Source organism: Rousettus aegyptiacus, unplaced genomic scaffold (assembly GCF_014176215.1).
Source record: "Rousettus aegyptiacus isolate mRouAeg1 unplaced genomic scaffold, mRouAeg1.p scaffold_m13_p_4, whole genome shotgun sequence".
Classification (NCBI taxonomy): domain Eukaryota; kingdom Metazoa; phylum Chordata; class Mammalia; order Chiroptera; family Pteropodidae; genus Rousettus; species Rousettus aegyptiacus.
The window spans coordinates 123,090,519-123,377,685 of NW_023416307.1; the positions used below are offsets into that span (position 1 = coordinate 123,090,519).

General features: G+C 48.7%; 2 protein-coding genes, 3 long non-coding RNA genes and 2 pseudogenes across 9 annotated transcripts; 2 read left to right on the forward strand and 5 right to left on the reverse strand.

Annotated features, from left to right (window-relative positions):
• Positions 1-29,814: 29,814 nt before the first annotated feature.
• Positions 29,815-83,801, forward strand: GRIP2 (glutamate receptor interacting protein 2). Of its 3 annotated transcripts, none has more exons than XM_036219799.1 (24): positions 29,815-29,913; positions 54,519-54,599; positions 54,841-54,976; positions 55,859-56,004; positions 56,705-56,791; positions 57,425-57,500; positions 58,738-58,883; positions 59,794-59,941; positions 60,057-60,226; positions 61,130-61,156; positions 61,665-61,802; positions 64,370-64,556; positions 65,044-65,189; positions 65,879-65,959; positions 68,719-68,785; positions 68,890-69,035; positions 69,973-70,117; positions 72,207-72,346; positions 72,952-73,131; positions 74,155-74,338; positions 75,894-75,999; positions 79,090-79,233; positions 80,044-80,190; positions 81,214-83,801. In XM_036219799.1, the coding sequence occupies exons 1-24, from the start codon at positions 29,859-29,861 to the stop codon at positions 81,370-81,372; spliced, it is 3,042 nt and encodes a 1,013-aa protein (XP_036075692.1). In that variant the 5' UTR covers positions 29,815-29,858; the 3' UTR covers positions 81,373-83,801. The 3 variants fall into 3 exon arrangements, with proteins under 3 accessions (XP_036075692.1, XP_015997344.2, XP_036075691.1); XM_016141858.2 differs by lacking the exon at positions 61,130-61,156 and adding an exon at positions 61,216-61,341; XM_036219798.1 differs by lacking the exons at positions 29,815-29,913; positions 61,130-61,156 and adding exons at positions 42,706-42,854; positions 61,216-61,341.
• On the reverse strand, positions 39,660-44,890 carry LOC107509402. The gene is made up of 2 exons (XR_001596534.2): positions 44,491-44,890; positions 39,660-40,610 (listed from the first exon to the last, which is right to left on the reverse strand). It is a non-coding gene; the product is annotated as an uncharacterized LOC107509402 (long non-coding RNA).
• Positions 83,802-85,953: 2,152 nt separating the features above from the next.
• On the reverse strand, positions 85,954-167,643 carry SLC6A6 (solute carrier family 6 member 6). 3 transcript variants are annotated; one of them, XM_016141860.2, is made up of 16 exons: positions 167,364-167,643; positions 155,392-155,428; positions 149,585-149,655; positions 127,157-127,399; positions 125,248-125,382; positions 123,902-124,136; positions 113,944-114,076; positions 108,284-108,418; positions 107,095-107,198; positions 106,838-106,962; positions 103,027-103,139; positions 98,508-98,645; positions 96,512-96,614; positions 95,842-95,942; positions 93,254-93,424; positions 90,186-90,326 (listed from the first exon to the last, which is right to left on the reverse strand). In XM_016141860.2, exons 4-16 carry the CDS (start codon positions 127,383-127,385, stop codon positions 90,186-90,188), a joined length of 1,863 nt encoding a protein of 620 aa, XP_015997346.1. In that variant the 5' UTR covers positions 127,386-127,399; positions 149,585-149,655; positions 155,392-155,428; positions 167,364-167,643. The 3 variants fall into 3 exon arrangements, with proteins under 3 accessions (XP_015997345.1, XP_015997346.1, XP_036075693.1); XM_016141859.2 differs by lacking the exon at positions 149,585-149,655 and having other exon boundaries at positions 85,954-90,326; positions 167,364-167,642; XM_036219800.1 differs by lacking the exons at positions 149,585-149,655; positions 155,392-155,428; positions 167,364-167,643 and adding an exon at positions 128,266-130,478.
• LOC118601917 lies at positions 150,958-151,086 on the forward strand (annotated as a pseudogene).
• A 32,538-nt stretch (positions 167,644-200,181) lies between the features above and the next one.
• LOC107509390 lies at positions 200,182-200,743 on the reverse strand (annotated as a pseudogene).
• A 34,994-nt stretch (positions 200,744-235,737) lies between these two features.
• On the reverse strand, positions 235,738-243,060 carry LOC118601706. Its single transcript, XR_004950542.1, has 4 exons — positions 242,879-243,060; positions 242,137-242,195; positions 236,390-236,437; positions 235,738-236,243 (listed from the first exon to the last, which is right to left on the reverse strand). It is a non-coding gene; the product is annotated as an uncharacterized LOC118601706 (long non-coding RNA).
• Positions 243,061-283,816: 40,756 nt separating this feature from the next.
• Positions 283,817-285,596, reverse strand: LOC107509391. The gene is made up of 3 exons (XR_001596532.2): positions 285,371-285,596; positions 285,172-285,285; positions 283,817-284,014 (listed from the first exon to the last, which is right to left on the reverse strand). It is a non-coding gene; the product is annotated as an uncharacterized LOC107509391 (long non-coding RNA).
• Between the last annotated feature and the right edge of the window lie 1,571 nt (positions 285,597-287,167).

The window sequence follows — 287,167 nt, forward strand, 5'->3', positions numbered from 1 at the left end:
ACTCAGAACTCAGGGTGGCTTTCTGGGTTATGAGTGGCCAGCCTGCGGTTCTCCACTTCTAGGGTTTGGGGGATCCATGCTTGTGTCTACCATGTGGCTGCTTGAATTCACCACCTGGTCTTGCTCAATGCAGTTGGCCAAAAGAATGGTTATGCTCACCACACACTTATACAACACATGTGTCGGGATCACTCTGCATAGTTTTTAGAACCTCAAGTAGGAGTCATGTCCCTTGAAGACAGACACATGCAGCCAGCCACTGGAATATGGAGAACTCTGTGATTCTAACTCCATGATGCTTTTGAGATGTGTGTGTTGTATGTGTATGTTGCTCAGTGTGTGTGTGTGTGACTTGTGTTCTAATGAACTTTCCCCTTGACATTTATGCACCTGTAGACAGCAACACATTTTCTTCTGTTCACCCCAGTAAATGCTTCCAGAGGACCCCTTTGCCTGCCCCCAGGCTCTTGCTGGTCTCTGTGTGGGAAGCTGGTCCTCAACTTCGAGTTGCTCCCAGTCCCTCAGATAACAAAAGATCAAGGCACCTAGTGCTTTGGGAATGTGAAGTTGGAAGCAGCAGCATGTTGCTATCAGGGAGGCTGCTCAGAGGAGGACGGTGCTGTGACCCAGTCGAGGAGGTCATATTTCCACCAGCAGTCTTCCTGTGGTGTGGCCTGATTAATTTTCCTCCTTATGTCAGTCTTTTCTGCTCTCTAATGGACTCCTGGAATGTTAGCCAGGAGGGTTAATAGAAGTCATCACGTCCAACCCTCTTATTAGAGAGATGGGAAAACACAGAAGCAGTGAGGAGGAAATGGCTTTTTAGTCATTTAATGACTATATATTGGGCCCTGTTCTGGGGCTGGAGAGATGATCATGAAAAAGACAAAGACCCTTCTATAACAGACTTTACATTCTAGTAGGATGGAGACAGAGAAGAAGTAAACAAATAAATAAGAACGGGATAGTTTCAAAGTCATCAGTGAGATGAGGACAACATAAGAACACAGGGCGATGTAGTGGAGAGTTTCAGTGAGGTGACTTCTTTACATAGAGTAGTCTAGGGTGATCTATGAAGGCCTCTCTGAGAAGGTGGCTTTCGAACTGAGACTGAAGAACAAAAAGGCGCAGTCATGCCAAGAGCTGAAGGAAGAGCCATGGCTGCAGAGGGAACAGCAAGTACCAAGAAAAGCCCTGGTCTGTAGTGAGTCCTGTGGGAGGATAAGTTTGACCTGTTGGAGGAAGAGAAAGAAGGAGTGAGGAACAGTGAGAGTGATGAGTGATGAGGCTGGAGGAGCTAGATCACACTAGGGGAAGAAGTATGGTTTTATTCTGTGGTGGGAGCTGTTGGAAGTCTTGGTCAAGAACTTGGACCGGCTCTGAAGATGAGTGATGACAGTGGAGAGAGGCATGCCAGGCAAAGGAATGACGTGAGTAAATGAGTGAAAGTGGCACGGCTTCAGGAGATGAGGCTGCCAGAAAGGCAGGAATCAAAGTCTTTGTTTAAATGCTGCCGCAGGGAGCTGTCCAGGGTTCTGACAGGTGCTTCTAGTGTCTGCAATTGTGTGTAGGTGAGTGTGTGTGTGTGTGTGTGTGTGTGTGTGTGTGTGTGTGTGTGTGTGTGTGTGTGTGTGTCCGTAGTACCCAGTTAACTGATATGTCCCTGTGCTGGTTACCTAGGAGACAATGAGAAGACGATGGGACGGGATCTTATTGGCTACTCGCTTCCACTGCTCATCTCTCTGTCAGAACTGCAGGCAGAGGTTACAAATGGTCCATGCGGGTATGCCAAGTGCTGGAAGGGGAGCTGTGAGTGTTCACTGCCCCAAGCCCTCTGTGTATGTCTGTATGTGTGGTTGCCAGCGTATGTGTATGCACGTCTTGAATAAAGCGGCAGCATCTGGAGCTAATGTGCTTCCTGCTGTGAAACATCTGCTCATTGCCTTAAATCAGGTACTGAGGCCCAGATAAATTTAAGAAGAACCAGCCAGACTCACAAAAAGGATCTTTTGTTTGGTTTTAATAACTACGGTGTCAACAATGGAGCTGATTTTAAACATCTCCCTATATCTCCAAAAATACAAACAAATCTTTGAGTGGCGGAAGTTATGTCCCGTGACATGGACTTGTGATGTCAGTATGTAGAATCACCCTACCCCATTCCAGCCAAGAATAGTATGAGACTGTATATCTGGTTTTTTTCTTCCTTCTTCTTTAAAAATAATAGTGTATCTTTCTTTTACTTTGTGGGTAAAAGGACAAAGAATCTACACATTAATTTTGCTTCGAAAGTGATGAGAAAGCAAACAAAAAACCCATCAAAGTGTTTCTTTCCTAGGTGACCCCCTTTGATCTGTGGGTCTGCAGTGCCCAGCACAGAGGCCAGCGTACAGTAAGTGCTCACTGAGTGGTGAATGAAATGGAGGAAGGAAGGGGGAGCAACCAACTTTCGTTGAGCATGTACCGTGAGCCCGGGCTGACCATGTTCACATTCTTCCCTCAATAGTGGCGTGATGAGGATGTTGAGCATCAGAGGAGACCTGGTTTGGTTGGAGTTCCTGGTGTATAAGGGGCTCCCCATTGAGCTGGCCAGCCACTCTCTGGCTGGTGTTCAGTCACCACCCCGTTCCATTTCCGAAACAAACCTCTTTCCCAAGCCTCAAAGGGCTGACTTCTAGTCCCAGCATAGCTGTGTGACCACGTATGGATGGCTTTGCCTTTTGGGGCCTCACTTTTCTTCCCTGTAAAGTGGGAGCATTAACAGCCCCAGCAGAGTTCTCGTGAGGATCTGGAGATGGCAGATGCGAGAGAGGGCTTTGCCAGCCGTGGAGTGGGGTGTGCTTGTGGAATGCTGACTGGCACAATGAGGGCAGTGCCCGGTTTCTTAGTGAGCAAGGCCTTGCCTTGCCCTGTGTGTTCAGTTTGCTCTGTGGCTGCGACACCCTCAGGGCCACACAGAGCAGCCACCAAGCACGGATGCCAGTGACCAGATGCGTGTTACAAAGAGTGCACTGGGCTGGAGGCAGAAATGTAGGTTCTTTCTCGATTCTGTGAGTGATTCCCTTGCAGCTTGCTTGACCCATCTGGGCCTTAGTTTCCTCCTCTGGAAAATCAGAAAATAATCCTGCCATAAAGGGATGCTGTGTGGTTCTAAGGAAATAATATGGAAGAGAAAGTGGTTTGAAATGTGCAGAGTGCTTTGTACTTGTGAAAGTGGAAGCCCTTGAAGAAATGGGGAAGGGTGTGATGCTGAAGAGTGACATTGGAGCAGGGACTTTAGTGATAAGAGTGTGTGAGGTTAACAATGATAATAGCAGCTAACAGTTATTAAGGGTCTAAATGCTCTCTATATTAACAATTTTAATTTTTGTAACAGCCCTATGAGGTAGTTATTATTAACCCCACTTTTCAGAGGAGGAAGCTGAGGCAGAAAGGTTAAGTGACTCATCCAAGGGCACACAGCAGATAAGGGCAGAGCTGGAATTTGAATCCGGGCAATTTGTCTGCAGACGATATTTTAAACTACTGGGAAGCTGACGAGGGCTCAGACTCCAACGTGGTTCCTGCAGGGTTCTTTGGAGGTGCTTGTCTTGGCCCTAGAGCACCATTCCCTGGCCCCAAGCTGAGCTCAACTCCCTTTCCAGGAATCCCATGCATGTAGCATGTTGATCTCAGGAAACTGATACTCTCCCTCTGCCTGGACACTCCAAATAAGCTTCAGGCAAAGGGTGAGACAGAGTACTTGTATCCCCAGGAAAAGAAGGTCATCACTGGGTGTTGTGTCTGCTCCCAGCCTTTGCCCCAAGTGTGGCTGTAGGTAACAGGTCTCCTTGTAGATCTGCCCTGAGTCTGCCCACTCCCCAAGTATCTGACCATGTGTCCCCAGAGTCCAGAGCAGGGATAAGGAAGGACTGGGTCTCCTCAGCTCCCAGGACAGACTGGGTCAGTATTTAGCAAGTTGGTGAAAGATGCACTTCCTATTCTGTACCTGCTGCTTTAGGGGAGGGACAAGGACAGGAAGAGTGGGAGGGTGAGTGGACAGAGATCCCCTCCTGTGAAGATACAGAGCAGTCTTGGAGGAGGATGGGGTGCAAATCCTGTAAGGCCTGTCCTAGGCAGAGAGAACAGGTAAGGCTAGGACTAGGGCAGCTGGTGGAGAAGGGCTTTCTCCTGGTCACAAATGGACAAGCGTATGCAAAAGCACAGAACTGAGAAAAATGTGGTGTGTCTACTGTTGTGTGGTGTGGCTGGCAAGTCAGTTGTGAGAGGTGTGTATGTGGTGAGGCAGCCACAGTTCTGGAAAGGTAGGCAGATTGTGAGGGTAGAGATGGCCATACCATAACCAGCTCCTAAATGGAGCTGCTTGACCCTGACAGCAACTTAAAACAAATTAGTTGCCATTAAATTTTATGCCATTAAATTTAATGCCATTAACTGTGGGGTGATGTGGAGAGTTCACATAAAAAAAAATTGCAGCTTTCTTTAGAGGATCTAGCAAGCCTCGGCTTGCATGTCTACTGTTCCCAGTGGAGTGCAATTGCCACACTCCCCATCCAGCCACTGATGTATACATGCACTTGCTCAGCCTTGAGGTGTTTGTGTTTGAGACCTTGAACTCACCCACTAAAGGAGTTTGAGGTTCACCTCTTAAGGCAGCTTAAAGGTTTTCAAGCAGGGGAGTGCTAGCCTCAGAAATCTCCTGCTGGCTGCTAGGGGTATGGGAAGCAAGGTGAGTGAGAGAGACCCCCAAAATGAGAAGCAAGGTGAGGGAGAGAGACCCCCAAAATGATGGTCCGCATCATTTTAGGAGCATTTTCTCAGCACTGTCAGATGTTTTATTCATACTGTCTCTACTCCTCCTAACAATCCTGTAAGGCTGGTTATCAGCCTTATCAGATAAAGAAATAGAAGCTCCCAAAGAATATGCCACAAAAGAAAAAATTGAAAAGTCGGACTACATAAAAATTGGGAAATTTTGTGTATGACTAAGAAACCATTCACAAACTTCAAAGATAAGGAGGAGAAGTATTTACAACATACAGCACAGATAAAGAATAATATCCAGAGTACATCGAGATCTCCTGCAAATTGATAAGAAAAGATAAGCAGTCTAGGAGGAGTAGAACAGATCCAGCAGCAAATGGTGAGAAGAAACACAAATGGCCAAAAAGTGAATGAAAAGATGATCAACCTCACTATTTTAGGGTATTATTATATTAGCATTAGGAAAATGCTCATAGAAACAATAGCACAATATTAATGTTGAGGGAAAATTTAAAAATTTGTAGCATCTAGTATTGGTGAGACCATGCAGTAAGCCGATAGGCTGGTAGTGCCATTTTGGAGGGCAGTTTGACAGTCAATAACTTTTTTTTCTAAGTATATATTCTAGAGAAAAATCTAGCACTGATGCACAAGGCAACATTGATAAGGAAGTCAATTGCACTGCTGATGAAAAAAACCAAAGGGAATAAACTAACTGTCCATTGATAGGGACTGGCATGAAAGCTCAAGGGTCACAAGTTTCAGATTAAAAAAAAAACCTCAAAACACGTCAGTGAAGAGTCTTTCTCCAACCTCTGTCTTCCATTTGCCAAGTCCACACTTTTCCCATTCATATTCTTTTCCCTCTTTTTACACAAATGGTGACATGCTATCATGCACTCTGTACTTTGCTCTTTCATTATGAGACACATTGCACACACCAAAAAGATTGGTTAAAACATTAGTACTTTTAAAAAAGCAACATAGGTGCATCTGATTTCTGATGGAGAAATCGATAGCTCCCAGTGGCCAGTGACACACAGCTCTCCAAAAGGGGTGTTCCGATTTATACTCTCTCTTGGGATTTGTGTAAATTTCCAGAAAGGATAAGGATTTGAGGTGGTTTCACTTGTCCAAGGCCCAGAGCTAGATGGTGGCTTTGCTTGGGTCCCAGGCCTGTCTCCTCAGCAGGATGGAGACTGCAAGCACAGATCAGAGGGAGGAAGGCAGCAGGGTAGGCCGAATGTGGCAACGGACAGACGTGGAGGGCCAGAGGACACGCAGGGTTTTCTGGCCGGGATTCCTCATGGCCTGAGGTGTTATGCAGTTGCCTTTCACTGAGCTGGGAGATGTCAAGAATAGTTTTGAGGAGCCGAGTGTTAAGGGCCTGCCAAAAGGTCCCTGTGCTGGAGGCCCCTGCATGGATAGCCCTGGGAGTTGGGAGTAGCCTGGAGCTGGCAGCCCTGTGGGGGAACCCCATGAGGAGTGCCCTTCAAACAAGCATTTTGCAGCCCAATGAGCAATCCTCCCCATCTCCTGTCCATTGAGGATAATATATCCTAGGGTGAAAAATGAATTCTCCCAGGAAATTCCACTGTCAGAGTCCCTGGAAGCTTGGATTTACTGCCTTCCTTCTGTGCTGACAGAATTGGGCCTCAAGATTTATGTCTGGGGGTTCACGGGCAGCTGGCTCTGGGTTGGCGGGAGTCCTGGAAGGCAGGCGGGGTGGGGGCAGCTGTATTTTATAGCGAAGTTGGGACCCAGAAGGGTATCAGTCACTGTGACTTCCCAGCCTCCCAGGAGAGGCCTCTTCTCTAGAGAGGGTGGGAACGGGTTTGGGGGGATAATGCTGGGGACAGCAGAAAGGACCCTTTCTTAGAGACCACTTGGTCCAACTCTCTTGGTTTCTAGGTGGGGACACTTGTTTCGTGAGAGAGGGAGAGTGTGTCCCAGGTCCCATGGGGAGACCAGGGTTCCTCAGATCCCAAAGGTCAGACTCTGGTTTGAGTGATTTACATTTTGCTCTTGTTTTGTTTCTTTCTAATATAAACCAGCCTGAACCACAGACCTCCGCTCCCTCTAAAAAAACTCTTGACTGAGTGCCAACAATTTGCTGGACTGCGTGCTGACCAAGGCCTCGGTGACCTCTGCCTTGTAGGAGCTGACAGCCTCAGTTAGTGGTTTCCAAAGTAGGGCGTGGGTGCTACATCCAGGACAGTCTTTTGAGGAGGAAGATGGAAAAACATGTTAAGCGCTTCAGTCGATGTTAATTTTCTATCACACTTTAATTTTTCTATTTTTGTGTATGTTGTATAATATGAATGAGATACAAATACCATATAGAATACATTTGTGATTCATAAATGATACGCAGATGTTGTTATTGCAGAGGAAGGTACAGACATTTTCTACAGATGAGAGTATAAGATCAACAGGATTTGGGGACCACTCCTTGTCTACCTGTTGACAGTGTAGTAGTTGAAAGGACCCTGGCTGGGATCTTCTTTGCTAGGAGGGAAGAGGGCACCAGCATTTACTGAGCATCTACTAAGCTCCAGACACAGGCACAGCTCTTTCTGTAGAGGCCTGGATCCTACCACCATAATGGGAGGCAAGGATGGTTAACCCCATTTTACAGACCAGGAGACTGAGGCCCAGAGAGGAAAAGGGATTTGCCCTATTTTGTGTCTAAGCTGAGATTGATCTTAGCTCTCCTGTTGACCAGTTTTGTGGTTCTTCTTTTTTTCTATGTTTCCAATTAAAAAAAAAAAAAGCAACTTATAAAATGTTTGTTGGGCATTTAAACTATTTTAAATAATTAAACACAGCAATATCAGTGAAAAAAGACATTGTTGATGATGTCCCTCCTTCTCTACACAGAACTAGTAAATATACATTTCACTGGCTTCTTGCTGTTATTTAAAAAAAAAAAAAAGTTACTTTCTTTCTGATTAAGCATTCAATAATTGTTAAATGTAGACCATTTTGGAAAGAAAGATGAAGACCAAGAAGAAAATGAACATCATTATCAACCCACCATCCAGGGACAATTTGGTTGCATTTCCTTCTGATCTTTTTTTCACTATTTTTATTGAGATAGTACATATAATATTTTATATTTTGCTTTCTCTTCACTGAGCTTTATAGGATCGGCATTTCTCTAAGGCTATTCTAGATGTGGACTGCTCCATGGAGTGGCTGTACCGGGCACAGTTGCTTTCCTTGCTCCCCGAAGGGTGGATAACAAGGTTGTTTCCAGCATTTAGCTGTTGTAAATAAGGCCACAGTAAGATTCAGCTTTCCTGTGGTTGTCATCAGCCTGTAGTGCAATTCTGCATAGGCTTTTACCCCGCAGATGTTATTTCTTACACTTGTCATTTTTAATGGACACATAATCTCCTGGAGTGTTGCTATTCCTCATGTTCTAGGCCATTTCTCTCCCTCCATATCCCATGAGGCCTCCCCACTCCCTCTGGAAAGCCGTCTCCTTCTCCCAGCACCCTGGATCCAGGGAACCAACCTCCAGCAGAGAGGGAAGGGCTGTTGTCACCTTGCCCAAACAACGGGCATTTGCTGCCTCCCTCCTGCCTGTGTCCTGGCCTAGGTTGTTCAGGTACCTTCCTTCTCCTTTCATTCATTCTACAATTGTTTAACTATAGCTTACCATATGGCAGCCACTGTTCTAAGTGCAGGGATACAGTAATAAACAAGACAGAGTCTTTGTCCTTATGCAGCAAGGAAGCTGGGCCATAAACAAGTGGAGAAATAAATAAGAATTCAGAAGGGGAGAGTGCTGCTCAGTAGCCAAGGAAACGGGATTAGATGGGTGATGTAGTGGTCCAGGAGGGCCTTCTGGAGGAGATGACATTTGTGCTGGGACTAGCCAAGCGAAGTCCTGGGAGAGGAGTGGTCCAGACAGAGGGAACAGCAGGGGCAAAGGCCCTGGGGCAGGGGTGTGCCTGGCGTACTGGAGGATTGGAGGCCAGTGTGGCTGCAGTGCTGGAAAGGAGCAGGAGAGTGGAATGGTATGAAACCAGCAGGGCCCCTGCAGGCCGCGGGGAGGAGTTCGGATGTCTTCTGAGAGTGGTAGGAAACCTTTGCAGTTCCTGGCACACAGTAGGTGCCTGGTCGAAACAGCCAGCTGCTGTTATTGTTGTTCTTCCCTTGTGAAGGAGGTCAGGCTATGAGACTCTGGCTGCGCAGAGTGCATTGGGGCTGCCATTTGGCTTCCTTGGAGTTCGACCTGTCTTCTTGCTGCAACTTACACCTGTTCCCTCTGACAGTTGTCCTAGGACAAGCTGGTTCTGCATATCAGCATTTTCCCCTACCAACTCCCCCAGCCCCAGAATCGGGAGCCCAAGGGGTCTGTGTTTGTGCTGAGCAGTCCCTCTATGTGAAATGGACCAGTTCTGCCTCTGGGGACTATTGAGAAGGCTGTGTACCTAGCAGGCACTCACAACATAGATTCCAAAGATACTAAATCAAACATGCTTAAAATTAATATTTTATGAAGCAATCTCTACAATGTTTGTTTGAGGGGATGTATGAGTACTGGGCAGCAGCCCTGGCCCTGCAGACACCCTGGAGGGAGGTGGCAGGTGGCCCTCAGGGAAAATCAAAAGCAATTACATTGGATTCCGCACTTAATTTAATGAAAAGGCCCTGCAGGGAGGCAAGGCAGCGAGGAAGGGCTTGTGGGCTGTGGGCAAGAGTGTTTCGGGGGAGATTTATGGCACTTCATAAAAGATTCAGATCCAAGCTGAGCTTGGATAGTGCCAGGCTCAGTTCCCTGGGGTTTGTCTCCACAGTCCAGGAGGCAGATGTGTGAAGCTCTTGATGGCTGTGATTGCTGTGTGACTCTGGGCAAATAAGGGCCCCTCTCTGGGCTCTGTAGCACCATCAGGCATTCTGGGTTCTCTTCCTCTTCACAGTCCTTGGTCCCAGCTTGCTGCCTGCCTCCCACCAGAACTGTGCTTTACTAACCTTTCCATACATGTGAGATCCTCTTCCTCCCAGCCTGCACCCTCCCCAGCCCAGTTGTTTTTCCATTTTACAGAGAAAACAGGTTCCCAGAGGCTCGCTGATGTGCTCAGAGTCACACAGCAAGCCTGGGACAGAGGTTAGGAACTGTTTGGCCCCTTTCAGGAGGGTTGTGGGGAGTCAAGAGCCTCCATGGTGGTCTTGAAGACCACTCAGAATTTGGATGGGTGGCAATCTGATTCTTCACACAGCCCCCTGTGAAGTCTGTTCTGTCATGTTTTATTTTCCCATTCAACAGAGAAGGGCCAGGACTCTTAAGGGACCAGCCTGTAGTCCACGGCAACTAGCACTGGAGCTGGTAATGTAGTTACCTTCTGGTCTAGCCTTTCTCCCCAGCACATCACTAAGTTTTTGTGCCTCCTTTGGCTTGAGCTCAGCTCTTTCACTCACTTGCCGTGTGACCCTGAGCAAGTGACCTGACCTTTCTGAGCCACCATGTCTTTATCAAATGAGGATGGCAATATGCCCACTTCCCAGGCTTGCTGGAAGGAATAGCTATTGACAAAGGGCCTAGAATAGTACTTGATATGCATTTCTTTTCAGAAAAACTGTAATCGTGGGGCTATTCAAACCCTGGAGAAAATCTTACTAGAAAAGGACCCCCTTCTTTTACAGGGCCCAGGCTTTACTAGTCTGGCCCCTCCTGAGGCAGATGAGGAAGGAAAGAACTTGTCGAAGTCTAGTAGTTGCAGATGGCAGGTTGCTAATTTATTTACCTCTTCCTAATAAATATGCACAACACATGAATAAAATATCTCACTTGTACTGCTGCAGCCGGATGCAGGCAGGCAGTGACAGTCAGCAGCATGGCCCTAAAGCAGACTTTGTGTGCATGTGGAGTCTGGCAAGGGGTTTAATGAGCTGATTATTCCTGATTTAACCTAATTTCTTGCCACATATCCAACAGTGCGCAGAATCCTAGTTTAGGAGGCTCTGGACTTCCTTTCTAGGTCTCCTAGCCAAGCACAGGTTGAGGAAGTCCCAAGTACCTTTTGCTCCACTTGGAGCTGGACAAGATAGGACTGGACTGCCCCAGGAGACAGTGAGCACCCCATCAAGACTGCTGCCAGATGGGTTCCTGTTCTAGGTGGCATTTGAACTAGCGGACTCTTAGGATGTCTTCTGAGATGGTTTGACCACTGCGGTGGGCCTGATTTTTGCAAACTTGACCTGTTTCCAAGCTCATTCACTGGCTTCTTGGCAGGGGTCCCAGCCTCCACAATCTCCCTGATGCAGTCCTTTCTTCCCTGCTCCTCTCATCCAGCTCATCTGGGAGCCAGGAAATCCAGTTATAAGGCAGGGTAACAATTTGTGAAACTTTCACCCTCAGAGCTGAAAGCAGCCGAGAGTGGATCAGAAGAGTGGGGGTAACCTATGGAGCCAGAAGGACTAGGATTCCACTTCTGCTCTGCCAGTTCCTCTGAGACCTCGGACAAGTTACCCAATTCCGCTGAGTCTCAGTGTCTTCTGGGAGATAGGCCCAGTGTTGGTATTTACCTAACAGGTCTGTCGTGAGACTGGTTCATTCATTTGCTCAACAAATGTTTACTGAGCAGCTACTATGTTCCAGGCACTGTCTAAGGCCCTGGGGTTACAGTGGTGAAGAAGACACACTAGAATTTTGCCCTAATCAATCTTACATTCTAGTGTGTGAGCCAGACAAGCACCATAACAACAAATAGATGTATACTCTCATGACAGGTCTTGAAAATGAATGAAGCAGAGTCAGGAGACACCCTCAGCTGTTGTACTCAGGCTTTTCTGAGGTGACAATTGAACATACACTTGAAAAATGAGAAGGAGCCAGCTCTGCAAAGAATCGCACAGGAAGAGGGAACAGCAAATACAGTGGCCCTGAGGTGCAAACAAGTCTGGCATGTTTAGGGAAGGCCAGGGCTGCAGGAGCACAGAGAGATAAAGCAGGTGATACATCTGGCACAGGGCAAATACTTGTTGGCCCTCTCTTCCTCCTTCCCCTTGCCCTCCTGCTCTCTTGCTCTCCCTGGCCTGTGCTTGAGTCCTTCATGTAACCTAGGTGTGAGGGTCGGAGATTTCTAACACATCCAAGCTGGAAAGGCTTCGTGACTTGTCCAAAGCCCTCCTTTAGACCCATCCCAAATCAGCCTAAGCCCCATGAGTGGCCTATGGTCTTACTCTGTGCCCACCGCACAGCCATATTTAGCATATATAGTCAAAAAGCAAAGGGCTCATATCCAGAAAATACAAAGAGCTCTTAGAAATCAATAAGAAAAAGACAACCCAATAGAAAATTGGAAAAGATATTTGAGCAGGCACTTCACAAAGGAGATCCAAATAATCTGTAAACATATAAAAAGACATTCAACAGCATCTCACAAAGGAACATGAAAATTAAAACCACAGTGAGATACCCACCAAAAAGACATTAAAAAGATTGACCACACTGAGTTTTCTTGTGGAGATGGAGCAATGGGACTTTCCTGTACTGACTGTGAGAATATAGATGTCACTTTACTGAAGATTCCTTGAAGAGACAAGAGAATCTTATATCAAATCTATGTCAATAAAATGAGCAGCTTATATCACACCCACAGAGCAACAGAGTCAAGTTCACCTGACTGACCTCTCTCTTCTCTCTCCCAACATGTTCCCCTGGCAGCCCTGGTGCTGGGTTCCTTCTCCCACTGCTTTTTCCTCCTCTTCATAGCCTTTCATCTGTCACCCTGCTTGTCAGCTCTGTTCTCAAGCCTGCACACATCAGTGTCTAAAACAGAAGCTAGGCTCTGTCAGCTAAGCCGTGGCCATCAGCTCTTTCTCAAGACTCTCAGAAGAAGCAGTTCCAGACAGGAAGCTTTTGGTTATAAATGACAGAAACCCACCCTCAAGTAGTCTAAGCAAAGAAGAGATCGTAAAAGCTCACATCAACGTCAGGAAGTGCTGAATCCAGGAGCTCGAAGGATGACATCAGAACTTGATCTCTTCATTCCTTATCTCTCTTTCTCTGTGCTGCTGGCTTTGCTCCAGACTCATATCATTCTACAGTTGGTGGGGCGGTGGGTGTGGGTGTGGGGTGGGAATGCACAGATGGCTCCACCAAAGGTCCTAAAGCTGTCTTCTGTTGGACAGTGTTGGGTCCCATGTCTGTTCCTCAGCCAGTCACTGTGGCCTGTATAATGGACTGCTCTGATTGGCTAAACCTGGCTACACCTGCCTTGGAAGCAAGGTCAACCCCATGAACCACATAGACAGAGAGTGAGGGAGGGGGTCTCCCTAGAACAAAATCGGGGTATTGTTACCAGAAGAAGGGGGTATGGATGTTGGATGGGTAGAAATAATTGATGTTCACTTTAAGGGTCTCAGTTCATCTGGGTGAGGAGAGGGGCTCAGAGTGTATCAATTAGGATTCTCCAGAGAAACAGAATCAATAGGAGATCAACCGATTGATGACTGACCAACCGACCGACCTACCTACCTACCTACTTATATATCTATCTGCCCAAAGAGAAAGAGAGATTTATTTTAAAGAATTGACTCATGTGATTGTGGGACTGGAATATGGAAATCTGTAGGCAACACGGGCAGCTGGAAACTCCAGCAGTGTTTTTGTGCTGCAGTCTCGAGGCACAATTACTCTTTCCTGAGGTGACTTCAGTCCTTGCTCTTAAGATTTTCAACTGATTGGGTGAGGCCCACCCACATTCTGGAGAATAATCTACTTCACTCAAAGTCAACTGACTGTAAATTTAAGCATGCCTAAAAGATATCTTTGCAGCAACTTCTAGACTGGTGTTTGACCAAGTAACTGGGCACCATAGTCTCGCAAAGTGGACACATAAAATGAACCACAAAGATGCTTATTTAAATAAGTACCACATGGCAAGGTAAAGGTGCGTTTGTCCCCTTCCCCACCTAAGGTTGGTACTCAGGGAGGAACAGGAGAGGCCACATGGCATCAGAGGGGGAGAGGGGAAGAGAACCTTCTGTGCCACCAGTACCTGAGCACAGTTTTTACGCACTATTCATAAGTGAGTGTTGGCTCAACATCTGCCCTGGATGCTGGGATGCAGAGGTGGCCAGACCCAGCCCCTGCTGCACCAAGTTCCCAGGCTGGTGGGGGGAGATAGTATTCCACACAGGGTCCCCAGGCTTATAGGGAGACAGTCTTCCCATGGGGTTCCCCAGGCTAGAGGCAGAGACAGTCCTCCTTACAGGGTCCTTAAGACCAGTGAAGAGATAGCCCCTGCATGTAGTATTTAGTCCTATTGTGGAGTCAGTGGCTCTCTAGGTGCCCTGACATGAGGTGATGATGTAGCCATCAGCCATTGGGCTGGAAGAAGGGTTTTACTGGGCTTGGGGTATTGTTAGTTGGCCAATATCTGCCCAGGGGTCCTGTCTGCTGGGACATAATCTGAGTGACCTTTTTTTCTTATTTCAACAAAGCTGTTCTTAACAGTGGAATGAGCAAATCCTAAGCTAAGTGTCAAGAAAGGAAGAGCCTTTCAGGTCGAGGTGACAGCCTGGGCAATGACCTGGAGCTGAGAAGGTCTAGACTGTGACGATGTGGCCCGCTAGTTTGGGCACTCACTTGACTGCTGAGCTGGCAGGAGCTAAACTGTCATTTCCTGTGTCTTTCTCTCCATCCTGTATCTCTCTGTCTTTGTCTCTGTCTTTCTCTTTCTCCTTGTCAGCCTGTCTGTGGTCATCTGTCTCTGGATCTCTGTCCTAAGTTTCCTTTTCTTTTTTTGACTTAGAAACCTGTTTCAATTTCTCATGGATTTTTCTAAGAAAGAAACACAGACCATTTGTCTTCGAGCCAATCCATCATGACCATCACCAACAGAAATAACACAAAATAAAACTGACATTGGCTGAGACCGTGCACAGTAAAAAAAAAAAGTTATTGATCTAAAAATGGACAGAAGAATCAAATCTCCCCGCCAAATTAATTTGCACAAATCTTCCCTGAGAGAATTAGAGTTGACAGAAATCATGACCAGAGTGGGAAGTCCACGAGGGCAGAAGTTGTCTCCGATCGGGAGTATGTGGTGTGGGCAAAGAAACTGATCGATGAGTCAGATATTCATTATAAATCTTAATTAGGAAAGACTCCATCTCAATGAAACTGGCCTTGATAAAGCAAAAATGGCAGTGGAGAACTGTGGAAGTAGCTTAACTGCACTTTGTAGATTAATCAAAGGTTTAAATGGGGTCTTTGGGGCTTGTGCCAGAAAGTGCTTCCTCGTGTTCATCTAAGTTGGAAACTTTTGTGCGTTGTATTTGAGATGTCCTTGTCATCTACTGGGGTAGAGGGGGTGGTGTCAAAATGGACCCCACCATCTGGAGAAAAGATCCTGCTGCCATGAGGTGCTTAGTCAATGCTGAACAAGCAAGGGGTGTGTTTGTTGGTGGTCCAATGTTGCTTGACTATTCAGCTGCACCCTGCTGGACAGCACATTTAAAATATGCATTTGATACCACCACATCCTCCTACCTTCAACAGCTCCCCACTGCTGCCAGGATCGAGTGCACGGAGTCCTCTCGTGTGGTCTGCACTGCTTCCTTCTCCACCCTCTCTCACACTGCTGTCCCCTGCGCTCTCTGGGCTCCAGCCGCATTGTTTTCCATTCTTGGGGTGGGGGAGGGGGGAAGCCAAATGAAAGGTAGTATAGTACAGTGGGTTCACATTTAGTCTCAGCTACTGATGAGCTGTGTGACCTTGTGCCAGTTACTTTACCCGTCTGTGACTCAGTTTATCCATCCATAAAATAGGAATAATAGCACCCACATCACAGTGCGCTCATGAGGATGAACTGAGTTAATGCAGGAAAACCCTGGAGCTGTGCCTACCTAGTGGGAGCACTGGGTGGGGGAGGGGGAAGGGGGTGTTCACACTTAACTCCCACCCCAGGGCCCTGGCCCATGTTATACTCCTGCCTGAGAGTAAGGGGTGGGCCTTCTCTGATTAATTTCCTCTAATCTTGCAGACTTTGCCCCAAGCATCTTTTCTTCAGGAAAGCCTCTTTGTCTTCCCTGTTACACCCTCTCATGACACCACCCTGCACTCGGTGACACTCACCATGTTTAATGACACAGTTACCCATGAGCCCCTGTGACAGTGGGTCTGCATCTGCTCTCCTTCTATCCTCAGCACTGTTCTGGGGCCTGGCACTTAGAAGGTAATCAACAAATCAGGGACTCCTGGTGGGTAGTCCACTCCCTCCTGTGGTGACCAAGGTGGGTTCAAGACCTGCTTGTGCCAGCCTGTCCTGGCTGATAAGATGAGGCTTATGCCTGCCACGGCTTCTCACAGAGAGGATGGGCCTGAAGGCTCCCCATTCCTATGCCCGCAGAACTGGGCTCTGGAGAGACAACAGCCTTAGCAGATGCCCCAGCCGACGTCAGCTACCTCCTGATGACAGCCCTTAATGGCTTTCTCCCCATCCTATTTGTTTTCCTTAAAGGCCTGTTGGCCCAGTCTGACTGCAACAGGCTGCCAGCCCCCCTGTAATAGGATTTCAGTGACCAACGAACTTCACCCCACCCTCTTGTCTAGTATTCTTTGCATCCAGAGTGACCATCTAGAAATTCCTTCCTTAAGCCCAAGACCACTCCTGATAAACCAAGCAGCCCACAGGGCCATTTATTTGGGCACCACATCGGCAGGACCTCCTGTGGGCTAGGCACTGTGCTGGTGGCTTCTCAGCTCTTAGCTCTGGGACTACTCACCCCAGAAAACCAGTGATGGCCCAGCTTGCTGTGGAGGTGGGGCTGGCCAACTGGGGGCTGGCTTTCTGGGCTTTTTACCTTGGCACGTGCTCAGAAGATGTCTTAGACCCTAGTATGGTCCCGGGATTTTAGGAATCAGAATCTCCTGTGGGGGTGTATGTGTGTTGGGGAGCATGTTTGAAATGCTCATCCCTAGGCCCCAGCCCAAACCTGAGGAATCAGTGTTGCTGGGAATGAGACAGAAACACATTTCTCGCCTTTTATTTAAAATCATAAAATATACATGTGGCTATAACAGAGACATGTAGTGTAAGGAATAATGAAAAGTGAACATCCTTGTAACCACCCTGGTTAAGACATAGAACATTGCTGGCCCCTTACAAGTTCCCCAGGGGTTCATCTCCGATCGTATCTCCTCCCTCCTCCACCCGAGGTAGCCACCGTCCTGATATTTTGGGTGGTCACTCTTTTGGTTTTCTTATTGGCGTTTCTGTTGTGTATATATCACACACCATAAAATTTGTTTTTACTTGTTCTCGAACTTCACGTAATGGAATCTTAGAGTGATTATTCGTCTCTGTCCATGTTTTTTCACTCCACATCATGTTTTTGAGACCCATCCATTGTGTTGTGTGTAGCAGCGGCGCATTCTTTTTTCACTGCTGTGTAGTAACCTATTGCATGAATAGAGAGCACAATTTTCATTCACCTGTCATCTGTTATACTATTGATGGACTTCTGGGTTATTTCCAATTTTTGACTCTTATGGATAATGCTACTATGAATATTCTTGAACATGCCTTCTGGTAGCCAGGTGCACACATTTCTGTTCGGTATATATCTTTAAGTGCAATTCCATGCCATAGGGCATATGCATGTTTTTAACAGCGTTTTTGAGGTATATTTTGGAATATGCATATTTTAAAATTGCCGTAGGCACTGCCAAACTCCTTTCCAAAGCAGTACCATTTTACATTGCACCAGCAATGTACAAGAATTCTGTTTGCTCCACATCCTCACCAATACTTGATGTTGTCAAACTTTTTTTTTTTTTTTTTTTTTTGCCATGCATTTATATTTTTATCAAGCTTCCCAGGGGATTCTGATGCACTCACAGGAGGGTGTCAACTCTTGCTGTGCGTCAAAATTACCTGATAAGCTTTTGAAATACAGAGCCTGGGCCCTGCCAGGTCATTCTGAACCAGTACCCCCAGGGTCGGGAACAGATATCTACGGTTTGAACAAGCTGTGTGCTTCCCGATGTTCCCCATTAGGAGCTTCTGCTCCACCAGCCACCCTGCCAAATAGCCATTCAGCTTTTCTCAGCTGCAACCTGTTGTTCTTCAGACACTATGTTCCTTGCCCCTGACTGGAGGCCCTGGTTTTTGTCCAGCTGCTGATCTTACCCACTGCCCCTCATGCTCTAGGAGTGAGGCGGCGGTAGGAGGTGTTGAAAGCAGCTTCACCCCTGTGCTCACTGTAGCTCTGAGGGTCCTCTAGTTCCTATGGTGACCTTCTTAGACCAGTCCTCAGTGGTATCTTTGCCTCTTCCGTGCACCAGCTTTAGGGAGGGGAGATCCAACAGGCTCCCCCCCCTTAAGAGTAATGGGTGACACCAGGGGTTGCAAACTCAGATATCTACAGGGGCCAGACAGGCTGGCCATGTGAATGAGGAAGGAGGGCCAGGGATAAACACACACGCACATGCATACACGCATGCACGCACGCACACCAGCACACAATTTGAACATCTAAGCCAGAACTTCTCAACTGGGGGTGGTTTTCCCCCTCGGGGACATTCAACAATGTCTGGAGGCATTTTAGGTTGTTAAAACTGGGGAGTGGGTGTACTGGCATCTAGTGGTAGAGGATGCCACTAGATGGATGCTGCTGAATAGTCTGCGATGTTCAGGACAACCCTTCGCAACACAGAATTATCTGGTCTAAAACGTCAGTAGTACTGGAAGTTGAGAAACCCCGATCTTAAAAAACTTACTTCCATTTCAGTACACTTAAAAGTTTTGTGTCATTTTGAAAGCTCAACTTTTATTTTACACCTTTATGTTATATCGAATTATACATCAGGCCAGGTACCAGCTTGTGACTTGGTTCATCTAAATCAGTGCTTCTCAGACTATTGGGTGAAGGGCCAGTATTTTCTTTTTGTTTTCAACCTATTGGAGACTGATGCATGTGAAAAATACGTTATCGATGAAATATTGAAAAGTGAAATAAAACAACAAAGTCATGAACAATATAAGCCACTGATCAGACACTCGGATGTTGTGGCAATATCAAATTGCTGCAACAGTCTCTATTTCTTCTCAGTTTCTGAATTTATCTGTTGCTGTTCAATGAGAAATAGTTCAAAGACAGGCCCAGGTCCACTCTTAATCTGGCTGAGGATATAATTGCCCCAATGCCCCCAATCCAGGCCCCAAGCAGCCCCAACACCCTCCAAGATATTTTTGCACCTAGGGCAGCACCCCTGCCCCCACCCAGCCCCCTGGCTCTGACATCCTGTTGCTGCTGCTTTAACGTAAGGGTCACATCCCTGACCCACATGGGTGGTCTCTACCCTATGATGCCCATCTGGGATCAGGCTGGGCCATGTAAGCCCCAAGGAAGAGTGGTGAGGAACAGCAGTCTTGACTAAGATGCTAGCCAGGAGGAGGTGGCGGAGGGGGTTTCATTGCACAAACTCAAGCATCTTGCAATTGAATGTTAGACACCCTTGTCCTTAAAAGTCCTCCTTAGCTTTACCCCATTGCCTCAAGCCTCTCTCTCTCTGCATGGATGCTGGAGTCAGACAGCCTGGGTTCAATTCCTGGCTAAGCCACCTTCTAGTTGGGTGACTTTGAGCAAGACACTTCATCTCTCTGAGCCTCAGCTTCCTAACCTGTAAAATGAGGATAATAATAGTATGTGTGGCAAAGGTTTTTGTGAGGGTTAAGTGGGTTATTATACATAAAGTGCTTAGAATGGGGCCTAGCCCAAAGTCTCCATGACATAAACATGAGGCATAATCTCTTCTTAGCTCCTCCTCACCCCCCAACCCCTCTGACCTTCTCAGGATAGCCACCTCTTTGCTGACCCTCCACCTCTCACATGCCCTCTGATTAGTTATTTCACCAAATCTGCCTCCTCCTTGAGGGGAGGTCTGCAGCCAGCTATCAAGCAGGGCTGATTTTGCTTCCATGACATTTGGAAGCAGAGCCCGGCCAACAGCACCTGGTGGGGGGGATCCAGAGGCAGAGACCCTGGAAGGTGATGCTCCAGAAAGAGAGCTCATGCAGCAGAGGCTGAAGCAGCACGAGCTCGGCTTTGCCACCAGCTGGTCGGGGCTCAGCTCCTGACCCTTGTACTTACTATCTCTGTGACCTATGGGCAAATGATTTCTCCTCTGTGATGGTTATTTGAACTATAAACACCAACCTTCTAGGGTGGTCTTAGGTTCTAAAGGGGATACACGCAGCTCAGAGCCTGACCCAAGGAAGGAGATCCAAATGTGCAGTGAGAAGGGGTGGAGGAAGCCCTCTTGGTGTGAAAATAGTGATTACTTCCCAAATCCTCCTCCCCAAGAATGTCTCCAGGCCTCTCCCCCAGGACCTCTGGTCTCCCATGATCCAGCAACCAGAGGGTTTTGTGGGGCCCAGCAGGCTCTATCCATCCTGGCTGGCCAACACCGTTACTCTGCTTGGATCCCCTAAGCCTCCAGCAGCAGAGACTCCCCCAGGTTAGGAGAGTGGGAACCAGACACTGAGGGTCTGATGGCTCAGAAGACAGCCCCTCCCTCCTGGGCCTCAGTTTTCCCATCTGTAAAATGTGTGGGGTGCAGTTGGATCCGAAGCCCTCTCTGGCACAGCAAGATTCCGAGAATCCAGCCCTCAGCCACAAGTCATTTAGTGAATCTCCCAGTTTCTGAAGAAGTGTTAATCTTCTTCCCCTGAGGTTGAATTCCAAGCAGGCAGGCCTGACTCAGTGATGGCCGTCATTCCTGAATTAATGACAAGAAGGAGGCCCTGAGTCCACTGCAGAAGATGGAAATAGGGTGTGAGGGAAAGCCCCAAAGGCAGGATAGCGGGGACAGCCAGAGCAGAGCGAGGAGGCTTTGCTGCGTCTCCTGCCTGTGATCCCGGTGGCCCTAACGGCCGAATGTACCACCCCTGCTATCTGCTGTGCCAGCACTTTCTACGTGTTTACCCCCACAATAGCCCCATTTAGTAGGTGAGGAAATCGAGGCATAGAGAGAAGGCCGCACAGCTAGTGTAGGACAGAGTTGGGATGGGAACCCCATCGTCTGACTGCACCCTGCTCTCCTCTGCCTCCTCACGGGGCAGAGTGCTCCCTATGTGTCTGGCACACTTCACAAACAGCCCTAGGAAGCTGGGATTGTGTCCCAGCTGCTTCCTCTCATGCTCTTACCTGTCCCATTTCTCCCTGCTTCCTACATAAGCATCCCTTTGGACCCCACCCCGGCTTTGCTTTGTAGCTGAATCACAGGCTAGTGATGGGCTGGAGGTGCTCCTTTTCCTATTTCATACACAGGACCTCTTACCACGAAAGTCAGGGGCATGAGCCCCAAGGAGACCCTCATGGCCATCATGATGAGAGAGCACAGGCTTTGGAGCCAGATGGCCTGGGTTATAATCCCACTCTGACACTTCCTTGCTGTGTGACATTGGGCAAGTGACTTAACTAACCTCTCTGAGGCTTGTTTTCTCTTCTTTAAACTGACATTGGGCAAGTGACTTAACTAACCTCTCTGAGGCTTGTTTTCTCTTCTTTAAACTGGGTGTTCTCCTCCTGACCTCACAGGGTCGTGGGTGTCTGTAGAGTCACCACTTTTTAAAACATGTCCGGGATCTCCCACCATCTCTCGCGTGCATGGTCGCAGTGGCCTCTTCCATCCTCATCTCCCACAGTCTGTTTTTCCCCAGCAGCCAGAGGGGATCCTGTTAAAACCTAAGCCAGATCACATCCCTCCTCTGCTTAACATCCTCCCATGGCTCCCACCTCCCTCAGCTGGAAAGCTAAAGTCCTCACTGCAGCAGATCCAGCCTTCCGTGGTCTTCCTCTGTGGCCTTCCTGACATCCTCTGAGATACCTACTCTGTCACTCACTCAGCTCCAGCCACACTGGCCTCCTTGCTGATTCTCAAACACCCCAGGCACGGTCCTGCCTTAGGGCCTTTGCACTGCCTGCAGGCTCTTCCATACACCCAGCTTAAAGAAGAGAAAACAAGGTTCAGAGATATGCATGGTTAAGTCCCCCACTTCATTCTTGTTCAGAGAGGCCCCCTCTCACACACACTTTATTTTCCTTCAATGTACTTATTTCAACCTATATTATATCGCATATTTATTCTATTTATTGTCTCTCTCCCCTACTAGAATGTAAGTGCTATACAGGTTGTATTTACTGCTTGAGCGAAAGAGATGCTCAGCAGCTACTTGGTGAGTGAGTGAATGAACGATGGGATACAAATGAATGCACGGGATCTGGGAATAAATCGTACTGGATTGTCGCCACTGTCATCATTATTATTTTTTCTCTCAATGCTTCTGCTACCCAAACCTCAGGCAGATGCTGGTTTGAGGACAAAAAGAGGCCCTCATGAGTGGTGACCTCACTCTGACCCCAGGTTTTCCTTATCTCTGGAGTGGCATCAACCTGAATTTCTTGCTGCCTCTTCAGATTCCTGGGATGTCATGTGACACTGCAGCACAGAGGAACACAGCATCCCCAGGGAAAGCCCTGGAAGTTAATAGCCTCATTAAGTCTAGCAATGATGGATGGGTGGCTTCACTCAGCCGGAACCCACAAACATGGTGTCAGGGGACTTTGAATGACTTGTGTTCAGGGTTCCTCCCAGGGGCCTGCCCTCTTCCTCGAAAGATTTGGTAGAGATTTTTTCAGTACCCAGGAACAGCTCAAAAGAGTGCTTGGGACTAAGGGTCCTGGATTCAAATTTTAACTCTATACTCATTGGTGAGTTACTTCAAGCAAATATCTGCCCTCAAACTAAGGGGGAAACCAAGAGAAATGAATCAGGAGTCCAGCTGGCCTCAGGGGCAGGACCAACAACTAGCAAAGAGAAAGAAAATCCCTCAAGACCGGGTGTGACTCAGGTCTCTCCCTGAACAAGAATTTGTTGACCACCTACTGTATGTTGTGACTGGGCACAAGATAATCGTGGTCCCTACCCTGATAAAGCTGATATTCCAGTGGGGCAGACAGATAATTAATAAGAAATACAAGTAAAAAAATCATTTGTCAGATGATAAATGCTGAGGAAAATATAAAGAAGGGATGGGGGTGGGGTGCTGGGGAGTGAGGTCTGCATCTTTCCATAGTCACAGAGGAGATGATTTTTGAATGAGGACCTAAAGGAGCGAGCAGAGGAGGAACCATACAGACAGCCGGGGGATGGGGCTCTGAGCCAAAGGCACAGCAGGTACAAAGGCCCTGTGGTTGAAATGAGGAGGCGAAGAGAGGGAAGGTCGCCAGGGACTGATCACATGGGACCTTGTTGGCCTCGTGAGATATTTGGGTTTCATCTCGAGTGTCCCGGGAGCCATGGGAGGGTATAAGCAGGAGAATGATGATGTCTGATTTCTGACTGCCATAGGAAGGTAGGCTACAGAGAGTGAGGTTGAGGCAGGGAGACCAGCGAATAGGGTGCTGCTGCTGTCCAGGCAAATGATGCCGACAGCTGGACAGTGCAGAGGAGGGAGCAGTGGGGTGCTGAGGAGTGTACAGTTGGTCCAGCAGTGTGAAGAGAGATGTTAGCCAGGGCCTGAGGAGTTAGCAAGGACTTCCTGGAGGAGGTGGCCTATTACTGGTCTGAGAGGGTCAAGGGAATTTAGGGAGGTAGGGAAGAGGGCCTTCCAAGGAAGAGGCCATGTGGTAAAAGAAGGGAGGAAAGACCTGGTTTTCTAGGGGACCTAAAAGAGGCTGAGATTCAAGGGCATGGGAGATGAGTCAGATAAAGCACCGGTCACACTTCAGGAGAATTCCTCATTTATTCATTCATTCATTCATTCATTCATTCATTCATTCAAGTGAGGTTCTTTGGGAGCCACAGAAGGTTGTAGGGAGGGAGAGAAGAGTGATGTGACTATTTCACAGATTATTGGGGTCAAGTTGGCCCTTAGAAAGGGTCAAACCTCAGTGGGGAAGCTGAGGTCCAGAGCAGGCAAGGACTTGTCCCTGATCACATAGTGGCCACGTGACTCTCCCCAGAGCTTTGGGAAGTGGAGTTTAGTGGAGTTGAGGACAAAGTTGAAGGAGTTAGAGGCTACGAAGAGATTTTGGGAGATCGTAGTCTGCTTGGCAAGAACCAATGACTCATACTGTCCCTTTAGACATGGCCTGGGGTCCCATGATGCTAATCCCTCTGCTCCATCCCCACCCCGAATCTGATGACTTGTGGCTTGGGTCCACTCAGCACTGTGGCTGCTATGTCTGTAATTCTGGCACTCTCCGCTATGGTTCTAATGGTCTGTGGTCAGAACCCAGTGTGGTGTGGTCCCATAATGAATACTCTGTGGTCTGAACCTACTATCCTGGGGCTGGTGAGACTAACATTCTGAGGCTGCAGGGTTTCAATCGTACATGCCTTCTTGGGCTGTTATCCAGTTCCCAAATAAAGGTCTTGCTGACTGGTGACAAGGGAAGAAGGTGGATATGACACCAGCTCCCACGTCGATCCTGGGTGAACCTTCCCAGCCACCTGAAATGCCAGGTGGATGCTCCCATGGTGCCAACGGGGTGGTGGAGCCTCCGTGGTCACACAGCTGGTCCGAACCCAGGAGGGCCCCACCCTGGTCTGCCTCTCAGTGCAGGGCACCTTGGCTGTCCAGCCTGTGGGGACAGCCACATGGCAGAAAACAAGGTGGAAGGGCACAGAGACCAGCAGTGCCGGAAGTTGTGCTGTATTCCTGCTGCTCATTATGTCACATTTGCTGTATTTAATCACACCCACCCACACGCACGCACGAAGACCACAACAGAGGCGTCTGTTGAGGAACAGCGGAGTGGGTACAAGCATGGGCTCGAAGCCAGCCTGCTGGGGTTCGGGCTCAGAGCCCTGTGACCTTGGCCCTTTGCTCTGCTCCTTGCTCCTTGGTCTCCACGTTCGTAATGTGAGGCTAATTTTAGTCATCACTTCATGGGGTGACAGAGAGGGTTAATGTGTCTAAAGTCTGGGAATAGTGTCTACTGCAGAGTCATGCTTAATAAAAGGTATTTAATCCCCATTTTTCAGAGGAAAAACTGCAATCTGAAAGCCAATGCCCGAAACAGAAGATAGGTCCTGTTCACAGAGCCCTTGCAGGTCCCAGACTTGCATTACTTCCTGAAGCTGTCGCAACCCCCAGTGCCTGGGTGACATTTATCTACTTTATGAATGAGGAAAGTACCTGGCATGGGGGGGGGCGGGGGCTCCTGGCCAAGCCACTGCCCCTGTGAGACCTGGGAGCCATAATTATAACATTTCTGTCCCTTCTGCTCAAGTGCCCCACAATTTAATCTGCATAATCATTAATGGTGCCTGCCCAGGCATTCGCACCTAATTATTGCACTGTGAAGGCAGTGCCAGGAATATTAACAGGCGTGCATCCTGTTTCCTGGCATGTGGCTTTTGGTGCACCTGTCCGACAGCCACCCAGGCCCATGCCGAAAATGCTTGGTGGCATTTTCTTTCTTGGCTCAGAAATATCTTGGAACCATCAGATGGATGAGCTGTTTCCCCCAGCAGGGTTTGTGCCTCCCACGGAGCTGCATGCTGACTCTTGGCCTCGGAAGGGTTAAGGGGTTCTGGAGAAGGTAGAGGGGCTGGATTGTGTTGAAAGTCCCTCTTCTGCCACTTGGAAGCTGTGTGATGCTGGAGCCATTACTTTCCCTCTCTGAACAATAGTGTCTCAAATTCACGACAGGGTAGCAGTGAGGCAGTGATTCTAGTCAACTAGCTTAGTTGTGTAAAATCCAGCAATGTTCTGATTCAGTATTTAGTTGTTTTAAGCTCCCCAGGTGATGTCACCTGTGATAAGGTGAGGCTCGATGCCTGTAGAGCCCTGAGCTCTCCATGCCTGGCATATAGGTGCCCAACAAAGGCTGTATCGCGTTTGGCGACACATGCACAGCCCTTACCAGTTTGCAGGACATTTTCACCTCCATTGTCTCCATAGAGCAGCCTAATGATGATCGGAGTTCTTAATCATTACCTTCATTTTACCAACAGGGAAACTGAGCCCAGAGTGGGGATGTAACCTTGCAGAGAGAGGGACCTGGCATCTGAATCCAGGCCTTTTTGACCCCAGAGCTCATGCCGCTACCTCAGAGAAAGGTACATCAGCCATTTTGCAAACATTTAACCCTGGCAGAAGGAGGTGGCTGGACCTTAAAGACACCAGATTCCTCCCACCTCCTCTGCCTCTACACCCACCGCCCCCCCCCCCCCCCCCCCCCCCCGCCCACCACCGCAGTCTTCCTCCAGCAGCCAGAGGATGGTGTTAAATCACAGATGAGGCCACATCCTTCCTCTGCCCCATGTGCTGCAATGGCTCTGCCTCCCTCAGAGGAAAAGCCAGAGTCCTTAGGAAGCCCTGCTTTACACCGCCCACTCCCTCTGCTCGCACCCGGGCCTGCTCCCCTCCATCCCGGCTGAAGCACCGCTCCCTGCCCCAGCCCCAGCCACAGCTCCCTCCCTCTTTTCACCCTTTCATCAAATGTTACCTTCTTGTTGAGGACTTTTATGACCCCCGTGTTTATTTTTAGTTTATTTTTCAAGTTTTTATTTACTGCTAAATGGCACACATAACACAGGTATACCCCCGAAGCATTTTAAGGGCAAATCTCAGACTTTTTGTGTTTCATCTGTACCTTCAGCAGATGGACTTAATCTTAAATGCAATTACAATAATAGCATCAACTCAAATGAATTAGCTATAATTCCTTCATATCATCTCACACCCAATCCTTGTACAGTTTCCCCCTCTTGTCTCCCAAAAGTCTTTTCACACTTCATTATTCAAATCGGGATCTAGCTAAGGTCCTCATGTTGCATTTGGTTGATGGGTCTCCGAAGTCTCTTTTAATCTATAACAGTCTCTTCTTTTTTTGTTTTCATTCTAATTATTTGTTGGCAAATAATTTTTTTTTTTGAACACAGAAAGATAATTTAATGTTTTAAAATGTTTGCTGAACAAATTTGGGCGGAGCCTGTGGAATGGCCTCGTGGTGTCATTTAATACATTCTTCTGTCGCCCTGGTACTTTCTGTCCACTGGTATTTGGGTCTAAAGCTGGATTTGATTCAGGTCCAATTTTGTAGGCACGAATACATCACGGGTGGTGCTGTAGGCTTCTTTCCATATCCTATCAGGCGGCACATATGCCAGAATGTTACACTTTTGGCGATGCAAGGATCCATCCAGGGATTCGAGTGCTGTCTGCCTGATCCCTCCATCTCTTGGTCCTTTCCAACCCTCCATTGATGGCCAATCCCAGATCCTTCATTTCATTATGACTGCTAAAAGGTGGTTTTCTAATTCCACTATTTCCTCTGCACTTATTTGCTGTGGTTTTCCTGTAAAGATTGACTTTCCCTTATTAGATTCCCCTAAAATACTATTCCGACAGGATAAATGCTTCATTCTTTACTTTCGTTTTCTGTTTACAGAATAATGAGGTGATGCCTTAACCTACCTCCAAAGGGATCCATGAGATTGTTTTTGAGAATTATGAACACACGGATTTTTACAGTTTTACAGTCACTATTATTTTTTGATGTTCGAGTTGTCCCACATTGGGGCCCCTCAGGCTGGCTTCTGTGTCCTTTCAGCATTCCCACATCAGACTTTGAGTCTTTCCTTACTTTTGGCACCACAAGATGTTCCAGGCTTAGGCTGTATTTTACCTAACCTGGTCCTGGAATCAGCCCTGGGGAAGAGGTATTTAGGGACCACAGTCTGGGTTCTTGGGAGACCACCCGGCTTCGTAATGGGCAACATCTCCCTCTGTACTCTGATACACCTCTCACTGCTCCATTTATTTCTGGCATGTTTCACCTCCCAGCATACTGAACATCTACTTCTTACATTTGTCATTTCTTCTGACTTTCCAACAAGAATCAGCATTATGAAGGCTTGGTTTTATTCATGGCTGTGCCTCTGGGCCTGGCATACAGAAGGTGCTTAATAAATATTTGTTGAATAAGTGAATGAGGGATGGAAGGTTCTGGTCCTCTCCCTCCCCTAGCCTGGAGAGTGCTCAAGAGGGGTCTGCCCCCATCCCTGAGGTTTCTGTCTTACTTACATCAGCATAGCTTGGCCCATCTGAAGAAAGGGCCTCGAGGAAGAGATTAAAGGCATGTCTGATGAGATGCTAATTTGTTTCTGGAAGCTGGTGGGGGTGGCAGCAAATAGGGTCTCTGGGGCTTTATGAAGCTGAGGCAGAAATGGGAAAACCAGAATGGAGGGGTAGAGGCTGGAGTGGATCCCTTTGTGGGCTGACCCACCTTTCTATATGTGGATCTTGCCCTGGGGATGTGCTCACCTGTGGGATCTGGGACATTTGCATGGCATCCTCCAGGGTAAACTGGTGACAGGAAACGCTCCTCTAGGCCAGGGCACTGGATCTCCCCCACCCAGATGCCTGAGCTCCCACCTACCTGTGCAGCCTTATTTATTGCTGTACTTTCTACGTGTCCATTTCGGCTGGCGATGGAGACCACCTACGCCCTTGTCTTTGCACCGAAGATTGAGGTGGGGAGCCACCTTCCTTTGGCTAGAGCCCCCTGCTTTGGACTCAGACTCTCACCCCAGCTCTGCCCTTAACAGTCTGCATGACCCCCCGCAAGCAGCTTCACCTCCCTGGACTAAGTGGCAGGGTGCTCAGCCCAGAGCCAGGCACACAGTAGGGTTATTATTTTTTTTTTTTTACAAGGGCTTCTCTATCATCTGGATGTGGCAGTGTCATAGTCTGATAGCTGGCACCTGAGACCTTGCTTTGCCAATTGCACGCTATTGAGCATGGAGGCATTTTGTACCTGAGCCTCAGTTTCCTCATTTGGAAAATGAGGATGACACTAGGACCCTCCTGGTGCACCGTGAGGCTTAAACGAGATGTTCTCAGAAAGCACTGAATTCCTGACTTTCCTGTCTACCTCAGCCAGGCCCTTCCTTACCTTGCTGGACCTCCCGTCTCCACTCACACACTGGGGTTAGGCTCATGCAGAATAATCACAATATTAATAGCTGTAACTTATGGTGTATTGAGCTCTACTATGTGCTAGACTCAACTTAGCACTCTAGGTACATGATCTCATACAGCCCTCACTATGTGAGAGACAAGAACTGTTAGCCCCATTAGTCAGATAAGGAAACTGAGGCTTAGTGGAGCGTGCCAAGTCAGAATTCACCCAGGTCTTCCCATCTCCGGACACCTGTGTTCTCTGATTCCTCCTCTCACTCCTGTTTGCTAAGTTGGAACTTTTCTATTCAGCAAGAGGAAGGGATGCCAGATGCACTTATTGAGTTCTTGCTGAATGCCTGGAACACTCACATGTGGTCCCATCAACTCCACCCAACCAGCCAGTTGGGAGGACTCTCCGGTTATCCCACAAAAGAGGATAACTGTAGAGGTTAGCAGTGAGGAGGCAGGGCCTAGGTCTCATCATTTTTCACTGATGACCCCATCAAATGCCTGTGCTGACTGCAGGGGACACAGGGCAGGTAGGCCCTGTCCTTGTCTTTGGGTGCTCCCAGGTTTTAAGAGGGGTAGATCATCTCAACCTAGTATGTAAAGCATTATTGAGACCCAGCAGGCAGGGACTTTCAGCAAACAGGGACCTCTGAAGGCCCACCAAACATTTCCAGGCAGAGAAGTTCAGTGGAGCCAGAGAGGAAGGACATTCCAGGTGAAAGACCTTGCAAGTACAAAGGCCTGGGGGCTTCCAACAGCCCTGCCTAGGGAAGGTGGGATTGGTAGATTTTGGCAGAAGAAGGGATGAGCAAGGTAAGCATTTAGGGAGAAAGAGGACTTGGGGGGTAGGGTGGAGGCAGAGGCGTGCGAAGATTTGCCACAGGGTTCAGAACACCCCAGAGCTACACTTCCAGCCGGGACTACAGTGGAGAAAGGGCTTGCCGCCACGGATGCCACCACCGCTGGCTCCAGGGAGGATTATCTATTTTAGCAACTCAGAAAGGGCGGGGGCAGGGAGCGCCCAGCCTCTGCCAGTCGGCTCAGGCAGCTTCTCCGGAGCGCAGAGGAGTGCTAGGCTCCAGGAGTGCCCCGTCCAAGGGCAGGTCTGCCCCTGGCCCTGGGCCTTGAGGGCTGGAGGGGGCGATGCTGGCCGTGTCGCTCAAGTGGCGGCTGGGCGTGGTGAGGCGGCGGCCCAAAGGTACTGCGGGAACGGGCATTGGGCAGACTCCGCTGCCTGCCCCGGGGCTGGGTGGCTGGACCTGCGTCTGGAGGGAGGCTGAGGGGCCCAGGGGGACCTCCTCTCTGGGCCTTTCCGCCCTGCCCTGTCTCTCTCCGCTTTGCCTCGACCTTGTCTCTTGTGCTTTTTGGGTTTCTTTTCAGTTCTGAGTCTCTTTCTGAATCTGTGTGTGTGTTTGAATTCTCTGCCCCAGCTGTAGTCTCCTGCTGCCTTCTCCATCTCTCCATCTCTCTGGGTTGTTCAATCCCTCTCTCTCTCTTTCTGGCCATCATTTCGTCTGTCTCTAACTCTCTGTCCATCTTTCTGCTTCTGCCTCTTTATTTCTTCATATATTACAGTCTCTCTTTGTCTGCTGTTCTCCCTCTCCTCCTCCTCCTCCTCTCTTTCTCTCTCTCTTTCCTGCTCTGTCTTTCTCTTGTCTTACTGTCCCTCTCTCGTTGTTGCCCTCTCCCTCCCTCCCTCTCTGTGTCTCTGTGTGTGCCCATTTCCATCCCTCCCTTTCTGTGCCACAGTCTCCTTCATCGCCCCCTCACGTGGCATGCCTCTGATGGCCTTTTCTTCCCTCCCTGTTCAGTGCATGGAACTGCTCAGGTCAGCTGAACCAGCAGGGGTCCTTTGTGCATGGAGGCGTGTGTATGTGGAGGGTGGCGGCTCTGCGTGGGGAGTCGAGTCAGAAGGGACTAACGAGGGTGAGACTGAGTCTTTGATGAGTCCAATATATGCAGGGTTCCATGCCTGGACATATGTCAGGCCCCTAAGAGGGTCCCAGGAGGGGGCTCTGGGTGGGGGAGAAGCCCCCCAGGCTGTGTGGCCACAGGCAAAACCTGTGCTGCCGTCTCCCCATCTACAACTTAGAGGGAGTGGGGGAAGGGGTGGGATAACAGTCTGTGCTTCAGGCCTCAGAACTAAGAATAATCATACTGGTAATAACAAGAGTAACTGACATTAGTTCAGTGCCACTGTATGCCAAGCAATGTGTTAACTCGTTAACTCCTCACAACAGCCCGCAAGGTTGGTTCCATCTTTATTCTGATTGTGCAGAGGGGGAAACGGAGGCACAGAGAGGTTAAGTAACTTGCCTGAGGCCACACAGCTGACATACGGAGGCTCTCACACCAGCTCTCATAATTGCCATGAGCAGTTTCTAGACTCTAAGAGTCCTACATAGGGAAGGGTTATCTCAGAAGAGGTCAAGGGGTAGAAGGACTCTTGGGGTGATGGAGGACACTAGGCTTTGCACTGGCTCACAGCAGCTGGTGGTCTGACATCCTGAAGGTCCCTGGAAGCCCCTTCCATAGGGACAGACCAGCCAAAGCCTGAAGAGTATCAGGAACAGAGTTTCCCTTGTCGCTTTCTAGGGACTCCTGTGTTTGGACCTCCCCCAATGGAGGAGCCCCGACCCCCATCGAGGCTGTTGTCCCACGGAGGTCCACAGACCCTGAGAACCCAGCGGGCTTCTCCCGGGCTGGAGGGATGCACAGACACATCCGGGGCTGCTCCAGTTTGAGCTTCCTCAGGATTGGGAGAACAGCCAACTAAATGCTGTGGACCAGGTTCTGCCCTGTGGAAATTCAGGAAGTGCTTGAATTGTCCCCAACAAACCTGGATTCAAATCCTACGCCTGGCTCTTACTCACTGTGTGGCCCACTCAGAACCTCAGTTTCCTCATTGATAAAATGGACTCAAGAAAAACCACCTTCCCGAGACTGCAAAGATGATTCAGAAAGACTGGGGCAGGGCCTGGCTTCAGGAGACACCTAGTTTTTGAATTCCAACTTCCAATCAGAGGACCGGCAATTTGCTTCCTCTTCTTCTCAGAACCCCCCTCTCCCACTGCCTCCCCATGCACATACCACTGACCCCAGGGTGATTGGGTCTGAGACCAGCAAGCCCCGAACAAGAAAACAGAAGGGAGCATGCCCTGGTTGAGGGCACACTGTGTGATGATGCTCTCCATTCCTTCATGGGGGCTCTAAAGGAGGCATGTGAACTCCTTTGCCCAGACAGTGAGCCTGCACATCCGTTTGTAAAAATACGAAAGCTCATGGGAGAAGAATTTAAGAGCTTGGGGAAAGAGGAGGTGTTTCCTCTGTCTCTCTGTCTTCTTTTCCAATATATATATTTAATGCCTGAGGAATTTTTTTAAAGATATATATATATATATATTTTAAATGCCTGAGGAAACATCTCCCCACTTCCAGACCATATTTTTAAATAGGCTTTTCTCTTTTCCATCTTATCTGGGTAGGACCCTGAAGTTCCTCACCCTGTGATTCCTTGAGGTTGGGTAGGTTGGGTTCCTGGTCCGCGTGGCCACCCGAGACCCCTCCTATGTGCCCCAGACTGGTATTTGAGGCTTTGCTCAAATTCAAGAGCAGCATGCCCTGCCCAAGCCGGAGCTGGGGGGCTTGGGGAAGGGAGCGTTCAGTCCTGGCTCAGCTCCCCCGATTTTGATCCTGGTTTCGAGATGTAACAGGAACACCTCTGTGTGTGCACTGGGATGGGCGCACCTCCGCAGTGCTGGACGCCCAGTTCACACCCTAGGCTGACCCCAGACAGTCCTGACATTGTCATTGTCCGGATCTGGACAATGAGGAAACAAAGGCCTGGAGAGGGGGGGGTCCTGACTCTCACACCCACGTGCTGTATCCTGTGCCTACAGAGGACACAGACACTCTGAGGTCACTGTGCCTCCCTCCATAGCTTAGACATAATGACAGCGCCTCCCAAAGGGCTACTCTTTGGCTTCTGGGCAGCGTAAAATGGTCACACTCGATTCAAGGGGTGAGGGATTTAATTTCATGTGTGTCAATGTGAACGGGGCAGATTGTGCATAGGTCCTGGGGCCAACTCCCAGGTGTAAATCCCAGCTGTGCAACTGGGGCAAGTGGCTTTACCTCTCTGGGCCTCCGTTTTCTCATCTGTAAATTGGGGTTAATATTAGAATCTTCCTCGTTGGGTGGCTGCAAGGGCAACTGAGTTTTTAAAGTGCTATGTGAAAAATGAGGACATAGGCTACAGGGTGGGCAGAATCCGTAATGTTGAGGCGGCAGAATACACTGAGCCATTCGCTTCTTCGACAGATATCTGAGTACCTATTAGGTGCCAGATACTGCTGCAGACCCTGGGGGTACAACAGGGAAAAAGAGCAATGTAGATCCTTACCCTCCTGAAGCTGACATTCTAGGAATGACAGTGAGGAAGCAAGATAAGTAAAAAAAAAAAAAAAAAGAAAAGAAAATGTATGGTGGTGATGCATGCTGTGGAGAAAGATAAAGCTGGCAGAGGGGATAGGGTGTGTGGGTAGTGGGGTGAGATTTTAAATGGGGTGTTCAGGGAAGGCCGCCCTGTGAAGGTGACATTAGAAGAAAACCCTGATGGAGATGAGGTTGGGAGCCATGCAGCTATCTAGGGGAAAGGTGTAGCTGGCAAAGGCCACAGCCTGTGCAGAGTTCCTGGGCTCTCAACATGTTGGGTGCTCCTAGCCTGGCAAGGTTAGAGCAGAGAGGGTGAAGGGGAAGGTGGGAGAGATGAGCTCAGGGAGGTTCTGGGCAGGGGCCCATCCCTCACCTCCCAGGCCGGAGCTGGAAAAGTGGATGTGTTGGAGGTACGATGGGCAGCTTTAGAGAGAACAAGGTTATTAAGATAGTAACCTCTCCTGCTGGCTGCATGGGGCCTCCTGGGCACAGGGAAAGGCTGCGCTGTGCCCCCTCCCCCGGCTTTGTCCTCCCACCCACTCTGGGGAGCACGTCTATGATGAATTATTTACTCCTTCCTTCCCTGCATAATGAGGTTCTACTCTGTCTATATCTCGCCTCCACATCCGGCTCCTGGCATTTTTAACACCGCAGCAGCTGCGATGGGGTCTCAGATCTGACTCCCAAGGGGGAAACCAGTTCCTTCCCCCAATGCTCCCAGGCCTCTGCCCCTCTCAGTGCACAAGCCCCAGGAGTTCAGATCAGCTATGCAATTTCTTTCTTTACCAAGGAGCCAGGGATAAATTCTCACCTTTGAAATTGCTCCTGGAATCCCAATAGCCTGGAACAAACCTCTGGACCTAGTCTTTGTTTCCCAAGCATTTATTGAGCACTCGCTGTATGTTAGGTGCTGTGCTAAGTACTTCATATGGACTTTCTCTTCTTCACAACAGCCATGTGAGCTGTGAAAGAAATTGCCCCATTTTGCAGGTGGGGAAACTCAAAGAGGAAGGGACTTTACAAACTCACACAGAGAGAAAGAAAATAGCAGAGTCGGGGCCTCCCCAAGCAGTCTCACTTCCAAGCCCAAATGTCCTCAGCACAGGACATTTCTCAGTAGTCAGTTATCTGGTCTCCCCAGCTAGGAACAGGAGGCCCCTCTGTTGCATTCTCAGCGTGTGGCTACAATTCTGTCTTCTTCAGGCTCCCCTAGGGTTCTCTGTCCTTGCTCTGCTCTACTCCCCTTGTCCCAGGACAGCCCTACAGAGAGAGCGATAAGGTCCCCCACAGGCCCCCCTCCAGGCTGAGCAGCCCCGCTTCTCAGGGTCTCTCACCCCTCCACACATGGTCACCGCTTCTGTCCATGCCCCAGCCTGTCTGTGTCCCTCTCCTAGGGCAGAGCCCACAGTAGAGCCCAGGTCTGGGGAAGTCTGACAGGACAGAGCAGGCAGATAAGCCGGGCCCCTCCCTAATTCGTGGTACATACTTTGAGTGAATGTCCGGACAGCACATTCTCCTCGCCTGGATCACCCAGGAGAACCAGTGCTGATCTTGTCAGCTAATGTCCCAGCATTGCCCCCATTTGTCAGCTTGAATGTTCAGTCCAGCGGGACCATCTGCCTGTCTTAATTGCCCAGATAATTGTGAAGGCTGCTGGCCCCATCTCCCTCTCTGGGGAGATGGCCTAGTGGAGCAGAAGGAATGTCCATCAGACAGGAGACCGAGGCTGACCTTACTCTCTGTGGTCCTGGTGCAGGTCCTTGACCCTCCTGGCCTCAGTTTACCTTCTGTGCCCCACCCTCCCCCCTGCTCTGCAATCCTATGGCTGGAAGCCTCCTGGCCTCCCCCCATCTCCCCACCCACTCCCCTTGGGCTGACCTTGTCTCTCCAGCCCCCGAATTTTGCTGTCTTGGCCAAGGTGGCGGTGACTCATAAGCAGATGTGTGGGCAGGTGGGCGGGTGAGGAGGGAAGGCACATACACGGCAACCTCACACAGCCACACAACTTCGGCGGCCGGAGTCCCCGCAGGCGACCTTGGGGAAGGTCTCTGCCCCTCGCTGAGTCTCAACATCTCAGTTCGTTTGGAGAACGGGTCTGTTGAGGAAGGTCCGAGGTTTGGAAATAGCTAGGGATCATTTGGAGCCCAAGCTGGAGGCTGAGGTGAGGGGGGGGTCCCAGGCCGACTGAGGGTGGAGCCAAAGCAGCCCCCAGAGACCACAGGTCTTACTCCTACCCTAGCCTACACATGTACCCCTATTCTACAGTTTCGCTCAAGGTCACCCAGCCAGTCAGAAGTGGAGTTGGGACTTGAACCCAGGGCCCCTCTAAGGCCCCCATGGTGCCGCTACTGGAGGAGGGGGTGCTAACAGGCTGGCAGGGGCAGACTAGAATGTTTATCACCACTTTGGTATCAGGCTCATCTGGGAGAAGATGAGCAAGGAAGAGGGGACATCTGGTGAGTTGACAAAAACAGGACTGAGGGCTGCCTGAGGGCTTTGGGGACTCAGATGAGGCATCAACCAGCTGGAGGATCAGGGAAGGCTACCTGGGGGAAGGGACAGTGGGCCAGTCTTGGAGCACTTGCAGGATTTGGCCAGGCAGGTGAGGGATTAGGGAGACTGCTTTCCTGTGGGGAGCATGAGTGTGAAGGGTGGGAGGTACAAGTGGACTCGCAGTGTTCAGTTTTGGGGAGGCGAGGAGAGATGAGGCTGGAAAGGAGGGCAGGCTAGTTCTGGACATCAGTTGGCAGCATCCCAATGATTCTTCCTGAATAGCACTGAGGATGCCATGGAACATGGGTGCCTCAGCTGTCAGGCAGCAGGCACTGGCCTGGAAATCTCAGGGTCAAGCCTTGTCCTCAAGCAAGTGGCCTCTGCCAGGCCCCACCCCTAACCCTGAAGAGCTCCCCCCACCCCGCACACACACCCCTTCATTGGAGGGGCCCACTGCCTGGATCTTACTGGTAGGTTCTGAGCTGGGCTATGTGGAGTCCTTGGATGGGCCTTCCCAAATGATCACCCTACCTGAACTTCCATCATTAGTCCATAACCCCAGGGTTCTCTTTCAATATTCAGGCCCACTAGGAGGGCACAAAATCAGATGGGACTATCATCACACAAAGCCCCTTCGAGGACTGTGATTAAGGCTTTAGAGCCAGACACCTGATTTCCTCATTCGCCTACCACTCTGAACTCCAGTTTCCTTATCTGTAAAAAGAAGAGATTATCCCGGCCTCATGGGCCTAAAGCAAGCGCCACCATTAAGTATGCTGAAAGCTATAGGGAATTAAAGACACACATATGAGCTCTGCCATAGATGAATGGGAAGAATGGCCACCTACTCTTTCCAGCCACACTGCGGAGAGGCCCTCAGGATGGGAGGAGAGCTGGTGGGTCCCCACTGAAGCTACATCAAGACTCTGAGCTGTGGCCTCTCCAGCCCAGGGCTCAAAGGCCATGACCTTGGACCAGACAGCCCCTGAGACTATGCAGGGTGGTACTGGGCAGGGGTCCTGGGGGAGCCACAGGGAGGCAAGCTCCAGCTCAGGATATCAGAGTGACTCTCATCCCTCACGCCTGATTAGGAATAAAGTGAACTATTCATGAGGTGATCTCCCCATTTGTGGAGGTGTCCCAGCTGTACCTGACAGCAGAAAGGATTTTCTGCATCATATTGAAGTGTTAGAGGCGATGAATTATTTCCAATATAGTCATCCAGAGATTATGTGTATTCATCATTGATTTCTCATTCATTCATTTATTCATTCAGCAAACACTTAATTAGCATTTACCGTGTGCAAGGCCCAACGTTGGGCATAGGGTCAAAATCAATGAACAAAACAGTTGAGGGTCCACCATTTAGTGGAAAAGACAGGTGAGCCAAACGCATTGGAAGAAAGACTGTGAGAAAGTAGCGTAGTCAGAGTGGGCTTCTTGGTGGAGACAATGTTTATGTTAGGCTCAAAGGATGAATGCAGGAAAGAGGGCTTCGAGCAGAGGGAAGAGCCCATATAAAGTACCCAGGGAGGGAGCACCTGATTCCAATTATCTGACCCTCAGCCCATCCTAGCTGGAGGCCTTGGCTAAGCCTCTTCTCTCTGGGCCCCAGTTTCTCCTCTGTAAAATGGTATTAGCAGGGCTTTTGAAAGGTTTCACATAAAGTACTAGGTACTCAGTAGGCACTCTATAAATGTTAGTCCCTTTCCTTTTAATCTGGGGCATTTGCACTTAGGCAAAGGGTAATGCTTGACTTAGTGGGTAGAAGGTAGGATTCCAGGCAGTGTTAACTAACCATCAGGCTGATCCTGGGACGGAGGCCAATCTCCCACTCCACTCAGGCACTAGAGGGCAGAGAAAGAGGGCCGTGCCTGCCCCTCCCAAAGCTTGTCATTCTCCAGCCACAAGAGGGAGTCACTGTAATCAGACTCTGGTGTGCAGAGGCCCCAGAGCTTCGCCTGATAGTTCAGTCCCCATAACACTGCACAGGTCCTGTGTGTAGCCCACCCTCCCATCATCTCATTAGAGGGGGCTCTGGAGAACCTTCCTCCTTAAATGTCATTCACATGGCTGCCACAGTGCCAAGAATGCTCCATTCGGTATATTCCCTCCTCTGAAGCAGACATCTGTCTTTGGGACCCAGCCCCACTTGCCTATCCAGCCCACCTGCTCTTTTGGGGCCCTCTGACACCCGCCGTTCTGGTTGGTGCCTTTCCCTACACATACAGTGCACCTTTCTACCACCCCTCACCCTTTGCTCATGCTGTCCCCTCTACCTGGAATTCTCTTCCCACCTCATCTTTGAGTGTCTGGTTCCTTTGTTTCTCAAGGCTTAGATGTCACCTCCACCAGGCAGCTTGCCCTGATTTCTCCAAGGCCATGCCTCTTGACCTCTTGTTTTCTGGGCTCCTAGTTGATCCTCTTTGATTATAGTTCCTTCTGCAATAGACACTGGTGTTCTAACATCATGAGTAACATTGTTGGCACAGAGTAGGTCCTGTATGAGCAGCAGTGTGGGACCTCTGCCCCACTGTCCCTTTGTTCTTCCTGTATCCATGTGCACATGGGTGGGCTGGTAAAAGATTTCCGTGTGGGCACTACTCAGGAAGCTCTGGGTGGGGCGTGTTTGTGTTGATGGCATCGGGAGGGCCTGGGTTCCAATCCCAGCTCACCTTCACGCTGTGTGACTAAGAGCAAATGATTGTACCTCTCTGGGCCCCTGTTTCCTCACCTCTAAAGTAGGGATGTTGTGGGGAGGAAATGATAAAGCAAATGTAAAGTGCTGAAAATGAAGCTTGGCACACAGAGTTTCTACTCCACCTGGTCCTGAAGAACCATCAGCTGGGTTTCTCTCACATCCTGGAGGTTTCCTCTTCCCTTGTCTGTCAGGCTGTGCTCTTGCAGTCACCTCAGACCGCTTGGCCTTGCCCCCTTGCTCTCCAGGGCTGGAGAAGGGCTGTGGGCAGTGAGGGATGCTGGGAACTGACAGGTGTCAGTCTGGGAGAGGCCCAAGGGTGTGGCACAAGCCAGCCCTCCCTGAATTCAGATGAGGAGCACTGGGATAGGGGGAGATGTGGGGAAGCTTGACTGAAGTGGGGTCCACAGCCAATCAATACCCCTTAAGAGAGGGTCACCTAGTGCCCCTTGCCTGTGGCTGGTGGAATCACAGAATGGATCTTAGTTTCCCCATCTGTAAAATGGGGATGATGGTGCCCACCTTACAGAAAAGTTTCACCACCAGGCAGGGGAGCAGTTGCCCTGGCCTGACCTCTAGGGGGGTGTGAGGAGAGAGGGAGGAAGAAGCGACTGGGCAGCAATAAAGGGCTTATCTGTCTCTCCTCGAATAGCCATCTCTGCACCCAGACTTCATTTCCGGCTGTCAGTCAGAGCCGCTGGTGGGCTCAAGGCAGAGCTTGCCTGTGATTATGATGGACTTAGCTCTGGGGCCTGAAGGAAGGATAGAGGCCAGGGTCCAGGCCTCTGCTCAGCATTGGTGTGTGTATGTGGGGGGGGGGGGGGTGAGGAGTGAGCTAAGACACAGCCCTCTCTGGGTCTTGGTTTTCCTATCTATGCAGCATGGGGTTTCTTGGTTCCCAATTGCAGTGGCCGCTGCCCGTTGGTTGGCTGGCACTGCCAGGGGTCCTTGAGCATGAGGGATAGCCTAGCACACCAGAGGATGTCCCAACAGTGGTGCTAGTGGTGCCCCATTAAGAGATACCAAGAAGGGCCCTACAGGGCTGGCCCTGTGTGGGGAAGAGGTCATGAGTGTGTGCTGGGCAGTCACAGGCTGCAAAGTCCTTCCAAGGTCTCTGCCTCTCACTCCTCATGGGTGGGGAAGTAGAGGCCCATTCAGAGTGACTTACCCAGAATCATACAGCTTGCGGGTGGCAGAACTGGGATTTGAACCTGAGTGCATCCAACCTTGAATTTATGCCTCTCTGGTCTCTTTCACAGTGTTGTTGTGACACTTGTGTCAGGAAAATAGATGAATGAATGCTTTCTGATTCATTAATATATGGTCTCCTCGGCCCTAGGGGCTAGGTACTTTTATTATTCCCATTCGGCAAGTGAGGAAGCTGAGGTCCAGAGAGGTTTAGACATGTGCCCCAAGTCACACAGCAATCCATTCTTCAATTGTCTCGTAAACCTGAAGATACAAAGGTATCGGGGCCTTTCCTGACCCTGGAGGAGCTGCCCACCACCTTGGTGGTCCTGCCAGCTCCCCCAAGCCACCCAGTCCCCTTCACGGGCCATCCACGTCATTGGAAACATGGAGCAAATGCTGTGACTGGGAGCTTTTGGCCTCCTGGGACCCTAGCAAGTCCAGCTTCTAGCCACTGCACACACCCAGCAGTCAGCCCCCTTTTCCTCTGCTGCTTCAAGTTTTGGAGGAGAGGGGTTGTCTTTGGAGTCAGGTGATCAGCAGCTCCGTCTGCTCTTAGGCCATCTCTCGGGGGAGATCCTCCCCGTGTCTCCCTTGGCTGAGCTCCATGTCTGAGGTCCTTGTAGAGCCTTCTCCCTACCTTACTCTACCACTATCCGTGGCTCCCATTGCCTGCAGGAGGAAAGCCAAACTCCTAATGCTGTGCTTCTGAAACATCATCCGAATTCCTTGGGACCTTGTTAAAATGCAGGTCTGGATCCAGCAGGCCTGGGCGGGGCCTGAGAGCCTGCATTGCTGGTGAACTCTGGTGACACCCATGCTGCTGGTCCTTGGACCACACTTGGAGAAGTGAGGCCTCAGTTGTTCCTTCATGACTTGGCTACATCTCCACTTCCCAGCTGGCCTCCTCACTCATCACATGGGATTGCGTTTATGGACTCTCTGCAATGGCTTCTTCCTTTCTTGACTGTTCTTTCCCATCCTTCAAAGTCAGGCTCAGAAGCACCTCCTCAGTGGAGCCGTGGCCAGAGGTACCTGCTCCTCATATGCACTTCTGGGCTCCTTTGCAAGCCCCTGAAATTCTGAGAGACCCATATCAGCGCCTTTAAGAACAGACCATGTGAACCTGGCTCCATCCTTATACCTGGGTGACCTTGGGGAAGTTACTTAACCTCTCTGTGCCAATGATTTATTTAAATCTGACTTGTTCCAAACAGACTAACCGTTGGTTCCAAACATACTCTTGGATAAAATCAAATGCAGATGTGCTTGGTGGGCTGATGGAGGCAGAGGGCAAAGGCAAGACACTGAGTTCCACCTGCCTCCTGGTGTCCTCAGTGCCTGGCACAGCAGGCACTCAGAGAAATGCTGCCTGCAAGCTCTCCCATAACCCATGGCACGACCTTTCCAGGAGCTTCTCATTTACAAAAGTAAATTCCAAAGGATCAGCGAGAGAGACAGAAACGTGGCGAGGTTTCCAACAGCCCGTCTTAATAGCTCATTTAAATGCATCTGTATGGCTAGCAAATATTTTCTTATGAGAGGAGGCAGATGTAACTCTAAAGGTTTGTGTGCCATTCAGCCCTCCTCCTTGAAGGAGCTGAAAATTCGGGGAAAAGAGAGCAAGTGTCTCTTAGAGATATTCACATGCCAAGAAGGCCGCATTCCTTCCTGCCTGGTATGGAGCCGGGACTGCTCCAAAGCAGCCCTTGGTACCCTGACGATGGTCAGGGTCTTCACTGAGAGTGCTGTCCTGACCATCGGCTGGCACTGTGGACCACATCAGGAGCTTGCCCCCTCTTCTTTGCCTGGCCCGATCCGGGTTCTCCCTCTCTGACCCACTGGACTCACCATCCCTTCCATGGCTGAGAATTTGGTGTCTCTTTTAGACCTTTGGCCTCACTGCTGGCCCTAGGGAACCTCACCTGGAACCTGGAACCTGGACCCTGTCCTCTTGGATGTGCCTGAAGTCACCCAAAGAGGAAGGCATCCATGGGAAATGAGCAACAGGGGAGCAACATGAACCTACAGATACAGGGGTACAGCAGGCCCCAAATCAGAGTTAGAGTCTGGATTGTTCTGAGGGAGCCATCAGTGTTGAGGTTGCAGGAGCTGGTATGGTGGCCCAGGAATTAAGGGCTGGATTTCGTGTTGGGCACTTCTTCTCGGGAGGGAACCCAGAAGATGTCCCTCGTCCCTAACCATTGGGCCCACTCTCCCACTCCCTGCGGGACACAGAACAAATATGAGCCTCCTTTATTCCCAGGCATCCAAGAATCTCTTGCGAGCTGAGACCTCATTTGTCTTGTTCTCTGCTGCATCTAGCTGGATGCAATGTGTAGATGTACAGATTTTTTCCATATCGCTATCACCCACCCTTCTCTGCAGCACCTATGTGGTGTCTGACCCTCATTTGTGCCAATACACGTGGGTGGGATAGAGAGCAGAAACAGCTGGAGAACTGGAGGAAGGGCCCTGGGTGTCTTTCAGGGCTGCCAGGGTCAGTCCTGAGCTGGCATAGAGGAGTCTAGGAACGTGGAGGGCTGAGACCCAGCTGGGGCTGGAGTTGTGACCAGCTGCCCTTGACCATCAAGCCCAGAGATGGGCAGGTCCTTGGCCCAGCTCACTTGGTCTTCCCAAAAAGCTGGAGGGATGCTCCATGTGGCAGGCTGCTGGACTTATCTTCCCCAAACTCCACCTCACAGAAAAGGAAACTGAGGCCTGGTGGAGGTAGTTACATCCACCTAGTATGTTAGTTGAAGGTCCCCGGGAGGCTCCAAGAACAAAAGTCTCTAACCTGAGACCCACATACATACCTTGGCATCGACCACTGACCGCACTTCATCTGATTTACATCTTTAGACTCTGTTGGAATTGACTCTACTTAAAAAAAAGTTTGTAAGGCACTATTACCCTTCTCTGTATGGAAAAACTGAGGCCTAGGATGGGCAATCACTTGCCAGAGTCCCAGGGCAAGTTAGAGGCTGAACCAGACCTAAGATCTATCTGCCTGGGGGCCCTAGGAGAGGCCTAGGTATGCCATTTTCAAAGTTCCCCTTCCCAGGCTGTGGGTGTGGGGATGCTGAACCCCATCCAGAAGTCAGACATGACAACAGCCGTGTCCCCTTTAAGTAGAGAGCCTCCTGTAGCAGTGGGCGGACTCCGTGCCCAGCCAGTGGGAGCTGTGAGCTTCCCTCCCACAGCCCCTCCCTGGGGAGAGTGAGGGAGGGGCCAAGCAGCGTGGTTCCTGAGGGATCTGGTGGTCAGCAGGGAGACAATAGCAGACATGCTGTGTGGGCTCAGCCGGGAGACCCCTGGAGAGGCCGGTAAGTCATGGGAGACCTGTAGGCAGAGTGATGGGGCTGAACCCTCTGATCCCTCTGGAACTGCTGCCCCAAGGAGGGACTGGGATGGTTAAGACCGGGACTGCCACTCCCATGAGACCCAAGGCTTGGAGGGAGTGCAGGGGGTGGGACACCTGGCCAGGGTGGGCAGGTGACAAGGCTGTCTGTTTGACCCTGGCCGCTGTCTTGCAGCTGGGGGCTGAGTCCTCTGGGCTGTCCTGAGCATCAGGGGCAGCAGGCTCTGGAGTTCCAGAAGTCAGTGCTCAGCCCCTCAGAGGTACCTCAGGTAGGGCATTCACCTCCACATAAGCTGCTGGGAGTGACTCCCTACCTAGAGGTATGAGAGCAAAGGAGAGGTCAGGTGATTTGGAGGGAGCTCCTGGACCTTGAGGCGGGAGGCAGAGACCCTGCCTAAGAGTCCGGTTGGTGAATTCTTGGGATCTGGTAGGTGAGTCCTAGGGCTTTAGAAATTCATTGGCACCAGGTCACATAGCTGCCACATTCCTGCGTGTGCCTAGGGCTGAGCCGCCGGGAGGGGTTCTAGGGCACATGTAATTGCTGCATCCTTCATCTGTCCATCTGTCTCTCCAACCTCAGTCTGCTGGGCGGTGCCTTTCTTGCCCCCTACCCACAACAGGAAGCTTGTCAGGAGGCAGGACCAGGTCATCCTCCACTCAGTGCTCCGGGACCGCCCCTGTCAATCCCTTCCCACATGTGACACTCTCCTGATTTTACCTCGTCACAACTCCAAAGGCAGGGACTGTGATCCCAGTGGACAGATAAGGAAATGGGCCCAGAAAGGGGCGGTGGTCCACCCAAGTCCCCACAGCTACGATGAAGTAGCCGAGCCAGGATCGGTACCCACGTGATTTTACAGCAGCGTTCCCTCCGCCCTGCTTCCGAGGGCCCAGTGAACTTAGGCTGCCACCTCCCCACCCACGGCAAGGGCCAGAGGCGGGGTTACCCCCTGGCCCCCAGATAATAATAATGTGAACAAAGTGGCTGACAGCTATTGAGATCTTACTCTGTGCCAGTCTGCGCATTTTCTCATTTAATCCTCACAGCAAAACTGTGAGCTCAGGACTATTATTCTCCCCATTTTACAGTTAGGGAAACTGAGGCATAGAGGTGTTAAGTAACATGTCCAAGGCTACACATCTGGAAATGGCAAAGCTGGAATTTGACCCCATGTAGTCTGCCCCCACCCTGTCCTGGTGACTGCACTATAAATGGAGGCACTGTCTTTCTGGCTTGGGCATATGTGTCTTTTTGACCTAAGGCCCAGGTGAGTGGGGTCACCTCATCCTGCAGTGCTCAGAACCACAAAGGCAGTGCTGCCCCAGAGATCTCACCTGGGATACTGCCAGAGAGGTATCATTCCCCTCTTCATGGGCCTCTGCCCAGTCTCCTCCCTGGCCTCCTGGCCTCTACTTCCTTTCCCTGTGCTGCCTTGGGAGGGAGCTTTCTAAAACTCAAATCTGATCACAGCGCCTCATCTTGGCATTCATGATCTCCCTGGCTTTTTCTCTCTCTGATGACTTACGTGACCTTTACCCTCACCACTGCAGCCCCCACCCAGATTCCTCCCCAGATCACAGAACCTCATGATCACACCCACCTCAGTTGGTGTCAGAGCTGAGGCTCTTTTTCAGGAAAATCCAAAGATAGAGCTTTAGGCACAGCAGGATCCAGGTGCTCAGTTAACATCTTTAGGACTCTAGGTCTCTGCTTCTCTTTAGAGGAGTATAATTTCCAGGCATACTGTCTCTTCTTGAGGTACCCAGAGGGGCCCTAGTACTTTCAAGCCTAAGGTCAACCAGCCCAGTTCTCTCTAAGGAAGGACTGTTTCCAACAGTTTCAGCAAATGTCCCAGGGCTTACTCTTGTCTGCCCAGCTTGGATCACATGACCATTCCTGACCAATCACTGGGTCTTTGGCCAGATCTAGTCACATGGCCTCCCCTGGAGCAGGGGGACAAAGACAGCAAACAGGTGGCTACCCCATGCACCCTCCACATTTTGCAGAGAAGGCTGAGGCACTGAGAAGTCAGGCCACGGGCAGTGATCCTCAGTGAGTGCCAAGCTTGGGGCTGGGTCTGTGGGACGCGCTCTGTCCCTGAAGGACTCCTGCCTGCACGAGTTCTTTCTCAGACCCGTACCCTGGCCATGTCCCGTCTTGCTCCTGGGAGCCTTGTTAACCTCCCTGCCACTAATCCTGCACACTTGCAGGAAAAGGTGTGACCGGGCTGGGGCACACAGCAGGCTTGAACGCAGATTTTGGCAGGGAGTGTTGTGTGTGTTGTAAGTGTGTCCCCCACTCTCATTCCCCCCCACAGTGTTCACTCTTTTCTCACTCCCAGCCACAAAAGTGGTCGTTGTTCCCAAGGCCTGCTAGGCCTGAGTGAGCACTTGCCATCTAGCCAGGGCTGGGAAGGCTTGGGCAGTGTGTGTGTGTGTGTGTGTGTGTGTGTGTGTGTGTGTGTGTGTGTGTGTGTAGGGGGTATGGAGTCCCTTTGCTGTGTCCTGGGGTTCTCCCTTCTCTAAGGGAACTCTCACCAAACCACCTGGATGCTTGGGCAGACCAGACCACCTGCTCCACGGGTTGGGCTATAGCCATGGGGGAACTCCAGACCCCATACCGTGGAGGTTACGGCCTGGAGCCAGGGAGGCCTGGGTCTGCATCCTGGCTCTCCCTCTTCCCAAATCTATAGCCATGAGCAACTCACTTCACCTCTTTGATTTCCATTCTCCTAATCTGTGAGAATCGAATTCAGAATTATTTACTGAGCACTTACCATGTGCCAGGCTCTCTGTTCTGGACACAGAAGTGAACAGGCAGACAACTCAGCTCCCTGGGAGTTGATATCCTAGTGGGGCAGAGGCAGATAGTAAATAAAATCACAAAGTTTAAAAAAAAAGATGAGGTCTATTAGATGGTGTTTCATGCTATAAAGAAAAATGAAGCAGGGAAGGAAGGTGATGGAAGGTGTTGACGGTGTGGTGGGTCCAAGTTTAAACAGGCTGATGGAGGAAGACATCCCTGAGAAGGCGACACTTCCACAAGTTTCTGAAGGAGATGAGGCATGGAGTTTGGTGGATATCTGGGGAAGAACCTTCTGGGCAGAGGGAACTGTGCACTGGAATGGAGCTGGTGAAGGGGAGAGTATTAGAAGGTGAGGTCAGGAAGGCTGAGGGACTTAACCATAGTTTTGCTTTTACTCTCAGCCAGGTGAATTGAGTCTTTTCATTGCTCCACATAACCACTATTAGGAAATAAAATGGTTCCATGGTAACCCAGTTTTGAGGTCGCACTCCCTGATAGGACCAGTTTCAGAGCACAGACCCAGAAGACACAAAGCCAAGGCCTGACTTGAGCCTGCACCCCATTCCACATGATGTTGGGGCCACTATGGCCCCATGGAGGGCCATGTCAGCCCAAGCGTGGCTCCAGGCCCGGTGCCAGGGACCCCACGCACCTTGTAGAAGGGGGATTGCCAGGCTGGCAATCTCTCTGGGGCATACCCACGGCTCCTGATAGGCCTGATGTGCCCAGCCTATGGATGCGTGAGCCCTGATGCAGGGCCTCCTGGAGGCTGACACTGCCTTCCTGGGTTCCCCTCCTTTGGGGTCCATTGCCCTCTTGTGAGAAGGAGAGAACAGAGCCAAGGGTTAAGGATGTGGTCTGTTGGGGGGCCAGAAAAGCCTGGATTCCAGTCATTCCTCTGCAGCTCACCAGCTTAGTGACCTCTCTGGGCCTTGGTCTCCTCATCTGTAAAACAAGGATCATCAGTGGACCTTCCTCCCATTGCTCCTGAGAGAGTTAAACTCTTCAGTGCGTGTATAGTGCTTACAGCATGCCTGGCACAGGGAAGGGCCCCACACCCAGTGCTCCCTTTCCTTGTTCTTTTTCTTTTGCAATTCTTGGCACCGAGTGAATCAGGCATCTACTTTTTAAATCTATTGATATATTTCTTCTTGTTTCCCTTTAAAACATGCACTGAACAGCATGCCAAGTTGACTTTTCCATGCTTCCCTCCCCAGGGGAGGTTTGTCAGCGGTGAGAATTGGGGCTGTCATTCCGAGGTCAGCCCGGAACTGACTTCGATGCATCACCATCCAGCTGTCTGCCCTAGTCCAGCCCATGATGGCCAGAGGGGCATTATTTGGTGAGGCATGCCCAAAAGAGCTGAGGCTGGGCCACAGGCCTTATCCCTGAGAACACAGGCCTGTCATGGGGTAGGAGGAGACAGGAGAAATGACTTTTCCCAGATCCCTTAGCCAGTAGCCAGCAGAGTTCAAATCAGAAGCTGAAGCTGGCCTAAATTCAAAGTCCATCCTTCCTTTTCGACTGAACCAGTAATGCCTTCTGAGGTGAGGCCAACCAAGCCAGGACTGGCCAATCACTTGGTGGACTGCTGAGGCTGGTTTCTCTGGAGAGCTGACAATGGGCTACCATATACAATTGTGATGGTTGGACCCAGGGGCGAGAGGGGGCCCCCTTCTCCCAGTTGGCACACAGGAGTGGCGAGTGGGAGGGTGATCGGCCCTGTTGGTGGCCCTCTGTCAGGCAGCCACTTCCTGTTCTTCCCAAAGTGAGTCTCTGGGCATTCATTTTCTCAGCCCCCGCCCCCCCCCCCCCACATGCCGAATGCGCCCTCCTGAAACCCACAGAACCAGGCTTCAGTCAAGGCTGAGTCTACAGCCCTGCCCAGCACCCCTTTAACCTCCCCACTCCTGTACCCATTTCCTGCTTGGGCGGGATCCTGGCAAAGGCAGCCTAGGCAGGGGCTGACTTCCTTTCCCCTTTGTCAAAGCTCAATAACTCCCTGGGGCCCCAGAGTGATGGAGATAATGAAAGCAAATTAGCAACGCTTTAAAGAGAAATGAAATAAAAAACCCACCCACCCACCCTGGGCTCAGCGTGGGGCTGGGGACCAGGTGTACATGTGCTGGATACAGCATCTCTCCCTCCTGCTCCCCCACTCACCCAGCCTGCATTTGCTGGGACGGCTGGCATCGCTGGCATCACTGCGGAAATGAATTTCCCTCTGAAGCGAGTCCTTACAGGATGGATTGACTGAAGGCAAAAGCTCATAATTGCCCATTGCTGGGAGGAGGAGACAGGAAAAAAGAAACATGCGGATAAAAATATCTCTGTTTTTTATGCATGTTTCCAGCTGAAAATTGGTGGGAAAGATGTTTTTGAAAAGCCTTCATCTCTAAGCATATAATTACCAGGTCCCAGAACAAAAAAGAGGGAGAGCTTGGGAGAGAGTGAGCATTTTCTCTGAGGGAGGGAGATTGAGGCCTGAACTGCCATGGGGCTCTCTATAAATAAAATAAGTCCCTCAGATTCTCAAACCTGGGCTGGCTGAAGTCAGCAACAGAGGGATAAACTCCTATTTTACAGGTAGAGAAATAGACTTAAGTCACATAGCCAATGGTAATTCTAGCCCCGCTTTGGTTCTTGATTTAAATGCTGCCTCAGTTTCCCACAAACACACACACCCAAGGATGCTCTTGACAGTGGGATGCTGTGTCCCCTCTGAACAGGCATCAGCGAACATTGAAGCTTTCCTTATGGATGACTTTCTGAATATAGCAGTGGGTCTTAGATATCCAGAAGTTTTGTATCCTGCAAGTCACCTATTCAGAGCGGCCTAGATGACTTCCAAGAAAAGTCTTCAAGGTCACACCCTAAAATGCACAAGCCTTCCCTAGAAACGAGTCTCTCAAGTCCTCACTTATTGCCCATTGACTCTTGGTTTGCACAGTTGTATGAATCCTGCTTTGCAGCAGACAGTCAGGCCCACCTGACAGCTAGGAAAAGAGATGGCCCAAAGCCTGAGTCCAAAGCCAGCAAAAAAATTATAGAAGGTTGAGACCACTCAGTGCTAAGAAAAGCACACCCATGCATCTCAGCTATCCCAAAGGTGTCACTGAAGCCCAATTCAGCACTGAGTAGTTCTCCAGAGCAAGATCTAAATATTGGGATGGGGAGGGGTTAGGGAGGACAAACTTGGAGGATTCCACAGAGACAGCCCAGGAAATGGGTCCTCGCTTTCGGCAGCCAACATCCTACGTCCTTTGCTTCAGAATCCTGCATTTGGAGATCCTATTTTTCCAATATTTTGTTTTTAAGATCAGGGCTCAAAACTCCACCTTGAACCCACTGTTGTTACACTCCACTCTTTGGGATCCTACAGCTCTGAATAGGGCCAACTGATCCTCAGCCTCCTCCTCCTTTCCTTAAGAGATAATCACCCCCTCTCTCATCCTCAGACTCATAAACCTGGAACCAGCAAACTTATCTCTGGCCTTCTTAGGGCAGCCCAAGAGAGAAGGACTGTTCAGTGACAGAATCTAATTTTCACAGTATAAGACAGATTTTAATTCCAGAATTGCCCACATTAAATACCTGACAAGTTCGCTGTCACACAGTTGATAGAACCCAGTCTTTTTAATTTTATTAGCTTAAGAACATCTTGTTGATTCTAAACGAAGTGTGAATTAGAGAACCATAATGGAAGTGTTATACTTAATGAGGTGTTGCCTAAATTGTTGGTGGCTGATGTGAATAGGAGCCTGGGGAAAAGGGATGAGCAGAGCTGCTAGGGGCCCAACTCCGGGGGCCCTAGAAATGATTCTGGGTTTAAGTGCTTTTGGATTTATTTATCACCTTCTGGCAGGCAAAGGGAACCTAGCCCTGGTCTAATAGAGTGGAGTGATGGGGGAGTGGGGATGGTTTCCAAGTGGTTAGAGCTGCAGGTGATGAGGTGCTTAAGCTTCCTTAGACCTAGGCGAAGCCCTGCCCTGACTCAGCCTAAGCCCCAACCTTGACTTTAGAGCAGTAATTCTCAATGGAGGGCAATATTGCTCCCCTAGGAGGCATTTGGCAATATTTTGAGTCATTTCGGGGTGTCATGACTGGGGTGGGGTGCTACTGGTGTCTGGTGGTTAGAGAGCAGGAATATTGCTAAGTAGCCTATAATGCAGAAGAAAGCCCCCCACCACATGGAATTATCCAGCAAAAATTTCAATAGTGCTAAGCCTGAGAATATGCCATAGACTGAACCCTGTTCCTGGTTCTGACTGAGCCCCTACCCTGGCCCAGGCTGGGTCCTGATCTTGAGCTAGATTGATCCTATCCCTTGCCAAAACCTCATTTGATGCTCCCGCTCACCAAAGGACCTGGCTAGGATGGAATAAGTGGCTTCAACCCTCTGCCAGGGTGGATTCCTCTCAGCCATTCTTTCTCACACCTCCTCTGAACAATAAGGAGGGCAGATGGGTCCCGTGAGTTAGGTCTTGCTATGACCTAGAGGCTGGAAGGTGGAGGGCGGGAGAGGAGTGGCCTTCCCATAGCTGATGAATGGCTGAGCTAGGATCTGCTCTCAAGCCTGGCTGAGCCCTGAGCCCAAGATCTTAATACTAGGCCAAGCTGGAGCCACAGGGGTGGGAACAGCAGGAAGACTATTCTTCAAGGGCAGGCAGGGAGGGCAGGGGATGTGCAGGCTCAGGTGAGGCCTGAGGAAGCAGCAGAAGCCCATGGTGTATACCTGGTTCCTGGGAGGGGCACCCTTCTGAGGCGGCACGGAAGAACCCTCCAGCTTGATGGTTTGTCAGTTGTCCTTGCCCATCTCAGTTCAGTGCTGAGAAAGGAATTGGGGAAGGGATCTGAAAAATTAAGCTGGTCAAGGGAGCCTGGAACACGAGGTGGTGTGGGCAAAGGGGCCCGTGGTCTAGTTCTGGCTCTTCGCAGAGGCTGTCTTGGCCAAGACTTTGCTGCTTTGAGCCTCAGTTTCCTCATCTGTCGAGTGGGCATGATGGTAGCATCTACTTCCTCCCAGGGTCACTGTGACAAGTGAAGGAGATAGGAGATAGTGTGGGTAGTGTGCACAGGGCATGGCTGGTGCACAGCATGTGAGTCCTTCCCCTCTCCTGTCAGAACATAGAGAATCCAGAACACACACAAATGTGTAAAACAAGGGGATGCTGGGCTCTGGCATTATCACAGAGCAAGTAGCCTGGAACTCCTAGCTTCGATCTGCTTTGAGATGTGCGGGAAGTGTAGAGGAAGAGGTAGAGAGGAGATGCTGATGGTCTGTATAACCACTTCGGTCAGCTTTGTACTGGAGGTCTGGCCAGTGCTATAAGGCGAGTAAAAGAAATAAAGAGTATAAAGTTTAGAAGGTAAAAAATAAAGCTGTCATTATTTACAGGTGACAGAAAATCCAAAAGTATCTACAGATAAACTGTTAGAATTAATTTGTGCATTCATTTTAAAGGTCAGAATATGAAATCAATTGTATTATTACATATTAGCAATAAATAATTAGAAAATGAAATTTGAAAAAAACAATTGCATTTATGATAGCATTAAAACACTGCAGATATCTCGGAATGCATTTAATGAGAAAGGTGCAAGACCTTTACCCATGAAAGTGCACAATATTCTTGGGAAAAATTAAATAAGACAAAAATAAATGGAGGAATGTACTATGTTTATTGATCGGAAGACTCAAGGTGGTAAAGATGTTCATTTTCCACAAACTGATCTACAAATCCAATGCATTTGCAATCAAAAAATGAAAAGGAAATGAAAACCAGCAGGGCGAGGGTACACCGATGCTAAGGCTTCCCTATCGGGGTGGCGGCAAGAGTGGGAGTGTTTGCTGGTCTAGTAACCAAGGTCCTGGGTTTCAGTAGCTTAGAGATACGGGAGAGGCTACCTGCTGCCTGCCCTGGTTAGAACTGACACCCCAGCATAAAGCCAAGGCTTTTAAAAAGATGTACCCTCAGTGAAATAGGGAACTTGGAAAATATCTACCCATCTACCAGGAAGATAAAACAAAAGCTTCTCTCTCTCAGCTAGGTTTCCTTTGAGAATCATGTTCCAAAGTGTGCCCCTTATTTCTGTTGAAGGTTATAATTTACACTATCCCTATGGTTCTAGAATCTTGGTGCACAGAGCTTAATGTAAACATTGGTGTCAGGATAATGATGCCTTGGCAGGCACCCAGCGGAAGAAATTACATATTCTCTCTTAGGCATTGGAGGGACCTACCCTCAACCAGGCTGAATAAGATTCCCACAGATAAAACCCCACAAAGATGAGCTCACAATCCAACAATTACCAAATACACAAGAAGCAATCCACCATGAGGGAGCATCATCACACAACCCAGACAGCAGAAATACCTCTCAAGAGTTTGAGAAAATAATAAATAGACTAAGATGAATGTCGAAAAGATTTAAAATTATTAGAGACACATAAGGAATAATAGAAAAAGAAAGAACAAGGAGATAAGCAAAAGAACAAAACGGAGCTTTCAAAACCCCCAAAATGTACTTCTTAAAATTAAAAACTCATTGTAATTGGGAAAATTTGAATATAGAGTGACTATTAAATTAATAAATAAGGAATTATTTTAATTTTGTAAGGTGTGATACTATTTTTGCTAAGTAAGAAATATGTTCTTATTTTTCAGTGCATACTGGAATATTTAGAGGTGTAATTTCATTATGTCTAGGGTTTGTTTAAAATATTTCAGCAAAGATAAAGGTAAATGTAGTAAACACTACAGAGTGTTAATAATTGTTAAAACTAGGTGTTGGGTAAATACAATTCATTATTACCGGTGGCTCTCAAACCTCAGTGTGACACAGAATCACCTAGTGGGCTTTTCAAAACAAAAATTATTACATCTGACAAAGGATTTGTATCCAGAATATATAAAAATTTAATAACATTTAATAAAATTTAAAATGGGCAAAAGATTTGGACAGACACTTCACCAAAGAATATATATATGAATGGCAAATAAAGAAACGTGTTCAACATCATTTGTCATTCAGCAAGTGTGAATTAAAACCACATTAAGATACCTCTACCCATCTATCAGAATGACTAAAATTAAAAAAATAAAATCCTAGCTGACATTGCCAAGTGCTAGCGAGAATGTGAAGCTACTGGAACCCTCTCACATCACTGGTGGGCATGCAAAATAGAGCAGCCACTTCGAAACAGAGTTTGGCAGTTTCTTACAAAATTAACCTCATCCTTACCATGTGACCCAAAGTCTCATTCCTGGGTATTAACCCAAGTGGAATGGAAACACATCCAAACAAAGCCTGTATGCAAACATTTATTATGGCTTCATTTAAAATCACCCCAAACTGGAAACAATGGAAATGTCTTTCAATGGGTGAACGGCTAAACAAACTGGTATATCCACGCAATAGGACATCATTTGATGATGAAAAGAAACAGACTGTTGATGCACTTAACAACATGCATGAGTATCAAAAGATTATGCTAAATGAAAGAAGCTAGACTCCAAAGACGACATATCACATGAATGCATTTATATGACATCCTAGGGAAGGCAAAATAAAGAGAAATAAAGAATAGGAAATGTGATTGGTGGGTGATATGGAGAGAAAACAGATCAGGGCTTATCAGGGCTGAGAGTGGGGGAGGGATTAGATAGGGGAGCAAGGGAGAATTTGGGGGGGGGCAATGGAAATATTCTAAAACTTGATCACAGTGGCAGTTACACATTTCCCCAAACAAAGAAATACACACCAGAAAGAATTGATTTTAATGTATATAAATTTTTAAAAGAGGAGAAAAATATGAGATTAATATACTAACATGCACACATACAGATTGTTAAACTTTGCCCCCAAAGTTTTTGACTTAGTCAGTCCTGGGTGGAGCCCAAGAGTTTACATTTCTAACAAGTTCCCAGGTGATGCAAGTACTGTTAGTCTGGAGACCGAATTTGAGAACCTCTGCCTTATATGATTCTAGTACTTTCTTGATATTTGAAATGTATGCAAAAATTTCATAATACGTTAAAAAACCAAAATGATAGATTTCATTGGAGATTAGACACATCCTAGAGAAATAAAGAATAGGAAATGTGATTGGTCATGGGGGATAAAGTGGAAAATCCCAAAGTACATCTATTAATCACTTTAAAAGACATGAAGGAAACAATACTTGAAGAAATAATGGGAGACCCTTTTCTAGAATTAAAGCTAAAGGCGACAGGCTTACCTTGGGCTGCCTAGGATATGGCTAGTACACTATAAAGTACAGTTCTCATGAAGAAGCGTTACTCACGTCCACTCAAGATGGAGCTTGCTCATGGTCAGTACTGTCTCACATGTGCTCTGACTTGTGCAAGTGAGAAGAGTTCCCTGTCCAAGCAGGTGTGCAAGCACAGCCCCTGGTGGTGGGGTTAGTCAGTGCAGGTTCTAATCCAAATTGCCTGACTTCTCAGCTCTGTGCCCGTGGACATGAGTTGTCCCTCTCTGGGCCTCAACTTCCTTATTTGTACAGTGGAATAATGTCATTCATGATAATACTATCACCCGTGGGGCTATGGAGATGGTCAAACACAGAACGCCTATGAGGTTTCCAGGATTTAGTGAGTATTCAGCCCAAGAGCAGAGACGGAGTCTCCCTTGGGAGAAGCCACAAAGATCCTCCAGCAGACTCAGGCGAAGATGATAGCAGGAAGGAATCCCTCTTACATGCCACCTCCATGAAGCGGAAGTTTCCCAAAGCAGAAGGGGTTCGCCTGAATGGAGATGGAAATGACACTCGGAGACTTTTCTCTTCCTCTCTTGCCCGCAGACGATGGACCTTACTCCAAAGGAGGCAAGGATGCAGGAGGAGCCGACGTGGCCCTGGCATGCCGCAGACAGAGCATTCCGGGTAACGAACCCCCTCTCCTTCCTTTTTCTCTATCCTGGGGGCACAGAGAGCTCTGGGTGGGGTTCAGACAGCTCTTCTGCTAACTTGCTCTGTGACTTTAGGCCAACCGCTTAACCTCTCTGATTCTCCTCTGTATAATGCAACCAAAGTGCCCTGATTACCAAGTGTTAGCCTCACTTGTCTTGGAGCTGAGGGCCCAGAATTGCCCCAATGTGCCCCCTCATCCCCAATCTGTTGGCAGAGGAGTTCCGAGGGGTCACCGTGGTGGAGCTGATCAAGAAAGAAGGCAGCACGCTGGGCCTTACCATCTCAGGTGGCACTGACAAAGATGGGAAGCCCAGAGTCTCCAATCTGAGGCCTGGGGGGCTTGCGGCCAGGTGAGAAGTGGGCTTGGTGGGGGCGGCAGGAACGGGGCCAGGGGCCGGTAGAAAATGTACTCAGGCTTTAGGCGAAGCAACCAGGCAGCTGTTTCCAGGAGCACCTGATAGCTTGGTGTATACAGAAGGAAGGCCGCCAGTGGGGGCTATCATTCTAGGCCCTGGCTTCTTCTCTGTCCCTTGAAACCTGGGCCTAACTTGGCCACAGTGCTCTCATCTTGCCAGGCCCTCCGGGCCTTTGCCTATGCAGTTTCCTCTGCCTGGAAGTCCCATTCCCCATGACATCCTCCTGGCAGACTCCTATCCATCCCTCCATACTGCTTCTGGGAAGCCCGCCAACCCCAGGCTGGAGCAGCTGCTCTGCTCACACAGACCTGCACACCATTTCTGCACATGTTGCTCTGGATTCACCTATCGTCTTACCTCTGTGGCTCCCTTGGACCACAAGTTCCATGAAACCTGGGAGTTAGCCTCTCTGGGCCTGCATGGGTCCGGCACTGCTAAATGTCCAGCTGAACAGAACAAAAGATTAGCAGTGAAAATCCACAGAGGCAAAGACCTGGCCACTCTGCAAGCTCCTTTGGGGCTGGTTAGAGTTATGAGGGTGACACCTCAGCTGGAGGAAAAGCAGGCAGACCAGCGTCAATGGGGAATGCCAGGCCTGGGTGTTAGACAGGTCTGGGTTAAAACCCGCACTCTCCTACTTACTCACCGCGCGACCCTGGACATGGTATGACCTCTGAGCTTAAATTCCCCATCTGTAAAATGAGAATCCAGAGATCATAAGGATTCAAGGCGAGGAATGGAAATGGGGGGTCAGGGTGGTGGACATGAATGCTGGCTCCTGTCACCACGTGTGTGCTCTGGCCTCCTCGTTCCCAGGAGTGACCTGCTGAATGTGGGTGACTATATTCGGTCAGTGAATGGTATCCACTTGACCAGACTTCGCCATGATGAGATCATCACCCTGCTCAAGAATGTGGGCGAACGTGTGGTGCTGGAGGTGGAGTATGAGCTGCCCCCGCCCGGTGGGTGCCCTTGGACAAGGAACTTTATCCACTACCTTGGCTGTGGGTGTACACAGCTCCCTCCCCACCAGGGCGTGGGTGGTGGGGATCATGCCAGATGAGGGAGGTGGGATCTGGAGACTGGCAACAAACATCCACGTCTCCCCTAGGGCCTTTGTCTACGACTACAGTATGCTGTCACCAGGAGGTGGCAGGGCCCTGTTTATAACCCATTATCATTTTGCATATTTAGTTTCCAGATGTTTTTTCTTTAAGGGGGAAAGTCTGGGGAACACCGGCTGAATAAATTGCTCCCTGCCCTACCACTGTCCCTACCCTACCATCCTGCACTGAGTACGGTGGCCTAGGGTTTAGCCTAGCTGTGAATTTTTAAAGTTGTTCAAAGTCTTGAAATTGGGTAATTGTCTAGAATTCAACCCTGACCTGAGCTTGCCAGCTATGGGTTCAAGCCTGAGTTCCATCATCGTTTCTGTGTGACCTTGGGCAGGCCCTTTCCTCTCTCTAAGTGGTGGATTAAGTGCATATCAGGGGAAAGGGTCCCTCTAAGCCTCATTTGTCCTACCTGTGAAGTGGGAAAGAGTTTACTGTCCCTATAATCTCTGTGACTTGTTACCCAACTCTCTTGAAATGAGCTTTGGGGATGTCTGCCGGCTGAGCGATGTGACTGAGAGACTCAAAGGAGTCCTTCATTTCTCTCTAGCCCCTGAGAACAACCCAGGGACCATTTCAAAGACAGTGGATGTCTCCCTCTACAAGGAGGGCAATAGCTTTGGCTTTGTCCTCAGAGGTCAGTATAAGTGTTGCCCTTGGTTCAGGGGCGGGGAAGGTGGCTAATTCTAATGGTGTGTGTGTTCTGTTTTGCTTTAATAAATGCATTTTACATATGTATATAAATCTATATATGAATCTTATATAGCATATATATATATGCTATATATGTGGGTGTGTGTACATATATACACACATACACATGCATATTTCTTCTGACTTTAAAGAACCCAGGACTATTAAGTCAAGTGTTAAAAATGGAAAATTGCCAAGCCATGAAGTGTGCATGATTGAGGGGAGTGAGAGGTAAAAGTTGTGCCAGAAAATGATGGCGAAAGCTGCTACTGAAATGGAGAACGAAGTTTAGAACTAACAACCAGGGCAAAAAAAGAAGTAGAATGAGATCAAGGAAAGGGAGCAAACCATTTAACAGGGAGTGGACTTTAGTCATTTTCCCAACTTTTTGCCCCAGCTCTGGGTAGGGAGGGGTGAATTTACAGTTAGTATCTCGTATGAGGGCCTGTGACAAGCAAGGACAAAGTCCTCAAATAGATTTAATTAAGGGAGCCTGCTTAGGTGCTGGGTCAGGGCCTCAGGGCATCAGGGAAAGAGTGAGTAGATGATTTTCTGCCTCTTGTTGAACTCTGTCCAGGAGGTGCCCATGAAGATGGCCATAAGTGCCGCCCACTTGTCCTGACCTACGTGCGGCCTGGGGGCCCTGCCGACAGGTGAGCCTGAGCCAGAGGAAACATTATGGGCTCGCACGGCACTGAAGCACCCCAACTCCTTGTGAAGAAGGCAGAGTGGGGCCATCGCCTATATTCTCCAGATGAGCAAATTGAGGTCCAGTGAGGGAACACCACTGGAGTTATTGGTGGAGGCAGAACTAAAGCCCAACGAGAAAGACCCCAAGTTCTTTCATTCCAACACCCTCCAGAGGGGCGGGGGGAGAGCAAGCCTTGGTGTCGTGTTGCTCTTCCCTTCCCTAGCCTTTGCTTTCCCCTTCTGTGGAATGGGTCCAATGCTGCAGCCTCTAAGAGCTGCTGCGAGAGATTTGGGCACACCGACTGGAGTAGCTATGGCCCTCTGTAATTCAGCCTTCCCTGTCTGTCCCAGCTGTGCTGCCCACTCGGGCCCTGCCTGGGCTGGCCCAGATGTGCCAGGAGGAGAGAGTGAGGGGGAGCAACATGTCCAGTTCCCAGCTCTGACCACCAACCCCCCTTCTCGCGCAGTGGGAGATTCCTGACCATTTTAAGAGAAGTCTGAAACAGCCTTGTCAGAAATCTAAATCCGTCCTGGGACAGGGCCCTGGGACAAGCTATTCATAGAACCTCCCAGAATAGCTTTGGCCACCTGTTAGGGCAGGCATTCCAGGGCGAGGATTTGACCCAAACTGAGGTGAACCCAAGCTCGGGCCCTACCCTGGGGTCCCTGGTGAATTGGTTCCCAGGCACATTTGTCACCAGGCCAGAATCACTGCTAAGAAACTAGGGTGGGGACAGTGAGAAGGAATTTCTATGATGGGCAGCGTGAAGGATCCAGACTGCTCCACTGCTGATGCTGTGTGGCCCAGGCGGGGCTGCCGTCCTCTCCGAACAAGGGTGTTTTCTTCTATCCCTGGGGCAGGAGGGAGGTGGTGACCTCGAGAGCCATCTCCAGCTCAAATATTCTAGGGTTGATCTGGGACTGTGAATTTCATAAGCACCAAATGGGGCAGGAGACGTCAGAGCTGACCCGACTCCCATCTTTACTTGCCTGCTTCATGTGCTCAGCTGTACACCATAGTCATTCATTCTTTCACTTGTTCATGCTTTCCTTCACTCATCTGTTCCGTCCCTTTCTCCTTCACCCACTCCCTGCTCCTCCTCTGTCTTCTGTGTCCCCGCCTTTCCCAGCGCTATCTCAGCAGGGCTGTGCCCAGTGCTCGCGCCGGGCCAGGCTGGCTGACCAGGCCCTTCCCTGCAGGGAGGGCTCCTTGAAGGTGGGTGATAGGCTGCTCAGCGTCGATGGGATCCCGTTGCATGGTGCCAGCCACGCCATTGCCCTGGCCACTCTGCGGCAGTGTAGCCACGAGGCGCTCTTCCAAGTGGAGTATGATGTGGCCATTCCAGGTGAGCTGGGAGCCTGAGGGCTAGGATTGGGTAGAAAGAGGCCCAGGAGTGTGGGGAGGGAATAGTGGGCACAGATCCGCTAGAAAAACTGTGTGACCTTGGACCAGTCACTTAGCCTCTCTGAGTCTCTCTGGGCAAGAAACACTATGCACCAGCCATTGTTTGATTCACTGGGGAATTCAGCTGAGGATGGTACAGATGAGATCTCTGTTCTTATAGAGCTGACATTCTGGTGGGGAGAGACAACAGTAAACAGAAAAAATCAATTAGCAATAGTAAACAGAATAAATCGAATATGGAAGGTATCCGATGGCAGTAAGTGCTGTAAAAAAATAAAATCAAGGAGTGGGATAGGAAAGGCTGGGGTGGGTGCCCTTTAATGTGCAGCCATTGAGTGAAAGAAAGGCCATTGGCTGGGCCAGCTGGTATGAGAGGAGGAACATAGAAGGGGTCTGATTCAGGAAACGTGATGGAAGTCAAGTTGGCTTGATTTGCTGATATTTGAGCATGGTGCTAGGGCATAGAGCAGTATGAGCTAGGTTTTGTTTCTGAGCCACTTGGGTTGGTCAGTGGGGGTTCCATTTTCTGAGATGGGGAAGGGTTGTAGGGGCCACAGCAATTCAGTGCCAGCATTAGCAGGCTCTCAGTAAATGTGAACAAACTACTATTGTGCAGCAAAGTCCTATAGTCAGAGCCCCTTAGACATGAATCCCTGCCTTTCCTCTGCTGCACAGTGGCCGTGTGGGCTTGGACAAGGCCTTTACCTCTGCACGCCTCAGTTTTCTAGTCTGTATAATGGGTTCAGTGATCCCTCCCTGACAGTGAGAATTACATCAAGATAGCAGAATGAGGCTAGGAATGAAGTACTCAGTATTTGCATTTCAAACTCTTCTTTCCTTCCATGTGCCAGATATCGTGGCCAGTACTTCAGGGTCCTTGATGGTGGAAATAACCAAGACGCCAGGGTCTGCTCTGGGGATCTCACTCACCACTGGCTCCCACCGGAACAAGCCAGTCATTACCATCGAGCGCATCAAGCCGGCCAGCGTGGTGGACAGGTGAGAGACGTGATGGGCTCTGTCACAGTGAAGGGCAGATGGGCAGGGAGACAGGCTGCCCAGAACTCTGTCCGACCAGACCAGCCTCCCCTTGTTCACTCTCCCACTTGGTCAGGAGTGGAGCTCTGCATACTGGAGACCACATCCTGTCCATTGATGGCACCAGCACAGAATACTGCTCATTGCTTGAGGCCACCAAACTGCTGGCCAGTGTATCGGAAAAAGTGCGACTGGAGATCCTGCCTGTGCCTCAAAGTCGGCAGCCGCTGAAGCCCTCAGAGGCAGGTGGGTCCCCTTAAAAGGTCTCAGGACACGTCTTATGTATTAACTCATTCTGATTCTCTCCATTATCCTAGAAAGTGGCTACCATCCCATTATACAGGTAATGACAGTGAGGCACAGAGGGGCTAAATGACTTGTGCCAGTGCCTGGCAGCTGGCTCTAGAGTTGGCCAAGCCCCTGGGTGAGGGTGGGGGTGCTGTGCAGGGAAGCGGAATCAATGGACTGAGACAGTTGGGTCCTCACTCCTCCATCCAAGGATGCATTGTACCATGCTGGATCCCTCAAAGTCCCACAGCAGAAGGAAGAATCAGTACAGGGCCTGGGGCAGTCTGGAAGGAAGTGTTACATGGCAGCCAGTTTGGATGATCAGGTGAGGGAGGCAGGATCTCTGGGGTCCCCTAGGAAGCATGTGCTTAGATGGAGTAGAAGTGCAAAGAATTCACTGGGTCTGGGGAGATATGCAAAAGGTTGAAGGGGGAGGATGCAGGTCTGAGCAAGCCTTGGCCGGCCCAACGGGAGCCTTGCCTGACACACAAGTTGACCCTGAGAGCCCAGCATGGGGTAGAAATGACCACACACCCTGAGGGCTCAGCCCCTGGCCGAGGCTGCCCAGGGCACAGCCCCTGAAGCAGATGCCATCTGCCAATTGCACTCCTCAAAGCTGATGGGTCAGTTCTCAGGCTCCAGAATCTGCTAGCCTGGTTCAAACCCTGCTCCACCACCTCCCACCACGGGCCTTGGCTGGGTCTGCTTTTCCTCCCCTATCTCTGCTGCGTGGCTGAGCCCTGAGAACAGTGCCCTACACATCGTGCATGCCTAGGACACATGAGTAGAATCCTGACTGCCTCACTTGGCTCAGGGGAAACTCAGGATCTTCTGGTCCTGCTTTCCTCACTTCATCTGCAGATGGGAGCGCAGCCTCCAGGGGGCGTGGTGAGTTCACTCCCTCAGTCCCTGATGCCTGCACCTCTCTCTTCTTCTGCTGGCCACAGTGAAGGTGCAGAGGAGCGAGCAACCTCATCGCTGGGACCCCTGCATGCCCTCCTGCCATAGCCCCCGGCCGGGCCACTGCAGGACACCCACCTGGGCCACACCTGCTGGCCAGGACCAGAGCCGATGTAACGTGCCCACCCCACTGTGGCTTATGCATGTATCATGGGGAGAAAACCAAGACTCAGAGAAATTAGGGGACCTGCCCAGCATCACCTGGCACATTAGTGATGAGATGGGCCTCTGTCCTCCGCAGCTGGGTTTCACCAGGTCTGTGAAAACCCTGCAGTCCTGAGGCCCAGAGGGCAGTGGCTTGCCTGAGGTCACAGAGCGAGTGGTTGAGGGGAATGGGAGAAGGCATCCCCACGACCCCCTGTGGTTGGGTGGCTTCCTGGCACCCACTGTGGAGGGCCCTGCTACGGTTCACGGGGCTGTGCTCTCATCTCCCCAGCCTTATCCTCGACTCCATTTTCCTCGCCAACCATGAACCACACCAACCCCAGCACCCTTCCCCGTGGATCCCAGCCCATGAGCCCCCGGACCACAATGGGGCGGAGGAGGCAGCGAAGAAGGGAACACAAAAGCTCATGTAAGCCATGGTCTCTTCCCTTCCTTCTGGGTTGCCTGTATGCCTGAGAGAGAGATTTGCTTAAGAAGGATATTTGGGAGCAAAACTCCAGATGTGTGTATGGCTTGTTAAAAACACAAGTGGTACACCAGGCTATCATGGATGTTTGGACATGTTGTACACTGCATGAGGACACACCAGAGGAGCGCCAGTTACTTACTTTGTTCACTTTAGTCTTGATTTTTATCATGAAAAGTTCCTAGCAGGTGGTGGCAAAGTGTCTTGAGGACGGGATACCTTTTCAGATTTGCAGGAAGGTCTCACAGTAACTCCATTTCGTTTTTTTATTTTATCATTCAGTCCTGATCCATTTAAATGTGTGGTCTAACTGTGTATCACTTCTCTGACATTTTTTAAATTTCCTCTAAGACAAAGACACACATGCCTGAGACTAGCTATCTGGAATGTAATAATTTTCACTTTTACTATATATATGCATGTGTGTATATGTGTATGTGTGTATATATATATAATTTTTACTTACCTTTTAATTATAGACTTTTTTCTTTATGATTACTATATATATATATTTATATATTTCCCTTTTGAATTGAAGGTATTTCAATATTCTAAAGAGTGAATAAACATAAAGACAAATAGTAGGGATGACAATGCAGTAGTCATGTGGAAGTAGCAAAAGTCACAAGAATGCCCAGAATTTTGAAATCTTTCCTGGGAAGAGTCTTTCCTTTGTTAATGTAAAAAGTGTAACCAGCCTCCTACTATGTGAATTGCAAAGGCCTCCAGGAAGGATAGGGGGTCAAACTGGGCCATTTGGAATTGAACCAAGTGAGGGAAAGGAGGAATACAAGTTACCTGGTACCTGAAAGGAGCTAAATATGGTTGTGAGCTTCCAAGCAACAAAGGTGAAAAGGGAAACAGATATCAGAGTCAGCTGAGAAATAAAATACACCTTTACCAATCACCTTTATCGGCATCAAAGCTGGGGTGGTATAGATGGAGAGATTTGGAAATGCTGTTCATTGGCAGGGGCATGTGGATGCTGGAGGCTGTTGGGACCCCTTACCTGTCCCCTTCCTAAAATGAGTGACTAATAAAGTATCATTGTTATTATTGATTATAATAGTTAATTAATTAGATAACGACATTTTGAACACTTATGTACCATGCATCATTGTTATCAGTAGGTTTATAATAGTGAAAACATATACAAAGATAATAATATAATATACCCAACAACATAATATATTTTACATATTGTAATATGTAATATGAAATATAACAAAATAATGTATAAAGACATAATAGTATCGTATTAGTTATAGAATAAAATATAAAAGTAAATCTTATTTAATAAATGATATCAAATATCTATATTAAATTTTTTATTTTTCAATTACGGTTAGCATTCAATATTATATTGGTTTCAGATGTATGGCATAGTGTTTAGACATTTCTATAACTGACAAAGTGAAGTGATCCCCCATGCCATAATTTACATCCCATGACTATTTCGTAACTTCCAATTTGTAGTTCTTAATCCCTTTCTGATATGCACATTAATAATACAAATATATTTTATATACAGAATATAAAATATTATAAAGTAACATAATATATCAAATAGTTATATATAAAGTTATCATATAACCAAACAATTCTACATCTAGGTCTTTGCCCAAGAGATATGAAAGCATGTCATGTACACCTAAAAACTTATATGTGAATATTCATAGCAGTATATTTATTTTAGCCAAAAGTTGGAAACAATCGAGATGTCCATTAACATATGAATGGATAAACAAATGTGGTATATTCATACAATGGGATATTATTCAGCCTTAAAAAGGAATGAAATTTTGATGTTTGCTACAATATAGCTGAACCTTGAAAACATTATGCTAAACAAAAGTAGCCAGACACAAAAGAGCACATGCTATATGATTGTATTTATATGAAATGACCAGAATAGGCAAATCTATAGAGAAAGAAATAGATTAGTGGTCGCTTGGGGTGAGGAGAGATGGGAAGATTTGGGACTATATCTAAAGGGAACAGGGTTTCTTTTTGAGGTGATGAAAATGTTCTAAACTTGATTATGGTAATGATTATGCAACTTGGTAAATATGCTTAAACCATTGAACTGTATGCTTTAAATCAGTGAATATTCTGGTAAGTGAATTATATCTCAATAAAGCTGTTACCAAAAATAACATAATATATATTATAGTTTATAATAGCATTATAACATAGCTAACTTAACATAGCATTTGACATAACATAATTTCGCCGACCCTCAGAACTTCTGTTTTCCAACATGACAATCCCAAGAGCTGCCTTCCTTAATCCTTGCCATAGCCCTGCTAAGTAAGAATCATGACTCCATTGTACAGATGAGGAAGCTGAGGCTCCGAATGGGCTGTGACTCGGCTGGCCCCAGGATAAGTCAGAACGCCCACTCACTTGTCCCTCTGACTCCAGGTCCTTGGGCCCAGGGGTGGGATGGCTCCAGCAGGAAGGGCTGGCTGTGTTGCGCCCCCTGAGTGCCTTGCCCACCTGCCCTGCAGTGTCACTGGCCTCCAGCACAGTGGGGCCAGGTGGGCAGATTGTGCACACAGAGACCACAGAGGTCGTGCTCTGCGGTGACCCCCTCAGCGGCTTTGGCCTCCAGCTCCAGGGCGGCATCTTCGCCACCGAGACCTTGTCCTCCCCACCTCTCGTGCGCTTCATCGAGCCCGACAGCCCGGCAGAGAGGTGAGCCTATACCCCCTCCCCACTCGGCCTGCCACTCCTCAATTCAGGGGCTTGTGGATAGCTAGGGAAACTGAGTCACACACCAAGCCTGGCTTTGTAAGTGTATCTCACTTAATCATCACATCAACTCCATCACCAACCCCATTTATAGATGAGGAAACCGAGATGCAAAAAGTTGACTCACTTGCCCAGGGTCACACAGCTCAGAGTGACCTAGGACTTGAACTCCTACCTGTCTAAAGTCATAGTACTCTATACATACATCTTGTAAGGCATGACATCATCCGCATTGGACAGACAAACTGAGGCCCATCAAGATCATTTCCTTAGCCAGAGTCATTTGGCAATTTGCCTGAGGATCTCTAGTTGGTGCAGGGCAGAGCTGAAAGTCACACCCCAGCCCTGCGCTTGCACAGTGTTCCTGTCTCCCAATGGAGCCGTGATGGTGATGGAACTGCTTCTCTCTGCTGGGCCGCCCGGGGTTCAGGTGTGGGCTGCTGCAGGTGGGGGATCGCGTCCTGTCCATCAACGGCATTGCCACTGAGGATGGGACAATGGAGGAAGCCAACCAGCTGCTGCGGGACGCAGCACTGGCCCACAAGGTCGTGCTGGAGGTCGAGTTTGATGTGGCAGGTGAGTGAATGCCCTTCATCTCCTCATGCCTTGGGACCCTGTGCTCCCTCCTCTCCTTATCCTGGTCTTGCCTGGTACAAAGGCACATGGACTTAGCACTGACAATGGGAGGGAAGGCCCTAGCAGGGTGAGGGGTGGAGTCCACAGGCCAGTGTGAGGCATGAGGGGTTTTACATTGGAACGAGGACATAGGGAGGGCAGACTGGGGCCGAAAATACTCCATGCTCCTCTGCAATGTTTAGGCAAAGACCCCCAAACAACAGCTAGGTTTAGAATTCTGGTCCTGGGATTGAGACACTCTTTGACCTTGGACAGGACACTTCCTTCCTCCAGCTTTATAATAGCAAATAAAATCCTTCCACTGCAGGGGATATTGCTTGGGTTAGGTGAGATAAATCACATGAAAACACCCAGCTAAGGCCCAACACTAGATAATAGGTGCTCAGGAAATGGTCACTAGATTTGAATTGGGTTGGGTTTGGCCGTAGGGAACCCCTGGCTGGCAGTCATGAGGTCTGGGTCCCAGTCCCAACTCTGCTCTGACCAGGTGAATTGATTGTTTTGGTACAATCTGTCAAGAGGAAGAAGCAGGATAGGCTTGGGAAAGTGACTTTTTGGGGTCCCTCCCAGCCAGACCAGAATGGGTGTGAGGCCAGGTCTCACACGGATCCACATCTGTTTGTACCCAGAGTCTGTCATCCCGAGCAGCGGCACCTTCCATGTGAAGCTGCCTAAGAGGCGTGGTGTGGAGCTGGGCATCACCATCAGCTGTGAGTCCCCTGCCTGCCATACTGTCCTGGCCTTTCCATCCCCAACTGCCCTGAGAGCGGAGTGGGCTCACCTGCTGGGAGAAAGAGCACACTGCCTGGCCAGGGGAAAGGCTCCCGGTGGGAGGACCAGCCGACTTGGGTTCTGTCCACCATGCAACTCCCAGTGGTGTCCTTAGGCAAGACTAGAGCTTCTCAAAGCCTGGGTTTCCTCTTCTCCACAATGGGAAGCCTTTGGGGTCTGCTGCTAGGGTGAAGTGGCTTAAAGACATCTAACAGGTGGGCCTGGTTTGGTTTTCTGTCTACCTCTGTGTGCCCAGAGCCCAGAAGAGGCCTGAGACACAGTAAGTGCTTCATAAGTGTATCTCACTTATGAGATACACTGGCTAGTCTGTGTCCTCATTCTTGTTTGCCAAAGAAATGTAAGTGAGGGACTGGAGAATGAAAAAAGAAAGGTGGACTGCACAAGCTTAAGAACACTCTGAACTCCTATGGCTCCCATCTCACCCTGCGTGAGCAACTGAAGTCCTCAGGGCCGACGACGCCATTTGCGGTCTGGTCTCTGTGACCACTGACTTCGCCTCCTGCCATCTTCCTCGATCGCACTTCTCTAGCCACTGCTGACCACCTGGCTGTTCCTTGAACACCTCCGTTCCTTCGGGCCAAGGGCCCTCGCACTGGCTGTTCCCTCTGCCCTCTTCCCCACCCCCTTCAGGTCTTTGCTCAAATGCCACTTGGGCAAAGCCTTCCCCACGCCTGGTTAAAATCTCACTGCCCTCCGCATGGTTCTTATCTTTCTTTATTTTTCTCCATAGCACACTTTATTACCTAACAAACTACTTTTAAGTTTTGTTGATTAGAGGGTAGCTCCATAGTATAGTGATTAGCACGTCTGCTTTACACACAAAAGGTCCTGGGTTTGTGCCCCAGGCGAAGCCGCAGACCATACCCTGGGTGCACCAGGCCCCCCCTTGAGTGCGCCAGGGTTGCCAGGCCCCATGGCTCACCTGGCCCCAGGTACATGCTGCAAGCGTGTGGGAGGAAACACCCTGCCTTCAGAGATCCAGTTCTTAAGGGGAAAATGGCAACATCCATAGGTCAGGGGTGGAAATGGGGGGATGGGAATTAAAAATTTTGTTGGTTATCTGTGACCCCCTGCCCCTGCCCCCCATACTAGATTGGTAGCTCTTAGAGGGCAGGGATCTTTGACTGTCTTGTTTACTGATATTTCCCTTCCTGGCACATAGCAGGGACTCAGGAATGTTTGATACATGAATGAATGAATGAATGAATGAATGAGTCGGATGAATTGATGAGCGAGAATGAGGCTGAGGAACTAGGGCCTGGCTCAACAGAGCTCTGTCCTTGGGAGCCTGAGGAGAAAGGAATTGGGGTAGTGGGGGTGAAGACCCCCCTCACCTGGCCACAGCATCAATACGCTCACTGCCCTGCTGAGGTGGCCTCCTGGCAGTTGTCCTGTCTGGCCATGGCAGTGCGCAGATTGGCGGGCCGACCCCAGGTCAGGCAAGGGATACCGGGACACCATTCCCCAAGGCCCGCCTCTGAGAATAGACGACTAGTATTGCCATCCTGTGTGGAATGATCCTCAGCCCCCATATGGGGCTTGATGGAGGGGCAACTGTTCAGAAGGGCAGCTGCTGCTGCAGCTTCCTCCTGCCCCAGACTCTGCAGTTGATGGAGGTGGGACTTGAAGCAAACTAGCAGAGGAGAGGCTGCTTCTAGTCCAGTAACCTCTGGGCAGGACCACCAGGTCCAGTTACATGGCTTCTACATGTCACAAGGATGCCCATTTAAGGCAGGCTCACAATTTTCTTACAACTTCTCAAAAGACTGATTGGAAGGGGCACCTTTGTCTCATCTGCAAAGATGCCATACAAGCTAGAAGGGGCTCTTACAGCCTGGTCACTAATGGGAAAACCCATTAGCCCAAATGGATTCTTCATGCAAGAAAACTTAGCCACTCATGTGACACATATTGTCTCAGGCAAGGAGTATATGCAGGAAGTTACTGAGGAGGATGCTTGGGATCAACACCTGTGAGCAATGAGGGACACAGGATTGGGCACAGGGAGATGTTGAGCTGCCATGCAGTTGCAATAGAGGCTCAGCCAATCCCATGGAGTGCTCTCAGCTGGGAGGCCCCGGAAGTTGTCCTGAGCTGAGGCTGGGAGCTGGGCCCTCACCACCTTGCATGGATCAGTCATCAGATGTAGGCTGCACCTAAGCGGGGTGCTACCTTGGATAAGGCTGCTCATTTGGCCAAAGGCAGTTTCCAAAGCAGGATCCAGTTGTGAGCTGTCAGCAGCCAGCGCTCCCTGTAGCTAGGGAAGGAAGAACTCCGTTCTGGAAGAGTCGCCCATGTCTGGGTCCTCACCCTGTGCCACGTGCTGGGGGCACAGACACCAGCCAGACACTGCCCCTCAAGGAGCTCAGTTTGCTGGCAGATGGGCTAAGCAAGAGGAAAAAAGAGCCGATGTGGATTGAGTGAGTACCTGCTATGTGCCAGGAGCCATGATAGATTTTGTGCCTAGCTGTATCTCAGGACATCTCTATGAGGTCTGTGGCATTATACTCATTTTGCAGAGGGGAAACAGAGGCACAAAGAGGCAAGGTAATTTGTTCACTGCCACCCAACCACACCAGTGGGAGCAGGGCGTGTGGCTTTGCTCCCATGCCCCAATCCTTCCTCCCACCAAGGCTGAGATCATCATAGGTCAGAGTCGTGACCTCTCTTTTTCCAGCGGCCAACAGGAAGCGAGGGGAGCCCCTAACCATCTCTGACATCAAGAAAGGAAGTGTGGCACACAGGTAGGGGTGTCCCTGGGCCCGGGGCAGGGCAAGTAGGTAATAGGGGTGAGGATGGCACCAGTATGTGCCAGGCTCCTTCCTGCCCACCACCCCTGCTCATGCAGGACCGGCACCCTCGAACCAGGCGACAAGCTGCTGGCCATCGACAATATCCGCCTGGACAACTGTGCTATGGAGGACGCCATGCAGATCCTGCGGCAGTGTGAGGACCTGGTGAAGCTGAAGATCCGGAAGGATGAGGACAACTCCGGTATGGCCCCCACCCTGCCCTGCCACCTCTTGAGGTCCACCCTCCAGACCAGCGAATTCTCAGCTTGAAATTTTGGGCTCCCTCTGGTCAAGGAGGGACAGTGGTGGGCGCCACCTGAGGGCTAGCTGAGGGAGACTCCTTAAATGGACAGACTGGGGAGGGGCAGCATCACAGACATCTCACTGTCCCTGGGGTCTGGAGCCCTCCAGGACCCTTGTGAGGTTGGTACGGGATTTGAGGCAGTGCCTAGGTCCCCCATGCCCTGCACAAAGCCTGGCAGAGGAGACACAGGGAGCATCTGTGAGCAGATGAGCGGATGGGGTGTGAGTGAAGGACAGGATGCGCCACTGCGCGGGTGGGTGTGTGAGTGAGTAAGCAAATGCTACAGACTGGGCCACATCTGAGGCCAGACCCGTGACATAAGTGAGTGAACTAGACAGAAGGTAGGAAACATGATACAGGCTGAGAGACAAAAGGGAGGAGTGAGGACCGTGGCCACTGGAGGGCAAATCTCTTATTCAGAGGAGTGACTGCCAGCCACCCTAGAAAAGAGGGTCACTTGTGGACAGATTTCTTTTCCTTTTATTTAAGAAAAGCTGGAAATCTGTTCTCTTCTTATCATGATTATCATTATTACCATCATTATTGCTGTCATTTTGTGTGGTGTGTGTAATCTATATTTTAAAATATTGGTTCCTTGGCTTGCTGCTTTTGTTCCTGAATGATGTTTGGGTGGAAGAAAACATTTCTAGAGGCAAAAGATGGCCTCGGGGTCCCCAGGTCGCACCATCTGAAGCCATGGCACTAGTGAATGTGTGAGTGAACGGATGAGTATCAGTGCGTGAATAAGTGTACCAAGGTTTTAGGGGGCTGGGGGTGCCCAGCTCCTGGGCCACACCCAGCTGGACCCTGCCGCAAATGGGCATCACTCTTGCAGATGAGCAGGAAACCACAGGTGCCATCAGCTATACGGTGGAGTTGAAACGCTATGGGGGTCCCCTGGGCATCACCATCTCGGGCACAGAAGAGCCTTTTGACCCTATTGTCATCTCCGGGCTCACCAAACGTGGTCTGGCAGAGAGGTGAGCTGGGGCTCTGTGGGGACACACAGGGCAGGCTGGGGACCCTCCTGGGGCAGGAGCTGCCCTTTGAGATCAGCCAAACTGGATTCTGACCTTTGTTCTGACATCAGTGCTCTGGGAGGACACAGGGCCTGTGCCTTCCCTCTCTGAGCCTTAGTTCTGTAGAGGCCGGTCAGCCCCAACAGACCTCCTGACTCCAAATCAGTGCTGGATAAATGTGTGCTAAGCCCTCTGCTCCCTCCCCACCTGCAGGGTCCACCTTTCTGGAAAATCAGCACTGAGACCCTTTCCGAAGCACCCATGGTGCCTACAGAGTACGAGGACCGTCCCAATACCTGGGTCCCAGCACAGCCTGGGGCTTTTCCTGGTGCCCCGGGGGCCTGCCCCTACGCTGTCTTCTCCCTTGGAAAGTACTCCCCAAACTGTGGCATCTGGGGGAGCTTTGAGAAGTGGGGTGTCCCAGGATCTCAGTGAATCTGAGGTCCAGAGGTAGAAGGGACCCCAGTGTGGGTGAGACAGAGCATTCTCCTGTCAGCTGTGCAGTAAAATCCCTGCACTGAGAGAAACTGGCTGTGAACGAGAAGCCAGACCAAGCCAAAGGGGCAGCTAGAGATAGGTCCCCCGAGGAGGAGCCACCGGTGGTGAGGTGCAGCAGCAGGGTGGGAGGGATTCAGTGGCTGAAACTCAGGACAGCTCCCTGTCAGTCACCACTCCTGGAGCGCCCCCTGCTGGACGCCAGGCAGATTGCAGAGGCCAAGGTGGAGAGTTCTGACCTCAAATGTCTTCTACTTCTGAATTTACTGAGTACCTACTGTGTGCCAGCCTGTTCTGGGCACCAAGGACTCAAGAAACAATTCGCCCCTACCTTTGCTGGGCTGATCTAGCTCGGCTGTCCAACTGCAATATAACATGAGCCACAAATTTATAGCTCAAGGTCACATAGCTAGTATTTGGCAGCTAGAATGTGTGATTCATAAACTTTCTAGTAGCCTCATTAGAAAAGTTAAAAAGAAACAAGTAAAATGAATCTCAAATATATATGTATTCCAACGTGTAATTAATATAAAAATTATTAACAAAACATTTTATATTCTATTTTTTTATACTATGTCTTCAGAATCTGGTGTGTATTTTATACTTTTCAGCACATCTCAATTTGGGCCAGCACATTTCAGGAGCCCAGTAGCCACATGTGGCTAGTGGCCATCATACTGGACAGCCCAGCTCTGACCCCCTCCCTGCACCCACCATTCTCTGATTCACTCACTCCTTTGGTCCCTGGGGGAGCTTGCTGGGTAATGCTGGACATGAGGGCAGATGGCGCTTGAGCTTCTGTGAGTTCCCACTTTGGGCAACATCTGCATTTGGGGTTCAAGACTCCCTCGGTCTCTTTCTCCCCCGCCTGAATCAGGTGCATTCTCAGCATCTGCTGCAACTTCTCTCTGCATCCTTAGCCCTGGCCACCCCTCAGAATCACCTTCCCTAACCCCACTCCCATACTGTTTAATTGCTCAGAGGTGGAGACCAGGCATCTGCATTTTGAAAAAAGCTCCTGAGGTCATTCTAATGGTATCTAGGTAGAAAACCACTGGGCCCCAGGGATTATGCTCATTCTCTAGGTGGGGAAACTGAGGCCCAGGAAGAGGGAAAGTCTACCCATGTATTTCCGCTAGGTGGAAATGTGAATTCATTCTACCCACCCAATATTCAGTAATAATTTGATAAAATAGATATTATTATCCCCACTTTATAGACAAAGAAACCGAGACTCAGGGCAGTTAAAAAAACTGGCCCAAAATCACATAGCTAGTATTTGGCAGCTAGTTTGTAGAATTCAAACAATACTCAAAACTCGTTCTTAACACTAGCTCCAAAACCTAACTTTACAGTTAGAATAATCCCCTCCCAGATTCTAGACTTGACATCTTCATTAATGCAACTCAATATCACACTTGCATTTTTTGGCAGCTGGGTTTAACTGAGGTCAGCCAGGCTTGTGCCTTGGGGTTCCTGGTTCCTCGAGGGCAGAACCCCACTCTGAAGCCCTTAGTATCTAACTTTCATCATCTGCCCTGTGCCTCCTCCCCAGGACTGGCGCTATCCATGTTGGGGACCGTATCCTGGCCATCAACAGTGTTAGCCTCAAGGGCCGGCCCCTGAGTGAGGCCATCCATCTCCTGCAGGTGGCTGGTGAGACCGTCACACTGAAGATCAAGAAGCAACTAGACCGTGAGCCTCACTTTCCACCCTGGGGCCATCCAGCTCATTTAGGACAAGAGACCCCTCTGTGCCTCTATGCCAGGCTTCGCGTGCCCGACCTCATAGAATCCTTGCTAACCCCTATGGGAGGATACCTGGGAAAGCTAAAGAGACATGGCTCAGGGGAATGATGAGCCCGAGGTCACACAGCTGGTGTGGGGCAGTCTGGGTCTAAATCCTGCTCTTCATCACCTCCTGCTTCTTAAAGCTGCTGTACCTTGTTTGTTCCTGGCTTCCCCTGACTTTGTCCCTATGCATTGGTAGGGAGGCCACCATGTGCAGTGGAAGGAGCCTGAGCTTTGGGTTCTTTCTTCTAATCTAGCTCCACTATCGCTCACCATGTGACCTTGGGCATGCTGTTCAGCCTCCGTGAGCCTCTGTGCTCCCGTCTGTGAAACAGGTTTGCCTGTTGGCATGGCACCTCCTACGTATTAAACTGCCCAGCAGCAGGCATGGGAGTCTTAGTGCCTCTGAATTCACAAGCCAGACTCAAGTGGGAAAACTAAAGCTGGCTGAGCATCTCTGTGACTTTGAGGTCATAGGCCAGTGGTAGTGACTCCTTCTTTTCCTCCTAGGCCCTCCACCTCCCCGCAAGTCGGGCAGCTTCAGCGAGGCCAGTGATGCGGATGAGGACCCACCAGAGGCACTCAAAGGAGGCCTGGTGGCTGCTCGGTTCTCGCCTGCTGTGCCCAGTGTAGACAGCGCTGTGGAGTCCTGGGACAGCTCGGCCACAGAGGGTGGCTTTGGGGGCCCAGGTAACACCTCAGAGCCCTTGAATAAGCAACATGCTCTCTCTGGGTCTCCCCGACTGCCAGGTCTTTGCAGGGACTGTTTTGTCTGCCTAATTTTCATTATTCCTCCTCTTCTAGCTCCATTCTTTAGGGACACTTTTCTTAAAGGCAGACCCAATTAGGCCCCACAGGGCCCCTCACTCCTCAAAGAATGGACCGCAGGCCTTCATACATCTTTTGATTAGAGTCCACAGCACCACAGCACCCCACCTTGAGGTTAGAGACCACGCTGGTCTTCTTCCGTCTTTCTCACTCCTAGCCTGATGTACAGCACACAGCAGGTGCTCAGTCCATGTTCATTGCATCCAATTAAAGATGGGAAGGCAGAAAGCCCCCTCCTACTCCATCCTAAAGACCCAGCTTGGGGTGGGCTCCTCCAGGGTGCCCTCCTAGGACAAAGGTTCCCCTGCTCATGCATGTGGAGATCTGCAGGTGGCCTTGGGGCTTAGGGGACTCATTTAAATATGTGACTACGGCCTTCTGGCCTCTGTGACCCAGAGCCACAGAGACTCCCCAAGGCCCAGCCCAGGGGAATAGTGAAGTGAGGCCTATAGGTGGCCTTGGGTGGCTCCCAGCCCTGGTCCTCACTGTGGGTCTCAGCTTCCCCAACTTGAGCACTTTATCAACACCTCTCAGCTCATCCCCTGTGGCAGGACCTTCAGAACTCTCAAAGGCAGGGAGCGAGGGATGGTCAAAATATTGGACTTTCCTCTCTGGCAGGGGTCAGCTAAGCCAAGCCCAGTGGAGCTATGACAGGGTCCTGGAGCCCTGGGCAGTAACTCTTCTGCCAGATGATCAGGGGATCTGGGCATTTCTGGAGTAGGAACCTGGGTGGCAGGGGCCCTCAGGACACTCTGGGTAGTCATGCGGGCCCAGTGAAGGCAAAGACTTATCCAGGGTCACCCAGTACTGCTAGGAAATGGAGCAGGATGGAGGGTAAGCTAAGGGCTCAGAGAGGATACAGACACCCCTCTTTCCACCCGCCAGGTTCCTATACTCCACAGGCCACATCCCGGGGCATGACCCCCCAGGAGTGGCGGCCCAGCAGACTGAGAAGCAGCCCCCCACCTACTGAGCCCCGGAGGACGAGCTATACCCCAGCGCCTGCCAATGAGAGCTTCCCCGAAGAGGAGGAGGAGGAGGAGGAGGAGGATTGGGAGCCACCAACTAGGTCTGTGGTGGGAGCACCATGAGGAAGGAGGCAGTGGTCGTTTCTTGGCTAGGATGGATGAGGGTGGCTGATTCCTGTGCCAGAGTGGTGGGGGCAACGGAAGAGTCTTGTCTGGCCTTCAAGGAGGGGCACTCCCTAGGAGAAGAGAGGAAGCATCAAGCAGATTATCTCGGTTGGGCTGAGATGGGGGAAAGGGCATGCTGGGTGGGGGGCACCGCAGGGGCAGAGGTGTGGAGGTGGGGAAGCAGCATGGGGCCTTGGATGTGGTGGTTTTTGTAGTTTTGTCTTTGAAGGACTCAGCCTCACCCCCTCATGCATGTGGAGCTGGCCCCATCCTGCAGAGAGCTGGCCCCATCTGGTCTTAACCACCCCCTTCCCATGTCTGTTTTTGGTCAGGCAGTTCCCTCTGCCCAGAACACCTTCCCCTCTTCTCTCCTGGCCAACACTTATTTATCCTTCAAAAGCCAGCTCAAATTCCCCTGCCTCTGGAATGCCTCCCTCCCTCCTCTGGTACCCCTAGTTGCTTGGGTGAGGCTCGTAGTGACACTGACCACCTTATACCTACCTGGTTAGTTACCTGGCTGTTGTCTCTTCTGCATGCACCCCTAGCTTGGTGCCTGGCACCCATTAGGTGCTTATACGCACTTCGTGAATTAATCCTCAGATCCTGGAAAACAGAGGCCAGGCCTTATTCACCTGTATAACCCTGTGCCCAGACAAGACTCTTCTGGTTCATAATGTTTGCAGAATTGGTTTGAATGGAGGGAATGTCCTTCAGCCTTGGTCTTCTCATCTTTAAAATGAATCCTCAGCTCAGTGATTCTATTACACTATTTGAAAGGCAGATTCTGGCCCCACACTCATACAGAGGGTCCCTAATAGAGGAAAAGCTACATACCTTTGTAAGAGAGAAAGGACTTTGCAAACCATAGCATACTTTATAAGTGGCCAGGACTTTGAAGCTGGCAGATGAGTTTGTGAACTCTGGAGCATGAAAATGTGACTTGTTACCTTTCTAATGAGATTCTGTTTTAGAGCTGATAATGGGCTCATACAACCCACGTGGAAGTAATGGAGTAGCCTCAACACCTCCCCCAGCACAAACACTCTTATCTTCCCCATCCATCTGTGTCGTTGCTGGCTCTAGCTCTGTCCCTGTCCCTGTCTTACAATGCCATGTGTCTGGGTAGGGCCAGGGGGCATCCTCTGGGGCTACACCATGGACCTCCTCTCTGTCTGTCTGTCTGTCTGTCCATCTGTCTCTCTTCCCAGGCGTACTGTGTCACCGCTCTCCACCCCGTCTCATCTGCCCCTGTTCTAACTGGCCACCGGCAGTCTTGGTCACCCCTAGCTGCGTCTTCCCCCCATTCTGTGTCACCTACCACTGCCCCGGGGCCCCAGCACTGCCACCGAGGATGCCAGCCTGCCCGCCTGCCCACCCTCTGGCCCCTCAAGTCCAACGCTGATGGCCATTTAGAAGACTCCTCAGGTCCCAGCCTGCCTGCCTGCCCACCCACCTGCCAGGAGTTGACGCTCTGTGGTTCCTACGTTACAGCCTGGCCCCCGGCCCTACCCGAGAGGAGGGCTTCTGGAGTGTGTTCGGGGAAGCCCTCGAAGACTTGGAGTCATGTGGTCAGTCAGAGCTGCTGAGGGAACTAGAGGTATGGCCACCTGCCCTGAGGGTCTGCATGGGGTACCCACATCAGGCCACACTAGTTTGTGTGCCCTTGGGAGGCAAGCATGTTGATGGGATTGTGCTCATGTGTAACATGTATGTATGCACTCACCTAGCACCCTATGTGTAAAGGTGTCTTCATATATGTGTAAACTGTGCATGGACACGTATGCAGGTATGACCAAGAGCACCATGGTTGGCACATCGAGGTGTGTGCATAGGTAAACATGGCTGGCAACATTATGTGTGCATGGGAACATGTATGTATGCATGCATGTGAGCACGCTCATGCATATACAAATGCTGAAATGTCTTTTCAGAACAGGTGTGTCCGATGTGCACATTTGAACGCCTAGGGGCAGTTTAGTGTCTGTGTGTGTGTGTGCCAGTCCGATGTGCACATTTGAACGCCTAGGGGCAGTTTAGTGTCTGTGTGTGTGTGTGCCATATGCGGATGTGGTTGTGGGCATGCCCTGTGGAACTGCGTGGATGTCAACATCAGTTACAACACAGGAGATGAGGAGCCAGAGGAGCCGAGAGGCGAATGCAGCTTCGTGTGAGGTCAACATGGCCCATGCTGGGACAGGCCGCTGGGATGACCGAGGCAGGATGCAGCTGCGTCACTTCTGCAGCTCCTGCGCACTCTGAGGGCAATCATCCAAACTTCTGCTTGTCTTTCACATCGTCTCTGCACCATGTTCTGGCTCCTTTCCTTAATCTGTCTTCCAAATCACTAGTTCTTTCCTTGCTTGACTTTTGTCTACCGTTTAACCAATTTCCTAAATATTGTATTTCAACTTCTACATCTTTTATTTCTATAATTTCTCATCATTTTTCAACTCTTCACAGTCTTTTCTCTTAATGTCTGCTTTTCGTTTTCTTATTTTTCTGCACATTGTACGCAGATTTATTTTAAAGTTTCTTTTGATGTCTTTTTTTCTAGTCCCTTGGGTGCAAATTCGTATGTCTGTTGTGTCTATGAGCAGGTGGACTTTTTATTCGTCATTGTGCTTCCTCTCAGCGTGGTTGCTCCTGGAGGCATCCTACATGCACTTTGTGTTGTTGAAGCATCTCTGAGGTCGTGCCTCACAGGTCTTCGTTGGGGCTTTTGAACTTCATCAGTTCCAGAGCAGGCTTTCACATGAATTCCTCTGCTTGGTGTTTCTATTACACTATTTGGAAGACACGTTCTGGCCCACACTCATACAGAGGTTATGTGATGATTTCTGGTTTGCAACAGTTGGTTTCTCCAGCCCACTCCAGTCCTGGTGGCTCCCTTCTGAACCCCAGTGAGGGCAGGCAGATGTCTCTAGTCCTCATTCAGTAACAGATGGCATTCCTCCAGCTCAGTGCCTTTTCCTGAATAGGTATCCCAGCTCCTAATGTGCGTATCTGGTTTCATAGGCCAAAGGATTCTATTCCTGCTCCTCCAAATTTTCCTTTCTTGCTTTGTGTTTATTTTTAAAAAATTAATCTACCATCAAATCTGGGGGGAGACGAGAGCTTTCTATATCAGCTCAGTCTGCATCTCAACAGGAAGTCCTAGAGTCCTACGATTCTAGGGTCAAAGAGCCTGTGATACCCTGATTTCATTTTTTAACAATTCTCTTATTCCAAGACTCTGAGTCCCTGGTTTTCCTATTGGACTCAGGCTCTCCAGGCAGGTGAGGACCAGCTGTAAGAGTTGAGAAAGGTGCTTCTGTGCCTCCTCGTTCAATGTCCTCTCCCGTTGTTCTCTCCTTCTCTCCACCCCAACCCAACAGTTTGACCCTAAAACAATTGTTATCATAATCTGCCTTCTTTTGGGAGATCTCTAAAAGACCAAAACATCCAGCCCCAACATCAGATAGAACCTTGCGTTAGTAGTGGAAACTCAGATACTGTGATGTAGAGGAGGGGAGTTACTAGGCTGAGGAGATACCTCTGTGCCTAGGAAACTGTATAATATCACACGTAAGAGGTACATCCTTTCATCCCGCCAGCCCCAGCAGCCCCCTACCCCCGCTATGGATTTCCCAGTCTGACCATGAATAAATTTTCCCTCAGGGCCACAAACTTATTGCTTTCATCTTAGCGCACAGCCTTTATGACTCCGCCTGCCCTTTCCTTAGCATGCCTTCGATTTCCCTCTGACGCATGTCTAACTCTGCTCCTTCTGTTCTTCCCCACTGTCACCATCCCTGTCCAGACCATAGCAATCTTTTGTTTAGACAACTACATGGTCCCCGGCAGGTCTCCCTCCTGGCTTCCATGCCCACCTCTGTAGTCCAGTCTTCACCCAGCAGCTGTAAGATGCTTCTAAATCCACAGATCTGATCCTGTCCCCCAAACCCCCCACCCCGCCCACATAAATTGTTCAGAGTATCCCTATTGCTCTTGGGATAGAGTTAACGTTTCTCACTGTAGTCCACGGTGTGCAGGATTGAGCCCTCACCTCCGAGCCTCATTCCATGTATCCCCTCGGGCCTTCGTCCAGATTCCTCATCGCAGGGGCTTTGTGCATGCCATTCCCTCTGCCTGCCAGGGACTCTCTTCCTCCCTACCCCACTTCTTGCTCATCTTCTAGATCTCAGCTCAGGGATCTTCTCTGACCTTCCACACTGGACTAGATCTGTCCTCGGCCCTCACCTTCCGTGTACCTGGCCTCTGTGACGTTTACTGCCATGTGTAATTTTATCCTGTTTTTGTGATTAGCAAGGTAGCAGAGTGGTTAAGTCCCTCCGCTTCGGAGCCAGACTCTGAGTTCAAATCTTAATCTCTTGAAGCCTGAGTTTCTTCATCTGTAAAATAGAAAAACATAATGGTATTTGCCTGCCTCGTAATAGTGTAGAGAATAGAACGTGTTCTATGTGTGAAGTGGTTAGAACGAAGCCTAGCGCAGAGTAGGCGCTAATTCAGTGCCACTGATGATGACCCTGATTGCTAGTGCGACACATCAGTCCTGAGCGTTCCAGGAGGGCAGCACTGCGTCTGTTCTGCTCACCATTGTGACCTTGAAGGTGGGCACATAGTGGGTGTCCAGAGATGTTGACTACGAACAGAGCGAGTGTCTGAGTGAAAGGCCGTGTCCCCGCAGGCATCCATCATGACGGGCACTGTGCAGAATGTGGCCCTCGAGGGCAGGCCTGGCCACCGGCCCTGGCGGAGGGGCCGGGAGGTACGAGCTTCCCCTGAAGAGATGCAGGAACTGCTGCTGCCAACACCCTTAGAGATGCACAAGGTGAGTGCCGGGGGCGGGCACAGGAGGCCTGGACACGTGTCCCGGAGCCAGTGTCCCACTCGCCGTGGGCTCCAGATGAGCCAGCCCCACTCCGGGCTTCATTCTCCACCATGAAGCAGGGATTTTGGGCCGGCTCCCAAAACTTCTGTCTCACATACACACGCACATGCGCACCTGTGATACACAGAGCTATTATTAATTAATATTTTTTATTTAAGTTAACTCACTTTTTCCCCTACTTGAATTATTGTGTCTGGGGTGGTATAAAATACAAAGGCTTTTATATCTTGTGTGTGTATGTATGTATGTGTGTGTATGTGTGTATATGTGTGTGTATATATCACTACCTTAAATAAGAAGCCAGCATTTTTGCTATCTATAGATACTATATAGATAAAAAAAAACACACACACACACACAAAGGAGAAAAAGAACTCTCATTCAACAGCCCTCAGAAACCTCTGAGCCTTTGGTAAACTGGCAGATGAGCATGGGTTAGGCGGTGGCAAAAACATGTGGGTACCTCACTGAGACCTCATGGATGGAGGCAAGAGGGTTGAAAAGAACCGAAAAGGAACTTCCTTCCTAAGGGCCTCTGTTGTGTTGAGTGCTATAAACTGGGGGATCTGCTGAGGTGCAAAAGAGGAAGGGGTGCTACATGGGCACAGGCAGTAAAGCACAGGGAGTACAACTGGGCAAGGGGGCTGGGGCCGGGTCCCAGCGGCACTGAATGCCAGACCAAGGGATTCTAGCTACTGTGGGAGGCTAGAGACAAAGCTCAGCATTCCAGGGACCTCCTTCTCTTCCCAGGTGACCCTGCACAAGGACCCCAAGAGGAATGACTTTGGTTTCAGTGTCTCCGACGGCCTTCTGGAGAAGGGCGTCTATGTCCACACCGTGCGCCCTGATGGGCCAGCCCAACGTGGTGGCCTCCAGCCCTTCGACAGGGTCCTTCAGGTAATGCTGGAGCAGGAGTGGCCTTTTCTAGCACTAGGGAGGGGAAAGAGCCCCCATTTCTACCCTGGCTGAGTGGTCTTGAGCAGGTCCCCTCTCCTCTCTGAGCCCCAGCTTCTGCATCTATGAAAAGGTAATGACATCACTAGTTGTATTAGTTGGGTTAGGCTCAGTTATGTTGCAGTAGCTAACAACCCCTGGATCTCAGTGGCTTAACACATGTGAATTATTATTTATAGCCTACACCATGTGTCCGCTGTGGCTAGTGTGAGCTTTGCTCTGCCTTTGCTGATGGAGGCTTCACCCTCTTGTCATTACCTCAGACTCCATGGCAGAGGAAACAAAACTGGAAAATCACACATGCGTTTTTTATTGCCTTCACCTGCCACTCCCCATCATGGCCTATTGGTCAGAACCAGTCATGTGACCTCGTCAACTACAAGGGAGGCTGGGAAATGTGGGTGAGAACATGGAAAGCTATGGGCATCCTGACCCAGCCACCTCAGGCTGCCTTTCTCATATTCCTTTGGTGTGATTTCTGCCATATTTGTACTAAATTTACTGAATATACATACGTTTTCCTCTAAATTGATGAAGTTTTTTTCAACTTATATTTATTTTAAGGGAAATTTTTCTAGCCCATTAGGAATGAAAATCCAGCACCCCTTGCTTGAACTAGAAGGCCAATGTAAAATACAAATAAAATAGAAAAAAGGCAATGTCACAAAATTCTAGGCAGGAGCCTAAGTGTGTATTTGCTCCTTCATGTTAAAAAGGGAGAGAAGGAGGTATTACAGGGGTGCAAAGGATGTACTGGCATCTCCCTAGGACTTTCTCTCTGACTAAACCCAACCAAAAGGATCGTAAGAGAGTTAAATGAAGAATGACTCCCTCTGTGTGAGTGTTCTAGATTTACCCTGCGTCTGGCCTGGGGTGGAGGCCACATTTAAAAACTCCCACAATTCCCACCTCTTCAGCCCAGGCTGAGCTGATGCCAGTCTGTTCCCTTGGCTGTGCACCGTGCAGGTCAACCACGTTCGCACGCGGGACTTCGACTGCTGCCTGGCGGTGCCGCTCCTGGCAGAGGCGGGCAATGTCCTGGAGTTGGTCATCAGTCGCAACCCGCTGGCACAGAGTAGGAGGGCCCCACGAGTGCCCGGCCCCAGCAGCCCCCGGATGCTCTGAAGTCAGCAAGTGGTCCAGATACCCAAAGGGACACCCAAGCAGATCATGGCTCACAGACCTCTAGTGGGCTGGAGAATTGGCCACGCACTCATCCACTTGTCCATCTGGAAGGCTCCGAGCTGTGGGCAGGACTTTGTTTCTGTTCTCTGGTTCTGTGGTGACTGGGGTGCCAGGCAGTGAGGTCCCCAGTTGGAGTGGCATCTAGGTCTTTCTTCGCATTGGGTTTCCAAGATGCCCAGGGGTGCCCAGCCCAATAGACATAGGCTACTCAGCTAGAAGAAGATGAGTCTGGGGGTGGCCCCAGGTGCCAACAGGGCTTCCTCAGAAGAGTGTCTAGTGTGGAGAAAGCTCATCTCAGTGTAGGGAACACTTTCTCCCAGCATAGCTAGGGAGCTAGAATCAGCTGCTAGGGAGGAGTGAGCTCCCTGTCACAAGAGGTGAGCAAGCAGGAGCTGGTTACCCCAGTGTAGTTGTTGACTGAGGTGTGAGACATCTGACTGATGCATCCACATGGACTCAGAGGTTCATTTCTTGATGGGGAGCATTTAGGGCGAGGCTGGGGGGCTGCTTCATCTAGAGAGCCAACTACAAAGAAGGGTTCTACCTGAGGTCGGAGCCCACCTCCTTCTTTTCTCCAGAATTGTGGTATTTTGGGGTTGTTGGTTTTGAGATTCTCTGATTTCCAGCATCCCCATTTAGGATATTTTGACCCGGGGCATCTGGAATCCAGGAAGCACCAGCCCTTTGATATGAAAGTCAGTGATTGTTTCATTGTGGTGTCTCTGGTCCATAGCAACTATGATTCAAAACTATGTTTCTGGAACCAATGGGCAGCCCCTCCTGCTCCTTTTGTAGGATGTGTGACTGCTCACCATCTGCATTCACCCCTCTCAGCTCAGGCCCCTCCATAAGGAGGGAGTCGTTTGGGGACAAAAAACCCAGGGGGCTCCATTCACCTGCTATTCAATGAAGAAGGGAAGCCATGGAAATATGATATTTAAACTGATGCAGCTCCTCCCCAGTGGCTAACTCAGTGGAGGAGAAAGAAGAAGCCCAGATGGAGAGAGAAGCAAATGGAAGAGAGATCAGCTGAAGAGAGGGGCCATTCTCTCTCATATCCAATGGTAACAGTATCCAGGGTGGTCATTCTAGAAAGTTTCTTCCCACTTGAAATCTAGAAGCACTAGCATCTCTTAAAATCTTTCTCTTCATTTTCCACATCCAGAGAACCTTTTGATTTTGAGACAAGCACAGGGTCTCCACCTGGTGGTCTGGGGTGTGGACCCTGGGCTAGAGGTGGGCAATCAGGATGCAGCCAGGCGTCGGGGCTTTGCTTTGACCCTGCCCAGCTCTCAGAAAAGCAGAGGGCATCCGCTCCTACCTGTATTCTCGTCAACCGCTGCATTGCCTGGAGGCCCCCAAAAAACCGCTCTTCCACTCAAGGGACAAGAAGCGGAGTCAAGAGACCTGTTTTTTCTCCATTGAGTCACTGCTCCGTTGACGTGTGACCCCCTCTGAGTCCAACACTCCCTCTGAACAATCAAGGGTGGATACTCTCTAAGTAGGTATGAACCTCCTTGTCCACTGAGGCTCCTTGGGCACCCAACCCACACTCTCCCTGAGGGCCTGCCTCCCCTTCCCACCCCACTTCCTTGCACCTTGCTCTTCTGTACCCTCCTCGGAGAGCCCGTCATGCCCTGGCTGGACTGCCTAGTGCCTCTGCTATCTTGGATTCCTGTTTAAACCTCTGACCCCAAGTGAAAGGGTACTGCCTACCCATCACAGGGGCACCAAACAAAAGCCAAGAACTCTCAGCTTGGTGGTGGTGCGGCCACAGAAGAGACACGGCCTCAACTGTAATCTTAGGAAAGTGGCTCAGCTTCTCCGGCCTCTGTCACTTAACGGAGCTAGACAGAACGTACTCCCAGGGCCTCTCGGCTTGGGAAAGCTGTGTTGGACCGCAGGAGAGGGAAGATGCATCCTCACCCTGACCAACGCTCCCTTCCCTCAGGCTGAGGCCTCTGCTGTTCCCCCCAACGTATGCAACCAGGCCCGGCAGGTGGACCTCCTCGCTGTGGCTGGCCTTCTCATATGCAATATTTCTTCTGGCTTCTCATGGGGACTTTCCTTCCCAGAATTGATGTTTCCTGACACCCATCCTCAGTGAGCGTCCTGCCTGCCTATGCATTTTGGGTACAGCCCCTGTGACATGGCCCTTCCACCCCCTAAAAGCTGTATTTTTCTCTGGCTGAGATGAGAGCATATTCCTTGTAAAGTATTTTTCTACATGGGGTTTCTTAGGGCTCTCAGGAAGCACTACATGCCAAGGGGCTGCACTACAAAGGCCATTTGGGGTCTGTTTGGGCCCTCTTTAAATATGTCTGTCCCACAAGGGGCTGCAACGACTTGGGAGTTGGGGGTGGGGTACTGTTGGGATGATTTTTTTTTTTAAATAAAATTATTTAAATGCACCTGGAGTAGGGTTTCTATTTTTTTTTTTTTTTTTAAATCATAGGCTGTCAAGAGTTGGCTTCTGTTTGATTCTGGTGACATCTTCCCTACTTACGAATAATTCATTAATTCATCCATTCAAAAAGTCTGCTGTGTTCTATGCATCATTCTGGCCCCTGGGAAAACAACAGGAACAAGACAGATGAGGTCCTATCTGCATAGAGCTTGTATTCTAGTGAAAGACAGTTAACAAGTAAGCAAATCAAAGAATTCTTTCAGGAGGAATAAAGTGCAATGAGGAAAATGAAACAAATGGGGATAGAGAGTGACAAGGGCAGGGGAATCTTTAGCTCAGAGAGTCAGAAAGGGCTTCAGTGAAGAGGTGACTTTTGTGCCCAGACCCAAAGGATGTGAGCCAGCCCGGGGAGACATGGAGAAGAATGTCCCAGGCAGAGGGCACAGCAAGTGCAAAGGCCCTGAGGTGTGAATGAGTTTGGCTCAGTTAAGGAAGAGAAAGGCATGGAAAGGATTGGGATTAAAGACCAGATTCAAGGTTGCAGAGCCCAATTGTGAAAACTTGGGTAGGGATTGTGGCTTTTATTATATGTGCAGGGGGAAGCCACTGAGGCAAGTCGGTGGCAGACCTAGTGCTTGGGTGAGGAAGGAAGGCAGCCTGGCCAGTACCCTGAGTCTCTACAGGTATGAGTCTGGAGGGCAGAGCTGTGTCCAACTCAGGGAGCCACAGCTCTGTGTGGACAGAGGAAGAGCTTCACATCAGCAATGCCAGATGGAGTGAGCTCCCCATCTCAGGAGATGTAAGTAGGGGCTGGACCACATCAGGTGAATTTGTGTGGCTGGACTAGGAAAGTTGGGGGGCTGTAGTGTTGCACAAAGCACTGCTAGTCTTCCTCTAGAGACAACAGTCCTTCAGTCTGGCTGAGCACCAAGCACTGTTCTGAGAGCTTTGCAAGAATTTTGTGGATCTTCCCAACAGCCTTCGGAGGTGGCTCTATTACCATTCCAACATTACAAATGAATAAATGAGGTTACAGAGGGGTTAAGTAACTTGCCCAAGGTCATGTGGGCAATAAGGGATGGAACCAGGATTTGAACACAAGCCATATGGCCAAACCACTGAGAGAGAGAAGAAGGAAGGTGGACAGGGACATCAGAAAGGCAGACAACCAGAAAAAGCAAGGGAGGGTGATTTTATTCTAACATTGTCTATAAGTAATGAATTACTGAGAAAGAATCCTTTGGTCTGAGAAGCTGGGACCCAGTAAGTTCCCCTGACCTTGTCTACTCACAAAGGTGATTGGGCCAATGGGCTGGAAGCCTTCCCAAAATATCGACCCTCTTCTGGCCTCAGTTTTCTCATCTACCGGTGGATTGGGCTCATGATCCCCAAAGGGGCTGAGGATATTTGTGCCGACCACTGACCTTTTGGGGTCAAAGTCCTCCCCTCTGATGCCCCTATTTGCATCCCTCCAGGACTTGCCACTTACTCCTCTCCCAGCAGCCTCCTCACCCCTCTCTTGGGCTTTGCAATGAAAGATCCCAATGGATGGGATCGAGCATTAGTGACTGGACCTGGTAGGGGTGCTAAGGGGGCGGGGAAGCACCACCTCAGGTTAATGCCCCCCTCTCCATACCCCCCACCCTAGGCTTACAGCAGGATAACCTTGGACTGGGAAAGAAGGAAAGGAAGCCAGAGCAGATGAGGACCTGATGCATTATATGCATCACCTCACATCATCCCTGTGCGTTTGAAGGGGGTGGTGGTTTATTCCAGATGGGGAAACTGAGGCTTGGGTGACTGTGTGAGATCTCACAGCTGCATGGGGTTAGTTGTGTAGTAGGTGGGCTTCACTCAGTAGAACAGGTAAAATCAGCCAGAGAGACCCAGGAGTCTGTGGACCTGGGTGCAAATCAACTCTTTCATGGACTTGCTGTGTGCCCTTGAGCAAACCACATTCCAAGTGGAAACCTCTGCCTCAGCATCTCCAGCCTTGGGTAATAATACTCACCTTGGAGGAACATCCTGGGGTGGGTCTGAAAGCCCTTTATAAACTATAAAGCACTTGACAAATATAAGGAAAAACGGCCTCATCAAAACAGAACTCACACATGTTGGATTTAAAAAGGAAATGTTTATTTTCATGTTATAAGGTGATTACAAACTCCTCTAAAAAAAAGCAAAGATGAATTTAAAATATTGATATACATATTTATCTAAAAAGCAAAAGAGGATAGGGAAATCCCTGCAAAATACAGGGATTCATATCATAAAACATTTATACACAAAAGCTTGTATATTGCAAGAATGAATTACACACTAAGGATCTTATTCGAATACAAATGTTCCTCCTCAGAAGAATCTCTTGTTGGTTGATTTTTTTTTTACAAAAATTTAAAATATCTTAAAAATATTTTGAAGTTTAAAAAAAAAGTCCTGATGAGCCAGACGTATTTCTGGAAGGAGGTGAGACCCACATTCTCAGTTTTCTCTTGTGCTAAATACAGAGTCACAGTTGCTAGAGATTTAAAAATTAATTGGGGAAAAAAAATGGAGCCAATATCTCAGTTTGAAGCCAAATGTATCACAAGATGCCCCATTCCTCAGGGACCTGACTTATCAGAACACGTCTGTATTGACACCCACAAAAGAACAATGAAACAGCTTCCTATTAAAACCAGATGCATTCTGAGGGCCGGGCATTGAGAGAGGGAGGGACTCGTATTCCTCTCCAATTTTGATATCTGAGTTTTTGTTTGCTTTGTGGCTTTGTGTCTGTTGCATTTTTGCAGAGGTATTTACAGCATCACATAGATAGCCCAGCCCGGAGTCACCTGACCTTGGGTCTGAGGGCTACATGGGCCTACTAAGCCATCTTGAGGGACTTCTCTTGGGTCCTTTCCTGGCCTGTGTCTGAGGTTTGCAGGGAAGGGAGGTGCTTTGCCTTAAGCACTGGCTGGGCCACTAGCCACTGTGTGGTGGCACCGTGCTAGGGTGAGCAGGGCTAGCTCTCCCTTTGTGCTTCACCACTTTCTCTGGGGATGTGCTGGGGATCTGGGGTGAGAACGAGGGGACCAGAAGGACCAGAGGTTCAGAGGAGCTGCTACTGCCCGAGATATCAGAATGCAAAGCCACTTCCTGTTGCCTGAGAATGTCCCATTTGGCCTTAGGCTGAATCCTGCCCTAAGGGTCTCTGAAGATTCTTGCATACCAACACATTTCTTTGGGCCTCTGTTTCCTCCTGTGTAATAGGGATCTCAATGCCTAGCTCACGGAGGGCTACCAGGTGCAGAGCCGAACAGAATAAACAGTTGCTGCTCTCCTACCAGAGGCCTGAGCTACATCTTGGGATCCAGTTGGCCCCTGAGGATGGCCAGGGGGTGGCAGGTGCTGTGCACTTCACCCATGAATGCTGGGACGGAGCATTTTCTTTTTCCTAAAGGCTGGTCTTTGGTCTTCAGGGAGAACACTGGGGAGTTGCACTTGCCACTCATTATACATCCCTTGGAGGACCTGCAGCAGGAACTGACTGCAGACAGTCTGGTCCCATTTCCAGCTCTCTGTGCCTAAGTCCCTCCCCTGCTCCAGGGCTCAGTTTCCCCATTTTACGAGGCCATCAACTGGGAGTGGGGTTGGAGGAGGGATTCTGAAAGCCTCTCCATCACCAATAGTGCAGCTCTACTGCAGGGACTAACATGGCCCAGCCTAGCCCAATTAAGTGTTTCCCTGGGTGGATTTGTCCCGGGGCCCTCACTCATTTCTACATCCTAAAAAGTTCTTTGAACAGCTCCACTGCATCCCTCCTAGGTCTGGCTGACAGAACAACGTGAGGGCATTAGAATTTCTGACCCATCCCAGGCAGAGACAGGTGGACCAGAGTCATGAGCTCCAATGACAAGTTTCTTTTATGTGAAGACATATAAAAGTCACGCACCATACACATTGTGCTCATAGAGCCAAGTTCTGCGGATACACGAGAGCTAGGGCCAAAACTGGAGACAGGTGCCTGGGGAGACTGTTGAGGAATGGGCTTGGGGAAAGTGGCTGACCTTCCAGGCAGGACCTGGGGACTTGGTCTACACGTGTCTTTGGTCTAGAATTTGGTCTGGGAATCTTATAAGAGGCCTTCCTCGGGCCACTTCCAGAGTATTGCCATTTCTTTGCCACCCTGTGGCCTTTCACTTGGGGTCCAAGCCCCGGAGGGAAGATGCAGCCTGAAATGGCCACAGATGCCCAGATAGCCACAGCTCACCAAGCCACCCTCACTCCCACACGTCACCTGTCCCCAGTCGCTGATGGTGGTTAGTTTACTAAAGTTCCATAAGACAGAGGAAAACAGATCACATTCCTACTTAGTAAAATTACAGGGAAAAAAAACACAATAAAATCAAATCAGACACAGCGGCAACCATAAATACACAGAAAAACAGGAACACATTAGAACTGTGAACAGTTTGGAATAGGTGTTGTTTGGCAGAGTATATGCTTTGGAAACAGTGAAATGTGACTGCTTGCCAAAGACAAGGGGTTCAGAACTGCCTCTGCCCCTTGGGAGGGGGACACCAAAGGCTCCTCCCCCTCCCAAATTTGGGGAAGGGGTGGTTTCCAGGATTCAGAGAGCTCCTGCTCTGAAAACTGGAGCTGGACTTCACTCTCCACATCACCCGAGGAAGTCACTGCTGTTTGTGACAATGTTTAAGTTTAGTTTAGACTCTTTACTTGGAAGTGACTGTTTAAATGGCACAGTTTAGGTCCAAATGGCGGCTGGGGTGGAGGCGTGTCCATACTTGGGATTTTAAAGGTGGAGTACCTTCTCTCCTGGTTCAGAGAGAATGCTGCTGCTCTACAGAAGGCTCTTGGTTAAGCCAATTCTGGGGTTCCAGCCCCCTGAACAACCCCAACTTTCTAGAAAACATCCCTTCACTGCCTCTCCTCAGTCCCCACACGGTGCATATCTGGCACCAGCTACTCCAGGGTTGGGAAACGAAGAGTTTTATTATCTCCCAGGGACCACCAAGGGTTGCACCTTGTGACTGAACTGGGAGGAGAGTTTTGGGAGCACTTCACCTGATTCATAGATGCTCTTGGCACTCCCTGCAAGAAGCCAGAGAGTTTGTCAGGAGTTTCCCAGCCTCTGGGAGATGAGGGTGGAGAGATGAGTAAAAAAAAAAAAAAAAAGAAAAAAGAAAAAAAAGCACCCCTTCTTGACACCGGGTCCCTTGAACCCTGGGGCCCACATCCTTTGGTCCACTCGCTCACCCCTCGTCCCTCACCAAATACATGAGACTTCCCTCCTATAGGCAGCTTCAAAACGTGTCAGCTGGGGAATGACCAAAACCTTATAGGACCCCACTAAAATGCAACAGACCCATCTGTGTGAGGTTCAGAGCCTCCCTGAGACCACCAGGTCCTGCTGGGCAGGCCTCAGGTCTCTACCTGGGACATCCCAGAAATGATGGTGGCTAAGCAGTCAGTCTCACGAGGGCTCCCGAACGTCCAAGCTCCATCCCCACCAGCCCTTTTGGATAAATGGTTCTGACAGTCCATCTGACTATCTGCCCTCGATCTCAAAATAAAAAGTGGGATTTTGTTCCTGGTGTAATGGTTTCTATTGCTCTCAGAAATCAGACTTTTGCTGGAGGGGTCTCACCTGTCAGCTTTTAGTCAGTGCCTTTATTTGAAGGGTTGGTTCATTATTTTGGCATCTCTCTTCTTGGCTACAACAAGTGTAACGAGGCGTTTCCTCACAGCCCTCCTTTCTCCAGCCCCCTTGAGTCTGGCCAGTGGGTGGGGCCCTCTCCCTGCAGTTTGCTTCTACTTGAACCAGGTGGGAAGTACTACACCAGTAAAATGGGTCTGCTGTCCCAGGAAAATTCCACCCTGTGTTTTTGGGGGCAGAACTTTTCTGCCAGCTACACAAGCACCGAAGAATTGCTTTTGAAAACGAGATCTATTGCTGGCAAGAAGATCAATTCAAGTGGTAAAAGTGTATGACAATCTCTAAATGTAAATATAGTTATATGTAAAAAAAAAAAAAATACAAAGAAAAATTTACCAAGTTCCCATAAAATACATCTAATTCAGTATGAAAGCTCTGCCTCACCCCGGACTTCTGCCCACGGGTTTTCTTATTGTACAAAATATTCCCAAATCAAAACAAAATACACATACACACAACACCACACACACATGCATACCCACACACACACACGCACACACAGTAATATTTTCTGTGACAATTAAAAAAAAAAAATCCTAGTGCAAATATAAAGCTCTGTAAACCTGGTCCTATGAGAATCTAACGTTAGTAAACAGCAGGAAAGCAGCCCCATCGATCCGAGAGAGCTCACATCATGGTCTCCACGATGATGTGGGTCGGTTTCACGAGAGCGCCATTCATGGCCAGGTGGGAGGTGTAGGGTGTGGCCCCCTCCCGCTCCACAGCCCAGCGGTTGGGCTCTCTCGGAGTCAGCAGGTACTTGAGTCTCTAGAGGAGGAATGGGACAGGAGTGGGAGAAACATCAGGCAGCCTGGTTTCCTTTTCACCAAAGGCACCTACCCCTCTGAGTCCTGCCAGTCTGCTGTTTGGCCCTGGGCAAACTAACCCCCTCTCTGCAGCTCCCATTTCATCCCCTGAGTGAGTTGAATGAACTAAGGTGCTCCTACGGTCTCTTCAGGACCTGACGCAGGGCAGAGTTCCTGTCAGTAGCTTTCTTGGCAACCATGCTGACTGACATACCTTAGGGATAGGAACTTGAATTGCCAAGCTCTGACTCTTTCTCCCACGCAGCTGACATATGCCTCCTTATGATTCTCATACCCGATTTCTCTGACTTGCAAAGCAACTGAGTTTCTGCAATTTGTATACCCAAAGTCGGATAGCTATCTTGAGACTCCGATGGCTCCCACCTCCCTCAAAGAGAAACTCCAAACTCCTCAGCCTCCCACAGCTGCATTCCCTGCCTTCTCACTTCTGCAAGGCATCATCTAGCTCTCCCCAGAGGGTCCACCTGGAGGACTTGGAGATGCTGCTGTGTCTGAACTACACCTTCCAACAGAGGGGCCAGAGGCCGGATTGCATAAGAATTCTCACATCACTTCTGAGGAGGGTGAGTTCTGTCCCTCAGCTGGTTGCCCCTTCAAGGACTCAGTGAGGGAAAGAGCCCTCCCCACTCAGAAACTTAAATAGAAAGCAGTTGCGAATAAGAAGTTCTCTATCCAGGCATTTACATTCAGTCTAGGCATATTTAGGTATACAATTCTTTTAAGCTGCTTATTAAAAGCTACAATATTTATTTGAAAATCTAGATTTCCACCCTCTCTTTAAAAGTGTCAAGATCTGGCAACTCCAGGCCTATGTCCCCTCCCGGTAACAGCTGGCCAGAGCAGAGTGCATTGCTGCCTGCTGGAGATTGCCTTCGCCTTCTCCAGCTCACTCCTGGCCCTGTCCAAACGGCTTCCCTCCTCTGGGTTGCCTGCCTGGTCACCGGAAGAACAGACTGGAGGCCCCAGGTAAAGGGTGAGTGGTGGGGCGGCCTCTCTGTACGTCTATATAATGGGGTATGCACACGGAAGGTGGGACAAGAGGCAAATGCCACCAGGGCAGCCAACGGGGCTCCATTTATGTGGGAGGTGAGCTGCAACTGGACTCTTCCCAGGACAGAGACCTGGGTCTGCAAAACCTGGCTGGGAGAGGTGTTCATGGCTGGGAGGACACTGTGGCAACCTGCGCAGGCGGGAGCCCCAGGGGGCACGCAGCAAAGAGGGATGGCTGGTGGCTCACCCGTCTTCAGAGGGGGGCAGGGGAAGGTTGGTTTGTATGTGAGGAAGGGGTGAAAGTTTGAGGTGGAGTAGATTCCTCAGCCAGCCCCCTCCTTCTTCCTCCACACCAACTCCACTCTGACTAAAATTTTAAAATTCTAAAATTCTAAACTGGGGCCAGAATGATGTTTTAAAATTAGGCTTTAAAAGGACACAAGTTAGGGACCTGTTGGGGGTCATCCCTCCCCGATGGTTGAATTGTGTTTCCCCCGCAACCCCATCCCACCCTGGGTGAACTGTGTAATTGTTGTAGGTACTGACCAGTCAGAACAGACGTCCAAGCCCCTCTGCTATGCCTCTAACTAACCCTTTCATTTCTGGATGGTAGGGACATTCTAGAAGTTCCCAGGGAGGGGCTGGGTTGGCATGGGGTACATAAGCGGGGGCCTGGAGGGCTCAGGGCAGTAGCTATTGCCCATCTGCACCCAGGCCCAGTATTTCACTATTTTAACACATGGTAGGGCCATTCGGTGTTCTGGCTGAGTACGGGGCCCTTTCCTCTGTGTCCTCTGAGGACACACAATGGGCCCCGTGCTGCAGCAACACTCCAAGGCCGCCCGCGCTGGCTCAGGCACGCTCCGCTTCATGTTTTCTTCCCTGGCACACCCCTGCCTCCTTCCTCTGCTGGGGGAAGGCTGGTCCCTTCTCTCCCGGCCTCTCCACTCCCCCCACCAGCAACACCTCCAGGCCATTCTCCACAAGGAAACCGGCCCAGCCCAAGGGGGAGCCAGAGCCCCAGGACATCCTGGCTCCAGATTTTTAAGAGAATAACAATAAAAACAGCCCAGAACAAAACAGTGCAGTCTTGGAGTGGGCCCAAGCCCAAAGGTTAAAGGGAGATTCTAAGAAAAGGATTTCTTGGAAAGAGCCCCGGCTTTTGCCAGGCTTGGAATCTACAGCATTGTCAGGAATTTCTGAGAGGAGGTGGGCGGTGGGGAGGGGATCTCAGGGGAAGAGATTGGCAGGCAAAGAGGCCTGAAAGCTGGAGGTTCTACCTTGGGCAGAGATGGCTTCTGAGGGCTGGGTAGCCAGTGGAGCCACAGATCCGGAACCGGGGACAAAAGCGTGGGCACTGGGCTTATCTGCAGCTTGGCTCCAGGGTAAGGGAAGGCCCCTGGGTGGAGCTGAGGCTTCCTCCCTGGCTCCTCGCCTCCTGTCTCACCACTTCCGAAAAGCAGCCCCCAGTGCTCCCGAGATAAAGCTCTAGCTCTTAGCTTGGCATGCACAGCTGCCGTCACCTCTCCGGCCTCATTGCCCCACGCCCAGAAGGTGTCACTGCTGCCCCAGGGCTGTCACACCTCCTCGTGCCATGCCCTACACTCGTCCATCTTGAATTCTCTGCTTGGCAAATTCCCTCCTGGCACAGCCCTGCTCTGAATGTCACCAGCGCCTTCTCCCGTGTGAACTGTACTCTCTGTTCTAGTTTTCCCACGGTCTGCTCTCCTTTCCACAATCTCAACCACTCAGTGGGGGCAGGTAGGGGCCTAGGACTCAAGCGATGTGCGTGAGGTCACACAGAAAACTGACAGTGGGCTGGCCTTTGGCCTCCTGCTCCAACCCCCCTCAATCCAGCCTGCGGCCCTGCGTACTCACCACAAGGAACGGCCCTTCCGTCTGGCAGAGGCGGATGACCATGACCAAGGGGACACACACCATGGAGGACAGGGCCAGGCTCCAGCCCAGCCCGATGGCCCAGGTGGGGTACACGTACACTTTGTTGTAGGTCAGGGGTACGTACTTGACGAGAGAGAAGATGAAACATCCCTGTGGAGAGATGGGGCAGTCAGGACGGTCTTGGCATTGGGTGTGGGGTGCTTCTGGGACCAGGGCAGGCCCTACCCATAGGGCCTCATATCCTTCACTCTGCAGCATAAGAACCTCCCACAGTGCAAACCTGGCCAAATCACTTTTCTGCTCAAAACCCTCTGTGGCTCCCCAGTGCCTACAGAATGCAGTGCAAGCTCCTCGGACTGGCTAGAGTGTGACCAGGAATTGTGACCCTTCCCCTCTCACCTACCCCCACCTCTTCCTCTATATCTACACTCCAGCTACCCTGAATTCCTTCCAGCTCCTCAGCCACTTGCCCCAAGGCCTTAGTCCAGGCTGTTCTCTCTGACTGGACCTCTTTTTCCCTCACCTTCTCCTCCTCCTAATTTAACTTTAGTAGTCCTGCCTTGCTTGCCCAGGCCCTGTCCAGACTCGGTTAGGCCCCCCATACATTTCCTTCCCAGAAAGCACATGGTTATACTGCTTCTTCAGCAGGCAGCACCCCATCCAACCTGAGCCGATGAGGGTGAGAGGTGTATGTCCTGTTCCCCTGCTCCCCTAACACTTGGTGAGGTTCTAGGTGCACAATAAATGCTAACTGCATGGATGAAAGCCATTCCTCCCCTCCCTACCCATCTTCATCTCCGAGCCCTAGGCTTAGTCCCCCGGAATAAGGTATGGACCTGGCCCTCGCCCTGTTGGCTGTCCATGGCCAAGCCTTCAACTCAGGCAAATGGCCAGTGGCCACTAGTGTCCATGAATAGTGGAGTGGGGTGAGGAGGTGCCCCAGAGGCTTTGCAAAGTCCCCATTTCCACGTAAGGCTGGCCGAGAGAGTCCAGGGTTCCTGCTCAGGTCAGAATGACAGCATCTCAGAATATGACCCAGGCAGTCTTAGATGACCCACAATGTTAAAATGGCTTAAAAGCTCATGATCTAAAAACTGGGGTTTGATGGGAAAACATATCTATCTACATGAGGAGCGATGGCAAGGAAAGGGAGAGAGCATTAGGCTGCAGATGCCTTGCGCTGGGCACCTGCTGAATGCCTGACCCTGCCTGTTGCTGTTTCTGTCCCTATTTGTGGGGCCATAGCTTAGACAGGGAGAGTGCCAGGAGGTGGCTGCTCTGGGCTCTCCCAGCACGAGGAAGCTTCGTACCTGCCTGAGACCTGCACCTGCCCGTTGCATTCCTCTTCCTACTAGGGTGACTACATCCTACCACCTTGGAATGCAACCTATTTCTGATCTGTGCAACTCCTTAGGGGAAGAGAGAGAGAGACACACACAGAGAGAGAGACTGACAACCAGAGTGGTGAGAGGAGTTGCCCACAAACAAGTGAGGCTCTAAACTCAACAAAATTCATCTCCAAAAATAAACTTGCCAATCGTTGTGGTTCCTGGCTACTATAGTTTACTTATTTTTATGGAGAAAATATGTACCTCAGAGGGAAAGGCCACAGCCATATTAAATAATAACAGAAACAACGTAAGGCTGTTGGTTGCCACTCACATCTCGTATCGGTCTCCTCATTTTACAGGGGCCCCAGAGGAAAAGGACTCATCTAAGGTCACACGGTGAATTAATGGCAATGCTGACCTATTCTGGTCTAGGAGCAGAGGGGAGGGCCCATTTATTCCTCAGCCCGTGGTCCCTAAATGCAAAGAACATTTCTGCCCTTTGCGCTCCCTAAGGTGTGAGCCGAGAATGGCAAAGAAGATGTGTTCCCCTGCAATTAGCTCCAAACTTCAAACACTGACAGGAAAGCAACTTTTGCTACAGTAAATTTTCCTTTGGCTGGAGCCTCTTAGCAGAACCTTAAAGAAGAGAGGGTGCCTGGTATGCTCCAAGGCCACATTTCAAGATGGCGGGTGAGAGAACCCTGGTGGGAAGAGGGTTATGGCACCTCACCACCCTTGGGTCCTGGGTGAGTATGCAGCTTCCTTGTTCTTGGGAGAGCCCAGAACATCTCTCTACTGGGACATCCCCTCTCTAGCCACAACCCCCACCCTTCCATGGAAACTTTCAATGTCTGTGACCTCTCCTTTGGATGTCCCAATGGTCTCTCACCTTAATCAGTGACTAAAACTGGGCTCATGAACTCTGGAAGGGTTTGGGGAAAGGTTATGTGCTCTATTGTGGATCCCCTGAATTTCTCAACATGCCCCAAATACATTTTCCTCTTTGAGAATGTTTTGCCTTTTGCGCAGGCTGGTTCCTCTGCCAGAAATGTTCTTCCTGTTTTTCCTTCTTGACAAGCTCCTACTCATCCTTCAAAACTCATCTCAAAGTAACCTTCTGGAGCAGCCTGCCCTACCTCCTTTTCAGTAGCTGTCGCTAGACTTGTTACATGCATTTGCCAGCACTTGGTAGGATGAGAAAGGCTACTACCGACGGCCAGGCAGGAGAAAACTCACAACACAGAGAACTGGAGTGACCACAGCCCAGCTGTACTTCATCCAGGGCCCAGGCCGATAACCGATCATGTCCTCAATACCATCATAAAAGTTATCGCTGCCTGTAAGAGACAGAGGTAGACAGATGGTGACACAGTGTCCAATGCCAGCATCCACCCTGGGAATGGCAGAATAAGGGCTCAAGGGCCATGAGAGGTCTCTGGGACCTGATGCAGGTCCTTGAAATCTTACACCACGTAGACCCAAATGTGGCAGATGTTTATCTGAAATTATCTAAAATTCAAAAGTAACTGGGCATCCTGTATTTTTTCGGCCACCTGGGGCATACCCAACCCATATCCTAGTGTTACCAATCCAAGGTCTCGAGAAGGTCTAGATGGACTATTTCCTGGACCCCGGAGTAGTTAATCATAGATAGGCCCTGCATGGCCAAGTTTTTGTTTGTCAAAACAGTCACGCCTTATACCTTCAGCACAGGGAGAATTTGTAGTGTGGCTACAACAATATTATTTACATAGGGAAAAGGCAGTCTTCAGACACAAAGTCCAAGTAGGGAAGGCCTTTGTGTTAGACTCAGAATAAATTCTCTCTGGAATTCTGTTTCTGAGGCTTTTAAATGGAGAGACCCAAAAGAGAGACTTGAGAAAGGATATGCAAAACCAGTACTCACCATATATCCAGGCAATAACAAAACATTCAAAGAATGCAACCCACAAAAGGCATACACCGCTAGCTGCATAGTAGTCAAAGAGTTGAAACACATACATGCCACCCTGCGAAGAAAAAAACAGAAGATGGATTTGTTCCTTGGAATCTAATTCCCTTAATATATTAGCAGCTCTGGCATATCAATAAGAAAATATAAAACTCAAGAGAAAAACGGGAAAAGGCTATGATAACCAGATACCTGTGTAAGAAGGTGCTCCAAATCATGTTTGACAATCTCACACACACACACACACACACAGGAAAGCAAACCAACACATCTTTCTTAGCAAAAAGGGATGAGTTCCTCACTGAAGCCCACTTCCAAAGGAAGTACTTAAAGCCAACTATGGAAAATATAGACACAGCACTCCTCAACCTTTTGGCACCAGGGACCAGGGCTCCATGAGAATCAAATGCCTGATACTCTGAGGTGGAGCTGAGGCAGTGATGCTAGCTCTGGAGAGCAGCAGCAAATGCAGATGAAGCTTCACTGGCTCACCTAATGCTCACCTCCTGTTATGCATCCTGGCTCCTAACAGGCCACAGACCTGTACTGGTTTGCAGCCCAGGGGTTGGGGACCCCTGTCATGGAAGACTTCAGCAATATCTAGCTGCTCAATAGGTGCACCAGTGATCTGCCTTTTGGTGGGGAGGTTTCTTTCTTACAGACACTTCCAGGAAAAAAAAAAATTATTTTTATTTCCAGTAAGGAAAGTGGTGATGGGAAACACCAAACTGAGTTTGGAAGCTCATGCAACCCCTTGCTGGAGAACAGGGCAGGTGGGTGCGGAGATGCACAGGAGTGTGCTCTGGGCCTACGCTAGCCTCACATGCTTACGTTACTTAGTACAAGACTCCTTTCCTTCAGGCAGCATATGTATGCTGTCTACAAGAGACTCACTTTGGATTAAAAGACACACACAGACTAAAAGGAAGGAGATGGAAAAAGATACTGCCTTGATAGACCTAGAGGATGTTGCACTGAATGAAATGGGTCGAATAGAGAAAAATATCACATGACTTCACATACATGTGGAACCTAAACAACAAAATAGCAACAACAACAACAACAACAACAAAATGGAAACAAACTCATAGATACAGAGACTATTTTGAGGGCTACTAGATGGGATGGAGAAAAGGGTAAAGGGATTAAGAAGTACAAACAGTTACAAAATAGACATGGAGATATAAAGTGTAGCATAAGGAAAAGAGCTAACAATGTCGTAATAAATATTTAAGGAGGAAGAGGGGTATTAGATTTAGTGGGGTGATCACTTTGTAAGTTATATAGATCTCAAATCACTATGCCATACAACTGAAACTAATATATTATTGTATGCCAACTATAATTGAAAAAACTAATTGAATTGTACAATGTAAATATGAGCAACTGATTGTTTATTATATTTCAATAAAGCCGGAAAAAAAATTCAAACTAAATTAAAAAAAAAAAAATTCTTTTTCTTTTCTGGACCACCTCTTGCTGCTACACCCTCTGAACAGCACATGCTCCCTGCCAGCCAGACACTGCAAGGCACTGCCTGCAGTATTTACCCTCAAGAACCACCTCCCCTCCCGGCCCGTGACAGGCCACTGAACACAGTCATGGGTAAACAGAGCTGTCGTTAAAATGGACTTTAACTGAAGTACCCCTCCCCTAGGCCTCCCAGGATGAGGGAGGCCGAGAGCAGCAGTGTTGCCATGGTAACAGGAAAAGGGGTAGGAGAATTTGCGTCAACTGCTGGGTCCTCCCCAACTGTGCAGGCTGAGTCCTCTGGGCACGGCAGGGCCCATGAACTGGGTAGGACTCGGAGGCTACCCACCCTAGTCCTCTCATCTAGCTGTTGGGGGAACCACAGAGAAGAAGTTGGCTTGAACGGCTCTGAGACATGTTTCTGAGGCACCAAAGGCCCTGTAAGGGGAAGCCCCTCGTGCCAGGGGAGAGAGCCACCTACCTCCGTCACCATTGTCAGCCCCAGCAGGTAACTGATGCTACACATCAAGGCGATGAAGATTTCCCGACGGAAACCCTTCCTTAGGAAGGATGGGTAAAGATCAACCAAAGACGTGATCTGTCCTTCGACTTCGACAAACTGGGTGGGGGGAAAAGAGAACAGTTGAGCGGTGGATGCCCAGCACCTCCCCCTCTGCCTGGAGAGAAGAGCTGGGCACATGGAGTTGGCCTGTGGGGTCAAGCTCAAATGTGTGAACCTGTCTGCTTGGGGGCTGGCCACTGCGGCCCACATACAGGTCTTCCCGTATTCCATACCTTGCATCTCTGCTGAGGCTCTTCCCACCACCAGAATGCCTTTCAAGACTCAGCTAAAAATGACCTCTTCTCTGAAGCCAGTGCTGGCCCTCTGCCCCGGCACGTGTATAGGCACATGTGTGTCGACACGACAGCCTCCCCTCACTTCGGTCCTCTCTGAAGCCAGCAGCAGGGCCCCCGCATTTCTAGGCCTTGAGTGCTCAGCAGGGCTAGGCACATGTGGTTGCTCGACAGACACATGAAGAATGGGTGGGTAACCCCGGGCAAGTCTGGGCCTCAATTTCCCCACCAGATGCACGTGGTGATTTTTTTATCCTTTGGGGATTTTGCATGTGTGCATGCACACCTACATGCCCAAGTGTGTGAGCCCAATGCAGCCGTGACCCCAGGAACCCATCCTTGGGCTCCCAAACGTAAGGAAGCATTCTAGAAAGACTCTCAATCTTTCTAAGTATTCCCATCTTCGCACCCAACAATTTATCTTGGAAGGTATTCCATATCATTACATGGAGAGTTGCCTTGTTTTTTAAATGGCAGCACAAAACTCCATCCCGCGGACACTTATCATCATGGACTTAACCAGTGCCCAAAAGATGGCTTCCAGCCTCTGCAGCTACCGACCTGGGTGAGGCCTCTTCCCTTACATTTGTCTTTCGGTGCATGTGCACATGGATCCATAGCATAATCTACGAGTGAAACTTCAGGATTAAAGGGCTTGTAGACCCATTTTACATTTGGATGGCTATAGACAAATTGCCCTGCCAACCAACATCCTCTGTGGTGGATCTGATTCCTTTAAAAGTTGTAAAGGTAAAATCTCCACGCTCTGTTCTTTCAACTGGGAATGGCTTTTGGGAAGCATGTTTCCCCAACATTCCTACAAGACAAGTCCAACCACTTATTCCTCTGGGATGCATCACGGGAGGATCAAGGAATACAAACAAGGAGCAGATCCCTTTCACGTGCTGAAAAGGACAGGAGAAATGACTCTTGGTTGCCAGGAATTTAGGAAAAAGATGACTAAGAGGCTCCCGATAGGGTTCCGAATACAAAGGGCCGATGTTTTAACTTCTGAGTGACATGTCAGCTAAAGGAATTCTGAGCCAAAATTGCCACTGAATAAGCAAACCTATAGCTCTAATGTGAAGCTTCGAAGGTTTAAAAATAAAGTTCCTTTCTTTTTTTGATAGGGAAATTATAGACAGGAAGATCCAATGTCACTGTGAGTCAGGGCCAAGACCAGCACAAGCTCCTTGTTTCCAAAGAACACCACCCCCACCTCCACCCCTGTTCCAACAGCCTCTTGAGACCTCTCGCACTTAATAGCTATGGGTCCCAGACTTCTCCATGTCTCAGTTGCTCTCCCTGTAAAACGGGAAGATCTTGCCTACTCAGCAGAGATGCTGAGACAAGAGTTGAAATCATTAAAGTGAATTGGTCATTAGGTGATTAATCTTAACTCATGTCAGGGGCCTGGAATGGGTGAGCTCCTGGGGGCAGTGCTCCAGCTCTCTGCTCATGCTGTTTGTTCACAAACTGTATCCCTCTTGGGCAGGCCAGGTATCTACAGGCATCTGCCTCTATGTGGGTGACATCTTGACTCCAATAAACACTCAGCAGTATGATGGCTCCTAAGCTAGAGAGTGTTCCTTCAAATGCTAGAAATGTTTCCTGTAATGAGCAAGGGTCACGTTTCTCTAGCAGCAAGAAGCACTGCCTAAGGTTGGCTGTGGGTCTCTGAATTTCCACAGGAGGAAGCTATGTTGGGGTAACTCAAAGGTAAAGTGAGGGGGTTCAAACTCGCAAGTCTGGAAACAGGAAGCCCCAGGGTCAAGTGGTGGCTCCACGCCTTAACCAGCTGTGTGTGACCTGACCCCAGCCTTTGGAGTCCTTATCTCTCTGAGTCTCAGGTTTCTAGGCAGCAGGGCTTGTGCGGATTAAGGAGCTAATGTAGAAAAAAGTCAGGTTGGGGAGGGGAAAATGGGGTGTTAGTGTGTCTGGGAACAGAGTTTCAGTTTGAGGATATGAAAAATTCAGGAGAGGGAGGGTGGTGATGGGTAGAGGAGAATGTGAATGTACTTAATGCCACCGAACTGCACATTTAAAAATGGTGTAGTTGGCCAATTTTATGTTCTGTGTCTTTTACTCTACACATGCACATGAAATGCCTGGCATGAAGCCTGGCCCATGCGAACACCTCAGATGGCGGCGCTCTGATCCTATCGAGGTGCTCATGGTGCGTGCAGTGGTCACTAGCACCCACGAAACCTTTCCCCCGGCCCCCAAATTTACATAGCACATGCAAAGGAGGGATCCCAACCACTGGACCCTTAGCTCACCAGGTATAATCCTACCGCGCCCCTTGTGGTTTATCATCAATAGGCAGGTCATGTAAGGGCTCTGAGCAAGTTCCTCCTCTGAAGTGGGAAGAGAGCCACTCCCTCTTCAGCTAGCTTTGAGAACTCATTGAGAGTCCCCAAGTGCCTTGGCCACCCTGGGGCCTATCTCAGAGGTGCCCAACCTCAACCCAGCCCCACCCGCCTCCCAGGGAGAAATTCTAATGAATAAAACCACCTCTGCTGGCTCGCAAAGCAGTTTCTGCAGCCCAAGAGGCCTATTTTGGGCCCATGGAGATATCAGGCTTCATCATTGATTAACCTCTTTCTGTTTTTGTTTTTTGCTTTCACTTAGAGGTCTGGAAGAAGTTACAAAAGCCATTTGCTTGGGGCCTTGGAAAGCCAAACTCATTAACTAGGAATGATTAATGGAGTCCTCCTGCTGTTGACACAGCTCGAGCCCATCAACGACTGCGTAAGTATTTTGTTTTCGATCTCCCAAATGTTTTTATTCTGTCTCCTCTGCTAATCCTGGTTCCCTTTCTGCCAAATCTTTTGTTCTGTTCTTGACCTTGCTGGTGGACCACCTCTCCTCTGATCTTCTAAAACTTTCTTCCTCTCTGGTTCTGAGACTCTGAGGACCTGCCCTGGGCACTGGCTTTGGGGCTGCTGCCCTCGGGACAGGCGGCAAAGCCCTCTCCTGACTGGCCACAGGCCCCCAACTCTCACTGAGTCTCAGGCGACCAAAGACTTTCCATGAGGCAGCCAGATCCCTAGACCACGCAGGAGGCTGCAACGTGCCTGCTTTCAGTGACTGACTTCAGATGCTGGCCCCTGGGTAACACTATAGGCAGGGCTCTAAGTGGCCTGGGCACATAATCAGCCCATTCTGCACAGCATTACTCTTCCCTTCTGGAGTCACACCTGCACTTGAAACTGTCATCTTGAGAAGGCCCCAATGAAAATACACATATCCCCGGGGACAGGTAACCGAGAGCTCATGCTAGCCATCCTCTAAGCACCACTGACTTCTCTGTACCAGGCACGGTGCCTGGTGCTTCGTGCAAGGCAAGGCGGTGTGATTGTACCCATTTACCAGATGATAAAACTGAGGCTCAGACGGGGAGGAAACGTGCCCAACATCACACAGCAGCGTGGGATGTGGGAAGCTTGGAACTGTGTTACTCCAAGGGCGGATGCAGCCCCTGGTTGGGTCTCATTGAACACCCAGTGGAGTCCTGAGCCCAGTGTAGGAAATAGTCTCAACGGAGTCCTGCCTCAGGAGGGCAGAAGTCAGGACAGCCAGAGGACAGGGCAGGGTCGAGCCAGGTCCCCCAGCGCTTAGCTATTTAGAAAGCACTGGAGGATCTCAGTTTCCCTGTGAGGACAAGCTCGCTCTCCTACTCATGTGCTCCAGGAAGCACAGGACGGAGCGTGGTCTAGGCTTCTCTGGCCCCACTTTGGACTCTGAGTGTCGGCCTGGGCACTGCCTACCTCGTGCACAGAGCTGCTGGTCCTTCGCCCAAACTGCCCAGGAGCTGTGTCATTTGCGGGCCCCTGCCCAGCCACCCCACGGCAGCGCATCATTTCTGTTTCAGTCTTGCCTTTTTATTTCCCATCTACGGCTTTGTTTTAACCACACCCTTCAGTTGTCCACTTTCCCTCGCTGAGGACGACGACTTGAGCTTCGAGGCCTTTTCTATCCGTGGGGTCCCGGAGGAACCCTCATTAGCTGAAGCTGTTGCAAGTCTGATGTGAAGGCGGGTAGGGTGTAACGACCTCACACATGGCACAAAGGAGGAGACTTTTCCAGAACCAGTTCCCCATGGACAGTCCCACACTGGGGCCGGCCCCTCAATCCGTACATACCTGGCTATCCAGTCCGAGCAAGAGAAGCATAATAAAAAAAAGAATGGACCAAAACGTGGGCAGTGGCATCATTGTCACAGCTTTTGGGTAGGCAATGAAGGCCAGGCCAGGACCTAAAGGGAAGAGAAATGGGGAGGGACAGATGGGGAGACACATCAGCAGCTGAGCACCCAGAGCACAGGAGCTCATACAAAGACACCCGGGTGTGAGGCAGGGCTCCCAAACCCAAAATGCAGGGAGGAGCCAGGCCTGAACTCTTGCCTGGTGGTAGAGACCGGGTCTGTCTCACTTTTGGGTGGGATGCGCCGGGGCTCAGGCGGGGCCCCGTTTTAGCATCTGTCTCCTTAGCAGCAGCACAAGTGGCCTCCTCACACACCAGAATCCGGGCGGACGTTGGTTGTTTGGGAATGGAAAATGGGACTGAGGCTGGACTCAGTCTGCCAGCTTAGAAAAGGAACCCCCCCACTCCCCAAACCAGAGCAACCACGCCAACATTTGCTGGAAGGAAGCAGGGGAAAGGTTCTGGTTATCTGATTACTAAATCCCATGTTCGCCAAGGAAAGGTTTCTATTAAAACACAGTGGAAAGGAAAAAAAATAGACAACCATGCCCTGCAGGGCAGATAGATGTCTCTTCGGGGTGCCTCTGCACACCCACCTGAGCAACGTCAGTCAGCTAAGGCCCAAAGCCGAAGGGGGGCGTGCGCGGGGTAAGACCCCAGGCCTGGGAGACCCATGGCCGACATTCTAGTCCTCATCCCACCATCATCTCCAGCTCCTCTTTATATCACCACCCGCCCTCAAAGGGCCTCAGTTTCCCCATCTGAGAAGTGAGGGGCAGGTTACGGTAAATGACTCCCAAGGAAGCTTCTCGTGTTGATTCCCAGATGCTGACACCGTTTCCCTAGAAAAAGGTTTCTGGTTTCTCAAGGAGGGACTCTGACAGAACCTGAAGACAGGAGTCCCGTCAGCTCAGGGGATGCCTTTCTGACTAGAAACATTCTGAAGACACAGAGAAATAAATGTCTCTCCATCTCCAGCTGGCCTCCGTTCTGCTTAGGGGGGAAGAATGGAGTAGTAACTGAGACCTGTGGGTCCAAGATATGGTCAGCAGCAGCAAAAGAAAGGAGGCCTAAAAGGCCTGAGCCAAAAAATATATAAAGTAAAATCTATAACTTAAAAAAAAAAAGTCAAGAAATGTGAAACAAAAAGGGCTGAGAAGGCAGGATATTTAAAGCAGATACCAGAACCAAATGAACGGTTTAAAAATGAAAGGAAAAAAAACAACTTTTGAAATAAATTGGAGCCAGAAACCACATCGCACGGCGTTAATCACAAATGTGGTGGTCAAGGGTGAGTCCTTTTATAGTGCGGAGTCCACTCAACCTAAGGAAAACCTGACCGTGACCGAGCATCCTCAGGTGGCTGGAAAACTCCATGAGGAGCGGTGGAAGGGGTGCTTGAACCAACCCCGAAGTCCAAGTTGGACTAGGAAGCCGCACTTCCACCTAGACTGGGGCCCCTGGTCCTCCCACACGTCAGCTCTGCGTGAGGAGTCAAGTCCAGCTGACTGTGAGACAGATGTAAAATGGGGCCCCCGCCCCCCACCCCCCACCCCCCGGGGCCTGTGAAGGTTCTCAATGTGCTCGTTTCTGTATTTCAGTTTTGCCTTTCTCAAGCCAGCCTCTGGGAGAGGGTCTGGGCTGAGCGCCTTTCTCTGACAGCGCATGGTGAACTCTAGAGAGAAGTCCATGTGCAATAACGCGGCCGCTCCGAGCACCTCTGCATGACTCTCAGCTAAATAATGATCTTGTTCACATGCACTTGGCTCAATATGGTGCTTGTTAAAAGCTTATTAGAGAAATAATCACCCTTGATGTGTCGGCTGTTCAGACATCACCGTGGGGAATAAACGCCAAGGTCTTTGAAGTGGACGGGAGGAAGAAAACAACTTAGGTTGACGATATGTACATACACATAATACCTAGTTGTCCACAGAGAAAGAGCTACTTATACATCTGCATATATCTCCCACCGCCAAGTTCACTCCACGCTCTTGCCGATTCCCAATCAATCAGAATCATTTTGCAAGCCCTGGACTGAAAAAAGCCATCTGCGAAGAAGGTGCGAACTGTCTCACTTCACCACTCTAACTGCCAACCCCCAAGTGGGTGTGGATATTTCTGGAATTACTTTCTGTGTCCTCGGTCTCAGGCCTGCGTTTGGGGGGGCTCTCAGGGAGAGTAAACTATGTCTGTAGGTCTGCTTTGAGACCGGGGTCAGTGAAGAAATGCATGGTGGGGCCGGAGCGTGGATTTGCCATGTCATCCTGCGTACTGTGGGTGTGGAGAGGGGGCCTGGCAGCATCTTTGCCAAGTGAGGAGGAAAGTAGGACCCAGGAGCTCAAATGTGTCCTCACACAGGGTGGGCCAGAGGTTGTCACATGTGCTGAGGGTGGGATCGGGAGGGAGGAGGGGGGACACCCTCATGTCAGAGGGGCCCTGTTTTGGAGACTCCAGCTCTCATCCTGACCAGCTCGAGCAAGGCCCCTGCTCTCAGGCCATCAGTCTCATCTGTGGAGTGGACACCTGAACGCACAATGTTGAGGTACCCCTGACCCCCCAACTCCAGGGCCCTATGGGCAGGGACTCCTGCTGTGCTTGACCCTGGTCTGTGGTGGTCTCTGGAATCAGGACCGTATGCTTTCCTCGGGGCTGGAGGCCCCTGAGCCCAAGACCCCCAGAGTCTCCAAGTGGCCCCACAGAGAACTGAGAAATTAGGAGGTCAGGAGAAGCAGGGTGGGGTGCGCAAAATTATAGAACCTTCCAGGCAACTGATGGCCACCCTCCAAGTGAACCGGGCAGGGCCGGGGAAGAGCAGAGAAGCCAGAAAGGTAGACTTTGAGGATCCTGGGATCCTAAGGTTCTCATTCTCATGCCTAAGCCACTGCAGTTTTAAAGGTGACGGTCCAAGACTTAGCACATCATGGCAAGTCCCAGAATGTAGGCACCTGAGATATCGTGGTTCTGAGGCTCTAGGATTCTAGCAACTGAAGACTTCATAATTCTCAGATTCTGGACCCATCTTGCTGGAGCTCCAGGATCTCAGCCTAAGATCCCAGGCTTTGCAGAGTCCATGATTCTAAAGACTCTTTTCTCCACTTCCAGGTATCCAGGGGAGGAGTACCCTTCCAACGGGGCCCACACCGAGAGGGTGACGGTGTCCCCACAACCTACCCCAAAATTGGACCTGTCACCGTCCTAGAGGGCGGCCTTTCACGCCCACTGTCTCTCCCCACCCCCGAGCCTACGGTGGTGCCTGACACAGGGTAGAGACTCAATGAATCAATAAACATCAGTGGAGTGAATGAATGGGTTTCGCTTAGAGGGAGCGCGCTGGGAGCAAAGTGCAAAATACAGAAACCAAAGCTGAGAAGGTGGTGATGGAATGCCGATTGGTGGCTGACTTGGGCCTGAGTTAGAAAAGTGGTTTTCTCTTTTGGAAACCATGAGTTTGCTGAGGAAGGAGGGGAAGGAGGGAAGACCATACCAAAGTAGCTAAATATTCCCCCAACATAACCAAACCCATGTTTTTGCCGCCCCTTGGGCCAAATTGCAATGAAAGTGTTTAAAAATTTAGCTTTTGTACTCTTTAATACTTGGGGGACATCTTGGTGGGGGGGGGTCCATTTCGGAAACCAGGCTCGTCCCCCCCCATCCAAAGCCCCTGGGGGGTCTGGCTTCATGCCTGCAGTACTTGGCTTACACACTAGGTGGCAGTGCCCACCACCACTGCCACCAATACCACCATACCTGACTCAGCCACATCAGCAATGTCCACCCCTTGCTCTTGTGCCATGAAGCCCAGGATGGAAAAAATTGCGAAGCCAGACACAAAACTGGTACCACTGTTCAGGCATCCCAGCAGCATACAGTCCCTAAGTTACACATATGTCAGGGAGCAAGTTAATTCACAACACAAGGAAGCCACGCTCCCTACTTCTTCTCTTTTTTCTTTAAACATCATCATCATTTCTAAGGTTCACCAGGCCCGCCGGTGCAACACTTGCCTGTACGAGTTGTACTTGTACTTGTTGTAGCTCCCCAGTGAGGTCATGGCCCCCAGGCAGATGGCATAGGAGAAGAATATCTGGGTCCCAGCATCGATCCATACCTATTGAGGGTGGGGGTCGGTGGCAAGGAAAGAGAGAGAAGAGGGCATTAGAGCTGGTTTCCTAGAAGAGCTAGTGCGAGTTCCTGGCCACCTGGCCATCAAGGACTGCACCACAAAATGTGCAGATTCTCAACTGCAATTGGAGTGCCTGTGCTGAAAACCAAGGTGCCTTTCAAGACAACATTGAGCTGTAAGGAACCCCAAAAGGTGACTACTCAGCAACGAGGTCGAGAGGCTGGACTTCTGAAGCAGATGGATCTCGATTTCAACCACGGGATCCATGGCTCTGCCCCACAGAGCAATTTTGCAGGTTCAAAGAATAAAGATATAGTGCAGTTCCAAAGGTAAGCCTGTAAGTCAAGGCTGCTGTCATTACTGTAATTGTTATTGTCTGGGGACCCCGAGTTGGAGTAGGAAGAATTCTGTAATGGCTTATGCAGGCAAAACTGCTCTCCAGCACACCTTTATCAGGCAGGTCCTGATGGCCACAGAGCTGCCATCTCAGCTGCCCTCTGATCTGTCCAAGCTCCCTCCCACCTACCTCCTACTGAGGGTGAGAAGACAGTGAAGAAGAGACCCAAAACAGCAACCCGAAGGCTGAGTATCCTGAGGACAAAAAAAAAAAAATTCCTTAAATGGGCCAATAAAATCTCCCAGGGTTTTCTTCGACCCCTTGCAGTCACGTGGCTGAGTGCCAAGAGGTAGACGGTCAGTATTGGTCCCTTGACCTGCCAAGAGGTCACTAACCCTGAATTCCATCCTCGGCTAAGGAAGCCAGCAGCTCTCTCACCTCCAACGATAGAGCCCTCTCAGCTGCTGCAGGCAGAGGCCAGATCCGAGAAGAGACTAGTTCAGAAAGACTTCTCTCTCTTCCCTGGCGCAGTGCCTAAATTAGACTATAATTGGCCTGCCTCAGGAGTCCTCAACATGAAAAGATACACACACAGCTGGAATAGCCCACGAGCACTGTGAATGATCTGCCACAGCCCAGTGGAAAAGTACTAGGGGCTGATGCCCAGCTAGATTTGTGCACCCAAAAACCACAGCCCTGAGCAGGAGGGAGGACAGGCTGTGCTCTGAAGTACCTGTGGGTCCTCGAGGCGGCTGATGTCGGGGTACAGATAAAACTTGATGCCTGCGCCTGCACCAGGCAGTGTCAGTCCACGAACCAGCAGCACCAGGAGCATAGCAAACGGGAAAGTGGCCGTGAAGTAGACGACCTGTGAAGGATAAGAGGGATTCAGGGGAGACTGTGAATCACTTGCTGCTGTTAAATTCGAGCATCCTTTCCAAGGCTAGTGGGGGTTCTGAGGCCGAGCCTGCTGTTTCACTTGCTGTGTGACCTTGGGCATGTTGCTTAACTGCTCTGGGCCATAGTTGCCTCATCTGTAACCTGGATATAAGTACCTACACTTCATAGATTTACTGAGAAATCAGTGAAAGAAATCCTATAAATATTTACTAAATATCTAGGCCCTAGAAATAAAGTTGTGGACAAGACAGAAAACAAATCCCTCCCTGCTCCTATGGAATGAGAGAGTAAACTATCAAGTGTGTATGAAAAAGGCTTAGTCCAGTGGTTGGCACATGGCACTTAGTTCCTGTTAGTTAACATATCTATTAGTATGACTCAAGGTTAAAAATCAGATAAGCGCGGGTTCAAATCCCAGTTCTGTCCCCTCATTTGTAGTGTGACTTTGGGCGTTAAGCTTAACCTCTCTGGGCCTGTTGCCTCATGTGTAAAATGGAGATAACAGTAAAAGAAGGCCTTCATCGAGAGTTGAGGAGGGGCTTCAACAGGATGACACCTCTAACACCATCAAAACAGTACCTGCCTGGCACTTGGTTCTCAAAAACGGGGCCTACTGTTGACATTGTGGTTTTGTAGGAAGCACACGGGAACTTCTGGGAAGGAAATGAAGCCTCTAAAGCCCCTCACAGCCGGGATGGGGAAGGCCTTCACTTCCTTGGAGCTAGGGGATGCCCAAGGCCTTCTCTGGGTCACATGACACATCCCACGCAGACCAAGGTCAATACAAGATGAGTACCAGAGATGACCTGAGCTGGGCCTTCCCATCCCCAAGGGCCTACCCTACTTTCTCTGCTTCTCCTGTTCTGAAAGCACTGGTCTCCAAACTTCCTGTGGCTTCAATTCCTGTGGATGGATTTTCCCACCTCTTTCTTCACCATGAAGAGCCTGCCTTCAGATAACAAACACAGAGCAGTGAAAAGCCCTTCCACATCTAGCAGTTTATTTCACCTTCCCAAAGACCAGAGGAAGGCTGAAGTCTGCGCGGGCTCAGGACCGGCTTACTGCAATACCTTGGGCAAGGTATTGTCCTTCTCTGCACTTTATTTCCCCACCTGTGAAATAGGAGGCTTGAACCAGAAGAGCGCAGAGGTTCCCTTGGGAAGGGGGGTCTGGGGGCGGAGTGGCCAAGAGGACCAACTGGGGGTCGCCCAGCCTGGGGTTCTGTTCCCCACCTCTGCCACCTCCCAGCTGGGCAGCTTGGGAGGAAATGCTCAATGCTGGGAACACAGCGAGCCCTCAACAAAGCCTAGCGGGAGCACTCTCCTGATGATCTGAAGGCGCTGCGTCCTATTCCTGCCTCTGCTGCATCCTCCCTGGACACCCTTTCACCCTCTGGGCCTCAGTGTCCCCAGTCGCCCTAATTTTCTTCTCCTGAGGCCAGAACCCTCACCATTTCCCAAGGACAAGAGGCAGACGTGGCGGGTGGGGGCAGGGCAGGAAGCCCCAAAAGGGGTGAAAGAAGAAAACCAAGTGCCCCACAGGCTACTCCTCCCTTCCTGCGCACAGGCTCCCTGACCAGTTCCCACCTCTGGGCCCTGCCATGGGCCACGCCCGGGGCTGCTGAACAATAGCTGCTGACAGCAGGCCGTCCCCAGAGAGCAGCTACTTCAAAGCTGGCTGGGCCCCACTGGGCTGGACGATCAGGCCGCGGCCAGAGGGCTTTGTGTCAGGGACACAGGACACCACCAGGGGAGGGGGGTGGCTTCCCTTGTTTTCCCGTATTAAATTTGTTTAACAAGCACTTAGGTAGCACTTACTGTGTGCCAGGCACTACCTAAGAGCTTTACCTGTGTTAGTTAATTCATTTAATGCTCCCCAACTTGAAGAGGTAGGCGCTATTGTTACCTGCATTTTCTAGATGAGGAAACTGAGGTTCAGAGAGGTGACGTCAGCTGTCTGGGGTTACAGATCTAGTCGGTGGCGGAGGTGGGATCTGATCAAGGCCAGCTAGTGTCAGGATCCGGTGTGTGGTGCGTATTATTGTTTTCTTCCCCACATCAGAACAGGACAGCTCCACATGGTCACAGCCTCCCTTCCGCTGCCTCTTCGCAAAGCCACCCTTGTTTTGCAGAGTTTGCTGCTCTGAGGACAAGCCCCTGAGAGCCATTCTCTCAACTTTTCCGTGACTCCCCCGGGATCCTTGCGGGAGACGCTGGTGCCAACCGCCGCCAGTAGGCCTCTGGCGGTGGCCCAGCAGGCCTTGCCACGGAACATGGTAGTTTTCCACTCTTCCTGGCAAACCTCTGTGGCTCCTCTGAGCCCTCGACCCAAATGCCCTGTGGCCCAATTGCCCTGGAAACTTCCAAGGACAACTCTTCCTCATCCTCTGGGGACAGTGGGGAGAAGGTAGCCCACAGGCAGGAGGGAAATGGGCTAGTTTCCTGCTGCCCTGAGCTTCCTTCAGGGGCGAAGGCCTGGGCAGGTGGGGCCATGGGTCAGTGCCCAATACCTAAGCAGGCCCTGAGGATCCAACCCACACCCCACTGTGTGTGGAGGGGAGGAATGGCATAACTAACTCATTTCACGCAAGGGGAAAACAAAGCTCAGAGAGGGAAAGGAACTCACCCAAAGTCATGTAGCTTGTGGTGGGACAGATCTGAGACCCAAAACCAGGTCTCGCTCTGATTGCCACCCCTGCTTTACTTCTAAGCTCTGGACAGAAGAGCTGTCCTGGAGGCTGGCGATGGAGAGGCACAGCCTCGGGACATGCCTGGGCTATGTCCTCTATGGGTCCACAGGATTGTACATCCTGGGTGGGGGTCTGGACTTTTTGTCATTTTCCTGGACCATGGTGGTTACAAATCTGATCTGTGGCTAGAGCTGGAAGCCATGGCTGGTGGTGGATGGGCAGGCGGGCAGGCGGGCGGGCAGGCAGAAGGGCAGGCCAGTGGAGCGTGAGCCTAAGTGTGTTTATCTTGGCTTCTTTGGGCTGGCCCAGGCCCTGCTATTGTTCTGGGAACCACGCCTGCCCCTCAGGGGCCCAGAGCCACTGGAGATGTCTCTAGGGGCAAACTAGAGGGACCTTTGGCAAGTCACGTCTTCAGTTGGCTACGGTTGTACCCTGGAACTCTCTGCTTTTTGTGCTGATTCTATTCTCCTGTCTGCTCCATTGTGTCTCAAACTTTGCTTGCTGTTCTTGGTAAACATCAGCCTCCTCTATTAGACTGGAGGCTCCTCAGGGGTCTCGGTCAGATACAGCTCAGGGCCTTTGCATGAGCCATTCTCTCTCCCCGGAATTCTTTCTCCTCCAAATATCCACATGGCTTGCCCCACCACTTCCTTGAGATCTTTGCCCAGGGTCACCTTGGTGAACCTTGCCTGACTACCTTATTTAACATTGCACCCAATATTCCCTGTTCTCCATTGCTGCGTTATCCTTTCCCATAGTTCTTGTCACTATCTTACTTCTAGATATTTTACACATTTTCCTTGTTACAATTGATGCTCTGTCAAGCTCTTGGACCACAGGGATTTTTGTCTGTTTTGTTGTCCCCTGCCCCATTCCTGGCAGATAAAGAGGCTCAAAACATACAAGTACATAAGTAAATGGTCATGTCTTCAGCATTGCTCAGCACCAGTGCTCCACAGAAACGTCCTGAGAGACTGACCCCTCTGTGCGGGGAAACAGAGGCAGGGTGAGGAAGGGACTGGTGCTTGCTACACAGTCTGTGCCACAGCTTGTGCTGGGTGCTGAGCACTCTCATTTAACCCTGCTACCACCCATTTTCGAGATGAGGAAACTGAGGCTCAGAGGTGCGGAACTGTCTTCGGACAGGTCGCTTCACCTCTTCCAGCTCGGTTCCCTCATTTAAAGAGAGGTGGTAATGAAATGGGAGACCACGGATGGATGAGCTTCAGGGAGCTGTGGGAATAACCCGAGCTACCCTCTTCCTGCCAGTTCTGGGGGAATGCTGTAAGCGAGGGATATGTGGGGGAAGATTTCTGAAGCCTGGCCTGCTTCCTTTCTGGATTGGGTTTTAGGGTCACAGGGTGGTTATGCCCTGAGAAACGGGAAGAGAGCGTGGCACTCTCACAGGCACCCATTCTGCCTCTGCAACCGAGGCATCCAGATACTGCCCAGCAGATGCCCAGAGTAACTGCTGGGATCTGTTCAGATCTGCGATTTCGCCTAAGGGGCTCTTCAGCCGGGAGAATATGGTCCTTAATTCTAAACTCTGGTGCACTCGAGGCATCTTCTCCACATGACTTTGCCACCACCCACTGCTGTACCTCAAATGCCACTTTAACGTACACTTCTGACCTTCGGTGACTTTTTAATCTTAGAGATTTTTCCTCTATCAAGATGCAAGTGACAGAAGAAATGATAGAGGGACTTGTAAAGACAGGTCAAGCCAACACCTTCCCTACGGCTTAGTGCCTTGGGTTCAGGCCCACACTGCTGGCCACAACAGACTCCTCTGCCCTGAGCTTGTCATCAGAGCAGCCATGCTATCAGAGTCACAGTCTCTTGGCTTCCAGGTAATTATTCAGCTCTAATTGTTAACATGGAACATTTTAGTTACAGGCTAACATTTTTCTTCCTGCCAATATATACTAGTGTATGCCTAAATCCTTAATTATAAGCTAACATTTTAATTATCAGCTACTGCGTGTGTTAATAGCTAACACCCTAGTCATCCTATAACATATTAATTGGGAGCAAATAGTTCAGTTACAGCTAACACTTTGGTTAACAACTAACGTCTTGGTTATGAGCGAATGACTTAATCATCAGTGAAAGCTTTCCTTAATGAGGAACATCTTAGTTACCAGCTAAAATGTTAGTGGTAAGATAATTCAGTGAATCTGACTTAGCAGCAAAAATTCACATCAGTGCTTCTCAAACTTCAAAATGCATTTGGATTATCTTGGGCTCCCGTTCAAATGCAAGTTTTGATTTAGTATGGCCGGGGCAGGCCCACAGGTCTGCATGTCTGAAAAGCCCCCACAGGTACTGATGCTGCTGGTCAGGGCATACTTTGCAAAGCAAGGGTCCATGTTGTCTGTTAAGAACTGGTAATTAACAACAGAGTTGCCGAAACACTCATGACCAGCTTAACTTATCTGTCACAACCCCAACACTTAGTTATCGGCTAGCATTTGCACTACCAGCAACACCTTGACATGGGGACCAGCGGCGTGCAGCAACTTGCACAGGCTCGAGGGAGGTGACTATTCAATTTTCAGGAATTTTGCGAGTTGGTTGTTAAACCATTAATAACTTGAAATCAGACATGGTGGGCGTCTTTACATCACAAAATTGGGAAATGCTACAAACCAGGGTTTGACTTGCTTTCAGAAGACAGGTTAAGCAGCCCACACCCATTCCTAGGTCAGGACCGGTTTTGGCAGAGAGGCCCATGGGGCAAGAAGAACTCTTTGCTGAGGGGGCCAATAGCCATAAGGCAGGGGAAGAACAGAAGAACAACTCACTTTGCCCGTGGACTTGACGCCCTTCCAGATGCAGAAGAAACAGACAAGCCAGACGAAAAGAAGGCAGAGAGCGAGGTCCCACTTCAGCGAGCCGGGGTCGTCGATTCCAGAAGACAAGCTCAGCACGTTGCGCCTTGAATCAAGCAGAGCCACAAGTCAGCGGGACCCAACCCCTGGGCAGGGGGAACAGAGACCTGGACTCCAACAGGCTTTGGTTCAAATCCTGGCTCAGGTGCTGCATTTGCACACATCACCTGTCCTCTCCAGGCCCTGGAATGTCCACTGGTCTCAGGAAATAACTAACCCCTATCACAGAGTTGTAAGGAGGTCAACCAGGGGATGAATTCGGACTCCTAAATCAGGCAAACCTGGGTTCAACCCAGCTTGGCCTCAGACAAGTTAAATAAACCCCTAAGCCTCAGTTTCCTCATCTGTAAAATGGGTACTGATTCCCATGTGACCGATTCTCAGCAGACCCTTCTTCACTGGGTTCAAACCTGGCTCCACTGTGTAATCATTGACTGGGCTAGTTACCCAACCCTCCCAGACCTTAGTCCCCTCATCTATAAAATGAGAATAGCTAACATGTTGTCCCATGCCTCTTTTATTTTAGCCACCCATTTCTTATCTGGATCTCTCACTAAAATGTGAGCCTTAAGGGGGCAGTGTTCTGTCTGTGGCGGTAGAATACCCACCACTTCCTTATTCAGATTTGTTGTTAGGAGAAAACCCACACTACCTACACTAAGTACAGGGTCTGGGGTTGTAGCCAGCCCTCAAGAAGCCTGAGATGTTACCCTTGTGACGCGGAGAGGCCCAGAGCAGCTCCTGGCACCTAAGCAGTGCCGGTTCCCCTCTTCCCTTCTAGGGTTGTAAAGGTCTCAGAAGGAGGCAGGTAGACTGTTTGAAGGACAATCAGCACGGGGCAGCCATCAACCCTTCCCAGCATCACAGGGCATAGCAGTCCAAGAACCTTGCTGACGCACATGAGCACCTACTCACAGACACACTCCTGAGGGGCAGACGTCAGGGCAAGGCAGCATGGTGTGCTGACAGCCGAGAAGATCACACAACTCAATGCCCAGAAACAGTTCCCATTGTCCTGGGGCTCTGCTTGATGTTGCAATGACCAAGGGCAGCCACATTGAGCAAAGGGACATCGACCCTGCCCACTAGTCAGTCCATCGGGGTCACCTGCCCACCGAATCGTCAGGCCGCAGACCATGGGAAACAAGGTGCTCATGCTCCCCTGGGAGAAGCTGGGTTTTCTTCTAACGAAAGTCTGCTCACTATTTGAGGGCCACACTTTTGAGCAGAGCAGAATAGACAGAGAGAAGAGTGTGACTCGTGCTTCAGTTTTCTCTTCTGTAAAACATGAACATCCTGAGCAGCCCAGGATGGTGCTGGGAAAGGCTTCCAGACCATCCCAAGCTCTCAGCCAGTTGTGGGGCGTTATCCATGGTCAGGGCTCTGGAACTCAGAATGCCCACTGGGTCAGAACGCTTTTTCATTGCCTTTTTTTTTTTTTTTTTTTCCAGAGAAGCTTCAACATGAGGACCTTGACTAAATCCGAGATTCCCATATCTCACTGGCATTCAAGAGAGGCCTTTCTTTCGTTCATTACTATGCTCCCAGTACCTAGAACATCACATGGCACATAGTAGGACCTCAAGATATACCTGCTGAGTGAATGAATTAAAGGACTCAACTGGAGTGAACAGCAAGTTTGTATGTCACTCTAGATCAATCCATGAAATATTTCCACTAACAAACCTCAAGAAGGGGCAGCTTTCCTTTGTCTTTTCTTGCTGGTCACCCCAACATCAATGGGCTCCCCACTGGCACCTAGGACGATGTGTGCTCATGATGACACCAACGATGTTTTTCAACTTATCTCATCTGATCCAAGGACTAGCAGTTGTTTGCCCCATTTTACAGATGAGGAAAATGAAGCTTGAAGGATCAAACTGCCCACAGAGGCACAGGCAGAGCTGCCCCTCTACATCCAGGCCCATCTTAGTCCAAAAGCCAGTGTCTTCTGGACTCCACCTAACTGCTTCTCTGATTCACAGAGAAAATACAGCCTAAACCTTAAAAAGACTGTCTCCAGTCCCTGCTACGGGCCCAGGCCAGGGTCGCCTAGAGCCTCAGGGCAGGGGGACACGGACATCCCCATAAGGCAGGGCTGGCGGCCAACTGCATCCTGGCTGAGGCCCTGCCAAGCATGTGGATCTGGCGGCTGCACCAGCTTTAGAACAAAAAGCCCTTCCCTATGCAGCCTCTAGAGCTTGGCGCCTTCAATGAAGGACTAGAGCATGCTGGGCAGCAGCCCAAAGCTCCCTTGTGAATGGGGAGAGTCAGGGATAGCACTTTTCCACCTCCACACCTTTGCACCCTCTCCAATGCCAAGTACACGTCCTTGTGCTTCCAGAAAAGCTTTCCCTGATGCTCCACAGATGACTAACTGTAGAGTCCCCGGCTGTCCTGTCACACTGGATATCACCATTGGGTGACAAATCTGGCTTGTCTACCAGACTCTAGACATCCCAAGGACAAGAATCTCACAGGCAGGCACACAGTGGGTTCTCAGCTAATGCTGAAGAGGTGCCCAGTCATAAGACAAGCTTTCTTTCCTTCTTAAGGACAAGTTGGCCAAAAAGCTTAAAACCCCGGAGCTGGTATTCTGATAGCACCAAACCTGCAGTCAGTTCACTGACATTTTTCTGACTTCTCCCGCCATCGTGTTGGGCAAACCAGTGGTGCCCACTACAAATGAGAGGCTGTCACATTGGCTTGCTCTGCGCAACTGACCATTATGGAGGCCACAACAAGGAAACCGAGTCATAATTTGCTTCTCTGTTACTGGTGGCCATCAACTTGTAACATCTCCAGTGACATTTTAAGGCATGTTTTCTTTGACCTAACGATTCCATTCCCAAGACTCTCCCCCGCCTAAAATTACACTTGCATGCATGGTCAAAGGCAGGGTCCACCCCACAACGCTCTCTGTAGGAGCAAAAGACTGGAAACCACCCAAACGGCCATCGATAGGGGCTCAGTAGGCACGGAGAAGACACAATGAAATGCGAAGTGGAAAAGCTCCCTGGATACTGATAAGGAACTCCATCCTGGAGATAAATAAATGAACAAAGCAAGGCAAGGAGCACCATACATGGCATGCTCCCTATTGTGTAAAAAGGGATGGATGCACACTGTGTTTGAACACGCACAGGCTATTTTTGGCAGGGCATAAAAGACGTTGGTTTTGTCGCTGCCGAAGGGGAGGGGAGCCAGTGGCAGGGACGCGGGGAGGGGGACTCATTTTTTTTCATTATCAAATGTTTTTAATGTGTACATATCGCCTTTATACAAATTATTTTAAATTCTAGAAAATGTTTGTAATAGGCCAGGCTGACATTCTAGGAATGGAATGAATATGTCTCATCAATCAGGGTTGTCATAACAAAGCCTGATGTGGGCTTGGGGCCAAAATGACCGACATTCTTTCCAAGGACATCACAAGGGTAGCTGTGGAGGCCAGAGAGTGTGTAGGTCCATCTGAATCCCTTTTTGAGGGGACCCATTTTGAAGAACCCCCCCCACAAGTCCCTTCCCTGTCAGACCCCCATGGCCTCAGCAGACTAGAGTCACCTGGGCCTCCCCCCTGCGCTACATGGGAGTGCTGTGCTCCAAGGCACTGCCACGATGTACTACCCCTTATCGATGACAGGAGACTGCACGAGTTACCCCAAATCGGGCCACATCTCCCCAGTACTGCTACCACCACTCTCTGGGCCCCCACTGCTTCCCAGGACTATTTCAGCAGCCTCCTCACTGGTCTTTCTGTCCTCGGTCTGTTCCCATTAATCTGCGAATACCCACGTCAGTTCACCCCCTCCTCTGCTCTACATCCCCCCATGGCTCCCGCATACCTGGCCAGCGAGGTCCTTTTGATTGACCCCACTCCTTTTTGCCTCCCTGAATATGTGACAAAACACTCTGTCACTCAGATTCAGAGCCCTTAAAGAATGAGGGTGGTGCCTATTAATAATGATGCCAGGACCACAGGTGTAAATAAGGTATGTCCAGGACAAGCTGTATGTACAGTGGGTTGTTCCATCTCGAACCTCATCTCCCATACGGCCCTTTCACTTCCTCTTTTCCCCATGCTGGCTTCTGGAATGTTCCCAGAATAGGTGGAACAGGCTCTTGCTTCAGAATCTTGGAAGTGACTGTTCCCTCAGCTACTCATTACATGACATGCCACCCCCCTTTAGGTGTCTGTTCAAAAGCCACTTCGCCAAGGCAGCCTATGTAAAAAGCATCCCTGGTCACTCTCATTCCTCTGCCCTGGCTTTATTTTCCATCACTTATCATCGCTTTTCTATTATAATTGTATTCGTGTTATCTATTTAAAGTCCATTTGTCCTACTAAAATGACATCTCCAAGGAGGCAGGACCTGTGGCTCTCTTCATCACTGCTGGACCCAGAGCAGTGCCTGGCACATAGTAGGTGCCCAATAGACATTAGTTGAGTAAATCAATTATACCCATTAGGTTGATGGGGAAACTGAGGCTCAGAGAGGTTCGGGAATTCACCCAAAATTACCCAGATAAAAATCAACTCTGGCCCTGGGCCTGGTTCCTTTTTTCTGATACCACCTTGGGGGCCAGCTACCCGTGTGCCGAGTCCTACACTGCCCTACACTGCCAAAGGGCACCCAGCATCCCAAACTTCCCTGCATCTCTCTTACAGACAGAGGAGATGCAGAGGTGAGTTGCATTCTTGTCCAAGAATAGTAATGATTCATTCCAGGGTGGGATCCAAAAAAGAATTGCCTGGACGTCTGTTTTCAGTCGGCCACCCCGCTGCCGTCCAGCCAGCACTCAGAGATGTAAATACGTCCTCCGAGTGGGCCAAATCGTTTCCTTTTGACTGTCGGCCAGCCATTTATTGGCGATGGCTCTTCCCTGGAGACTGGTAGAAGCAACAATTATAAAAGAGCCCGTCCGCCCTGAGCATGGGCCGCACAAGCCTTTCTCCCCCGCCTCCCCCTTCCGACAGCTGCAGAGGAAGATTGGCTGAGTAGGGCTTGTTTGCAAATATGACTCATTTCTTTGATTCTAATAAAGTCTAATGATACGTGCTGAGCTCCCAGGGGGCTCTAGAGGAACTGAGGAGGAAAGCATGGCTCCAGCCTGATGGAGGGCATTTGGCCAGATCTGGCCCTGCCTGTCTTCCAGGCCTGGGGGTGAAGTAGGACCCTCGGGACAGAGGTGACCCCAGAGCAGGACAAAGTTGACCAGGGGCAGCAGCTCTGCTTCCCCATCACAGAGCGACTCAGAATTAAATTATAAAGCTAGGATGTAATGATTGTCTCAGGGGCCCAGGTGGCTTTCACAGGGACCTGGTAAAGGGCATCTCACTGGCCCCTGTTGAAAATGGCACTTTAGCGTTGTAGATGGGGTAGGCGTGGGGGAATAGGGTCACATACACATGGTACAATATTACCTGTGACCGCGGACTTGCCCTGGACTTACAGTTGGTGGGGACACAGACAATGGAGGTGGTGTCCAGTGTCTGAGGTCAGGGCTGGGAGCTTTGCTACGTCTAGCTGCTTATGTAACCTCGAGCACGTCACTTAACCTCTGTGCCCTACCTAATAAGCTATGCCAGGTGGCCCTGTCTTAGCTTTTTAACACTTGAGCCAGGCTCTAAGGTGTTGGGATCATGCTATCTCTGAGGTTTGGAGAGATGAGGTGACTGTCCCGAGGTCATGCAGCTGGGACATGTGGGAGCCAGGGTCAGTCTCTCTACTCTGAGGAATAGCAGCATCACTCACTGCTCTCTACTGTAATCTCCTTTCATAAAAAGAGCAGGACAGGGATGATCAACAAGGTCTTTTCCTGTGGGCCAAGTGAAAGGTCTTTTCCTGTGGGCCAAGTGAAAGTCTCAGCTCCCACAGTGCCTTGTTATCTTGATTCCAGGGAGCTCTTGAGCACCCATCAGCAGCATCATTTGCCAAAGGAAAGGACAGCTCAGGGACCTGTGTATCTAGTGCAAGTAAGAGAAGTGAAGGGAAACAACGGCTGGGATTGGGATTTCCCTCAAGGGGCCTGGACACCAGCCTTTGAGAGATCCTTACTGCTCTGTAGCTGTGATATCTCAATAATGTTACAGGGAGCCTTTCTCAGTGGAAACCTTGGAGCTAATGGCTGCAAAGTTGGTGGCTATTTCCATGTAAAATCATATAAGCTAAGTTTCACTGTGAGGGGACCCAGACCCACTGACAGCTGAGCCCTCTGAAGCCCTGTGTACAGTTAGTGCTTAATACATGTTCCAGCCTCTCTCTCACCAGTGTGTTGTTCCATGAGCAACATCCAGAAAACAGATCTAATCATGTCACTTCCCTTCTTGTGTACCTTCTATGGTTCCCCTTCAAGAGAACAAAGCTCAAACTTAGCCTAATATGTGAGGCCTTGATCCTTCTCCCTGGCCCCATATGTCCTATGCTCTGGCCAAACCAAAGACTTGTTGTTCCCAAATACTCATGCTTTCAGGATGCATGGGATGTTCCTTCTGCCCAGAATGTCTTTTCTCTTTTCCCTCAGCCTTGTGAGCTCCTACTCATCCCTCAACACCAGCTCATATGGCCCCTCCATCTGTAGACAGGGAAACAAGGCCAGAGAGAGGTAGTGACTTGCTGCTCCATGCTACACAGTTAAGTGGATGTGGACATGAAATTAATAAGAATCAGCTCTCAGTGAGCACTTACTGTACTAAAACACTTAAAATCCTCTCTGGCTACATAAGGTCACACTGTGGGAAAAGCCAGAAGAGGATTCTAAGCTGAGAAATGACATGTTTGGATTCACAACTGATTGCAGAGATGCAAGGGTAAGACAAGGAGAGCAATGAGAGATCAGTGCTGGAGTCTGGGAGAGTGATGATGGGGGTCCCAAGGCGAGGAGGAGGGGGGTTGCCGTGTAAGTGGATGTACTTTAAAGGGACAGCCAAAAGGACCTGTGAATTGAACCTGTGAATTCCTAGATTCCTAGATATTTTCCCTATTTAAAGGGGCTCTGCAAAGATGAAATGAAAGACTAGAGGCAAGACCCTGGCACAATGTTCATGTGAGTCAGTCATCCATATTATTTATCTTCCTTTCCCCTCCTTCATGCCCAAGAGAAGGGAAGGCTCTTGAAGACAGGTGATTGGGCCCTTCTCACCCACAGTGCCTGGCCCAGGGCTGCACTGACCTGAAGCCCCTGGCCCAGCTCACTGGCCTCAGTCTCTTTGCTCACATAGGTGGCAGGCCTGGTCCTCTTGCCTAAGCCCACTTTCCAGGTTCCTCCTCTGTGGACCCCAGTTCTCCACAGGGTTCTGGAAAGAAGGCAAGTTATTTGTGGATGTTCAGGTGGTCTCACAATGCTCTGCAAAACCCAGGAGGAGGCAGTGTGAAGGCTGGAATGGGAAGTGAGCGTCAGGCAGAGGGCCAGCACTCTTCAGACGGAGCAAGTCCATCTGGATCATGTAAGGCTTGGGAAGGTGCCTGCTGGGCCCGGAAATTTGCAAAGATAAACACTATCTAAATGTCAGTCTGGGCCAGGAAAGGGAGCTGGGGCACTCAGAATGGAGATTCTGGTAGGCAGGAGACCTAGAATCCCCTAATATAGGGCCCAGTCTGGAGGACAGGCAGGGGAGAAATATGGGTGAGGACTAGACACCCTGAGGACCTCATCCCTCCCCTGAGCTTCCCCCTCAAGAGCCCTCAGACCTAAGATGGCAGGGAGACAAACAAAGAGGCCAGCTTCTTCGCAATAGGGGGGACCATATGGGCATATGAGAGGGGGCCATTCTTAGTCCTTTTGAAGGCCATATCACTTCGAGTTCCAAACGCCTCTGGGGAGCAGATTTATCCTCTATAAGGACACTAAATAAATAACAATGGTCCGTATTTATCGCGCATGTTCTCAGGGTTGGCCATGCACGATTACCTTAACTTAGGGTAGCTTTACAACCCTGGGAGGGCAATGCTATGATCTCTCCAGGGACAGGTGAGGACATTGAGGCCCAGAGAGGTGAAGGCATCTGCCTGCGTTAGAAGTGGCAGAGCAAGGGTTCAAACCCAGGCAGTCAATCCAAACCCAAGGCAACAAGGCCCCAGTAGGCACGTCCGAGTGGCTGGTTGAATGCCAGTGTCCTGGGTTGGGCAGGTTCTGGGTGACTAGGCTGTGCCAGGAACAGCAGAGAGCGGCCAGGGCTATGGTCTCGGAACCCATTCAAACAAGAAGAATGAAGCGTCCGGATGTCTTTGTCTGTAAACTCGGCTCTTCAGAAGGGAGCTGGGGGAGTGGTGAATGTGCTTGTAATGCCCTCTTTGTCTGCAAGTGGAAAATATATACACATAAAGAGGCCCAGGCCCAGTCTAAGTAGCCCCAGGGACCTGGGAGCATATACGGAAAGATCCACGTGTCATGACAGGGACATGCACCACCAGAGTGAGGGCTGACTAACCTTGCCTACGATTTCCCAGCTCTGGCCCCAGAGCATGGCTGGGACCAACAATCAGGCAACTCTGTGTCCTGTGGGCTTGTTCCTGGGCCAGGTTCTAAGGGGGGGGGGGGAAGGGGGGTAGAGGAAACATCTTGGAAACAGCAAAGCCACACACAAAAGAGAGGTAGTATCATCTCATGATGATTAGCGGCTATCTGCTTCCTTAACAGCATTCCTTATCCCTGGCTCTCAAGATCCATGCAAGGCCCTAGCTCAGTTATTTCCAGATCAAGGGGGCCACACCCAAGTGCTGAGCCCCACATTTAATAGCTCATGAAGAACACGGAAAACAATGCATTAATAATATATTTTTGATTGACCTCCAAGCATCATGTTAGAAGGGCACCCCCATATATCAGCTAAGAGGTACCCAAACTTCAAGCCCCTCCACATTTCTTGTTCGTTCTATGTTGTAGACTCCTGTAGTTATTGACTATATTGTGGTAAACTGTAAAAATTGCCCATAATTCTCCACTCCTCTCATAAAGAGACAGAACCTCTTTTCCCACCTCTTCGATCTGGGTTAGTCTTGTGGCTTTCTTTGGTCAATGGGACATTAACGAAAATGATGCAAGCGGAGGCTTGAAAGTGCTCCTGCAGTGGGACTTTCCCCTTTGTTGTTTTGAAATGCCAAACTACCTGTAAATAAGCCTAGGCTAGCCTATTGGGTGATGAGACCATATGGACCCTGGAACCCCATCCAGTAGCCAGCCAATCCTTAGAAGAGTTTCCCTGATGTCCTACAGTGGACCTATTTATGAGAGAGCTCAGCAAAGACCAGAAGAACTGCCCAGCCAAGCTCAGCCCAAACTGCCAATTAGCAGAACCTTGAGCTTAAAAAATGGTTATTGCTTAAAGCCACTGAGTTTGGGGATGGTTGTTACATAGCAAAAGCTAACTGACACATTTTCACTCTATCTACTCACCTTTTCAGTTGAGTAACTACTTCAGCTTCATATATGCATTTTTCTCTGTGCAATAACAGGTTTGACGTGCTAACTATATTTGTTCTACAATACATTAAGAAACTATATCATTTTCAGACAATATAAGTACATATACTTGCCTTTGGGAAATAATTCTCATAGAGATCCCATGGGTATAGGAGTGATTGATTCCCCTCTGACAGTTAAAGAAACTGAGGCTCAGAACAGGGCAGAGACTTGCCGAAGGTTAAATAGCCAATAAAATGGCAGTACTGGGATTCGATTCCAGGCCTGTCTGAGACCAAAGGCATAGAGACGGCATAGATTTAACTTCAAATCTGCACCTACCTTCCCCTCCCCGCTACCCTACCCCAGGATAGTGACTCCCACATCCCTGGGGAGAAGATGAGGAAGTGGGTTGTCCTCTCTGCCCCCACCCACACCCTCCCTCCTTCGTTAGTGAGGCCAGCCTTACTCCCAGAACTCGATGACAGGGGAGGTAAAGTTGCTGGTGTTGAGGGTTAACCACAGGCTCTTATTCTTGCGCATAGTGTCCTCCAAGCAAGAGGGTGTGTTCCAGGTGTGGTTGCAGTGCGCCCAGGGCAGCTCCGACTGGAAAGACTGGAACAGGTAGTATGTGGCCCAGGCCAAGATGATGATGTAGTATACATTCAGGAGGGACACAATCACGATGGAGGCATAGCCGATGCCTGCAGGTGTGGGCAAGCGAGATAAGCATCAGGAGGGAGGCCAGACCCACCATGTCCACATACTCAAATGGAAAAAAATGGCATCCCATGGCCTGAGGCCAGAGGAGGCCCTTTAACAGTGACCAATAAATATTTGTAGAATGAATGGATGACTGGATGAATGGATAGATGGATAGGTGAAAGAATGGACTGTTAGATGGGATGGTTGGATGAATCAAAGTATGCATGGAGAGGGATAGATCAATGAATGAGGAGTAGATTGATAAATGGTAAGATGAATGGTTAGATGGGCCAATAGATAGTTAAATGGGTAGGATTGATGTTGGATTGATGAATGGACATTTGATTTGTTGGGTAGATGAATGGCTGGTGATTGGTTGGAAGATTAATGGATGGATGAATGAGTTGATGGGTAGATAGATGGATGACGGATGATGGATAGATGAATGAACGGACAGCCTGAATAATGAAGAAAGATTGGATGGATGGATAGACAGATTAATACAGATGACTGAATAAATAGACACACATCCTCCCTTCCTTGCCAATTATAATCATAACAGTATTATCTTATGAACACATACTAGGTACTAGACATAGAACTAAATGTTATAATAATAATAAAGAAAGCTACTATTAATTTTGGGCTTACTACATATACAAAGCACTTTTACATGACTATGTCATTTTGTCTTCACAGTAACTCTATGAAGTAAGCATATTATTTCCATTTTATAGATGAGGAAATACAGGCGCAAAGAGATTAAATGACTTTCCCAAAGTCACAAGAGTTAGCAAGAAGAGGAATAGGGATTTAAGTCCAGACAGAAAGTCTCTTAAATCTTAGTGCTTATCTTCTGTACTATACTGTGAAGCAGTTGCTAGCTTCTATATCCTTCAACTACCCAGAAAGGTGGGAACAATCAATACGTATTGAGCAGTTACTATGGGCAGCAGCATCGCATGTATCATTTGCTGGCTGCTATGTTTTATTGGGCAGAGAGAGTGCCAAGTAACTTGCATGAGGCGTCAATGTAACGGGCAGGTGCTCAGTAAAAATTTGCTGAACCAATGAACACCAGGCCCAGGGTGATCTTTGTCCCATACTCACCAGAAAACAAGGGGCAGATCTTTTCCCAGCAGGTGATGCCCCCTTCGGAGGTGTACTGGCCTATGATTACCTCTAGGAAAAACACAGGCAGGCCACCTCCAAATAGGAAAATAAAATATGGTATGAGAAATGCACCTGTGAAGAGAGCAGAGTGGGGTGAGGGTCAGGCTGTGGCTGTCACAGGAGTGGAGGCTGCAGGTGCTTGCTCCCAAGCCCTCCCGGCCAACGGAATCAAAGAAAATGAGTGAGGGACACAATAGGTAAAGGCCAAACTCTTGGACCTGGTTGAAAATTTTCTAGGCCTTAACCACCTGTCCAGCTGGCATCACCTTCCCAGTGTGCCCGCTCACCTTCCCAGTGTTCCTGCTCACCTTCTTCAAATCTATCAAAGGCTTTTTCAGCCACTAAGCCTTCGGTTAAGCTGTGCCGACAGCCTGCCTGCCTGCCCCATACTGTCTGCCTGAACAAGGACTGCTTAGCACTTAAGACTGACCTTGTTAAAACCTTCACCTACCTTCCTGCCTGGGGCGGGAAGCTGAGAAGAAATAGCTAGGAAGGGTGCAGTGATTAGATGCAAAAGAGGGGCATCTCTAGCTGGGGGTGGGTGCCAGGGGAGGAGTGAGAAACAAAGTGTCTGGCCAAGGGTTCCTACCTGGTTCCTAATGGCTTTAGCGGGCCCATAAATCCCTTGAAACTATGGACTACTTGGGTCTATGTGCACATGCTTTGCTCTGGGGAATGTCTAGGACACTCATCAGCATCCTGAAGGTGTCTGAGACCTCAACAGGTTAAGAAACCAGGCTCTAAGGCAGAATTTCCTAAAAGGTGTTTCTTCTAACGTTGGTGATAATGCAGTATGCCTTTTTCTGATGACAGATAAGCCCTCAATTATGGGCAGCTCTGCCTACCCAGTTCTCCTCCAGCCCCTCTTACTGCACAGCAAGTTAGTCCCCAGCACGTGCTGCCCGACCCAAACACCTCCCATAGCAGAGGATTCTAGCTCAGAGCCTTTAGCACATTAAAAAAACCTCAAACCCCAAAACCCAAACCAATAACAAATGAACCAACCAGACAAATAGAAACCTTACATTTAAAAAATATCTTCAATGGGTGAAAGTGGTCAAAAGGTACAAACTTCCAGTAATTAGATAAGTAAATTCTGGGGATGGAGTATACAGCATGGAGACTACAGTTCATAATACTATTATGTTTGAAAGTTGCGAAGAAAGGAATTTTTAAAGTTTTCATGACAAGAAAAAAAAACATGTTACCTGTGAGGTGATATATGTTAACGAAACTTAAATCATGGAGATCTTTTAGCACTATATATCAAATCATTATGCTGTACACCTGAAACTAATACAAGGTTTATACATCACTTATATGAATAAAACTGAAAAAAACTTCTTAATTAAAAAAGGCAAATAAAAATATCTTCACTGTATTTTTTTTCCTGAATACCTTTTCATTGTGGCAAATGATACTGGTTTTCCATTTGTGGGGGAACTACACCTGCTTTAAGTTAGGAAAACCAAAGCAAATGTCAGGAAAGACAAAGAAAGGTGGAGTCAAGAGACACGAGGGAATTTATGAAAGGAGCCTGTGAGTGTCTGACGTTTGGGAGACAATGGGCCTGGCCTCATCGCCCCTCTTCAGAGAAGGCAAACTGAAGGATAAAGAGAAGGTAAGGGATCTGCTCAAGGTAATACAGTAACACCCTGATAGACCACCACCTGATTCCCGGTCATGTTCCTCTCCTGTCTCTGAGGTGGAGTGGGCTAGGGTGGGGACGCAGCAGGCTGACAGAGGGAGGTCAAGGTGAGGACTAGGGAAAGCAGGACACAAGAGGCCACCCCGCACTCTGGCCCTACCCTTCTCCAATGCCTCATTCTGCCCAGCCTAGACTTACCTCCACCATTTTTGTAGCAGAGGTACGGAAAACGCCAGACGTTGCCCAAGCCAACGAAACCGCCAGCCACGGAGAGCAAAAAGTCGATCTTGCTGGACCACTTCTCCCTCTGCGGGGGCTTCCCCTCAGCCTCATCCTCAGGCCTTGTGCCCGGGCTCTTTCCTGGAGATGGCTTCAGGATGTCCTTGTGGAAGTCTTTTAGACACTGCAGCTTCTCCTTGGTGGCCATCTCTTCCTCGTTTTCTATGGAGGACAAAAAAGAACCCAATGCACGGTTAGTAAGGGACAGCCTCTGAGACTTCAACACAACCTCTCCCTTCTCACCCACAGTCGGGCTCTGACCCACCCAGGCCTTTGGCACAGGACCTGCCATCGTCTCATCCATCCACTGATCTGACAACATCCTGAGTGATTCAGACCTCCATCTAGGTGATGAGGAATCTAATGATTCAGAAATTGACAGGTCCCATTCCTCAGGCAACTGCTGAACAGAAGCAACGGGGCCCCATGTTTGTCATCCTCAAATGTCATATCTTATCTGACGCCTGTAGGCAGGTAAACATGAAGCCAGCCCAGCCCTGGCATCATCTCCACAAAATATGACACACCCTGGGCAGTTCTAAGGTACCTTCCAAATAACACCTGCCTGAATTTTCTAGAAATGAACAGATACTATTTCCAAATTCCAGATTTGCGTAGAAAATGATAGCTCCCATTCCACTTGTGCTTCAGCTCAGTGCCTGGCGCACAGGAAGTTTCCATCAAAGTATAGAAAATGGATGTTTATGAATTATACTTGCAATTCATTAACTAGTCATATCTCTATAGCACAAAAAGTAATTTGCACTGGTGAGGATTATGTAAGAAAGCCAGTTAATCTGTTTGTCCACCCATCTCTGTCCATTCTCTGGCTTGCCCTGACCCCTGTATTATCCAGGATCTCTTGTCCTCTGACTCTCTGTTAGGTTTGGCAATGAGATGTCCCAAGGTGGTCAAATTCCTAAGCCTCCAGGAGCTGTTCATGGTTACTCTTAGCCCACCCCTGCTTGGACCCCACTCTAGAGGATGTCTGCCACCAGCCAGGATGTAGCCCCTTCTTTCTTCCGTACCTTCTTGGGTCCCTAAGTCTTCATTCTCCCTAGTAGTTTGTCCTTGAGGGCAAGAGCATCATGAGTCCCAGCCAAGAAGAGAATGTGCCTTTCATGGGTTTACCCCCACATAATGGAAGACAGATGAGCTGGGGGACCAGAGCTAGCAGGCCTCCCCACCCCTCTGTTTCTCCATCTGCAGGATGAAAAGGATGATGGCAAAGGTGACCAACTCATAAGCAAGCAGCCTGGGACACAACTTGTTTCTCTTCATGTGTCCAAATCTGTGGTCAATACTGAAATATCAGATTTCAGAGAAAGTCAAGATTTCTAGGTTCTCTCGAAAAACTAGAAGGTCGGTAATTTTTGGCTCACATTCCTTTCGGTGACCATCAGCTGGACCAGAAGTGGCCCCGTCAATGGGCCAGCTCACTGGGGACCTCTTGTGGGCTTCCGAGTCTGTTTTGTCCAAGTTCTTAGCACTGCATGAAAATGTCTTACCCATGCCCTTGCCTCCTCGTTAATGCTCTCCTCTACTAGAACAGCACCTCCATGGGGACAAGGACCTATCTCGTTCACTGCTGTGTGCCCAGAGCCTAGTGCGCCGTAGGTCATCGGGCAAGAACTGTTGGATAGATAATTTCCGGAGTGGGATCTGCAAGCAGCTCGTGCTAAACTCTGGCTCAGCCACTTCCCAAACACAGGACTCAGCGAGTCACTCTACCTCAGAGCCTTGCTTTCCATGCCACCGAGCCAGAAAGCGTTATACGGCAGAACAAGGTGGAGGCTGCCTGAAGACCTGGGGTGTGGAAAGGGGATGTGTTGGTCTGGCCCCAGCAGCTGGGCCCACAGGGGCCGTGCTCTGAAGAGCAGAGGAACAAAAGCACAACAGAACCCCTGTTTCCCTCACGCCTCCTTCCTCTCCCCGGCTTGGGGTGGGGGACCCCAATTGTTTTCCTATCTGGTGGTGAGCAGACCAAGAAAAGGCTTCCTGGAGCCGGTGGGCGGCTCACTGAGCCCTTCCTCTGTCTCCCGGAGCACAGACTGGTGGCGGCATCCGCATGGCCTTTCTTTGCCCTGCTCCCTTGGGGCGACGCGGGGGTTCAGCCGGGCGTATGGCTACTGTAAAAATAGCCCGCACAGCCAGCATTGTTCCAGCGTTAATTTGTGCAGCCCCCGATGGTTATCTGAGCAGCCCATTGTGGGCTGGCTGGATAGGAGCATAATTGGAGGATGTGGGACTCAATTCCCTCCTAGTGAAGATGTTTTTCAAGGAATGACCCCTGAGCCTCCTCACCCAGAAGGGTTGGTTCCGCCCTTTCGGGCTCTCCTTGGATCTCAGGGCTGGAAGGCACTTCACAAGGTCAGCCAGACGGAGGCAGGGTGGCCAGCTTCTGCTCACATAGGCAGCTGGGACTGGCCAAAGTTCCTCCCCACTAGGACCTGGGGACTGCTTCTCCATGACAACCCTGAGAGTCCTGGCTCTGCCCTCTGGGACCCCAGACCCACTTGCCACACTGGTGCTCAGAGAACCCTCTAGAAATACAGGGAAAGCGGTCCCCAAGACCCCCTATGTTCTAAGCTCTGGTTTCCGACAAGATGAAGCCTCCAGCCCCCTCTCCACACGCAAGACTCCGTCTTTCCAACCCCCGTGGCCAAGCCAGGATGGGGGCAGGGCCTGAATGGGGCAGAACCGGGGCCTGCCATGTGCCTGGTGTGGTGGAGGTCTCCCAGCTCCTCATTTCCGGGGTATATCCAGAGATGCATTCCTCCATCACCATCACCAGTCCCATCTGCAGCTACTGCAATCAGAAGCCCACCTGCCCTTCAGGAATATATAGCTAACAGTGCTGCCTCTGGCTCCTTCAGGCAAACCATCCTCCATGACCTAATCCAATGCTCACTTATGCCTGGATGAGGTCACATCCAGATGTAGGCACCCTGACTCTCTCTCAAGGGGCTCATTCCAAGGCCCTCTGGAGTATCTGACCAGCCCTGTCTGTAGAAGCCTACAGCAGCAAGACGGTGGATTATGCCTCCCATACATTCCTGGCATCCACTTACGTCTCTCTATCGCCATGGTAACAACCGTGCTCCGGGCCCCAACAGCCCTTGCACTGGCATCAGAGGCAGCCTCCTCACAGACCTGCCTGCTGCTACTCTGCCCACACATACTCCCATCTATTTTCAACACAGCAGCTAGAGGCAACTTATAAAATATACTCAGATCATAACGCTCCCCTCCCCCAACCCTCCATCACTCCTAGAAGAAAATGCCAGCTCCTCTCCATGGCCTACTAGGGCCTCCAGCACAGGCTCCTTCTCCTTGGGACACTGGCCCCATAGAACTGCTTTAGTTTGTCCCTTCCTCAGGCTCAGGCTCAGGCTCAGGCTCAGGCTCTCAGCATGACTGCTCCAGGCCCTCTGGTGGCAGCCCGGCCCCCACAGGAAGCAAAGCATGAGCCCTAGCCTAGAAGTTGACGGCCACTTCTTGACTGGGTGACCTCAAGCAAGTTACTCAACTCTCTGGTCCTCAGTGTCCTCATCCGTAAAGTGGGGGATAACTGTGCTCACCTCATAGGGACATTGTGAAAAATGAATGAAAGAGATGCATGGAAAGTGCTTAGAACAGTATTTGGCATGTGACCAGTGCTCCTTAAATAGTAGCTGCTAATATTACTGTCGTTATTACTGCTATAATTCTTATCAAGTCCAACCTGACCTTGAGGTATGCAAAGCCTTAGTCCTACTCAGGGTGAAATCAGCAAGGCCCAAAGAGGCCAAGTGACACTCCCAAGGTTATGAAGCTGGTAGTAACAGCGACTAAGATGTGCCCAAATTCTTGGCTCTGCTTCTGCTGTCCCTCTGCCAGTCTAGCCTGATCTCGAAGACAACACTTGATGAGGCCCACTAATTCTCGCCCGTCGTCCCCAGCAGCCTGCCCTGTGGTTCAGTCAGCGCTTAGGCACAAGCTCCCTCCACAGGTGTCCCAGCAGCCTGCTCCCTTGCGGGCCTCTGCTGAGAGCTGTTTTCCTTGGCTCCGGGCCCAGGGCTATTTTGTAGCGACGATGATACATAATTCCCCATTTTAAGAGCTTCCTCTTGGTTATTACAGCTACGGGTGATTAGAATCGGCTCCGATACAGAGGCTCCAGGAGGAAGGCACCCTCCTTGCCCAGCTAAAACTATCCTTGTCTCTGTTCCAGGGACTGAGACCGGAACCGCCATGCCTAAAGGTCGACGTGCAGATCACCTTGTCAGCTTTGGCACGTACACAGACAGACTCGACCTGGTGCCAGCGATGCCACAGATTCAGGAGATGTTCCTTTGCTTCCCTCCAGTTGAAAATTACCAGTACTCACTCTGTGCTGAGGTATTTGCAAACAGTTTTCTGTTTTCTTTTCAAAGACCCTTCTTGTTGTAGAGGGACTTTTAAGTTTTACAGACAAGGAAGTTGAGGCTCAAGCAGGGAAGGAGACTGCAGCCAGAATTTCCGCCTCAGTTTGCCCAAGGCCTAAGGCACTGAAGCCAAGCTCAGAGAGGAGGAGTCCTCTGCATTTTTTGCAGATGGGGACACTGAGGATATGGGAAAAGGACTGCAGAGGTACAGTGAGAGTGGCAGTGCAGGGCTGGAGACCAGGCGGCCTGCCTGCCTCCTGGGCCATCCCACCTGCTCTGGCCCCAGGTGCCCACAGGATAGCCAGCTAAGCCTTGAAATGAGCTGCAGACGCTACTGCGGCTGCCTCCCCCAGCATCTGCCACTTCAGTCCAAGGCTTTGGCAAAACCAGGCCCTTGCCTTTACTTCCACGGCAAGCTGCCCAGCTGCTGAGAGGTTCTTTGCCTCAGCCTCCCCTGCAGAACCTGAACTTTCTCAAGCTTCCCACACAGCTTTCAGAGAACAAAATGACTTAAATCTCTCATTGTAACTGATTTAACCACTCAGGAGCTTCTACCATGTTTTTAATAAGAGGTCCGGTACTCCTTCCGCTTCCTCTTTAGAATACTGCCCCCACTCCAAAAGGGCCTACCACACAGCAGGCCTCTAAGATAGACCTGACAGTTACTGTTTCTCAGCAAACCTCTGGAAATTGGGCACACGGTTCCCAGCATCCCAGGACTGGGGCTGGAGGAGACCCAAGGACGGACTCATTTTACAGGTGAGGAAACCAGAAGCCTGAATGGCGCCCAGCCTGAATGGCCCCCAGCCTGTTGGGCTGGCCGTAGAATGAAGCACACGTCTGGACCCCTTGTCTACCCTTTCCTGTCTCCCCTTCCACTCCAGAGCCAGTGTTCTGAGCCTACTTGACTATGCTGTGTGACCCAAAGCAAGGAACAACCTTCTCTGTGCCTCAGTTTCCTCCCTGGTTAAAAAAATGGGAGTGAAAAATAAAACTCACTTCACAGGGATTATAGAATGATCCCTATAAAATGTTCAGCACTGAGCCTGGTACATACTAAGTGATTAATAAATATTAATCCACATTGGGATTTTATTATATTATGTGGCAAACATTATATGCTGTGTATTTTTTAAAAAGAAAGCTACATTTATTGGGCACTGACTGCATACACATTTATTCAGTACCATGCTAAGGCTTTGCAAACATTTTCTTAGCCCTTCCATTGAGTTGTTACCATTTCCATTTTGCCAATGAGTCACGGAGAGGTGAAGTCACTTGCCCAGGGTCACACAGCAAAAAAAAGGCTGCTGGAGCGTCAAATGGCTCCCAGATCTGTTTGGGCCTCTAAATTCCATGTTCTCAACCACTTGGCTGTTCGGGATCACTTACTTTAGCAATGTCACAAAGTGAAATAAGGTCTGGTGCCTTTAAGACAACTTCGAGCCACTGGACTGCGCTGACAAATTAGGGAAGTAGGTGAAGGCAAACAGGGAAGTGAGGGGCCATATGACAGATGGGGCAGGGCCTGGGGACCTGGGGAGCAGTCAGCACCCAGGGCCACAGGGATGAGCTGAGCGGACAGATGAACGCACATGGATTAGGGCCGGATAGATGGCACTATGGTCCATCCAGGGGCTTCCTCTAGCACGTGGGAAGAGTCTCCCAGGCTTCTCTACTAGATTTGAAGGGGCTCCTGTGAGCACTGTTGCCACATATTCCAGGCAAGGGACAGGCTCAGTGAGGAGGAGATCTGGGGTCAATTAGTAATGTTTGCCATGGCACGGTCCTTCCGTAGCATCCACTCAGCCGAGGAAGCTGTTAATTAAGCACCCAACCCCCCCACCCCTGCCCACCTAAAAAAGGTGAGTTGTGTTAAGAACACTATTTGACCCTCTACCTAAGATAGCTGTTATTGAAAAGAAAGTAGAACTTAATCCAAAAAAGGTCTATTTTCTTTTTTCTTAAAAAGGTACACCTTTAAAAGATTTAATCATTTGATTGAGTCATGTGGCCTGTATCCTATCTTGTTTATCTATTCCTAACTCAGGCTACGTCACACGTGACAAGCTCAAAGGCCTCAAAGCTCAAAGGCCTCAAAGCTCAAAGGCCTCCAGGGGTCTGGCAGGCAAAGGACAGGAGTACAGTAGTGAGACAACCTGGAAAGGTAGGGACTGCGGCAAAAGGGAGCCCGGATTCCAGCCATCAGCAGCTCTCCTGAGCTCCAGCTACTGGGATTAGGGTCTGCTGAGGCCAGATCCTCCAATTTCTCAAGAGAGGCTGAAATCTGAGATGCATGGGCATACACATTTTCCTATTTCTAAAACACTGTGTGTGCTAAACACAAATACAGTTTGCCCTCTTTTGTCATGTCATTGTCCCAGTTTACCCAAGGTGGCCACAAAAAAGGGCAGGATGGGCTCGCCTGGACATGCTGACCAGCCCAGCCTCACAGGCCCAATGGCTCACCCCAGTGAGGTCATCCAGGAAACCTGGCATTGTTTTCCCCGGACAAAGCCGAAACAATGAGCAACAGTATTCTGGTCCTAGTGAAAGTGAATTTTGTTTAGGGAATTGTTTTCAGCATGACATCCCGGGGAGACAGGGGCTTATTATCTACCTGGGGCTCAGTGTTTGTGGGCAAGGTCCTCCCTTCTCCTGATCTAATTGCAACCCACCGCCCAACGAAAGTTCAGGACTGCCTTCAGAGACCCGCCCCCACCTCCACTGAGAGCACCTGCCTGGCTCAGGTTCCCTGCAACCTACAGAAGTGTTTACTTCTCCCCAAGCCTCATAGAGCCTCCCATTTCACAGATCAGGAAGCTGAAGCTCAGAGAAGGGGAGGATCTGGCCCAGGCCACACAGTCACAAGGTAGTGGACCAAGATTTGCACCCAGATCCTGACTCCATACTACCTGAGGGGCAAGGTGACCTCTAAACAGGGACCCACCAGAGCAGGTCATACTTCTTCTTGGTTTGCGGTTTGCAAAGGAAAAAGTGGGTGAAGGCGGACAGGTTTTGCAAAGGACTGGCCTCTGAGACACCACCAGTTGGGGGGCAGGCAGGATGTGGGCCCAATGTACAGCCACCTTGTTTTCTCGCCCTCACAAAAACACTTGCAGGTAAAAGGTCTGGGGACTGGGTCCAAATATTTTTCTTATCCTTTTGGAAGTGGCAGGCCCTGACCCAAAGCCTAGAGACCACACATGGCCAGCAGAGATGAAACAAAAAAAGAGGATGGGCAAACTGCAGGGGGGCAAGAGAGGGAAAACGCTGGAGGAGGCTCCCCTGTAGTAGGGCCGGGCCTGGGGAAGGGTGGAGAGGGATGGGGTCAGGTTGGTTGGGCGTTTCCCCCACCCCAGGTGAAGGCAAACTGGGCACAGGCCGTGCCCAAAACAGAGGGGCCCCAGGCACTGGCTGAGCAGATCGTGGAGTCAGGAGACAGAACTAGAAGACAAAAAGCTGGGTCTAATTCGATTCCACTGGTTCACGCAGGCCAAGTACTTCCCTTCACATTTCGGATACCCAGGGATAAAACAGAGCAAGGATAGCTTTGGCAAGCACTGATTGCTAGATAAACATTTACTGACAACCTACCCTACGCGGTGTTCGGCATAGCTCCAGAAACTGAGGGCATGGATGTGAGCCCTGAGGAACTGACATTCCAGAAGGGGAGACGGACACCAAACCCATTAATGAATTAATAGTTGTGACTGGGGCCGGCACGTAGAACCAAGCAGGATGAGGGACAGGTGATGAGGGCGTGGGGAGTCAGAGACCCCCCTCTGAGAAGGTGATGTCTCGTAACGGCAGACACTCACTGGCTCTGGGCAGGCCCCACACTAAGCTCTTTCAGGCACCAACTCATCTATTCCTCTCAGCAGCCCGAATGAAGGAATGAGGCCCAGAGAGGTCAAGCCACTTGCCCAAAAGTCACACAGTTGGGATTCATTCAAACCTAGACAATCGGCTGTAGGGTCCGCTCCAGAGTCTGTGCTTTTAACCACACTGAAGCTGAGATCTGCTCGGCAAATATCTGGCCTTCTCAGAGTAGGGAACAGCATGTGCAAAGAGGGCAACACTGGCCCACACTGGGCATAGTAAAGGTAAAGGGAAGGCCAGTGTGGGACAGAGGGCAAAGAAGCATGATCAGGGTGACCTGGAAAGGCAGCCATGGAGGCCAGGGATAGAATCTGGCTTTTGCTGACCCACCGAAGGCTCAGCTTGTCAGCTAAAAGCCCCTTCCTATCACCAATGACCTGGCCAGGCACTCCCCTTCCACGCTGGGAGGGGCTTTGCAGGCCCATGGTGGGCTCTCCCCTGTAAGCACTTGCTAGTGAGGACTTTCTAGTGGGGGCCTATAGTGCCTGAGTCCTTACCCCTGACATGCTGGAGCCGCCCAGCCTCCTCCTCATGAGCCGGGTCCCTGTAAGATGGGCTGAAGGCAGCTGCAAAGAGGGACAAGCCAAGGATGGGTGGCCGAAAATCCTTTCCCTTGGCCAAGAGCCACCACACCGGTGACACAGAGAAGAAAATGTTCTTGTACACCAAGTCTAGATCCCTCATCCCTCCATGGGCGAGGCCCGTGGGTTCAGAAAGAACAGGGTCAGCCTTTGATGCTATTCAGTCTCAGACAAGTTACTTCCCCATACTGGATGGGCCCTTGTTCACCTGGAGTTGGTCAAGACAAAAGCCCCAACTGTCCTGTCAACTGGCCCAGGCCCATTGCAGGGTGTGTGGGGTCACCTTCATGCCCTCAAGGTGCTAATGCACAGAGGCAGTGGTGAGCGGCTTGGGGAGCGGCTCATTTTGTCAGAGTAACAGAAATTATTCTACAAGTTCAGAAAGAGGACAGGAGTATGCTTTTGGGTCAAGGGAGAATGAGAGCTGCTTCAAAGAGCAGGTCTCATGATCCCTTCAGGTTGGGCCCAGCAGCCTGGCTGGCTCTAGACTCCAGAGGAAGGCACCTCTCAGATCCTGTCCAAAGTGACTCAGAACCCAAATGCCACTTAGTAGATTTCCAGCATACACTACTATATCCAAAGCTTAGCTAAAGAGGAGGATTAGGGAGACGAGGGGGGCCGCCATGATGTCTACTGGGCACTCAGGGGCCTGTTTGCAGGCACAGGGCAGTGAGTCAGCAGGCAACGGCCTCTAGGTACTGACTCACCAGCCGCAAGCCTGTCACTCTTCTCCCTGTCAGCTTCCCCATCACCCCGGCCCTCAGCCTGGTTTTGCCGGAAGTGGGGGTGGGCGGGGTAGGGTCAACCACAATCCTGAGGCAGGCTCTGCAGAGCCCAGGATTATTTCTGGAGGCCACAAAAAAAAAAAAAAAAGAGACATGAGAAAAAAGAAAGGGTTGGTTTCCATTTCCTCAAACTTCCCCTTTTAAGCAGTAAGAACCTTAAAGCCACCCTCCTCTCATTGGCTGTGAAAAGCAAACAGAGCAGCCCCGCCCTTGCTCTATAGAAAGTGGAGACAGGCCGGCCTTGGGTGACAAGGCCAGCTAATGGCATGCCTATGGCCCAGTGCCTGCTCAGAGCCCAGCCACGCCCAGCTCTGTCACCAGAGCACTCCAAGAAGTCACAGCTCCCAGGAAACCAGCCAGGGCACTCTTTGCTCTAGGGCCTTGGGCAAGTCACCTCTCTCAGACTCAGTGTTACTCTCTGTAAAGTGGGCATAAAATCCCATCTACAGTGTGTGAAAACTCCTAGCTTGGTACATGTTTGTAAACAAGCTCCTTGTTATTGTTCCTCTTTTAAACAGGTTTCTCGACAACTAGGAAGGTCCTTCATCTTCCTTCCTAGCTCCACCCTTAACTTCACCCTCATTTAGAAATTTAGCTCAAGGAAAAAGTTTGGTGCCTCTAGAATGAAATAGCCTAGGATTTAGCAAGACAGAAGATAGATAAGCAATGTCTGCCGCCTGTGCCCGTGTTTCAGAGCAAAGGGGCCTGTTGTCTAGACTTTTGTTCCACTTACCTGGAAGTAAAGTTTCAGGTGTCTACCACCATCTAGAGCCCACCCATGATCCCCAGAAGCTACTAAACCACACCTTGGCTCATGCTGTTCCCTTAATCTGTCACACTGTTCCCCAAGTAACCGATAGACAATATCCCAGGACAAAGGCCCCAAGGACTTCCTAGTGCTGTGCTTGGGCTCCAGGGGCCACACCACACTCACCAGCCCCTACTGTAATTGTCTGCTTGCTCCTCTGTCACCCAGGGCCTGCTTTCTAACAGGGCCTGACACTGTGAACACTTCGGGCTCAGGACTCTGGCGACACTCAGTGTAGGAATAAATATCTTCTACCTTGTAGCTGTGAGGGCTCCTCAGTCAGGGTGCTAGAGCAATGACAGACATGTAGGCCACAGACAGGGCTGTCGACAGAGGAAGAATGCGCCCTACATTCCCTCTTCTAGAGAGAGGGGATGTGTTCCTAGCATTTAAGCACAGTTACCCCCAAATGGTCAAAGCTCTACAAAGCTCTGACTTTTTTTGAGAGATGAGTCCCCAAGCTTTAGGAAATCAATTCTCATTAAACAACACGTTCCCTGAGCACCTTCCAAAAATGACTGAAGTAAATTCTTCCCAGTCCCCTGAAGGTTTGCGCGGTGCTAGAAGAAGCTCCTGGATCCCGCACAAAACCCAAAAACTAAAAATGGGTCCTTAGAGGTCTTGGTATATGCAAATGCAAGCCCATTTTCTAGATGAGGAAACCAAGGCCCAGGACCCCCAGCAGAGCAATGACAAGACACAATAGCCTCTTTTACAGATAGACCACCAGAGCTGCAGGGAACTCATTTCGCAGAAGGGAAACTGAGGCTGGAAGAAGGTGGTCAAGGGTGGGGACGCTCCTGAAGCCCCCAAACCAGTGGAATACAGTAAAGCTCTTATTCCAAACCTGGGTGGACCCAATTCCTATCTAATTCCATCAGGTCGGTGGCTGCTGGTGCAGCAGCAGTGTTAACGTCCAGGACTACAAGATGGTGCCTAACAGCAGCTATTGCTTGACTAGAAGAACAACTCAGCATTAAAATACACGCAGGGGTTGGAGTGGGCTCGCGGCCTCCATCTCCCTTAACCTTTCATTGCAGTTCCACTTACACGTTGACAATGTCTGCCAAGAGTGCAGTGTTGGGGGTATGGCACGGCCTCCTTACTGCTTGTCACGCATGCACCCTCACAATGCAAGGCCTCCCCAACCACTGGACACTCCGCAGGGGTGTGCCCTGAACTCTGCCAAGCTTGTTTCTAGCAATCCCCACTCCCCACCATGTCGCCCTCAGCTCAAGAACTAGCGGAGGCTCCCAACTGCTCGCAGAATCCCTAAACTTTCCCTGGAGTCCACGGCTCTTTACACTTTTCTGGCCCTGTCCTCAGTCTCTGCCACTTTATTTTTCCTATTTTCCTGCATGAGTCCTAGAGCCTCCTCGTTCTCCCCAGCATTACCCCATTCAGCCCTATGCTTTGTTTGTGGGTTCTTTTATGTTTAGGTGGATCCCACCTCGAAGACCTGGCCCAAGTTTGGCCTCCTCCAGGAAGCCCTTTCTTCCCGCCCCACTCTCTACCCTCCTCTCTGGCCTGCATTAGTCCACTATTCGCCATGTGCTGGGCTCTTGCTCAGAACTGTGTGACTCTGGACCAAGTGTGAAGCTCTCCTTGGAAAACCTCAGTTTCTTCATCTGTAAAACGGGCCCCATAATCTGGAAAACCATCCCTTGCTGAAGTTACTGGGCTCTTGGGCAGAGCTGGTGGATGACCAAGATCCTCACATGTGCTGGAACAGCAACATCATCTGGAACTCCAGCTGATAATGCAGGCACCTACCCCACCCCAGATCGATGGACCCTGAACCTTCATGGCTGTTAAACCAGCCTCCCAAGTGAATCTTAGAATCAGGAGAAGTTGGGAACAGTGGTGCCAATGAATTGGAGACACTTGGTAAAACATAAAACGAAATCAACCAATAAAAAGACTACTGTTAGCTGATAACAATGCACATGAGTATGCATGTGTGTGCCAGGCTCTGAGCAGCCGGGGGCTGCGTGCAGCTGGCTCTCACTTCCATCAGCCCAGTAGGTCCAGGGCCTGCCCCAATAATCCTTTGTGCAGACTCGATAGTTTGCCATTGGTTCTCCTGCTCCCGATGCTCCTTACAGTCTCCCTGAGGGTGGACACTGTTGTCCCCAGTTTACAGATGAGAAAACTGAGGCTCAGAGAGGATAGGACCTAGCTCAAAGTTACCCAGTGAGGAGCAACAGAGCCAGAATTTGAACCCAGGACAAAGGCAGCACTCCTTTTATCTGCTTGATCAAGTAAAAAGGAGTTTGAGAAATAACAGATGAGGAAGGGCAGGTGGGCTACCTGGGGCTTTGGAGTAGGCAGTTGAATGGAGAACGTCGGATCCTGGGGGCACGAGCATCAGAGACACCCCTACCCAGGCAGGTGCACAAGAGAAGCCTGGACCTGGCCCCAAAACCTGGTGAGGCACAGTCCAGCCCAACAGGCCTCAGGCAGAGTCTCCAAACACAGGGACAAGGCACAGAGCATATTGCCTGGAACTTGCAACCTCCCTGGCTGTCGCCCCAGCAGGAGGGGGCGTCACTTGTTCCCTAAAGTAGGGGTAGCAGGTAGGGACTACCCAAAAGGAGAAACACCTGTCCCTAAAATGCCAACTCCCCAAACACAAGAACAATAAGAAAGGTTCCAAAAGGCCCTGGTGAGTCCCTAGCTCTGCCAATGATCACTGCTTGACCAAGGCAAGGCTTGACTCTCTTTGGGCTGTGCTTTAGATCAGCTGACTGAGAGACCCCAACAATTTGGAAGCACACACACAGACACACACCAACACAGATTCTCTCCCTCTCTCTCTCTCTCTCGCTCTCTGCTAAGACAACCTCCCCAGCAGAAGACAAACCTCTCTGTGCCCCAGTTTCATCAAATATAGAAAGGAGATAGTAATAGTACCTACCTCTGAGGGTTGTTGAGACTAAATGAGCTAATATGTATAGATCACTTAGAATGGCACCTGGACAAAGTGTCAGATATCAAGATGATGGCCAAAATCACTCACACGCTCCCTGAAACTAGTGACAGCCTGGACTCACAACCAATGCTCTGCTGGGCAACGCCAGGCCCACTGGGCATCTCACATAGCCAAGACCAGGGTTCAAATGCAGGTCAGCCACATCTGGGATAATACCCCTGCCTCTGCCCAGCTGCCTCTCCCCTTCTATTCCAAGTTCCTCTCCTCTTCCACAGTAGGTAGGATTTGGGGTTCCCCCCAGTATATTGCTGACTGAGGGATGATGCGGGTGCTGTGGGCTGGTACTCCCTGCCCCTCCCCTATCCAGTCTTGGGGTACAGCTGAAGAACATCTTAGGCAGCTGATGTGAGGAAGGACAGGCAGCCAACCAGGGCCTGCAGCCCCCATGCAAGGTGTTGGTGCCATTCTGGCGCTCAGGGCTATGGTACCTGCCAAGACAGGGAGGTGGCACAGATGGGGCCTAGGTTTGAAAGCAGACAAACACTTTGCTGTGACACTGCTGGGCAAGAGGACTATACAGTAGCCTTGACAACCCATGGGGACAACCGCAGACCAGCTGCTTGGAGCAGAGTGGTCAAGGGGCCTCCCTCCTTTCTTCCTGCTGGTCACAGAGGGAGACTCTGGGCAGCTGTGAAGAAAATCTTCCGGAGAGGAAGGTGGCACTGCTGGTGCCCCCGCCGCAGGATGACTACAGTTACAGAAATCAAATACTGTGAACCCTCCACTATTCCTGGCATCTTCAAAACCCCAGATGTCCCTGGGTACCTGAGACCCTTCGCCAGGCCATCACTGAATGACAGAGCAGCCCAGGACCTCATGTCCAGAGTTCACAGATAAGGAGAGCAAGGCCTAAAAGGAGAAGGGGCTTGCCAGGAAGCTCTAGAGTCAGGCGGCTAGGGATCAAATCCTGGCTCTACTGTGCGACCCTGGGCAGCCTACTGTGCCTCAGGTTCCTCAGCCGAAAAACCAAGGTAATAGTAGCGTCAACCTCCCAGACAGAGAGGTGATCATATGAACTGATGCAGTAAACCACTCAGCAGGGAGCCAGGCACACAGACAGGTAAACATCAAGAAGTCATGCAGGAGTGCGAACATGTATTCACATTGGAGCAAATCTCAGATTAGTACCTACTAGGAGGAAGGCAAGACAGCAGCGAGTATTGTGGTTGGCTCTCAGAGTCTTCCAGAGCTTCCGTTCCATAGCTGTCCAGCACCAGGTCTGAGTCAACCTGGGTGAGCCTTTACCAGCCCCAAGTGCAACGAGAAAGTGAAGGGCGCAGGGTCCAGGCGGGTGGTGGGGGACTGCCAGGGCACCATTCTTAAACCTGATTATCTCTACCTGCTAACATCCAGTCTTCTGACTTTTCGGGGGTATGAAAAAAGGTCATTTCTTTCAGAACATCATAGTAAGAGCAGATGGGGTCTTTTAAAAAGTCGATGTTAAGTGATAAAATAAAAAGTTTACCAGCCCATTCTTCAACCCCAATTTGTTTTTTGAACATGTACTAGTTCATGAAATTCAACGCCATCATTTGGTCTAACGTGCCCATTTTACAGGTGGAGAAACTAAGGCTTAAGTATAATAATAGCTTCGGTCTTAATGTTTCAACTCCGTGTATTATTTTCCACCCACTCCTACTGTTCGGATGCTTAAGACTAGCTCGACTCATTTTGGGAGCTCTTTCCCAAGCCCAGGGGAATCCGGAGCCCCAAATCCCATAGAGGTCCTTGACTCCAAGGGAACACCTTACCTATTTACCTGGTGATCTACCTTCGGTCAGCTCAGGGACTGAGAGGCTCCATCAAGCAAGGATTTGGGAAGACAGAGGGTCCCACTGGTGGTCTGGGGTGAGCAACCTGGGTGAGCAGTTCCCAGCATGGGGAGCCATGGCCTGCCCCAAGCTGGATGCTTCTGAAGAAGACCTGTTCCCACCAGGCCCCCAGCAGGGCCACTGAGGTCAGAATTCAGAAGCACCTGAGGGCTCCCACATTTGTCCCCTGCTCCTCTCCCAGCCAGGCAGACTCCTGGAACAGTTTCCTAGGTAACTGCAGTTGGCAACCTCAAAAGCTTAAATCATAGAAGGCAGCCTAGTGTGGTTCTCTAAGGGGACAGAGGCTCCATAAGGAGCCAGACATAGGTGAACAAGCAAACGTGACTTACCCCGGGCACTAGGAAATGAGGCATATCAGAAGTCTGCAAAGATACAGAAGATAACCACCCAGCACCTTGGCTCTGGGCCTCAGACTATCTCCTTCCAACATAGCTCAGGTGCCCTGAGACTCTGTTCTCCAGAAAACGCTGCTGACTAGAAATGTCCCTTAGCAGAACTAGAGCCAGAGAGGGTTCCTAACCATAGAACTTACCATCTCTATACACCATTGCCTGGGAGGCCCTGGGCTTTTGCATCTTGGGGCATTTATAGGCTGCTTTAGGCCTTGAAAGGCACATCCCTGCTCTTCACCACCTTTTTCAAATTTCACCTCCTTCAGGAAGCCCTCCCTGACAATTCCCCCGTCTATCTCCCCAACTGAATGAGTTGCTCATTCCTCAGCTACAATTCTCAAATCTTCCTCTGTGGTCACAGATCAATCACAGGGTGCTCTAGGGCAGGAGGTGGGCCTCAGGAGGCAGCCAATAAGGAGGACCCTGGTCTACCATTGTCGTAATAACCCTTTGTTCTAATTCCCGACAGTTCTTATATCCTAGAAACAATAACTGCAGCTAACATTATGTGCCTGGCACTGTGCTGTGCACTTGCTATATAATTCTAGCTAATAGTAATTTTTAAAATTATGCTAAATATGTTTTCCTATTTCCGGAAATTATTGATTACGGTCACGTACTTTTCTCCTATAATTAGCCCAAAGGTAATGAGACTTCATAGCATTTTCTGAGTCTGAAAAGACAAAAAGCACACTCGAAATGCTTTAAACGTATGGAAAATCCTCCAACTGCACAGCCAGTTCCAGAGAGGAATGCCAGTTCCCCAGGCTAAGTGCACGTGTGCCAAGCTCAGCATCTGGCACTTGGGTGTCATAATTCACCCAGTTCTTATCAACCACCCTACGAGATGAGGGAAAAAGTCTCCTTTTACTCTTCGAGGGCAAGGATGCAGGAGATTTAGGCCGCAACTATAAATACCCCGTATGAGATTCAGAGATATTGAGCGACTTGACCAAGGTTGCACAGCCAGGAAGAGGCAGGGCTCCAGAGTCTTGTGTTCTCAGCCATTGGGCTCTGAGGCATCTCCTGGCTGTGAACTTGGACACCAAGAAGTCCCCCTCTTCACCTGACACAGAAGGAAACTGAGACTGGAAGGAGGTAGGGGTGTCATTTTGCAAACAGCCAGCTAGATTAGAATCTAGGTCTCTTGAATGGGCCCAAATCATGGGTATCTTCTTGGACTAGGTCGCAGCCAGCCTCAACCACAGAACTGCAACTACCAAAACATCCAAATAGCTGAGGATTTATGCTAAGTGCTTCACAAAGACCTTCCCATTTAATTATGTGGGATGCAAGGATGACTAAACACTAGCCCCTCAGGCCAGGAAGAGCTTTTAACATTTAAATTCAGCCTGCCCAGAGCAATTAAGTAGCTCAGGTCCAGGAGTGTGGCTAATCTCAATGAATTGATGAAGGGAATCCAGGGGTCCAGTCTTCAAGCCCATGTTATTTTTGGAACCGTAACTGCCTCCTTCTGCCACCAACACGGTCACCTCCTCTGAGTGTTCTTTCACCCTGACCTTCCTGCAAAGTGTCCCATCCACTGCAGTCTGGGGCTTAATCAGCTTACGCATCCTGTAGATAGCCTGGGCGGTCTTGAAAAAGTCTCCTTTTACTCTTTGAGGGCAAGGATGCAGGAGATTTAGGCCGCAACTATAAATAGTTGAGAAATCCGTCCTTTTTAATTGACTCATCTATTTATTTGGTCAGTCAGTTCCTGCTGACCCTTAGATGGCCGAGTTCTACATAATTCCTGCCCAATACTGTTGTCATTGGAGAGAAGGGACCCTACTGGCCTCTCAAGCTTTGTTCACTAAATTCCCCAACAGGCAGTCCCCAACCCCCTGAGACTCTTTCCCCAAAAATGCTTGACCTAGTTCCACTTTTGCCGACGCTGTCACCGAAAAAAGATTTTTACTGGAACCTAACTCTACCATTTGCCAGCTGTAGGAAGTAGTGACCTCAGGAATGTCACTTCCCCTTGGGGCCTCAGTTGCATCATCTGTAAAATGGGGCATCTCACATTACACAAGGGAAAGTACAAGGAAGTGCCTCAATACTCAGTTGAATTTGCTCTCAGGAGAAACAGTATGACCCTGAAAGATCAGCCACCTTTTATTTCATACAGTTAGTAAACACTTACTAACTGTATGAAATAAAAGGTGGCTGATCTGTCCTGCAGGGAAAACACCAAATAAACAGTTCTCCACCGGGTGTTTTGTGTCAAACAAGTAGCCAGTTCACTGGCACTGCCACCCCCCTCCCAAGGTACTTCATACGCTCCCAAAACCAAGTGAGTCAACAAAACTAGGTTAGACATCTCATTAAAGTGGGTTTCCTCATGGGACCTCTTGCAGTGCCTGCGATTCCCCTACAAGTGTGTTTGGGTGAGGGCTGGGCTTGTCTGCTCTTCTTCCTAAGAAGCCAGTTGTCAAAACAACTAAACAGTCACTTCATTTAAGGGGCACCTGGAAATATTAAATAAAGACTTCTGGTTCCAGGCTGGTTCCCCAAAATGAATCAAGACCCACCACTCAGCAGGTATTTTGGGGTCATTAGACTAGGTCACCCATCCAACTCTTCTTTATTCCCCAGAACACCCAGCCAGGCCACACCCCTTATGGCCCAGGGAGCACCCACTCCACACTTTCACTCTGCCTGCTCATAAACAGTAATAACCCTCTGGCCTTGTGCCCAACTGGCATACACCTTTTCAAAGCCTCTGGGAAAGGTTTTTGGACTTTGTGTGCCCAGAACATCTTTACGAGACCCCTATGCATGCCCAATTTGTCTCCCTACTGGCCTAGGAGTTCCCAGGCTGGACAGAGCAAGCATCGTTTCTGGGCCCCCAGGAGCCTGCCAGGACCGGAGCCATAGGAAAAGTCTGCAATCCTCTGATGACGGAATGAACACTTTCAATTCTCACTTTTTAGATGCTTAGAGGTTTTCCCCGAACTTCCCCTGGCATCAAATAATTCTCACCTGGGCCTTTCCCCGACCCAGTAGGGCTGGGAAAGGAGTTTGAAACATGTGAATCTCTCAAATGGACTGGAAAGGCCAAACAGAAAACAAAAGGTCTACAACCCATGACCTTAAAAAGTGGGGGGCTACTGTAGCTATATGAGATGATGAGTGTTAACTAAACCTATGTAGTTATCACTTCACAATATATGCAAATCAAACCATCATGCTATACCCTTTAACTTACAGTGATGTATATCAATTGTTTCTCAATAAATAATTGCTGTATATCAATTATTTTCTCAAAAAACTCACAGCAAATTTTAATGTAATTTATATGTTTATATATTAGTCTCACCCACTAGATTGTAAGATTCTAAAAAATTGACACTGTCTTGTTTTTATTTTTATCACCAGCACTCATTATGATTATGACTATGAAATAAAATTAATTAAAAATAAAAAAAAGTTAGGAATAACCCTTCATCCCAGAATACCCGGCAGGCAGGCCCAGGCCTCAGTCATGACACTGTCAGGCCAGGCCACACAGGGATCGGCTGGCCCAGACAAGGTCACAGATGTGTAGAAAACGTGCCTAGAAGCAGGCCGCTCCCCCACCCTCCCAGCCCTCAGGGACCTTCCAGAGCAGAAGCTTTTCCAGTTTTATCTTTTAGGGTAAGAGACTTCACTGAAAGCCTGGACTGTTTAATGTGACTAATTCATCCTTGAAAGCACTTTATCATGGCCATTATTAATAAGATAGATTAACAAAAAATATTCGCATCAAACTCCAATATGCCAAACCACTTTCTCCCATATGTGCCAGTTAACTCAGTGGGCATCACTGTCCTCATTTTACAGATGGGGCAACTGAGGCCCAGAAGGAGATGAGACTTGAAGAAAGTCCCAGTCACACAGCCAGAAAGCAGCAACGTAGGGACTCTTCTCTAGACAGCACGAGGATAGGAGAGGTGGTTCTGAGAGCAGCAGAAGCCTGATATCTCAAGGTGCTATGTGATCTCGGGCAGGTCACTGCACCTCTCTGAGCCTCGGGAGGGAAGCTCGTTATAAGGAAGACAACGATGGATGGGAAGGTGGAGGCAGACAGGGTCATGAGAAGAAGGGCCGGCTCCCGTTCCCAGACCACTTCCCTCCTCCACCCCGAGTCAAGGCCCAGCCTCCAGGTTATATACACTGACAGTTTCGGCTGCCCCTGTCCCACTCTGCAACCGAATAATGGTTTGTGTAATCATTTATGTCTCTCCCCTCTTGCCTTGTTCCCCATTCTATCTCTACCACCCAGTACTGTGCCTGGTATACAGTAGGAGTTCAACAAATACTAAGTGAGTAAATTAATTAATAATGCTGAAAAATGGCTCAGTTCATTCAGGTGTGAGATCATCATGGGTCAGGAGACGGTCTAAGGGAATAAACCAGGAAGAGCAGCAGAGGCCCCCTGGGCAGCACTCCAGGGAAGAAGAGGGTGAGTGGAGAGCCTGAAAGCCCACCACTCCTGTCTCCTACTCTGTGTGGCCGGAGTGGCATCACAGGGCACCTCTCTGCGCTTGGCTACTTCACCCACAAAGCAGAGAGCATCGTAACTTTCTCACGGGGCTGTCTCAGCTCAATGAGTAAAGTTCTGGGGCATGGTAGATGCTCAGTAAGCATCTCGTAAGTCAGAACCGGACCTCATAAATCAGCTGACCCTCTGGTGCCTGAATGAGGAGACAGAGGCCCAAGGCAGCAGCGTCTAAGAGTCTCACAGCAAAGAGGAACAGGGCCGGTGCGACAGCTGGGGAGACAGCCACTGCGAATAGACTCATGGGAACAATCTGAAACCTCAAGAAGCAGTTCTTCATAGTTTCCGTGGGAGTGACCTCCCTGGCTCTTGGATAAATGAGGCTGCAGAGGTAAGCTTGTCAGATTTAGCAAATACTGCACAGGACATACTTAGACTAAAAACATGACTCATTGTTTATCTGAAATTTGAATTTAACTGGGCGCCCTGCATTTTATCTGGCAACCTTATCCAGAATGTCTTGATGTATTATCCATCCCCACAGCCTGCGCAGAATATGAGACCCAGGAAATAAGAGGAATCAAATACTCTGGCTGCCTGGCCTGAAAACCTCCACCTGAGTACAAATTAAATAAGTCAGGATTTAAGGGTCACGCACTCTCCCGTAGGCATGCTTCTTTCTTCCCACCCAGAGGAAGCCTCGCCGGACAGCTGCACAGAACTTTCACCATCTTCTTGGCTCCTCCGTTTCCATAGTTTTCTGAAGCAGGTGTCTACTGCCAAGGACGTCATGTCACGTAGACGACCTCATGTCACCTGCTCCTATCCTGCTCTCTTGACAGGCATTGCTAATGGATATTGGCACCCTTCCCACTGATCAGGACCTAGCCATAAATTGCTCATCAGAGCCTCGTCTCTTTCTCTGGGCCCTAGTAACATAAGGAATAAGAGAATGCTTTCATGCGAGGGAGAAGGTCAGGGGCAAATAGGACATCCAGAAAAGACAGTGAGACAAGCAGAAGCTCACAGCACCACTCAACCCTGAAAACATGAATAAGAATCATATATATCACTGTGGCAACACGACAGCTCTGATGGGACCTCACAGATCAAGAGCTCAGGGATGAAGAGAGGAGAGGATGGGGGAATCTAGGGGCAAGCGCACCCCTAAATGTGTAAGGTGAGGCAGGAGCCAAGTCAGGGTCGGGAATGAGGGGCAAAGGAGCAGACAATGCAAAACTACTCACGGCTGCTCCTAAGGACAAAGGCAGGAGGGTGAGAAGTGAGGGTTGAAGGTGAGGCATCCATGTATATAGCCCCGCAGAGGGCATGCCACCAAGCTGCCAGGCTGGGTGGGAGCCGGCCCTTTTCCTAAGCACAGACAGACCCCCGGGGTCACATGTTGTCCGTTTTATAGAGAGGGAGACCCCTCACACCAGGGCACTCAACTCACAAGTGGCAAAGCTGAGACTGACATCCAAAGCTCGACACTGCCACCCCAGCGGCTACCTTGGATTTGTCCAAAGTCCTCTAGTAAGCTGGAGAGAAGTAGGTAGATAAAGTATGTGCAGTGAGAGGCCCTTCCCTGGCTGGGTCAGAATACTGACTAGAGGAAAAAGGAGTTCTACAGAGGTAACCGCACAGGCTGATCTAATCATAAATTTATGCCTCGGGCCTATATCTTCTTTAGTGAAAGGTTTTAAGCCATCCCTGTCCATTGTTCTCATGCACCTAGGTTAACACACCTTTGAAATGCCAGAATTTTCTTTTTCAGACTCCTCGAAGGTATCACCACCCTCAAGGGAGCACACGACCTTGTTAACTATCCTATATCTTGCTTCCTCCCACCTTCATGCAATCTTCCCTATGTTCCCTATTAATCCAAATATATAAAAGAAACTGCAAAACTGCCATTCTCAGGAGCATTTGAGATTTGCTTCCTGGCATTGACATCAGTTTAGCTCAAATAAAATCTTATAAGAATTCTTTACAGGTTTGGACAGTCTTCCATGGACATGACCAAAGGCACCCTCCATCAGGGGCATCCCAGAGCACCAGCCCCTCCCCCACAGGCCCAGAGGCCATGTGCACCCCCTGGGATTCAGGAGGCTCCTGCTTTTGTGAGTCTGGGTATCTGGGCTTATCATCTGCTGGCTGAAAACAGACTAACAGACTAACAGATGGAATACCTTTCAGAAACTTCTCTCGGTTTTCGCCACGATGATCAGTTCAGATGGTCTCTGAAAGGCCCTGTCAGTTTCTGGGGGAAAAAAGTCTGTGATTTACAGTAAGAAATATATATTTGGTCTTCATCCCTTTTTCTGGCACAGAGCTCCTAAAACCCTTGGAATTTCCTGTGATGAACTCAAAGAAGGCCTATTTTGTTATGGTAATGAGGTGACTTTTACAGCACGACCTAAGATGACCTAAGACAGGGGGCTGGTTACCAGGAGAACCAACTATGTGATTAGAGGGTTGGAACTTTCAGTCTTACTCATGGACCTCCAGCGAAGAGGGAGGAGCAGGAGGCTTAATCAATTGCCAATGGCCAATGATTTAATCAGCTCCTTCCTCATACCTTCCCTGTGCATTTCTTCCATTTAGCTATTCCTAGGTTCTAGCCTTTTATAATAAACCAATGATCTAGTGAGCACAATGTTTCTCTCTCTGAGTTCTGTGAGCCGCTCTAACAAATTATCAAACCCAAGGAGGAGGTCGTGGGATCCTCCAGTATATAGCCAGTTGGTCAGAAGCACAGGTGAAAATCTGGATTTGCAATTTGTGTCTGAAGTGGGGGTAGTCTTATGGGACTGAGCCTTTAATCGGTGGAATCTGACACTATGGCCAAGTAAATGGTGTCAGAATTGAGTTGAATGGTGGGACACCCAGCTGATGCTGTAGAATTGCTTAGTGGTGTGGGGGAAAACTCCCACTCATTAGAATTATAACCCCTCTCATTGAAGAAATCAATGACTCCTTGATAAGAGCCAAGACGGGAAGATACACGCAAGGAATCTTCTCTCCGCTTGAGCCAAGCTCTCCCTCCATGGGTAAGCCCCAAAAGGGAGGCTCCAGCTTACCCTGGTTGTCTGGAGGCCCCATCTCCCAGCACCTGCTGTGTGAAAGACTACAAACCAAAAATGTGGACTAAAAACCAGGCTCCCTAGCCTGACATGTGGCTGACCTCAAGTTGGCCACTGCACATGCTATAGTTGTCCACATATTCAGACTACCCAGAGATCAGATGTCAAAATAAAAATAATGGTAGCAATACGAATAGCAATCGAATTAACTATCATTTATTAATTGCTAGTGCCAGTCACTGTACTGCAAACTTCCAGTTTTTCTTCCCTAGTCCCCACAACAATCAGAGAAAGTAGATTCTACATTATTCTATAGCATGTCTATTTTGATAGAGGACCCTGGGGCCCAGAGAGGTTAAGTGACATGCCCAGGGTCACACAGTAAGGCAGATGCCAAACCATATTTATACCCAGACTCATTGGACACCTGAGCTGAGATCTTAACCACACCTCTCCTCTCTCTGAAGTGTATATTCATTGTCTATGGCCACACCACCCTGAACAAGCCCAATCCCATCTGATCTCATGGGATCTCAGAAGCTAAGCAGGATTGGACCTGATTAGTACTTGGATGGGAGACCACCTAGGAAGACCAGGCCCTGTAGTCACAAAAAATAAGGGATTGTAAACTGACAAGGTCCTTGCAATCTGTGAGGTTAACCAAGGGTTGCCTTGCCTAAAAAAATAAATAAATAAAGTATATTCATCTACCTCTGAGTCTGGCCCACTATTCAAAGCATTTCTTGTTTACCGAGTTTTTATTTTCTTCCCCCAGTGAGGAAGGCTGGCAGACTGGGAGCTGCTTCTCTGGGATGGTTTATTTTAAATCCTTTGTTCTCTAAAGTCCTAAAGGCAGGGACTCTCTAGGGAGGTGCCACCACGCACTCTTGATGCCTGAAAGCTATCAACTAGGGCAATTTCTGGAGAGTCAAAAATTTGGCAGCATTGTGTCCAGCATACTAAAAGTGCACAACTCCTTTAGGCTGGCAATCCCAATATTTGTCAATCAGACCCATGTGTAAGATGTTCACTATATTCGATTTTGCAAGATGAAAAAGTTCCGGAGATTAGTTGCACAACACTGAATATACTAACTGCTGCTAAACTGCAGACTTAAAAATGGCTAGAAAGGCAAATTTTGTGTTATGTGTATTTTACCACAATTAAAAATAGAAAGGAAAAAAGATGTTCATAGCAGAGTGGTTTATAAGAAAGAAATCTGTCATCACTGGGGGATTAATTAAATAAATAATGGTTTACCCATCATTTATTGATCAGAGGCATTGGCAAATTGTGGCCCTAGGCCTGATTAAGCACTTTTGTTTTTGTAAATAAAAGTTTTACCCACACACAACTATACCCATCATTTGCATATTGTCTTTGCATTCTAGTTAAAATAGCAGAGGTGAGATCATGTGGCCCACAACCCCAAAATACCCACTATCCAACTCTTTAAGAAGACCCAAGATCCAGAAAAATACTCAGAGAAATATGTGAGGGGTATCAGGGAGGAGAAGATGTCTCCCAAACACAGCCACGCTGAGAATTAAATTTTGAAAGGAAAATTTAAAATAACATATGTTTACCCACATGTTTATAAATGCACACTATTCGATGCCTATCTCTGGATGGTGAAAATATGGATGAATTTTATTTTCTTCTTTTGCTCTCTATGCTCCGAATTTTCTGTATTAAATAAATATTACTTCCCAACACTAGAAAAAAGTGATAATTATGCCATAAGATGAAAGTTTTAACCAATTCTACAATGGCAATCAAATGTATCAAATCAATGTTATACACCTTAAACTTACAAAATGTTCTATGTCAAATGTATCTCGAGTTTTCATCAAGGTAAACGAACAATAATTACCATTCTCATTGTCTTGGACCTTAGAGGGAGCTTATGTTGATTGTGAGGCTCCTAATAGGTCACAGGTCTGTGGTATTGACACCCCTCCCCTGCCAGTCTATGACATGGGGGGGAGGGGCAAGGGAGAGGTAGAGGGCAGGCCCCATAGGAATTCTCAAAAATTACCCTGAATACTCAGGAGGGTGGATCTGATTTTCAGCTAGGGTGAGAGGATGGGGGTTGCTCTAGGGGGTCCTGCCAGGGAGATTGAAATAGAAAATGTATTGGGGTGCTTGGAACTGATCTTGTTAGGCCTGTCAAGTGCTCCAAAACTCCACTGTGGGGACAAAGTGACAGTTAACACTCAACCTATGCTCACTGTCTTTCTAATCCTCACGGGTGCTGTTACCGTTCCATATTGCAGCTGGGGAAACTGAGGCTCAGAGGGTCACTGACTCTCCTCCCAAGGATCCACAGCTGGCATAAGGTGAAGCCAAGATTTGAACCCAGAAGTGTCTGACTCTGCAGCTCCATGAACTTTCTACTACATGGGTTGTCCCATCAGGAATAATTATTCTGGCTGGTTTATTAACTCAGTCTGTCAAACAACCAACAAACACCCACATGTCAGTCATCTCCTCCCAGCTGCGCACAACCCTGTGAGGGGCTCATGAGTGATTATTATCGCTTCTCTCAGGTGGGAACCTGGAGTCTCAACAAGGAGGGCTGCAACCTGGTAGTGCTCAAACTTTAGGGATGACGCTTATGTTCTCTAAAGACACCTCCCTCCAAATCCCATCGCCTGCCATGTCGAGGGGCCAGGGAGACCTATCGGAAAGAGTAAACCAGGAGGGCTGCTTGGAGGAGGCATCAGACAGGCCTGAGAGGAAGCCTGCCTCTCAGCATCGACTGCCTCTCCTACAAAATGGGCACCCACCCAGTGTGTACAGATCAGCAAGCCTTGGAAGACAGGTACAGTGGCTGGTGTCCGTTTATTCTCTATAAAGTCACTGGCCTAGGTGGGCCCTAGCACAATATTCTCTTTATCTGGAAGCAGAACTCACATTCCAGCTTCTCAGCAGTAGGCACCTGGCTTCCAGCTGCCCTAGGCTACTCATTAACCAGGAGTGGGCCTTGAGAAGGGGCTGGGCCCTGGAGTCTGCTCCCAGCCTGGGGGAGGAAGAGGAGAGGGCAGTGCCGGATGATGTGAGCACCAGTGTCAGATCGACCAGGGTTCAAATCCTTCTTAGCTGTGTGACCTTGGGGGGAGTCAGTTCATCTCTCTGAGCCTCAGCTTCCCCATCTGTATAAGGGAGATAATATCTGTGCCCAACTCACAGAGCTACTTTGAGGACTGACTGCATGAGTCTGTGCCTCATGAGAGTGCCTAGCAGTGCCAGATTCAGAATAAGCACTCAATAAATATATCTGTCATCTTTGCAAGAAGGACAACAGCATCTAAGTCACAAGAGTATTGTAAGACAAAATGTGCTAGTATACGTTAAACCATTTGGCGCCATATTGAGCATGTTGTTGAAGAGTTCAATGTCAGCAAGTATTCTTACTGACATTTATGATATTTATGGTGATGACTCCTGAGGTGACGTGGAGTGGGGCATCTCTATGCCCACTTGGCAGCTGCTCAGGGGGGTATCCTGAGCAACTAGTGATATGCCTGCCTGATTTTCCACGTTTGATGTCACAGCATGAAGAACAGGTCTCCACGGGGTCAATGGACTGTAATAGAGCACCCAGGCTGGGGGGGGTCTTGATGTCAAGGACAGAATCGGGTCCATCACTGACAGCAGCAAGCCAAGGGTCTTTTGGCCTTTTCTCCCAATCCTGGCTTCCTAGGTAACCCCAAATCAACCAAACTCCAACCCTGGACAAGTAGAATTTTGGTCAGGGGAACTATCAACCCCCCAGAGAGAAATTACTGCCCAGGAAGCCAGGGTTTTCCAATTCCAGAGCAGAATGTACTAATGGGTCATGAAATCAACTTAGAAGGTCAGGGCTATCATTTTTATACAAGAGAGACCAGAAGAGAACAGAGCCCAGCAGATAGTGAGGACATGAGTTATTATTTTTGAAATTCTTATTTCAATTTCATGCATGTGTACGTGTGTGAGCACAGGCAGTATCTTGTCATACAATGTATTTCATACTGTCACAGCTAAGAGACTTTGAAAGCCCCTCCAGTAAGGATGTTTTAAATCAAAGTGAAAAAGATATCTCATCTGCAGAAAAGTGACTACATCAGGTTCCTACCCCATTAAACCCCTTTCGAAAATACTGTCCTGATCCTGAACTGGGGAGAAGAAAAGCTTCTGTAAATATCGGGAGACAATCAACAAAAGCAAAATGTCATAAGGTCTGTAAATTAGGTAACAGAATTATGTCAATGTTAAATGTCCTGGGGTTGATAACTGTGTGTGCTTACATAAAGGAATGAATGGCCTCACTCTTACGAAATACATGCTGAAGGGTTAGGGGTAAAGGGGCAACATGCATGCAAAACCCCCAGTGATTCAGCAAAAAAAGGAGAAGAGTAACACGGCTATTTTTACAGCGTAGAGAGAAAGAGATGAAGCAAATATAGCACATGTTTAACAATGGGAAAATCTAAGTGGAGGGTATACGGGAGTTCTCTGTAATATTCTTGCAACTTTTCCGAAGGTTTTCAATTTTTAAAAAATAGAAAGTTTAATAAAGAAACAATTGAAATAGTAGCCCCAATTTCTGGAGCCTTTCTGTCTGTGCTGGGAGCCAAGTAGCTCACTCTTTCACATGAATCTGACCCCAATACTCAAAATCCATGCAGCAAGACTGAGGGCCAGGCAAGGACTTCAGAATCAGTGCTTGGCCCATTTGCAGGACTGCTTTCCTGGCATAGGCAAGTACAGGTGGCCAACCCAGGCCATGTACCGACCACCCAAAGATGACATGTGGAAAAGGTCCTGGGGCCTGAGTTCTGTCTCCTCCTCCTTAGAGCCTGAGTACCCCATCAGGTCACCAATGCATCACTGAGACCCAAGGCCATGGGGAGGTCAATGTCACTTACGCTTGGAGGCTCCTCAGAAAGGGCTGTCGTTCTGGACCTATTGCAACGAGAAGAAACAAAGAAAGAAAGATCCGATCAGGATGACTGTACAAAGGACTTGGAGTCTTCTTCCAGGTTTGACTGTTCAACTCATACATGCTGGGAGGGTCCCCATCAATACCCAGTGGGGAAAGGAAAACTGGGTGCACAGACACTCGTGTACACACTCACGTACTCACAGACACACATGCATACAGACACAGACACTCATGCACCAGCTCACGCATTCCTCTCCTGGACGCAGTGTCCCTAAAACTGTCCTCTGAAAGCCTGCACTGATGGCCCAGCCCATGGTCGGGATGGGGGAAACTCTTCTTGCTGGCTAAGAATGGGTAAGCTGCCCCCCAAAAGTCCACACTCCTGTGAGCTCTCTGCCAGACCAGTCATGAGCCTAGGTCTGTAACTGACTGTTCCGTACAAGCAAGGGGACACACCAGGCTAGATACATGGGCTGTAGGAGGCCCTGGGTACCCCAGAGTCTTTGAGAATACTCATCAACTGTTTAGAGGCTCTGAGAATTTTGTTCCAAAGAAATCTGTTAAACTTTGCCAAACTGAGCAGTCCCAAAATGTGATTGACCCCAGAAGCCTTTTTTTTTTTTTTTTTTTTTTTTTTAATAGAACAACTTCTGTTCTTTGGAACTCAGTTTGGGAAATAATGCAAGTGGAAGCAGACCACTTCTGCCTCTCATTCCACCAGCAGAGCTATGCTGGAAGGCTCTCCTGGTTTCCTGGAATATAAAAATGCAGAAAATCAGGAAATGGTACTTTAACAACTAAGATCTTACATTTTGATAAGTTAAATAGATTAGCAGAGAAGTGGAAGGGCAGAGAGAGGATCTAGGCTGGGTGCTTCTCATTCCTCTTAGTGTCTGCAGCCCTGCCTTTGCAGCCTCTTCCTCAGACTCAGAAATGCCCCAGCAGTTTAGCAAGCTCCCTGTCCTCAAATTAGACAACTTCATTGTTATGTTAAGGCCTCCACACTCAACAGGTTCACATTGGTGTCCACCATATCTGAGGCATTATGGCATAGGAACATTCGGTCAATAATTTATTGAGCAGCTACTATGTGCTAGGCACTGTCCTAGGCACTGAGAACACAGCAGTGAAGACGGCTGAAGCCCCTGCTCTCCCGGAGCCTGGAACCCCATGGTAAAGACCAACATGTGACGGATGCTATGGAGCCTTTATTTTCTGAGTGGACCGTGGCTCTGTAAACGCTAGGGTAGATTAGCAATGTCTGTGACAGAAGTGGGCAGTGGAAGTGGTAACGTGTACCTTGCTATCTAGGACTATACCAAAGGAGGACGGACAACAGAAAGACAAAGGTAGCATGTTCAATGTACAATAACAAGCACAATGTTAAGGGAACCAGAGAAAGGAGAATATAATTCTATCTGGGGCAAGACCTTGCATGAGGCCAGCCAGCCCCGTTCAAGGAGGAGGATAAGAATGGCACTAAGTCTCTGAAGGTCTAGCGAGCTGGCACCCAGGCCCCTTCTGGGGACAGCCTGCATCTACTCCATCAGGAGACCCACACATATCCTCTCTGTCTATGGGGTTCTGGGTGGGCTGACCCTACCTCCTACTTCCAAGGGTGGGCGTGTGAGCCAGGCCTAGTCAATGAGAAGGGCTGTCACAATTGGCTCAAAAACAGTCACATGACCAAGCCTGGACAGTGTGAATGATGACAGGAGGTATGCTAAAAATATTGGGGGAAAAGCTTTCTATGCTGAGATGGCTATTCTAAGAGGGTGTATACCTTGTGCAGCTGGGGGTACACCAAGGAGAATGGAACCAACAGAGAAGGGACATGGCACCCAGAAATGGATAGAAAAAACGAAGTCCCAGTGACAGTCCTCAGTACCTGGATCCAGCTATGCATGAAGTATGACCCTGGGGCTTTTTGGTCAGAGTCAGTAAATATTCTTCTTTTTCTTTTTAAAGTTATTTTGAACTGATTTCTGCTGCTTGCAACCCCCAAAATCCAGACCTATGCCCTACTCCAAATGCTGTATAATTTTATGCATACTCCCTACTCTGACACTGAGGCCATCGAAAAATTGAGGTGCACATAAAATGACATCTGAGATCCCCCTGCAGCCCTGGTACTCTACCAGGAGCCTATTGCAAAGGTTAGGACTGATGCACCCTCCCCAAGACAGAGAAATCAGCCCTTCTCAAAGTTAAGCCTGGAAGGCTTATTAAAACACACAGAGCTGGGCCCACCCCAGTGTCTGAGTCAGCAATCTAACAAGACCCCAAGTGATGCTAGACTACACATCCAGGACCCAGACTCTAAATCTGTTCTACTCTTCCCAGTTGCTTGAGGCAGGTACCCAATGCAAAATAAACCTCCAGCCAGACAGGACACCATGGCCACTTGGTCCTTCACGCAGACCCCCAATTAAGGAAAATGCCCACGTGATTCAAGGACGAGCTAACCTTTAAACAACTAAAGCACCGGGTCCCAGCTTACGCCCATCCCATTGCCCACCCTTCTAGCCAGCCTCCACCTTGGGATTTATCTAAATATTGAGGAGGCTATCAGAATGACAGAGCCTCCTGGGGCTCCAGCAGGCCCACGCTGGTCTTCCAGGAGCTGGGAACATCCCCCAATGGCTCTCTGCACCAGGCAACATGCCAGCACCAAATCCCACTGCGGGCCTGGGCCTGACACACTGCCTTGGCCTTGCTGTCAGCACCGCCTGGCGGGCCCTGGGCTCTCCCTGATTTACATCTGACTTGGCTGCCTTAAAAAGCCTCCTGTGGCTTTTGGAACGGGGACACTGCTCAGTAGAAAAGGGCTTCCCCACCACTATCCTTTCCAGATTGGCACTGGCCCAGAGGGTCTGGCCTGGCTCAACAGCCTCTCAGCTGTATGACCTGGGGCAAGTTACCTGGGACCTCAGTTTTTTCTGTGCAAACTAGAAAAAATGGTGTCTTTTGCGATGATAAGAGAGATGATGCTCACTAGGCCCTGGGCTTGGCCCACAAGGTTCAGCAGAGGCCCGAAGCTGTGACTTATCTCCTTTACTCAGAGTGGTCCCCAGACCACTAGCATTGCATAACCTGGCAGCTGGACAGACACTAGCATTGCATAACCTGGCAGCTGGACAGACATGCAGAATCTCAGGCCCCACCTTAGACCTCCTGCACAGAAAGGGGGCATTTTAACAAGATCCCAGGTGTGGTCTACAGCTTCCAAATCTAAAGAGCCATGGTATATGTTATTATTATTGTGGTTGCAGCACCCCAAGACTGAGCCAGATGTACCCTCAACCTGCAGACCTGGGGGACAGCAGGCAGGGGTCAGAGGTTATGAAATGTTGAGAGGGAAGAAAAACTCTGTGGTGTCTTTCAGCCTCTCCTGAGCCCCTTGGCACAGGAGAGAAGGGACACAGGCCAGGTGTGTCCTACAATAGACTTAGTGAATAGGTACTGATCACAGGACTCAGGCAAGGTAACAAAATCTACTGAAAACATTCCAGGCTTCAGATTTGGGGTTTTGGCAGAGTCTGACTGCCTATGTTCCTCTCCACAGGAGGCTGAACCTTTTGCGTTCCAGGAGGAAAATTAAATTACCCTCTTTGTGGAGCGTGGAGCTCACAGCCCGGAACTCACAGCAGAGGTTGGCAGAGAGGCTGCTTGGAAGATTCGTGCCCCAGACTAGTGTAGGGGAGCCCTGCAAGCCCACATGGAGCGGTGTGGAGACCGCCTAGATTTCCCCAGCTCCAGCCAGCAATGACCCCGTGACAGTGCTAAGGGTCCCCACTCAAAGGCTGTGACTAGAAAAGCTACTGAGCTGAAGCTCCTGAATCACCTCCCCTTTGCCCACTGTCGGCCCTATTGAATGAACAGAGCAAGAAGCTTCCACTGTCCAGGATCCTCCTGCCATACCTCCAGGGCAGGAGGGTGGGCAATGGTGTGGGGCGCCCTGGAGGGGAGGGGCTGCTGGGTGAGACAGTACTAAGGTCAGAGAAACCAGATGACCAGATGCAAATGCAAAAAAGATCTCATGTTGAACAATGTTAGCTCGAATTTATAAAACTGTATGGACAACACAAAACACACCCGTGGTCCAGAACAGCCCCTGGAAGACCATTTTGTGGGAACTGGTACCGCTTTTTCCATGTCTGGGGCATGATCCTTTAGAACAACCTACACCTTCCACTGGTGAGAAGTGGAAGACAGAAAAGGATTCTGCTCAGTAGTAGTGGAGAGAGCCTGCCAGGTTCAGGGGGATTTCTTTCTCTCTCTCTCTCTCTCCCTACCCCCTTCCTCCCTCTTTTTTTTTTTTTTTTTTTTTTTTTTAAGGTCTGTTTTAATATATATTCTATAGATGATAGGGGAAAATCCACCTTGGAACAATGTTTTTTACTAAAAGCCCATTGCCACAGCTCCACTCAGAGCATCTCAGAACTACAGGCCCCAAATCAGAAGGCTTCTTTCAGAGGAGAGCTAAGATCTTAAAAACCAGCAGTATAACAATTGTATCCTAAAATGGGGCCCACTGGAACAGCACCCCACTCAATGATGATATGCACTTCCCAACAGAGAAAAGGCAGGGTCTTTTCCCCAAGCACTACGTTTCCTTACAGGTAAGGGCCGAAGACCAGAGAAAGGATAGATAGGACTTGTCTAGATCACACGGCAAAGCCAGTAGCCCAGGGCACCCAAACCCTGCTGCCCAGGTGCCCCTGTGATAGTTTATTAAATTATTTCGTGCTCAGCTTCATGAGGACATGATTTGGTCTGTCTTGGTCACTTGCCATATCTCCAAAGGCCTAGAACAAATAAATATTTGTTGGATGGCTGGATGGTGATAGGTGAATTTAACTTTCTGGATTGATTCAGATGTTCAAACTATAGGCTCTCATTTCAGAGTAGAGAAAATCAGTGGGCTTTTGTGTGTGTGTGCTGAGCACCTACTGTGTACCAGGCCCTATGCTGGAGCATCCCCCTCCCCCATGTGCCCACAGTCAGGTGGGTAGACTAAAGGCAAGACCACAGAGGCTTGAGCTTCACTCTACAGGGGCTCTTTGACTCACTTAATCTTTTCTGAGTACTTACTATGTGCCAGGCATGGTTAAGGGGCTCAAAAAAGCTTCATGAGGAAGGCAGTTTTAAGCTGGCCCTTGAAGAGTTAGAATAATGAGGGAAGAGAGAACGGGCCTGCGGGCTGAGTCCTAGGCAGGGCCAAGAGAGCCCAAGGCTTGGTTTAGGGGCAGAAAACAGCCAGATCACAAGGACAGGAGAGAACTGGTTGCAGATGGGGGGTAAACATGGGCCAGGAGACAGATCATGAAGGACCTCAAATTCCAGAGTCAGGTGTTTGATTTGATTTCACGAAGTACTAGAGCCACTGAAGGCTTCTGAGCAGGAGAGTGACATGCTGAGAGCTGGCCCCAGGAAAGTAAAGAGAGATGATGCCCAGGAGGCATGGAGGCAGGTGAGGAGGCTATTGTCTTGAGCTGAGATGACATCTACCCAGAGAGGAGATACCTAGCATCATCTGGTAATAGAATGAATGTCCTTGAAATCATGGTCTAAGTCTTCCATGAAGGCTGAGCAGCCATTATCTCCAGGTGCTGATCGGCTATGCAGCAAGAGGGCAGAGCCTTCAGGACTGTCTCCTTCCGGTGCCCTTCACCCACTAAGCATGACTCTGCTGAAATCTACAGGCCAACTTCACCTCTCCACCTCCTACCAGTCAACAGGCAACCTGGCCCGAGGTTAAGGACTTTCTACTGGAAGGAGATAGTGGAACATGGCAGTGAGTTACTTAGCACTTTTGTGCAAAGAAAAGCTGTGGAATGGTTAGGACTCTCAGAACTTCATTGGAGGAAACCTGCAGAGATGTGATCCAGGCCTCCATTTAATGAGGAGACTGAACTCAGAGAAGCCATTGAGGACCCTAGGTGAGAGAACCAGAACTCAGGTCTCCTGCCCTTTGGCCCTGGCCTGGACACCCACCAGCCCTCTTGCAGCTACCTCAATTCTACTCCACACAGTGGTCAGGTCAGAGCAGCCCACCGGGAGTCAGGCCACATGCTCCTCCCAGTGGAAGTGGTCCTGCCGTCCAGGAACCCCCATTTCAGATTCTGCAGGAGTCTCCTGAGCAGCCAAGCCCTGGGAATCTTTTGGATCAATACAGCTCTGCCCTCTCAGCCCCTTTTTCACTCACAGTGATAAAATCAGGATTTGAGAGTCCTGACCACAGGCTACTGAAAGTTTGAGACAGAGGTAAACACTCTGTTCTTAAATTCATCTGTTTTACATAATCACTGAAAGGCAGGTGGGGCTGGGAAAGAACCACAAGTCTGTGAACAATGGCCCTTTTGATGGCCTATCTTCCCATGTTGATTTGTGCCTAACTCAGACCTCAGTCTCCTCATCCATAAAGTGGGTGGGCAGGGGGGCTTAACTCAACGATCCCAAAGTCCCCACACTCACCAGCCAATGGCCCACTCTCCCTCAGATGTTCTCAGATGTTCCCAGGTGTTCCTTGACATAAACTGCCTGGGGTTGTTCATTAACCTCTTCCTGATATAGATCTCCTCCCCTCCCTGAGGCTATGAGCTACTTGAGCACAGGGACTGTCTGATTTATTTAACCCTGCCCCCTGGATATGGCACTATGCCTGGCACCCAGCAGGCGCTCAATAAACGTTAGAATAAGACTCTTAGAATAAGACTCTAACGCTCCAAAGCTCCAGGTTCCAAAGCTCCTCCCCATTCCCCCTGCTGAGCTGGGGCAAGTCACTTTTTTGAGACTTGTCTAGAAGATGCAGGTAAGAACCCTAAGTCAGACACAGGGCTTAAAATACAGGAAGGGTGATAAGTCAGAGTAGGTGCTCAGTTCCTTCCCGTCACAGAATGCTGAATGGCCTTGGGTTGCTTCTCTGCCTATCATCAGGGAAAGTTCAAAGTCATTGGTGATAGTGTTTCATTCACTGAGCTGGTGGCTCTCTGGATGATTAAGACAGGCCAACCTAGGTCAGTGATTCCCGAATTCACACTAGCTGTTCGGAATGGCCTGGCAGATCTGTATGTTCTGAAAAGCGTCAGTTCTACAATGGTCTGTTGTTTGAATAGAGTGGCAGAACCAAGAACAGTATGATGCCATTTTCCTTAACAAAACAAGACCACAGCTAGCACGGATCTTAAATAACTACGGATTCTAAATCACCCCTAGCTGGAAAGGAAAATCAAAACTGAAACGAAAATTGATCTAGAAAGTAATAAAAAGGGGTATATATCCAACTAGACATCTGAGTTATACAGTTAAAGCTGTAGGCAGAGGAAAATGCATAATCTTAAAGCCCTCTCCACAGAGAAAGACTAAAGACTAGACTGAACTTTTTAAAAATGATCTTTAAGGATCACTTTTATAGTTTTGTATTGCTTGAGATATATTATTTTTTGTAATTAAAAGAGAATCCTTGGACAGTTTCCCATAAAATTAACATATCTCTACCCTATGACCTAGCAGTTCCACTCCTAGAAAGATGAAAACCTAAGCCCACAAAAAGACTTGTACACAAATGCTCATAAAAGCTTTACTCATAATCACCCCAAACTGGAAACAACCCAAATGTCCACCATCAGGAAAATGAATAAACGAACCGGTGCATCCATACGACGGAATACTACTCAGCAACAAAAGGAATGAACTATTGATACACACAACAGCATGGATGAATCTCAAAACATCAGGCAGAAAGAAGCCAGGCACAAAAGAGTATATGCCATTCGGAGCCATTCATATGAAGTTCTAAGCTTGGCCAAACTCGTCTATGGTGATAGAAATCAAAAACTGGTTCCTTCTGGGAAAAGAAAGACACAGATAACTTTCTGGGGGAGCTGGACATGCTCTATATCTAGCTCTTGGCTATGGTTACACAGTTTTGTATAAATTCGTCACAACTCATCAAACAGAACCTTTGCATTTCACTGCATGTAAATTATATCTCAATCTAAAAATATTATTTTTAATCGTGAAAAAAATTTTAAATACAGATTCCCAGGCTCCACCCCCAGGGATTCCAATCCAGCGTGTCCAGGCCAGGCTTGGGAATATGGAGTTGTAAAAAGTAATTCAGGTAATTCTGATGCCTGACTAGAGCTACTCCTGCATCCTCTATCCCCATACCACCCACTGGCTTTATTGTTTTGAGTGATTTGTATGTTGGTTTTTACAAGAGAGAGTTGGTTGACCACAAAGCTTTTGGAACACAACAGCAATTTTCATTCTCTCTGCCCTCTCTCCATCACTCCTAACCCCTGCCCCTCAGCACAGGTTTCTAAATGAAGCCTCTAACAAGTGAGGTGAGAAGGAAAACCCCTAAGCCCTGTCTAGGGCAGACATAGCTCAACCTAAAAGAGGCCAGGGCTGCATGCTCCCAAGGAGGTCAAGCCAGTAAGTTAATAGCCTGTGTGTACCTGTTAAACATCATGTCTAGGCCTTCACCCTGTGTTTACAAAAAGAGCTCAAGGCAAGATTCACTGGCACAGAAAATGCTTTGTGCTCTGACCCACAGTGACTGGGCCACCTTGGGTCTCCTAGACCCCAACCTAGTTCCTCACTCACCATCAGGGGTCCTCTGGGCTCCCAGGTTTAACTGGCTTCTCCACTGCTGTCCCCAAACCATCTGCCAGCTGCCCTCAGAATAAAGCTCAAGCCCTTTTACCCACCACCCAAGGCCTTCCACCAGCCAGCTGGCTCCTGTTCCTCTTTCCAACTAGGCCCCTTGTGAGGCAATTGTGCCTTTGCACCTGCTGTGCCCCCTGCCTTTAACACCAGCTTATCCTTTTCCTCCTCCACTCAGATGCCAATTCCAACATCACCTTTTTTAAGAAGCTGAAGTGTGTCCTGTCTATGACTCTGCTATCAGTGCACACTGAGTCTTCCTTCACCGTACCCCTTGGCCGGCACAGTCACAGCGGCTGCCACACTGTCCTTTCTCCTCTGGGCTATGAGCTCCTCAAAAGCCAATATTCTACCCGGAATCCAGTGTCTGGCCAGAACTGACCTTAGCAAAGTTTATTAACCAACTAAGTGAGGCACATTAAAAAAGACCTCTCGTTCACATTTGAAGACCACTGAGCATTTCCACATCCACAGATCCTCCCCAGAACCCACAAGTTCACACAAACATTTTGGTAGATAAGTTGGCCAACATGGAGGAATGAGATGCAGCCCCAAAGAATGTGAGTGTCACTTATGACCTTTTGTAGAAATGAGGGATCAGCCCACGCCTGCCAGGGTGACCCTGGGGGGTCCAAGGTCAGCCCTATTTCTCACCCAGATGCTCTCTGGCCGCAGCCAAGCTGCATTCCAGGTGCTCCTTGTAATCCATTTTTCAAATGGTTCCCAAATAAAGAAATATGTTCAATGGCTCCAATGTCTTATCATTTCAGGAACTTTCAGATAAGTACAGCTCCTAAGTCCTTTGACAGGTTGACAGGTAGACAAATTGGAGTTAGACAATGCCACCCCCGGGGCCCAAACTGCCACCTGGGGAACTGACACTTGTATGATAGGAAGAGTGGCAGGGCTCCCAGAGAAGACAAAGAGAAGAGAGAATTGATAACTAGGGATAGAATTAAGGTACCAATCCACACACTCACCCTAATGATTCAGGCACTCCTGTCCCTTGTTTTCCCCAGGTCTCAGTCTGATTTCAATTCAAGACATTAGTTACTAAAACACCACAGGGCCGAAACTCACAGCTGTCCAAGAGAAGGCCTTTGAAGTCTAAACCTGCCACTGTCTGGTCAAGCTGCTGTCCTCTGGGTGGCTCTCAGTTTGTCCATCTGCAAAATAGCCACTACCCACTAGGGCCTCCCGACTCTGCAAAGCAGATGTGACCCAATCACAGCAGGATGAGCTGAAAGGGACAGGGCAGGGGAGGTTGACTGTGGCTGTGCCACAGGTTAGTACAAGAGTATCCCCAAAGGACAAAAACTCGAGGGCGCGTCTCAGCCCTTGCCGCATACCCACAATGACCTGGGACCTCGTGACACCCTCTAATCGGCAGCTCCGAAGCCGAGCTCGGCTTTACAGCTTACCAGAGGCTTATTCAGCCTCATCTCCCTCAATCCCCTCAAGGACACAGTGAGGCTGGCATTGGCGTCCTTACTGCCAGAGGCCCAGGGAATCACCCAAGGTCGCCTGCCGACTAAGAAAGAGACACAGTACTTGAACTCAGCTCCCTGAGGACAAGCTCCTGCCTCTTAGATTCTGCTTACCCCATAACCAGTCTACTCCACCCATTTTACAGATGAGGACATTGAGACCAAAAAAAAAAAAAAGATTGTCCAAGGTCAACTGGGGGCTGAGCCAGACCTAACACCTCTAGCCATTTTGCCAATCCCACCATATGGTGGGTACTCATTGGCCAGTGCCCTTAGGTCCCTTCTAACCCTCCCCTCCCAACACCATCCTGATTAAATTCCTTCCCCTCTCCACCCCCACACCTCTTCATTATGCCTACCCCACACTCCCTGGATGACTCCCTGGTCGACAAGGAGGCAGGCGGTTGCTAAGTGCTCACCCGCTCTCTCTCTCATAAAAATAAACTCCTTCTGGCTGGGAGACTCTGGATGAGATCCTCTCCTTTCCAGCCAAGAAAAAATTAGAAAGAAATTTTAAAAAGATATCCTCCATGACATTTATTTGAACGTCAGCAATGCAGAAGCGTGAGCCAATTTACCAAAGTCCAAATGGAGCCACGCGCCACTAAACCTCAAAACCTCAGTCCGAAGACCCTCCATTCAAGCGTCTGGTTGGTTACTGAGCTGATTTATTTCACCAGGCAGGAAATGGGGGCCTGGGCTGCCTCCCAAGCCTTTGGGACGGGTCCTGGGGAAGGCCGGGATCTGGCAGAGGCCTGGCAGTGACCAAAATAGCCAGGCTGGTGGCCCTGCTGAGCACACACCTCCAAGTGTCCTCCCTCCAGTCCAGGCTGAAGCTTTGGGGTTCTGGAGGAGATCCCTGAGATTCTCTCTCTGGCTTCCCTGATGGGGGCAGGAGGAGAACCTTTAGCCCTTCTGAAAGAGGAACCCCCAGAAGGAAGGGGAAAAGTCAAGAGGAGTGTCTCTGCCCACGGCCCACTTGGCCCCCAGCTGTCCCTCAAGACAGCTAAATGTTGACACTACCACCTGGACGCGGCACACAGGCGGCACCCTTGGAGCAATGCCGCCCTATCACCTCTCCCCACTCAGTGCCTGCCCTGAAGAACGAGCTCCGGCCCTCTAGGCACGGGGGACACTCCCTCCGCTCGGTACAGCAGAGGACACACAAGTGCCGGCAACCAGGGACGCAGAGACACAACCACATTCGGGGACACACACGTGCATAGCCAGGTACTTGGAGACACAGTCACACACACACACACAGATTCACACACATACATAGGCTTACACACACACACACACACACACACACACACACACACACACACCGGGACACACAAATGTACACATCCAAAGACACAGTGACACAGTCACACTCAGGTAGCACAGACACACGCTAGGACACAGCCCAGGACGGAGAATAATAGCAGGCATACATGGGGGGTCTCACAGTGCATGCTGCCGGGGACATGGAGAAACAGTCACCCGCAGAAACACACAGGCGCACACACAGGGAGGCGGAGACATATACAGACGCCCAATAAGACTGAGACTGAGACACACCACACACACACACACACACACACACACACACACCTGCCGCCTGCACAAGAAGTCCTAACCCTTTCGCCAGGGAAACAATAACCGCCCCTCCAGCAAGTCTGAGCAGGCGACCCTCCGTCACCCGCTCGGTGGTGAAAGGGGCGCCGCGATGGGGCGGGGAGGAGGCTGGGGCTGGCTGGAGCGCAGGGACGGGGCAGAGGCTCCGCACACTGGCTCCCTCTCCCTCGGGTACCTGGAGCGGTCGCCGCGCTGCGCTCCGCTGCGCTCGCTTCCACTCGCCAGAGGCTGCCCGCCGGCTGGATCTCTGGCTGGCCGCGTCCGCGCTTCGCGCTCCTTCTCGGCGTGGCTGGGTCTCCGGGCTCGCGGTCCTCGGAGCTCGGCGACGGCAAGCGAGCGAGGCTGCGACTAGGGCCCGGAGCTCGGCGCGGGCGGCGGCGAGGAGGAAGCGGTAATTTATAAGCGGCTTCTTCCTGACCTCGCGTGTCTGTTGTCTGAGCAGGCAGCTCTCAGCATCACCCATCCTGCTGGGTGGAAAAATACCAGCTTGGCCGGGCTGGAGGCGGGGCCAGGGAGGGGCTAGGGCGGGGCCGGAGCGCCCAGGCCCGCCCTACACGCGGACACACACACGCGCGCGCACACACACACACACACGCACACTCACACCCAACACACGCAAGCGCGTACGGGCTCGGACACACAAAGAGCCCGGGCTCGCCGAGCGCGCGCGCACACACCCTCAGGCCGCGGGCGAACACTCGGCCCAATGCTGCCTCGGTTACAATGCACCTTTCCGGGAGACCGTTACTCTCCAACCGCTGGTGCCAAGTGATACAACCCGTCCTCAGCCACCCTCCTGCCTACAGATGAAGAGCAAGAAAGCCCCCAACCCCAAATCGCTCCCTCCCCTTACACCAGCCTCCAAACCCCACCACTTGTCCATCCACCTGGTTCACAGGAGAGGCTTGTGGTTCCTTCAGTGGCGAAGTCCAAACTATTCCACTGAGTTCTCCTGGTATCCAGGTTCTCTAAGCCTTGATATGCTCCTTGGAGACACAGACACAGCAATTCTCCCTCTCTGCCACCCCAGGCATGAGAGTGCCAAAAGATTGTATGTGAGAGCAGTAAAGAGCTCCCCAGATTCTTGGCTTTGCCTTAGCTGGGTAACCTTGGGGAAGTTACTTAGGCTCTCTGTGCCTTGGATCCCTGATCTGTAAAATGGAAATAAAAATAGTAGAACTTATCTCCTCTGGCTGCTGTGAAGATCCAAGGTTAACAGTGTAAAGCACTCAGAACAGCACCAGGCACTTAGGAAGTGCCAAGTGAGTGTCAGCTACTGAGACTATTTTTAAATGAAAATGGGGAATGTGCCATTATTCTTGTCCTTATTTGCATGAGCGGGTCCTCAGAGACCATTTTCCATAACCAGCCCCTGACTGAGCATGAGGAGGAAGTGCTGCGTGACTTCTAGCAAAGCCTTTCCCCTCTTCTATTCTGTTTTCTCCTCTCACTTTCTCTCATTCCCTCTCTGCACCTGGGAGGCTATGAGGACAGCTTGTAGATCCTTCCACTTTTTAGACTGAGAATAAAGAAATACCAAAGGAGCCCCTGGCCCCATAGAGCTACCTACCCCTCCTAGCCCACGTACACATTAGACCTGGCCCAGCCAGGACTCACTGCCTGGAAGAGCTTAGCTTCGTAACTCCCTCTTCCTGAGCAGCCACGGAGATGGACCAAGGATGCTGAACAGCAACGTTCCGGAGATGACACTACCTCTCCCTGGCTTCCTCATTGGGGTCCCCCGCTGTCTGTCTCTATCTTGACCCTCTAGCTGGCTACCCACACCTAGCTCCAGCCAAGCCAGACACTGGCCACTCCAGGCACATACCCTCCCTTACCTTACTCCAATGCCTTTCCTGCCCTTCTCTACTGGCCCCAATTGACCCTCCCTCCAGGAAGCACCCAGGAATCAGCCGCCCCAGGTGGCATCCACTTTTAGGCACCTCAGTTCTCTCCTTTGAGTTCAGGGTGCCTACACCCCTTTTATCAGTGAGGAAACCAAAGGAAGAGGAGAAGCAACTGAGTCATACATCTCTCCCCTTCTCTTGATAGGAGGGAAGTCACTTCATTAGTTGAGAAAGCAGACAGCAAACAAAAACTCCCAGACTCCTTGTGCCTGCATCACTGCACACAGTGCAAAGTAGCAGGTCATAGTGTGGGGAAGTGACTCTAGTTGAGGTTAGAACCATCAGGAGGCTTTGACTAAGCTGCTGGGTTGAGAAGAAGGGAGGCAGAACTGTATTTCAGGCAGAGGAAGGTACTAGTGAGCAAAGGCCCACTAGCAAGAGTAATGGTGGACCTAAGCAAAGGTGATGTGGCCCAGCTGAGGGAGGCAGAGAGTGAATGAGGGCAGAGAGGCTATGGAAGGAGTGAGGGGAGCAGCAAGTCCAGGGCTGCAATTTGGAAATGCCCATTGGATCATCTGAACTCCAGGCAGGCAGTGTAGTACAGATAAGGTCAGTGCAAGACAAATGGACAAGTCTCATCCAACAAACTGCCTTCCTCCTCTAGACCATCAACTTCATTAGGGTTGGGACCTTGTCCTTTATGCCCAAATATTTGTCACATTTATTTAACAAACCCTTATATAGCACTTAGCTACATGCTGGGCACAGTTCAATGTATTTAAACATATTAACTTGTTGAATCCTCATAACGACCCTATGGGGTCCACACAATTAATCTTGCCCATTTGACAGAAAGGAAAACTGAACCACAGAGAAATTCAGTAACTTGCCTAAGGTTGCTCAGTGGGCACGTAGTAGAGCTGGAATTCAAACCCAGGCCATCTGTTTCCAAGCGCCGCAGTCTTAAATGAAGAGATTCCCAAGCTCTTGGTGGTTGTCAGACAAAAACCAAGCCCCAGAGGGCACAAGAGAGAGAGGGAGAAGAGAGGAGCCAAGCTGTGCTTCAACTTCAACCCCAAGGAAAGTCGAGTAAGAGGTTGAGAGAGGGTTGGGTGGTGGGGGGATGTGAGGGAAGAGTAATGTGGGTAGAGAGAGCTCAGCATGGAGCCGGAGATCCCCAGCTTCCATTCTCCTCTCTGCTGCTTCCCAGCTGTGTGATCTGGACCTGCATGCCCGCTCCCTGTGCCTCAGTTTCCTCATCCATGATATGGGACAATAAATCCTGCCTTATTGAGCCATTGTGATGAGAGATCTCAAACTGGGATTTGGGGGGGTGGGGGGGGTTGCTTGCACTGAATCCAGCTTCCAGATGTGCTTCTTTAGCCTTCGCTGGGCTTTAAAATATTTGAATTTAAAATATTTAAATATTAACATGAATAAAAACTTGAGAGTTCACATTTTAGAAACCTAAATGTCTGCTTTCTCTGGGGGAAAAAAAATGACAAGACAGAGCTACTTCAGGCCCGTTATCTCTCTGTCTCCCATCATTTGGAGCTGAGTGGCATGAGCCATACCCTCACATAAGGGGCATGGGCTCTCTAGGGTGCCACAGGCCCCACCTGACTAATTTCCTCATTTATGCCACCTACCCCAATCCTGCAGGGGGCTGAGTTTGAAACCCATGGTGTACTCTGTGCACTGTCCCTGTTCCCTTGCCAGAGGATGTCAGCTGGAAGTTCTAGGAAAAAGCTGTGAGTACCAAGGAACCAAAACCACTGGCAACAAGGAGAGAACTTCAAGGAAACCCAGATAGCAGTTTCCTTCAGAAGCCGCATGTTAGCCTGAAATTCTATTGGGACTACCTTTTCCCATTTCAAGAATGAGAATCAATAGTTGGGAATAGCTCACAGAGGGCATGTGAGGTGAGATGGCCAAGTGTCAGGCTTCAGTCTGCAGCCCTGAATTTAAAGGCAGTGAATGAGATTGTGAAAAAGCTATTCGATGACGCTTTTTTCAGCATCTGGCAATAATAAAATAAAATTGATCCAGAACTCTGAACAAAGTTCTTTGTCCCTTGCTGTAGAATAGTTTGTCTCATCTTTCAGGTGACTGACAAGAGTTGTTGCAATGCTAGCTGGAGGTCCAGCCATTCTGGGCCATCTGGTCAGCACAAGGAAACCCATCACCACCAGCCCAGCTGAGCCAGGATCATCTGGCCAGCCTCCTATACCTCTCGGAACATCATTCCCTGAGGAGATAAAAGGACAGTGATGGAACTGCTCAGTGGTCCCCATCCTAGTCACTTTCTCCTAGGCATACCCCATGCGTACACATCTCTGTGGTACAGATAGATGTTTGTACCACAGAAATTTTGTCAGAGCATCTGAGACTTTGGGAATATGCTTCTCACCTGCCCACCCATCTCTTGCCTGCTTGCAAAGCTCAGCTTCATCTCTAGTGGACTGTGTGATGTAGAATGAATCTTGTGACCTCTCTGTGCCTCAGTTTCCTAATTTGTAAACCCTTATTAATCCTAACCCCTATGCCCCAGATTGTTGTGAGGGTTAAGTGGAGATAATTTACAAAAAAAAAAAAAAAAAAAAAAAAAGCACTGTGTCTGGTGCTGACCCTCCTGCATGTGCGACCTGGACTTTTCCTCCTCTTCCTCCTCCCAGGCTATTCCCTCCCCTATACTGTTCTTTCCCTCAGAATTCTTTGCCCATTGCCCTCTTGCAGCCTGGATCTCAGCCAAACTTGGAGCCCCAGAGTAGGAGCAGCCAGAAGCCAGGGAGCCCTAACGGTGCCTAGCATTGGAGCACAGAGGGTCCCAGAAAACCCTTGCCAGATGTGGTCTGTGGGTGGCAAGCCTCCAGGGTTCACTTCTTCCTCTTAGTGGGAATAGCAAATCTGCCCCAGAGAAGAGGGGAAAACAGTGCAGGAGACACCAGTAGGGAAGGAAGGACACACATGCACGTAAATATATTTACCAGTGCTGCAGATGCTCTCCAGCTCCTCAGTCTCTCCCTTCTGGTGACTGGGAGGGGGGAGCAGGGCAGGGCGGGTGGCGGGGCTCCTCCCTGGCTTCCTCTTCTGCATCCCCAGCCCTTCTTCACTAAGCAGACAGAAGGGTAGATAGAGGGATCCTGGGACTCTCCTCCGTTACTGGTCAGAACATGGGGTGGCAAAGCCACTGCAGAAACAGTTCAGCAATTTCTTATAAGGTTTAAACATCCTCTATCAGTCAGTAATTCTGTCAATATAAGAACATCCCAACCTGTAGAGAATTTTTATAATAATCTTTTTGAACCAAACAGAGGATACACCTGGAAGCAAGATCTCAACGGAATGAGAAAAATGCTTCCAAAAAATGATAGTCTGCAGCTTGTTTTATGCATTTGGCATTAAAGAGAACAGAAGGAAGATTACCCGAAAGTGGGAGAAAGTAAATCGGAGATCCGATTATAGGATTGTTCTCTTGAGGGTGGTCTTGTTTTAGAAAGAGGTGTCTGAAAAGAGGTTAACAAAGGTGTGTTAACCTAGACGAATAGAAACAATGGACAGGGCTTACTTGAGGCAAAGATAAGCCTTTTACTAAAGAAGTTATAAGCCTGAGGGTGACTACCCATCTAGACCTACCCAGTTAGGAGTTTATGGTCAGATCACTGTGAGATTACTTTCTGTAGAACCCCTTTTTCATCCACAATTCTATGCCCTATGTTAAAAAGAAAAGACACAGGACCAAAATAGCACAGCTCATGCTTAAAGTCCATGATATCAATCCTAGATTGAATACTTAACCCAATTGCAGTTTTGGCTTTCTCCAGAAATGTAATCAACCAGTCTGGAATTTTCTGCTCAATACCAATGAGGTAATCTGTCCCGAGGGCCCCCCTACATTTCCCCAAAGAAGAGGCAATCTGCATGATAAAACCCTCCTTGTTTTTCCCCCAAAAGGAAGATGTCCCAGCCCCAAAATAATCCTTCCTTTTCTCTTGCTAATAGCTTCTTTGCCCCACTCCTCTTTTCTATAAAAATCTTCCATTTTGTACAATCCCTCGGGGTACCTTCTGTTTACTAGATTGGATGCCGCTTGATTCATGGATTGCTTAATAAAGCCGATTAGATCTTCAAATGTACTCAGTTGCATTTGTTTTTGTGTAAGACTTGTACAATAATGTGAATGGCAGCAGGATTCATAATAGCCAAAAAACAGAAATAGCCTGGGTTGCGTACATCCACAGGAGGATGAAAACACAAGGCAAACAGATGAAGGACTCCTGAGAACCATGAAACCCCAGGGGGGCAGGCGGCGGGGTAGGGGGGCATCTCCAAAACATCAGGCGGGTGAGAGAACAGCGTAGATCACATGGCTTTTTGGTTCTACCGATAGGGACTTTCCTATTAGACGAAGTGAATCTGTGGCCCTAGAAATCAAAGCAGTGATTGCCTCTGGGGGTGGGGGACAAGTTGGCCTATAGGACCCTGAGAGACCCTTCAGAAGGTTGGAAAGGTGAAGGCCACACAGGCGTATACATATGTAAACACCCATGGAGCTGTGTATTTTAGATTTGTTCATGTCACTCAATGCAGTGCATACCTCAATAAAAATCAAAAGAGCCTCAAACCTACTCAGTTCTCTTTCCTGCTTGAACCCCAGGGACAGCCTCCATCACACTGACGCTAAGCTCGCACTCCTCACAGCCTCTGAGATGCACCCTCCCCTACCCACCTGCGCTCGCTCGCTGCATCTCTGTCACTCACTACCCCCACCCCCTCCAGCCACACTGGTCTCCGGGCTTTCCCTCAACCCCAAACTCCTTCTGCCAGTGGAACCTCTGCTTTGGCTCTTCCTCTGCCCTTCCCATTTTACCTTTAGCCCTCCCTAGGGCTGGCTTCTTCTCACCCTTTGGGCCCCAGCCAACACTTCCTCCCCAAAGACCTTCCCTGACCACTATATCTCAGATGGCCACCTGCCCCTCCCCGCACGCTGTGGCTTGCTCTGGTTTTTCTTTCATCCTAACTTGGAGCACCTTATGAATGTACCTCGCTCGCTTATATATGGACCTGTTTGTACCTGTTTCTACATCTAGGTGCCCACTTCACATGGGCAGGACTGAGTCTGCTGGATCCAGTGCCACAACCCCAGGGCCCAGACAAGTGCCAGGCCCATGGTAGGTGCCCAACAAATGTCTGCCGAATGAATGGTATTGTAGCTTTGTAGCTGCCTACAGTTACCACACACACCCACACATGGGAGCACCCTTCTTACACACACACACACACACACACACACACACACACACACACACACACTGCAAAACTAACTGTCCATGTAGCTGGAGGCAGAGGGGCCAGTCTTGAAGACTGTGCATTCAACCCCACCAATGGGAGCCCTCTCCCCTCACCCTTTCCTTAGAGATACTGGGATCCAAGCCCTGAGGGATTCTTAATGGCTCTGTAACCCTGAGGAGTTCTTAAAGTGTGGTCCCCAGGCCAGCAGCAGCAACACATCTGAACTTGTAAGAAATACACAGTCCCAGGTCCCTCCCAGACCTCCTGAATGAGGAATTCTGGCTGGAGCCTAGTGATCATGTTTCACAAGCCCCCTGATGGAGCTTCTGATATGCTGCTATAAGATAGCCCTAGTTCTCAAACTTGGCTGCCCATTGCAATCAACAGGGAAACTTAAAAATCTTGCTGCCTGGGTCCCATCCTAAGAAATCCTAATTTAATTGGGCATGAGGCTTTTTTAAAAAAGAAAGTTCTCCAGGCAACTTGAATGTCTCATCAGAACTGAGCATCTTTGACTTAGAGGGTGCTGGGGCATCTGGGAGCATCACAGGCTCCCAGACATACCCAGGCAGGCCTAATTCCTCTGCATTCCTGCCCAGGCCTCTCACTGGCTGCCTTCTTATATTTGGTTATTTTTCCCTCCCTCCCCAAACACAACAATTCAAAATATTCCCAGCTCCCAGACAATAAACAAAGCCGGGGAGGCAAGCTCCCTGACTGTTTTGTTCCCACTTATGGCCTGATCCAAGGCTGGCCTGATTGGGCCCTCGGGACTGGTCATCTGAGCCAGGCGGGGTGGGCCCTGGCTCGCACGCAGGCCATCCCAGCTCCACTCCTGGAATCCAGAATCTCTCAGCTCTAGGTGACCCCAGACACCCTCTGAGGCCACTTCTTTAGGGAAATGGAGGCTCAGAAAGGGCAAGTGATTTGTCCAAGGACACACAGCAGTGCTTGTTTCTGGCCAGCCATAGGGCAGATGTGTGGTCTCTGGGAGTCGGAGAGACTTGCACCATCCTTACCACCTGTAATCTTAGGGTAGGGACCAGTCCCAAGGTGAGGCTCAGTTTGTCTATCTATAAAGTAAAGATGGCACTAGAACTCCTTCCAGGGTTACTGTGAAGGTCAGGGCCTACGCAAGGTGAGTATTCATACTTATTGCTGTCATTCTGATTTTTTTTTTTTTTTTGGTCATCTTGGAACAAATGGAACAAGCAAGAGAGAAGACTGCATGGAAGATGGTGGGAAAGAGGGATATAGGAGGTTATCCATCTAGGTCCCACGTAGGGGATGGAAAAGGAAGAGACAGGTCTAGGATACTAAGGGCCACCTTAGGCCAGCACTGGGAGAGGAGAAAAGTCAACGTCTTCGCGGTACAAATGGGGAAACTGAGGTACCAAGGCTGGAGGTGGTTTGCCACATGGGGCCGGAAGCTGGTCTCCAGGGGTATTATCAGCACTCGTGCTTGGAGGCTATTTGTAGGTGTTAAGGCTAATCTCCATTTGTGTTTTGAAAGGCTTGGGTCCAGCACATTCTTTTACTTGACAGGTGCCTTGTCCTCTGTGGGCCAGTGGTGGAGGCCATTCCTCGCATTGGCGGGGCCTGCCTAAGACAAAAATGGAGGCCCATATGCATCTGTCTCAATATTGGAAAGTTGTACACCAAACTGCTACACAACTAAATTAAACCTAGCCTGTTCTTCCGCCTTAGCAAGTATAGTTTCATAGTGGGCTGGAGGCCAGGTTTGAATGACAAATTCTCTGTCTCCTTGGAGTCCTATATCCTAAGCAGTGGTGGGGGAGAACCAGCCCCACCTCTGTGGCCCCGGCTGGTGATCTACCCCTTGCTCCTCTCCTGCTGCCCCTGGCTCTGCCCTCATCCTTGAGCAAATTTGCACACATGCATATGTGACAACCTGGCATCCCATTCCAGCTCTGCCACACTCTGCAGCACCTCAGATAACCCTGCTCATCTTCCCTTGGGCCTGGGGTGCATACCAGTGGACCTTTCCACCCTCAGGTGGATGGATGGGGGAAGAAGCCCACTGTCATGCCCTCTAGGTTCTGGGGAATATGCTGTCTCTGGGTGGGCACTTCTCTTTGGCTCTGAAAAATCCTCATTTTGTGGGAAGGTGGTCCCAGAGGGCCCTCTAAGGCACAGGCCTCCCTGTCTGGAGTAGCGACAGTATCTCCTGCACACAGTTGATGGGAAGATTAAAAGAATTAATTCAGGAAAGGGTTTTGCACAGGGCCTAGAATATTGAAAGGCACAGTTCACATTATTGACAGTGATGTTAAGAAGCCCTGTGGCAAGACCAACATGCAACAGGGGAAACAGACATGCAACATCTGGCAGGAGGAAGGAAGCGATATTTCCTGAGCTCCTATCATGAGCAGGGCACTGAGCCGAATGCTCACAGGCATGACCTCATTGACTCCGCCCAATAACCTGCGAGGAAGGGATGCATTTCACAGATGAGGAGACTGAGGCTCAGAGATTATAAACTGTCTGCTCAAGGCCACACAGCAGAACCGAAATTTGAATCCAAGAAGATCAGACTTTAAGCTATGACCCTGCTCCTTCTCATGGGTCAGAGTAGGCAATGGAAATGAAGAAAAGAGAGAGAAGCAGAGGGAGAAAGAAGCTGGCCACAGGGTCAGAACGGGGGTGAAGGAGATGCCTGCTTTGTATGAACCGCACGAATTCTGTAGTTTAGCATGTGACCATATGTAACAGGATGTGGGACAGCTCTCTGCATGGACTCTGGTTTTTAATCCAGATGGTCCAATGCAGCAAGATGAAAAAAATCTTGTGATCATTACTTGGATTATAACCTTCAATATGAGCCCAATTTTGCCCAGGTCCAGTTGCCTCGAAGTGTAGTAAAAATTCTATCCGGCCTTCACTTGGCTATAATTGCCATGGAATTAGGACATACAGGCTGTCTGTTTGCTCAGCCTTCAGAGTTTACTGCCCCTGCTCTGTGTCCATGTACTTAGCCCATGGCCACCTGGGTACAACCCAAGGCCCCTGGACAGACGAAGAGGTCTCCGATGTGTGATTTCCTGGAGAGCACATAGGAGTTCAGCTCAAATCCCGACTTGGACACCAATGATGTGTGACCTTGGGCAAATCACTGAACTTTTCTGGACCTCAATTTCTTCATACATAAGGGGAGAATGGGTTGGAGGTAGGAAATGGTTACTCCTGAAGCCCTAACCATTGGAGACTTCTCAGAATGGGATATTTTTATGTAGTAAGGGAGTTTTGTCTTTTCAATTCTTTTCATCCCTCTGATGAATCGAAAAGTTTCAGCTAGGTGCTTATGTGATTTCAACACCCTTTGTCACTTAATCATCACCTTTTTCAAGAAAAAGGACCCCAGATCACAGCTGTCCAGCAACTGCATCTGGTTCGATTGGCTGGTTTTCACTGTCTTTATTTTTAAGGCTCCTTCTATTTATGGAAAGCATCATGGTCTTCCATTTATAGCAGTGATGGGAGATTTACTTTTTAACAAAAGATGTGCACGTTGTTTAAAAATGAGTCCATTTGAAGGAAAAACAATTAAATGAGTAACGATACAGGAGGTGTATGAGTTTACTAGCACGGCTGTAACAAAGGTCCACAAACCGGGGGAGGGGGAGTGTTTAAACAACAGAAATGTATTCTCTCAATTCTGGAAGCCGGAAGTCTGAGATCGAGGTGTCACGGGACCACACTCCCTCCTGGGCTCTGGAGAGAACCCTTCCTTGCCCCTTCACAGCTTCTCATGTTTTCCATCCATCCTCGACATTCCTTGATTTGCAGCAGTATCACTCCAATCTCTGCTTCTGTCATCACATGGCATTCTCCTCTGTGTCAAGATTTCCTTCTTCTTATAAGGATACCAATTGTATTAGATTAGGCCCACCCTAGTGACCCCATCTTAACTTAATTACATCTGTACACACCCTATTTCCAAATAAGGTCACATTCACAGATGCCAAGACTTAAGATTTTGGAGGGACACAGTTCAACCCATAACAAGTGAACTGTGGCAAAAAAAAAAAAAAAAAAAAAAACTCATACAGGTAAACCTGACAATGGTTTGAGAAACTCTGCCCAGGTCAAAAGAGCATGGGAAAGGGAGTTAGGGGACAGGTGTGTTGCCCTAACCCTGTCTTCACAACCAGGGCTCCTTGGGCAGTTCCGTCATCCATCACTGAGCCTTGGTTCCCTGGGATTTTAAAACTGGGTTCCACAGAGTCCCAAGGGGACCTGGGGAGACTCTGGGGAAGGGTAAAGGGGCAGGACTCCAGGCCCCCCAACATCACTACCACTTTGCTCCAACCATCACAGAGACAGTGGAAAAATATTTTGTTTGACAAAAAGACACCAAAATAACTCACAAAATAAAAACAATTTAAAACTATTGGATTAGCAGATCTGTGTGTGACTCCTCCCAGCCCAACGCACTCCAAAGAATCAACCAGCTGCTGCTCACTTTTCTCTGGGAAGAAAGTGTCTATGTGTTCAGGTTTTGCCCTTACGAAGGTCACTGGTCTCAAAGGTCCCCACTGAACCCCACCAAAGAGGAACCTGGAGGAGGCAGCTCGGACTTGCTGCCCTCAGCTCACAGGCACCAGGCACCCTCAGACATTTCAGTTCCCTTAAATCGCTGCTGAGCATCTTCCTGCCTTGGGGAGTTCGTGTGTGCGTTCCCTGTGCTGGGCACATTTTTTCACCCCTGCTTCCCCTGGCCCCTCCGCTTCTGTGGTCTCGCTCTCAGGGAAGTCTTCCCTGACCTTCCTAAACCAGTGAAACCCCCACACCATTTTATAATCTCTAGAATACAGTTCACCCCTGGCTCAGTATCGGACTCATCTTGGGAACTTTTTAAAAATGCCCATTCCCCGGGGCCACTTCCTGAGCTTCTGATTCTTTTGGTCTGGTGTGAGGCCCAAGAATCTGCAACTTAACCAGTTCCCCTGCTCATTGTAATATGCAGCCAAGGTTGAGACTGGCTGACTAATAATTATAATGATCCAAATAATTCAAAATTTCCGTAGCCAACGATTTCTTGAAAAACGAAAACTTTAAAACTAATTTGGTGACAAAACGAGATTTTGTGAAGCTATCTAGAAGCTTCATTTAGCCCATATATTGTGAGCAGTCGTAGGCTTCACAGCAGAAATATCAATCTGATTGAGTAGGGGGCTGTCCAGATCTTATGGGGTGATATGTAATGTATGGTATTGGTACCACGTTGCTTTTCTAATCCCAATCACGTTTGGACTCAAGGGTCTGGAGAGAGGACTGTGGACCCTACACTGTAGTCAGTGATGGCAGTCATTTCTAGGCAGTGTCCCATGTATGTGGTCCAGAGGGGAGTTCTTAACGTGCTTGGCTTCCCTGATCCTCTGCTTCTCTGTGAGGAAAGCAGTCTCCAATCTCATTTTACAGAGGAGGAAACTGAGGCTCAGAAGGCAGTAACTTGCCCAAGGTCTGTCACCTAGGAAGCAGAAAAAATCAGAGTTCTACCCAGGCAGACTTAGAAGCCTGTTTTTCTTGGCCTCGACCCTAAGGACAAACAGGGAAAACATTTCTGAAGGTTTGCATCTGTGGCACCTGTGTGCCTTGCTAGTCTGGGCAAGAACTATGGCCAGCCATCAGATCTCTAGGCCTGGCACATGCTGGGTGCTCAGAGTCCCGGCAGGACAGGCTGGCAGAGCTGGAGCCAGACAACTGGGTAGGGAGGCATCTGTGCCTGTCTCCCTCAGAGGCATGCACTTGGAGCAGAGGCCTGCTGCTTTGGCCATCCTTCAAGCACAAGGGACAGATTCACTGTCCTTAATCCTCCTCTTGAATCAAGCCATTGCTTGTCACCAACCTGCCTGGGACCCCTCAGAGTAGCCTTTCCAGTTCTGTCTGCCTTTCCAAGCTCAAAGGCATATAGGTCCGAGTCTGTGGAAGGGGCCCTGGACCTGGAGTCCCCCTGGCTGCTTTGGCCTACCATCCTCCTCTGTAAAATGCAGATCATCCATGCAGCAGATTAAGAAATGGTCATGATACTGTATAGCCCTGCCTATTAAGAGGTGGGATCTGTTCCTACTGCCCCTGAGTCAGGGCTGGCCCTGAGACTTCTTGGGCTTATTGAATGTGGTAAGAGTGACCCTGTGCCGCTTTCAAGCCTGAGCCTCAAGAGGCCTTGCAGCTTTTGCTTTTGCTATCCTGAAACTTTTCCCTTGCCATGTGAAAGAGTCTCAGGTAACCCAGTGGGGGATGAGAGACCATCTAGAGGGAGGCCCATCAGCTGACCACAGACTCATGAGGGAGCCCAGCCAGGCCAGTAGAAGAATCACCCAGCTGAGCCAAGCCCAAATCACCAAGCCATGGAATTATCAGCCAAATAAATTGTTATTATTTTTAGCTGCTTAGTTTTGGAATGTTTGTTATGCAGCCAAAGGTAACTAGTACTTTCCACTCCAGGCCTCTCTGGGCTGGTGAGGAGTAAATGAGGTTACACTCTAGACAGTGCCTGGCACAGAGAGGATGCCCACTAAATGCTGGTGGTCTCCTGTTCCTGCGTCAAAATGCTTTTTAAAGATCAAAGGTAAAAGAAGGAAGGTGAGCCTCTTGTAGGTTTGGTGATTTTTAACGCTAATGTCATTTCATCTGAGATTGGTTTCCTTCTCCATGTCTTTGTTACAGAGGGGCTCCTATTGATTATTTAAGGTTAAGCACCCTTTATGAAAGCCCTCCTTGACTAGCGTTGTAGATCCCAGGGAATTCATGAGAACACACACACACACACACACACACACACACAGAATATGTTGAGAGAGAACTCTAATCCTGAAGGAGTGGGCCTCAGAAGAGGAGCTTATAAAAGGGCCTGAAGAGGAATGGTAGGAGGTTGAAGGAAACCAGAAGGTGTGTTGGGAGCCGAGAAAAGAGCATAGGAATGGTGAAAGAGTAGAGGTTAATGGAGTCAAAGTAAGCTTGGTGAAAAAGATTGACAAGTGACAACTGAATGTATCCCCTGGAGATCAACTATTGGTGACCCTGGCAAGATGGGGTTCCATGGAGTGCAGGGGATGAAGACTGAACACAGTGGCTCGAAGAATAAGCTGGATGAACAGGTGAAGGCATGGAGTGTAGACATATTATGTTCACAGATATTATCTTATGCATGCATTTCTTCAACTTCCATCTGGGAGCACCTCCTTTGTGTCTAGAGATTGGAGGACATAGAAGTAAAAAGAACCATTTACATCTTTAAGAAATGTGAGATCTGGATACAGAAGACAAACTGGTGTTGCCAGATGGAAGTGGGCTTGGGGGCTGGGTGGAAAAGGTGAAGGGATTAAGAACTACAAATTGGTAGTCATAAAATAGTCATGGGATTTAAAGTACAGCATAAGGAATATAGTCGATAATATTGTAATAACTATACATAGAACTAGGTGGGTACTAGACTTATCAGGGGTATCACTTCATAGGTTATATAAATATCTAACCACTATGTTGTATACTTGAAACAAATACAATATTAAATATCAATTGTAATTTCAATTTTTTTTAATTAAAAGAAAAAAAAATATGGGATCCTTGAGGAAACACAGAGATGATGAATGAATAAATAAACAGATGAATAAGTGACATTTCCTTGGGTAGAATACCCCCAAGGGCTAGCCCTCCTCTAACACAGCCCCCGGGCCTAGAACACAGGTTCTGGAGGAGGACAGCCCTAGCACTCCTAGCTCCAAGCTCTGTGACCTCGGGCAAGCAACGGCGCCTCTTGGCACTTTGGCATCCTCCCTTGCACCATGGAGCTGTGGTAGCTGCCAACCCTTCACACTCTCTGGTGAGAAGGAACAGCAGACTCCAAGGAGGGAGAGCTCAGTGGACAGCGGTGTGGGTATAAGAGGCTCCTCTTAGCTGGCAAATCCCCCAGGAAGCTGTGAGTCTGATCTTTTATGTTTTCATAAAACACACCTGACCAGGTGGACATCTGTTTGTTTTAGAAGGGAAAAAAAAAAATAGGAGAAAGGGCTGTGTGTGGGGATGGAGGCAGGAAGGAAGAAAGGGGAGGGTAGGAGACGATGGTGGCAGGAATGCTCCTGGGCACACCTCACGTGCCAGCCCCTATCCTTAGCTCTTGTACCTGTTGATTTATTTAATCCCCACAGTAGCTCAATGAGGCAGGTGCCATTATCATACCCACTTTGCCGACAGAGAAATGAAGCGATCTACCCTCCTATGACAGAACCTGGGGAGCAAAAGCAGGATTGCAATCTGGACCATCTGATTCCAGAGAAGGCAGACAAAGGGCTGCCTGTCTGAGCAGACAGAGCTTGCAGCGCTGAGTTGAGGTCTGGAACAGCCACAGACTCATGTAGGACCCTGGCCTCTTTGGACCCCAGTTACAGAATCTGTGCAATAAAGGGCTGATTCCTGCCATCTTAAGTTATCCAGGGGCTCCCCTCTCTTGGCCTCTTCCTGCTTCTCACTGGGAGCCCCAAGTCAGTCCCAGCCTCCTAGGAAAGTCCATGTGACCCTAGGAAACTCCCAAATAGAAGGAGCCCATGACCTTGTCCCTGACTTAGGCCTTGCCGCTCTGCCCAGCCCCTGCCAATACCCTTCTCACTGCCTTGGCCTCCACTTGAGCCCCTGGGGAAAAGACAATTCACATGTCACTCTCCTGTTAAAGAATCTTCAGTAGCTACCTATTATCTACCGAATGGTCAAATCCCTCAGCCAGTCCTCCACGTCTCCCAATCCTACCTCTTCAACTTGACTGCCAGCCATCTCCCCTAAACCCTCCCACCAGCCACATGAATGGATTCTCTTTCCTTTGATTTTTGCCACTGTGTGTCTTTGCATGAGCAGTCCCTCTGTAGGTCCACCCTCCTATTCCCCAGGCCAAGCTACTGGCTCCTCTTGAATTATATAACAGAGCTTGTTAACCTGTCTTGCTTAGTGCATTTTGTGCGATTACTTCTGAGCTCCTTGACCAGGGATGGAATCTAGCCCTCTCTGTACCCCCTGCACCTTACCACCTTCCCAGCCTGTACCCCCTGCACTGGAACCACCCTCCAGCCTGTACCCCTCTATACCCATACCCCCTCCCCAGACTATACCCCTGGTACTGGAACCACCTCACTAGCCTGTACCCCCTGCACTCGAACCACTTCCTCAGCCTCAGGGAAAGAATCGCATGGCGGTAGGAGCTCTCAGCCCGAGAAGTGACAGGAGATAAAACTCGGTGGAGGTCCGTGTCCTAATGCGGGAATGCCAGGCAGCAGAGACTTAAGGCTTTGGCATGAATTTGAGAAGCTAGCGAGTCCTCCCTCTCCCACACCCAGAGCATCGCAGAAGACGTCATCCAGGAGGCTTTTGAAAATCGGCACACCTGAGCTTGTTGTTGCCAACCATTCCACTGTAAAAAGCTGCCACCCTGTGCCCATTTTGGTGATTCATGGAATCGAATCAGTCAGCAGTTAAAGGAAAGCCTGAGCTCACCACAGACCTCCCTGGTTTTCATCAGGAGGACTCTAAGTGCTTCTTCCAAGTGTGAGGTTTCCTTGAGACCAAAATTGCATATTGGCTGTGCCCCAGGATTGGCAGGAGGCAGCTGACATGGGGCCTGTTATCTTGGCCTCCAGGAGTCTCATATCCTTCTGCCTGGCCCAAAGGGGTGGCACCGATGGGAGGGCAGGCAGTGGGGGTCTGGGGGACAAGGCAATGCTGGCACAAAGGCAGGAATGGGGAACTTGCGAGGTAGCCTAGAAGTGGGCAGGAAGTGAGATGGGTAATCTGAGGCAGGCCACTGGAGATACCAGGAGACCTACAGGCTGGGCCGGCCTAACTCAGTGGGGCTGCAGGCCAGGAGGTTCAGACAGCAGTCGGGGGGAAGGCCCCGATTTCCAGGATACCATGGTTGGACCTTCCCTTAGCTGTGTGCCTTGGACAAGTCCTTTCGAATAATGTGGCTCTCACAGGTGGGAATTCAGTCCAATGTGAAGTAAATGCAATTCTCAGCCCAAAACCGCTGCAGACACGGCAGTAAACAACGATGCCTCAACAGGCACGGGCAGGGGAAATGTACTGTATAAATGGGTGCTGTACTGAGAACTTTAGTCCTCACAAAAGCCCCTGTGAGGTGGTGATGCTACCATGATGCAATTTCACAGATGAAGACTGATTGCCTAGGAAGTAGAGATTTTCTTCCTAAAGATATGCCTAAAAGCTCCTGGCCCTCTAAGTCTCCTCTCCATATCCACAGCTCTGTATCAGTCTCTTCCGTGGTCTCCTGGCCTCCACCCTGCTCACTCTGCAATGCTTCTGCTCCCCAGAACCTTCAGTGGATCCCCACTGCCTGCAGAACAAAGAACGGGCCCTCCTTTGGCACTCCGGATGGCTTTGGAATCTCCAGGTAGCACTCCAGGTGGCCATATCCTCCTTTCCTACTCTCTCCCTCCATTCTCATTGCCTAAATGTACTGTGTACTCCTTGTCCTCGTTCACTCTCTTCCTTCTTCTTGACACTATATCCAGCCTCTATCGGAATCCCCTCATTCTCCAGGCACCCTCAAATGCTACCCCTCCATGAAGCCTTGCTGTATTTCCCAATCCAATAGAATCACTCCCCTGCTGGATCTGTATGACATTTGCTTGTCCTGCCCTTGTAGCATCTCCACTTAAAAAGAATTTGGGATTCAATGAGCCAGCACAAGATAAGTCATCCTGCCTCTCCGATGCTCCATTTGCCAAACTGCAAAATAGGATTTGAGACCACCGGTTGCTCCCTAGACCTGCTGGAAGGATTGAAAGAGGCACAGAGGGTAAATGAGCTTTATCATCTCCAAGTTCCAGAAACAAGTTCCACCCGCTGGCATTGTCTCTTCAGTAGCCACCTTCCTTCCTCCTAGCCAAGAGAACTCTGATTTAGGGAGAGGGAGCAACATGCCTCGCCTGAGGGATAATCTTGATTTATCCGGGCAGTGCCAGCCATCCCATTGCTCACGTTCGGTGACAGGTCTGAAGTGGGCATGTGACTGGGTTCTGGCCAGTGAAACACAAGAGAAGGTCTTCTGGGGCTTGTGGAAAACGTTTTCATCCTGTAGAAAGAGGGCGAAACCTTGTTCGGGAGGGCAGCCGTTGCACATTTCTCTCAGCTCAAGGGACTCAATATCCGGAGCTGCAGCCCCCATCAGCGTCCACAAGGGAAAAGTGTCATCGAATTCTGAGGACGTGATGTGGAAAGTCAGAAAGAACTGGGGTCCCCTGAGACAACACTGAGCTACTGAGTCCTCCTGGGATCAGAGCTGAGACCAGAGTCACAAGAGCTCGCCATGTGGCAATCTAGGAGAAGAATGTCCCAGGCAGAGGAATGGCCATGGCAAAGGCCCCAGGCAGGAAAGAGCTTGATGTATTCTGGTACCAGTGAGAAAGCTGTGTGCGTGTGTGTGTGTGTGTGTGTGTGTGTGTGTGTGTGTGTGTGTGTGTGTGTAGGAGGAGGAGGAGAGTAAGAGGGAGAATGACAGAGAATGCGATCAGGGATGGCAGGGGCTGGCTGAAATAGGACCTCACAGGCCACAGCCAGAACTTTTGATTTTATTCACTTTTTATATAAAAATGTTCTAAGATATAGAAAAATACTTTAGAACACTCATATATATTTCACCTAGGTTCAACCACTGTTAATATTTCAGCATACCTGCCTTATCTTCATATATGTGTGCTTTTTTTTGGTTTTGGATTTGTTTTAGCATTTGAAGATAACTTGACGACTTCTCGACTCCTAATTCCTAAACATTCGATCATGTGTCTCCTAAGAGCAAGGACATTCCTCTACATAAGCACATTACCATCATTGCCAGAGAAAATCAAAATAATTCTGTAATACTCAATCCATATTTAAATTGTTCCCCAAATATTTTACATAGCTTGGGCTCCCTCTTTCCCTCTTTTCCACCCTCCTTTCCTCTCTTTTTCTTTTCTTCTCTTTTCTTTTTTCTTTTCTTTTCTTTCCCCTCTTCTCTTCTCTTTTTTCTCTTTTCTTTTCTTTTCTTTTCTTTTCTTTTCTCTTCTTTTCTTTTCTGGAACCAGATCTAATAAAGATTTACTAGTTGCACCTGATTGCTATGTCAAATTCTTATAAACTAGAACAGTCTCCTACCTATTTCCCCTGACACTAACTTTTTAAAAAGTGTATTCTTTTGATTACCTTAGAAAATTAAGTATACCACTCATACAGTGAACAAATCTTAAGTGTGTAGCTCGGTGAATTTGTACACATATAATCACCACCCAGATCAAGAAACAGAATGTTTCCATTCTCCCAGAAGTTTCCTTTGGGTTCCTTCCAGGCAATCCCTACCCACACTCGAGGCACCCATAGTTCTCATTTTCATCACTGCAGATTGTTCTGGGCCGTCTTAGAACTTCATATAGATGGAATCACACGGCATGTTCTCAGGTGTCAGGCTTCTTTCACGCGGCATGATGTCTGAGAGAGTCCCTGTGTTGATGTGCGTATCGGCTCTCCTGTCGTCCTGTGGAGGGACATCTGGGTACAGTTGTGGCGTCTGCTGGTTTCCTCGTGGTGTCACTTAATCTGTTCTTCTCGCCCCTGATTTTATATGAACTGAAACATCTTGAATAAGTCGCTTCAAGACTCACAGATGGGGCTGTGCTCCTCCTAGTACATCCCCAAGGAAGCCCCAAATGTCAGGTGTTCCCATGGTGAGTGACCTCAGACTAATCAGGCGGTGACTCCAGATTGCTCCACTGTTAAAGTAAGTTTTTGATTTTATGCCAGAGTCAGTGGAGGGTTTTGAGCAGGAAAGGACATGATCTAATTTAGCATTTGCAAAAATCACTTTTGAACACCATTTGCAGAATTGACTACAGGAGGGTAAAGACACAAGCAGAGAGACCAATAAGGAGGCTACTGCACCAGTCTAGGCAAGTGATGACAAAGGCAGCAGTGAAGTGGGTGGGAGGTGGCTGGATTTTGAGTAGAGCTGTGTTTGCCTCACACCTATATGTGGTAGGTGCCCAGTCACTGCTTCTTGGTCTGAGCTAAGCTTCTGGGGCCTGGCAGAAAGGATATCCCAGTGATACCTGGGTGTGCTTGAATTCGGGGAAGCTATGACTTTCGGGGTTTGATGCTACAAAAAAACAAAAACAAAAACAAAAACTCAAAACAAGAGTCTTACTTGGTTACCCAGCAGCCCTTGCAGCGGTTTCTGTTTGATTACACTCTCAGCTTTCCTCCCCAAGTATCACGAATCACTATGGAGGCCTCCCTGCCTTTGGGGAGCACCTTTTGCATTGTCCCAGAGTGACAAACAATGTCGAGGATAGTCAGGTCTACTTTCTCCTGGGGACAGAAAGTTCCCAGCTTGGGGCCTGGGACAGAGAGTTCACTTCCCCTCTCTAAGGCTCAGAACTTATGCCTCCTTGCCTTGGTCCAGGGGGTGAGGGTTAGGCCCCTATGTGTCATTTGCACCTGGCAAATTGTCCCTAGCAACTTGGGGGTAGGTCCTGCCTGAAATCCTGCTGGCCCTGAGGAATGTGGTAGGACCCCAGGATGCCTGTATCAGTTATCCATCACCGTGTAATGAATTACTCCAAACAGCAATTGACATTGATCATATGTCATGTTTTCTATGGGCCAGGAATTGGGGAGCATCTTAGTTGGGTGCTTCTGGCTTGGGGGTTGGGCAGTGTGGTCTTTCATGAGGTCACTGTGAAGGTGTCAGCTGGGACCGCTGTCATCGGAGGGCTTGACTGGGACTGGAGGCTCTACTTTCAAGGTGGCCCACTCACAGGGCAGGCAAGGCAGTGCTGGCTGTTGCTGGGAGGCCTCGGTTCCTCTGCACAGGCTGCTGCCCCCATGGCGGCTGGTTTCCCCCAGAGGAAGCTGTCCCAGAGTAGAGCAGAAGCTGCAATGCCATCTGACTTAACCTCAGAAGTCATGCATGGTCAGTCATTTTTGCAAGAGGCACCTGGGTAGTCAGATTGCAATGAACAGAAAAGAACCCTACCAATCTTCTGGTCTACTTGTCCACACTCCAGTTATCCTGTGTTCTAGTTGCTGTGCTAGGTCTTGGGTGTACAAAGGTGAAGTAAACAGGCCTAGCCTCAGTCAGAGAAAGAACTCTATCCATTTAGAAAATTCATTAGGGGAGCAAAGCTTTGTGGGCCACGCAAGCATGAACGAAGTCACCAAACTCTGATGGAGCTTCCTTGGCGACTTCAATGCATACCACTCACAACCTCAAAGACACAGCCAGACATGCCAGAAGCATGGAAATGAAGTAGGAGAGAGAAAGCTCCCTGGATCACAAGCAATCAGGGTAGTCCCCAGGAGGAGGTCGCATTTGAGCCGGTTTTGATGTCCGGGAAAATTAGGCAGGTGGAGAAGAGTTTTAGACAGGGGTTAGAGCAGATATGGGGCTCAGGCCCATGCCAGGGACCTCCTGAGACATCTCCTCAACTCCTACTTGACACAAAGCAATTGATAACATAGTGTGTCATGTCCCACGCCTGTGCTGGCCACTGTTTTGGCCAGCAATGAATGAAACAGATCTCATGGTGCTTAAAGCTATAGTACTGGGTGAGGCGCAAGGCCTGGAGACAACCTTGAGATAAATACTAACAGTAAAGGTAGCTCTATTCCACCCAAGCAATGGACAAACATCATTTTATTGCAGTGGGCACCATCATATCCCTATTTGACAGATGAGGAAACCGAGGCTCGGAGCTGGAGGACGGTCCAAGGTCACAGAGCCAAGCCTTTTCCAAGTTTTATAAGTGGGCGCAGCAGCCCTCAGCCTGGCTCTCTGGAATGCTTGGGCTGCAGGTGCTGGCTGGGCCTCTTTTCTCCAGTGGCAGGAGATACCCCATCCCCAGGCCCATGACTTCACAACACTGTGAGCAGGGCAGTGTGGACTTCTGTGGCTCAGCCTCTCTGCTCGAGGTCAACCATATGACTGATTAGTGGGGCCCGTGAGTCACATGGGGAGGGATTTTCAGGGATTGCTTGGAGCAAAGTGTCTCTGGGCCTGAGCTCCTGCCTCGGGGGGAGCTGTGGAGGCCCTGGCCAACTAGTGGGCTAATAGGGGCCCTCACATGGCCCCTTCCCTCAGCCAACCCCCCACCTTGGAAGGACCACAGTGGTTAAGACCCTCCTTCTCTGTGAATGAGCTCCTCAGCGAGCCAGGCAGTGTGCTGAACATTTTATGGGCACTAATGCACTGAATTCTGTGCGTGTTCCATACAGGGCTGTCCCCCTTTCACCGATGAAGAGATTGAGTTCCCTGAGGTTAAGTCAGTTGCCCAAAGGCACATGCAACCCCAAAGCAAGTCCTTTGAAACACCACTTGGACCTGCCCCTGCTCTCCCTCTCCTTTGCTACCACACATGTCCCATCCACCTTTATCACTTGCCCGGACGATGAATAGATGGACGAGTGATGCTGAGAAAGGTCAAATTTTAACAAACCTGTACCTTGGATAAGTTGAACACCTCTGTGTATTTTTACTCTTTTACTATTAACACTTATGTATCTATAAATAATATATACCAAATGTTGTAGGTCTTTAATCTCAACATGAAGAGAACCACCCTAAACACTTTCTTCTGGAACTTGCCTTTCCTCCTTCTGCAGTGTGTTTCTGAGGTTCATTGAGTTGGTACATGTAGTTCTAGTGCATTCATTTTTCACTGCTATATAGTACTCTGTGGAGAGGCTCTAAATCAATCTTTTGTTCCTGTGTTTAACTCCCACTGGTCAAGTTGGGTATGATTTTGGTTCCAATATTCTAGAAGAGGAAGCATCTCAGAGAGGTTAAAGAGCTCATCTAGGATTAACCAGCTTCTAAGTGGCAGAAAATCCCCTACTGAGCCTCAAATGATGTGGTTCACATGTTCCTTTATATTAAATTCTGTGAGCAAAAAGAGAAGAGACCAGGTAGCCAAGCTATCCCTGGGGCCATTTCAGAAGGCGGCCAGGAGACAGGCCTTGACATGGCATTGATTGGAAAGGTTGCCTGGTGGTCAGAAACCATCCCAGCCCCCAATCCATCTGTGGGCCTCTCTCTACCCCAGGGGTCGTATGAGGACACACATACAAGTCACAGTGTAGACTGTGGCTCCATAAAACAACTCCTTCTTGGGGCACTGTATGAGAAAGTCCAGTCTAAGCCTCAGTTTCTTCATCTGTAATATGAGGATGATCATCGTACTGCTCAGGGGAAGTTTCAAACATTGTTTAGAGCATCCGAGATTCAATTACCCTGAGGTGCTTCTGTTCCAGATTTGTCCAGATTCGTTTGGTCATTAATTCGTTCATTTAAAAACATGTGATAGACACGTGCTATAGGCCAAGTACTAAATGGGGCACGAGATCCACCAGTGACTAAGAATCAGGAGTCAGGACGCGGCAGAGGACACTGCCGCGAACTGTGGCAGGTGGGGCTCCAATCAAAGACAGGGAACTGGCCGTGTGACCCTGGGCCTTTTTTTCTCCCCTGTGGGATGGGCTTTGTGAAGTATCTAGACCCTCCCGTGGCTGCAAGGAGATAGGCTGTGTCATCCTTTGATGATCTGGGCAGAGCACAGCCTGAGATCCCCAGGTAGAGGCAAGCCTACAAGAGGGCCCAGGAAACATTCTGGGCCCAGGAAACTTTCTGGAGCCCAGGGTACTGGCTGTTGGCACTGCCCGCATGCTGGGCGGGCCCTGGGATATGACCGTGGACATAGTCAGGCTGTCATCTCATGCCCCAGACATGCAGGCATGTCGCCCCAAGGACTGGGGCCTCCCCTTCTCACATCTCCTCCTCCTTTCCACTCCCAGGGGAGAGACAACTGCTTCTCTCTGAGTTTCTACAGCCACCCCTGCCTGCTCACCTACCAGAGACCATCAACCCTTGGCTCCTGGCACAAGCCCCTGCCCATCCTGCCAGGGGTGGCCTCTGCCCACCCTCACGTGGTCACTCAGGCATGAGGCACCAGCTTGACACAAACTCTAATCTGGCAGGGAGAGCCAATTCGGGTCACCCTCAGGAACTGCTCAAGCTCAGACCACAGCCGGCCCTGCTGGAAAAATCTTATCTGCAGTATCACTAAGTACCTAGGGCCCTGCTGGTCCCTTCCTCCTCTAGCCCTGTTGGCTTATCTATGTCACAGAGACAAGGAAAAGAGACAGAGGAACTTAGAAAGAGGTAATCAGAGAGAAAACAAGAGAGAGAGGAGATAGAAGGACAGGGAAAGGGGATGACAGCCATCAGGGTGGGGAGCCCAGAACACTTCCTCGAAGAAGGGGCATTTGAGTGGAGCCTGGAGGACGCCTGTGGAAGAGTTAGAGTTTGGGGTTGGGAGAGGCTGATCTGACCAAGGATAGGAAAGTAGTGAGTCCTGCCAGTTGGTGTCTCTCAATGCCAGCAGGCAGGCCACTTGCAGAGAGTTCTGGCATCAGAACCCACTGTCCCACCGCAAATAGCTCAGCCTTCTTCCCCTTTCCTCCCTGCCTACACTGCCAGGATAGTGGCCCACCCAAAAGTTTACACTTAAATAGGTAAGACAGGTTTTTTGCCAGAATTTCTCAGATTTGAATCATGTCAGAGCTGGAAGGAGCTATGGGATGAAATCATTTTCCACATAGGAAAACTGAGGCACAGAGAGAGTCAGGGACTTGCCTGTGATCACCCAGCAGAGGTGGGGTGAGGGTCCAGACCTTCTGCCCTCTGGGTGGCATTGTTAGCAAGATCACAGCATCAGCTGGTGAGAATTTCTTAAGCTCTTTTTCCAGAGTGAACACATGTAGATTTGGCATCTTCTCAGTCAGAGAGACATGAGATGAAGCCTGTTTTGCCCTGCCACTTGCTATAATCATAATTATAACACTAACGAATGAGAAGAAGAGGACTATGGCACCTGCTCATGCCAGACTCTGTTCTAAGCACTTATAAATATGAATTAATTCATCTTTCACAAGCACTCTACAGCAGGTGCTGCTATCCCTATTTTATAGGTGAGAAAAAGGGAGCAAGAGAAATTAATGGCAGAAACTTGACGCTTGGTTGTCTCCAAGCCATTCCCAGGAAGTTGATTAGCCCCATTTTTGAGGAGGGGCTTGACTTACCTAAGGCCACACAGCGAGGAGAACACCTGTGTCCCAGGCTACACACTGTCAGGTTTGAGGAGGAAAGCTGAAGAACCAGCTACGGGGCTGCAGTCCAGGGAGGGGCCTGGAAATCCCCAAATGAGGCCCCAGCCAAGGCCCTCCAAGGACTGGAGAGATCATAGAGCCATAAAAAGACAGATGGAGAAACTGAGGCACACACGTGGCATCCTCCTCCCTTACCACCTCTTCCTATACATCCATTGTGTTCTCCCTTGAGCTTATTCTTCATCAAGCAGAGTCCCTGGCCTTCAGCAATTAGCCCCTTCTGCAAGCCTAAGATTTAGTACTGTTTCGAGGTTCCACTGCTGTTTTGAGGGTTTCGAAGTTATGGGAGCTGAAGAGGAGAAGGGTCCAAGCCCCAGAAGTTCTAATGATAGCCCACACCTGAGTCAGGGTGGGTAGGAGGTATTTCCTACCCCCTCTCGTCTGCTGAATGATCCTGGCCAAGACTCAGAGGCCTCAGTTGTGTCAGCTGCTGGACAAAGTGGCCTCTGAGAGGTTTTCTAGCGGGTAGTCTGTATTTGGGATGCTCAAATGTCTGGGTGGCAAAGAGCCATCGATGTATGCCTTGTTCATCTCAGAAATGAAGAGATGGAGACAGAGACCCACACAGAGAACAAGTACCACACAGGCAGAGACAGAATCAAGGAGGAGACAGACAGACAGACAGACAGATAGACAGATAGACAGGTGTAGATAGATACAGCCAGGAACAAAAGAGGAGCGAACAGAGAAAGCAAACAGGTAGAGATGGGGAATGGGGTGAGATAAATCAGTGTGGGGGCGGGGAGCGCACAAGGGAATTTAGCCAGGCCAGCCCCTCCTTGACAAAGGCACAGGGCCTCTAACTCAGGGGAAGCTAGAGGCCCAGCCTCCCAGGCCTTCTTCCCTGCCCACCACATCTGGCTTTGACCTGGAAGCTCCTGGGGTTGGGAAAGGAGAATGGAGGAATAACGTGAGCTGCAATTTCTTCCAAATCTGCCTGAAAAAGCAGAATTCAGCAAATGTTCTCTGCTGCATGTCAGGACAGGGCTACCTACTCACGGATCCTTCTTCCCTCTTCCTGCCCGCATTCTCTATCCTTAATGGACTGCTCACTATCTCAAAGCCACATCCAACCTCTGGACCACTGCAGGGATTGTTTCCAATGCCTAGAATGCCCAGAACCCCTGTTTCTCTTTACGTAAGATGCTGTGATGGTTAATTTTGTGTGTCAATTGGCCGGGAAACAATGCCCAAATATATGGCCAAACATTATTCTAAATGTTTCCTTCAGAGTGTTTTTGAACAAGATTAATATTTAAATCAGTAGACTTTCAGGAGAGCAGATTGCCTTCCCTAATGTAGGTGAGCCTCAATCAATCAGTTGAAGGCCTAAATAGAACAAAAAGACCAACTGCCCCTGAGCAAAAAGAAATTCTGCAGCAGATGTTTTTTCAGGCTTGAACTGCAACATCAGCTCTTCCTGCGTCTCCAGCATGCCAGCCCACTCTGCAAAGTTCAGACTTGTCAGTTTCCACAATCATGTGAGCCAATTCCTTAAAATAAATCTCTTTCTCTTATATTTCTTTCTCTGGTTCTGTTTCTCTTGGAGAGCCCTGACTAATACAGATGCCCTTTAAAGGGTATCTCCTCCAGAAAGTCTTCCTTGATTCCTAAGCAGAGTCCTCCATTTTCTCTGGTCTATCATAGTCTTTCATCCTGCCTCAGTTACATAGCATTTGTCACATTATATCCCACTGAATTATAAGTCTGTTTCCTTTACGGGGGAGTGAGTCCTGGATTTTAGGAGACAATTCACCTAAGTTCTCAGCACAGCACAGCACAGAAGAAGTACTGATAGGCTGGTTGGTTGGCTGCCTGGTTGTATAGATGAATGGAAGGAGGAAGGAAGGAAGGAAGGAAGGAAGGAAGGAAGGAAGGAAGGAAGGAAGGAAGGAAGGAAGGAAGGATAAACAGATGGGCGAATGGATGGAAGGTGGAGTGATGGGTAAATGAATGGATCTGTAAATGGATGGAAAAATGAAAGAAAAGGTTGATGAATGGATGAGTAATGGGTGGATGAATGAACAGATGGATGGATAGATGGGTGAATGGATGGGTGATGGGTGGGTGATGGGTGGATGAGTGGGCATGTGATGGGTGGAAGGATCAGTGGGTGGGTAGGTAAATGGATAAATGAGGCAACGTTCCTATCATCAAGGAGCTCTCAGGTGGGTAGGAGAGTTATCCTTGTTCACAATTTACTTCCACCCCAGGTAAAAAGGCTTTGGGGCCCCAAGCGAGAACGTGCAGATTCCCAGGGACAGTGATGGCCGCTTAGTCAGTGGAAGCCCTATTCAATTCCCTCTACAGAGGCTCTGCTATGTACCTGGCCTTGTGCTAGGTACAGGATATTGTGGTGGGTGCAGGGTTTGGCATAATCCTACCTTGGACTCAGTTCTGCTATGTCTTAGCTGTGAGGACTTTGACAAGTCACTTTCCCTCTCTGGGTCTCGGTGTCTTCATCTGAAATGAGTATATTTATAGATCACATCACCAAGCAGCTAAATACATATGTTCTAGAGCCAGATTGCCCAGTTCTGTCACTTGTTAGGGTACGACTTTTGGCTGGTCACTTCACCATCCCATGCCTTAGCTTACCCATATGTAAAATGGGGATAGTCCCAGTCCTTCTCCTACGGTATTGTTATGAGGCTTAAGTGGAATACACGCAAAGTACTTGGCACAGAGTCATTGCTCATAAACGTTTGCTGTTACTCACATCACAGTGCAATTAGGAAGAGAAAATGAAATCATGCTGATGAATGCTTGGCTGGGCGCCCAGAGCACTGGAAAACCCTCGATAAGTTATGTTGTTCTTAATCTCCAACATGATCCTGCTTTTCAGATAGGGAAACTGAGGGAGGTTCTGAGAGGAATGGTGACTTGGCCCAAATCAGGCAGCAAATACGTGGTGGAGGCTGTGATTCGAACGCAAGCCTGACCGACTCTGGGCCCCAGCTCTGTCCAGGAAAGTGGCAAGCTGCAGGTCTTGAGGTATGAGTAAGATTTCAGCAGGTGATGAGACAGGGCTGGTCCAAGAGGCCTCTGGGCTGGAGGCCCAGCCAAGAAAGCAGAGATACAACTGGGGAATCGAACATCACAGTGCCTGGCCAGGGCACCAATGGGGGGCAGCAGGAGAGCACTGAGAAGGGGTGAGGGCAGTGAGGTGCCATCAAAGGCTTGGAGCAGGAGAGGGGCTGGTTGGATGTGGTGTCTGGAAACCAGGCTCTGGCTGCGGCGAAGGTGAATGAATGGCCCATGGAGATGGGCAGGTGAGAGGTGCCAGCCACCTTGCCAGGGTAGCTGTGTGTGTAGACTGCGGGATGAGGCAAATTTCTCCCAACATACTAAGACCAAGCAAAGTACCAGAAACCATCCTGCAGAAGGCAGGATTTCCTCCCTATTTCAGTCTCAAAGAGATGATAATACCACTGGACACAATAATGAGAGGCTGACCATGAGCCAGGCACACACCGCTTATGAAATCACCACAATCACCTTATGAGGAAGCTACTGTTACTGTTCTCTTTTTATAGATGTAGAAACTGAGGTACAGAGAATCAAGTGATCTTCCTAAAGCCACACAGTTAGTAACCCAAATGTGACTGGCCTCTGCTATTTTCCTTGCCCCACCTGACCCACCAGGTGGCAGGTAAGGCCCTTGGTTCCCATTCTATGGGATGTTCAGAGGGGTGGGGAAGAGGGGTGGACAGCAAAGAATGGGAAGCGCATTCCGGGTGAAGGTCCCAGTGGAGGGAGAAGTGAGAAGTGGGAGTGAGCGGGGCGGGGGGGGTGGGTGGTGAAGAGCGTGGGGGTACATTTTGGGGTCCTGCAGAAGAGTGTTTGAGCCAGCCTGTGAACAATAATAACACCTGTGATAGCAACAGCTATCTCATCATGGCTCGAGGTAAGAACAATGTCATGTCCATTTCATGGATGAGAGGTAGGTACCCTTGCCTATTTCACAGATAAAGAAACTCAGGCACAAGTCAGGGCCAGAGCTGAGCTTTTAGAATCAGGGTGGGGGGTGGTGCTCGTGGGAGGAAGGAACAGAAGTGCTCCAAGTAACAGGACAAAGCTGAGAAACCTGATCACATGTTTACTAGCTTGGAGATTAAGGCTATGCTGCTGGGGGCTTACCAGGAGGCGGGCAGGTAGCAGCAGGCCTTGGGGAGTGAGGTGGAACAGGTGGCCCCGGCCAGCATTTCCCAGGCCACGATGTCTGCCAATCATGCTTGCTCTATGTCAATCCACTTTTTAAAATATCTTCAAAGCAGAAGGTAACCTTGACTGCCATGGTCCAGGTCTAAGCACTTCACATGCATCAACTCTCATAACAGCCTTGAGGCCACAGGTGTCCCAGTGCTATCTGTATACTGTACAGGTAGGAAAACTGAGGCAAAGAGAGCTGCCTGAGAGCATGCAAAAAGTGAGGTGGTAGAGCTGGATTTGAACCTGACCACTTGACCCCAGAGTCCCTGGGTTTAACTCCTCAGCTATCGGACACTATTGTGTAGATCAGCATATTTCAAAAGGAAGAGCCACCTCAGGCCTAAGAAATGGCTGCTGTAAACAGAAGGCACCAGAAAAACAAATAAAATAAAGACAACGCGATTTTCTCGTTTTCTTTAGATGCTGTCACCTAGGATTGTTTGGAGCCAGAGACCTGCTTTCAGTTTGCTAACGGGATGGAACAGCAGGCGGCAGAGAAGCATCTAACACACCCTGCCCTGAGCCGAGCCCTCTCGACTCAGTCGAAAGGACTGGACAGAAACCCACCGTGCTGGGTCCCTTCAGTGTCACACCACGCTGTCTCCGATACCTCGGAGAACCACCTTTCCCTGTGGGCCTGCCTAAGGGGCAGCAAGAATTGGCCACTTCTGACAGATGAAGAAACTGAGGCTCCTGGTGGGAGAGTCTGCCCAGTTAGGACAGCAGCACCAAGAATTAGATCCTCATCTGTTGAGCTCCTCGTTCTCTGCACTTTTCTGAGCACCATCCACCCCTTTAGGCAAAGAGTTTCGAAGATCCCTTCCTTCAAGGCTAGGGCCTTAGATGGCCTCCACTCATTCCTTCATTCACTCACCCATACCTTCATCAGGGACTCCCTATGCCTACTGTAGTCAGCACTCTGTTGTGCCAAGGACATAGCAGCAGGTCACCTCTATCCAAGAGAGCTGTCTGGTAAGGAGACAGAGCCCACGCCCAATTATCTCATGAGAGGGAACTCTGAGGAAAGCAAGCAAGACAGCTAACTCGGCCGGGGTGAAGGAGGGCTTCCTTGAGGTGGTGAGGCCTGACCTGAGTATGGAAGGAGAAGGAGGAACTGGCTTGGTAGCAAGAAGCCATGCGGATCTTGAAGGCTCAGGGATGAAATGATGATGATGATGGAGAGGATGATGATGACTGCAGCCAACCTTCCTAAGCACCTATTGTGCTAAATGTTCCACATATCTTACAACTCATGATACTCATAAAAACTTTATGAGGTTTATGCTATTACCGTTACATTTTTACCTGGAAAGAAGCCCCGAGGGGTAAAGTAACAGACCCAAGGCCCCACAAGCAAGTAAGTGGCAGAGCCAAAATCTGAGCTCAGGCCGTCCTTCTCCAGAGCCAACCAATGGAACCATGAGCCTTCGTTCTCCTAAGTCAGAGCAGGCTCTTTGAGACCACCGCGGTATACCAGGACAGATACAACAACTCTCTAATTATGTGAAAAATGCCCCAGTGGAGGAGAGTGTGGCCCAGGACAATGGCCAGCCCTACCACCTGGAGATTGGTGTCAGCTCCAGGCACTGACACCACTGTGTCCTCAGTTGTACCTTTTCTTTAGTAACTCTTGGTCCTGAACTTCTAGGTGCATCAGAGTAGAGGAGAGACTGATGTACTTGACTAGGCTCCGCTGGCAGCCACCGGGCCTGGCAGGGCCAGCCCCCAGCCTGAACCTGGCTCTCAAAGCTGGTGCACGTACCCCTCCACACCACCTTGCCTGGCGATGGTCCAGGGGCTGGCATGCTGTGTTCTCAGCTCCCAGGTGTGCTCTGTCATACCTGCCTCTACCAGCCGATTAGAATGTGGAATGGTCTGTCTTCCCTAAATTAATTAATATAGAAATTAATTAATTTAAAAATAATAATAAATAAGTAAAAAGAAAAGCAACTAGCTAGTGCCGGGCACGTGGTAGCACCCACAAATAATTGTTTCTGTCTCTATGTGAACCTAGACTGCTTTCCAGGCTCATTCAGTATTCCATCTTGATTAACGGGGGCTCATAGGTTTGGGTTGAGGAGGATTCTGAGAACCAATTTCGTATCAATGGGAAGAAGATCTTAGTGATATCCGTCGTGGACCCAGGAGAGAACAGTGGTGTGTATGCCATGGATTTGCCGTTCTCTTTTCTTTCTTCCCTCCTGTCTTCCCCTGCTTTTTCCTCCCCTCTCTTCTCTTCTCCTCTTCACTCTTCTCTTTCTTTCTCCAGTTTCTATTGGCTTCACTTTCAAAACATATCCAGAAACCACTCACTTCTTGCCATAGCCACTGCTACCACCTGGTCCAGCCTTCATAATCTCTCTGCTTCCTTCTTTGCCCTTTTAGCCTCTAATTCTCATAGGACCCACATGGATCCTGTTAAACCCTAAGTCAACACGCATCCCTCCTTTGCTCAGCAGCCTCCCATGGCTCTCACCTCATTTGAGGTAAAAGCCAAAGTCCTCACAGTGGCCCACAAAACCTGTACAGTCCAACCCCCATCACCTCTGAGACCTCACTTTCTACTTCCTTCCCCTTTGTTACTCTGCTCCAGTCACACTGGCCTCCTGGTTGTTCCAATCGAGGATCTCTGCCTCAGGACTTTTGCACTTGCTTCCCCCAGCCAGGAATGCTCTTTCCCTAAATACTCACATGACTCTCTCTCACTTCTTTGGTCCCTACTCGAATGTCTTCTTGTCAGTTCAGTCTTTCCCCTATTTAAAATAGCAACCACTTTAACACACTTTCAGTCTCTTTTCCAATTTATGTTTTTCTCTTTAGTGCTTACCACTTCCTCATGTGCTATATTATTTTATTTGTTTTTCTTATTATTTATTTCTTCTGCCTCTATTTTCAAACTCTACGCTCCAGAAACCCCTGTGCTCCCTGACCCTTAGACCCTCAAATTTTTCCTCTATCAGGAAAGCAACCCCTGCCCCTCCACCTGGCTAATTCTTTTTCATCTTTCAGGTCTCTTCTTAGACATCTTCCGTTTCTGTAATATTCCTAATGGTGAGCCTTCAAGGGCAGGGGCCACATACCTCGTCTGTGTCATGTCCATGGTGCTGCCTGAAGCCTGGCATACAGTAGGTGCTCAGTAAATGCTCAATGAAAGGTTTATTCATACTTTAAAGCAAAAGAGCTCATGCCTTCTGATCTTAAATTCTTTTTCAAATTTTTGTACTAGGCTGAGAATTGTATTAACCTTTGTTTCAAACTTTATTCCCAGGCTTCTTCACCTTAATTAGCTGCAAAGAATAATTTGTATATAAGCGAAAAACTGAAAAGAGCGGCAATGTCCAAGGGGCTTGGGCTTAAAAATATTAGAGACTGAGATTTTATCAGATCCACGAAAAAAATTTTACAAAGCAGTCAAGTCATAATATAAAATAGCAGCTCCCAGTAACTTCTTCAAGTTTTATCTTCTTCATAAGTTGACTCAATTCAGTTTGCTTCATTCTTGGAAGCCTCATCAAAATTCTCCATGAGATCTGGAACTTCATCCTCCTCCTCCTTTCCAGTAGCAAGTGATGCTTTTCCATCCGTAGCTTGGTTGGACGGAACTGCAGCCAGTCTCCTTAAACTACTTAGACGGTCTGCACCAAGCTGGTTTAAGATGCTGCGCAGCTTTTCTGTCAGCATTTCTGCTTTGTCTCAGCATGGCCTGTAAAGGTGAAAGTGTTTGCTGCCAGAGATGCCTAAACTCTAGGGTTGTTAAAGTGGATCACTGTTCCTTGGTTTGTGAGCATAGTCACCTCTTCAATGCCAGAGATTTTGTTTACCCCTAACTTCTTTAAGGAGAACTGAAATTTTTTATCATCTGCTGTAGCCATTCTGTGAACCACCTTCTTCTTTCTGCAAGCAGTTCCTTTCCCACCAATGCACACTTGTGCCTGCATTTGGCAAGTTTCTCCTGGTTCATGATAGTTTCTTTCATCTGGTTGGAGAGGAAACGGGGCCACGTAGGGGACTAGGCTTGGTGCTCAGAGGGTCTTGGGCAGATCAGCTGAGAATGAGCGCGCACACACGGGGACACAAGATGGCAACTAGAGGGCCTAAATTCCTTTCTCTTTCCGCATCCCTACTCTAACGTGAGAGAGGGTGCCACTTTTATTAATGATGAGCGTGTCCTGTATTGCCCGTTACAGTTCCTCTGAGAAATGCTTTCATGTTGTTATTCCCTAACTGCCCCATGGTACTAGCATCTCAGAGGTTGCTATTAGGAGTGGCTCAGAGAGGTGAGGGGACAGGCTCCAGGTTACACAGCTTTGCCTTTCCTGGCCAAGAAGACAGAGCAGGTATCAACACTGGAGACCCAGGGACCACATGGAGTAACTGCTGTCCTGAGGGTAAGTGGAAATCCCCAGAGGTGTAACAGCCAAAATAGGATGTCAGTAGCTAAACCATGGAGTCTGTAGGATTTCTCACAGTCTGGAAATCTAAATTATTTGGGGAAAGAAGAAAGAGGAAGCAGAACCCAAGGAGGAGGAGGAGGAAGAGGAGGAGGAGGAGGAGGAGGAGGAGGAGGAGGAGGAGGAGGAGGAGGAGGAGAAGAAGAAGAAGAAGAAGAAGAAGAAGAAGAAGAAGAAGAAGAAGAAGAAGAAGAAGAAGAAGAAGAAGAAGAAGAAGAAGAAGAAGAAGAAGAAGAAGAAGAAGAAGAAGACGACGACGACAATAGGAGAAGACAAGGTGCTGGGGAAGCCTATGCATTCGCGGCAAGTGAGACATTTCTCTAAAGTCTCCACTTTTAGCTTACAATTCACATGAATTAAGTGTGTTATTCCATAGCTTATATATATATATATTTTTTCCCATAGTTTATATATATATATTCCATAGCTTATATATACATATATATATATAGTGGTTTAAATCAAAAAAAGACTGTGCTGCCCCCAGATCTTTGCAAGAAGAGAGGCCATTCCAAGCAGATGCTTTTGAAAGCATCTTCCAAGAATTTCTGCTAAGTTCTGGCCCAGGGGGGACGCATAGCCCCAAGCGGGAAGCAAAAGGCAGTGAACGTGTCGATACGCTGCAAACCTAAGAGTGTGGTAAAGAGTCTATGGAGAAGGCACTTTCCCAGGGTCGCAGTGTTTGTTAGCAGCCTGCTTGTAGTTTAGCCCCCGCTGCCAAATGACCCTTGCTGTAAGTTGGGCCTCCAAGGGGCTCACTGACAAATATGAGAAGGCCAGCACATCTGGTTGGAGACCCGAGGTGTATGAGATACATCTGATCCTTCCATTACTCCATTCAAGTCACCCTCTGTACTGCACACAGCCTCACCGGAGTGGGGAGAGAGGGTTCCAGAGCCATAATTCATTATGGTCCCTTCTCATCTCAGAGACCCAGGAGCTCCTTCCTGAGGCCTCAGCAGCTTCCTACATGACCTACATGGCTTCAGCTGAGGGGAGACTCTACTTGAGGGGCTGAGGCTGGTGGCAGGGGGAGAGCGAGCCAGGATGTACCAATGGGCTCAGGTTTGTTTTATTAATTGTTAAAGTCAATGTGGATGTTGACTTGGGTGGAGGGAAACTGGGGAGTGCACCGGTAGGTGTACCAGACCCATAGGATGGCCACCCAGGATCAGTCTCTGACAGCAGGACAATGATTTGGGGTCTAAGCTGTGGGCCACATGGGGTGTGAATTTCAGAGGCCTGCAGGGCAGGCTGTGGGACTTGGGGCTACTCCCTATCCCTCTTTTATTACAATCAAGGTAATAATAACAATGGCCACTATTGGGTGCCTCCTGCATTCCACTCTCAATGAATCTCAGTGGCCTTTGTATGAGTATGAGGTAGGCACCAATTTTACAGATGAGGAAACTGAGACTCAGAGAAGTTAAATGACTAGCCCAAAACCATTCAGTTCGAAATGGCTGAACGAAGATTAGAAATCAACTTCTGGGAAGGGAGAGGAGCTTTTGGAAGGGAGGACGAGGACTCAGAGACATTTCATTGGAACATCAAAATGATTGGGTCTGAGTCAAAGTTGGGACAAACAGAATCCCCAAGATTTTGTTTGAAGAAATAATAATAATGAACTAAAATGTAGGAAAGCTGGGCTTGTGTTGAGCTGTGAGAGGACGTGGGGGCCCTAACCAGATATGGGGCAGGCAGGCCATGGTCCAGGGCCAGGGCGTTCTCCTAAGAGGTATTATGCCTTAAGGCCTCCTGCTTCCTTGCTGACTCCTTGTGGAGTTGCAGCTTTCTGGAAGTCCTAAGCCTGCACTGGCTGGGGTCTTGTCTTTAATGACTAAGTTGTCCCTGGGAGTTGCTGGCTGAGCAAGGCACAGATGGTCACTCCATCCTTGTGGGGGCAAGGATTAGAACCACACGGATTACATCTCTCCTGTGGGATGTGTCTCCCCTGGGCCTGTCCTGCCATCCTGGCTGCCGGGTGGGTCTCCTGGGGAGCCGTATAAAATCCAGTGCCCAGACCCACACCGGAATCGACATTTTCAAAGCTCTTCAGTTGATTCCAATATGCAACCAAGGCTGAGAAGCAGTATTAAGAGCATTGCCTTGTAGCTAGACACAGGTGGGCTCAACTCCTGATGGCTTCCACACTGAGTGACCTGGGGCTCATTTGGCGATCTCTCTGAGCCTCGGTCTCCTCCTTCCACCTGGAATGACATTCTCATCTTCTGGGAAAAAGGCATTAAAGTATGTAATCTGGGCAAGTTGTGGGTACTTAGAGCTCAAAAAAAAAAAAAAGCAACTAAAATAATCTTGCTCACGTAATGCCGACCTTTCCGAGTGGAGGGGAATGCTTTGATTCTGGACTTAAAAGGAGCATGTTGAAAAGGCACTTCTGGAGCAGAGCTCAGAGGCTGAAACCCATTCAGCTGACATCCCCTCGCAGCGTGACTCGCTTTATATTGCCCGCCTCCATGGAAGATTACGAAAAGAATGTCATTATTATCGAAATGGGCAATTAATTTGACATCTGTGTGGGAGAACATCAGCTCCTGCAATGTTCAACCCACTGCAATTTCCGCAGAGAGGGGCCACGGCCATTATAGCTAATCAGTACGCCTTCGGCCCCTGAATGTGTCCCCGCAGCACCCTCCTGGGCCGAAGGATGGAGTCAGAGGAGGTGGGAGAGCAGGATGCCCACCCCGTGCAAGCACACACCATGTATTAGGCACTTTATCCAAACTTCATGAAACGGGTGTGTATCTGGTGCTTACTACTTGCTACATTGTGTTGTGAGCAAGTTACATGCCTTTCCTCATTTGACTCTCAGAATCACCTATGAAGTCAGCACTATTATTCTCCATTTTGAGGCGGGATTGGGAAACTGAGGTACAGTTTTGGGTAATCTGTCCAAGATCACACAGCTGGTAAGTGGCAGAGGCAAGATTTGAACCTAGGCCAGCTGGTTTCACGCAGCGCAGGCTTAAGCGCTTCACTGTGTTGTATCTGTTATCAGTGTGTTACCAAACTTGCTCTTCAGGCCACAAACTGAGATGATCATCAACACTCTACAGAGGAGGAAACTGGGGTTCTGGGGGCTGAAGCCCCATGGCCATCCAACCGGCAAGAGGCAGAACTGGAATTTGGCCTCTGTCTGGCTTCAAAACCTATCTTCAACTATCTATGTGCCTGGGGTGTGAGTGTTAGTCATTTTTTGATTAACTTGATTGCCCATTCATCTCTCTTTCTAACCAACAGTTACTGAGTACCTACTGTTTGTGGGGGCACTGAGGAGGCAGAGATGAGACAGGCCGTCTGCCCCCAAGACTCTCGCAGCTGGTTGTGCAGACAAACAAGCAACCTCCCCAGGGTTTGGAAAAGAGAGAAACTGATTCTGTCTGCAGCAGCCTGGAACAGTGACCCTGAGGAAGTGGTTTTCAGGGATGACTAGGAGTTCACCAGGAAGAGTGAACTAGGCAGAGAGAACGGCAAGTACAAAGCACGGCCATGGGAAAGTGTGTGCTCTCTTTGGGGACATCAAACACTTTGGTGTCATGAACATGGTAGAATGCACAGCGGTTGACATGATGGGAAGAAAGCAATGCAGTTGTGCAGGTGAGCAATGATGGGGCCTAAACTAGGACAGCAACAGGGGCTAGAGGGGGTTTAGGTTTAGGTTGAATGAAAGCAAAAAGGGAGGTTGACCCTTGAACTTCCCAAAATGGGCCCCAACAAATACTATGCAAAGAAGTGTGACTATGCAGGGTTGGTGGGAGCAAGGGCCTTGGGAAGGAACAGGGTGGGATGGGGGAGGGGGGAGGTGTGCTCCCTCTGAACAGGGCTCTGGCTTGGGGTATGAATCGCCTCAGAAATTCTAGCCATAGGTGTCAAAAGCAATAAACTCTGCCAAGAGGGCCACAGTAGAGAGAAACAGCCCTAGACTTGGGAGTCCAGATGCCAGCTACATCACTCCCTAAACAAGTGACCTTGGGCAAGTAAGTCACTTCCTTTTAAGCCTCAGCATGCTCTTCTGTAAAACGGGGGCCCTAATGTCCACATCTATCAGCCCCACAACCAGTTAATTACCTGGCCCTATCTTTTTTTGTCTTTCGGAGGTGCTTAGCTGGTCCCTTCCTCTGTACCCTGCTTACTCCAACTTCCTTCCCGAACCCTGGACATTCATACTCTTACCTGCCAATATTGGTAACCAGACCCCCCCACCCCCACCCCAAGGGAGCTTTCTGGGACACATTTCTGACTCTGGCACTCCCCTGCTCAGCTTCTATGGCTCCTTATTGCTCCAGGTCCTTAGTGTTCTAGGTCCTTGGCAGGCAGGCCTGTGCCTGCCCTTTTGTCTTAACTCCTAGCCCTCTCTGGGCAAGAGATTTGTGCTTCAGCCACAGAGCACACAGGCTCTTCTTCCAGGAGTCTGCACTGTTGTCATGCCTCTGGGCTTCAGCATAAGCTCTTCCCCTGCTGAGATGCTTGTCCTCACTGTGTCTGGTAAAATTCCCATGACTCAGGTTAACATCTGTGGAGATAAGATCTGAGGGGAGGGAACAAAGGAGTCCAAAGAGAGGGGAAAGAGAGGCGGGTGACGTGGCCGGCACCTTCGGCTACAAGCAGGGTTCTCATCCAAACTGGCAGCCAGACCCCAGAGCCTTAGGGGTGGGCAGTAGGCCACCAGGAGGAGGCAGAGTGACTGGGCAAGACCCACAGTACAGTTTCCCAAGCTGCCAGGAATCTGGAATGTGCAGTCCCGTCTCGTCTGCGGTTGGGGAAATATTTAGCCAAAAACAAACACTCTCATTCCTCATTAAGGGTGATGTCAAGGACCCTTTGACCCATACGGGAGGTCTTTGCCCTGAGAGTGGAGCCTGGCCATATTCCTTCTCCAGGAGGCCCACCTGGACCTTGCTGTGTGACACTTAGTTGATTGCTCCCCATCTCTGTGTCACTGTGTCTGTTGCCTCCTACTCAGGGGAGAGACAGGACCCCACAAAGAAGTCTTTGCACACTAAAGACTTTTTCTCCAGGTTCTGTTTGAAGGAAGTTTCAAGGTGCAGGAAACATCCAAAGAGGGAAAGCCTCTGGAAGCAAATAGGTGCCTCAGGCAAGCTGTGCCTCTTCTAGGAGCTTCATTTGATAACAGCTCTCAATTGCCAACTGCCAAGAAAGGCATTTTGCAGAAGTGGGAGCTCCCGAGAACTTGGATGTACAGATTTGGAAGGGATCCAATCCAGGAATATCTTTTCTTGCTTCCTGTCTCTCCCCTGCCTATGTACCTCCCTGGATGGGGTGTTCACTTCCTGTCCAAGAAGCCCCTACTTCAGCTGGAATTGGTCTCCCTGTGATTCCCTCTCCCCTGCTGCCGTAGGTCTTACCCCACATCCCAGACCCCCACCCCTCTGCTTCCTAAGCGAGTGGTCTCATCTATCCTCCCCTCTTCCTAGAGATCCTGATGGTTCCCACTCTGGCTGGGAAAGTCGGGGTTGGGGAGAGTAAAACAGGAAATAAGTGTGTTTAAGGGAGCAGCTTTGAATCTGACAGATGTGTGTTCTAACCCCAGCTGTACCACTTTTCAGCTGTGTTGCTTTGGGCAGATGTCTAAAGTTCCCTGAGCCTCAGTTTACTCATCTATCATATGGGAACAATGAAAGCATCTAGATCTTGGGGCCACTGCAAGGATTAAATAAGATAAGTGGTGGGAAACCTTTTCATGGCTCCCCTTCCTATGGGGCTCTTCACCAGCCCGCTTCAACCTCTCCCCCAACACTGCCCTTGCACCTGCACTCAGCCCAATGGGACAGCCCCTTCCTCCCATCATGCTGTGCTCTTTCCAGCCACAGTGCTTTTGTATGTGCTGTTTCCTCTGCCTGATATGCTCTTCTCCTTCTCTGCTTGGCCACCCACTACTCTCCCTTGGAGGTCCCCACTACAGAGACTCTTTCCTTTCTCTCAGGCAGAAAGAATCACCCCCTCCCTAGTCACCCACAGTCTCCACACTGCAGAGGTTTTGAGGAAGAATAACTGGGATCTGGGGCTTGCTGGTGGTCCTAGTCCAGATCACATGACTCTGAATGAGATGCTTTTGCTCCCTGAACCTCATTTTGCCTCATCTGAGAAATGGGGACAAGAACCAAGTTCTTGTTCTGTGCTCTTTCACATCCTATAACCCACAGAGGTGACCCTGGTGTGCAGGTACAGCTTTACAACATGTGCATTTCCTGGAAAAAAAAAAAGCAATTCAGGCCTAACCCCCAGGGCCCAAGCAGGAGGGTTACGTAAGTTCCGAAACTTATTTTTCCCTGTAATTATGACAAACTCCTGGAGCCCTGAGTGAATGGCCCCCATTCTTGCTTCTGTGCTTGTTGAGACATACACCAGAATTAATTTAATTACCATCTTGGGCCTCTTTCCAGGTGGGCCCTGCCAGGGTACCTCCCTCTGGATTTCATTAAGTCTCCTGTCAACATCTCTGGCTCAGCTCTGCTGCTGGTGGAGCCACTGGAGAAACGGGCGCCTGCCCCAGGCCCGCGTGATGGATATTGTTTACCCTCTTCTTCCCACAGATTCCTTCTTAATAACCCTGGAGCCAGGAGGCTCCCTGGCAGGGAGGCCGGAGAGAGGGTTCTGCGTGGAGGCACCGAGGTGGCTCCCTTAGTGGCGTGGGCAGTATCAAGACAGCACCTGCTAGAAAGAAGCTAGGTTTTTAAGGAATAGAAGGAAAATTCAGTTAGCTTCAGGGGAGTCTAAATTTGGGGAGGAGACTAAGTGTTTACTCTGGAAACTGTGTTTACTCTTTAGGAATCCACAGAGAAGCTTCTGAATACGGATGTAGGCTGAGCCCTGATCGTGCTCTCAGATTGACTCCTCATCCCAACCGTAGCCTGGTTATAAACAACCTCAAATATAAACTGAGCCCTGATCCTGATCATAACCGTGACCCTGGTCACAGATTGAACTCTCTGGCTCTGACTATAGTTTTAGACTGAGCCTTGATCCTAATCATAGCCCAGTACCTGAACTTGTCCCCAAACTAAGCTTCAGTTCTGTTCTTACCTCTGATTTTGGTCACAGACTGAGCCCTGATTCATCGTACTCAGGCTCTGACCCTGGAAACAGACTGAGCCCTGATCTTACCACTGGGCTGACTCCTGATCCTGGTCACAGACAAAACTGGGTTTCGGGCTGACACCTGGTCTTGGTCACAGAGTGAGTCCTCACGGCCTGAGACTTAGGCCTCATCCTGGTCATGGAGCCCTGACCCTAACCATAGACTAATCCACAAACTAATTCCTTGAACCAAGCCCTGATCATGACTGTATACTCAAAACTGTTCCTAGTTCTCATCTGATCCCAAACATTAACCCAGCTGAATCCCAACCCTAGTTATAGACTGAGACCTCAGCCCTGACCCTTATGCCTAGATGACCTCTAACACTAGCTTCTAACTGAGCCCCGACTCTGGTCAAAGACTGAGCACTAACTTGATCCCTGGATGACCCATAGTCCTAGCTCCAGGTTAAGTCCTGATCCTGGTTACAGACTGAGCCCTAACTCCAGCCCCAGCCTGAGCCCCAATCCTGGATGCTGCCAGACCACATGCCAAGTTCTCAGATTCTATTTTCTCAAGACTGTTCCTTCAAACTATAAACCTGTCCCCTAGAAAAGAACCAAGGCAGCCCATTAGTGCTCATTCCTGTCAAGAGAGATATCCTTGAAAGAATGAATCAAGGAATTAACTTTGAGCAGCAGGAGACAGAGAAAAACAGAAATGATTACTTCCAAACGAGGAGCTGAGTTGGGCAGCTGGTTCCCCTGGAGGAACAGGAAGAGGAAAAGAGAAAATATGGCATTGGGGGAAGGGAGCAGACTGTTTCAGGCTTCCTCTTTAGGGACAGTGGCTGGGAGTCTTTCAATGTGCCCTATTGAGAATCATTCATTCATTCATTCATTCAATCGCACAGTTAATAAACACTACAGAGTACCACCCACAAGTTTGGCCGTCATACATTCCACATGCATTCAGTAAGCACATATTATGTGTGATAGAGCCCACATTCTGTTTGATGAGGGGAGAGGCTACTCAGTGGGTGTCTCCAGGTTATAAATTACTCTCCTCCCCTCCTTTAAACCACTACTCCTGCTGTAAGTTCCAAGGGTGTTGGGAAATGAGTTTTAGAGTCAAGAAGAGGTGGCAGGTCACTTTGCTTCTCAGAGTCTCAGTTTCCCCTTCTACTAAATGAGCATTTGTGCAGGGTGAAGAAAATAACAGTTAAGAACATACCTAATGTGGTATTAGGCATACGGTCAGAGCTTAATAAATGCTGCCCCTTCCGTGACTGCTGGGGTGGATGGGAAGGTATAGTCACAAATGTTATGCATAACAACATCACAAAATAATGGTGACAGAGATTGCTCACTTAAGGCTAATGGGTGCTGGCTGGAGGGCTGGGCCTCAGTTTCCCCATCCGTAAACAGTAGGGTTAGATTTGACAATCCTGTCATTCTAGCCACACTTGAACATCCCATAGCTGAATTTCAGGGTGCAAGGGAGTGGTAAATCCCTAAACTTGCATGTGGTTTCAGTGGCTCTGAATGTTACTCTGCTGCCCAGCAGCATCTGGGACAGTTATAAAACCTGGCCCAGTAAACTCTCCCCTCCCCTGGGACCCACAGGTGGCGTCTGGCCACAGCACACAGCTCACCAGCCTGGATGTCACTAAGCTCGCATTGGCCTTGGCGAGGTGCAGCAGATTTGGGTATGGCCTCAGGAAGTCGCTACTTCCCCTCAGCTCTGGGCCTCAGTTTCTCCATGACTCACATGGGGCAGCACAGCCTTTGAGGTGCTGACAGGCCTCAGTATGAATCTTTATCCACCCCTTACAAGCTGGGGAACCTCGGCTAACTTACCCTCTCTCAACCTTAGTCTTCTTCCCTGGATGTGGGGTGATGAGATATTGATTTTAGGACTGTTATTGAGAAGCAGAAGTGGTGAAGACAGCCGGCTTAGGTGGTGTAGCATACACAGCAGGAGCACTATTATTGCAAGCAGGTGTCATCACTCCAGGGCTTGAGCAGAGATTTACACACTGTGGTTTGTGGGTGGCTGGAAGCAGGGGTAGGAGGGCCAAGCCGAATGGACTCAGAACCTTGAGCTGTTTTTATCCAATTAGCTGTTCTGTAAGAATTTATTTGAAGAAAGAGTACTGAAGCTAAAAGACATTACCACGGAAAAGTCCAAGACCACTGGGTTAGGGCTAAAATGCTGTGATTGGCACGGAACCTACTGTGTGCAGGGTTATGGAGAGGTTTTTTGGGGGGGCAAAAGTGAGGCTCTCCCAATCTTTTGACAGTGCTCATAGCCCTTGCAGTGTAGGAAGGGGCCGTGCAGACTGGGCTTGCTTTCGGTCCACTGCAGCGTTAAATCTCCCCCACGGTTTCTACCTACAATGGGAGAACGGCTGCCTCTTAAGAAGCTCTACTCTGCCAGGTGTGACTGTGGCATCTGTGTCTGTCTACCTCACTGTCCAGCCCTCCGTTTGGTGCCTACGTGGACTTGCGTTGGGGACTCGGAAGGAAGCCATGCAGTCTGAGGGACAAGGACAGTCTAGAAGCAGCTAAGAGTAGGGGGTGGGTGTGGAAACTGAAGGAGTCCCCAACCTGCTGGGGTCAGGGCAGGTTGCCCAGAAGACATGAAATGAAATAAGGAGAAAAAGGTGCAGAGAGACGGGGGGACATCCCCAAGGCCAAAGTCAGATTGTGGCAGGCCACCCAGACCATGTCACCATAGCCTTATCCACCATAGCTCCATCTTCCAGGGCACACCTCCTGGGTTTCCGGGTACTAACCAGCTGCCCCGTCCACAGGAGTGGGACAGTGCAGCCCACCTTCCGAGTCTTTCAGTCCAGCAGATATTTCATCTTAGACATATTTCCCAGGCCTCCATGGGGTCAGTGTCTGCCCGGAGCCTCCTGGCTCAGAGAAGAAATCCCAGAGCCCTGAAAGATAACACCTGCCTTAAGCATCTGAAAGCTGGACAAAGATAGATTGCAAAAGAATTTACCTCCTCTGAAAGGGTTTGGGCATTGGCTCAGGGAACTAGTGAGTCCACGGAAACGCAACCTGCCCCTGTGAGAACGACAGCTTTCGTCGGGACATGGAGATGGTCACTGAATGACTCTGGGCAAGTCACATCCCCTCTCTGAGTCTCAGATACTCCACCTGTCAAGTGAAGGTGAAAATAATCACCTCATGGGGTTTGAAAACCCCTGTTCCCCCACCTGTCATTCCACCATTATTGCACATTTGGTCTGGTACATGGCAAGTATTGTTCTGCCATCAGAAGCTTCTCCCCGCTGCCCCTCCAATGTTTTAAATTGTGGTAAAACACATATAAAATAAAATTTGCCATCTTAACCATTGTTAAGTGTACTGTTCAGTGGTACTAAATGCATCTATAATGTTCAATCATCACCATTCTCCATCTCCGTAATCCTTTCATCCTGTAAAATTAAAACACTAATTCCTCTTCCCAGCCCCTGGCAACCACCATCCTACCTTTTGCCTCTCCTGGAGAAGCTTTTTAAGTTTCCAGAATCTCCTGGAGAAAGGAGGGGGGCACCCCCAGGGGCAGTTAACACATTAGGTAGCAGCTGAGATCTTAGCAGGCAGAGCAGAGCGCTGGGACACACGAGCCCTGAAGAGTTACAAACAGTCCAGCCCTCACCTGACTTTGCTTGCTTTTCAATTGTCCTTTGATTTTATTTTATATGAGTATGATTTATATACAGTGAAATGTATCCTCTATTAGTTTTCTATGGCTGTTGTATTACAGACTAGGTGACTTAAACAACAGAAATTGATTGTCTCACAGTTCTGGAAGCTGGGAAGGCCAAGATCAAGGTGCTGGCAGGGTTTCTTCGTAGAACTCCCTCCTAGGCTGGTATAGATGGCTGTCTTCCCTCTGCGTCTTCACATTGTCATCCCTCTTATCTGCGTGTGTGTCCTAATCTCTTCTTCTAAGGACACCAGTCCTATTGGATGCAGGTGCATCCGTATGACCTCATTTAAACTTTTTTCCTAAGCTTTATGGAGGTATAATTGACAAATAAAATTGTATAAACTTAAGGTGTATGATGTGGTGACTTAATATATGTATATATTGTGCAATGATTACCGCAATAAAGTTAGTTATCACAGTCATCGCCTCTCATAGATAACTTTTTATTTTTTTATGGCGAGAACATTTAAGATAGACTCTCAGCAAATTTCAAGAATACAATACAATATTTTTAACTATAGTCACCATGCTGTACATTAGATCCTCAGAACTTATTCATCTTATAATGGAAAGTTTGCATCCTTGGCCAACATCTCCCCATACTTCTCCCACACCCCTAGCCCCTGACAACCACTGTCTAACTCTCTGGTTCTGTGAGTCTGACTCTTTGAAATTCCATATATAAGTGAGATCATACAGTATTTGTTTTTCTCTGTCTACTTATTTCACTTAGGACAATGTCCTTCAGTTTCATCCATGGTGTCACAAATGGCAAGATTTCTTTCTTTTTTATGTCTGAATAATACTCCACATATTTCTATACCATTATTTTCTTTGTCCATTTGTTTGTTGACAGACACTTAAGTTTCTATGTCTTGACTATTGTAAATAATGCTGCAGTGAACATGCGTATGCAGCTGTTTCTTTGAGACAGTGGTTTCATTTCCTTTGGACATATATACAGAAGTGGGATTGCTGGATCATATGGTAGTTCTATTTTTTTTTTTTTTTTTTTTTGAGGAACTTCTATACTGTTTTCCATAGTGGCTGCACGAATTTGCATTCTCACCAACAGTGCACAAGGGTTCCCTTTTCTCTACATCCTTGCTAACACTTATTTCTTGTCTTTTTGATAATAGCCATCCATACAGGTATGAGGTGGCATCTCATTGTGGTTTTGATTTGCATTTCCCTGATGATTAGTGATGTTGAGCACCTTTTCATGTACCTGTTGGCCATCTGTATGTCTTCTTTGGAAGAATGTCTATTCAGACCTCATTTAACTTAATCACCTCTTTAAAGGCCCTACCTCCAAATACAGTCACATTCTGAGGTACTGGGGGTTAGGACTGAGACATATGATTTTGGTGGTGAGGGGAGAATAGTTCAGCCCTTAATAGACCCCTTTTTAGTTAAGATGCTGATGAGTTTTGACAAATGTATAACCGCATGTAGTAAATGTCACAATCAAGATGCAAAACCTATTCATTACCCCAAAGTCATCACCTTTGTGTCCCTTTGCAGACAGACGCCACTTGCTACCCCTCATGACAAAGTGGACCCCATTTGTCTTCCCTAGAGTTTAACATAAATGGAATCGCATGGTGTATACTATTTGGAGTCTGGCTCTTTCCCTTCAGCAGAATGATTCTGGGCTTCACTCGTGTCGTGCACATCATAGTTTGTGCCTTTTTATTCCTCAGTAGCAATCCTTGGTATGCGTGGACCACTGTTTGAGGGGCATTTGCATGGTTTCCAAACCAGAATTATTAAAAACAAAGCTTCTATAAGCATTTGGGTCTAGGTTTTTGTGTGGCCATATATTTTTATTTTTCTCGGGTATCCCCACCTAAGGAATGAATCACCGGACTGAATGGGAAGTGGATTTTTAACTTTATAAACTGTTCTTCAGCATGATTGTGCCATTTCACACTTCCAGCAGCAGTGTTTGAGAGTTTCATTTGTTCTACCTCCTCATCAATGTTTGACGTTAGTCTTTTTTACTTTAGTTTCAAAAGGTACATACCGGTATCTCAGTGTGGGTTATTTTGCATTTCCCTGATGACTAATGATGTTAAGCATCTTTTCATGTTCTTATTGGCCATCATATATCTTTTGTTTTGTCTACTTTTAATTGGATTGCTATTTTTTATTGTGGTAAGAGATATGTAACAAAATTTATCATTTTAATCATTTTTAGGTGTGTAGTTCATTTAGGTGGCATTAAGTACTTTCACGTTGCTGGGCAACCATCACCACCATCCATCTCCAGAACTTCTATGTCTTTCTCAACTGTAACTCTGTCCCCATTAAACACAGCTCCCCATTCCTCCTCCCCCAGCCCCCGGCCACCACCATGCTACACTCTGTCTCTATGAATCTGACTGCTCTAGGGACCTCATGTAAGTGAAATCATACAGTATTTGTCCTTTTGTGGTTGGCTTATTTCACTGAGCATAGTGTTCTCAAGGTTCATCCACATTGTAGCATATGTCAGAATTTTCTTCCTTTTTAAGGCTAAATAATATTTCATTATATTAATAGACTACATTCTATTTACCCATTCATTTGTCAAGGAACACATTTTAGCTATTGTGAATAATGCTGAGATGAATATGCGTATACATATTTCTTATCTCTTAGAGTTTCTGCTATAATAACTGGGTAGTTATTTCATTATCGAGTTATTAAAACCTTAGTTTCGAATTAACATCATAGTTATCAACCTCAGCTCTCTGTTAACTTAGTGTTTGAGCCAATACTTTAGTTATTAGCCAAACCTAAATTTTAGCCAAGATCTTAAAGATGAGTTCACACGTCGGTGGTCAGTTAACTGCCTGTTTTTTAGAGACTAACATCTCTGTTTTCAGCTAAACACCTGAGTTTTCAGCTAACACTTTGGGGACATTAATACAGTTGTTACTTTAGTCAGGATAAGACCTGGCTGCCCTGGGAAAGGAAAACGAGGGGCTTAGTAAGGAAATGTAAAGACATTAAAGGAAGAAATTCTGTGTTGATGAGGGGAATCCTCAGAGTGTTTCCTCATTTGAACTACAGATCGGGGAGGAGGATGAGCCCCATCTTGTTCTCTTGACACCATCAGTGGGCACTGAGCCCTCTGATGGGCCCAGCCCTGTATTTAGTACATATTTAATGACCCAAGTAAAGGAATGTTTCTAGCCCCAGGTGCTCTTCCCAGCTTTGCTGGGGCAGGACAGGCTAGTAGAGCTCTAAGCAACATGGACCTCAATGTCCTCTTCCAGCAAATGGGTCACTCCAGGCTAAGCCAACATGAGGTTACATCCCCACAGTGAAAAAATAACTGAGGGATGAGCAGAGTTGATTTATGGGTCTAACGTTGGGGAGAGGAAAGACATGCGCCAAGCCTTGGAGCTCCTGGGAAGGCTAGGGGGCAAGGCAGAAGCAGCAAAGCTGTGGAAGGGAGCGAGGGTCCCACGGTGGAGGAGCCAGCTCAGCCATGGCCCGGAGTGGGAGCCGGAGATGTGGACCCCAGGGTCCTTGGCATCAGGTCCCCTCAGCCCTGTTCACAGCCCTGTCTTCCCCCTCCTATTCTTCCACAACTCCCTGCACCCTGTGATGCAATCGTGCCCAATAAGTAGCCTTGTCCCCTGCCACTAAGAGCCACTGCTCTGTGTCTTTGCGATCGTGCTCCACACTGGAACGCCTTTTCCTCTTCAACGGAATTTCCGCAGCCTTAGTTCAAATGTTCTCACCTCTGGAGACACTTTCCGTGGACCAAGCCCCTCTTGAGGTTTTTTAAGATATTTTAAAAATTTTTTATTGATAAGGGTCTTCGTGGGATCTGAAGCTCTGTGGTTATAGATAAGATCTGACTCAGAGCCTGGCTCTCCATAAAATTTTTTGAATGAATAATGAATGAATGAATGAATGAGTGTGTGAATCAATAAATGAGTGAGTGAGTGGGTGGTGGGTACAAGGCCACATGCCTTCTCCAGGGACAGTAGAGGTTCCAAGGGCAGTGATCTTTGCTCTAATATCTTGCTGACACACCACATGTCTCTCAGAAACACCCGGAACCCGGTCCCCAGGACCCAAAGTTCAGCTGGCCCTTCTGATGTCTGATATCTTCTGTTCTGCAGTCCCAGGGATCTAATTCCTGCTCAGGCTGCTTGGGGTCAGTTCTGGCTGCTCTGCTCTAGCTGAGCAGGGCTTTGGGGAATCACAGTTTGGACCCTGGTGTCATCTGGCCCATGGACTCAAAACAACAGCATCCTCTGCTGGGCCCAGGCTGCAGGGCTCTGAGAGTGGCTTCGAGAGCCCTCTCCCAGACTCTCATAGCTCCCACCTCAACCCTGTACTCCCAAGCTTGCTGCGTGACCCCAGGTCAGTCACATGACCTCTCTAGACCCACGTCTGCTTCATTCACACATCTGCGTGACCTAGATCACATAGGACTCCCTGACCTTGTCTCCTACAGTTGGCCTATTGGCCTAGGATACATCCAGCTGTGTGTTGCCTCAGGGCTTTGCACTGATTGTTCCTTCTTCCTGGAATGCTCTTTCCCCAGATCTTGGTCCCTCCCCTTCTTTGTGTCTCAGCCTAAATGTCACCTTCTTGAAGAGGCCTTTCCTAACCATCCCAGGAGGCATGGGGTCAGCCCAGCCCTGCAGTGCCTCCATACTTTGAGTGATCTTGGTGCCTAGGGGGTGAACTTCTCCCTGTTGGGCTGAGTCTCATGTCTGGAGACCCATAGCTGAGTCTCATGTCAAGAGTACGGAGCACAGGGCACTGGACTGCAGGATTCTAGATCCTCCATCTGCCACAGGAGGCTGGTTAAACCTGGTAATGATCTATCTGCCATTACTGATGCCCCTGAAATGATAGTTCATAAGGCTGGTTTTTTGGTTGGGGAAACTTGGAGTAGTTTGTCCAAAACCACACATCACTGAGGGGTGGAAACTGCAAATCCACACTCTGCCTGCATCCTTGGCCCCCTCTCCTGGCTCAGTCTCTACCCCTCTCGCTTCCTGAAGACTTGTCTCTTGCTCCATAAAACAGGCCACAGACTCCATGAAACAAGGCAATGGTGGCAGAAGGCAGAAGACAGAGTCTGTGCCCTGGAGGGAAGCCATGTGACTGTGGACCAAGGAGCTGGGACCAAGGTCCACTTAGTGTGGACACTGAATTTCTGTTCCATTCTGTGTCTGTGACCTACCCTACTCATCCCATTTGTCTAGGACCTTCCCAGTCTGAGCACTGAAAGTCCTGCCTTCCAGGAACCTGAGTCCTGGGTGAATTGGGACTGTTGGTCACTCGAGTGAAAGGAAGGCAAGCCAGGTGAAAAGCCCAGCCCAGCGAGGTGGGAATGAAAGGATGTGAGCAGAAGGCACGGCTGCCTTGCCTTGTGGAGGCCCTTTTGGGCTTGGGCAGCTGAGATGAGAGAAAGGAAAGAGGAGGAATGGCATTCCAGGGACCTCCAAGGCCAAGCACAGGACTTGGGCAAAGGAAGCCTGTAACATTTTGGTAGCTGCTCCCTGGAGGAAGGAGACATTGGGAGGAGAAAACTAAGCCCATGGAATCTCTCTCCCCTCAGCAACCGGCCCTGGCAGGAGGGTAATGGGCCTGACCCTCCTGCCCTGCCAGCCTCCAGGCGCTGCCGACACAGTGGATTCTTTCTTGGAGAAGAATTCAGTAACAAAACACCGAACAACACCCCGTGATTCAGCCCCTGCCTGAGGGGCTTTGTAAGGCGTGGAAAGATAAGCAAACCCTGAACAGCCCACTGCTCTGGGAGGTTCTGTAATTGGAAATATTCTCAGGCCTGTCCCAAAGCCAGAGGCCAGAGGGTCCTAGGGGCCAGATTAACCCTGGTCTGCGCCTCCTCAGCGGGGGTGGCACATGCCTGTGGTTTAGGGCGTTGGGGGCTGAATCCAGCTGGAATCTTGGCTAGGAGGACCAGAAGCCAACACAGCTGCCCAATGGTTGCAGGGAGGCATCCTAACAACGGAAATGCCGACGGCACTCCCCACGGCAGCAGCCTCACGCCAACAGCCCACTTCACAGACGAGGCAATGGACGACCTGAGAGGGCACACAGCTGGCTTACCGAAGGTCACCTTGTCAGCTGCAAACCACATCTGAACCCCACTGATACCCCCGGTGCCTAACTCAGGGCTGCTCACGGGTGCCTGTGGAACAGAGGAAGGAAGAACAAACCGTAGCAGTTAACACTTCAAATAAGTTGGCGATGGTATCAGCGCTCTCCCTGTATCTCTCTTTTAGAGCTCCTTGTAGTTTCCTCAAGACAGGTTATGTGGTTAAAACAAGGTATGAAAACCCTTACGTGAGTCTACTGGTTCTCAAAGTGGTGTTCCCAGACCACCACCGCCAACATCTGGAACTTGTTAGAAATGCATCTTCCTGGCCCCTCCTTGGACCTATGGAATCAGACACTCTGGGGGTGGGGACCAGTGGTTCGTGGGTTAACGAGACCCCAAGGGGGATTTTGATGCTCCATCAAGGCTGAGAACCCCTGTTCTAGTCTAACACGAGAGAGGAAACCGAGGCCCGGGAGGTCTCACTTTGCTCCTGATGGAGCCAAAAACCCACCCCTGGCATCTCCCAACTCCAAGCTCCACTTCCTTGGGTCCCCCAAAATATGTACTTTTTCTCTCTGAAGAGAATGACCTCCTTTGCCTCCGAAGTAATTCACTGAGATGTTTCTCCTTCACAAGACTGGAAGCTTCTTGAGGACAGAAATGACTTCTGATTGTCTGTCTTTTGAGGTCCCATCACAGTGCCTGGCACTTCTAAAGCATGTGCTTAACAAACTGCCTAACGAGCTCTCTTTTCTACACACATGATCTACTGACCACCTCACTCTTCCACAAGGGTCTGGCAGGTTACTCCTCCTTTGTTCTCGGGCGCCCACTGGTCAGAGAGGTCAGTGTGGTTAACCATGCCCCTTGGTTGACACCAGGATGGTCTGGCCCATGGTCTCCAGTGCAGCCCAGTATTTCTCCCTGGGTAAGGATCTAGTCCCAATCCAGTAAGTCGCTTGGATAAACTCAGAGATCTCTGACCCCTCGGCCACTGCCCACGGTAATAGTACTCCCCATGGTAACGGCTTTACGCCAAGAACTCACTTCGCAGACAAGGCAATGAAGTGGCATTTACACCCTTTCCTCGGCCCTCTCCCCTCCCCCAGCACCTCTGCCTATCTAAGACGTCTCTCTGTTCTAAGAGCGACCCTTCCAACTGAGATAGGACTCTGAACCTCGGATGCTCCTGGGATTATCACCCTCTCTCCTTGGTTGACACTTGTCCCTCTCTTTCCACACGCCCTTTTCCGGTGGCCGAAAAGATCTCCAGTATTCTCATTCTAGGAGTGGGATTTCAAACTCAGAGCTAAGTCTGGACCCTGGGTCAGGTGAGACAAACTCCGGGGGAGCAATGGGATTCAGAGGTGGCTGCAGTCCGGTGTGTGTCCCTGCCCTCCCTGCGACCCAAGAAGTACACGAGCATGCAGTAATCCCATAGCACGAGCTCAGCTGCCACGTGACATTTAAGCACCTCATTCTAACTTGTACCAGAAAAGGATTAGGCTGCATGGGACCCAGCACAGGGGGCAGCCGCTAAACCGCTCTGTTCACCACCTTCCTCCCTCACTGCCCCTGGTCTGGACAATTGTACCAGCCTCCCCCAGGCCCCCTGCCTCCTCTTGTACCTTCTCCAATCTGTCCGTGGCACTGCTGTGGCCACAGTAAGCCACTGCTAGAGTCCTTTCACAGAACCCTGCCCTGTCCAAGACACAGCTTGAATCCTTAGCCTGGCATTCGAGGCTCTCGACAGTCTGAGCCCAGGTTGACATTGTGGCCTCTCCTCCCACCAGCTCTTCACATGCCCTCTGATCCAGGACACCATTCTGCCAACACCCCAGGCCTATCATTCCGGGCCTCTGCCCTGCTGTTCCCACCACCTGGGATCCTCCCCTCCCCTGCCCTCTCCCTGGCCATTCATTCAGTTAATAACTCATTCCACACTGACTGAGCCCTTCTGTGTGACAGACCCTGGGTGCTCTGAAGCTGACTGGCAAAATCCTAACTCCTGCTCTCATGGGCCTCCAGTTTGGGGGTAGGGAACAAAGCAGGCTTCCCAGGGATGCGACACCAGAGCAGGCACTGAGGTGTGCATGCGCGTGTGCACGTGCACAAACTGGGGAAAGAAAGGAGGAGAGCGCGTCTTGAGCAGAGGGAACAACCCGCAAGACCATGAAGCAGGAGAGAGCAGGACAAGACTGCCTTCACAGATGCGCAACCCGACCAGTCGCTCAGAAGGGCCTCGAGCTTAAGGTTTAAAGCTCCCAATTGCTGTCTTGACATTCATAATAATTTTATCTTCGAATGTGTGTTGGTGAAGTCGGAAGGGATAATGGAGCAGTCATGAGAGACTTGGACGCTGACTCCTGCCCCTTCTCCATGACAGTAAAGTGCCCGCTGCCGCCTTCCACCAGGCCTGGCCAGGGGCACTTCAGAACGGGTGCGGGTGGCATGCCCGGCAGCATCGTAGAAAAGAGCGAGGTGGTGGGCGGCCTCGCCCCAAGCCGGCAGCACCAGAATGCATTTGGTGGCTATTCTAGCAGAGGGATCAAAGTACCTAGTACATATGGAGGGACACTACCCCAGCAGGAAAGGTATAATGCCCTTGTGGGTTGCCTCTCACTGTGGATTGGGGTGGCAGGCCAAGGAAGAAGAGACGCCTGGCTTGGTCTCCCACCCCTGTCTGGGGCATGGCATTGGCCGGGCAGCCCAATAGCTCAGTGGGCTCATGACTGCTGAGTTGTGGGGTGAGGTCCAGGTGCTGGTGTAGGACCCCCATGAGTGTCCCCTCACCTAAGGGAATGCGACATTAAATAGCAAATACAAAACAGCATGATAGGTTGAGGCAGGTAGGAGGAGTCTGTCAGTGGAAGAATGGAAAAGCTCTGTATCTTAGTCCCTTTAGTGATACTTTATTCCTGCCTTTTGAGGGGGCCCAAGCAAGGAGGTTGGACAGAAGGAAGTGGACAGGGAACAGACCACTGCACTCTCAGCCTATGACGGAAGGCTTAGAAGGACCCGTCCCCAGCAGGAGTGGTCAGAGGAACCAATCCTATTTCAAGGTGGAGAAAACAGGGCCCAAAGGGAGAAAGGCCTCTTTCCTACAGAGTGCTTGCTCTGAGACCCCAGCCAAGCTGCAGACGAGGTGCAGGGCATGGTGTTTCCTGGGAGGTGGGGTGGTCCTCAAACCCAGGGTGCTCTCTGGGTTCTGGTCTTAGTGGGAGAATGGCGAGCAGGAGGGGGCTGGCACAGGTAATGTGGGATGTGGAGCCTACCGGTGACCAGGGGCTACCTGCCCTCCCTCCAGCATCCTGGCCCCAAACACCCAAAGAGCCATTTTGAGCTTGCCCATCAGATAAAGGCTAGTCTTACATCGCACCTCTCCTGGCCTCCAGTGCTGATAGAGCCAGTGCTAGGCCAAGGGCAGGGGTGAGTTTCAAAGTAACAAGAACAGAAGCGGAGAGGAGGGTGGAGGGAGAGTTATGTTTTCCCTCTGACTTTTCTACCCCTACCCACAAAGCTTCTGGTTTCCTGGGCCCATATTTTTCTGGTGAAGAGAGGCTAAGACATTCAACCTCCCCCAACCAATGCTGCTGGATCAAACATAAGATGGCCAGTTAAACTGAAACTTCAGATAAACAAGTAAATTTTTTTTTTAGTATAAGTATGTCCCAAATATTGCATGGAACATACTTATACTAAAGAAATTTTGTTGTTGTCGTTGTTAATCTGAAATTCAGATGTAAGTGGGTATCCTTTATTTTTATTTGCCAAGTCTGGCAACCATACTCACATTCGGCTTGCATGCCCCACCTGCAGACAGTAACCCTAGAACTTAGAGCTACCATAATTTAGGCTTAGGTAAATAATTTCAGGAAGCCCCAGATGAGAGTGACTTAGAAATCACATTTCACCATCTGTGACCTGAGGCCCAGAAAGCAGAAGGCTTTGCCTGAGGTCACATAGACAGAGCTGTCTGTCTTAGACTCTTAGATGGAGTTTGGGACTTGGGAATTCCCCTGGGGCCACCAGCGAGGTGAGTTCAGTGTTGAGGTCTAGGGAGAGAGAGGGGCTTCCTGGGGCTCATGGGTGGCCTAACCCCAGTTAACACAACACTTAATTAACCCTGACGCTAACTCAAGGCTCCAGCCTCCAAAGCCACAGCCCTCTCCGCTGGTTTGGAGACTAGGGACGTGGGGTTCAAGGAAATGGATATGGGTTTGAACATCAGCACCTCGGCTGGGTCACCTTGGCCAAGTCCTTCCTTTCCTAGAGGCTGTTCTCTCATCTGTAATATGGGACAATGATATGCCCACTTCAGGGAGGCAGCGATGACAGAAGGAGGGAAACCTGTGAAGCCGATACGTCCTGCCCGCTAAACCCTCAGCAGTTGGCAGGTCCATTCCCGGCCGCTCTCTACCCACTCACACTGACCTTTCTCCTAGGCTGGCTCCAGAGGCCTCCCTTGACTTTGAGGTCACCACCCCCAAAAGCAAACACAGGACCAGTGCAGAAAGAACCAGGGGCTCCAGGGGTCCACAGAACCCATCCCATCTCTCATCCTCACCACCACCTCTTCTATGCACTCAGCCCCTTGGTCGCTCTGCTCCAGGCCTGTGTCCAAGCTGTCATCTTTACTTGTCATGCCCTTTGCCTCTCCATCACCTGACTAGCTCAGAGTCTCCTTTAGGCTAGAACCCACAGCCCTGTTGCTTCTCCCAGACTGATCACATCCGGTACAACTATAATGATAGTGAGAGAGATAACCCATCCTTGGTCTGTAGTTGGGACCAGGCGCTGTTCCAAGCACATATCTTGAGTCATTTAATTTTCACACTAACTCTATAATGTAGATTCTATTTTCATCCCCATTTTGCAGAGAGAGTCATGCAGCTGGTCAGCAGCAGAGCCGGGGCCTGCATCTGGGCAGCGCGGCTAGAGTCTGTGCACCCACGTCACGGCCATACTGCTTCTCTCAGCACGATTTTCCCAGCCCCTGACGCATGCCTGGGTGTCGTAGCTACTCAGTGAACACTCATCAAATACGTGACCAGATATTATCATATCACATCATTCTCTGCTCTTTCTGGGTATGTTTCCCTGACAAAATGTTTGCTCCTTGAGGGATCGTATTTGTCTCATGACCAGCACAGAATCTGGTACACAGTAGGTTCTCGATAAATGCTTGATGAATAAATGAAAGAATGAACGAACCAGAAGAGATGGTTAGGGGCCTAAAAAGACAAACAATGAGGAAGATGGCCAAGAATTTTCTCTGCAAATGAGGCCACAGTGAGCAAAGCCTGGATGCCAAATTCATTCCGATGACCCTTTGTTATGTGCTCAAAACATTTGGCAGCACCGGGTGGCAAGGGGCACGTTGCCCAACTGAAGAGGCAGCCTGTGGAGGGAGGCAGGGCCAAGCTTGCAGAAAGCCCTCAGAGGGTGTCCTGTCCGGCATGCTCCACGTTCAGCCACCATTTACTTTTAGTTTTTTAAAAAAACAACTTTATTGAGATATAATCATACGCCACAAAAATTCATCCATTTATAATGTGCAATTCAGCATTTCTTAGCATAGTTACAGACTTGTGCAACCCTCACCACAATCTAATTTTAGAACATTTTTATCACTCTGTAAGAAACCCTGAATCCATTAGCAGTCACTGCCCATCCCTACCTCCCTGACCCCAGCCCTAGGCAACCACTAATTTCTGTCACTCTGAATTTACCAATTCTGCATATTTCTCATAAATAGAATCATACAATATGTGGCCTTTTATGACTGACTTCTTTTACTTAGCATAACGTGTTCAAGGTTCATCCATGCCGTGACATACATCAGTACCATAGTTCTTTTTATTGCTGAATAATGTTCCATTGTATGGCTATATAGCTTTTTGTTTACACTTTGATCAGCTTATTGTTTTTTAATCACTTTTTAGCTATTATAAATACTCATGTACAAGTTCGGTGTGGACATGTGTTTTCATTTCTCTTGTGTATATGCCTAGGAGTAGAATCGTTGTGTCATACAGTAACTCTATAGTTAATGTCTTGCACTGTCTTAATTTGGTGGGGAAAAAAGCAATAATTTTTCTGAACAATTTTAAAATACATTCCAACACCTAAGCAGTCCTGTAGCTTCTGCAAAGCTTAGCCCCACATAGGGGTCATGAAGGGGGCTGGGCGCATTAGTGAGTCACATAAATTCAAACACTGGCTTTGCCATCCACAGTGTAACTTTGCCAAGTGTGTCTACCTCCCTGGATCTCTGTGTCCTCAGCTACAACAGGGAGATTTTCATATATAGCTTGAAGGGATTTTGTGAGGACTAAGTGATATAATATGGTGAAGGCCACCTGGCACACTGTATGGACTCTATACGAGATCCGAACGTCGTTTAATGCAGCAAACACATGTTTATTTGTGCCCTGTGCTGGACACTGTCATTTTACGGCTGAGAAAACGGAGGCCTAGGAAGGACTAGGACTTTCCCAGTATCAGGACACTGAGTGCAGGCACAGCGCCACCCCCCGCACCCCGCCCCCGCCTCCTAACCTCTGCCATCCCTCAGACACATTTTAGACAAAGGAGGGGTCAGGTCAGAACACCCTTAAGTCACACTGAAGGTTTTCACTTTTACCCCTTTCTTCCTGCCAAATGAAATGATCAGCGGGGCTTGAAGAGGAGTCCTACCCCTCTCTGTGCCTCAGTTTCCTCATCCGTAAAATGGTACTTCCCTCATTGGTGGCTGTGAGGATCAAATGAAATAATAGATGTAGAATGAAACTCTCAGGCCTGGCGTATATAAAGTGTTTAGCAAACAGGAGCTGTTGCTTCCAGCTATTCAGAGGAATGCAGGGGAAGTGTGGGGGGGGAGGGGCGGGGTGGAACAGCATAAGAAATTAAAAGGGAGTTGTGAGACAACATTATTTATAAAAATCACAAATCCAAGTAGACCCATTATAATGACCATGATGAGAAAGACAGACAGCGCCAAGCTGGCCAGGATGTGGTGCAGCCAAGACTCTCCAACGTCGTCAGTGGGAGTGCAACATAGTGCAGGTGCTGTGGAAATCTCTGGCAGAATCCACCAAAGCCGAGCAAACACGTACATACACCAGGATCTGGCAATCTCACCCCTAGCCACTTACCCAAATGAGATATGTACTACGATTACTGAAAATCTCGATCAAGAATGTGCAGCGCTGTTTGCAACAGCTCCAAGCTGGAAACATCCGACATGTGCACACAACAGCAGGGCGATGGGCACAGAGATGCACCCGTACGAGGGAGTTCCAGGCGGCAAAGAGAGCAGATGAGCTGCAACAGACTCTGCACCGACCTGGATAAACCTCTCTGATGAGCTATCGAGCAAAAGAAGCCAGACCCTGGGGGCACACCGTGCATGGCCCTGTTTGTATAAAGTTCAGGCACAGCCAAATCAACTTTAAGGCGTCAGAAGTCAGGAAGGTAGCCCCCTGAGGGGGGACGTGTGGGGGCTTATGCGATGTAGTGTCAGTTCCGCCCTTGTCTGTGTGAATGTCTTACTCTGAACAAGCGGACTGACAAATAGAAGCATACTCATTTTGTAAGACTGCACACAGAGGGGCGGGCTTTCCACACTTTAGAAGGGTCTCCTACGTTGGCGAAGATGGCAAAGGGGAACTGAGAGAAGATAATGAGACAAGTCTGGGGGTTGTAGCTTGCACGGGCAGTGATGGCCATGCGCCTGGCTTGGGGTGGGGAGAGGACATATTAATTCAGTGCTCAGCACGGGGGCCCAAAGGAAAAAATGTTTCCTTATAATTGTTAACATTTTAGGTCAAATTGTCTCCAAACTTGAATGAGCACACAGCCCCCATAGATGTATATATATATATTCGTATAAACATGCCACTGAACCAGCATATTATGTAGATTACAAAACACATACTCAAAATGGAATTTTTAAAAGGATCGTAAGTGGACACAAGCGTTCTGATATTTGCTTTGCTCACCCAGTAACTGCTGCTCAGGACATCCCCTACCCAGCTCAGGGCTCACCTTCCCTCCAGAGAGATGGCTGAGGTGGCTGGGCCACGGGCCAATGTCCCAGACCTTCTATCTCATGGACTTTTTGACTACCCCATGAACCCTGTAGGAAGGAAGGTGTTAAACCTCCTGCAGTATACCATTCAGGGCAAGGAGCACAAGGCAGGTATTTGTGTTTCATTTAACCTGTAAGCCTTGCACCAGGTCCTGTTCCAAACATTTCACAAATACTAACTCATTTCATCCTCAACTAGAAGAGTTTCTATGTTAACTTTATTTTAGCAGATGGGAACTGAGGTGCAGAGAGGTTAAGTAATTTGCCCAAAGTCACACAGTTGTCAAGGCACAAAGCCAGGCTTTGAACCAGGACTGACTGGCTCCAGAGCCTACACTCTGTCTCACACTCACCATGGCCACCTGACCTCCGTCTTCCACTCAAGGGGAAGTATCTATTCCTGGACAACGTCCAAAGGGAGCAAGTGAATCTTAAACCCCTGGCTTCTCCCGAGCGCTTACTGCAAGAAACACTTGACCAATATGTAATTATCATCCCCATTTACAGATGCAGAGACTGAGGTCAGCAAGAAGAAATGACCTGCCCCAAGCCTCCCAGCTGGTAAGTGATACAGTTGGGATTCAAGCTCAGGTCTGTCAAACTCTCAAGGTGTGCTCTTTACCACCAGCTGAACTGCCTCAAGAATGTCCTGTTTTGAGAAGAACACTGGAGAGAGAGTCCTGCCACCCTAGCTCTAACCCAGACTCTACCATTGACTCACTGTGTTCTTTCAGGCCAGTCCCCAGATAGGGTCTCAGTTCCCCTGGACAACAAGTAAAGGGAGGGGTTGAGCTCAATGATCACTTCTAGCCTTTCAGCCCTGCTGTTTCTCAGTGCATGGTGGGGGAAGGCCAGAGACCAGCAAGGAGAACCTATCTAGGATTTGGGACCCGGAAATCTAGGAGAGCTTCGTAGATGAGGTGATTTTAGTTTACTTTGAGAGAGGCCCTCACAACTACGCCCTCTGTGGCCTGAGTTGTTAGTCATTTTTACAGAATGGAAAGCAACTGGCCTGAAAGTTACAGAGTGAGCTAGCGGCAGTCTCTGTATTCAAACCCAGGGCTGTCAGAGCCCTTCTCCCTAATATGGTAGATTGGAGGAGAGGAGGCTACCCTCACCTCCACAACATTTAAGAGATGGAACTAAGATACGAACACCAAGAAATAGAACCTAAGGCAGAAGGTGCTGGAAAACACTAGGTGCTCAATAAATGTCTAAGAAAGGAAGGGGCTCACAGCAGACTCCAGCCTGGAAGATACCAGGCTTCCTACCAAGCAGCCAGGCCTAGCAGCGCCCCTGTATGGACAAAAACCTGCAATATTTTGAGGCCACACAAGATGCACACTGCAGAGAGTGCACCTATTAGACTAATTAGAGCAATGTTTTCCGCTTTGCTGGCTGCCAGGCAGCTCTTTGCTGTGCTCGGCCCTGGCTCAGGAGAGGGCACTGCCTTCCGAAGGCAAGGGCAGGGAAGGATCAGACCCTGTGGAGCCTCCAGAATTCAGGGCTCAGCCCAACTGGAGGGGTCGAACCCCCAATGCATTCTGGGCCAAACCCTTCCTCCACACCCTGGCTGGTACCCACTTACCCACCTAGACTGCAAACGCCCCAGCTGAGGGTCAGACTGGTTATGTAACATGGAAAATCCCCTTGCACAGCATGGCGAGCAAGGGGCAGAAGCCAGGCTGGGCTCCATCCCACGGCATCTTTGACTGCCTCCGTTTGCACATCCGCCTGAGACAGAAGGCTTGCCATCTCTCAAGGTGGCCTCTGTAGTGCCTTCCAGGGCAGCGAAATGATCCTGAGTCGGCCGCCGCAGAGCGTGTGGAGCTGTGCCACATCGCTGGCACATTACAGCCCAGGCTCGGGAGTCGAACCTGAGTGCAGGACTTAACCTCTCTTTTCTTCAGTTTCCTGATTTGTAAAATGGGGAGGAAACAGTGTATATATCGAAGGATGGCTGTGAGAATTAAATAGGTTAATATAGTCAAAGCACTTGGGACAGTGCTGGGCACAGAGCAAGCATTACATAAATGTTAGCCGTCACTACTACTGTTACTACCATTACTACAAATGTCATTATCATTCTGATTCAACTACTTACCACCTGTTTCTGAACCTCGATGACCCTCAGATCACCCTTCTGAAAAATTAAGATAACTACTCTACCTGCCTCACAGGTTGTCATTAGGATTACGTATGTTAACATCAGCACGTGTACCACACAGCGCCTGCCACACAACTGGCACTCTCTGTCATGACCCTGGGGCCTGGTGTCAGAAAAGCTGGGTTCAATTTTCCTGGGCAACTCACTTAACCTCCCCAATTCTGCTTTCCTCACGGTTTGGGATACAGCAGGTGCTCCGTAAACATGGTCCCCTCGCTGCCCTCTCAGGCATGTTCCCACACGTGGTCCCCAGGAGTCACTGAGCTTACAAAAGGATCCATTGGAGACTTCACAGGGATTGGGCACCCCTTGCATCCCCTAGGAAACCCCACAGGAGTGGCAGCAGCTCAGGTTCAGAGCGGAAAACCCTCCAGAATCTAGAGGAGGCCATTTAAATTAATTCCCAGGGGGGTCAGAGGACAGAGGGGACACGATGAGGCCTTGGCGAGGCCTGGGCGCCCTGGCTCCTTCCTATGTTCCAGTCCCCTGCCCCCCACCTGCTCACCTGGCTCCATTCACTCCCTTCCATCTGCCAGGAAGTCACCACCCTACCCTCCAACCCACTGTGTCCCAAACTCTACTTTGACCTCCCAGCCTTGCATCCCCTGCCAAGAGTCACCACTGAATGCATCGGAGCTTTGATCAATTCCTTTCACAATCCTGATGGTGCTGATTACCACCACCACCCCCCACCCCAACTCCGGGGATGGGGGAGTCCATCCCCCGTTCACACTGAGACTTTCCAAGTCCACACAGCTGGGATTCTGACCTTGCATCCAGTGTTCATCTGCCCCTAAGTCACTTCTGCTCTGCTAGACTTTGATCTCACCTCTAGTTCTATTAAAATATTTAACCACCGTCAGGGCACAGAGCAACCAATTGGAACAGATGTCAGCTGCAAAAATTCAACCTGGCTGCATCAGGACATCTGCACTGCACCTCTGCTTGTGTATAACATTTCCTGACTTGCACTGAGGATGACTCAGGCTCCTCTCCTAGGTCCTAGAACCCTAAGGCCTGAGTCACGGCTATTCACTATCTCGTGCCACCACAGGCCCTAGCACGGTGTCCTGCAGATGGTAGGGGTTTCACCCACATCCATTTGATCAAAAGCTACTTACATGCCAGGTCCCACACCAGGGGCTGGGGACATGGTGGTGCCAGGTCCCTGTCCCTCATGGTAGGGAGGTCGTCAGCTTATTGAACACACATAAGTAAGCTGACTGCAGATGATGTTGTGCAAAGAATAACTTCCACAGGGCGATGTGAGCAAGAGCCAGAGAGAGGGATTTACAGGCCAGGGGAGGCCTTTTTGGGAAGGTGGCATTCATGCCAGATCTGGAGGCTGAAAAGAAACCAGCCATGGAAAGATCATAGGGAAAGGAGATCCAGGAGAATGGAACAGCATGTGCAAACACCTTGAGCTGAGACCAAATTTGGGGAGTTTGCTGGGTTGGAAGGAAAAAAGAGTGTGAGGCAAAGATTCAACAAAAGCGCCCTTGGTCAAGAGTTTGGACTGTCTCTGAAGATGATGGGTATCAATCGAAGGGTTCCAGCAAGGGAAGTGACATCATCTGATTTCTATTTTGGAAAAAACAATTTATAGGACGGATTCCCAGGGAGTGATTTCCTCCAGTAGCTTGAAATGAGTCAGATTTAACTGCACAGTAGATGAGAGTAGCACCTCATTATTCTTGTTCTTCTGTGGCAACGAGACTTCTGGAAAACTAAGCTTTCTGAGTAATAAAGCAGAAGGAAGAATGCTGGACTCCCACCAGGAAGGAATAACAATCTATAGAGCACATAAGCACACAAGCCACGGGGAGTTGCGGTTACTTGCCAAAGTTCCAGTAAGTCCCAATAGCTATAAATCCAAATTACATTGAATTTTAATGAAATAAATCCACTAAGAGAGTCTGGGCTTGGCCCACAAATGTACTTGGTACAATACAGTGTGTTAAACAAATCTGAAATCATTGCTGACATCCCAAAACCAGATTTTATGTAAAAACCTGGATTTCTGGCTTCTTTGGAACACTCTTGAACTCTGGCAGCCATTCCCTCCCAAACATCATCAGGGAGCAGAGCGGAGGCCATCTGTATTCGACAGAACGTGTGTGTTCCAATTTGCTGCAGTCCCCACCTCTCCCTACTGTCCCCCCAGTCCAATCACTTGTTAGTTTAATGGCCTCCAAAGTATCTGAGTTTGGGATTCCTATATTTGTTTTCAAACATTTAAAAGTCCAATAAGTCTAAGGTCTGGTGAGGATGTGGAGCAACTGGAATTTTCATCTTCTGCTGTGGCAATGTAAATTGCAAAGTTATCCAGGGTCACTTTGGAAACTATCCAATAATATCTAGTAAAGTTGGAATTTTATTTTGTCAACTGAAGACATGCATTTTCCATAACCCAGAAATTTCTGTCCTGGGTTTCTACCCTAGAGGAACTTGTACCCATGTGCACCAGAGGACATGCACAAGCACCATTTGACCTAAGCTAGAAATAACCCAATGTTCATCAACAGGAGAATGATAAGCAAATTGCACTATAGCTCCACACTGAAATGTTATACAATAATGACAATGAACGAGTTATAGCTACATGCAACGTGAATGAATGTTGGAGATACAATGTGAGTGAAAAAAGCAACTCTCAGAAGAATACAGGCAGAATGTTTCCATTTACATAGCGTGCACAAACAGACACACTACACAATAACTATTTAAGGACATGGGCAGAAGTGGTACAAGTAAGAGGAAAATCAGAGGACTAATACACATGAAATTCCAGCTAATGCTTACCTGTGAGGGAGAGAGGAAAATGAGAAGGTCCTAAGATAGTGGTCATGCTCTATTTCTCAAGCTGGGTAGTGGAAATGAATTGTTTGCTATGTTATTATTATTTTCATTCATTAACTAGATGAATTATTTTTAAAAATTTTTTAATTTTAAGATATATTTTGCTGAAGGCAAATAAAATTAGGATAGAATAAATTGCGTTCAACTTAAATATTCACTTTGATGCATTCTTACATTAGTATTCACCCTTGTAATTATCACTTGAGCAAGATATAGAACATTTTCAGCATGCCAGAGATTTCCCTTGTATTCCTTTGCAGTCACACATGGTCCCCAGAAACAAATGCTGCTCTGATTTCTTTCACCATTGGTCAGTTTCTCCTGTCCTGGAGTTTCACACAGATGGATTCTTCCCTTCAGCATACTGTTTGGAGATTCACCCATGCGTTTTGATTGTTGAGTAGTATTCTATCATGAGGATGTTCCGCAGTTTACTTATTTTTTGTTTATTTATTTTTATTTTTCCACAGTTTATTTATCCAATTCCCTGGTGATAGATATTTGGGTTGTTTCCAGTTTGGGCTAACATGAAAAAGCTGCTATGAACATTTTCACACAAGTCTTCACATAAACATGCTTTTATTGCTCTTGGGTAAATAACTAGGAATGGATGATTGAGACGTTCTGCAGATTATACTTAATTTATAGTAACGTTGAAATCTCCTTAGCTGCTTAACCTCAGAGGAAACTTCCCAACTGTTTTCCAAAGTATTTGTACATTTTATATGTCTTCCAGCAGAGCATGAGATTCCAGTTGCTCTACATCCTCATAGCACTTGGTGCTGTAAGTTTTTAAAATTTTGGCCATTCTGGTGGGTATAAAATGGTATCTGGCTATAATTTTAATTCTGATATTTTGTATCTCCTTGGTGTTGAGTGCCATTTTATGTGCGTAGTGGCCATTAGCATATCTTCTTTTGTAGCATCCATTCAAGTCTTCTGGCATTTTTCACAATTGGATGTTTTTCTTGTTACTGTTGATCTGTAATTCTTTATATGTTTTGGGAATAAGTCCTTTGTCAGATACACATGCACGCACACATGCACACACACACGCACACATGCATATGGTGAATAATTTCTCTCAGTCTTTGTCTCGAATATCAATTTTGTTAATGATATCTTTTACTGAGCAGAAAATTTGAATTTGAATGAAATCCAATTTTTCAATATTTTTCTTTTAGAGTTAGTACTTTTTGTGTCCTGACCAAGAAACCTTTGCTTCCCTAATATAGCAAAGATATGCGTCTCTATGTCCTCTAGGATCTTGGTTCTGCTTTTTACATTTATGTCTATGATCCATTTCAAATTGAAATTTTTGACATGTAAAAAGCTGTACACATTTAATATATGCAACTCGATGAGTTTGGGGATAAGTATATGGCCATGAAACCATCACCACTGCAAAGGCCATAGACATATCCATCACCTCCCAAAGTTTCCTCCTCCTATTATTATTATTATTATTATTATTATTATTATTATTATTATTTGTGTATGGAGTGAGGTAGCTGTCGGGATTCTTTTTTTCTGATATCCTATTTTTCCATCCATTAAAAGCATTTTCCTTTCCCATTGATTTGACTCAATGCCTTGCTTGATCATGTTGAATTAGTCTTTAAACTACTGTATAATCCTCTTTATGTATATATACTTCACATTTTAAAAAGGGCTTCCAGCTCAGGGCCTCCTCTGCGGAAGCATCGTGCTCAGTGCTGGGGAGGCTCTAGTGCTCTGGCAGCCTCTCCGCATCCCCACTGAACTGACAGTTCAGAGAAAAGACAGGTTTCTGACTTAGGATGAGGGGGATGTGGCTTCCTCTGTTTGGAAAGACCTAGATGGAGGAGGAATTGATTGAAACCAATTGCCCAAATGTATGTGGGAGGAGGCCTTCCCAGGTAGTATGCTCACGTGAACAAGATCTAAAGGTCTTAATAGGCCACAAGCTTAACCCAAGTCAACATTTAAGGTAACTTAAGATCATCTTCACTGCCTCCGTAGTACATACGGGGTTATGCTATGTTCAGAAGAGAGGAAGGGGTCTTTCCTACATACATTTCCTGACTCCTCTATTCAACCTTGTTTGGGTGATCTTCGGCTCATCTCTGGGGGAGGGACAGAGCAGACAGGGAAAACCTGGAAGGGCTACAGAGCTGGAGAGGGCTGGGGGTCCTGTCCTGTGAAGGTCAGGAGACAGGTGGGTCTGAGACCCAACGAGTAGAGCCAGGACACTTCAAACTCCAGCGAGGCACAAGGAGGCAGGCCCTTACCCTCAGCAAGAGAGTTTTATTGTGAGCGTGGATTGTCCTACATGTCAGTAGAATTCCCAAGGAGAGGGGTTTTCCCTGAACCTCGACAAAGCCACTATCCACTGAAGTACGTCATTCATGGGCTCCCTCCAGCTCCCATCCCACTACACCAAGCTCCTCTGACATTAAAGGGCACCTTTGTCCTTGAGCTCTGTGGCTGCTGGTCAAAATCCTGAGATGGGGACCCAGCCCTTCAGCTATTTACTGGAAGGACGCTTGGTTCCCCTTCAGGCCCTGGCGCTGAGTAGGAGGGCCCAAGGAAGCTCTGTGGAATGTGCCACCAGCCCCCCTGGCTCTGCCTGGAATTTCACGGGGACATTTTGCAGTCACTATACTTAGCACCAGGGCCTGTGGCCTCTGGGTAGGCCCAGGCATGCCAGGGGCTAAGAATGAATCACAGAGTGAGTCGGCAGGAAAAAATTCAATGGGCGGGGCTCTGGGGACACATCTCACTTTGAGTGGGGGCTAGGGTCCTGAGAAGCGGTCCCTGGGACCCCAGGTGTGTTTAATCCTGTTCCCCTTGGTCCAGAGATATAGTTCTTACCCTTCAAAAAAGGGTCTGTACTGTTTGGGAAGTAGATCTGGTCAGAGTCATTTATTCCATATATTCCACATGTTTATTGAGGGACTACTATATGCCAGATGCCTTGCTGCACACTAAATCCTGAAGATTTTGTGGGGCATGTGGCAGAAATAGTCTTGTCCTCTGGAGTTTGGATTTTCCTGAGATAGGCAATGGGTTCAGACAAAGGGGGCTAGGGGAGCTGAGAGGAGGAATTCCAAATTGGGGGAATCAAGAAGGGCTTCCCATAGGAGGCAGCATGTAGACCTGGAGGTGAAGAGAGAGCTTGGCTGGGGAGAGGAAGGAAAGATGGTTTAAGCAACAGCCAAGGCTTTGGTGAATAAGGGTCAGTTCTCTGATACCCAGCCCAGCTGCTCCCCATGAAACCGTAAGACTATTTTGACTTTGCGCTGCTCCCTGGAGACTGTCATGCAAGAGAAGGAGACCACGCTTTGGGGTTGGACAGACTTGGTCTGGAATCCAGCTCCCACTTGCTGACTATGTGACCCTGACCAAGCCAACTCACCTCTCAGAGCCTCAGTTTCCTTTCCTTTAAAATGGGGATAATAACAGGTCCTCTTTCCTAGGGTCATGGTAAACAATAATGACACGTACGTGAATGTATGGGTTGAAGTTCCTGATGCTCAGCAGATCCAGATAAAGAGAACCATTCTGATTTGGCCTGTGCTTTCCATCCTTCATTAGTCAGTGAGTGTCCTAAAAGCAGAGCGAGCCCTTCTCTGAAGCCCTGGCCCAGGGCCTGGGCCTGGAAGATAGTGGTACACACCTGCTGTGGGCAAGGAACTTGATTTTTGCAAAGCCCCCAGCCTGCAGCTAAGGAGGTGCCACGAAATGTTTGGGGAACACCTAAACACCTGAATTAGAGCCACTGTCCATTCACCCAGCCCTGCCCAGCTCCGGGGACGGGAGACAAGAGAAGGTCAGCCTCCCTTCCACGGCCAGCAGCTGTCACTGACAGGACCCATGTGTTGTCCTTGGTTTCTCTTTCCTATGTGGATGTGGCCCCGGTGGCTGCCAGCCCTCAGATGGACAGGAACAGCTTTCTGCTGCCCTCACCTTGGGGACTGGCATGTACCACTGACCCACATCTGCCAACTAGTCCCATGAGCTTACACAGTCCTGAGGCGGGGGTCTGAGAGACCCTTTGCTTGTCCTGCTCCAGCAAAATCTCTGTGCTGGACCTCACCCAGTGCCCAACCTCCTCCTAAGTGGCTAGCCTCAGGAAACTCTGCCTGTGATTTGTCATACATTCCCTCAGGGCCATTAAATTTTTATTTTTAGGATTTATTGTGTACCTCCTGTGTGGCCCAGAGTTGTTTTATGAATCTTCTTATCCCAACAACCTAGAAGGTCAGGATTATCCCTTTGGATTACAGATGGGAGATCATGCACAGAGACGTGAGGCAAGCACCCTGAGGTCACACAGCCAGGAAGAAGCGGAGGGTAGGGTGGGTTGGGTAGGAAAATAGAATCTATTCTGCTGATTCCGAAGCTCACTGAAGCCTAGAAAGAACTCAGAGCAGCAGGTAGTCCTGACCTGTTGCTGATGAGGAAACTGAGCCACAGTGAGAAATAGTCACCAGCCAGTAAGTAAGAGGCAGAGCCCAGATTTGAACCCAAGCCTATAAACTGAGTCTAATGGCCATATGGACCCAGGCTGCTTTTGAGGTCTAACAGGTAAAATGGGCCAGATCGTGGACCCAGTTCAAATCCTGCCCTGTCCCAGCACCATGCAGCACACACAGTGAATGCAGAATAAACATGGCGGAATGATGAAAGCTGAAGGGGGTGAGTGGAGAAGAGTCAATCAGTGACTAGAACCAACATTAATAGGTCAGGCTGCTCAGAGGTTTTCTTACTGTCATGTTCAAATAACACCCCTCCCACACCTATGCTGGCCATAACTCGTTAGTCTAGATGTTGGCACCAACTGGACCACTCATAGCTTGCCCTCCCCGCCATTGGTGATTGGACTGGGAATAAGTAATCTAAGCTGGGCCAATGAGTCTCAATCTGGGAATATAACTTGGGATTCAGAAAGTTGAGTTCAGATGCCATAAAACCAGAAGATCAGGGGCCAGGAGCAATTACGTTTCCATTTATGTAGTTGTGATGAAAGTGACAGCGATTGTCTCCATTAGGAGAGTTTTTACCTGCAAGTCAAAACAAATTGGAACATTCAAGGTTTAATATTAAAGTTATATTATTCTCAAATGATAAGAAATCTAGAAGGAGGTGACCATGAGTATTGATTCAGTCACTCACTGAGGTCAGGGCTAGAATTTTGTGATTTTCTTACCTTTCTCTAATGGCTATAAGATGACTGCCCCTGCTCCAGCCATCATATCTGCATTTAAGAAAAGATGAAGGGGAGAAGGGTTAGGTCAAATGTTATCAAAAAACAAAAAACCAAAGTCTTTCTAGAACACACACCAGGTGTCTGCTTACATCTCATTGACCAAGACCATATGTCATGGCTACAGCAAAGGAATCTGGGAAAGAGTATTTAACTGAGAACATTGCTGAACAAAATCAGGGCTATTTGAAGTGAGAAGGGATGCTGGGTGAGTAACCATCCACTTTTGTTTTGTGTTGGTCCTTAAGAAGCAGAGATGAGAGATGCAGAGAAGGTTGTAGTGGCGTCTGCGTGCCTGATTTTAAATTTTGGTTCCACACTCCCTTGGATTCTGTGATGCCTTTTAGACTAAGCTGGTTGAAATGGGTTTTCAAATGAGCCTAGGAATTGCTCTGGATGCCAGGCCCACGGTCCCTTTCTGAGGACAGTGGCTGCCTGGGACTCTGTGCCCATTAAGGGTCATGCTTTGGGGGTCATGTGACCTCTTTACCATGTCAAGAGTGGTTGGACCAGTAATCTAGGCCCCAAGACCTGGCACAGTTGACAGTTCCCTCTGGGGAAATGAAATATGGTATCCTAGCCCTAGGCCTCCTAAAGACAAAAGAAAAGAGCTCCAGGATGTGCCTGTGCTGGGTAGCCAAAAGTAGTCACTACCCACATGAGAGAAATAGAACTATGAAGGTGTGAAGGGACTATCACTAGGACAACCCAGGAGATTAGACCACACTCAGTTCTGAGAGACTATCCCAATCTCAGCATTCAGGGCAGGGTTGGCTTCATGCCTGGGATTGGATTCTGGAATTTGCTGGGGTCCAAAGTCTGGACATGGTGGCATGTGTGCTGGACTGGGAGGAAGCAGTAGGTATTTCCCTCGACCACGTGGGTATGCTCTGGCCAAGGGCAGCACGGTGGCTCCACAGACAGACACTCCTTGTATTTCTTCCCCATGAATCATAGGCGGCTTTTGCCACTGTGATGTGCTCCCAAGAGCAACTGTCAGACTGCCTTGGGTTGCACAGGTCTAGAGAAGAGCCTCTTGAGATCTCCACTCTGGTGTCTCAAACACCTCAAACTCAAGATCAACCACCTGAGGGTCTCCTCATAGTAAAGGTCATCCTTGTTCATAAGAAACTTGGGCATGGCCCACAATGTCTCCTCATCTCTCCTTGCATATCCAATCTATCACAAGTCCTATAATTTTACTCCCAAATTGCTCTCAGGTCTACACATCTGTCTGCCTCCATCCCCATTACATCTGTCAGGTCAGTTGCTATAACAAACAGCCCCAGATCTCATGGCTCAACACACAAGGTAGCTTTGTTCCTCTCAGGATAGTCCAGTGCAGGGAGATGATAGGGCTCTGCTCCATACAGCCATTTATCAACCCACACTCCTTCCAGCCAGTGGCTCTGCTATTCCCTAGGCCTTGGAGTCCTCCATTCGATCCTTGGCATGAAGTATGTGAAGGAAACAGCCGGGAGGATTGTATGGGAGGTTTTTAAGAACAGGCCTGGAAATGGTTTATATCACTTCTTCTCACATTCTGTTAGCTAGAGCTAAATCACATGGTCCCTCCTAACTGCAGAGGAAGCTGGGAAATGTAGTACAGCTGAGTGCCCAGGAGGAAAATGAAATAAAGTGAACACATGGTCTTGTCTCTCCAGACACATGCTTATCTACACCCTGTTATCTCTTGCCTGGTCTCCTTGCATCCATGTTGGCACCCTCCAGACTCTTCAGACCAGTGGGAAGGGTCTTTTCCAAGACCAGAATCTGATCATATTGTTTGTTTGCTTCACACCCTCCAATGATTTCCCACCGCTATCAGGATAAAGGCCAACAAACATCCTTTCTTGCAAAATCATAAATGAACTCACTTCTACCACCCTCTCACACAGGGCCTCCACAACCCATTTCTCCCAATTAAAAATTTTCCTGATTTTTTGCTTGAAAATTAAATAATTTTCTAATTCAAGTTTTGCTAATTCAATAGAAACAAATGGTCCTTTAAAAAAATTAAGCTGAAGATCATTTTTAGAATTATGAAAATATAACATAGTGATATGTTTGGGATTTTTTATGAACTCAAATTCTGAGCTTCTTTATTTCTAAAAAACATGTCTTTCTCAGGTCAGGGAGGTTCAAACTGTTTTTCTGAAGTCCTACAACAAAGAGTAAATAGAATATCACTAGGCCCTGCTGTCCAAAGGCCCTTTGAAATCTAACCCTAACCTGTCTGCGGCATGGTATGCTTGTGAATTGGCTCACCGGAGAGAGGGAAAAAAAGCTCTGACTTGTAGTGTTTGCCAATTTCCATGGTGCAAAGACTTCCACGGTGGTGGATTCCAAGCTACTGAGGTAATAGCACTGAATGTAGAGTTGGAAAGAGATGTGCACTATTGGCTCCCAGGAGCCACTAAGATTAGGCTCTACCACAGATTCTGGCATGGAGACAGTTCCCCAAACATGCCGTGCTTGATCTTGTTGCCAGACCTTTCTTTATGCCATTCCGTCTGCCTGGCATATCTTATTCATTCATTCGTTCAACAAATACCTATAGAGAGCCTTCTGTAAATCAGGTGCCAGGCCTGTACCAAGAAACGTTCTCACTGAGGGCTGAGCTCAGCCCTTTTAGTAGGTGCTAGAGAAATGCCCATAATACTGATGTGATCGCTGAGACTTGATGACGTGATGTAATTTTCTCTAAATCACAGAGCTGCAGAGTGGAAAAGCCAGGATTCAGACTTTGAGTGTATGAATCCAGCCCTTGTACTTAAGCATGCTGGTCTGCTACTTCCTCCCCTCTACCTGACAAACATCTGTTCACCCCCTCAAAGTCCCACTCAAGTGTTACCACCTTTCTAGGGGCTTTCCTGACCCCTGATAGACTTTTTATGTCAGAGTATATTCAGACATGATGTAATAGAGAAATAAGTAGGGGTAGGAGGGAGATTTGCTGCAGACTGAAGAGAGGGTAAAGGGAAAGAATAGGAAATGATGGAGCCAGAAAGCAGGGAAGAAGAAAGCAAGAAAAATGAAAAGCAGCAAATGAGATGTAACATGGCCGCCCAAGATTCGTTACGTAGAATAGACACTGAATAATGGGTCCTCATGGGCCTTGGGAAACATGCTGCCCCAAGGTCGCAAACTCAAATTGCTGTAAGGGCCTTGCGTCAGATAAAAATGAGTAATACTGACCAGATTTACAAGGTGGCAAGGAGTCGTGGAGATGGTGCCCTGTGCTAAAGGGGGCAGCCCTTGCCCAGGCCCAGCTGACTGGGACCGGAAGAGCCTATTCCAGTCCTCCCCACCCCTAGTGCACCAATCTCAGTGGGTCTGTTTATTTATTTCCCGAATCGGGTTTTGGGGGTGATTACAGCCAGCTGCCTGATGGAGCTAGGGGTGAGACAAGCAAGGTGCCTAGGGCATACAATTTAAAGAGGCACCTACTAGTCACTCCCGGATTCTGAGGAAAAGTCAGAGAAATCATGTTGTTTTAGGGTGCAAGTAGATTCAGAGAACCAGAAGGCAACACCTTCCAACTACACACACACACTCGCACGCACACAGGAGTACACACTTGACAGATGAGGAAAATGAGGCCCAGAGAGAGAAAGACCTTTTTTTTGTTGTTCCCTCTGTCTGGAATGTTCTTCCCCTCTCACTGCCTAACTTGTTCCCTCTCTTCATTCATCATCATCCCCTCAGAAGCCCTCCATTATTATCCTTCCCACATTAATGCTCAGAACATGGCCCCAACCTCAGTCAGCGAGGGAGGGCTCAGGACTGGGAACTGTGCAGCCTTTTGCTGCCTGGCTGTGCAGCATTAGGCAGGCTGCTTTAGCTGCTCTGAGCCTCAGTTTCCTTGTCTATGCAACAGGAATAAGAGCTTCCCTAAGAACGCTCATCAAGATGAAACAAGATGATGCTTACACTACACTTAGGATGGTGCCTGGCCCTGACTGGATACTGGAAACATGTTGGTTAAAACAAAACAATAAGAAATAGTGGGCATCAGGATTAGCCAGGTACTTAGGTCAGCTTGGAGCACCAAGCAGAGAGCGAGTGGGCAATGGGGAGTCATTGAAAGTTCTTGAGCAGGGAGAATGGCTGGTTGGCAGGGGAATGTCATTAAGCTTATTCTGGCACCAACTGTGTTGTTCATCAGTGTCTGGGTGAAGACCTTGGCTCCAGTTGAGACATGAGCGAGCTGCCAGCAAAAAGAGCCCGCTAAAACCCTGGAACAATGGCTTTTCAGCAGCCTTTGTGGAGCCAGATTCCTGCTGTCCAAACCACCCAACTTCCTGCTCCCAACCTGCTGGGAGCCGCAGGAGGTGCCTTTATCCACCAGTAATGAGCCAGGGGAAGAAATGCTAATTGATCAGTAATCCCTGGGCCACTCCCAAGCCACATCTCCTCCCCCAAACCTCTGCCAAAGGTACCTGCACAGGCTAATAAGATTGACTCTGAGTTTATTTAGGCAAACAAGATCCCTAAACATCTCGTTTAGATGGTGAAATACATTAACCCTTTGTTTGTACTTCAAGTTCAAACAAGGTGTAGACACTTAAATTTGACATTAGCCCCTAGTCTGAGATTAAGGCTTTATATCAAAAGAGCGAACTCCCTGTCCATCAATGTACAGAGATTAGCTTGATCTAGGAGTTTAAAATCCTAGTGTCGTTTTATTTCTGCCTGTAAGCAAACTGCTATCTACTGAAGATAAGGAATGTTCTCGAGGTCGCTGAACTAATTTAGTTTTCAGGTTGGGAGATAGTTGACCTCACCTGCTTCTCAACTTTTAAGGCATGCCTCACGATAAAATTGATTTGTCAAAAAAAAACTTTGTCTAGCTAGAAAACAATGGACACAGTCAATGCAATTTGTTTGCAAAGCCTGTCTTTGAGTCGGCAAGATAAAGAAGAAAAAAAAAAAAAAAAAAGACTTTCTATGCCATGATACTAAGTCGATAATTCAGAAAGATTATTTTTGTTAATCTGGCTGGTTTTAAAGTTGCAGACTCTCAACTTCTTGAAAGTTACTATTATTTAAGAGGATAGTTGAGCTTGGTTCTTCACATTTATGGGAACAGGTTGACAAAGAATCTGGTTTCTATACATGGGCTGTATAGAAACATAAGGTCACCCACTGGCTGGTGAATTAGCAATTATAGTCCAGCATTTATCCTCTAGCCCTTTGAGGCTCAAAACAGGTTCAAGGGAAGAAATGGGCCAGGGCAAGTTTTGCTCATCTCCCCACTGGACAGATGTCTGCTGTGCATGAGGGCAACTAAGACTCAGCTCCAAAGTCAAAAAACTCAGGGCCATCTCATGCATACCAGAAAAACTCATAATCTATGCCCCAGTAAATTCACCTCTGGGCCTTCTGGTCTACCCCCTTTCTGATCTACTTCCCCCCGCCTGGCCCCAAGTGTCTTTGCATGGGTGCACAAGCATGTTCAGGGGGGCATATCCTCAGTGACAACAGATTAAGAGCAATCTAAATGCCCTTCAAATGCTTCAATAAATAAGGGCACATTCAAGCAATTCGGCAAGGCAGTCACTCAAAGAATGAAATGCAGTTCTATACACTGATGCAGAAGCATCCAGAGGTGTTGATACATAGGAAGGACAAGGGACAGAACAGTCACATGCTGGTACTCTTGCTGAAGGAAAGAAGCATTCACTTACCAAGTGCGTATGTGCAGAAAACGTTTCTGGAAGGACGGGAACAAAACAAACGGTGGTCTCTGGGAAGGGAAGAGAAACAGTCTGGCTTTTAGTTGTATAAACTTTTCTACCACTGGCAGCTTTGTATACCACTTGCGGGCATTATCGTTCCATTATAAAGAGTTACTTATTGAAGAGAATCAAAAACATATGTCCATGCAAAAAACTGGTATACGAATGTTCACAGCAGCATTATGCACCAGAGCCAAAAAGTGGAAATAATCCAAATAATCAACTGATGAATGGGTCAATAAACTGTTATCTATCCATGCAAGGGACTATTATTGGGTCATAAAAAGGAGCGAAGTATTGATATATGCTAATCAGGGATGAACCTTGAAAACAGGCTGCTGAATGAAAGAAGCCAGACACAAAAGGCCACATATTGTATGAAATGCCCAGAATAGGTAAATCCATAGCGATAGAAAGCAGAAGGGCAAGGGAGAATGAAAAGAGACCGCTAATAGATAAGCATTTTCTTGTTGGGGGTGATGAAACATTCTAAAATTAGATGGTGCTGATGGTTGCACAACTCTGCGAATATACTAAAATCTATCTAATTGCACACTTTAAATTTTATAGTATATAAATTGTATCTCAATAAAACAGTTATTTAAAAGAGTAGTTACTATTTTAATTAGTTTCTTAAGTCTGTTGTAATAAAGTATCAAAAACAGTGAGGCTTAAAACAGTGGCAACTTACTGTTTCATAGTTCTGGAGGCTATTAATTCCAGGCCCAAGTGTCAGCAGGGCCATGCTCTCTCTGATAGCTCTAGGGTAGAATCCTTTCTGGCCTCTTCCAGCCTCCAGTGTTTGTCGGCAATCCTTTGTCCCTTGGATTATAGATGCAACCCTTCAGTCACATGGCTATCTTCTTGGGTGTCTTTACACCACCTTCCCTCTGTATGTGTTTGTCTCTGTCCGAATGTCCTCTTTTTAAAGGGCACAGCCATATCAGATTAGAGTCCACCCTAATGACCTCAGACTAGGCTAAATCTACAAAGACTATTTTCCAATAAGGTCATGTTCACAGGTATCCAAGGTTAAGACTTCAATGTAGCTTATTGTGTGACACAATCTAAGCCATGGCACTATGTTTGTAAATGTTTTTAGTAAAGTCTGTATCTGCCTACAGAGAGAGAGGACACATGCAGAGGAGGTTGTCTGCTAGCATGTGATACACTTACAAAAGGGATTTTGGACTGTATAAGTTCAGACTAAAGGAGAATTTTTTTTGGAAATCAGGGGTGGCTTCCTGGAGGAAGCATTTGAGCTGAGCCTCTTGTCAGGTGATTAAAGGATCTATTGCATGAATCAGGATATTTTCAAGAGTGAAAGGGGATACTATTAATAATTATCCTAGGATAGTGGGTATAACCAGAACTGGCAGGTCAGTGAGATTCTGTGGTCATCTTGCTCTTAAGAGATGGTGAGAATTTGACTATGCAAAATTGGGAGGAGTGGCGGCGAGAGTATATCAGAGGGCGGGAACAGCAGCTGCAAAGGCTCAGAGGTGGGAAACCAGATGCACGCTAGGAAGGGCTGAGCCTGAAGGAAGGAAGCTTGAGAGGCTGGGAAGAGCATCAAATGCCAGCCCAAGGAGTAAGAAGCCACTGAGACTGGCCCCTGGTGGTCAAACCAGGGGTCTCCTGGAGAAGTGGGCTGCCCACCTTGAGGAGAAGCACAGATACTACAAACCCAGACCCGGACACCACTTAGCAGAAAGTCACTTTGTCCATCAGCTTGGGAGCATAAAGCCAGCTCAGGAAGCCTGGACAGGACCAGACCCCCTACTGATGAATGTGCTGACATGGACCTGTGCCTTGGAGGAAACATACCTGTGTTTGCTCCCAATGCTCAGCTCCGATCAGAGTCTGGAAGTCAAGGAGGATGCTGGCTTGGTTGTTAAAACTTTAGACATATTTTTTTTTTCCTCTGGATATCTTTTTTGGTTTCTAATAGACCCTATTTGTGTTCAGTGTTATTTTGCCATTATTGTTATTGTTATTTTTGGAAGGGAGTGTGTTAAACACACCAATTTCTGAATCAAGTAGAAACTGGTTTTTAGTTAATCCCTTGGAAAAATACCAATCATCATTTGTTTTTCTGGAAAAAAAAATTAAAGCAAAGTTTCTATTTGTTGGGGAAGGGCTGAAGAAGCCTTTTGTGGCAAAACGTTGAGGTCTGTGTACCGAAAGGAGGAATCTACTACTCAAGCCTCTGCAATCCGCAGGGGGCTTCAAGCTCTTCCAGCAGAGGGGACCCACCTCTTTGCAGCCCTGTCTCCCGGCTCCCTATGCTGCCTGCCTCCTGGAGCAGCTCAGCCCCTCCCTGCAACTCTGCCTAGCTCTTCTACCTATCGCTTCTCTCAGCTCCTTCTCTGGTTTCTTTCTCCCAACTTTTGTGGAACCTGGGGCTCATTCTTTGGCCCTTGTCGCTTCTCTGTCTATATCGACCTCTTCGTAGCCTCCTTCGTCTACATGCTGATCACCCCAAATGCGCATCTCCTGTCCAGACCCCCAGCCCCTCCAGACTCCAGGCCCACATGTTCAGCTGCCTCCTGGGCAACCTCTTCCCTCGTTAAATGGACATCTCAAACCTCACTCAGCGCCACTACCCTCAGGAGTTCCTGCCCCCAAGTCTGCTCTTCTTTCTGTTGCTCAGGTAAAAAGCTTGAGGTCACCTTTGACCCCTCTATTTCCTTCCTTAACACAGCCAATTCATATCCAGAATATGACCACTTCTCACCAATTCCACGTTCATTACTGTGTCTGAGCCACCAACATCTCTCACCTGGATTATTCTAACAGTCTCCTGACTGGTATAAGACTGAGATTCAGAGTGTCTAGAATCAAGTTTTACCCCTGAATGTCCATGGAACTTTATCAATTTCACCATGTCTCTCCTTCCTTATAAATAAGATGGGAAAGATACCTATTCTGGACAACCTCTACCCAATAAAATTTGTAGACCATGAAACATTGTATAAACACAGCCTGTATTCAAATGAGAGGGAGAGAGAGAGAGAGAGAGAGAGAGAGAGAGAGAGAGAGAGAGAGAGAGAGAAGGAAGGGAAGGGAAGGGAAGAGAAGAGGAAGGAAGAGATGGAGGAAGGAAAGGAGGGAGTGAGGGGAAGGAAGGAAGGAAGGAAGGAAGGAAGGAAGGAAGGAAGGAAGGAAGGAAGGAAGGAAGGAAGGAAGAGAAGGAGTCATCCCCATATGAGAAGGTTACCCCTGGACACTGTCAGGCCAAGACCTGAATTATGATGGATCATGTGACATACCTGCTTGCAATTAGTTCTCCCATGTCTCCCTAGTGCCCTCTTGAGAAAGCCCAAACTCCTCAGCCTGGCTCAGCCTACTTCCCAAGAACTTTCTGAACCTGACTCTGGCCCATCCCTGTGGCCTTGCCTGACCAAATTTAGGGTTCTCCCAAATCTGAGATGCATAAAGCGGTGCTGGATCATATAGCATTGCAAAGCCACACAGCCTGACTCCTTCAGACCACCAGACTACAGCAGGCAGAAATCTCCATTTGGTGCTGGCTTGTCTTGAACACCTCTCTGATAACTGTGGAACTATTTTAGTGAAAGAGGGGGCAGGACTTCTGCTCAGAGCCCAGCCAGGCAACAGCCTTCAGCTAGAACTTAGTAGCATCTTTACTTTCAGTCACTTCTCTTTTGTAGCAAAGTGATATTCATATTCTAGTTGAGGTAAAAATAAAAGTTTCCTTCTGAAATAAATGTATTTAAGTTAAAAAAAAGTTAGTACTTTAGAGAAAACCATTAGGCCAAAAACAGTCCAGATGGCTTGGTGGATAAACTCATGGGACTTCTCAGTGAAACCAAAGTCTGCTATTCTTCGTATAAACCAGGCTGTGTCCTGCCTCCCTACCTTCGCTCTTGCCGTGCTTTGCTCCTGAACCACCTCTTCCATCTCTTTACTTGATTAACAATTCCTCATTCTGTGAAGTCATCCTTGATCTCATCTTCCTGACTCAATTCTGAGCTGTCTGTCCTTGCTCATCCCAGCCCCAGAGCCCCTCCTCCTTGAAGTGGAGGAGGGGTGGCCACAGCCCTTTCCCTCTGTCATTTACTGGCCTCAGGGGTTCCTAATGGTCTCTTTAGAAGAGACTTTACTTGCTAGACTAGGAGTTCCTGGGGCAAGGCCTGGTTGGTCTTCTACAGTGCCATCTCCCAAATCCCAGCCTTGCCCACGCCATTGCCCAGTGCAGGGCTTAGAGAAAGAGCTAGCCCAGAGGCTTAGACTACACTGACCTGGGTTGGAGAGTGGTTCCAGCTCTTGGGCAGGTCCAAGAGGGTGTCAAATCCCAGAAGTGAGCTGCCTGGGGTGACGGTGGGCATGGTCTTGAATGTTGTCTTCATGGATCTTTGTCCTCCCCACTTAAATGGAATTTGTGTCCTATGGTTGGCCCTGCCCTGCATCTTGTCCTAAACAGGCTGCCTTCAGGATGCTGCTGTCCCTGGGAATGAGCATCTCGTGGGGTGACTCCAAGCCTGACTGTGGGTGCAGGAATGTGCAAGCCCAGAAACCCTGCCTCCAGTTGGGGCATGCTTGCAGTGTGAGTTACTCCCCAGAGCCCCCAGGGGAGCTCTACTGTCCTCGCTGGGCTCTTTCCCCTTCCAGCGTGCTTCCCCTGCACCCTTGCCACTTCTTCCCAGGAGATCTTCCCATCGCGTCCCTTGCATGTAAAACTTTGACATAAGAAACCCAGCCCAAGATGGGAGCCCAAGTAGAAGCATGTGGCAGATAGTAAGATCCAGGAGTCTAGAGATTGAGAGAAGGATCTGGGGTCAACAAGGTCAAGATTCCAGCAAAAGTGAAGTCACCCAAGGAGAAGTAATGCCAAGAACAGAACTGCCCAGACCCCAGGCATCCAAGTCCCCTGGTCAGAGGAGAAGGAATCAGTCCAGGAGAGGCTCCAGGATCAAGAACCAGGAAGGGCTGCCGATGCCAAGAGAGGAGCATGCTTCCTGGGGTCATGGGTCAGATAGGACCCAAAATGGGCCCTGAGTTGACAAGAGAGGGCCAAGCCTTTTGACAGGAATGATTATAAGAAGGGATGGAGAGCAGGACAACATGGAGATGAGGGGCAAGTGAAGCAGAGGGGTCTGAGATCCAGGGAAGCTTTTGTTGTTAGTATTTACGCTGGCCTCAGGGAGGAGGAGCTGCTGCGAAACTCCTTTTGGCAAAAGGGCCAGGAAAGAGAAAAGAAGCTCCAATGGGAGGGACCTAGATGAGTTTATCAATTGGGATGAGAGGCTGATAGGGCCCCTGCCCAAATTCCATACCAAGTCTCATGCCAGGGCTGGGATGACGTGTGTTGAATGGTCACTGGAAATGGTCACTGCAGACAGCAGGAGACAGCACCTTAGAGATGGCACTAGTGACAGCCTCATCTACTAATTTCACAGTGGGCTGAGGCATCTGGGATGCAAAATTAAAGGAGGCATACATCTCAGGTCTGCTTTCCCCGGGTCCTGGCCTTGCTCTGTGGACTGGCGTTCAACACTGGTCATACTCTGGCCCCACCCACCTCTACTGCATCCCCACTCCCCAGCCCTGTACACAAACATGCTCAGCACACTCTTCCTCCACCTTCTGTGAAAGTGTTTGCTCTCTTGCATCTTTGGCTCCGAGCACCCTTCCCTCCTTCTCTACTTGGCAAACACCTGATCATTCTTCAAGACTTCAGTCAAATGTCTTGTAGATGCCCTTCAGCCAGAGACCACCCTGAGGCACCTGCAAGTAAACAAGATTACTGTGCTACTCATTTTGAGAGGGAGAGCACAGCTATGGGGAATGGTGGGGTGCCAGCAAGAACCCATTTTATAGGACTTGGGCTTCACTGAGTGATTGGGAAGAGGGCCTAAGGTAGCAGAAGTTTAGTAGATTAGATACAGCCAGAGAGTGGGGGCAATTCTATAATTGGAAATCTCAATAAATCTCATCTACAGAGAAGGGACATTAAAAACATGATAAAGCTGTAATTGGTAAAGATGGATCAGTTATTCATTTTATCTGGAAGACGGGCCCAAAAGAAGAGGCATGCTTGGTATTTCATGGGAACCTTGTTTTGTCTGGGCTGAGACCCAACTGTGAAGTGGCCTTGCTGTGTCTCACTGTCTCATGGTCCCAGAGGGACCTCGTCTGAGGTTGATGTTCTGCGAGCATGTTTACGTCCCACTGGAGAACAGCAATACCCAGCTGGGAGCCAGGTCAGCTTCCTGACAGACGACAAGGCTGCCCCTTTTTAATTTCTGTGTCTCCATCTCTCCAAAGCCTATTCACAGCGCCCACAATAAATACCTGTTTGAACACACCTTTTCCTCCTTCATGCTCCAAGAACATTCCTTTAAATTAGCGTATAGCATGCAAACAGTTCAGTGTGATTATCTGATGGCACAGTACATAGATTTTTGTCATTCGCACGCACCTGTGGAGCCACTACCCAGGTCAAGATACAGAACATTTCCACGCCCCAGAAGGCTCCCGTATGCCTCCTCGCAGACACCACCCTGCTCCGGGGTGTCCGCAATCACCCTCCGTCACTACAGAGGCCTCTCTGGAATGTGTTCCTGTGTGTTTGGTTTCTCTTATTTATGCAATCTGTAGACTTTACCTATGCTGTCGCATGAGGCAGCAACTTATTGTGTAAATCAATGTAATTCAATGTGGACAGGAATGACTTTAAACACATGGTGCTGGCATGACTGGATATTATATGGAAAACCACCAGTTTGACTCTACCCCACTCCGTGCACAAAAATGATTCACGATGGGTGATGAACTTGAGTGTGGAGCATTGGAGATAATCTTTATGGCCTTGGTGAGCCCACGATCTCTTAAACAGGAGACAAAGTATTAGAAAAGAAGAAATAGGTTAATTTATAATCGATTAAAATTAACAACTTTCTCCATCAAAAAGACATGCTTAAGAAAGTCAAAGAGAAAGCCCCAAGCAGGGAGGAAATATTTTGTCCATGCCTCCAATGTTGGTTTATCATTGCCTTGATGGTTTCCTCCATACTTCTGCATGTATGCTTTTTTTTTTTTAATTAGACACCGCCCCCCAGCTTTATTGAGATATATAATTGACGCAAAACATTGTATAAGTTTAAGGTATACAATATGTTGATTTGATACACTTACATACTGCAAAATGATTATCACCATAGAATTAGCTAGCACCTCTAACCTGTCTGTTGCATAGTTGCTATTTGTGTGTGTGTGTGTGTGGTAAGAACATTTAAGATCTACTTTCTTAGCAACATTCAAGTATCTAATACAGTATTATTAACTAATCATTATCTATATCTATATCCATATTGATACATCGCTGTACACTAGATCCCCAGAACTTATTAATTTTATTGCTGGAAGTTTGTACCCTTTGACCAGTAGCTGCCCATCTTCCCCATTCCCTAAGCCCTGGTAACCAAGTTACTTTAACCTCTCTCTTTCTCTCTGAGTTTAACTTTTTTAGGCTTCACATATAAATAATATCATAGTTTTGTCTTTCTGTGTCTGACTTACCTCTCTTAGCATAATGCCCTCAAGGTCCATCCAAGTTGTTGCAAATGGCAGAATTTCCTTCTCTTCTATAGCTGAAATATATTACATTGCATCTACATACCACAGCTTCTTTATTCATTTATCTATTGCAGACACAGGTTGTTTTCATGTCTTGGCTATTGTGAGTAATCAGCATGAATTCTTTTTCTTCTTTTCTCTTTCCCATATGTATTATTTTAATTAAATTGTTGGGGTGACATTGATTAATAACTCCCATGCAGATTTTTTCCAAAGACATGTGGACTTTAATTCTAGTTCTGTCTATTTAGGACATGAAATCAATAAAAATTTCCTAAGAGTTGGAAGACCTAAACGATTTAATTTGCATAAACCCATATAGCCCTCGGTTCCTGAACAGGTTTGGAACAACCCTGCTTGAGGATTTGGCATTCATCCTAATCCTTGCCTACAGGATTGTGAAGCAGTAATCTTATTTCTATCTTCCAGCTGTGGCAACCAAGGCTCTGGGAGGTTAAGGAGCTTGCCAAGGTCACGTGCGGCTTCACCAGCCAATGTTGCAGCCACTGTGTGCCTTGTGTAGAGCAGGTGCTGAATAAATGCTTTAGCAGCTGCAGGATTCATCTGCTTTGGGGCTCCCCAAACCTGTGTGTGTGTGTGTGTGTGTGTGTGTGTGTGTGTCTCGCTAAAGCGGGTGGGGGACAAGGGTGGTTAACTGTGTGTCCCCGTAGTATTCCCAGGTAGAAACCACGATTTCGGTGCTGGTCCTGAACGCTGGCTAAATGCTGCAGGATATCCACTTTCTACCTCCTGGTGTCAAGAAACAACCTAACCTGAAGACCATGTCTCTGCCTTCATAGCTGTAACCTGGTCCCAAAGCCCGGGGACAGCAAAGCCAGATGATAAGACCCAGCTATTTTTCCCTTCTGGGACCCTGGCTACTTTCCATTTGTAAACAGTGCCTGGAGTTACACCCCAGATCCATTGTCAAGGTGTGGCCACACCACCACAGAGGTGAGCCTGCTCCTGCCTTGCCAGATCTCCAAGCAACAATGCAATACAGACTCGCTCACAGGCACGGAGGTCTGACCAGTGCTCAGTTCCCACCTTTGGCTCAGTGCCAGGCATTTCCTGCTGGGCACTGCATGTCCCATTCTTCCCAGCACAGCTGCTGTTCCAAAAGCTGCATCCAAAGTCCCTAGTAATGGGGAAAGGCCAAAAGGAAAAAAAGAGAGGAAAAGTAAAAACTCCTGTTTATTCTCAATCAGCAGATATTTGGAGACATGTGAGGAACACAGAGATGATCCCCAGTCTCGGGGGTCAGGTCCTGCCTCTGCCACTTATTGGCTGTGTGTGTGTGTGTGTGTGTGTGTGTGTGTGCGCGCGCGCGCGCGTAATTTTTGGCTATAAAATGGGCATAATATTGCCCACCCTTGTGGTATTATGGTAAGAACGGAGGATTATGCAAGAGTTTTGAGCTTAGGACCTGGATCTGCAGATCTGGGCTCAAGGGCTGGCCTTAATTGGGTCCCACAACCTGTCTAAATGTCTGGTAGTGGTCTCTCCAAAGCTTATTACCAAGCTTCTCCCCACTCAGTCTTCCTGGCTCAGCAGCCCCAGTTTGCACACATGCAATAAATGGATCCTGGTAGGAATTTCCATGAGGATCGAGATCGCGAGCGAGCGCTCGTGCGCTCTGGAAGTGCTAACATTCCATTGTTAAACACGCCTCTCTCTCCTACTCCTAAATCTTAGCCCACCATAGGCTGATGCTAGAACTCCTACCACCGAAGCCTCAGTTCTCTCCCTCAGGCACTTGATCCCCAGGAAGGTTATAACTCTAACCCATAGATGGAAAAGAGTTTTTCATTTTGCTGTATGGGTATCTAGATGACTGTGTCGAGAAGGATTGTGAGGTTGTATTTAAGTTGAGTGAGGAAAAGTGCTATAATTGATTAGCCATGTCTGCCAAGAGCAAAGGAAGGAGAAGCATCTGCCTGTGCAGCTGTGAGTCCGGGCAAACAGGACGTGACTGGGAAGCCAGAGTTAGAAAGTGGAGAAGGGAGTCCTCTTTCTCAACCATCTCTTCTCTTGCAGTATGTCGTTTATTTTAGCCCCGCTATATGCTGCTATTCTTTTTTAAAATACTTTTTAAAGAAATTTTACTGATAAGATTTTTGGGGGGAAAATGTTATAATACATAAATATAAATAAGTTCAGGACTGCTCAAGGAGAGAATCTAAAATAGGAGACCTTCATCACAAAGAGCTAGAACCTCCCCCAACACAAAAGGCTATACCCTCAGGGTGAGTGTAAATGGGACAGGAATCAGTCCTGCTGAGAATTTGCAACCTGGCTGCCATCCCCAGCAAGTGGCCTTTCAGGTTAACATGTCCTGGGGAGACCGCAGTGAGAACTTATTGGATAGTCAGGAGGTCTGTGGGTCCACGGCATGAGCAGGGCATGCTTCCAGCTATAACCACCCCAGGCCAGATTGCCATGTAAGGGCTCCACCTCCAGTCACTGAGGAATAAGATGGGAGTCAGGTGAGCTGGGGTTGAGTCCCAGCTCTGCCACCAACTTGATCATTGTTAAAACAGGAAAACCGAGATACAGCAAGAAAAGGGCAATTGTCAAGGGTCACACAGCAAGTGCGTCCAAATCCTCCAAGTGCCCTCTTCTTAGGTCTTGAAGGTCATTTGGTCTCTTGGCCCCTCGGAGTTCTCTGAGTGAACGAAAGTGAGGTCCACCGAGGCTCAGACAGCGACATGAATGAAGGATGACACACATCCCTCTCTCACCACTCTTTCATGACATGACAGGCATCACTAATCAATCACATCAGTGTTTTCTTCTGACCCAGATATGGCTTCAGAATCCTGGTCAGTGCAAGCTCCCAGGAGCACCTACTAGACAAGTGGGTACTAAGACAAACCTATTTGCCATTCCTGTGTGAGAGGGAATCAACTGACAGGAAGGAGGAAGAGAAAAACACATGCCAGGCACTTTCTGTCAACCCTTATAACTGATTTGCCTATGTTAATTCTCACAAATTAATTGCAAGGCAGTGTTATTAGTCCCATATTATAGATGATGAGCAGAGGTACAGAAACAAAGAAATAACCCAAAAGCCCACCAAGAAGGTATTGGAAAAATAAATCATGGTATCTTCACACGAATTGAGTACTTTGCAGCTATAAGAAAGGGTAGAGTTGACCCAGATGTCTATTGGGGAACTATCTCCGAGATATATGGTACCACTGATTTATCACCTTGATAAATCGTTATTCCAGACCCTCCTAAACTCAGTGGCTTAAAACAACTACCTATTTAGTTAGTAGGTCTGAGATTCTGAGGATCCGCAATTAGGTTGAGCTCATCTGGACAGTTGTCTGGTCTCTTTTGGGCCCCTACATGCACCTATGGCCAGCTGTGGGCTGGAGAGGTGGCTATGCTGCTTCTGGCTGGGCTCTCTGGAGCCTTGGCTGGAGCCACAGGGCTGACTCTTCTCTGCTCCATGTGTTTCTCATCCTCCAGCAGGCTAGCCCAGCTTACTCACAGAGGGTGGCAAGGTCTCTTGGGGCCTAGGGTTGGAACTGGTACACCATCACTTCTGTCACACTCTATTGGCCAATGGCAGGCACCAGACCAAGCTGAGATTCAAGGCAAAGAGAAACAGAATCTGCTTCTCAATGGGAGGAGCTACAATGTCACATTAGAAAGGACACAGAGACAGGGAGATGTGAAAGATTGTGGCCATTTTTTTTTTTTTGCAATCCACCACACATAATAAATCACATAAGCAAGCTGTGAAATAATATGAAGCAGCGGTCACCCCCAGGGAGTAGAATCAATGTGGTGGGCAATTTGGACTTTCTCTTCTACTTTATTGTATGTCCTTTTCATGATACTTTAATTTCGTTTCAAAAATAAAATATTTTTACTTAAAGGAAATAAAGAATTGATCCTTCGGATGTGAAATGAAACATGGGCACAAGAGTTCATCTAGTGTTCGCTCTAGCGAGAGATCAGAAGCACCCAAAGTGAACACAAGTGGGTCCCAAGGCCTCCACGTAATGGAATTCTTCTGTTCACGGCAAAAAAGGGTTCAGATAGTCTGAAATGTTTGGATATATTACAGGGCATATAAAGTGAAAGCAGCAAGGTGTGGGTGCGCCCATTTGTATGAGAGGCGTATAGACTGTCTCTGGAAGGGCACGCAAGACAGCATCTGAGGCTGCCTGGGGGTCGGGATGAAGGGGGTGCAGCTTTCTCTTTATGCCTTTTCGTATCTTAAGACTTCGTATCATGTGAATATGGCTCCTCTTCAAAAATAAATAGAATGACAGAAGTTTGAAAATGGTTTGTTTTAAAAGTAAATCAAAGTTTTAGAAAGATGAATTCTTTTTGAAATGCCTGGGGGAAGGGAGATAAAGAATGACACAGATTTTATTCCAACTGCTGACTCACTCTGTGATCCGTGGGGAAGTCACCGGCTGTTTCCGAGCGTCAGTTTCTACCAACTATAAAATGGGCCAAGTCTCCCTGGCTCACTCCCAGGTCACTGAGCATGGTCACTGTGTTAGACAACTCCAGGGGCTGCCATTCACATCCTATCCATGTGACTGGTGCCCCTTGCAATTGTGCAGTGCACAGCATAGGCAATCAGAGGAGGCAGCCCTAATGTGAGGCCAAGACAACATAATGAACCAGAGAGAGCTTTGGATATAGTAAGAGTAAGGATGTACATGTAAGTGTGTACAGTTTGACAGTACCTTCTGAGTGGGGGTACTTTCTGCTGACATGTCCTGTGGACGTGGACTGAGGAGAAGAGACAATCACTCCCTCCTTCCCCCTCCCCCAGGCTCAGGCTCAGTGCCTGAAAAGAGGAGCCACCTGCAGGATGCTATAGCCTCTCTTGCCACCCTTGGGGGCCCATTTACCAGGTAAGCTGTTTCCTTAGGCCCTTCTCATGCTGGCTCAGGATCTCTATCCCCAGAGTCATGATGCAAGAGAGGAATTCCTCACACATCAAGACGATTTTTGCTTTTCATAGTGCAGAGATGTTAGCCCAGTCAGAGAGATCTGGACTTAAATCCCAGCTCTGACACTTACTATCCCTGGGACCCCTGAGCCTCGGATTCTCAGTTATGAAATGGAGATACAAACTGCAACAACCTCGTAGAGGTGATGTAAGGATTAAAGGTCAGGTACACAGTAGGCACTCAATTAGTGCTAGCTCCTGGTACTGGCTCTTGTGACCTCTCATGCGATTGACCCTCACAATCACAAGGCAGCGTTCATTTACAAAGACATAAAACACAGAGAAGGAAACACACACCCACACTCCTCGCAGTGGTTAAATCAAGAACGGGTGCCATTAAGAAGGGACTTCCAAATGTGATTTTTAAATTGGCAGAAACCCCAGTAAAGACATTTCCATTCTGAAAATGGAGAAATAAAGTTTAGGGGAAAAAAAAGGAATAGGCAGTGCCCAGAGAATTTTTAGGACAGTGAAACTACTCTGTATGATACTATAATGGTGGATCCATGTCATTACAAATGTGTTCAAACCCATAGATTGTACAACACCAAGAGTGAACCCTCACGTAAACCATGGACTCTGGGTGATAATGTGTCAGCTTCGTCAGATGTAACAAATGCACCACTCTTAGGAGAGGCTCTGCACGCGTGAGGGTGGGGTTGATATGAAATCTCTGTACCTTCCTCTCAAATTTCCTGTGAACCTAGAACTGCCATAGAAAAGTCTATTAAGAAACAATGACAATGACAGCTGACACCCACGCAGGGCATGTGTGTCCACTATACAGAGGTGAGCCTCCAAGGTCTGGGAGAGAGTTTCCTCACATGGAGCAAACTGCAGGGAGAACGCTGGAGCAGGAGGCAGAGGGCTGAGTTTGAGTTCCAGGTCTTTCCGCTCCTGCCCAGCTGGGCATCTGGCAAATGTCCAGTACAGATAAATGTTCAGGTGCCTTTCTTGCCTGGCCCAGGCTCTCTCACCAACTATGCTGCCTCCTTTACGTTCAGGGGCTTCATGGCACAACCCCTCATATATGAAGAAGATGTCACCACCTTATACCCTCAGCAAGGGAGGGGCTCTCTCAGGTCAAGGCCATGGAGGGAGGAGGAAGACTTCCATATGCAGAAGACCCCGATCAGCCCCAGGCCAGTCTCTGATCCCCTAGGGCCACAGCTTGATTCCCAGCCTGATCTGCAATTCATATCCCCACAGCCCAGCACAGTGGGTCAAGAGAGGCACACAGCTGACATCAGGTACACAGAGGCTGGGCAACACTGCGAGGCCAGTCGCTCCACACCCACCTCCTTCCAGGTGGCACACAGCAGCCTCAGCCTCTTCATTGCTGTGTGGCTTTTCGTGGCCCCCACCTTACCTGCCCCATCAGATTCTGATGATCCAGGTTTCTGACAAGCCCCAGGGGCTCTCTATGTTGAGGTCCGCATGATGTGGGAGTGAAGCTGGGATTTTCAAGGTGCATTTGGGCCAAGATTCGGAGACTTCTGGACAAGTGGTCAAGGTGCTCACCCCTAGGAAGTGCTCCAGGCCTCCCTAGGAGTCTCTTAGTCCAGGCCTCCAGAGTTCATGAAGGGCAAGGCCAGCAGATCCAGAGGAGATGATGGCAAGACCACCAGACACCCTGCAGAAAAGTCTAGCTGGCAGCTGGCCAGCCTGAAATACATAAGAGAAGAAAATTTACAAGTGGCTTTTCTGGGCTCCTTCACCCGAGCCCAGATGCAGGAAGCAGCCTCAGTCCAGTGTGTGGTAAGTGAGTGGGTCCTGAGCCCCATTTTCAGTCCAGCTCCTCCTGTGCCCATCTGAATGCCCATGGGTGAAGCAGCCACTTCCCTGATGGATTATTGGAGCAGAAATGAGCACCTGCGGTCACAAACCATTACTGCCCTACCCAACTTAGAGGCAGGGATGGAGGAGATGCTGAATCACAGGTCAGAGACCCTTGGAATGGCTGGTAGTGATCATGGCTGAGTTTGTTCAGACAGTCCTGGATTGGAGTTCTGACTCTGCCACTTGATCAGCTGTTTTCTTAGGCAGGCGATATCATTTCCCTGAGGCTCGGTCTTCATCTGTACAATGAGGACGATATAACTGTCCCTCCCTGGAGGGAAGAAGGATTTAGTATGATCCTGTGTGTCAACTGCTTGTACTCAGCCAGCCCTCCCTAAGCCGTAGTCCCATCGTTTTATGATTATTAGCACTAATAATCACCGTATGAGCACTTCTCGCTGCCTTAAATTCCTCATTTGTAAAATGAGGACCATAAAAGAGCTGACAACATGGAGTTGCTGGGGGTAGTATATGAGTAAAGCGCTTGAAACAGTTCCTGGCACGGAGTGAGCACTCGATAAATGTCATGATTGTTACTCTTTTATTATCACTGTTGTTGTCATCTTAGCCCTGGAAATGCTCAACAAGCCAGCACAGGCTTCTCCAGGAAAGACGCATTCACACACCTAAACTAAATCGGGAAAGAGAGGTTCAGGGAAGCGAAGTCACTGGCCAGGTCGCAACGCAGGCTGTGCTGCAAAGGTGGGAACTGGACCCGGCGCTCCTCCCTCCTCCGCGCGCTTCACGCCAACCCCCAACCCTCCGCCCCCATCTGCAGGCGTCTGCTCCATCTTGGAGCTGGCAGCATCCCCAGCAGCCTTGGCTGGCCAGCGAGGCAGGGGATGGGGCGCACGCGGGGCTGCACGTGGGGCGCACACGGGAGGAGCCGCACGTGTTCATCCATCAGAGCCAGGCGACCTGCGCTGGGAGGGTCGGGCAGGCTGCTGCGGGCAGCTGGCTGGCCTCGGGCGCGCGTCCGGGGCGTCCTCCGCTCCTGCGCGGGGGCGGGGGGCGGGGGGCGGGCGCTGAGGGATCACCGGCGCTGCAAATGCCAGCCGGCCAGCGCGGGAACGGCCTTTCTCCCTTCCGCCCACGGCAGCCTTCCCAGAATCCTGACACCCCCCGCCCCCCAAGTCACAGTTTCCGAAGGAAAATTAGAATGGCAGCGGCAACCATCCTCGCTGTCTTCCTTTCTTTTGCTCACCCTCCACGTTGTCAGCAACTCCTGCTGACTCCTTCGAAAGCGAGTCCAAATCCAGCCGTTTCTCCACACTTTTACGCCCCGGGTGCCCAACCGCCATTCTCTCCCCACCCCCCGGACTACTGCAGTCGCATCCTCACCCTCACCCTTGTCCTGCTGCACACGGCTGGCCCAGCCACTGCTGCCAGTGTGGTTGCTGGAAGCCACCTTTTGTGTTAAAGAAGCAGAAAAAGAACACGGAGAATTATACGAGTTTGTATTCGCATGAGGAAGTCATCCGTCCTGGTAACTACAAGACAGTTTACAGGTGAAGCATAAAGCCAGTAGAATGTGGGGTCTCCTTAAGAAAAAGAATAGAAAATTAGGTACGAAAAAATAGGTACAATATTTTTATTAATCAACAGTGGCAGCTTTATAACCCTCTCCCCCAACATTCCATTGATCACCATCATGACAATTTTGTCATTTTGTTTACAGGAAATTAAAAGATAATTCAGCCTGTCCTCTAACATAGCCGGGTGAATAAAGTAATTTTACTACTACTGACTGTTTAGGAAATTTTCAGTTTCATAAGGTGTACTTGGAAATGCTTTACATGAACACACACATTTGGGCACTATTGTTAAATTTGGAAAAACCTCCAAGTTTTTTCATATATGGTCCATTACAGATACTTTTGTCATTTTTAGCACAGCTATAAGTTTGTACCCCATAAACATAGATGTCTGATCATTGCATTTTGAATGACCTTTCCCAAAGAAGAAACAAATGCATTGTGTTTTTCGATTGTATACTCTGCATTATTCAGTCTTTGGTTTAGAAGAGGCGTGGACAGCAGCAACAAGAAGCAAATCCTCCATTTACAATTTCACATGTCTCAATGGTAAGAGAACTTTCTGCAGAATAGTTTCTAGCTCCTTACATTTCAGGCCCTATTTTTCTTCACTTTCTGTGCTGGGTGACGTAGAGCACATTCGTATGGTGACATGAATTCTGGACCAGTTATCTCTGAATCACTATCCAGGTGAGTGGGCATGGTGAGCTGCAGGGAAGCCATCTTCTACACCAACATGGCTGACTTTGAACCACATGCTTTTAACTCAGTGAACTCAAGTTAAATGTATCTCCAATTTAACTTCCCCTAAACTGGATCCCCTTAGCTGCTTGCGGGTGAAATATATTACTTCTGAGAATTTTGCACACATAACTGATGCGCATAGGGTTGCGGCTCCACCTGGAAACAAGGAAGGAAACTGTGCATACAAGAAACCCTGAAAAACTTAAGTTTTCTGAGTGCTATGGTCTGAATGTGTGCCCCACCCCCACCAAATTCATATGTGAATCTTAGTCCCTAAAGATGATGGCATTAGGAGATGGGGTCTTTGGGAGAGGATTAGGTCATGAGGTTGGAGCCCTCATGAACTGGGTTCGTGCTCTTATAAAAGAGGCTCCATAGAGCTCTACAGCCTCTTCCACCAGGTGAGGACATAAGATATGTACAGCCAGGATAAGGACCCTCACCTGACCATGCTGATAACCTGATCTCAGACTTCCAGCCTCCAGAACTGCAAGCAATAAATTTCTGCTGTTTATAAGACACCCAGTCTGTGGTATTGTTATAGCAGCCTAAACAGACTAAGACACTGAGCTTTATAAATTCGGCTCTGGACCACAGCCTCCTCATCTGTAAAATGGAATAATAATAGGACGATAATAATAGTACCTTGCCTATGAATAAATTATTATATGAAAAGCTCTTAGAACTATTTCTGGCACATAGTAGGTGCTTATTAAATATTTCCTGAATTGAATAACCAATGAAAGAGATTTATAAACTGTCAAGTAAATGCCATTCAGATTCTTTAGTCCAGTTCAAAGTTGGCATAAGCCAAACCAAGCCCTTGAAGCCCTTGCATAGCAGATTTGTAAAAACTCGGTTTTAAGAAGAGAAGTAAACTTGTCTACAGCAGCAGCTGGGGCTGGGGCTCTCTTCAGAGGGTGGAGCTGGGAGTATCTCAAGGAAGTGTTTTTTCAGCCTTCACTCAGAGACTTGGGATGAGGATCTTCCTCTGGAGGCAGCAGACTTCTTATTTTACTAAAATCTCTTCCCACCCATATCTCTCACACTTGGCTCCATGCTCCCCTCCACCCTTGGTCAAAGAGAAGACCCAAGTTAACAGGCAAAGATTCCAAAAGATGAGAAAGATGGAAGGTTAAAGTCACCCTAACCTTGAAAACAGAAAAGAACAGGATGTTTTAAACTCTCTGTAGGACAAGCAATGGAATTAAGAAAGAGCCTAGGAAGTCATTTAGTGAAAGAAGAAAGAAGTGTGGATAAAGAGAGAAGCCATCCTATGGAGAGATGGGGAGAAATAGTGCAGGGCAAGGCAGGGTGAGATGAAGAGAGGGGCGCAGTGAGCTTGGAAGAAGCTGATCTCACCTCATCTCTTCACAAACATTATTCATGCATCAACAAACGTTTATTAGACACCTATGGTTTGGGATACAGTGGTGAACGAGATAAAAATCTCTGCTCTCGTGCAGCTTGGATTTCGGCGATGGAGACAGAAAATAAACAAGAGAGCAAAGAAATAAGGCATGAGAAAATGATAAAGGACAATGCAGAGAATTAAGACAGGATGAGGTGGTAGGAAGCACCAGGGGCTGCTTTACATTGAGGCGGTAACATTTGTGCTAAGACCTAATGAGCGAGAAGGAGCCAGTCATGGGAAGATGAAGGAAGCTCATTCCAGGCAGAGAAACAGCAAGTGCAAAGGCCCTGAGGTGGGCGCAGGCCTGGCACGTTAAGGGAGCAGCAAGGAGTGGAGTGAGCTGGAGAGTGGGGCAGGGGACGAGCTTAGACTGGTGGACAGAGATCAGATATGCAGGGGGTTTTTAGCCAAGATATTGAACTTGAATTTTTTTCTAAGTACATGGAATTTCAAAGAAAATACCACATTCTAGCGTTTACATGTCCTGGACACTTTTAAAAGTAGTGTTAAGAGAAAATTCAAGCATTTACAGAGCACCACTATGAGCCAGAGTCTGAAACAGGGCCTTTCATAGCCATTTTTCCCTTCGATTCTTAAAGGGCGATGGGCCACCTAATTTCCGTTTTGTAGCTGATCCAACTGAAACCCAGAAACGTGAAGTGATTCATCTCGTGTTGAGAGCTGAGCCCAAGTCTGGCTCATGTTCTACTATGACTTCATAGCACTTCCTAAAATGGATGTGGACTCTTTACAGTTAATCAGGTGCTTTCATCTTCACCTGATCTCATGTGCTGTTACCGAGTGTTATCGCCTCTTTGCAATGATCTGGGAAATGTTTCTGAGACCTTGAATGACTAATCTCAGCTCTGCAGCTGCTCTTTATCCTGTTTTCAGCAACTTCTTTCTGAACAGGATTACTGTGACTCGAACTCAGAGTTGGATCCAGCCAGCACCAGCAGAAGTTAGCGGAAGGCTGCTGCCAGCCTATACAGTATCTTTATACAAATCAGAAAAAGGCTCCCTTTGCTCAAGATGCTTGACTTCCAGCTTTCAGAAAGGTATTGTCACAGCAATTCAGTTAGAGCATCCTTTGAGGCCATCTGTAAAAAGTGATCTTCATACATACGTGAATCTATGCTGTCTTTGATGTGAGAGGTGCTCACTTTGATGCAATACCCTTGTGTGGTGCACAACCCGAACGACTATAGTGATTTTCCGTGTCCCTACGTAAAATATTTGGAAGAGGAAAGCTATGAGCCCCAGCAGAAAGGATATCTGTTTGGAAGTGGCCATACTAGACCACACACGAACAAGTGCTGTGTCCCAGGGTGACCATGACTGTCCAGGTTTTCCTAAAACTGCCCAGCCCATCGGGACATTGGGTTCCAGTTCACCATGCTGTCCACCCCGGTGCCACCACTCCCTTCCTCACCCTCGTTGCCTATGCACCTGCTCCAGGGTGTGAAATGTCCTGGGTAGCACTGGCTTCCCACGCAAGCTCTCCTGACACTGTGAAATGAGGCCCCTGAACTGTCCGCCTGCAAAGAACCTCCCACCTCCACTGTGGGTACCGTGGGGCTCCCACACTCACCGGACCCATGTTCCCCATGTGGCCAGCACCACCTCCAAGTGCCAGGGGCTCATCTCTGCAGTCTTCCAGCTCCTAAATTTAGAAGCGTGGATTAAATCTAAATAAATGGAGAGTTATATAACTTCATGTCCCTCTTTCTTGTCCCTCCCCTTGGAATAATCAGCCTTAATCAGCTAACGATGGGGCCCTGAATGCAGCCCCAATCCTCAGAGAAGCTATTAGGCTTACATAAGGAGTGACATTGGCCTGGTGTATTATGAGGCTTTAAAATGCATTCTCACTTTCTCTTTCCTCTCTCAATCTCACTCTCACTCACACATTCTAACACACACACACACACACAAACACACACAAACACACACAAGCGCATGCATGTATGCATGCAAGTGCACAGACACACGTGATCATACATTCCCCCAAACACATTTATCAAATGCTGAGGCTGCTTAGCTAGTCTGGGATCAAATAAATACAAGCAGAGAGAAGATTTTACTCAAATGTATCACCTAAAAATAAATCACCTCAATCCGTAATGGCAGCTAATTCAGGAAAGAAGGGAGCACTTTGCCATAGAATTATAGACTGTTTGAGGAAGAAGGAGGTACAGGGAGGGAGATTTTAGAACTTCCTAATCATCAAAACTGTCCAGCAACAGAATAGCCAGCCTGAGGAAGTAGTGAGCTCCCTGTCACTGGAGGTAAGTCAGCAGAAGTTGAGGATAATGGATTAGGATTCCTGCACTGAGCAGAGACTGAATGGTAACTGACATTCATATAGGGTCAGCTATGTGACAGAAATTGTTCTCTATAGGCATTACTAACAGAGATGACAAAAAGGTTTCATCTCAAATACCAAATCTTATCTACCATGAGTGACTGCCTGGAGCTCTGGACACACAGAAAGATTCTGAGGTTCAAGGAAAAAGACATTGATGAATTTGCAATGTTTTGTGTGGTGCAAAAAGAGATGTCTTGATTGATTAGCAATGTCTGCCATGGATGCAGGAGACAAAAACAGCAGGTATGCTATTTTCCAGTGATGTATCTTGTCATTTATTAATCCTTTTATAGATGAGGAGACTGAGATTCGGAGGATCACAGTTGGTAAGTGGCAGAACCAAGTTCTGGACCCAGATATGGCTCCAAAGTCTGTGCTCATGGCTACTATACTATACTGCTCTTCAGTGATGAAAGGAATGGTCTTGGGGCTTAACATGCAACCACCAGCTAGCAATGAACCCTCATTTTCAAATGCTAGAGGCATCTGAGTTTGCAACCTCTGAGTCATAGGTTCAAGAAGGTTATCTACTTGGTCTGCAGGATGCTTTAAGGAGTAGGCATGTGGTCATTCCTGACCCTGGACAGACCCTCCACTTCCACCACCCATCTCTGACTTCCAGCATCACTGGAGATCATTATCCCTATGACAGCATGAGAAAACAGGTAATCGAGTATGGCCCATCTATCTTCCTCAGATCTTGTGCTTGGTGGCACACCAGAGCCCAACAGTCATAGCCAGAGAGCACATTCTACACCAAATACAGTGTAGGAAACCCAGGAGGGCAGGGACCTACCAGGCATGACATGCCTCTTGGCCCAGCTTGACACAGGATCTGGCTTCTCAGCCCCACCTGCACCATGTCACCTCCCCGAGGCTATTAGCACCATGCCAGGAGCTTTCCGATCAGCTTTCGTGGCAGTCCTCAGTTGCAGGAGGAACTTGCTCCTTCCCAACCACATGACACCCCAGTTAGTACCCATTTCTCCCGTTCTCGAACTGCCAGTACCATGGTCTGGTACTTCTACTCCTCTCCCTGAAGACCACATTTCAACAATTTCTCACTCCCCTCTCATCAATTGTCCATTCTTTCTGTTCCAGGGGCCTCTCTCTCCAGCCCTATTTTTCAGCTTCTGCCCCTACCGCTTCCTTTTGGGGTGAGACATCTTTTACCCAAATCTTTGCTAAGAAACAAAGCCACCATGGGGACAGAGAGATTTCAAGTGGGTCTTGCCAAGACCTTATGCATACAAAGTCCTAGCATAAGAAAGAGAGCATGTGAGGGCCTGGGCCTGGGCCTGGTCCCAACAGTAGACTCTTTCCTTTTGTGAAGATAGACTTGAGATGACAAAGGTAAGGCACACACATTAAGGCCACTCAGGACCTTGGCCAGGACTTCAGAGTTTCATAAGCCAGAGGCTATGGCTGCCTTTGTATTCTGTGCACATGGTGTCCTGGGACTGTGCAGGCGGGGGCTGGGGCTATGGCTCCAGAGGGTGGACACAAAGACCTAGTGTCTTCTCCCCTGCCAGCATTTCATCTTGGATCCTTTTCAAAGTGGTCAAAGAATTTTACTGATGCTACAGAAGTACCCCAGCTTTTTGATGAACCCCAAGGCTCACCCTCTTAAAAAGATTTCTGGTTGCAAAAGGTGGACCCTGAACCACTGCTTCTGGAGTGGACTTAAGCCTTTCTTCACAGCTCATTTACTGGGAGCTGCCTGAAAAATCACTAAGACCAGTTGTTTCCAAATTCTTGGCATCAGGTCACTTTGTGCAAACAAACTTTCTTAGAACCCTAGTCCATGAGATGAATAAAAAATATAAGATGTTGAGGTGGGATGGCTCCATGACCCTCCAAAACTGCATGCAAAATTATGTGTGTGTATAAGTTTTACCTGAGCAGAAGACCCTAGTTATCTTGATTCTTCAAGGGCTACTTGCCCTAGGAATGGTTTAGAGGGCCTGGAAGTACCTACGGACAGTCTAGGACGCTGTGATTGTCACATCTATTTTTGTCACCTGTTTGCCTTCTAGCTGGGTGTTGCTCCAGCTGACATTTAAATGAGTTTGCATTTGCAGAGCCCACACCAACTGGCGCTGTGGGTGCAATGCGGGGGTGTGAGGAGGAGGGCCCAAACTCAACAGATGGAAGGGGAGTGGCTGCCGAAGATTAAAATTCGGTTCCAGATCATCAAGAGTTGCCTGGGAGCATGAGAAGTGCTTTAAAGAGAAAAAGCAAGGCGCCACAGAAAGAGCTAGAATGTGGGTAAGATAGCCCTGTTCCAGTATTTCTTCCTCTAATGTGCTGTATGGCCATGGACAAGACCCTCTGTTTTCATCTGTACCATGAGGACCAGTTTTCCCCAAACTGTGAAGCCTGTGGCACATGACATAGTCTGAAATATCATTAGCTCACACATGGAGGAAGTGATTCTTTTCAGATTCCCTTGAAACCTTTCTTTCTGATCACATCCAGTGGGGAGGCTCAGTGTGGGGCTGGGCATCTTTAACACCTTGTTACCCCTGCAGTCCTTCCTGGCAGAGACCTGGCTGGCTGACCTGGAGCTCAGGACAGACTAGTTAGACTGTGAGGCATGTGGTTTCCTAGGCATTGCTGTATTCTATTTATGCACAGTGCCCTTTCCAAAGCGACATGAATGAAGTCTTCCAAAGTAAAGAATGGATACGTGACAATTTAACATGAAATATTAAGAAACTGATAGTACAGGAAGAATGTGGATATAACTAAAATGTGGAGTTGGATAAGAATACTCAAAGCTGGAAAAGATTGGGCAAGTTGATGTACTAGGTTCTAAGAAGCACTGTCATGCTGGACCCTGACCACTGGAGCGGGTTCCATGGGCCCAGGTTCTGCCAACAACCCCCGAGCAATGGGGCCTTCTGAGCGAAGGCCTGGGGTGGGAACAGGAAGCCAAGTGTCTGTCAAGTGAGTATCTCAAACTGGGGTACAGGATCTGATTTTGGAGATTATGAAGCCTCAAAGATTAAAGACAATAAAAATCATCTTCTGCATGGTTAAGACATTTTCCTTTTACAGAAATGGCGTGGCCATATTGTGGGAGAGAATACAAATTTCACAGCCACTTTGGGCAATGGCCCTGGCCCCGGGAATTGTGTGTTTCCTCTTTCACCTGAGTAGTGTCACCCCAGGCAGTGGCTAAGCTGGACTCTGGCATCGAACCATCTGGGTTTGAGTCCTGTGTCGCCTGTGTGAACTTCAGAAGCTCTGTCATATTGGCGAGGACTCTTGCTTGCAGGCAGCAGAAGCAGGCTCAGCTAACAGCAGCCAAAGATACAGGGCTTCATCAGAGGATGGAGGTCACTCTTAGAATCAGTCTCAGAATCAGCAGTGTGCAGATGAGGGTCTCCTGGAGCAAGGACAGCAGACAGAGTCTTCGAGATGAAGAAGCATCTCAGGATTCAAGAGTCAAAGTTCCAGGAGAGCACATCCAAGCCTAGATTTTGTACCTACTCCATGGTCAAAGGAGTCTTGCCCGGACTACCAACACTGAGGGTACAGAGGTTCCCCAAAAGGAAATTAGAATGCCCTGCCCATAAAAAGGGGTGCAGAATGCTAGGCAGGCAAGATAAACAAATATCTACCATTTCACCTCAGTTTTCTCTGCAAACTGCGATAAAAATTGTCCAACTCTCTGAGGGCGATTGAGGGGATTAAATGATGTCACCCGTGTGAGGGCCTGGCTCTCAGTAACTGACACTTCATAAATGTCAATGATTGTTTTTTTTTTTTTTTTATTGTTTGTTATAAAAGGACACAAAAACAAGCCACCGTAGGCCAGATGTGAGCCTAACAAATGCCACATGCTCCTTTCGGTTATAGCCACAGAGGCTTTGGGGTTGGCAGACATGAGTTCAAATCCTGGCTCCCCCATCAAGTAGTTGTGAGGCCTCAGGCAAGTGACCTCAGTCCTCTGAGTCCCAATGGTCACATCTGGCTGCCAACAGCTGCCTGGGCACAAAGCCCAGTGTCTAGACGGCAGATGTCAGCACGGCCTGGCCCAGGGGCTTGGGGCAGGTGGGCAGCCCAGACAGCCTTCCTTTCAATGTCCCGTCCCTGTAACTCTGGGAGCCCGCCTTAAGGGGAGGGCCAAGAGCTCTTGGGTAACTTTGACTGATCCTGGCCTGGGGCACAGATGGTTTCCTTTTCCAGGAACCTCAGAGTTAGGAGAAAACTCCCAGATTCTCTGGGGCCAGTGGTGTCCATGGGAATTCCCTGTGACACTGGCTAAAATACAGGTTCCCAGGCCTCCCACAAACCACATGAGCCGGCATCTCTGGAGCGAGGCCTAGGAATCTGCATTTTAGTCAGATCGATCAAGCTCAGATTTCTGCTTCACTTCTATAACACTCTTCCCCACTTCCACATTCCCTCTGAGATAGCCCGCCTCGGAACAGCTCTGCCAAGAAAAAGCCCTCCTCTCCTAGAGCTGCCCTCCGCTATACCTTCTCGCCCCCACGGGCCTGTCTCATCATGGCTGTCAGGGCCTAGGAGACAGGCTCTCCCTCTATCAGATCAGCCACCTAAACATGGCCAAGACTGGGTGGAACCGGGCTAAGAGAATATAAGAGATGGGGGCCTGGCGTGCCAAAAGGGGAGACCCTAGGGCCAGGGCCCCTGAGCCCAAAGGAACGAAAGTTGTTATACAGAGAACCAGAGTCAGGAATGGGAAGAGATGGGGTAAGGCTCGAGGTAGGGAATTAGCCTTCCTCTCCTAGCTGCAGTTCCCTCCACTCACCCATTTTCCTCCTAGGAATTTTCTCCTCTCTCAGGCCACTGTGGTTTAACAGCACACTTCACCCTTAGTTTCAAGAGAGCCCTGAGACTCATGTCTAGCTAGTCAGAATATCACCTCCTCTGAGCCACAGTGACTGGTTAAGAGGTGGCCGTGTGACCTAAGCCTGGCCAATAAGAGCCTTCCTGGGCCATTTGCTGGATCCAGGGATGTTGCTAAGAGTTGCCTGTTCTGCACCAGGGCAAGTGTACTCGGCTGAGGTGAGTGGGAGGCAGAATTCAGGTTGTGTTCTGCTTAAGGCCCCTGCCTAGTGTAGAACTGTGTCTACCCATTTTTTTCTATTTTGCACCCAGGTAAGTGTGCACTGCCAGAGGCCCTGGATGAACTTTTAGGAAAAGAGCTGTCAATTTCTCTGAGGGTTGCACAAGGTGGGATGTCAGCTTGGAACTGTCGGTGCTAGGTTTGCCACCTCAAGGGAGAGCTTGACACGAAGCCATTACCTAGGAAAGAAGAGCTGAGAAAGAGAGAGAGAGATGCCTGGTGACATTTTTAACCACCTGAAACCATCTGTGCTTCAAATCCAAACTATCTCTGAATTTTTTTCTTTTAACTAACAGGACTCAATAGGTTATTTTTTTTTTTTATTGCTGAAACCAGTTTGCATTTGTTTTCTCTGACTTAAACCCAGGGAGATACAGGCATACCTCATTTTATTGTGTGTCTCTGTTTTGCACTTCACGGATGTTGCATTTTTCACAAATTGAAGGCAAGACCCTCCACCAGCAAAAAAGTGGTTACTCACCTTATAGTGATACTCACTTTACCGTGGTGGTCTGGACCCAAAACAGCAATACCTCTGAGCTATGCCTGTACACATGATCAGAGGCACATGCTTGTATAGCATCTCATTGTACAGAAAAGAAAACTGAGAGGGGTAGGGTTTTGTCCCAGGTCACCCAGCAAGTTCATGACAGAGTCAGACCAAAAATCTACATCTTTTTTTTTCAGTTTTATTGAGATACAATTGACATACAATGTTGTGTAAGTTTAGGTGGACAGCATAATGACTTGCATATATTGTGAAATGGTTATCACAATAATTTTAGTTAACATCCATTACCTCATATAGTTATAAAAAGAAAAAAATGTTTTTTCCTTGTGATGAGAACGTCTAAGATTTATTCTTAGCAACTTTCACGTCTACCGTACAGTAGTATTAACTAGTCGTCCCATTGTACATTACATTCCCAGTACTTACAACTGGAAGTTTATATCTTTGACCACCTACGTCCAATTCCCTCTCCTCCCACCCCCACCTCTGGTAATCACAAATCTAATCTCCTTCTATGAGGTTTTTTTTTGGTCTGTTTATTTATTTGTTTGTTTGTTTTTAGGTCCCACATGTAAATGAGAACATAGACAGTATTTGTCTTTCTCTTTCTGACTTATTTCACTTAGTATATTTCACTTAGTATAATGCCCTCGAGGTCCACCAACATTGTCACGAATGGCAGAATTTCCTCCTTTTTATGGTGAATAATATTCTTGTGCTTGTGTGTGTATCACATTTTTTTTATCCATTCATCTATCTGTGGACATTCAAGTCATTTCCATGTCTTGGCCATTTCATGCAACGAACATGGGGTGCAGATATCTATTCAGCATAGTGATTTAGTTTTTTTTTTTTTTTAATATGTAAAGCCTTATTTTTCTTACTTGGACTCTCTAATGTGCCTACAATCTTTGACCCGTCCCCTAGAGCCCCTTGGGAGCAGCAACAGCGGAAAACAGGGTGCGAGTAGAGGTGGGGTGAGTACCCTCTCAGTGTCACCCAGAGCAGTTCTGCTTTTGTTTAAACAAGCACACCCCTGCTTTAGTGCATGTGCTACCAAAGCAAGCACAGCACAGTGCCGCTTTAAAACACACACAGACTGCAAACCACTGAGATGTACCATAGTGCTTCCCAGAGTTGGGGTCTCGTGGAAACCAAGCGTGAGACCCTCTAGGTCATGGGATGTTCTGGAGAGGGCAGCCATGCAGAGTCAGGAGCCTGGAGCTGCACTCCTCCATGGGCCGCTGCTTCCCTGTGTGGCCTTGACCAAGTCACTTCCCTGCTTGGCGTCTCAGTGTTTTCCTCTTCTAGGATATGCTGATAGTAATCCTGCCTCCAGCGGCTGGCTATGTAAAGCTTAGGGTAGTCCCTCATACCATAATGCATATACTATAGGGCTGTAGGGAGTGGCCACCTTTCCCATGGTCAGAGCCTGGGTGTCCTGAGGCTGAGTCAGGCAGCCCTTAGCGGAGTCTGTCCTTGTCAGGTCAGGCCAGGCCATGCACCCATAAAATGCAGGGCCTCCATCAGCCATGCTTTGAACATCGGCGTGCAAATATCTTTTCAGTTATGAGTTTTCAAGTCTTTGAGGTACATATCCAGTAAAGGGATTGCCAGATCATATGGTAGATCAATTCTTAGTTTTTCAAGGAACCTCCATACTGTTTTCCATAGTGGCTGTACCAATCTGCAGTCCCACGAGCAGTGTATGAGGGTTCCCTTTTCTCTGCATCCTCTCCAGCATTTGTTATTACTTGTAAGGGTTTATTTCTTGTTCCTGCTACATGTCCCTCTGACTATCAGTGGTCTGGGACCCAGGTTCATGGGGCAGCCAGTCTAGAACTCTACTCTCTACAACACTGCCAGTAACCATGAAAAGGGAAAACGAGAACATGGCCTAGATCAGCGACGCCAACCTTTTTGGCACCAGGGACCAGTGCCAAATGAGAATCTCATGTCTGATGATCTGAGGTAGAACCAAGGTAGTGATGCTAGTGCTGGGGAGTGGCTACAAATACAGGTGAAACTTCACTCTATCACCCACTGCTCACTTCCTTCCGTGCGGCCCGGTTCCTAACAGGCCACAGACGGATGGGGTACTGGTCCACTGCCTGAAGGTTAGGGACCCCTGGCCTCAAGTATGCTCTTAAGTATTCTCCCAGAAGCTATGACAGCATTCTGCTCACACTACATTGGCCAAAGAAAGTCACATGCCATCCCTGGCTATAAAGGGGTCGGGGAGGAGCCATGCTCTGCTGCAGAACCATTAACATGCAGTGAACAGTGGTAACGACAGCCACATCCCCATCAGCTCCTTCTCCTCACAGTGGCCTATTTTTCTCTGTAGCATTAACACCTCCTAATGTCCTTGTGTTAAAGCTTATGGCTGGTCACGCATCTCCTCTGCTCAGAACCCTTCCATGGCTGCCACCTCCTTCAAGGTATGCACCAAAGTCCCCACCATGTTCTGTGAGGTCAGGCATGGCTTGCTGCCTGGGGCCTCCTGGACCTCACTTCCTCTCTCCTCTTCACTCACTGCACTCTGCTCTGGTCTCCTTGCTGTTTCTCAAAACTGCCAGGTAAGCTCTTACTTTATAATCTTTGCTTCTGTCTGGAATGCTCCTCCTAAAGGCATCCATGGCCTCACTTCCAAGCTCACTGAAGCTTCTCTATTACAAGCTGAATTGTGTCCCCCTCAGAAAATGCATGTCGAAGTCCTAACCCTTAGGATCTCAGAATGTAACCATAATTGAAGCTAGGGTCTTTACAGAGGTGATTAAGTTAAAATAAGGTCACTAGAGTGGCCCTAATCCAATATGACGAATGTCCTTATAAAAACAGATTAGGACACACACAAAAGGAAGACAGATGTAAGGACACAGGGAGAAGGTAGCCATCTGCAAACCAAGGAGAGAGACCTCAGAAGAAACCAACCATGACAATACCTTGATCTCAGACTTCTAACCATCAGAACTGAGAAAATAAATCTCTGTTTTTGAGCAACCCAGTCTGGTACTTTGCTACAGCAACCATAGCAAACTAACATATTTTCCTTTGCCATGTTTTTAAAGGTTACAAACCCTCCTTCTACCTGTACTTCAATGGTCTATGTCCCTTTTCCCTGCCGATTTTTCTCTATAGCATTAACACCTTCTAATGTCCTAAATGTTTTCCTCGTGTGTGTGTGTGTGTGTGTGTGTGTGTGTGTGTGTGTGTGTGTAATCTATTATCTCTCATAGAATACAAGCTTAATCAAGGCAGGGATTTGTGTTTGTTATAGTCATTGCTCTGTCCCCAGAGCCCAGGACAACACTTGACACATAGCAAGTACTCGATAAATATTTGTTGAATGAATTAATGAGTGGATGGATGAGGAGATGCTATAAACACTCAGAAAGTTTCATTCTTTGCACAGCACTTCCAACTAACCCTCTAAACAGGGAGACTTTTGGGCCCTGTTCCTTTGATGGATTCAATATTGGGGGGTAGCTGGAAATTTTGGAAAGTCTGGCTTTCCATATTAAGTGGTATCTAACGAATCTTGAAATATAGATATTTGATCCTCAAGTTTATGTCAAGGAATTTATCTCCCAGAGATCCTTATATATGTGGTCAAACCACATATGCACAAGGACCTCAATGCATAAGGACCTCAATGAAGAGGCATTTATTACACTGAAAATACAGTAAGGACCCAAATTCACATCAATAAAGGACTGGGCATAAGCTGGTATGGCCACATAGATAGAGATTATGAAGATGTTAAAAGGCACAAAAGGGGCCTCTGTGTGTAAAAGGGGAGATGGCTGAGATGATATCAAGTGGAAGATTAATCTGCAGCCAGAATAGTGTAGAAGTTATGCTCTCACATGTGCAAACACCAACAACCAAAAGATTCCTGAAGAAGTAGAGTGAGGTTGCTGTATCAATTATCTATTGCCACAATGATACTGTGTAACAAGCGACCTGAAAATTGCCAGTGGCATATAACGATAGATATCTAGATATCGATTGCTCACTAACCCGGGGGCAGCTACTCTAGGTCTGGGCTGCTCTGCTAATCTTGGCTGGGCTTGCTCAGATGTCTGGGGTCGGCTGGCTATTGGCCTTAGCTAGGCAACTGGAGTGGCTCAGCTTGGTGCCATTTGTCTCATTCTCCAGCCTACTAACCTAGACATGTCATCATGGCAATGGTAGAAGCACGAGAGCTAGCAAGCTTTATTGTGCAAAAAAGCTTTAAAGCATTCCTTTAAAGCATCCCTTTGGCCAAAATAAGTCACACGGCTAAGCCCAGCATCTAGGTGGGTGGAGGCTACCAAGTAATGAGCCAAGGACGTGGATCCGGGATGGGTGAAGAACTGGGGCTGTTTCTGCTGCTCGCTGTGATTGTCTTTCACAAATGCCAACTCTGGGACCAGGATTCATGTATGAGTGACTTGTTAGTGCTGTGCGTGCAAGGGGGGAGGGCGGGCAACCAATGGGGAACAAGGGAAACAGGAAAAGGAAGGAGGAGAAACCAGGACATGGTGTGACCAGACAAAACAGTAGCCTCAGGCTGATTCTGCGGAGGGTTCTGGGGTAAATCATATCTCAGAGTTTGCTATGACTCCTGTGTCAGCCAGTCACTGACTAAAAACATCCTGGGGTCAGGGCGGGGGTCATAAACCCCAGGCATTCTGGGCCCTCTCACTCACAGACAAAGTGTCTCCAGTAGCCCAAAGACCAACCTGTGGAGAAAGTCACAGGTGCAGAGGCAGGCTCTGGAAGCAAGGCCCGCAGGAGCCAGGGGAGGCGGCCCAGCACCCCTGAGGGGATCTGGGCTCCACACAGACTGTGTCTGCTATGAGGGCCAGAGAGGTGGGAAACTTTCACTTTCCATTTTTGATTCTTCAGTACTGTTTTAATATTTTACCAAGTAAAATATTTATTGGTTCTATAATTAAAAAAAAAATAAGTAAACATTTTTAATGAAAGTCTCTTAAGATAACTCCAGAGGTGCAGTGGCAGTGGGCAAGCTTGCCCTAAATCTTACCCTGGGGTGATGGGTGACCCGGAGGAGGGTCAGGGAGTCTTGGGTTTGAGATCTACTCTGCCATTTCTCAGCTGTGTGTCCTGGGTAAAGTTGCTTTCTATCTCTGACTCTCAGCTCCCCCCAACAATGTGGATAATTGCCTAACCCTTAGAGGTCTCTACTGAGTATTTAGAGTGCCAGGTGGGTGAGGGCACCAGGGCGCAGTGTGGATGCTCAATTAGTGACTGTGGCATCTCCTAGGGCCACTTGTCAGGGAAGGCTGGACCCTCCCTACCCCATGCAGACTCAAAAGGTGATCTGGAAGTCCCACACATGTGAGCTCCTGGGTCTGGGGCCTCTACGTCCCTCAGCTTTCCTGTCCTAGTAACGGGATCAGAGTCCCACCACTCCTGCCGCTGGCCTGCTTTGGCCAGCAGGCTCAGCTGCTGCAGGCCATCTTCATGGGGATCTAAGGTCCAGGGGCTCGCTGATCTGGTCCCTCCGTCCACTCAGCACCAACTTCTCCCCTCCACTCTCTGTGTCTGACCCCCAGAAATACCCAGCAGCTTCCAGCTCCCCACACGTTTCACGCAGTTTTACATCTCTAGGCCTTCGTCCACACTGCAACATAGCATTATTAACTACAGTTAACCATAGAGCTAACACTTCTATATCACTTACTGTGGGTCAGATACTATTCTAAGTGCTTTTGTGCATATTTACTCAAGCCTATCTCTCAACAGTCTTGTGTGTAGGTCCTATTCTCAGCCCTATTTCACACTGAGCCCACACAGGGGAAAAGTCAGTAGGTCAAATGTCAGCCCCATCAGCGAGTCAGGACTGGTCTGGGAGGGAGTTCCTGGTCCCATGGCCCAGACTGTTCAGAAAATAAAAGGTGGATTCCTCCTGATCAATCAGGCCAGGAGGAGCCTAGAAGGAAAGTAGGCACAGGAGAGGAGCCGAACATTCGAACATTCCGGGGCCTGGGTGGGGGTGGGGTGATAACGACACAGGAAACTCTTAAAGAGAGAGAGGTAAACTAAAACCACATGGAGAAATTACTCTTCACTTCTCAAATTGGTAAAGACCAAAACAATCCAATAAAATCCTGTGTTGTTAAGAGGTAGAGGGCATAGTAATTGCTCAGATATCGCAATGGGAGGTTCCGAGGAAGATATTATCGATATTGCAAATGCTTGAGCCCTTTCGCTAGCAACCACACTTCTGGGAATTTATCCCACAGGCATGTCGAAGCCACAGTGTGAGAACAGTGTATGCTCAAGGTTATTCATTACAACACTGTTTGTAGTAGCGTAAGTTTAAACAGTTAGGTCCTCTAACGGAGAACTAGTTAAATTAATTATGCTTTATTTGTACATTGACATACTTGCAGCCAGAAACATAATAAGGAAGCTCTTTACATGCTGATATGGAGCTATCTACAAGATACATTAAAGTAAAAGTGAGCTGTCTAGACATGACACCAAAGGTATGATTCATAAAAAGAAAACATGGATAAATTAGACTTCATCAAGATTAAAAATGTTTGCAGCACAAAAGACTCTGTTAAGAGGCTGAAAAGGCAAGCCGCAGACTGAGAGAAAGTAGCATTTGCAAACCCCAAGAAGGTCTTGAATCTAGAATATACAAAGAACACTTTAAATTCAATAGCAAGAAAACAAAAAAAGTTAATTTGAAAATAGGCAAACAAAAAAATGTGGATAGTTCATCATATATGAATATATGGATGACAGATAAACACAAGAAAAGATGTTCATTATCATCAGCCACTGGGAAATGCAAAATAAAGCTCTGATGAAATAGTACTACAAACCTATTAAAATGCTAAAAAAAAAAAATACAAAATCAAGGGCTGACAAGGACACAGAGCAGCTAGACTCTCAAACATTGCTGTTGGGAATGTAAAATGGGACAGCCACTCTGGAAAATGTTCTGTCAGTTTCTTATCCAGTTAAGCATATGCTTACCCTATAACTCAGCAATCATACTGCTGGGAATTTATCCTAGAAAAATGAAGACTTAGGTTCATGCAAAAACCTGTATATGAACATTCATAGTAACTTGATTGGTAATCGCCAAAAACTAGAATCAATCCAAATGTTTTTCAGCAGGTGAATGAATAAACAAACTGTAGTGTATCCATTAAATGGAATGGTACAAAGCAATAAAAAGGAATGAATATTGATAAACATAACACGCTGAATTGATCTCAAAGGCATTATGCTGAGCAAAATGCCAATCTCAAAAGGTTACATACTATATAATTCCATTTATATAACACTGTCAAAGTGACATAGTTGTAGTGATGGAGAATGGATTGGCGGTTGCTCGAGATAAGGTTGAGGAAGAATGTGATTATAAAGTGTTAACATGAGGGAGTTTCTTTGTGGTGACTGGAACAGTTCTATATCCTGATGGTTACAAAATCTATTCATGTGATAAAATTTCATAGAACTATGCACCGGAAAATAAAACAAAACAAAACATTGCATGTAAAAACTAGTGGAATCCAAATAAGGTTTGATTTTGAGTTAATAATATTGTACTAATGTCAGTTTCCTGGTTTTGACAATGCACTACGATTATGTAAGATGTTATTACTGGGGGAGGTGGGGGAAGCTGGGTGAAAGGTCTAAGGAACTCTGTACTATTTCTGCAATTTCTGGTGAGTCTTAAGCTATTTCAAAATAAAAAAAAATTAAAGTAGCAATGATTCGGGGTTGCTTTACTCAATTCGACTTTTTTGTTTTTGTTTTTGTTTTTTTTTGCTGTAGAAAATAATAATAGAAAGGTGAAGAATGTGCATGGAGGGTGTTCTATTTGTGTGACATGTAAATTCAGGGGTAATTCTTGTCTGGAACGGAATGTTTCTGGAAACCTACACAAGGATTGGGAATATTGGAGCCATGGGAGGGGACATGATGGCGGGGGGCGGGGGTGTGTGGCATGTACAGGAATGAGAGAGACAAGAAACCTGTTTTTCGGTTTTCTATTGAGACTTTCAAATTTTATACTGTGGACATCTATCACCTTTTAAGACTTTTAATTTAATTGGCTGTAGGGGAACAGAGGAGCCATCTGTTTGGCTCAGAGATCCCCAAAGGGTCGGCCAGACCAGAAGGGAGAGCGTCAGTGTCCTAGGCACGAGGATTTTATTGGGAAGGCAATATTTTGCTAAGCTCAAGGGAGGTTAGAAACACAGGTTCTGGGAATCGATGCCTCCTTTATCTCCATGACAACAATAACAAGCAGGGGTAATAATCACAGTCACTGAGACAGTGGGCACTTACCTAGTTACTCAGCGAAGCACTTATCATAGCCATCTTGCATAACTCTCTAAACAATATCATCACGCAAAGGAGGAAACTGAGGCATGGGAGTGAAGTGACTTGTCCAAGGTCCCACACTGTAACACCTGAGACCTCCTACCCAAACTAGGGTCCTCTGACCAGAATCCCATGCAGCAGGCACTGGACAGGGGCTTGGGGTGTGGAGGGGGAAGGTCCCCAGCCTGGAACATTGCCCTCAATCCCCGCTCAGGCTGGTGGAGAGAAGGGGGGTAGGTAGAGTCAGAGAGGCAGCGCACCTAGGCACTGGGACTTACAGAGCTTGTTGGGGAAGGGCTAGCAGATGACGAACACACCACCTGAGGCAGGGAAATCATGAAAAAAGGTATGAGCAGGACTGAGCTGAGGCAGAGGAGGCCTCCAGGGCAAGTTGGTCAGATAGCTGTGGGCAGAGCCCCAGCTCTGGCCCTGGTAGGTTGTTCTTGTCTCTTCTCAAATTCTTCCTTTCCTCCTCTGAGATGGGGAGCATAACTATGAAGTTTTACTGGATACAGGCAGGAGATGTCTCGTGAAAAGTACCTGCAGAAAGTCAGCAGCTTCAACCCCTGGGGAGAGCCCAGATGTTTGTTAACAGGTGAAAGGGTGATTTGTGGTAGACCTATTCACAGAATATTATATAGCAGTAAATAAGACCAAATTACAGTTTCATGCAATGAGGAATCTCCAAGAATGATGAGTACAAGAAGCCAGGAATAAAAAAGAGTTCATACTATGATGTTTCACTTACTTAGGGTTTCAAAATAGACAAAACGTATCTATGGTGTTAGAAGTCTGGATCCTGGAGACCTCTGGAGAAGAACGAAAGGGAAAGGACTGGAAGGCGGAGTGAAGGGGAGGAACTTTCAGTCACAAAGGTGTGCTCCACTTGTGACAACTCATCAAGCTGTATCCTTGGGTTCTGTGTGTTTTTCTGTATGTGTTATGACTTAATAGTAATGTTTATTTAAAAAACTAAAGGAAGGCTACCTACAGAATGGGAGAAATCATTTGCAAATCGCATATATGACAAGGGGTTAATATCCAAAATATATAAAGAATTCCTACAATTCAACAACAAAAAACCAAATGACTGTGTTAAAAAATAGGCAAAGGATTTGAATAGACAATTCTCCAAAGAAGGCATGCATATAACCAAGAAGTATATGAAAAGATGCTCAACATCACTAACCTTCAGGGAAATATATATCGAAACCACAATGAGAAACCACCTCACACTCATTAGGATGGTTACTATCAAAAAGAAAAAGAAAAAGAAAATAAAAATAACAAGTGTCAGTGGAGAAATTGGAACTTTTGTGCACCGGCGATGGGAATGTAAAATGATGCAGCTGCTGTAGAAAACAAGATGAAGTTTCCTCAAAAAATTAAAAATAGAATTACCATATGATCCAGCAATTCCACTTGTGGGAATATAGTCAAAAAAATTGACAGTAAGGTCTTAAAGAGATATTCATAAACCCAGTTCAGAGCAGTATTAGTCAAATTAGCCAAGAGGTGGGAACAATCCAAGTGTCTACTGATGCTTTTTTCCTAATGATGAATGGATAAACAAAATGTCATCTATACATACAATGGAATATTATTCAGCCCAAAAAGAAAGGAAATTCTGACACATGCTACAACATGGATGAATCTTAAGGGACATTATGCTAAGTGAAATAAGCCAGTTATTAAAGGACAAATGCTGTATGATCTCACTTAGAGTAGACAAATTCATGGACAGAAAAAGTAGGGTGGTGGTTGCCAGGGGCAGGAGGGGAGGGGGAACAGGAACCGTGTTTAATGAGTAAAGTTTCACTTTGGGAAGATGAAGAGTTCTGGAGATGATGGTGGTGATAGTTACACAACAATGTGAGAGTACTTAGTAACTGGTTAAGATGGTAAGTTTTATGTTATATATATATATGTTTCCCACAGTTAAGAAAGAGATAGTGAAAGAAAGAAAGAAAGAAAGAAAGAAAGAAAGAAAGAAAGAAAGAAAGAAAGAAAGAAAGAAAGAAAGAAAGAGAGAAGGAGGGAGGGAGGAAGGAAGGAATGTCGAGGAGGAGGTGCTGCTGTGCGGGTCTCCCTGCTTCCTTCCTTCTCCTGTTCCTGTCACTCCTTCCTTGCCTGCCGTCCTTTCTTTTCTTTGCTTTTTCTTGTCTGTTCTGGAAAAAAAATGTGGCCCGGTCTCTGACTGGATGAAGTGGCGACCTAAGACTGGACCTCACTGGGCCTGAGTTTCCGCACCCAGCAAGTGGATGCGACCAGGGGCCATGTCTGGGTTGAGGGTGAGGTGACAGTTAGGCCATCTCGCAGGTATGAAGATGTCAATGTTCTCATGACTTAGAGAGAGGCCACTGTGGGGATGTGTGGCTATGAATTTCTCAGGAGTAGCGCCATGTGAGAAGAGCGTCAGTGAAGCATTTCAGCCTGAGAGCCCCACCCTCCCAGATCAGGGGAAGCCTGCTGTTCCCCGTGGACCCCACTGATGCCTGGCAAGGAGCTGAAGGGGGACTTGGAGGGTGGCGGCGAGCTGAAGCAATTCTATCCTGTCCTCACAGCTTTCAGATGAGGCCTGTCGAAGGCTCTGCCCCACCCCTCAAGACACCCAGTAGCCCTTGTAGTCTTTCTGGTCACTCCCGGGAATCAGCAGAGGTCTTTTTTTAGGTATTGGGAAGTCCTGCCTATTCTAAATTAAATCGACATTTGGATTTTGTATCCAAATTGAGGCTTGTGCCGCCATCCAGCTAAGGCCTAATGGTGAGTTTCACCCACCAGTCCTGGTTCCTCCAAGGTAGGGAGTGCATGCAGGGGCAGAAAGGGTCCCCCGGGCAATGCTTCTGTCGCGTGGCATCCAGCCCTCTCTGTGGCAGCTGCCTATCCCATGTAGGGTACTCTGCACCGCCACCCTGCCCCTGCCCCTGGCATGGCACTCCTGAGGCCCCTTGACACCTGCCCTTCCAGGACACGCCATACAATCCACTTCTACCAGGCTCACCTCACGCCACAAGCTATTCTCTTTTGACAAGTCCCTGAGAAGAGTCCCAGCCTGGCCATATTCCTAGCTCTCTTTTAGCCCACCTGCCTGTAAATTACCTCTCTCCACTCTGCCCATCCTGGCAGCTTTCTGGACCCCTTTAAACCGATCCGGGAAGGAATGGGCCCCAGCCTTGCCCCACTCATGATTCCAGGAGAAACTGGTCATGTTCTCCTGAAGATCTCCACCCATGCACCCCCCTGGTCCTCTGGAGATCCCAGAGTCAGGGTTCCTTGGCCCACATGAGGTGGGGAACACGTCCCCTCCAACCTATAGTCTCCAACCTTGTTCTTCCAAGTTCCCTCCTTGATCTGAGCCTGTAGGTGGAAGATGGACCACTCTGTAGGATGTTTACTTAACACCTCCCCTTAGAATGTTGGGGCGCTTGTCCCTTATTATTCTCAACCTTGCAGCTTCAGCTGAGATGAGGGAAAGCCCCATCTAACCAGACATTTCCCCGAGAGTCTCGTAAGGCTGCCTGCTTGGCCCCCATGGCCCAGAGAAGTCAGTTTTACTTCATAAAGGAAGAAATTGGGGCTCATAAAAGCAAAGCAACTTGCCTAAGGCCACACAGCCAGGGAGCGATGGGGTCAGGATTTGACTTGTCTTCCTCTAGGCCTTTCTGCCTCAAAGCTGTCAACAAGGTGGGAGCCCAGAGGTTAAAGCAAGATCTTCCTGGAGCAGTAGTCTCACAAAACAGCTTTCTCAACCCAGTCCCAGGTTGACTGTCACCTTCAGTCTCCCTCCACTCTGTGCTGAAGGGGTGGGGATGGCAGGTAGGAGGGGGTGAGCAGCTCTGAAGCAAAGGAGGGCTCTTCAGGAGGACAGGACTTACTCCTCTACTCAAGTACTTCTGCCCTCTACCTCCTCCACTGTACTCTTAGCAGCTTGGCTTCAGGTCCAGATGCTACTCATGACCAACAGCGGACCTTGAGCCTTGAGCCTTGAGCCTTGAACCCAAACTCTCCAACTTCAAACTCTTCAACTGTCTAATGAGCATGGTCAGAGCCCAGCCTCTCAGCCACAACGACAGGGTTGTGTCAAGTGCTTTAGGGCATAAATTCTGGACCAAAATTTTCGAGATCGAATAATTCCCTGGCTGTGTGGCCTCAGGAAGTTACCGAACCTCTCTGTGCCTCAGCTTGCTCATCTGTATAATGCATGCAACTATACAACAGACCTGGTAGGATTGTTGAGAAGATGAAATTAATTAACATACACAGCATTCTTGCGGTGGTAAGTACTCAGCAGACTCGAGCTGTTATTAATGTTTTGTTACAAGGGAGGAAGCAGGCGAGTTCATTTGAGAAATCTCACAGCCTTGGCCAAAGCTGATGCTCAGATGTTTGCAGCATCCTGAAACAGTATACACACTCTTCTACCCACTGCCCCCGCTTCTGAGGCCAGGGACTGTGAGCAGCCCTGGTGCCAAGAGGTCTGGCATGCGTGGGACCTCAGGGCCTCCACTGGCTGCCCCCCGCTTCCCCATGCCTGGCTCCCAGAACTCCCAGGCAGCCAAAGTCCATCTGACCCAAGCCCTGCCTGGCCAAACCTTCCTAGGAAGGATTTGGGCATTGGTGGGGATCCAGAGCCTAAGGGCTGAGTAGGAGGAACTGTAATCAGGGGCATCTGGAAGGCTGGGTAGCCAGAGGCCAATGCAAAAGCAGCTCTCTTCTCTCCACTCCTGAAAACCTCAGCTCCACCACTTCTCTACCGTGTTTCCTGGGGCAAGCTACAGGGCCTCTCTGACCTTCAAGTTCCTCATCTGTTAGAGGTCTGTTGTGGTGATTCAATGAGACAACCATCTATATCAGGTGTTCAAAAGACAGTAGTAGCTGCATTGTTATTTTTATTATTATCTCATTGGTGGAGTGGCTGGCTTTCTAGGGCATAGAGATTAAAAGGATTCCAGAGCCCGAAAGAAAAAGAGAATTATGGACGTCCCCTTGCACACATTTTGCAAAAGAGAAATCCAAAATCCAAGGTCACACATCAATTAAGCGAGGGAACCAGGGGGACCACACATGGATCCAGGCTCCTCAGTCTACTGAACCAACATTGTCACATGGGTGGCTTCTTGCATGGCCCTACGAGAAAATGTGCAGAGGGAAGAGGGGCCCAGGGACTGGGAAGTGAGAGGAAGGGAGAGAGATTCCTTGGAGCATAAATAAACATGCTCAGTCATGCACGCGCGCGCGCGTGCGCGCACACACACACACACACACACACACACACAAAACGTAGCCACGGTGAGAATTCCGTATTAGTTATTTAATTCTAAGATTGAGAGAAGTAATATAGAGCCAGCATGTGCTGGACAGAGCAAGGACATAGATATACCATTCATGACGATCAGAAGCTTCCACGGTGACTCAGAAAACTGGAAGAGCCTTCAGCATTAAACTCAATCCCTCGCTTATGAATTTTGATCTTTTTAATTATGGAATATTTCGAACATATAGAAAAGTGCAGATTAATGTAACATGTGCCCACAAATTCCTTGCCCAGCACTGTTAAATTCTAACATGCTGCTGCTCCTCCTCCTTCTTCAAGTATCATATTAGAGACATGATAAGAACCTTGAGAACCTCTCCCTGATGGCTTTTCTCTCCCTCCCAAGGAAAAACACTGCCTGGATCTGCAGTGCAACCTCCCCATATTTGTTTCCACACATACATCTGCATCTGTAAATATGACGGCTTTTGCTTGTTCTCAACTTTATATAAATGGGACTATACTGTATGAGTCACTTGTAACTTGCTTTTTTGATTCAACATCATTTAGTGAGGTTGCTCCACGTCAATCCACAGAGCTCTGATCTATTCACCGGCAGTCTATAAAGATACCACGATTCATGAAGGCCTTCTCCCATTGATGGATGGCTAGGCTGTTTCTAGTTGCTTGCCCTCACAATTCAGCAAACGTTGATCAAGGGGTACAGTGACTAGGGTGCAGGGTCTGAGCATCTTGGCTTCCCTAGGTGGTACCCGACTGCTTTCCAAGGTGGCAAGGCCACTTTCTAGTCCCACAGCTGCACATCAGATACTGCATCATCCACATTCATACTGACGTTTGGTGGCAGACCAAACCCCCCGCCTTTAATGAGGACACTGAGGTCCAGGGAGGAAAAGGACCCAAGATCCTAGAGTCAGTGATTGAGAAAGCCAAGACTTTAACCCTGCTCCATCTATGTTCCAGTCATTTCTTGCTATGAAACAAACAACCCCAACACTTGGTAGCTTTAAAATATGTCATTTATTAATTTTGCTCATTAATCTGCGGTTCAGGCAAGGCTGGTCTCTGCTCCGTGCAGTGTCACTTGGGGCTGCTTGACGAGGGGCCCGAAAGATCCATTTCCAAGATGATGCACAGAGGCCAAGTTGGTGCTGGCTGTCAGGGGGGGCTCAGGTGGGGATGTCGGCGGGGGGTGGGGGGGGCGCTCAGCTGGGGAAGAGGGTGGGGTCTTGGTTCTTCTCCACAGGGCCTCTTCATGGGCTGCTTGGTCTTACGTAGGGCAAAGTGGCTGGGTTCCAAAAGCCAGTGTCCCAGAAACTGGCAGTGTCACTTTGGCTCTACTCTACTGGCCAAGCAACCACAGGGTCCAATTCAAGGGAAGGAGGGTCTACGTTATATCCTGCATTCTGACGTAAGGCGTGTCGGAGAATTTGAGTCATGCTCTAAGACTGACACACCTGACTTCTGCAGCAAGTCTTCAATAATATAGAGTTCAAAATGCTCTAACAGGTAGCAGATAAGTAAATGGCAAGAGCGGCCATCGTGGCTGCCAAAAACTACCTTGTCATCTGTGGCTGTATCAACCCTAACATACCTGAAGCAACAGGGTCCGAAGCAGAGGCTCCAGAGTATTGGCTCAAGGGCCAAATCTGTCCATGTGCTTTACTTGGTCTGAAAGGAAGGTTTTATGTCAAAATAATTATCAGTATTTTAAATTGGTAAATTTTACTTCAAAAAATCCAGATTTCCAGAAAAGAAACAGAAGGTCTACCAACATTGGACCCTCATTCCCAGATGGCCTTTCTGGCTCAGGTGAGGAGTGATTACTCTGGTAAACCCTCTGGTTTTCTGCAGTCCCCAGCGTTTTAAACTGGCCCCTGTGGAGCCTTGCGTTGGCAAAGTCTGGGTCACTAATTCTAACACAGTAGAAGGGCATTGGGGGGAATAACCATTCCACAGGGGTTATTAGTGAACATGATTTGGAGTATATGGCTGGGAGACAAATGAAGGATACTGATATGAGGTCCTTGGAAGAAGCTCAGCTCTGCGTGTAGGGGTGAGGGGGGTAATCCCAGAAGGCTCCCCAGCGGAGGTGACACCTGAGTCATGAAAGATGAAAAGGATTTGTAAAAGTTCAGGACTCAAGAAGCTAATGATTTTTAGTTAGAAATCTGAACATAGAGATTAAGCAAGACACACAGCAAGGAGTCTTCCCTGGGTGTCCAATCTATACAATCCCAAATCCAATCTCCTCGTTCTGAGGTGGTAATGAAGAACAAAAATTGAGGCTCCACATAGGTGGTTCCAGCCCACCATGAAGGACACCCAAAATCCCAGACCCTCAAGTTACTGTCCTCCCTGGCTGATCATACTGTCTCAAATGCTGCCATCAGCATCAACCCGTAGATTGCAACTGTCTGTAGGAGGCATATGTTACTTGTGAGGATGGACGTGTGTTTATACAGATCACTCATTTGCCCACTAATATGAGGCAGTATGGATTCATTAACCCCTCGAATTTGCCAGCAGAGAGAAGGAGCTCCTGGGAAGCAGGCAGAACGAGGAAGTGTTGATAAAGAGAAAAGAGTTAGTGTGAGGCACCAGTTGGAGCATCTGAGCATCATGAAGTAGAGGGAGATCTAAAGTCACCAGGGAAAGTCAAGACAGAAAGCGGGAGTAAGAAGGTAAGAGTCTCGAGGGCCACCAGGCAGCAGAGCTTCCCACAAGTCACTCAGTCTTTCTTTTTGGACTGTAATCACCTCCTATGCCAAAGAAGGGGTCTGAAACAGACCTGTCACACTAGGTTCCTACTAGTCTAGGATCCCCTAAGTCTAATCTTCCAAGATGTTATGATCCCAAATTCTCATAGATTCTGAGTTGTAAGATTATTTTGTTAAGTACTGTTTTTGCATGATATTTTTGAAAATGCAACCAAAGATACTAATGTTCAAAAACAACTTCTGGGGCTCCAAGAGTCTAAAATTTAATGTTCCCCAGTGTCTAAGTTTTTATTTTCAGTCATCCTAAGGTTTACGACTCTATCATACCTTCTCATCTAGACCCATTGTTAGAACACCATGATCTTCAATGGAGCCAATGATTTACCTGTGTGCTACTTTTATAATGGTTTTTCTTTAAATTCAAATTTTAAATTAAAATTTAAAACTTTTTCTTTTAACCTAACCTCATTCTAAATAAAAAGAGTTTCTGTGAAATCATGGATTTGAAGGACAAACACTATTTTCTAAAAATATACCAAATAAGCTTTGTAATGTAGGTCCTGGCACCCCCTCAAACCATCTGAGGCACCATCAGGAATCTGGATACCACATTTTAGAAGCCACTGCCCAAAGGGCCAGTCCCCTCATTCCTTCAAGGAAGTGTGGAAACATCCGTTAACGAGTCATCCCTAGGGTGGAAGTTCTCTAGGTACTGAGGATGTGAGGTCTACCCACCATAGGTCTCCGAGGAAGGCTCTTCTGTCTGTCCTGTTCTGGGTGGAGGTCAGAGCTGGAAGGTTGGGTGCCCTTCTTCTGAGTTCTCAGCGATGACTGGAGTCAACGTTGGAACCACCGGGGGTGGAGGATTCTATGCAACACTGCCATCTAGTGGTCAAAATGTAAGAAACCAAGAGAAGGAGCCAAAAGGTTGCAGTTCCAGGACTTGGGAAATTGTAGATAAGATATTGCAACAAATAACTGAGGAAGAAAGCAATCTGGCAGCTAATCAAGTACTAAGTAGGCAGCACAGAAACAATGTAAATGTTCACCTGTGGGGGATAGGTTAAGAAATAATAGTAACTCATATGGAATAGTATGCAGGCATTGCCAAGGATGTTATAAAGTTATGTTATTGATATGGAAAGATGCTAAGTTGAGTGGAGGGAGAAAGCAGTAATCAAAGTGATTCCATACAACTTATGTAAAATATGAGTATAAATCCACTTTGGGTATCTAAAGAAAATGTCTGCTACCTTCTGTCTTCCCCTTGGCAATAAACATACCCCATCCACATAGCTACTCGGGCTAGAAGCCTAAAAATCACTCAACTCCTCTCTGTTACCCTAACCCCCACACCATCCTCCTTGGGCAGAACCAGCATCATCTCTAGCCTGGGTGACCACAGTGGTCTCCCAAGTTCCAACTTTGCCCTTCTGCTTTCTCCACTCGCCAGCCGAAAGAGCTTCCCCAAATGCCAACCAATCACGCTGCCTCCCTGATTAAAATCCTCCAATGGCTTCCTGTCACATATAGAATAAAAGTTTATCTCCTCCCTGTGGCCCTCAAGCCTCTGCTCACTTCCTTTCATATCCTTGGATCCTTTCTTACTCCATTCTTGCTTTCTGAGCTCCTGTCACTTCCTTCAACCCCCTGAGTCTTCGTAAGTGCTGGTTCCCTACCCTAAAACACTCCTGGCCCTGCTCCTCTCCTGTCTGATTTATCCTCAGACTTTAGACCTGAGTACAGTATTATTTCCCCGGAGAAGTCTCAGTGGGTAATGAGGTTTCATCTTTGTATTTTCTGATTTGCCTGAGGAACAAGTATTATCCTGATGTGATCAAAGGAAGCAATCCAGTTATACTAATTTAAAATAAAATAAAATGTATAGACCATTGGCACACAGTGAGTTCAAAGGAGGAGGAAGTGTGAGACCAGGGAAGGTTTCCAGGACAAGTGAAGATTGAAGGAAGGCAATCAGTAAGCCTGGGAAAGAGAGCAACATTCCAGAAAGGGAAATATTTGAACAAAGGTATGAAGGTGGGCAGAGGGAGCTGGAGGAGGTGGCACCTGGTGACTCTGCCTGCGTGGCACCTTAATTCTGGTTGCAACATGCTTTTTCCCTCTCGGGATCGCCCCTTCCCGCTGTTTTTGGTGGGGTTGACTCTCAGTTTGGGTGCGTGAATTGAGCCTGGCCAATGAGAGCTTTTCCTGGAATTTTTGCCTTGTCTATTATAAAGGGGTATTGTCTTTCCATGGGAGTTACAAAGCTATGAGGACATATACTTGAGTCTTTTTTGCTGCTTCAAGGGAAGAGCTTGCCTCAGAATAAAGCCCACATAGAAGAAATGACAATTTTTGAGCTTGGATTCAGCCACACCTGAAAGCATTTCCCCCTAGACTTTTTAGACCTGTGAACTAATAAATCTCCCCTCTTATGAGGGTTGGGCTAGTTTGCCATTCATTTCTGTCACTTGTAACTCAGATTTCTGACTTCCACACTAGCCTGGCTGGAGCAGAAACTTGCTTTGGAAA

Bases quoted from the DNA above. Each gene is read 5' to 3' on its own strand.
- GRIP2 (XM_016141858.2), top strand. From the start codon at position 29,859: ATGCTGGCCGTGTCGCTCAAGTGGCGGCTGGGCGTGGTGAGGCGGCGG. The intron at 57,501-58,737 runs GTGAGCCTGAGC...CCTTCCCTGCAG, and splicing joins CCTGGGGGCCCTGCCGACAG to GGAGGGCTCCTTGAAGGTGG. The intron at 70,118-72,206 runs GTGAGCTGGGGC...CCTCCTCCCCAG, and splicing joins AAACGTGGTCTGGCAGAGAG to GACTGGCGCTATCCATGTTG.
- SLC6A6 (XM_016141859.2), bottom strand. From the start codon at position 127,385: ATGGCCACCAAGGAGAAGCTGCAGTGTCTAAAAGACTTCCACAAGGAC. The intron at 107,199-108,283 runs GTACTTCAGAGC...CACCCTCAATAG, and splicing joins GCCGCCTCGAGGACCCACAG to GTATGGATCGATGCTGGGAC. The intron at 98,646-103,026 runs GTATGTACGGAT...CCCCCCACCCAG, and splicing joins TGCTCGGACTGGATAGCCAG to TTTGTCGAAGTCGAAGGACA.